General features: G+C 46.1%; 3 protein-coding genes and 1 non-coding gene across 5 annotated transcripts; 2 read left to right on the top strand and 2 right to left on the bottom strand.

Moving 5' to 3' along the window:
- Nucleotides 1-9,974: 9,974 nt before the first annotated feature.
- B4GALT4 (beta-1,4-galactosyltransferase 4) lies at nt 9,975-33,512 on the bottom strand. Its single transcript, XM_056109349.1, has 6 exons — nt 33,139-33,512; nt 29,671-29,903; nt 26,317-26,504; nt 20,172-20,294; nt 17,059-17,163; nt 9,975-10,895 (listed from the first exon to the last, which is right to left on the bottom strand). The coding sequence occupies exons 1-6, from the start codon at nt 33,386-33,388 to the stop codon at nt 10,763-10,765; spliced, it is 1,032 nt and encodes a 343-aa protein (XP_055965324.1). The 5' UTR covers nt 33,389-33,512; the 3' UTR covers nt 9,975-10,762.
- Nucleotides 33,513-77,066: 43,554 nt separating this feature from the next.
- On the top strand, nt 77,067-224,424 carry ARHGAP31 (Rho GTPase activating protein 31). The gene is made up of 12 exons (XM_056109198.1): nt 77,067-77,181; nt 159,151-159,253; nt 163,571-163,715; nt 182,795-182,877; nt 184,937-185,044; nt 185,828-185,970; nt 193,298-193,496; nt 196,256-196,383; nt 206,254-206,316; nt 208,091-208,666; nt 217,358-217,638; nt 220,784-224,424. Exons 1-12 carry the CDS (start codon nt 77,079-77,081, stop codon nt 223,193-223,195), a joined length of 4,344 nt encoding a protein of 1,447 aa, XP_055965173.1. The 5' UTR covers nt 77,067-77,078; the 3' UTR covers nt 223,196-224,424.
- On the top strand, nt 161,594-161,700 carry LOC130018693 (U6 spliceosomal RNA). Its single transcript, XR_008791592.1, has one exon. It is a non-coding gene; the product is annotated as a U6 spliceosomal RNA (small nuclear RNA).
- Nucleotides 224,425-229,551: 5,127 nt separating the features above from the next.
- TMEM39A (transmembrane protein 39A) lies at nt 229,552-259,674 on the bottom strand. Of its 2 annotated transcripts, XM_056109200.1 has the most exons (9): nt 259,581-259,674; nt 258,160-258,346; nt 248,975-249,197; nt 243,773-243,856; nt 241,349-241,503; nt 237,004-237,352; nt 236,028-236,215; nt 234,049-234,169; nt 229,552-230,039 (listed from the first exon to the last, which is right to left on the bottom strand). In XM_056109200.1, the coding sequence occupies exons 2-9, from the start codon at nt 258,270-258,272 to the stop codon at nt 229,806-229,808; spliced, it is 1,467 nt and encodes a 488-aa protein (XP_055965175.1). In that variant the 5' UTR covers nt 258,273-258,346; nt 259,581-259,674; the 3' UTR covers nt 229,552-229,805. The 2 variants fall into 2 exon arrangements, with proteins under 2 accessions (XP_055965175.1, XP_055965174.1); XM_056109199.1 differs by lacking the exon at nt 259,581-259,674 and having other exon boundaries at nt 258,160-258,473.
- Between the last annotated feature and the right edge of the window lie 8,381 nt (nt 259,675-268,055).

The following is a 268,055-nucleotide window of genomic DNA, read 5'->3' as shown; positions in this document are numbered from 1 at the left end:
CTTTGGGATCTTATCCCCATCTTATACCGCAAAACAGTTTCCTCTGAAACAGAGGACAAGAGAGAGAAGCTGAGATGAGGGGAAAAAAAGAAGCAATGCCTTTTGGATAGAGCACTTCTGCCTTATACCTGGTGGCTAAGCTGAGGCAGCAGCCTGGAGACAGGGCCCCTCCTTCCCTTGGCTCGCCAAGACAAGATTTGGGGTGCCAAGAGAGAGGGGAACTGCATTTGCTGGGAAGGTTCTGTCTGTGTGTTAGGAGAGTCAGGAGAAGGGGAGACTCACTTTAGCATTCTCTCCTCCTGCCCTCATCTGGGACAGATCTCCCACCTTCTGTTGTCTTTCTCTTCCAACTGCTCACCTGGTTAGTGGGCAGGCTCAAGCTCTCTGTGGCTGAGCAGATCCTGCCTCACACCCAATCCTGCCTTTCCCTTCAGGGCCTTTATTTACACTGTGCCTTTCTAGCTATAAAAGCTTGGCTTCAGCTTGGCTAGATTAAGAAAAATCAACTCACAATTATCTTATATTGAGAACTTGTTCACCTGAAGGGTTGAGTGACAACTGGCTCCCACGCTAATCTCTACAGATTTTCCCATCATTGAAATTCCTCTCATCTTGGTAGAGCTGGGGCAGGCAGGTAGGCAGTGACTGTCTCTATACACACACACACACACACACACACACACACACACTCCCAATGAGTTCTTGGGGCATAATAAAAATGAGATGGGATTTGAAGAAGTTACTCTGTCACCAGCACGAAAGCATTATTGCCCAGACCCACTTTGTGGACACAGGAGCTAAGACCTGATAAGACTTTTAAACGGTGCCAACCCAGACCCAGAGAACGCTGGGTTCTCTTCCCCCGCAAGAAGAGAATCAACAAGAACAAAGGACTGTGATAAGGGCATGGAGGAAGATCATCAGAGGTTTCCATCTTCTCCTTGACAACACCTAGCAACGTACTCTAACCTAGGTAGAAAGCCCCACACGGGGGAAGTTTGGGGAAAGTGTGTAGAAAGTAATGTAGACAAAGGAAAACTGTACATGTTGCCAGCCCATGCACATGATCCTTGCATGCACATGCCACCCGCATCTCCCCTCTTAAGGTGTGTACTCTCCTCCCCTCCCCTCCCCTCCGCTTCCCTCCCCTCCCCTCCGCTTTCCTCCCCTCCCCTCCCCTCCCCTCCCCTCCTCTCCTCTCCTCTCCTCTCCTCTCCTCTCCTCTCCTCTCCTCTCCTCTGTTCTCTTCTCTTCCCTCTCCTCTTCCCTCTCCTCCCCTCTCCCCTCCCCTCCCCTCTCCTCTCCTCTCCTCTGTTCTCTTCCCTCTCCCCTCCCCTCTCCCTTCCCCTCCCCTCTCCCTTCCCCTCCCCTCTCCTCTCCTCTCCTCTCCTCTGTTCTCTTCTCTTCCCTCTCCTCTTCCCTCCCCTCCCCTCTCCCCTCCTCTCCCCTCCCCTCTCCTCTCCTCTCCTTCCCTCTCCTCTCCTCTCCTCTCCTCTCCTTTCTTCTCCTCTCCTCTCCTCTCCGCTCCCCTCCCCTCACTTCTCCTCTCCTCTCTCCCCTCCCCTCTCCTCTCCCTCCCCCCTCCCTCCTTTCCTTCTTCATAATCTGTAAACAAAACTGTTTCACTTCATTATTCATCTAGTCCTGAAATTCTTTCCCATGAGGGTCAGAGGACAAACCCAGAAAAGCCAGGATAAGGTCTAGGACAGACCTTTCCTACAAAGGGCAATTCCTGCTCCAGGTCTGAGTTCATGGCTCCCTGGGAAATCAGGTGACAGGGCTCCTCTCCCACACCACACAGAACAAGTAGACTTCGGTACTCAGGTCCTGGCAGCCGCCTAATAGGGCTGACGAGATACCAGTTTTGTACTGTGCACAGACTCACCGAAGACATTTCCAGTCCTAAGTGTTCTGGTTCTATCCCTGTTCCATATGATACGCTAAGCACTTGTAGGAGTGATCCCTGAGTGCAGAGCCAAGAGTAAGCTCTGAGCATCACTGTGCCCCCACTGACCCCCCAAAAACTAGAACTAGTCACTGCCCTTACCTTCTCTACCACTAACTTCTACCTTAGTTGTAGAGAAAGGAGTCGGGGCAGTGGAAAATAAATCTAAAATGAAATTGCCTCACCCTGAAGTAACCCAAAGATACAAGGAAAAACACATCCCCTAGGATGCAAATACTGAACTCTTTGGTGATGGAAAAATTCAGGCACTACCCAGAGAAGGGTGAACCCTCCAATAAAGAGAAGCTAAAGGCCAGTATGAAACAGGCTTTCGCTGTGAGAATACCCAGATTAACTTTCCACGTACACAGAGAATTCCAAGCCTAGAGAAATCGAAAAAAATTATATATAATTTTCTCCCAAAAGCCGTTCTCTGCTTTTTCCCTAAGGAGAAGCCCGTTTGACAGCAGCCTTGTGGGTCTGGTAGGACACAAGTGTTCATGCTATATGGATTTTCTTAACAGACTTAACCAGTCCTGACTCACAGTAGGCATTTTCCTGGGTGGCCAAAGTGGTTGGCCTAGGTGGGTGGAGCAGAACGGTTTTGACTATTTTCTCAAGGCTGCCTTTTCACTTCCCACTTCACCCAGGTCACACACACCACAGTGTGAACAGACAGTTCTCCCAGAACCACATATGCCCCTGAACCTGAGCTTCCTGAATACACAAACCTAACTCTTAAAGAGGCTGAACACACCTTTCTGCTAAGACAGGCCCAGCCCTAAGGACTCCCCTCAGGAAGGAGCCATTAGGTTCCTTGCACGACTGCAGGCTCTTATTTGATCTCAGAGTAGCTTCTTCTCAGCCCTTGTCCCACTTCCATCGCCCTCTGCCTTCCTTGCCAAGTCCAAATTTTCTGTCTTCCCTCTGACTTCTGGGATGAGAAGCAGGGCTCCTGATGAGATTGGAGTCACTGTTCAGAGGGAGGCCCAAGCCCAGCTTTACCAAAGTCACACAGAAGAAGAATGGAGGCTGGGAGAGCTGGACTCGCTCCACCCAACAAAGACCTCTTGTAACGTGTCCCTCTCTCCAACAGTCACTTGGCCTTTTTCTCATGTGGACCAAGAACAATAACCACCCGACACCAAACATGTGTCAGGTTCACTCTGGGGAAGACCTCCTTTGGGCTACCTGAGGGGTCATCATACTTTCTTGGTTATTGGCTTTTTTCCAGGATTGACTCTTGGCAAAAGAACAAAGGTTGGAGAGGCCACCATTCCTCATTTTCAGTCCTGTAACCTTCCTACTTGTTTACATCAGCTGAAACAGGCAGGTATCGCTCCTATTCAAAGTCGCAGATCATGTACTTTGGCATTATAAAGAAACAAAGGAATAGAGAAAGTCATGTCCAGAGAAAATATCAAGTCTCCCCTCAACACCCAACCAATCTGACAGGTAATGAATGAGGTACTGAAAACTGTACTGGTTTCTCATTTCTGTTAACCGAATCATCTCGTTTCTCCTGAGGTAGCTAGCCTGCCCTCTTGCCTCTCTTCCCTGCTTCACTTCACGGAATCAAAAATGAAATCCAGAGGAGGACATTGATCAGATGCCAGCATGGTTTTTATGTAAGACATTTTCAATCATAAGTCTTGATCATTCTCCTCCACTGAAGAGGTTAAAATAAAATTATAAAAAAAGAAAAAAAAGTAAGGTGGAGTTCATGCCCAATTCAATCAGCTAACCAGTGGCTGAATAAATAGCAGTACTCCTACATAAAAAAAAAAATTACAGAAAAAGGAAGCATGGCTAAGAAAATGCACCACACCCAGACCCTTCTTCAACCAAAATTACCCCAGGGCCAGAAATATAGTACAGGGTTTAAGGCACGTGTCTCTCAGCGATCCCAGTTTGATCCTCAGCACTCTACAGCCTCCAAGCACAGCCTGGGATCACTCTCAAGCACAGGAACAGCCCCTGAGTAAATCTCAAGTGTGCCCCTCTCAAAAAAAGTCACCCCACGGGGGTATGGTGCCGCCAGCAGGTCACTCTGTACCTGTGAGGCGAGTGCATCAGCAGCCTGATGGCGCCTTCAGACTTCCAGATACCTCAAAATTGCTGCTGTGCCTTTGACCAGACCCCAAAAACTTGGGGCAAACTTTACCAAGAAAGTAAACGGCCAAAAGTTAGGTATGTGGGAGACACACCTACAAACCACCTCCGGCTCAGCTATATAATTGGAGGCATGGCCTCTCTGGTTCCTGATTGAACTGCTTAATGGCCATGATCCCAGAGACTCAGAAACAAATCTTGAAACCCAACGGCTTTTGGCAAAAATGTGTCCAGTCCCTGAAGTGGGTTGCAGGTGCTGGGCCACCCCAGGTTGGAATAGGTTTTGTGCCTTGGCCTGTTCCCCCTGGCGGCCCAGTGACCACCATCCTTCAGAGGCCACTGGACAGTCAGGTTTGGACCCCCCAGTGATGAGACATGCAGGGCCTCACGGGATGGGGGTGGAGCCGGTCCTGTCCTCCCCACCTCAACGAGACCCCAAGTCATCGCCCACAAACGGCCTCTCTGGCTCCTGATCAAGTTGCTTAACGGCCATGATCCCAGAGACTCAGAAACAAATCTTGAATCCCAGTGGCTTTTGGTAGAAATGCGTTTGGATCCCACAGTACGTTACTGTCGCCGGGTCAACCCAGTGGGGAAAGGGTGTTGTCACTCCACCTGCTCCCCCTTGGTGGCTCGGTGGCCATCATCCTCCAGAGGCCATTGGACAGTCAGGTTTGGACCTGCAGTGACGAAACTTGTTGGGCCTCACATGATGAGGGGGGAGCCGGGCCTGTCCTCCCCACCCCAATGAGACCCCAAGTCATCACCCACGAACGGCCTCTCTGGCTCCTTACCAAGCTGCTCAACGGCCTTGATCCCAGAGACTCAGAAACGAATCTCGAAACCCAACGGCTTTTGGCAGAAATGCAGCAGGACCCCGCAGTAGGTTACTGTCACCGGGCCACCCCAGGGGGGAAAAGGTGTTGTCCCTCCACCTGCTTCTCCCTGGCGGCTCAGTGGCCATCATCTTCCAGAGACCATTGGACAGTCAGGTTTGGGCCTGCAGCAACGAAACTTGCTGGGCCTCATGGGATGGGGGTGGAGCCGAGCCTGTCCTCCCCACCCCAACGAGACCCCAAGTCATTGCCCACGAATGGCCTTTCTGGCTCCTGATCAAGCTGCTCAACAGCCATGATCCCAGAGACTCAGGAGCAAATCTCGAAACCCAGTGGCTTTTGGCAGAAATCCCTCCAGATTTAAGTGTTAAAATTTCGGAATTTCACAATCACATGGCCCTACTGCAGCCACGCAACATCGTATGTTATTCATAACCAGCAATAGAAAACAAATTGTCTACTGTTGCTTTTTCAGCAGATCCTAGTGTTGGGGTAAAATCTCAAATAATAATGGTGGGTCTGGTGTCAAAATATTGAATGTGTTCAAAGCAGAGAGAGAGTAATATGGAAATCATCTGCCCACAGGTAGGGGGAGGGTGTGGGATGGGGGTACACTGGGGTTTTTGGTGGTGGAGAATGGGCACTGGTGAAGGTATGGGTGTTTCATTGTATGAACGAGACTTAGACCCGAAAACTTTGTAACTTCTCTATGGTGATTCAATAAATAAAATGATTTCATTTCATTTTCATTTCATCATCCTGTTAATCGTCGATTGCCTCGAGCAGGCCCCAGTAACGTCTCTTTCATCCTAGCCCTGAGATTATATTCACGGCTCTTTAGGAGAATGAGACCCATCATTGTTACTGGTATTTGGCATATTTGGTAGGCCACGGGGAGTTTGCCAGACTCTGCCCTGTGGGCAGGCTACATTCGATAGCCTGCAAGTTTGTCCAAAGTAGGAATGAGACAATAAGATGTCATAAAGAAAATAAATAAAATGATAAAAAATGAAAAAAAAAGTCACCCCAATACATACAGTTCTGAAGGAGACAAATAGCCAAGTTCCGGATTGAAGAGATAAGGCAATATTGGGCCTTAATTTCTAGTATCCTCTATTCTGAGTTCCTCTTGAAAAGGAATAAAAGAGCTACTCGAGCCGTTCAGAGGTTAAACTGGTACAAGTAGGCCATTGCCATGCAAGTCACTAATTAAATGTAAGTAAATGCATACAATACCAACCTCAGGTAAGGACAGAGATCACAATAAAATGGGGCAGGCTACGGTCATGGTCATGGTCCTCCCATTGTTCATCAATTTGCTCTAGCAGCCCCAGTAACATGTCCATCACGAGACTTGTGGTTACTATGTTTGGCATATTGAATATGTCACGGGCAGATTGCCAGGCTTTGCCGTGTGGGCGAGATACTCTTGGTAGCTTGCCGGGCTCTCTGAGAGGGGCGGAACAATCGAACCCGGCTCAGCCGGGCCTGCTGCATGCAAGACAAATGCCCTACCGCTGTGCTATCGCTCTAGCCCAAGGCAGGCTACAAGCACAAAAATAAGGTCATCATGCATCCACAAAATGACAAACCCACCCTTTCTTGGCTAGTGAGTAATGTGACTGTGTCAATTATTAATGTTTTCTCTGAGTCCATTCTTGTGGTTATAATGTACTGAGAGTGTGCCAAAGAGATAGCACAGTGGGTAGGGTGCTTTCCTTGCATGTGCTCAACCCACATTAAATCTCCATCACCACATATGGTCCTCTGAGCCCTACCAGGAGTGATCCTGAGCACAGAGACTGGAATAAGTCCTGAGCACTACCAGGTGTGGGCCAAAAAAACAAAATTACATGTACTGAAATTCACAATCAAAGAATTGTCCGTATTTTCTTAGAGTGTTCAGTGTAGAATACATGCTCCCAAATGACCCAGTCAAATCCAGAGACTGGGACAGGCTCTTTTCTGTGAGACCTCACAGCTCTCCATGGTACATCATTGTTTGCAGTAAGTCATCAGCATTTATGTTTTCAGATTTGTTTCTGCAAGTTTCTGGTTGAATAACATTGGGAGAATTTCAAATCACTCTGCCCTCCTTATTTACTCTCTTTGTATATGTGTTGGTTTTCTTTCTTTGTTACCATGAAATGGTTAAGAACTTAAGTTTGCAAGTCCAATTCCTGGCTCCAAACTCTAGCTCTGCATAACTCTGGTAAATCACTCAGCTCCCTGGAACTTCTTTCAGGAAACCAACTCTATCTTCACAAGCTGGTGGGAGGATTGAGTAAGATAAGTAAAGTGTGCATTAGCATGGCTAAGAGCCTGAAGAGATACCTAAGGAAATTATACCATAAATCTGAAGAATTCTTCTTGGACTGAGTATGTCAACTAATATCATGCTGTTTCAGTTTACTGCAATAAAATTACTGGCTAAATATAGTGTTTCAGATTTATTAGCCCCTAAACAATAACTATGAGTAATAGTTTTTCAGCAAATCTCGAACTTGATAATGAAGGAATGTACTAGGGGTATCAAGATAAGGCATTTTCATGGATACAGATCAAATTCCACATGTTATTTCTAGAATTCAAAATACAGATGGGATCTCTGCCCTAATACGAAATCTCATAATCTCAGTATTTGGTGAAGAGGTAAAAGGAGAGAACCCAAGATTTTGGAGTCAATATGTTCTATTTAATGTGGGTTTGAATCTTTTCTCTTACCAACTTGGGGGAGGAAATCTGTTTTCTCTTTGAAACACATACCTATTGGACTACTGTTAAGTTAAATAGAAAGACAAGGGCAACTGACTAGGACATCTATTGTTAGAGCCCACCCGTCACCAATCTCTCTTAGAAGGTCCAAAATGATGGCTGGCACACACCCAGACACAAAACCACTTCTGTACATAAGGTTCCATTTTTTCTGTTTTCAGCTTCAACAGTGTCACTGAACCAATGGGAGAGTTGCCTGTTCAGGCAGAGTCTCTACAATGGAGTCTCCCAGCCACTGTTTTGTGAAACCTTTGACACCTACCAGGTCTCTTCTCACTCAGAAAGTAAGACACACAGTCTAACAAAGGTAGCAAGATTTTGAATATCCTAGGCAGTAATTTTGAAATAGGGGGTGGGAGTGCCAAGAGGGTTGAGTGGTAGAAAGCAGGTAAGGTGTTGGCCTTGCACACAGCTGACCCAGGTTCAATCCCTTCACCATATATGGTTCCTCAGCAGCACGAGGAAGGGAAAACACATTTTGAAATGCGATTTGCCAAAGTGAACATACAAAGTATGCCTGAATGTGCTGTCTTATCAGCATGTTAACGACTTTTGACAGGAACATATGTATAGCACTTGGAGAAAGCAGAGGTTTTAAATCTGGCTGAAAACATCTTTCATTGCTTCCAAGTCTCTTTGCCAAGAGCAATGCGGGGCCCCCAGGAAGCCTGTCCATAGAGGCATGAGCAGAAGTGAGGGGGCGACGGGTGAAGAAAAATAGAAAAGAAATCTGGGAAAGGTTCGAAACGACCTGGAGCCAGAGCGAGTCCCTGGGGTGAGCCTCTGCTGCATGGGCAGATGGTCCAGGTTTGATCCCAGCACAACCTGGTCTCCGGAGCATCGCCAGGGTGATGTCCACCCAGAGGGGGCACAGCCTCTGTCCTGCTGGCTGTGGTACAGAACCAAAGCTAGCCAAAGATACCAGGCAAGACTGGAACATACATCTTAGGCTTCGTAGGATTCCATCCAACTGTAAGAGCTATGACAGAAATTTCAATTCAGGAAAACCATCTCAAAGGATGTTTGTGGTTTGTGGTTTATGGTTTGTGATAGTGCAGAGATGAGGACACGAGGCATGGAGTCATGACCCTGGGAGACAGAAGATGTGAGTTTGTGCCTGTCTCTGCCACCTACTAAGCTGTGGAATGTCTGTCCTCTCCCTCGACTGACCTAAGCCTCCAGCTCATCTACTCACTTAAGAGTCAACTGGATCAATAAAGCGGTGTGTCAAAAGTATCACAAACCACAGAGAGTTGTGAAAATTAACGACCAGAAGAGGAAAAAGAAGGCGCTAACAGCGCATGCTTCTAATGAAGCATTTGTGGTGTCCAAATAGACGGTTGCCTTAGGACCTCAGCTATCAAGTACGCTGACCTACGGTAGCCAGGAAATTGATTCCTTTGTGGCAGCTGGAAATGAAAAGAACACAGGGCAGGAAGATGGACAGTTTGATCCTTCTGAGGCCCAGCTCCCTGCCACACTGGGAGGAAGAGCAGGGGACGGCCACATGCCTCCTGTCTATGCCCACCCTGGGTATGACAGAATCAAAGTACCGGGCAGTGGCACCGTGGGTAAATGAGGGTCACAAGTAATTATCCACCACAAGAGGTTTTATAACGAGTCACTTAGATGACTTGTACATTATCTGGGCTGAAAGAATCTGCTGAAGAATAACATCAGGCAGGGCACCATGGTTTCCAGTATAAACAAATACAGATGCCCTGTTAATAGCCGAAACAAAGTACGCAGGGTGTAGCCACATGATGAAAGCAAGCTGCAGATCACTTCTACTGAAAGACAAACCGAGTCCTCAATTACAGATCCTTTCATCTTTTGCATATATCTTACCCTTGAGTATCACAACTGGGGACCCACAGACTCCAAGTTGGTCACCTTTGGCATCAGTTGTTGGCAGTTACAACAGCGAAGTCATGTGATTATCACTAAGAAAAGTGTAACTGAATGCTAGAGAGAGTCTACAGAAAAAAAGGGAAAGGCGGAAGGGGGAAGAACCATCATTATTTCTTTTAAAATGTGATTTTCACCTGTCCCTGAGTGAAAGGTAAGTCAGAAAACCTAAAGGAAACATATCAGGTCTATAAAACAACTTTTACTTTCAAATACATTTCCCAATCAGGAGGTGACTGCTGTCTTTCATGGGACCCCGTTTCTCTGGGCCCTTCAAGAAGGATGAGCTGGGTCATCCCTGGTCTCCCGTTTTGTTTTTGAGCCGTTTCAGAGAACGAATGTAATTACTTCATCTGTAGACCTCAAACAAAAGGGCAAGAAAAGATTAAGCACCAAAAGCTTTTTCATCTTTTACTAGAGGTACTTTTGCTATATTATTAATGTGTCATTTGTAAACTGCTAATTCATTTCCTACTTGTACAAAATTATTTTACAAAAATACTTAAAAAACAAGTTGAGAACGTGTTCTCTGCTGGGGGAGTCCTGGGAAGAGCTATCTGGGCGGGATCTGCTCCACAAAAGGCGGCGGTGGGGCCTGTCGCCCAGACCCTGACCTCCAGCTCCTCATTCCCAAGTTCACAGCATCTGGATTCTTCCTGCTCCCGCCTCTTCTGTGCTCTTCTTGCCTGAGACCTGTCTCTTCACAGGTAAAGGTTCATAGGCCAAATGAATAACAGAACCATAGCTTAGTACCTTTCTGCCTTGCTCCCTGCATTTCAGGTTGTCTGTGACATTCAGTAATTTTATTTCCTTTTACCTTCTAACCCAAGATGGATCACTTCCGATTTAATTTCCTTCCATCTGAGTTCTCAAGCAGCCTTCATGATATCCTCTGAATTGTCTTTTACCCTTAGTCTTTCAAGTATCACTATTATAGTCTTAACTCTCATGTTAAAAACAACTTTAAAAAAGCTGTCTTCTCTTGTTCTTCATCAACAGTAGCTCTACTTAAAAAAAAAAAAGAAAAGAAAGAAAGAACATGAAAATGAAAAACAGGGAAAAGAACAACTCAGCTTAAAAACTGGCTGCAACAAGTTCTTCATGTGGTCTACGAACGGAAGTCTCCGGACCAAAATTATTGCAGGCTACCATTCAGCTCTTCCAAGTTTCAGCACAATGTTCAGGGTCATGGGTCAGACCAGAAATCCACCGTGATGTTGATATATAAAGGGTTGTAAATCACTGAGAGGAATTTATATGAGCAACTGCTCAATCCATCTTTCCTCCAGACTCGTGACACCTGATGTAAGAGCTTCATCCTACAGACAAAAGGAATGAGTGTGAATGTTAATAAGGTAAGAATATAACAAGCATTTCCATTACCGACTCCTTTGCCACAAAACTTAGCAAAGGCACCACTGTAAATCGATGTACCTACTGAGTTTCCCGCTGCGAAGACAGCTGATCTTCCCCCATGGCAAATACATACCAAGAAAGCCCCCTTTTTTTTCTTTTTGGGTCACACCCGGCGATGCACAGGGGTTACTTCTGGCTCTGCACCCAGGAATTACTCCTGGCAGTGCTTGGGGGACCCTAAGGACTGCTGGGAATCGAATCCAGGCTGGCCGCATGCAAGGCAAATGCTCTACCCACTGTGCTATCGCTCCAGCCCCCAAGGCCACGTTTTTAAGAGGCTCTCCTCCCCTGGTCCACAGGACAGGACACACGCGTAACACTGAGACCATGTGATCTGTGTCACCCACTGTCACAGGTTCTTGAAGAAGCTTCAAGGGTCTAGGAATCCTCCAATCTATCTGTTGGTAAGGGTGGGGAGATGCAGTTTTATTACAAGTGAGGAGGGGCAAATGATTAGAGGGGACCTAATTTATGAGTCTGGGGAAGATTATAGAGAGGGTAAGTGAGACTTCAAATAGGACACACTGAGTATGGTGGGGAAAAGGACAGCAAGCAAAAAGGCCACTCTCCGCAACTGGGATAAGTTCAAGTGGTGACGTCATCACAGCGGCTGAGGCTGCAGGGCGGAGCGGGAAGGAGGAGGTGGGCCAAGTGGGCCTCAGAGCTTAGCAGTGGAAAGCAAGGCATTGTGGCTACAGCAACAGTGCAGGACAGGAGCTCAAAAGCACAGCGTTTCGCTAAAAATGATCAGAAAAACAGCAGTACTATTTCATTTCTATGAAATAAAAAAAATGACCAAAAAACCCAATCTATCATATGGGAATAAAATTTTATGTGAAAAACAAGAAAACCATGCCATAAAAAATGATTGTGGTAGTGGTACTACATGGAAAGTATCATGTTAAGCGAAATGAGTCAGAAAGAGCGGGATAGACACAGAAAGATTGCATTCATCTGGGGAACATAAAGCAACAAAAAGGGAGAGTAACACCCAGGAATGGCTGAGATTAGTACCAGGAATTTTGCTCCATGAATGGAAGGCCAGCCACACGTTCTAGGTGAAAAGAAGCTCAGATAGAGAAGAGAGCACCAAATGAAGGGTGTTGTGAGGACCCTCCCAGGGTGGGAGAAGCATGCTAAAAGTAGTCTATAGATCAAACATGATTGCCACTCAATGCCTCTCTTGCAAAACACAGTACCCAAAAGAAGAGAGAGAGAACAAGGGGGAATGCCCTGCCACAGCGGCAGGGTGGGACGGGGGGAATGGGGGGTGGGATGCTGGGACCCGTGGTGGTGGAGGATGGGTGCTAGTGGAGGGATGGGTAATTTGATCATTGTATAACTGAAACCCAAACACAAAAATTTGTAAGTCTATAACTGTACCTCATGGTGTCTCACTAATAAAAAAATGATTGTGGTAAGAAAAACTCAGGAATGTGTTCCCTGTTTGTTATGGAGTCGGGGAGAGAGTATATGGGCCTATGAAGGGTCACACAGGCAACGGGCCTAAAGCTGGGTGTGGACACCCGTTGCGTTCCTTAAATTACAAACTTCTAATATTTTCATATGCTTTATAAGTACTCCTGAATCCATTCAAAGACTATTATTTTAAAGAGAAAAATGTATATGAAAGACAAATACTAGAATGAGAGGTGGAAAATAGAAACAGCTGGGCTAGAGAGACAGTACGATGGACAGAGCACTTGCTGTGCAAGTGGCTGGCCCGAGTTTGATCCCTGCATCATATGTGGTCAGCCAGGGGTGATGCTGAGCACTGAGCCTGAACACTACTGGGTATGGCCCGATAATGAAAGGAAGAAGGAAGGCGGAAAGGTGGGTAGGTGGAAGGGATGGATGGAGAGAGGGAGGGAAGAACGGAGGGAAGGGAGGGAGGGAGGGAGGGAGGGAGGGAGGGAGGGAGGGAGGGAGGGAGCAAGCAAACAGTAACAGCAGGTTCTTAGAAGAATGATTAAAACCTTTTAAAATTCTGAGAGTGGGTCCTGGGAATATATCCCAGAGAGGCAAAAAAGCATAGTCAAAGTGACATCTGTAATTGCCTGTTTATTGCAGCACTCTTTACAACAGCCAGAATCTGGAAAAGACCTGAGTGCCCGAGAACAGATGACTGGTTAAAGAAACTTTGGTACATCTACACAATGGAGTACTATGTAGCTGTTAGAAAAGATGAAGTTATGAAATTTACATACAAGTGGTACTACATGGAAAGTATCATGTTAAGCGAAATGAGTCAGAAAGAGCGGGATAGACATAGAAAGATTGCATTCATCTGGGGAACATAAAGTAACAAAATAGGAGACTAACACCCAAGAATCCGAGATTAGTACCAGGAATTTTACTCCATGGCTTGGAGGCCAACCACACATGCTAGGGGAAAAGGCAGCTCAGATAGAGAAGGGAGCACCAAATAAAGGGTGTTGGGAGGATCCTCCCAGGATGGGAGAAGCATGCTGAAAGTAGACTATAGACCAAACATTGTCACTCAATGCCTCTTTTGCAAACCACAGCACCCAAAAGGAGAGAGGGAACAAAAGGGAATGCCCTGCCACAGAGGTAGGGTGGGATGGGGGGATGGGGGTGGGAGGGATACTGGGACCCGTGGTGGTGGGAAATGGGCACTGGTGGAGGGATGGGTATTTGATCATTGTATAATTGAAACCCAAGGACAAAAATGTGTAAGTCTACAACTGTACCTCATGGTGTCTCACTAATAAAAATTAAAAAAAAAATTCTGGGAGTGGGGATATGGCTCAGCACATGCTTTCCACAAGTGAGGTCCTTGATTCTATTTGTCTCAATACCCAATAACAACCAAAATAAAATTAAAATTGAGGCCAGAGTGATAGTACAGCAGGTAGAGCTGTACCATATGGGATGTTCCCCAGCATCCCAAATGGTCCCATGAGCGCATCAGGAGTGAGCCCTATAAAAGCCAGGAGTCAGCCCTAAGTGCCACCAGATGTTTCCAAAATTAAACAAACTATTTAAATTTCAAAAAAATGTTTTTGGGGGAACCGGGGAGAGAGCAAAGGGGGCTGAACCCAGGCACTGCCTCCTCAGGCCCTCACACTTAACTGGCCTACCCAGATGGCTAAGTATTGCCAAAAGTGGGTCTCTTGGTCCTCTGAGCACTGCTTAGGAGTACCCCCTCCCCAAAAAATCCCTTTAAAGTTGTTTTAGATTGTAGCATCCACTGAAAACAAACAAACACACAAACAAACAAACGAAAAACCTGCTGGAGTGGAAAGATAGCTCAGTGAGTAAGATGCCTGGTGCTTGACTAGCATGTGACTTCAATCACCAGATTCCCAGAAGCCTCCCAGGAGTGACACCAAGCAGAGCAGGAGTAGAGTCAGCCCTGAGCAGAGTCTAGGCAGTCCCCAAATAACAAAAAGCTAAGAAAACACTTTAATACTGTTTTAAAATTGGGGGGGGGGCGTGGGGGAGAATCAGAACAAAGAAATGTGGCCTCATAAAGACTCGACTGATCTGCCAAGATTCCTCACTGAAAAAGTTCATCAGCTCATTTCTGGGCAGACACACAAGCTGACTCGAGAACAGCTCATCACACAAAGCACAGGAAACGAATCCTTCAAAATTTCTGCAGTTTCATCAGAGGAGCCAGGCTGGAGACCAAGCTTGAATATCAAAGTGAATATTAACTCCATCCTCAAAGATGTTAGTGACAATCAACTCTTTATAACAAGAAGTGAGCCACCAGTATTGATTCCTTCCTTTCATTTAGCCCTTTCTATCAAAACCGTCCCTCAGAACACTCACACAGCTAAAGACAAGCACTTCATTCCTTACTATTATTGCATTGGAGGCACACCCAGTCGTGCTCAGGATTTACTCCTGGCTCTGTGCTCAGATGTCAATCCTGGCAGAGACAGAAACAGAGGCAGAGACAGAGACAGAGAGAGAGACAGAAGAAAAGTGCCTGCCATGGAGACAGGTTGAGGAAGGGGGAAGGAAACTGGGGACATTAGTGGTAGGACATGTACACTGGTGAAGGGACAGGTGTTGGAACATTATATGACTGAGACACAATCATGGACAATTTCATAACTGTGCATCTCACAGTGATCCAATTAAAATATTTTTTTAATTTAGGCAAAGATTTTTTCTCCTGCTCATCGATTTTCTCGAGCGGGCCCAGTAACGTCTCCATTGTGAGATTTATTGTTACTGTGTTTGGCATATTGAGTATGTCACGGGTAGCTTGCCAGGCTCTGCCGTGCGGGCGAGATACTCTCGGTAGCTTGCCGGGCTCTCCGAGAGGGGCGGGAGGAATCGAACTCGGGTCAGCCATGCTGGCTGCATGCAAGGCAGATGCCCTACCCGCTGTGCTATAGCTCCAGCCCCGGGCTGGATTCCTCCGCCCCTCTCGGAGAGCCCGGCAAGCTACCGAGAGTATTCGATATGCCAGACACAGTAACAACAAAGTCTCCAATGGAGACGTTACTGGGCCCGCTCGAGCAAATCGACGATCAACGGGAGGGCCTTTACTCTTTTACTCTTTTAGGCAAAGATCACCAATGATCATAAAAACCCTGGGGGGAGGGGAGATGCTAAGAAGGCCTCTCCTAATGAGGGGACAGGGCTGACAACCCTGAACCCACAGATCAACCAGGACTTCACAAACACGCCCAGACGTCACATCCTCTTGGCGGTTTGCAAGAGAACGCATATGGTATGACTGATAAAGTGTGCTTGTCCCCAAGTAGTACCAGATTCTGTTCAGGTCTCCAGACCTGACTCCTCATTTACAAGGAAATGCAAAGTAAAAGATACATCTTATCTGGATTCAATGTGCAAAATCCACCATGCAGGAAATGCCATTCAGCAAGTGATCACATATGCTCAACAATTATAAGGGAAAGTGAAGAACGAAGTGAAGACTAAAATAGATTTAAAGCTACCATCCAATGCTGTGCATGGACTTTGTCTAGGTCCTTATTAGAATAAACTTTTTTTTTTTTTTTTTTTTTTTTTTGCTTTTTGGGTCACACCCGGCGATGCTCAGGGGTTACTCCTGGCTCATGCACTCAGGAATTGCCCCTGGCGGTGCTCAGGGGACCATATGGGGTGCTGGGAATTGAACCTGTGTCGGTCATGTTGGCTGCATGCAAGGCAAACGCCCTACCCGCTGTGCTATTGCTCCAGCCCCAGAATAAACTTTTATCTTGAAGTGTTTTTGAGATAATCAGAGAAATCTGAACACTGGGTAATTGATATAAGGAAGTGCTCATTTAAAGCATGATAAAGATATTGCAATTCTCTCTCTCTCTCTCTCCCTCCCTCCCCCCTTATCTCTCTCCTTATCTCTCTCTTGGTTTTTGGTCCATGTCCAACGGTGATCAGGGCTTACTTCTGGTTCTGCCACAATCACCCTGATAGGGCTCAGGGAACTATACACAGTGCTGGAATCAAACCTCATTTAACTGCATGCAAGACAAGTGCTCTTACCTACTCTATCTCTTCAGTCCCAAGTTCTTCGTTTTTGTCTTTTAACTGATGCACTGTGATATTCACTTCTAAATAATCCAGTGGAGGTCAGAAAAGTAGACTAAGGTAGGGAAAGACATGAATCTATGGCTGCTAAAGGTGAAAATGGGGTGCACAGGTTTAATACACCATTCCCCCTACTTCTGTGTTCATTTAGAAATGACCTTAATGAAAATCTTTGAACAAAATTGACTGGCTCAAGGTCAAAGAGATAACAGGGGTTAAAGCACATAGTGGCATGCACCTCTCTGGCACCCTTTTGATCTCTGGCATCGCCTGGTACCCCAAGCATCCCAAGATGCTACCCTGGAGGACCCTCAGCACCGATGAGGTTGCCTGCATAGTCCCCAGCACCTCAGGGCCCAAGCCACACCACATCCTGAAGTCCTTGCAGTAAAGCGCCCACCTGCCCAGTTGACCAAAAATCACTGGCATGGGTCCAAAAAAATAAAAAGGAGACAAAGTGGATCGAGTGAAGCCAACCTACTCCTCATTCTGAGAAGAGACTAAGCAAGTACTGGCCGGCGAGTCCAGACTCACCGTCCTCTGTTCACCTCGTTGCCTCGGTCTCTGGTGTGGAAGATCATTGTGTATTTACCTATGTAAGGCAAGGGACGGATGATCTTCATTCTCTGAAGCTCAACCCTAAAAAAAGAACAGATTTTTATTTCTCTAAAAGCAAAGAATCTTGTACCAATTATCTATCACTGGACATTTAAAAAAGAATCATTTGCAAAAACTTTTATGCATGCTTATACAGTCGTTCGAGTCATTCATTACTTAGGTATTGAAAAATGTCATAATTCAACATTATTTCAAGAAAGAAACATGTTTAGAATTGATGGATAAAGTACTTTTAATATGAACTTCTGACCTATAGAGGAAATGGTCAATCTCTAGTTTGTCATTTTCAAAAAATGAACTAAGGAAGTACTTCTTTTAAGGCAAGGTATAGAGGGGCTGGAACGATAGCACAGCGGGTAGGGCATTTGCTTTGCAAGTGGCCAACCCGGGTTCAATTCCTGGCATCCCATATGGTTCCCCAGCACCAGCACCACCAAGAGTAATTCCTAAGTGCGGAGCCAGGAGTAACTCCTGAGCATCACTGGATGTGACCCAAAAAGCAAAATAAATAAAATTTAGATTTGGGGGAATTATCAAATCTCCTTGGGAACAAGGGGAACAAGAACAATAAGTAAAGCAGGGTACTGAGTCAGGGAGCAAGCTCTGAGGACTGATCACAGGCCTCGCATGTACATGCAATGCCTGAAGCTCACTCTCCACACTGCACCCCCACATGGAACCAACACCACTAAGAGTGGCCCTGGTGGTTGCAGAACTTCTGGGCAGAGCAGCACCACGTTTTTTGGCCTGAAGATCATCAAACCCAAACAGCCAGACAAGTATTGTCTGGAGTGGCCCCTAGATGTCCTGATCATTGCTGAGGAGTCCCCCTTCCACCCAGGCCAAAGCAGCATAAGAAAAAGGAGAAGCAAGTATCCTAGAATCCCAATTTAGTATCCAAAGAAAGAAAGAAATGCTCATTTAAGGTCCCCCACAAATGTAGGTTTAAGTCTAGACTTGAGGGGAGATGGGGGAGGGGATTGGGTGATGCTCAAGGGTTACTCCTGGCTCTGCACTCATGAATCACTGCTGGAGGTGCTCAGGAAACCATATGGAATGCCAGGGATCAAGCCCCATTCAGCCATGGAAAGGCAAACGCCCTACCCGCTGTACTCTGCCCCTTAAATCTAGATTTTTGTTACCACATGTCAGCACACAATCGTCACAGATATTAAGCAAACACAGTCATAAAAAAAAAAGGGGGTGTAACCATTACGGGCATTTATTTTTCAACTAAGCCCAGTATTATTAAACAGGGGGAAAAATCAAAAGGCGTGACATTTATGCCATGATTGTGGTATTTGTAGCTCTGAAAGGCTGGTGTTATCTCAGGCCCACTTCATCCGCTGCAAAATGGCAATGGTGCTTTCAAAACTGATCTGACGGCATTAAGTGCGACCACATGAAACTTGCTTTGTTAACTGTAATATAAGAGAGAAATGCAAAGAAAGGTGGAGTCTGTTTACAGGTGAGTAAATAGTAACCAAATCTCAGTTTACAATTTATATTCACATCGCTCAGTTGATCCATGGCATGAGTCAAGAATCACTCTGGAGACCAGCATGTTCTGATCAAGCAAAATCAAACCTTTCTCCTCAAAGGGAAAAGGCAGGGAGGAGGTGGCATTCTGCTAACTTATACCTACAACAAGAACGCAAGAGGGAACTAGAGGAAATATCGCAGCTGCTGCTGCTGTTGGGAATCTTGCACACAGCCTCCATCTGTCCCCCAGGCCTGGCCACCCAGGATGCTGATAAACTGGGCAGTGAATAGAAACTGGCCACCCTCATGCTACTCTTTGGAGCCGTGGGGTCAGGGAAGTCCATTCCTGCCTGAAACGCTCCAGACAGCTTCTGCCTAGATATGGGGACCAGCATGGAGCCCTGGCTACTAAACACTGCAAAATAAAAAAATTCCTGGCAGTCAAGCATGCATGACTTCAGAACCCCAGCTAAAAAATTTTCTCTCCAAGGATCCTCCCAGGAGGGGAGATGCATATTGAAAGTAGACTATGGACTGAACATGTTTGCCACTCAATGCCTCTTTTGCAGACCACAACACCCAAAAGGAGAGAGAGAACACAAGGGAATGCCCTGCCACAGAGGCAGGGTGGGATGGGGGGGATGGGGGTGGGAGGGATATTATCCATGGTGGTGGAAAATGGGCACTGGTGGAGGGATGGGTATTTGATCATTGTATAATCGAAACCCAAGCACAAAAAAAATTGTAAATCTACAACTGTACCTCATGGTGTTTCACTAATAAAAATTTAAAAAAATATTTCCTCTCCAAGAGGTAACAGCAGAAGGAAAAGGGGGTGAGAAAGGGGGTCGCCTTAGAGCCCCAAAGACCTTGTTACTACAAGCCAGAAGGTTCTAGCGCTGAATTCTTGAATAATCACTTCTTTCTAAGAGATCAAGATATTCCTAAACTGTCTGGCCACTGATTCTGAGTTCAGGAGAGGGACCGGAACAAGAGGGCAGACATCTTTCCTCTGAGCCCCCCAAAATAGAAAGGAGTCCCAGAAAGTCTTTGGGGACCAACAGCTTTAGTTGGTGTATGGGCGGTTGACCCAGGAGAGGACATCAGGCCTGCTCTGGCATGTGCCATTCCGCACTTGCTGCTGGCACCCCCTTCTCTGGACACTGAGAAAAGTGTCAACACCTTCTGAAGTCTGAGAAGAAGCAGATGGCACTACACAGGGTCACTCTTCTCAAATTGCCATGTGGGACTTTTCATTCACTGGTGAGCTCCATGTCACCAAAAGACACCCACTAACCAGTTCTTGAGTCATACACCTGGCTCCCAGACTCCCCCAGGCAAGCAACAGAAGACCCCAACCCATCATTTCTATACTGCCAGGGGCAAAGAGCCGTCTGTCATCCTGCCCTCCTTCCACCCTGCAACCTGCCCCGTACCACTGAGGCCTCACGACCAGCGATTTGGCCCCCAGAAGACACGCAGTGGCACAGCTTCCCACAGCCACTCTCAGCAGAGCCCCATGAAGGGGACCCGTCTCCGTTGTTCACCTGAGTCTGAGGTCATCGTCTTCGCCTCCCCATCCCCAGTAGTTGTTAGAGAATCCATTCACCTTGAAAAACTGTTCTCTGCTTAGGGCAGTAACACCCCCAAAATATCCATTGTAACGTAACCTAGAGCGGAAAAAAAAAAAGAGAAAAGTTAGGAACGTGAGGACTAAGCCTGCTTGGCGTCAGCAGACACTGAGAAACTCCGAGTCTGGAGTAAGTACTGTAGACACCTGGCTACTCTCCACCACACGCTCCAGGTACTCTGTCCTCTGTCCGGGCAAGAGACCATCCTTCCTTAAAGCAAGGAGTTCCCCAATGAACACTGCTTCTCTCAAGCTGGCTGAGATGGGCAGCCTGGCTTCAGACACGAATGAGTCGGAGCTCCACCTGCCACTTCGGTGACCAGCGGGCTGACAAGCGCACTGGGCTAAGGATTCTGAGGCTGCATCCAGGCTGAGGCAGGAATGCATGAATATACTGTATTTATTTCTTTTTAATTATTAGCACAGCAGGTAGGGCATTTGCCTTGCAGGTGGCTGACCTGGGCTTGATTCCTCCGTCCCTCTCGGAGAGCCCAGCAAGATACTGAGAGTATTCTGCCCTCACGGCAGAGTCTGGCAAGCTCCCTGTGGCATATTAAGTATGCCAAAAACAGTGACTACAAGTCTCAAAATGGAGACATGACTGGTGCTCGCTCAAGCAAATCCCAATGAACAATGGAAGAACAGTGCTACGGTGATGTGCGAGAGTGCTATTATAATGTAGGTCATGTGTTTTCTATAGCGTTAACTTTTATGGCCTTTTGGAGGAGGGTGGGCCACAGCTGGCTGTGCTCAGGGGTTACTCCTGGCAGAGCTTATGGGGTGCTTGGGAGCCACATGCAAGGTTTTACCCACTCTATAATGTCTCCAACCCCAAGTTTTAGGATCTTAATATATACCTCACTTATAGCACAGCGGTAGGGCGTTCGCCTTACACGCGGCCAACATGGCCGACCCGAGTTCGATTCCTCCGCCCCTCTCGGAGAGCCCGGCAAGCTACCGAGAGTATTCGATATGCCAGACACAGTAACAACAAAGTCTCCAATGGAGACGTTACTGGGCCCGCTCGAGCAAATCGACGATCAATGGGAGGGCCTTTACTTTACTTACTTTAATATAAACCTTAGTATATATTAAGTATATATTAGTAGTATATAGTATTCATATATACCTCGCTTCACCACCACCAAAGTGCTCAATACCCTCCACCAACATTCTTGTTTTCTTTGAAACCTTCCATTTTGAGGGGCTGGAGAGATAAGAAGGCAACACCCAGACTTACTCCAAGCTCTGTGCTCAAGGATCATTCCTGGAGGGGCTTGGGAGGTCACATGCGATGCTGGGAACTTAACTATCAGGTGCATGCAAAACAAGCACCTTAACCTCTGTGCTATCTCTCCAGGCCTCCCTTTTGAGGGGAAGGTAGTAATTTTTAATTTTTTTTAAATTACAGTTTAGTAACAGAGCTACAGTACTTGAAGTTTATCATACAAAATTACTGTGGACCACCGCAAAGCGCCCGTGACCCTCCACCACTGTCCCTGTGTCACTTCTGGTCAGATCTTCATTCATCCCACATCTCCCTTTAATTGTCGATAAATGTTGTAACCCTGGGCTGGAGAGAGAGAGAAGAGCAGGTAAGGTGCTTGTCTTAGAAGTAGTCAACCTAAATTCGATCTCTGGTGCCCCCGCATGTCTCCCAAGCTCTGCCAGGAGTGATCCCTAAGCACAGAGCCAAAAGAAAGCTGAGTACAGCTGAGTGTGACCAAAAAAACAGCAAGATTTTGCAATCCAAGGTCAAGGGCTTGTCATGGTTTGAAACTATTCCCCTGTATTGAGTCTATGTTCCAGAGAAAAGTGAGATCACCTGGTATTTGCTCTCCTCCCTCTGACCTATGTTGCCCAACATGACTGTCTTCCGGTTCCACCCACGTTGCAGCAAACTGCATGATTTCACCTTTTCTTGTAACTGATGGGCTGGAGTGATAGCACAGCAGGTAAGGCGTTTGCCTTGCATGCGGCCGACTTGGGTTCGATTCCTCTGCCCCTCTCGGAGAGCCCGGCAAGCTACGAGAGTATCTCCCCCACATGACAAAAGCCTGGCAAGCCACCTGTGATGTATCTGATATGCCAAAAAACAGTAACAACAAGTCTCACAATTTGTTGTGAGACATTACTGGTGCCCGCTCGAGCAAATCGATGAACAACGGGAGGACTTGTAATTGACAGTATTCCACTGTTTATATGTACTGCAACTTCTTCACCCATTCACCTGTCACATTAGGGTGGTTTTGATATTTTGACTGTTGTACTAAACATTGCAATGAACATAGGTGTGCATATATTTTTGTCTTCTGTTTTGTGTTTTGGGTGTAGATGCCAAGAAATGGAGGTATTAGTAGCTCTATTTTTAACTTTTATAGAAGTCTCTGGGCTAGAGTGATAGCACAGCAGGTAGGACGTTTGCCTTGCAAACAGCCAGCCCGGCCGAGCTGGGTTCGATTCCTCCACCCCTCTCGGAGAGCCCGGCAAGCTACCGAAAGTATCTCGCCCTCACGGCAAAGACTGGCAAGCTCCCTGTGACATATTCGATATGCCAAACACAGTAACAAGTGTCACAATGGAGATGTTACTGGGCCTGCTCAAGCAAATTGATGAACAAGGGGAGGACAGTGACAGTGATAGAAATCTCCATACTGTTTCCATAAAAGCTGATCCAAATAACATTCCTAACTGTGAACGAAGGTTTCTTTTTCACCACATCCCTGCTAACACTAGCTGTTTCCACTCTTTTTGATCTGTGCCATCCTCACTGGTGTGAGAGAATATCTCACTGTTGTTTATATTTGCATTTCCCTGATAATAAGTGATGATGAACTCTTTTTTATATATGTACTGGCCACCCCATGTCTTCTTTTAAGAAGTTTTTGCTCATTTTCTCTTGCCTTTTTTTGGGGGGCGGTGTCATACCACACAGTGCTCAGGGATTACTCCTGGCTCTGCATTCAAGGATCACTCCTAACAGGGCACAGGGGATCATAAGGGGTTCTAGGTATGGAACCAGGTCAGCTGTGTGCAAGGAAAGCACCCTAACTTCCTGTGCCACCGCCTGGCCCCACCTTTCCCATTTCTTGAGGGATTGTTGGGTTTTTTTATTGTTGTATTGTGTGCAAATATTTTCTCCTCAAATATATTGCTTTTTTAGCTCTAATCATTGTTTAGGGGATAGGGTAGTAGACAAGAGACAGCTTACCACACACACACTCTGTCTGCAAATTGCCTCTGTGTGCAAGCAAGTCTCCACCAGAGATTACTTCTCCTGAGCAACTCAACCATCTCAATAACCCTGAGGTTCCTGGCACGGACACCACGGAGAGAGTAGTGCCTTTATATAACCATAGGCTGCAAGGCAATACCACTCTAAGAGGACAGTGGTCAAGTCTGTTTGAATTCTTGGAGACTGAGATACCTTTGGAGCTTCTGCAATGGGTGATACATCGGCTGAGAGGACAACAGGGGGTGGGGACACAGAGATCCTGACACACAGCAGGAAGCACCGGTCCTAGAGCACCTTTCAGTCAGGGATTATGCATGATTAGTGGGCAAGATAGCAACCTTCAGAACTCTGAATATAACACTGTTATATTCAAAGTGCATGAGCCAGGACTAACCCCTGTGCATTGCCAGGTGTGACCCAAAAATAAAAAAAAGAAAGAAAGAAAGAAAGAAAGAAAGAAAGAAAGAAAGAAATGCAAACAAAGACAGGAAAATTATATAGATGATACTAAATACATGAACAGAAATATGTGGAAGGCTTCGAACTTCATTTCAACTCAAAGTATTCCAGGGCAAACTAAATATTTCATTTTTCTCAGATGAGAAAAGCCAATAGCAAAAATACACACACACACACACACACACACACACACACAAATACTGATACATGCCACTTAACAGGAAAGTGTTTTAGTTCAGTAGTATGTTTCTATGTTCTGAGAATGGATGCAGAAAAGAGGACCTTGCTGAATTTCCTTATGGAAATAAATTTACTTATATAACCCTCCCCCTATCTAAAATCTTAGAAATGGCTATTATTACTACTGAAACAAACAAAAGAAAATAAAGTTCTCAGAAGAAAGTTATTTATGACCAAGATTACAGTGACTTGTTACCATAGTTACAGAGTCTGGTAAAGGATTCTAACTACCTGAATATGAGCAGCTTCAAGACACTGAGAATCAGATGTCAGGCAGGGCCTGCCCATTACCAATGAGAAATAGCACTAATGACGTGGTAGTGATCCAAGACATAATCACACTCTGGTGCAAGATATAACCTCTAATGTAGAGGTGCTGCCCACTGACAGTTTATAGTCCACAACCCAGCTCCTTACACTGTAGTTACAATGCTCTGGTGTCTGATTAACTGAATGGGGGTCAGGCACTTGCCTTGCAAGCAGTACACCCAGGTTCCGTCTTCAGCACCGGGATGTTCCCCTGAGCCCCACCAGGAGGGATCCCTGAGCCCAGAGTCAGGAGGAAGCCCTGAGCACCACCAAGTGCACCTCACCCCTATCATGTCCCCCACCCAAAAAAAATTTTTTTTTCTCAAGGAAAAGGGTATAAATGGAAAATGTTTATACAGCCTTCATCTCCAAGACAATGTAGGGGGAAGTGGACACTCTGGCAGAGGATATGGTGTCGGAACATTGTGTGTATGAAACTATATCATGGAACATATTTACGTCAAAACAGTATGGGAACATCTCCAAAATATTTTTTGTTTTGTTTTGGGGCCAAATCTGGCAATGTTCACTCCCTATTCCTGGGAGTGCTTGGTGGACCATATGTGATGCTGGGGATTGAACCCGGGTCAGCCATATGCAAGGCAAGTGCCGCAGCTGCTGTACTATCACTCCAGCCCTGAAACTCCTCAAAAACTTAAAAATAGAACTACTGTATCGGTACTGTACTGTACTGATCCAAACTATTGTACTGATCCAACTACTGTACTGATCCCCAAAAAAAGTGGATCAAGAAGTGGTCCAAACATACAATGAAATTATTACTCAGCCATATAAACTAATGAAATCTTGCATTTTTCCACAACATGGATGGAACTAGAAAGGGTCATGTTAAGTGAAATAAAGCAGAAGGAGAAAGAAAAGACACTGCGATCTTGCTCGTATGTGATAATATGTAAAGATACAAAACAAGGGAATATACAGACGGCAAATGAAAACAAACCCTAAGACCCTGAGAAGAAAACTGAGGTTACAAGCTGGATTGGGGGCACTGGGGGGAAGGTGGGCACTAGTGACAGTGGCGAAAGGATCCTGCTATTTCAGTGGTGACGTGGAAACAATACACGTCTAAAACATACAACGGTGTTAATGTTAATAGGTAAAGGTAAAGGCCCTCCCGTTGATCGTCGATTTGCTCGAGCGGGCCCAGTAACGTCTCCATTGGAGACTTTGTTGTTACTGTGTCTGGCATAAACAGTAATAAACATGATAATAGCATTCATGTTTATTAATATCAGTATAGTTAACAACATTAATACGCAGTATTAATACTAACATTAATGTGAATAAACATTAATACTTTTGTAAACTATGTTACCTTAGTAATAATCATAAAAGACAAAATGAGTCCCAGGCACTTCTCACAGAGGCCAAGGGTGGGAGAAATATTTGTCCTGGTTGTCCTGACTCCTGTGCCGACTGCTGGGGCCATCTGCCTCTTGTTCTCTCCACACCCTACCCTCCTCCCTTAGAACACTGAGAACTCTAAAGAGATGTCAGCCTCACAACACTAGCCTGCAAGGTGACCTGAGACACCTGAGGTAGCTTGGTTGGTCTCTTAAAGTCGAAAGGCAGAGGCAGACAGAGTTACTGTGGGGAACCTTGCAAAAGTTCACTGAGTAGGGGCTGGAGGTATGGCTTGGAATCTCCTGCTTGGTCTCTCTCTTCCTGCTCCTGCTTTTTTCACCTTTGTCATCTGCTGTCAAGGCTGCTGGGAGACGCTAGGGACCCTCATGGGGCATGGAGCATGGAGCAGTGGGGACAAGCTCCTCGCCCTCACTGTCGGCACACCTGTTCTTACCTGTAGCCGGTGCTGTTCCTGCCGACCACCAGGTGCTTGGGCTGCTTCTCGCACTTGTAAAGATTCAAGTCATTCTCGGGCACCAGGTCAACATCGTGGAATATGAAGCAGTCCCAGTTTTCATCCTTGAGAGCTTCTAGATAACCCACATTCAAGAGTTTGGCTCGATTGAACATTTTACTTCCAGCCTGCGGAGGTGAAAACGACAGCTCAGAAAGCTCCTGACGCCAACAAGGCTTGGCAGAGTTCAGAAACAGCAGCTGGTCGAGTTCTCGTGCCACTACAGGACAATGTGGAGGACACAAGCTCTGACACAGAGATGACTTTTCTCACATGTTTCGTATCTGCTGATTTCCTGGTATTTTTTTTAAAATAGGCCTTTTAGTAAGAAGCTGTTACTCAATGGTTACACGGTTTAATTTTGCAAGAAGAAAAAGTTCTAGAGACTTGCTTCACAGTAATGTAAATATACCGGACTGGAGCGATAGCACAACGGGTAGGGCATTTGCCTTGCATGCGGCCAACCTGGGTTCGATTCCTCGTCCCTCTCGGAGAGCCTGGAAAGCTACTGAGAGTATCCCTCCTGCACAGGGGCCTGGCAAGCTCCCTGTGGCGTATTCAGTATGCCAAAAACAGTAAAAACAAGTCTCACAATGGAGATGTTACTGGTGCCCACTCAAGCAAATCGATGAATAACAGGAGGACAGTGCCACAGTGCTTACATACTGAACTCTACTAAACTGCACCTTTAAAATAATTAAGTTCTGTTTAAAATAATTCAGCTCTGAGCTAGCAAGACAGTATAAGGGGTAAGCTGCTCTGCCCTGCATACACACCAGTTCAGTCTCTGGCACGACATACGATTACCCAATCACCACCAGGAGTGATCCTTGAGCACTGAGCCAGGAGTAAGCTCTGAGCACAGCCAGGCATGAGCCCATAAGCCAAAACCAGAAACATCACGTACACACATACAATAAGGTAAGGTAAAGGTAAAGGCCCTCCCGTTGATCGTCGATTTGCTCAAGCGGGCCCAGTAACGTCTCCATTGGAGACTTTGTTGTTACTGTGTCTGGCATATCGAATACACACATATAATTATAAAATATCAATTTTATTTATAATAAAAATACTGATTAAAAAGTATCCCTCATTCCATATAAAACTACAAAATCTGGGTTCGGGGGATAGCTCAAATACTATGCATGCTCTGCATACTAGAGACCCACGTTTAGTCCACTGTACCACATGATTGTCCAAGTACCACCAGGAGGGGTAACCCCTGAGTGTGGTAAAACAAAACCGTATTACCATTCTTTATTAGGGAGATAGGCTGGGGCAATAGCACAGCGGTAGGGCATTTGCCTTGCACGCAGCTGGCCCAGCAGAGCCGGATTCTATTCCTCCACCCCTCTCAGAGAGCCTGGCAAGCTATCGAGAGTATCTCGCCCGCACAGCAAAGCCTGGCAAGCTACCCATGATGCATTCAATATGCCAAACACAGTACCAACAAGTCTCACAATGATGGAGATATTACTGGGCCCGCTCGAGCAAATCGATGAACAGTGGGAAGACAGTACTACAGTGGACAGTGCTATTAGGGAGAAGCGGACTCTCAAGCAGTGCTTAGAAGACTCCAGAGGGCTCGAGTGATAGTACAGTGGATAGGGCATTTGCCTTGCACACAGCCAACCCAGGTTCGATCCTCGGCATCCCATATGGTCCCCCAGCACCGCCAGGAGTAATTCCCGAGGGCAAAGCCAAGAGTAACCCCTGAGCATCACTAGGTGTGGACCCCCCCCCCAAAAAAAGAAGACTCCAGAGCCCTAAGATCATACCTGGTAGTGATCAGAATCATTTGGAGCCAGGGTTCAAACTCAAATCCCAGCACACATAAGCATACCCCCTTGACTGCTGAGCTGTCTGCCTGGTTCCTTGCAACATCTTTCTTACACACTGATAATTCCCATTAGCATCACTCATCACTGTTAACGCTGTCTTATCCAATCCAAGAAACACAGCTGCCATAAAGGATCAAGAAACCTATAAACACAGACTACTGCCAATATTTCTAAGCTACTTAACAGTTTTCTGGAATCGCTACAAGAGAATCCTGTTTTATAAGACTGGGTGGTGGAAACTAATCTTTACAATGACAATAAAGAAGCTTTGTCACTGGTTAAGAAACACTATAGACACACACACAATTTGACAATACAACTCAAGAGATGATTGTGGTACTACATTTTTCTTGGCAGTCTGAATCAAGTTCTTTAAGAATGAATTCCAGTTTGATATAACAGTTTCTCATAACGAAAACACAAGGAGTTGTCCAAAGTTATCATAGTACTTTCCGAAAAAGAGGAAGAAAAGGCAGACACTTTATGTTTGTAAAATACGATACTCTGGGGGCTGCTGCCCTGAGCGAGTGTGCAGAACGACTAACAGTATTAGAGTCCAGGACGAAAAGTGCTTGCTCTCTGTGCTGATCCCAGTTCATCCCTCACAGTGCATAAGGGTCCTTGAGCACCTCAGGACTCACTCCTGAGCTGAGAGACAAGAGTAGATCCTGAGCACCACCAAGTATGGCCCCAAATCCTGCAAAAATTATTATAGGCCCAAAGTAAAAAAAAAATTAAAAATAGGCATTGGGGGGCTGGAGGGATAGCACAGCGGGTAGGGCATTTACCTTGCACGCAGTCAACCTGGGTTCAGTTCCCAGCAGCCCATATGGTCCCCCGAGCACTGCCAGGAGTAATTCCTGAGTGCATGAGCCAGAAGTAAGCCCAGTGCATCGCCGGGTGTGACCCAAAAAGGGAAAAAAGAAGGCATAAATCCTTTAAAAGTGGGCAATTCTGACATCTCACTTGTCATATATAGCAAATACAGAGGGAAACCAAATACCTCCCAGAAGAAAAGCTTTGGGCAGTTGTTGGTCAACAAGGAAGGTCTCCCAATATAATAGACTTCCTACAAGCTTCACTGAAGAGCCCGTAAAAGCTCCCAGAACTGGGGGCTGGAGCGATAGCACAGTGGGTAGGGCATTTGTCTTGCATGCGGCTGACCCAGATTCGATTCCTAGCATTCCATATGGTCCCCGAGCACCAGCATTAACGCCAGGAGTAATTTCTGAGTGCATGAGCCAGGAGTAACCCCCGTGCATTGCCGGGTGTAACCGAAAAAAGAAAAATAAACCAAAGCTCCCAGAATTAGCCCCCTAGGATCACAGCTGGGGGGAAGCATCTTTTGCTCCCTCCAAGCAGAAACGAGGAAGGAGAGCTCTGCTGCTCTGACCCAAGAGAAAGCGGGCGCGAGTCCCTGAGAGCAGCTCCGGAGCAGAGCCCAGCCCCGTACCTGGTGGATGACGTAAATGCCATACTCCAGCTGCTGCCTCTGCAGGAAGGGATGGAGGTGCTCGAGCAGGTAAGTGAGGTGTTTCTCCCGGTTCCGGTGTGGGATGACGATGGCCACCCGCTGGGCGGCCTTACACTCTTCCGGGTGGTACCGGCCTCCATGCACCTGGGGGTTTTCTGCCTGCACGTCCTCCAAAGTGAGATTGGGTTTGAAAACGAGCTTGCTCTGGCCTCCTGCAACAGAAACCGGGAGCGAGAGTCGCGTCCTCAGCAAATGCTGAAGGGTCAGGTGGACCGAGAACACGTGAGCACTCTGGCTGTCAGCTGCTGCTGTCGTCACTGCGAAGCCTCACTTCAACTCCCACCACAGGTCCCCGAGACTCCAGTTAGTGCCTCCAAAAGCAAGTGGCAGACCTGCCTGAACGTACTCTGGCTGCACAAGCCAACTCTGGCTCTGCGGCTCACGTGTGAGTGTAGATGACTTCTAACCGGTTGACTCTGAGGGAGCGAGGCTCGGCTAGCTTGAGCAATCTGCTCCATCTCCTTTTCCTTCCCAGAGTTCAGGAAAAAAAAAAAGCAAGCGCAGTCTTTCAGAAATGAAGCATGTGCAGGGCTAGAGAGACTAGTGGGCAGGGTGCTTGCACTGCACACAGTTGATCGGAATCAACCCCCGGCACCCCATAGGGTCTCCCAAGACTACCAGGAAGCGATCCCTGAATACAGATGTGTGTGGCCCCTCCCCCCAAAAAAAGTTTTTAGCCCGGCAAGCTACCGAGAGTATCTCACCCGCACGGCAAAGCTACCCGTGATGTATTCAATATGCCAAACACAATAACAACGTGTCTCAAAAATGGAGATGCTACTGGGCCCGCTCAAGCAAAATCGATGAACAACGGGAGGGCAGTGTTTGTTTAATAAATATCAGTAACATGGATGAAGAGACAGGAAAGGGCTGCCTTACACGAAACCAATCCTGGTTCGATCACACGGCCCCATAATTACCCAAGCCAGGCGTAGCCTCCAAGCAGTGCCAGGATGTTGGTATATCCCAACACCGCCTCACACCTGAACAAGAACGTTTCAAGAAAAAAGGCTCTTTGACGAAACCCACAGGCCTCTGGGGGCTGTCCTAGTTCCCTGACGGTAAACCAGTGACACGCAGAAACCTGTAAGACTCCCTCCCCAACACCATCAGGTATGCACGGCACTGCCAGAATGTGTTCCTGCAGCTGGCGAACCAGTACAGCGAGTAACCAGGGCTCAGTTGCCTGCATCCCATATGGTTCCCGGACCCTGCCAAGAGGGATCCCTGTGCCTAGAGGCAGGAGTAAGCTCTGAGCAGAGCTGGAAATGGCCCCCAAACAAAATAAACAAAAAGACCATTTTTTTCTTTTCTGTGCATTTCAGAGAGAACCCACAATAAGCATTCTGCTCAGCGTGGCTGTATGCAGCCCAGTCAGATGAAGGCCAAGGGTCATCCCTGGTAACCCCCATGCAAAGCTGACCCACATCTCTTTAACAGAAATGAACAGGAATATAGAGTGGAAAGAGGTGGCAGAAATCTACCTGGGGACCTGAGCCTTTCTGAAACACCAAATAAACCACTCAGGGCTATAAAAGTGCCAGGTGCTTGAACCTCCATTCCAAGAAAGGCGGCCTGAGGCCCTTCCTTGGCTCCAGTCAGCAGGGCTCACTCCCTGTGTTCAGATGTAGCCAAGCTTCCACTGCTTAGACAAGCTCTGAGAATCCGTGGGACTGCCTGAAGGTATGAAAGGCTGGACTGCATCCAGCTGAGAGGAACTGGCCCTAAGGAGCCTTTCCTCAGTGGATGAGACAGAGTCATCAAGCCCAAATAATTAGCAGGGCCCTAATTAATAAGTAAAAAGTAAAGGCCCTCCCGTTGTTCGATTGGCTCGAGCAGGCCCAGTAACGTCTCCATTGGGAGACTTTGTTGTTACTGTGTCTGGCATATGGAATACGTCACGGAGCTTGCCAGGCTCTGCCGTGCGGGCGAGATACTCTCGGTAGCTTGCCGGGCTCTCCGAGAGGGGCGGAGGAATCGAACTCGGGTCGGCCATGTTGGCTGCGTGCAAGGCAAACGCCCTACCGCTGTGCTATCGCTCCAGCCCGAATTAATAATGCCGTGAAAATGGGGTGGGAGAGAGTTCTAGAAAGTTTACAGCTGTCGCAGGACAGAGATGCTTGGAAATGCCCACAGGACTACTGAGAAACTCCCTCTGTAGCCTGGATAAAAACAACCCTCCCTTAGTTCACATGTCTCTGCTCCCAGGCCCTTGACTGAACTTCCCGGGACAGTTCTGACATCAGTGGGTCCCCTCGCTCCCTTTCACTGGCACCGCTTTCGAGCGCCTCAGTAGCTCTTCCACCTCTCCTTCTGGCTCCCCTCAATCCCTTCTTCTTCCTCCTGAGGTGTCCAGTGCCCATCTTCATCACGACTACTTACACACCCTATTAATCCAGGTGCTTGTTCATGCGGCCCATCAATGTTTATAAATGCATTCACTGTTTAACACATATTGGGAGGAATGCGGACAAGGGGTTGATGGTCAGGTCTGCCTTTCTGTAATTCTTGTTCCTGTCTTGGCTTGCGAACAGGATGAGCAGAACCGTTTCCATCCACCATCAGGGAAAGAAGCACTGGTTTCTCCATGACTCCACGGAGAAGCGAAAGAACCATCTGAATGGAACACAAGTCTGTGACTGAATTTCGGAAAGGGTCTGTGGGGGCAGGAGGGAAGAGCTGTTTGCTTTGGAGAAAGGAAAATCTGGCCACATCTAAAAATACTTGGGGCTACCCCCAGATCTGTGCTTGGGGGTCACTCCCAGAGGCCCTGGGGGACCATGCAGTGCTGCAGATTAAACCAGGTGTGGCACTGTGCAGTGCCCCTCTACTAGCTCTCTGGCCCTTGATTTTAGAATGTTAAAGTCTAAGTACTGATTGAAAGAACCAAGGGGATTTTTGAGGAAGAAGATTCCATGGCGGGGGGGGGGGGGGGGGGGTAAGGAGGGGCAGTTGAACCACACCTGACCACACCTGGCTAGGCTCCAGACTTATTCCTGGGGGCTGGAGTAATAGTACAGTGGGTAGGGCATTTACCTTTCATGTGGCTGACCTGGGTTCGATTCCCAGCATCCCATATGGTCCCCTGAGCCAGGAGTAATTCCTGAGTACAGAGCCATGAGTAACCCCTGTGCATCACCAGGTATAACTCAAAAAGAAAAAAGAAAAAAGACTTACTCCTGGCTCTGCACTCAATGATCATTTTTGGTGAGCCTCAGGGGTCATACACAGCGCTGGTGACTGCCCCTGGGTTGGCTGCATGCAAGGCAAGCACCTTACGCATTATGCTCTCTCTCTCTCCAGCCCTACGACTCTTTAACTGCTGTGTTAGGTACTTTTTAAATCCAAAGTTTACGGAAGACTGGAGAAAAGCCAAAAAGCACTTACGAAGGTACGGAGATTGAGAAGGGCAGCTGCTGAGGTCCACTTTCCGCAGAGATGTTTCATTGGTCAGAGTTTCTTCCTTCCCCCAAACTAAGACCTTGTTGAAATTAGCCATGAAACCTGCTTTAGGAATCTCCTGGATAGCACCCACAAAGTAATTACTGGTGGCCCAACCAACCACTGAGAGACACAAGGTGAAGAGTAACAGTAACCGGTACTTGTAAGAGAGGGGGAAAGTCATCTTGAAGCCCATGTCTCTCCTTAGGTGAACCCAATCTTTCTCTCCACCACACCACAGGCCGGATGCTGCGAGTCAAACTTGCACCCTCTGACGACAGGCTTGATGACAACCGAAGCAGCAATACCTCAGTGCGTGCCCCTGGCCAGCGAGTTCTGAAAGACAATCACAAAGACATTTTGTTTCAAATGGGAACCCAATCCTGAAACCATTCTCCCACGCTCAGACTGAAAAGCTGGCCTCGGTGGATCCTGACTAACCGTGGATGGGAATTTTCCAATTAACAGTTTCAAGGCCAGAAACCCGGAGAATTTTAGAGGAAGAAAATGCCCATCATCTACACACAGCCCAGAGCTTCTCTGGGTCATCACCCAGGCTGTGCGTCTGGGGACCCAAGAAGAAAAGCTATGTTCAGACGTAGCATGGGACAAGGCGAGGAGAGGCAGCACACCTTTCTTGTTCTGAGCTGACCGCACCCTTAAATACAGTCCCCACTGGCTTCATGCTCAGTTTCCATCCTGCAGTGCTTGGAATTACTGGGAGCACCTTAGCAGTGCTGGGGGTTTCTAGGGGCCATGTCAGAAATGGGGGTGTGGGTGGCCTGTCAGGAGACATGTGGTGCCTAACCACTGTACTACCTCCGGTTCCTTTTCTGCCCCCCTTCTTGCTATTTTGATGACCGAAAGTAACACATACATGACTGGGGAGCGCACACATGCTCATTGGGGGGCAAGGGGGTTCTCACTCTCTTTCAAAGAGATCACGCACATTTTTGGCTGCAGTGCTCATGGAAGATGGGGACGCAACCTGGTTATTATCCACTTCAGTTGTGGTCCCGGGGATCCCAGCGAGCAAACGCATCACAATTACAGTTGGTGCATGTAGACTGGTGTTGGGGGTCAGACTCGGTTTTGTGCTTGCTTGCTCACAAGGGAGGCATTTTTGCCTCCACGCTATTAGTGGGCCCCACAGTGCACCTTCTGATCCACAGAGAAGGCAAAAGCTCGTTTCCTTTGCAAGGGCAAGGAAAACATGCTCTCGAGAACAATGGTGAGGTATCTGGGATTCACAATGGCATTGGACTAATTTACATACAAGACTAGTTTATATCTCAATACACAGGCATGTTCATTTTGTGACATTTAGCCAAGCTACACACTTTCTGCTTTGGGTACTTTTTATTTTTTTGCTTTTTGGGTCACACCTGGCAATGCACAGGGTTCCTCCTGGTTCATGCACTCAGTAATTACTCCTGGAAGTTCTCGGGGGACCATATGGGATGCTGGGAATTGAACCCAGGTCGGCCACATGCAAGGAAAATGCCCTACCTGCTGTGCTGTCGCTCCAGCCCCACTTTGGGTACTTCTTATAGTACAGTAAGTAAGTAAGTAAAGTCCCTCCCGTTGTTCATCAATTTGCTCGAGCGGGCCCAGTAACGTCTCCATTGGAGACTTTGTTGTTACTGTGTTTGGCATATCGAATACGTTACGTGGAGCTTGCCAGGCTCTGCCATGTGGGCGAGATACTCTCGGTAGCTTGCCGGGCTCTCCGAGAGGGGCGGAGGAATCGAACTCAGGTTGGCCATGTTGGCTGCGTGCAAGGCAAACGCCCTACCGCTATGCTATCGCTCCATAAAGTTTTAATTTAACTAATCAACAGAACCATGGCACAATGCATAAGACTGGAGGTTTGGACTGGTTAAAGAAACTTTGGTATATCGACACAATGGAATACTATGTGGCTGTTAGGTAAGATGAAGTCATGAAATTTCCTTATAAGTGGATGGTCACGAAGAGTATCACGCTAAGTGAAATGAGTCAGAAAGAGAGGGACAGACAAAGAATGTCTGCACACATTTGTGGAATATAAAATAACATATTATGAAACTGACACCCAAGGACAGTAGAGCAAAGGGCCAGGAGGATTGCTCCATGGTTGGAAGCCTGCCTCATGAGCTGGGGGAGAAGGCAGCTGGGATAGAGAAGGGATCACTAAGTCAATGATGGTTGGAGGGATCATTCCGGATGGGAGATGTGTGCTGAAAGTAGATAAAGGACCAAACGTGATAGCCTCTCAGCATCTATGTTGCAAACCATAATGCCCAAAAGTAGAGAGAGAGTATGGGGGGAATTGTCTGCCATAGAGGCAGGCGGAGGGTTGGGACTGGAGGCGGGAGAAACCGGGGACATTGATAGTGGGAAATGTGCGTTGGTGGAGGGATGGGTGTTCAATCACTTTATGACTGAATCTCAAACATGAAATTTTTGTAACTATCTCTCTCAGCGATTCAATAACAAGACTGGAGGTCTGTCAACAATTCTATTCCCGAGCATCTATCCCAAGAACATTCATCCACAAGAATATATACACACCAGGGCCAGAGAATATATACGCAGGAAATAGGGAGCCTGCTTTTCATACGGCTGACCCGGTTAGATCCCCAGCATCCCATATGTGCCCCCAAACACTGCCAGAAGTGATTTCTGAGAGCAGACCCAGAAGTAACCCCCAAGCATCACCAAGGACAGCCCAAAAACAAAAACAAGAATATATGCAGTCTATTTCCATCACAGCATCATTTACAATAGTTAAAAAATGAGGACTGGAGGGGTTGGAGCGATAGCACAGCGGGTAGGGTGTTTGCTTTGCACACAGCCAACCCAGGCTCAATTCCCAGCATTCCATTTGGTCCCCTGAGCACCGCCAGGAATAATTCCTGAGTGCAAGAGCCAGGAGTAACCCCTGTGCAATACCAGTGTGACCCAAAAAAGACAAAAAAAAAAAAGAAAAGAAAAGAAATGACTGGAGAGCTAGGGCAGGGTAAAGGCACTTGCCTTGCACGTAGCCGACCCAAGTTTAAAGCCCAGCATCTCACTGGTCCTGCATGCACTGCCAGGAATGACCCCAAGAACAAAACCAGGAGTAAACCCTGAGCACTGTCAGGTGTGGCTCCCGCACCCCCAAAAAGAACAAACTGGAAAGAACTGAAATATCCAACAACAGGCAAGTACATAAAGAAATGGTGGTATATACAAAACAAAATACTACTCAGCTATGAGAAAAAGAAGAAATCTTTCAATTCACTGCAACTTGGATGGAATTGGAGGGTGTCGGCTGAGTCAAAAGGAAAAAACAAATACTGAATGGACTCACTGATACACGGAGCATAAAGAAACAATGAAAGGGATTATATAATAGCCAATGAAATCAAACCACAAGGTAGCCAAACAGAATGGTGAACTGACCTGGAGGAGGTGGGGGGAAAAGGGAATATGGTGAGAGGTTACTGACACTCCAGGAATAGAAGTTCATATAACAACATGGAAACCAGGCACAGCCTCAAGCTGACAGAATGGAGACCAAAATCAGTTCTGTACCTAGTGATAACATGGAAACACGTATGAGAAAGAAATTCACTAACAAAGATAAAGTCATAAAAAAAAACCTGTGTATGATTACCCTAAAGGTAAAAGAAATAAGAAGATTCTAGAAAGAAATACACCTGATGCATCTTTTATTGAAACAATGAATCTAATCAAAGCAGATAGAGTGTCAACTAGAATTCATCTGCCTCGCAGGCATTGGGAGGGGTGGGGGGTGGGGTTTTATTGGGGTTCTTCGTGGTAAAAAATAAGTATTGGTAAAGGGAAAGGTGTTTGATATTTGCATGACTGAGACCTAAACCTGAAAGCTTTGTAACTTTTCCCACAGTGATTCAATAAATAAATAAATTATTTAAAAAAAAAAGAAATACACCTGAAAGCTAACAATAATTGTATTTCAAGAGCATGATTACCTAGAACTTTTTTTTTGAAATTTTATGACAAACTGTTCTTTTATGATGAAAATAGATTGTTGCTGTTGTTATTTGATGAGAGGTATAAATACAGGAAGGGTTTTTTTTTAATTTATTTCTGGGTCACACCTGGTGATGCGCAGGGGTCACTCCTGGCTCTGCACTCAGTAATCACTCCTAGCGGTGCTCAGGGAACCATATGGGATGCTGGGAATCGAACCCGGGTTGGCCGTGTGCAAGGCAAACGCCCTACCCTCTGTGCTATCACTCCAGCCCCAGGAGGGTTATTTTTTTTAAGAGGACTGGATAGACAGCACAGCACGTAGGGTGCTTGCCCTGCAAGCAACAGAACCAGATTCCATTCCCAACACCCATATGTTACCCCAAGCATTGCCAGAAGTGATTCCTAAGCACTGCAGGGTGGGTGCCCTCCCCCCCACAAAAAAGAAGTAAAGAGATAACCTTAGCAACCCTCAACACAGGCTTATAGTTACTAAAGGGTAGTATTCCCAAACCTTAGCTCTGTTAGTGGGAGAAAACCACAGAAAGCATATCCCCCTGGACTCAGTTACAGACGGGGGTTTGGTTCCAAGGTCCGCACCAGAAAAGACAGGTTTCAACTCAGGAATAAGTTTAACAGTGGCACTGTGTTTCGGTTTCCATGAAGGTACAGGGGAAATGATGCTGAAAGCCTAATAGCAGCTAATAAGGGCAACTGATCTGCATCCTTATCTGTGCCGTGCACTAGGGTTACGCCACCTGAGCTCACTTACGAAACTCTGATCTCACACTTGAGGCAGTAATTCTGACTCTTCTCATTTCACAGATGAGAAAAATTAAGGCTTAGCAAAATTAAGTAACAGGCCCGAGACCATACAGCTAGTTTTTGTTAGCTTTGTTTGGGGAGGGTGTTAGGCTACACCTGGCAACCCTCAGGTCTTACTCTTGGCTCTGCACTCAGAGGTCACTCCTTCCTGGTGGGGATCAGGGGGCCACATGTTCCGGGATCAACCCTGGGTCAGCCCCGTGGATGGTAGCACCTTCCCACTGTACCCCTTTCCAACCCAGAACACACAGTCGGCTCTAGAGCCTGCCTTTCTGTCATCAACTGCACATGGGGATGGCTCGCTCTGCTGGGTGCACTCTACACAGCCCTGAAATGCGGAGTTCCTCTTGGTGGCCTTCTCTGAGACTCTACGGACAAACGACTTCCCGAAGCTTTCAACTCTTCTCTCCAGGTAACCCTAAACAGATGACCGACCTCCTGTGGCCTTCATGCTAGGGTAGGCAATGGTTTTGATTAAAAACTCAATCCTGGAAACTGAAGCCTGGGAAACACTGTTGGAGCTGCTAAAAGCAGTTGTCCCCTGAGAGGGAGAATCGCACAGCCAAAGACACTGTGACCACAGTCCTGCAGTGTTAAGAGGCAGAAAGCATACACTTCCGGTGCCCTTGTTTCACATAGGAAGTGTGGTCTGAAGAGATTTAAAAACCACAGAGGCAGGGTGGGACGGGGGGATGGGGGGGTGGGAGGGATGCTGGGACCCGTGGTGGTGGAGGATGGGCACTGGTGGAGGGATGGGTACTTGATCATTGTATAACTGAAACCCAAGCACAAAAATGTGTAAGTCCACAACTGTACCTCATGGTGTTTCACTAATAAAAAAATTTTTTAAAAAATAAATAAATAAAAACCTACCCAAGCAGTAATAAAGTGGGACTAACCAGAGAATAATACTGCTCAATATTTTTTCGAATATAAAAGCCCATGGACTTTGTCCAAAAGTAAGAAACATACTATACAAGGTGTCATTTCTAATTATTACATAATCAGTAATAATTATAGCACAGCGGTAGGGCATTTGCCTTGCACGCAGCCAACATGGCCGACCCGAGTTCGATTCCTCCGCCCCTCTCGGAGAGCCCGGCAAGCTACCGAGAGTATTCGATATGCCAGACACAGTAACAACAAAGTCTCCAATGGAGACGTTACTGGGCCCGCTCGAGCAAATCGATGATCAATGGGAGGACCTTTACTTTACTTTTACTTTAGTAATAATTAGTGCTTTATTACTAATTCTGCTAGTTGAAACCATCTAAGATCTAGTAAAAAATAAATAAAACAAAATTTATATATATATACATAAACATATATATGGAGAGAGAGAGAATCACTTCCCCCTTTTTTCTTAGTGTACAGAGAGCATGTGAAGTAGCCTCAGCGTGACATTATCCTGGTTTCTTTTCTTTTTTTATTTTTGGAGATGAAGGGTGGAGTGGAGCACCAGCCAACGGTACTCAGAGCCTACTCCTGACTCAGCATTTGGAAGTCACTCCTGGCTGTGCTCAGAAGATCGTACAGCACCAGAGACCCAGCCTGGGACTCCAACATGCAGAGCGTGAGCTTAGCCCCTCCCTCTTTCCACCGCTCACCGTGGTTCCTATCCAAGGTGTGAAAGGTCTTTAATATTCCTCCCACTAACTTTCAACTGTCTCTCAAGGAGCCCCCTCCCGGACTGCGGTAAGAACTTTATGATGCGAAGCACCAAAACACACCTCATATATTCCCAGGAATGCAACAGCTATTGACCAACAGATTTTATGCTTGAACTTTATCAGAATGCTTCCCAAGCCAGTGGCCAGTGATATCTCTAAAGCTACATTAGGAAGTAGAAGGCTTTTACCTTCTATTTTTCTATGTAATGTGCTATTTTTCTTTCAGTGAACATATAATGCCTTTTCTTTCTTTTTTTTTTTTTTTTTTTTTTTTTGCTTTTTGGGTCACACCCGGCGATGCACGGGAGTTATACCTGGTTCATGCACTCAGGAATTACTCTTGGCGGTGCTCGGGGCCATATGGGATGCTGGGAATTGAACCTAGGTCAGCTGCATGCAAGGCAAACGCCCTACCTGCTGTGTTATTGCTCCAGCCCCTATAATGCCTTTTTAAGGCAGTCACACCCCACAGTGTTGGAAGGGGTGGTGGTAGGGTTATTCCTAGTTCAAACTATTCCTAGCTGTGGGGTGGGGAGGGAGTTGCTCCTGACAGTGCTCAGAGGACCATAAGGTACCAGGAATGGGGGTGAGCCACAGGCAAAGCCAGCACCCTGGCTCCTGTACATGCCCCTCCAGCCCTTGTTCTTATAAATTAAAAAAAAAAAAGTTCTTTTTAAGGCAGGTTACTCTAACTTGGTTTTTGGGTGAATATCACAGATTGGACATAGTTAAGCAATAATGGTATCGCTCCTACCCGCTGGAGCGATAGCACAGCGGGTAGGGCGTTCGCCTTACAAGCGGCCAACATGGCCGACCCGAGTTCAATTCCTCCACCCCTCTCGGAGAGCCCGGCAAGCTACCGAGAGTATTCGATATGCCAAACACAGTAACAACAAAGTAACAACAAAGTCTCCGATGGAGACGTTACTGGGCCCGCTCGAGCAAATCGACGATCAACGACGATCAACGGGAGGGCCTTTACCTTTACCTTTACCTAAGCAATAATGAGAGATCCTGAATTCTCTTGAATTCTCTTGAAAAGAAATGTCTTTGGGTTAAAACGACTGTATGGCAGGTATGGAACCTGCCTCACATGCAGCAGATCCCAGAAGACCCCATTCAATCCCTGGCACTAACCATGGCCCCCAGGTAGCATCAGGAGTGACCCCTCTTGCACAGAGCCAAAATTAAATCCTGATAACAGTCAAGTGTAGCCCCAAAAACTAAGAAGAAAGAAAAGAAGGAAATTTCTTTTTCAGTAAAATCAAAGCTATCTTAAAAGGATTGGGGACTCCTCACAACTGTTGAAAAAAAAAAACGTGAAAGAAGTTATTTTAGGGAAAGACTCACCACCCTTTTCCCTTCCACTAGCCTACAATTAGTTGAAAATAATGTGGTTGTTAGATAAATATGTGTGTGAGCACACGCACACGCGCGCACACACACACACACACACACACACACACACACACACATTGCCCTACTATTTTCAAGCATACTGCTAGGCACCAAAGGGCTCGTAAGGGAGTTGAAGTGTAATCCTCATTCATGACTTATTTCTATCCTTTCTGACATTTTAATCTTTGCAATTTATTTTCAAATATGCAAGTTTCAACCCCAAAAATGGAGGAAGAAATTAAGTAAGACTGGCAAAATATTGAGAAATACTAATGTTAGGTGATAAGTAACTTTGGTTTTTTTTTCCTCCATTTGTGTGTATTCTCGAAATTTTCCATTCAAAAATCAAAACAGACAAGGAGATGAGAAGGATAAACTCAAGGGCTCAAGCTCATGCCTAACACAGGTGCAAGACCCTGGGTTGGATCCCCACACCAGATGGCCCCCCAAACACTACCAGGGGAGGCCTACCAGGGCCACCTACTGGATCCAAAGAACATTAAACCATCTAGTCTGGTATCATCAGGACTGTCCCCCAGGGCCTCCTCAGCACATCTTGGACACCTTCCCTTCAAAACAAGACAAAAAGTCCAGCTAGGAAGGAAGACTAAAAGGAAATCTGTGAATGCTAAGAAACACTGGTAAGAATCTGTATATCACACTGGGGGGGGGGGGGGGGGGGAAGGACACAGTACCAGGTGTCAGTCCATAAATACTTACCAAACACCCAGGAGAAAGAGACAAGAGCACTCTTAATGCATCTGGTAATCCTGCAAAACACCAGAACACGGGGCATTAGCTGACATAGCGCAATCCCTAACATCTGGTGCCACTCCCTCCTCCCTCCTACAGCAGACCAGTAGTAACGCTGATATTTTGTTCTTCCCTTTACTTCTGCACAGCTCATGAATCATTGATCTACTGCAGGTAGAAGCAGCATCACTTACAAGCACTCCTGCCAAAACTGTGTAACTCTATGACCAGCATAAGAAAATGTTAAACAAATTCACTTTCTAATATAACAGTGATCTTCAAAATGGTCAGAGTTATAAAGGACATGGATCCCTGAGACTAGAGAAGATTAAGGGAGAAATGAAAAACGTAACTGCAGTGCGTAATCCTGCACACTATACTGGAATAGGAATAAAAGACATTAGCAGGAAAATGAATGAAATACACACCAAAAAAAAGACTGTGGCTTCGTAAACACCTGGATCGTTGAACCAGGGTCACTTAAGGGGATAATTATTAAAGGAACTTGAATACATTCTCTGCAGAGTTGTTATACCTTTTATCAAAATCTAAAATTAATTCCAGGCGCATATGCTCCCCGACCCCATGTGTTGCTTTTACGCACGAGGCAGAGCACGTGTATCGCCTGAACAAGTGTTGCCCGCATCTCCCCTCTTGAGATGTGCACTTTCGTGCTTTGATGTCTAACGCTGGGATGTATGTAGGGGCTCTCTTCACCCCTGGAGAAGCCTGGGTTCTCTCTTGAGCACGATATTCTCCATTCTCTCTCTCACTTTCTCTCCCTCCTTCCCTTCAAAACCTCCAAATAAAAACTGTGTCATTTCAAAGTTTTTTAAAAATTTTTAATTAAATTAAAAATTCTTTTTAAAATATCAGATTTAACTCAATCGATATATACCCAAATTGAGTCATACTCAGTATCACTCAAATCAAGGTATGCAATAATATTAACTTAATTCTCAAATAGAGTTACATTTTCTGTATTCCTAATGCCTCAAGTTGACCCGTGGCTTGTGCTCAGTTTGGTAAACGATTTGAGGAATTATTAAAGAATCAATGTAGGGGCTGGAGCAATAGCACAGCGGGTAGGGCATCTGCCTTGCATGCGGCCGACCCTGGTTCGATTCCCAGCATCCCATATGGTCCCCTGGGTACGGCCAGGGATAATTCCTGAGTGCAGAGCCAGGAGTAACCCCTGTGCATCGCCGGGTGTGACCCAAAAAAGCAAAAAAAAAAAATCAACGTAGGTAGAAATGTTGGACATAAAATTATTAGAAGCCAAGTAGAGGAAGAAATGAAGTGTTAACAAACTCTGATAAAGCTCAACAGTTGGTGTAGGGGTTATGCTGCTTGTCTTGCATACGGCTGACCCTGATTCAATTATGAGCACTGCCAGGAGTAACCCTGAGCACCACCAAGTGTACCCACAAAACAAAACCAAATAAACTACTCCAATGAAAGTAAAACAAAGTCTAGAGATAACTGCAATTAATAAAAGTGTGTAGATACTGGATTTGGGGACCAGAGCGATAATATAGTGGGCAGAGTACTTGCCTTGCATGCAGTCAACCCAGGTTCTATCCTCAGAGCACTGCCAGAAGTGATTCCTGTACACAGAGCCGGAAGTAAGCCTTGAACACTGCTGGGTGTGGAAAAAAAATAACACCGAATTTTACGTTGAAGGATAGACATCACATCTCTTTAATTTTAGATAAGGTGCATGATTATGTTTACTAATAGATAAAAAAAGACCAAGACCAAGAAATGTTTAGAAATATCATCTAGCACAAATATCCAGAGAAATACAGGACATGAAATCATCTCACTGTTATTGATATTGAAGGAAATTATATGGTAATTTTTTTTTGCTTTTTGGGTCACACCCAGTGATGCACAAGGGTTACTCCTGGCTCTGCACTCAGGAATTACTCCTGGCGGTGCTCAGGGGACCATATGGGATGCTGGGAATTGAACCCGGGTCAGCCATGTGCAAGGCAAATGCCCTACCTGCTGTGCTATCACTCAAGCCCCTCTATGTTAAACAATCTCTACTTTCAACTTTTTTATTTACTGCATGTGCACAAAAAGTCATAGGTGTAACAGACTTTTGCATCTGTCAATTTTCTGTTGGCTATGATAAACTGTGATATGGTGAATGTTTTTCTGTTTTTTATTGCATTCACTGAAATATTCTAGATTGTTTTTAAATTATTTTCTTGAATGTACTATTTGATATATAAAAACACACTAATTCAAGGTTACTGATACAGTAATATATGGACAACAGGGGAATAGACAGGGTGAAATGACAATGGCCCCAGAGGAAAAATATTTCTGAGAAATGGCCCAGGATATGCACCTAGCATATATAGGAGATAATTCTTTCACGTGTCCTGCTCTTCCCAGCCCTGTTATTTCCCAAGGCATAAGCCCAATGCAAAGTGTTCACCCACCCTCCTAGTAAAAATAACATAAAAAAGAGGAGGTTTTCCATCTTCCCTGGGATTCCTGCTTAAGGGTATCCTATGCCCCAGCTTCCCTACCCTTTTCTTCCATTCTCAAATACAGTTTCCACAGAATTTCACACATCAAGTCTCAAGACATGGAAAACTCATTGAGCTCAGAGCAAAAACTTACCATTGGGGTCATCCAGACTCTCAGCAGAGCTGTTAGTACCATATACAGACCAAGGCATTGTTAAAATACCACTGCCCTGGGGGCCAGAGCAATACATGGGTAGGGCTTTGGCCTTGCATGCAGCAGACCCGGGTACCCCTAATATCCCCCAATCTGCAGGAGCACATCCTGAGCTCAGAGCCAGGACTAACCCCTGAGGACCACCGCATGTGGACCAAGAACAAGCAAACAAACCGAATCGCTGTCTGTGGTCTCCAGATCATGGCAGTTATGACGTACAGAGATGGGTAATAGGACATACTTTAAAGGCAAGATATACCCAGACTAGTAGGATTTCCCCGCAAAGTTATACTGACTCAGTCCGTGGTAAGAAAAGCTTTCCTGCCAATCCAACAGGCAGTTCTGGAAGGAAACAGAGGGAGCCCAGGTGGACAATGAAAATGTCCATGAGGGGCCGGAGCGATATTACAGCGGGTAGGGCGTTTGCCTCACACATGGCTGATCAGGTTCAATCCCCGGCATCCCATATGGTCCCCCAAGCACCACCTTGAGTAATTCCTGGGTGCAGAGTCAGTAGTAACCCCTGAGCATCGCTGAGTGTGACCCAAAAAGGAAAAAAAAATGTCCATGAGGGGGTTGGAGCGATAGTACAGCAGGTAGGGCATTTGCCTTGCACCTGGCCGACCCGGGTTCAATTCCCAGCATCCCTTATGGTCCCCTGAGCACCGCCAAGAGTAATTCCTGAGTGCAGAGCCAGGAGTAACCCCTGTGCATTGCCGGGTGTGACCCAAAAAGCAAAAAAAAAATGTCCATGAAAATAAGTCCTATGAGACTGCCAAGGAGGGGTCCTTTCAGCTGATCACCAAATGATGGAGGATGACAGGGACCGGAAAGCACAAAAGCGTCATTACTAAATGGCTCTCAAAAAAAAAAAAGTGACAATCCACATCCAGGTTATGGTAGCACAGACCAGGCACACAGGGTTCTCACTCTCCACAGCAATTGCGAATAGACTGCAGGAGGCCATGCAGAGACCAGCAGAATGCCCAGAGCTTTGGACCGGAGTTTGCTGGCAATGAAAAATGCAAATAAGGACTCCTGAAACTTTATAAGAGGAATTCACCCCTACTGGGTAATCTACTGTTGTTCAAATGGTATTTTACTTTACAGATTTTAATCATGCTTTTTCTCTTCACCTACGTCCCATCTGGGCTGGAGCGATAGCACAGCGGGTAGGGCGTTCGCCTTACACGTGGCCAACATGGCCGACCCGAGTTCGATTCCTCCGCCCCTCTCGGAGAGCCCGGCAAGCTACCGAGAGTATTCGATATGCCAGACACAGTAACAACAAAGTCTCCAGTGGAGACGTTACTGGGCCCGCTCGAGCAAATCGACGATCAACGGGAGGGCCTTTACCTTTACCTTTACCTTTACGTCCCATAAAAAATGGCAAACTTTATCTTATTGTGAGTAAAATTAAACATTTACTTTTTTTCCTTCTTGAAACCCATGTCCGCTAATCAAAATATAAATTTTCTTTCTCAGAGCTAAGAGAGCTAAAAACGATAGTATGTCAAAGTCTTACATTTCCAACTATGGCCATAACTTAGTTGGAAATGTAAGACTGTGATTTACTGTCATTTTTAGCTCCTCATTTCCTGGATTGGCATACCCATAACACTCTTTTTTGACCTGCTCCAGAAGCAGCATATAGGGTGGTGGTTTGAAAACACATGATAGTCACAGTTGGTTGACAGGATCCCATCTGCCCCAGAGACAGTTCCTCTCTTTCCCAACCTGTCCTCCTGTCATTCTGAAAGAAACAGAAAATTGGTCAAATGGTCATGTATGTGGTGTAAATGTGGGTGAACTGTTAGCTCAAACTTCCAAGGATGTACACGTCATGACCCAATGGAAGCAACAGAATTAGCAAATGAGCAAGGCAAGAGACTCTTCATATCAATCTCTGTGACCCTACTTTAATATGTAAGTGTATGACTGTCATTAACAGTCCTCTTGAATTATTGCATAAGAAAATTATTTTTGTTTATGTGCTACCAAAACAAACATAACATCAGTGAAAAATTAATTACCAACAAGAAATGAAGGAGTGGAATATTTCAGGGGGTTGGTGGAATAACCTTAGTCCTGTGAAGCCATTAAAATCTAGATTCTTGTAGGGACTAAAAAGTTCATCCTTTTATTGATAATTTGCTGCAGCCTCCAAAGCCTATACCTGATCTGGAGATGGTACAACCACCCACAGCCTGATGGGACCACACCCAGAAACCAACATCATTTTCAATCACCAGAAAACTCATCCTGAAGACGCAGTGCATCCATGACACTAATAATCTGCCTTTGAAAAAATAAAAAGGAGGGACACGGTCTCTCAATGCAATTGCATTGGGGAATTTGTTTCAAATTGCAGATTCCTAGGTCCTCCCCCCAGAGTTTGGATTACAATAGCTGGATCTCTGGCTCAGAAAAATGAACTTTTAACAACATCTCCAGGTGATTTTTCTTCACATTAAAGTTTGATAATGAATGAAACAAGAGAACGGACCGGAGTGCAATAGCTCTTTTCAGAACAATATTTTTCTCTTCTGGAGAGAAAAATGCAGCAAGAAAATATTTGAAAATATAACTTTAGAAATGTATTTGCAGGGTCAGGGAGCTATATAGTGGAAAGGTTGCCTGCCTTGCACATAGCTAGCTCCAGTCTGATCCTTGGCACCACACATGGTTCCCTGAGCATAAAGCCAGAAGTTAGCCCCGAGAGCCACAAAATGTAGAACAAAAACAAACAAAACTGCATTTGGAAGAAACTCAAACTTTTAGAAATATATTCTTTTAGAAAGTGTACGTATCTGAAGGAAATAATCAGAGAGGTGCATCACTCTATTCAAAACAACACTGCTGAAAAAAACAAAAACAAGAAATTCAAAATGTGAACCAAGAATTAATTACAGTGCCTTCATGTGATGAAACAAATGTTCTCATTAAAATGATACCTACAGGACTGGACAGATAAGACAGCACAGCAGGTAAGATGCTTGCCTCTCTGTTCCTGACCTGGGTTTGATCCCCAGTCACCGAGAATGACTCCTGAGAGCAGAGCCACAGGTAAGATGTGAGCACAGCTGGGTGTGGCACAAAGACAACACCAAAAATTGATACATATGTACAGCACTGGAAAATGCTAGTCAGATAACTGAGAGAAACAAAACATAATACTAAAATATAGAGACTATGATCCCAACTGTGCTGTAAATGTGTCTTTTCTATATAAAGTAGCAGAATCACTAGTAGTTAACTCTTAATTATAGGATCAGGGAAATTTTTTCCTCCAAATCTTCTAATTTTTCTAAAATGGGATTTTTAAGATCAGAAACAATGTTGTGTTTTCTGATATGACTAAATTCTTTTTAAAATACGTTAAGACTAGATGACATAACAGACAGCACTATCCCTTTTAACTTTCAGTTAAGTAATCTGCAGCTATTCATTTATTGAAAATTTAAGGAAATATGTTCTAAATAAGTCTCAAGAGCATGACGTTATGGTACTCATTTTATGTTAAGTATATAAGTTGAATCATTATTATAATGTTATCTCATTTTTTCACAATAAATGCACCAACAAGCCCAAATCTCAAAGGAAACATTCAAAAACTGTCAGTAATTTTCAATACCAAGAAAATCACACAGTGTGATCATCATGTTCTAGGCTCCATCACTCAAAAATTATTTCAAATTCCTAAATTGGGGTCAGAGAATCCATATTTCAAAAGAAACTCAAAAAAGTTTGAGAGGGGCTGGAGCAATAGCACAGCGGGTAGGGCGTTTGCCTTGCACGCAGCCGACCTAGGTTCAATTCCCAGCATCCCATATGGTCCCCCGAGCACCACCAGGAGTAATTCCTGAGTGCATGAACTAGGAGTAACTCCTGTGCATCGCCGGGTGTGACCCAAAAAGAAAAAAAAAAGTTTGAGAAATCATCACTTATTGAAGGCATAAAAATTACAGAGAAAGAGGGACTGGAAAGTACATCAGGGTGAGTGCTTGCCTTACACAGGACTGATTCAGGTTTGATCCTGGCACCCCACAAGATCCCCTGAGCTCTGTCATCAGTGATCCCTGAGTGCAAAGCCAAGAGTAAATTCTGAGTATTGCTGGATGTAGCAAGGGGGGAAAAAGTAATATTAATACAAGGGAATAAAATCACCACCAACTTCTGATGTTCTCACTTTGAGTAAGAATCTTCAAGATCATCAAGGTTAGTTGGTCAAATATAAGATGATCAAATCATTTGCAAGCGTCTCTGGGAAAGCACACATTATTATTAGAATAAGTTAGCATAAAGTAGAGATAAAGGGGTTGAGAGATGGCTCCAGAGACCCAAGCCCGGTTCCATCCTTGGTACACATTGTCCTCCCCAACTCCTAGCAACACCAGGAGCTACCCCCAGACAGCAAAGGCCAAGAGGGAATATTCCCTGAACATCACTGGGTGTGTCACCAAAATGAAAAATAAAAAATGTAGATACTTTTTTTTCTTTTTGGGTCACACCCCGCGATGCTCAGGGGTTACTCCTGGCTCATGCACTCAGGAATTGCTCCTGGCGGTGCTCAGGGGACCATATGGGATGCTGGGAATCGAACCTGGTCAGCCATGTTGGCTGCGTGCAAGGCAACCGCCCTACCTGCTGTGCTATCGCTCCAGCCCCGATACTTCTTATATCAAGTAGCATACAAAATATAAAAACAGCTGATTTTATTATCACACCCCCAGATTATATGGTGAAGCAGTTCAGTACTTCTTTTTAACAGGTGATTGTAATTTGATCAAGTCTCGGATTTTCTCTCAAAAATGCACAGACAGGGAGCTGGAGCGATAGGACAGCGGGGAGGGATTTGCCTTGCACGCAGCTGACCCGGGTTTGATTCCCAGCATCCCATATGGTCCCCTGAGCACCTGCAGGAGTAATTCCTGAGTGCAGAGCCAGGAGTAACCCCTGTGCGTCGCCAGGTGTGACCCAAAAAGAAAAAAAAAATGCACAGACAGGTCCAGAAAGTTTTAGAGAGATCACCTTGGTTTAGATTAGAAGAAAGAATTACAGGGGCTCAAGCAATAGCACAGCAGGTAAGGCATTTACCTTGCACGCGGCCAACCCGGGTTCGATTCCCGGCATCCCATAGGGTCCCCTGAGCACCGCCAGGAGTAATTCCTGGGTGCATGAGCCAGGAGTAGCCCCTGCCTGTGCATTGCCAGGTGTGACCCAAAAACCAAAAAAAAAAAAAAAAATTACAAAAAGATCAATAGGGCCCATCAGTACATCATGTCCCCTCCCTCTCCAGTCACAGTCCAGCACTTCCTCCATCTCTCTAACAGCCTTCCAGCTCTCTTTTTGTTGTTGGGTTTCTTTCTTTTTTTAATTACAGTGAGATACATTGTTACAAAGTTGTTCTTAATTAGTTTTCAAGTATCCAACACCCATGCATTCACACGTCCTGTTTCCCTCCTCCCAGCTCCCACTCCCAGCCCGCCTGTCCAAGGCAAGCATCTCTTCTTCTCTCCTCTCCTCCCCTCCCCCACCTTTTGGGCATTAAGGTTTGCAATACCGGTACTGAGAGGTTATCACCTCTGTTCCTTGACTTCCTTTCCGCACTCAGCTCTAAACCAGAGTGATTATTTCCAACTACGTTTGTCATACTGGACCTCTCTTTCGAGGCCCAATTTCTCGCCCTGAACTTGACTCCTACGCCTTCCCTATAAAGATTCCCTTACTTTCTTGCAATCTCAATATATTCCTTTCCTTCCTTCCCTCCCTCCCTCCCTTCTTGTTTTTGTTTTGGGGTCACACCCAGCCTTGCTCAGAGGTTACTCCTGGCTCTGTACTCAGGAATTACCCCTGGCAGTGATCAGGGAACCCCATCGGATGCCGGGGATTGAACCTGAACCGAGTCGGCCGTGTATGTGTCCTCTTAACTAAAAAAAAAAAAAAAGAAAAGAAAAAAAAAAGAGTGGGGTGGAGATTAGGGGGTTTTAATTAAGAAAAAATTACAGGGAAAAATGTAAAAACTGCAGTCTTTGTTCAGATCCCTAACGACCATCACCTCCCTCCTCCCAAACGTCTGGAAAGGTCTGCCCATTCCCCCGGCCGCCTTCACGTCCCTCGTCCTGAATGTGCTGACCAGCCGCGCGCGCCCACTCGCCACGGATCGCTGCCCGGGGCGGCGGGGTCGGCCGCCCAGCCCGAGGCCCTTTGCAGTCCAGTTCCTCGGCCCAGCCTCCCCAGGCGAGCACTGCCGTCAGGGACAGGGGCCCAGCGCAGTCTGCAGGCAGAGAGCAACCGGCACTGGCTGGCAGGGCCCCGCCAGCTGTGTCTGGAGCTCTGGGACCCCCCGGGTGCCCGCACACCCCTGGGCCCGCAGGCCCCGGCTGGAATCAGCTGACCCAGCTCGGCAGCACCCGGCTCGGGGGCAGGAAGCGGCTCCCGCACATCTCTGCGCCGCGACTAGGATGCTGCTCGCTGCGGGCGGGCTAGGGGCGCGGGGGCGCGGGCCGCGCACCCCAGACCCCCCGCGCAGCCCCCCGGGGTCCCACTCCCCGCCCACGGCTCGCTCCCGACCCCCAGCGTTCGCCTCGGCTCCACCTCCTCGCCAGGCGAGCTGCCCCGCGCGGCCCCGGGCTCGGGTGCAGGCGGCCCCCAGGCCCCGCGCGCCCACCCACCCGCGCCCCTCGCGCCCCGCACAGCACCCGGCCGGGCCACTCACCCCAGCAGCCGACGACGGCGCGGCGCGGCCGGCCGAGGAGGCGCCCGGCGCAGGCTCCGCCCTCCCGGGGATGCGCTGCCCGCGGCGGCCCAGAGCTCCGCCCCCGGACCGGGACCGGCCGCGGGGACGTCGAGGAACTGCAAGGAGGGGTGCGCGCCGCCCCTTGGGGTGCATCAGGGCGCCCCAGGGCCTGAGCTCTCCCCCAGCCCCTACTCCAGAGCTTCGAGGACGCCGGGCACTTGCCCCGTTCCCCCCCGAGTAGAAAAGTGAGATTTTCGACCCACTAACTGTAGCATTTCCCCTACAGGTTTCAGCTTTCTCAGTTCCAAACAGCTCCGTTTTTGCAGGACTTCTCTGAGACTGTTCACTACATAAGCTATGAGAAGTCTAATTTTTTACTATTGCTGAAAGACAATAGCAAATCGTCTTCTTTTAAATTAAATCTTTATTTTATTGAATCACCGTGGATAGAGCGTTACAAAGCTGTTCATGATCTGTTTCAGTCACACAGTGTTCCACCAGTGTAATTCCCCAGCACTAGTGTCCCAAATTCCTCCCACCCGTCCCCAAAGCCCCCCGCACCTCAGCCTGCCTCTATGGCCGGTACCTCTCTTTTCCTCTTTCTCTCTTTCATTTTAGGCATCATGGTTTGCAATACAGAGGCTGAAAGGTTATCATGCATATATTTTCAACACTCAGTTCTTGTCCAGAGTGATCATTTCCAACTAGAATTGTCATAACGGACCCTCCTCTTTCTTAACTACCTTCCACCCATCACACCCTGTGGTAATTCCCAACCATTAACCAGTCTTCCTGGCCCATTTTCCCTGGCCTTGGATATTAGTGTCATACTATTTCTTCTTTTTTTTACATCCCACAAATGAATGCAATCATTCTGTATCTGTCCCTTCCCTTCTGACTCATTTCACTCTCTGCAACAAATTATAGTCTAGATGTGCATGGAAAAAAAATGTAAGTGCTGGGTAATGACTCAAGGGAATAACCCCAAGTCTATATGCAGGAAGCATTCCTGAGCACCAACCTGGGAGTAACCTCTGGGCACCCCTATTATGGGGAAGAAAGGAAATGGAAGGAAAAGGAAGGAAAGAAAAACTAGATTGCAGTATCTTTAAAAAGTTTTAGATTTGGGACCAGGACTGATAGGACGGTGGGGAGGGAGCTTGCCTTGCACGTGGCCCACCCAGGTTTGATCCCCGGCATCTCATATGGTCAGCTGAGCACCCCCAGGAGTAACTCCTGAGTGCAGAGTCAGGAGTAAGCCGTGAGAATCCCTGGGTGTGCTCCTCCCCCCCCCATAAAATATGTTTTTAATTGGTTTTTGGTGTTTGAGGGTTTTTGTTTGTTTGTTTGTTTTGCAGTATTCCGGCACTACTCTCAGGTCTGTGCTCAGGAGGACCATGCAGTGCTGGAGCTAGAACCCAAGTCTAAGGTCCGTTCTCAGCATATTCGGCTATCTCTGTGGCCTGCTGGACACAGCACTGACCTAGGCTAAGTCTTTTATTTGATCAGGTCCCAGGGGGCACCTAGAAAAGTGAAGTTGCTTGCATACTGTCGAGCTGACTATTTCTCATTCCTGCTTGGCCCTGGTCCTCCTGGCTCCTTTTTCGGACTTCATCTTGTGCTGCATGCCAAAGCAGACCGTTTCAAGGTCTGAGTCATGACACCAGTGGGGCACTGAGACTGATCAGAGTTACTAAAGTGGTGGTGGTGTTTTTCCCCTCACCTAGAATAGGTTTTTAAGGAAATGGCCAACTAGGGATAACTTGTGTCTGCATTCTCACGATCAAAGCAAAATGCACACCAAAACTCACAGGTTTATCTTGGTCCCTGAAAAACAGGGGGCCAAAGGGCTCCTAGAGAGGAATGAGAGGAACGCCGTCACCCAAAAGAAACCCTATCAGGAGCTGGCAGCCACCAGAGGAAAGAGATTTCTCAGGGGCACAATTTTGCCCTGGGGAACTTCATGGGATCTCTCCGGACTCCAAACCTACAGTCCTATAGTTACAACACTGGCATGAAAGGCAAGAAACTGATACAAACAGAGTTCAGGAACTTAGAAGACAGCTCCATGGCTTAAAGCAGTTTTCCAGCCAGCAAAAGGTGCAGAATTCAAACCTAGGTTCTGTCAGTACTCATCAAGCAGATCCCCGTAGCTCTCCAAAGAGAAAGGGTCCAGAATGGCTCATTAATTTAACCGTGCCAAGGACAGTGTGGGCTAGAAACTGAATTCCCAGGGCCACTGAGGTAAGAGATGATCCTGACATTCCATTATCTAAATCCCAAGCGAGGAAAAAAACAGTCACAGAGAAGCTAGAGAAATAATACAAGGGAATAATGTGCCTGCCTCACGTGTGGTGGACTGGGGTTCATATAGTCCTGGGAGCACTGTCAGGAGTGATTCCTGAGTACAGAACTGGGAATAAGGCCCGAGCACAGCCAGGTTGGCCCCCAACCACCCCCCCAAAATAATTGGGGAGTGGTTAGAAAGATGAGGATGGATGGAGGGAACAGAGAGTAGAGAAATAGAAGGGTCTTGTTTTTCTCCAGGTAAGGTGATCAAGGGCTGGAGCGATAGCACAGCAGGTAAGGTGTTTGCCTTGCATGCGGCCACCCCAGGTTCGATTCCTTTGCCCCTCTCAGAGAGCCCGGCAAGCTACCGAGAGTATCTCACCCTCACGGCAAAGCCTGGAAAGCTCCCTGTGACATATTCGATATGCCAAAAAGAGTAACTACTAATATTCATAGAAAAAAATTAACCTTGAGCATAATATTTAAATGTATATGAAGACAACTGAAAGAACAGAAAATAATATCATTAACAAAACACACAAAGGGTAAGGAAATGGAGAGAAAAATCTCATAAAAATCTCAATGTGTCTCATCATTCACAAATTTGGGAGAGATCGTAGAACAGTTAAGGCACTCGCTTTGCATGTGTCCAACTCTAACTTGGTCCCCAGCGACACATATGATCCCTGGAGCACAGCCAAGAGTGATCCCTGAGTAAAAAACCAGGAATAATCCCTGAGCACAGATGGATGTGGCCCAAAACCCAAAACCAGATAAACAGCAATAATAAATTAGGTGAGTAAAGTAGATAAATAAGACGAATGAAATAAAGTCTATAAATAAATGAACACTGAATAAAATAGATAAAACAAGTAATTGTGGGGGGGGGGGCAAGGAGAAAGTATAAAGGTTAGGGCTCATGCTTTGCGTGATCCCAGAAACCACAATGTGGCCCCCACCCCTCCACACCCAACACCACCTCCAGCATCACCAGGTGTAGCCCTGCTGATGCCTAGCATTGCCAGGGTGACTCAGGTGGTATCCTGGAGTCAGTACCATATCCTTGGGCCCTAGCATCAACTTAATGGGCCCGTTGATCCCCAGGTCCCCTAAGCATCTCTTGGAAGACCCTCCTCAAGCAGAAGTATAAGCATGGTGTTTATAATTATTGTGTGACCCTTCCAAAGACTCCGAACCAAGCTCTCCGAGGGTTGGGGATGTGGTTCAAGTGGTAGAGTATTTGCTTTGCATGTCTGAGGCCCTGGTTGATCTCCAGCACCATTTGGCTCCCTGAGCACTGCTGGGAGTGGCTACTATTAAAACATTTAATAATTTAAAAAAAAACCTCTTGAGGGTATGGTGCCGCCAGCAGGTCACTCTGTACCTATGAGGCGAGTGCATCAGCAGCCTGATGGCGCCTTCAGACTTCCAGATACCCCAAAATTGCTGCTGTGCCTTTGGCCAGACCCCAAATATTTGGGGCAAAGTTTACCAAGAAAGTAAACAGCCAAAAGTTAGGTATGTGGGAAACACACCCACAAACCACCTCTGGCTCAGCTATATAATTGGAGGCAAGGCCTCTCTGGTTCCTGATTAAACTGCTTAATGGCTATGATCCCAGAGACTCAGAAACAAACTCGAAGCCCAGCGGCTTTTGGCAGAAATGCGTCCGGTCCCTGCAGTAGGTTACCGGTGCTGGGCCAACCCAGGTGGGAATAGGTTTCATGCCTTGGCCTGTTGCCCCCAACGGCCCAGTGGCCGCCATCCTCCAGAGACCACTGAACAGTCAGGTTTGGGCCCCCAGTGATGAGACATGCAGGGCCTCATGGGATGGAGGTGGAGCCGGTCCTGTCTTCCCCACCTCAATGAGACCCCAAGTCATCGCCCACAAACGGCCTCTCTGGCTCCTGATCAAGGTGCTTAACGGCCATGATCCCAGAGACTCAGAAACAAATCTCGAAACCCAGTGGCTTTTGGCAGAAATCCCTCCAGATTTAAGTGTTAAAATTTCGGAATTTCAAAATCACATGGCCCTACTGTGGCCACGCGACATCATATGTTATTCATAACCAGCAATAGAACACAAATTATCTACTGTTGCCTTTTTAGCAGATCTGAGTGTTGGGGTAAAATCTCAAATAATAATGGTGGGTCTGGTGTCGAAATATTGAATGTGATCAAAGTAGAGAGAGAGTAATGTGGAAATCATCTGCCCCACAGGTAGGGGGAGGGTGTGGGATGGGGGTATACTGGGGTTTTTGGTGGTGGAGAATGGGCACTGGTGAAGGTATGGGTGTTTCATTGTATGACCGAGACTTAAACCCGAAAGCTTTGTAACTGCTCTCACAGTGATTCAATAAATAAAATTATAAAAAATGAAAAAAAAGTAAGATGGAGTTCATGCACAATTCAATCAGCTAATCAATGGCTGAATAAATAGCAGTACTACTACATAAAAAAAAAAAAAAACTCTTGGGTCTGCAAAGATAGTACAGAGGGTAAGGCCCTTGCCTTGCACACGGCCGACCCAAGCTCCATCCCTGCCACCCCATATGTTTCCCCAAGCCCCACCAGGAGTGATCCTGGAGTCCAGAGTCAGCAGTACACCTTGAGCATAGCCACAGGTGACCAAAAACTTTTTTAAGAAACAAACAAAAACTAAACCCTGTTGAAAGTAGTTTTCTTTGGGTGGTAAGCTATGCAGGGGAGAGCGGAGTTTGAGGAATGAAACATTCCCATGTAATACCTTTTGAATTTTTTAACCAAATGCACAGATTACTTTTATAATACCTATTCCTTACACAATTTTGTCATTTTAGTTTTAATTTTAGGTTTAAGGCACATGACAAAAATTAATAAGGTATCTATTTTTACAGTTTTATTTTCTTTTTTTTTTTTGCTTTATTCTTTTTTGTTTTGTTTTGTTTTGTTGCTTTTTGGGTCACACCCGGCATTATACAGGGGTTACTCCTGGCTCATGCACTCAGAAATTATTCCTGATAGTGCTCGGAGGACCATATGGGATGCTGGGAATTAAATTTGGGTCGGTGTCCTGCCAGACAAAGACCCTACCTGCCATGCTATCACTTCAGCCCCTATTTTTACAGTTTTATGGTCTGAATATGTATGTTTTCCAGATAAAGCTAAACTTCTTCACAGCCTGCCTCTCTGCACAGTGTTATAATCCAAAGAAATATGAAACCACATCCAAAAATAACAGAAAGGAAACTGAAATATTTACTGCAGTGTCATTAAAATAGCAAAGGGGAATTCCATTCATAATGCATAGCAAGATATATTAAAATCTTCTTTCCCTGACTCTCTCAATATCTCACAGGATTTGGGATGCCAAATCCGTCTCCTCCCTTTCTTCAGACTTACAGGAAATACGCAGAAACTGGCCCAGGATTCACGCGCCACCTCCCTCCCTTCCCTTCCAGTCTCTTCTAGGGCTCTTCCCACTTAAATATAAATTAAGCTTCCCTGATTCCTGTTTCATCCCTTACCATTGGTTTGATGATTTCTTGATTAGCTTCTCCCTAAGTCTGGGAAATCTAGTCTTTTTTAATGCTATTTCTAAAATAAAACAAAATTTAAGGGTTGGGGCGATAGTCCAGAGGGTAGGACTCTTGCCTTGCATGCAGCCAACCCAGGTTCAATTCCTGGCACCCCATAACCCCTGAGCACCACTGGGAGTAATTTCTGAGTGCACAGTCAGGAATTGAGCATTGCCAGTTGTGACCAGTTGTGGCTCCAAAAAAAAATTTTTTTTTTCTATAAAATCTACCCCACATATTTGAGTCATATTTAGTTTTAAAGCTGTTGGGATAAATCTCTACTTCAGGTTAGGAACCAGGTTTTGCTCCTCTTTGTATTCATGAGTTCCATTTTACTGTTGAGTTGTCATTTGGAATCACTTTTTGGGGAGGGGGTCACACCCAGCGATGCTCAGGGGTTACTCCTGGCTTTGCACTCAGGAATCACTCCTGGCGGTGCTCAGGGGACCATATGGGATGCTGGGAATCGAACTTGGGTCGGCCGCATGCAAGGTAAAAACCCTACTCGCTGTGCTATCGCTCCAGCCCTGGGATCACTTTTATGAAAAGAGTGGGAAGAAAAGAAAGGAAACAAATGTTCCCTGGTTTTCCGGGGAATCTACTATGGATTAGGCACTGCTTTATGGTGGTCATAGATATTTCTACCTTTTTTGGAGGGAAGACGCTTAGGACTTACTTCTGACTCTGTGCTCAGAGGTCGCTCTGGGGGCATGCTGACAGGGCTCAGTGTGGTGCCGGGTATTGTACCCAGGGAGCTGCATGCAAGCGCCTTACCCACTGTTCTCGCTCTCTGGCCCCAATCAGTGATTTTTAACTGGGACCAGAACAGAAGATATGGAGGAATACATCTGAAATGAATATATTTTTATGTTATTTTTTATTTGGGGGTACCCGGGGCCACTCCCAGCTGGGGATGCAACCTGGGGACTCTAGTATGTGAACATGTGCTTCAGCCCTTCAAGCCATCTACAGAATGAGAGAAGAGATTTAAAAAAACAAACAAAAAAAATCCTCCACGAGATGCTGTCCTTTCCAACTGTTTGTACAAGCACCCACATAACTAAGATACTCTCAGACCCCTGCCACATACCCAGAAAGACACTTTACAAGCCAAAAAAATAACCATGTTTTTCTTTAAATGTTGAGGCATGCGGAGAAAGATTACGAACAATTGGTGGAAACTGCATGTGCCTGTGTCTCTAACACGTCCACATTCAAAGACGCCCACTAGATGGCAAACCCACATCTCAAATGATTACTAGGATGCCCCTTCTGGAAGTTTGGGACATTTTAATAACTCAAGTCGAAATTCTCTAAAGTCAAGATGTTTTATAGTGTTTAAGGAGTATACAAGTTAAATCTGATGTGGATGGTCTTAACAAATAACTTCTAGGGCTATCATCCAAACATAACTCCATGGTTTCGAGGACCTATTATCACTTTTTTTCATACAAACAGAATGTTAAGCAGATAAATGAAACTGCTTTGCTGATTTCATAATTAGTCTTTAAACTAATAATGGGACCCAAGAAAGTGACAGGCAAAGGTTTGAGATTTCTGTTTATTGGCTGGTTTTAGGGTTACACCTGGCAGTACTCAGAGGCTACTCCTGGACACTGTGCTCGGGGGTCACTCCCCTTGGCACTCAGGGGATTCCTGCATGGATAGCACATGCTCGCCCTGTTGAGCTATCTCTTCAATTCAGAACGCCAAGATCTGACCCCAAGCGGCTTAACTCCAGAAGCCCTGCATTTAACCGGGGTGTATCTGCACCTCTCGAGGGTGAGAGGCAGGTGCTGCGGAGGAACGATGGTGTCCTTCACTTTCCTGGTTGCTTCCCTTCTGTTGCTTCCCCTGCCTCCCTGTATCACTGCCAGCCTTAGCTGACACTGTCCTACTCAAAGCCCTCCCGTGGCTCCCCTGGAGAGGACCTATAAGCCAGGTCTGCCAGTGACTTCCTCTACCCAATCACAGTGACTTGTTTTCAGTCTCGGAACAAGCCCTCTTCTCACAGACCTTCTTATCTAAAACCAGTCACCCTTTCTGAAGGCCAGGGTTTCCCCCTTTAGACCACCTTCTCTCTTAGGGCCAGGTGCTACAAGATCGATGCTCCCCTTCCATCCTGCAGTTCGTGATCCTGGAACTGCCAGCATGCCTGGCCTTCTTGCTACCGAATGAATGTCCCGTGAGGACGTGGAAGATGTCCTTGCAATGTGACGCTCTCAGAACCCAGCCCAGAATCTGGCCTAGGGGAGATTCGTGGTAAATTTGACCCACTGAAAACATAAATAAGTGCAGAGGTGCACTCAGAGAAGTAGTACAGTGGGTAAGGCCTTTTCTTACAGGCAGGAAACCTGGGATGAATCCCTGGCATTCCATATGGTCCCCCAAGCCCACCAGGAGTAATTCCTGAGTGCACAGCCAGGAGTAACCCCTGAGCATCACTGGGTGTGGCCACTCCCTTCCCCCCAAAATGCAGAGGACAATCAGTCAGACTTTCCAGACTCTCTCAGAATCCGTAGCCATGGGGCAGGGGTGTGGCTCAGTGGTAAAGCACATGCCTTGCACATGTGAGGCTCTGGGCTCATTTCTCACACAGCATGGCCTCCCCCCCCACCCACCCCCAGCACGACTGGGTGTCATTACCCACCACAATCACAACAAATTCCAGCCTTGGTGTCCTGGGATGGAGAAGGGAGAGAACTCGTTCACAGAAACCCTGGCAGGAGATTGGGAGCAGATGATGGAGACAGAGGGAGTTACCCAGGGAGTCTAAAGGCTACTACAGCATCCCACAGAGTTTCCGCTCTCTGGTACCCCAAGTAAAATCCTTCAGTACATTAAAGGAAGTGAGAAGAAGTTTCCCAAACCTCTTCTATCATCCCATGTTCCGAGGCCACCATCCTGTATAGGAGACCCCACAGCTATTTTAGTAACTGTTTCGCTTAACTGCCATTGGAGTTCATTGCTGAAATTAGCTTTCATTGTATAAAATTAATGACTGTTATTCCTGCTGGAGACACAGAGAAACTTCTGAAATTGCTTAATCTGGTACCAATTTGATCACCAGTAACAGTTTCTAAGGCAGGACTGAGAGGGAGCTGTGCTCCTTAACTCCTTGGTGGCTTTAGTTTGCTTGGGTTGCCATAACAAAGCACAACAAACTAGGTGACTTAAACAACAGATTTTTTTTTTTAATTTTCTCACGGTTCCGGAGGCTGGAAGTCCAAGGTCCCAGGAGAGTTGGTTCCTTCCAAAGGTCATGAGGGTGACTCTGTTCCATGAGGGTGACTCTGGTAGTTTCTGGAACCTCCTAGTTTATCTTAGAAGCATCACCCCAATCTCTACATTTCTTTCCACATGGGGGGTCCCTGTGTATATGTGTGTACCTTTTATAAGAACAAAGGACATACTGTACCCAGGATTAGCCTACTCCAGTCCTACCACATATTATTTACTTTTTTTTCATTTTTTTTTTTCATTTCATCATCCTGTTATTCGTCGATTGCCTCGAGCAGGCCCCAGTAACGTCTCTTTCATACTAGCCCTGAGATTATATCCAAGGCTACTTAGGAAAATGAGACCCATCATTGTTACTGGTATTTGGCATATTTGGTACCCCACGGGGAGTTTGCCAGACTCTGCCCTGTGGGCAGGCTACATTCGATAGCCTGCAAGTTTGTCCAAAGTAGGAATGAGATAATCAGATGTCATAAAAAAGATGTTCTGGTTCCGGGAGCTGGATTTTATAGTCTCTGAGTCTTGGCCGTTGATGGGATTACACGGCGCCAGGGGGCCAGGTGGTGGGTGTGACCCCCGCCTACTGGAATTTGGAGGATCTGGGTGGAGGATGCTCGACTCCAATCTGAGTAGGCTGGGAGATCTCGGCCCCGGAAACCGCGTGGATTCGTCCCTCTGCCAGTACCTTCATGTGTGCGGAGAGTGGTCTCAGCATGGTTGTTGGGGCTGGAGCGATAGCACAGCGGTAGGGCGTTTGCCTTGCACGCAGCCAACATTATTTACTTATTCATTTATTTATTTTGGTTTTTGGGTCACACCCGGCGATGCACAGGTGTTACTCCTGACTCTGTACTCAGGAATTACTCATGGCAGTGCTCAGGGGACCATATGGGATGCTGGGAATCGAACCTGGGTCGCCCATGTTGGCTGCATGCAAGACAAATGCCCTACCCACTGTGCTATCGTTCTAGCCTCACATGCTATTTATTTTTATCCCCATCATCCTATTTACAGAGAAAGTTCACATTCTCAGACACTGAAGCACTGAAGTTCAACCTCTAAATGGGAGTAGGGGCAATACACAATTTAACACATATTAGAACACAGCAACAGAACCGTGTCTCTCTAGTGACACATACATGTGGGTTCACAATGGGACTGAAAGTTTAAATCACAACTGTTGGGAAATTTGGAGGTTTAAAGAGGATCATCTAAAAGAGTAAGTCCAGGGGCTGCAGCGATAGCACAGCGGGTAGGGCATTTGCCTTGCATGCAGCCAACATGGTACTAAAAATCATACCTAAAACAATTTTATCCATATGCGGAATATGAAGAAATAAAGCAAAGCAACAGATTAGACCAAACCAAAATAAGCCTTCAGATTCTGCAAGTGCTGAACCTCCTGTACTATCTCTCCAGCCCTTGATGAGCTTCTTTTCGTATAACAAATTAAATACCTGTGTATTGAACACTGAAAAATGAAATGTTATGTGAAACAGATATAAAATTTTTTAAGTGTGGTTTTTATTAGAAACTAGTACCATTTCTTTTTTTTTCTGGCCACACACCCAGTGGTGTCACGGCTTACTCCTGACTCTGTGCTCAGGCTCAGGGGTTATTCTTGCCAGCAGTGCACAGGGGACTGTATGAGGTAGCAGGATGGAGCCCAAGTAAGTGACATGCAAGGCCAGGTACCTACTAACTGGACTATTTCTCCAGCCTCATAAACTAATACTATTCATCCACCATCCCTTCTCCCCACAACCTTGGAAATATATATCCAAAAAGTATAACAAAGGACAACAGGATATAGTTTTCAATTTACAAATGTTCATAACTTTAGAGGCACAATTATCTATTGGGGGTAATACATGTAATTTCTTAGCCCAAAAATAACTTCTGCATCCCGTGTTCTCAAAATAGAGATAACAGGAGGTCCCAGGATTCCTCACAAAAAACATAAGAAAGGTTTGAGCTTCCATCAGAACTATTTCCCAAATGGTACCCAAAAGGCAAGGAGTCTTCCAGACTAGAAAATTTTGTTTAACAAGTGGTTATATTTAACACGTATGCTTTCCTTTCTTAAAATGTTCAAGTTCTAAGCACTTGATGTTAAAATAAAGCATCTCAAATCAAGTTGGAACTAGCAGAGAAATAAATAAATGGAAAAAAAATAATATAGACCTTGAAGGTCTACTCTGCATGCAGAAGACCCAAGTTAATTCCTGACACATCATGGTGTCCAGTGCACTGCCAGGATAAATTCTGACCACAGAGCCGAATGTGGCTCAAACCCCTGCCAAAACTCTATAAATATGCTTATATAGAACAGTGGATCAGAGAAAGAAAATGGGGGAAAGGAATAACTCAGAAGCTGGGTAATAACAGAAGGATAACTCAGTCAGAAGATAATTAAAATCATTGAATACTTCCTGTCTCGATGAGGCAGGTTAGCAAGGTTAGTGACTAGCAAGGCTACGAAGATTTCATCTGGATCCTCTGACACCATCCTCAGACCACTTATGGTGCAACTCTTCTGAGCACAAGAGTCAGAGAAGTCTTGTGGATGAACTGGACGAAATGGGAGGAGGCTAAAGACGGCAGAGAACTTGCACAGAGCTGACCTTTTACTTTACTGTAAAAGGAGAGTTTCAAAATTACCACAAATGGCCCTCTCGTGACACACCTCAAGTAGTGACAGTTCTGAAAGACCGAACATGGTACAAAAACAGGGAAGTGGAGGATGATCAGGACCAAAAGATGCCTCAATGGGCTGAGCATTTGTTTTTTACGCATATTTGATCCCTAGCATTACATGGACTTCAGGACACCTCTGACTGGAAGGCGAGGAGCCTCAAGCACGACCAGGTGTGCCCCTCCCCACAAGAAGGGTGAGGTGGGAGATGGGCCCAATGTCAATCTGTCTGGGAAAGCAACTATTAACTATTCTTAGAATAACTTTCTTCTTCTTTTTTTTTTTTTTTTTGGTTTTTGGGTCACGCCCAGTGACGGGTTACTCCTGGCTCTGCACTCAGGAATTACTGCTGGTGTTGCCCGGGGTTGGAGCAATAGCACAGCGGTAGGGCGTTTGCCTTGCACGCAGCCAACATGGCCAACCTGAGTTCGATTCCTCTGCCCCTCTCGGAGAGCCCAGCAAGCTACCGAGAGTATCGCGCCCGCACGGCAGAGCCTGGCAAGCTACCCGTGACGTATTCGATATTCCAGACACAGTAACAACAAAGTCTCCAATGGAGACGTTAGTGGGCCCGCTCGAGCAAATCGATGATCAACCAGAGGACAGTGACAATAACAGTTGCCCGGGGTACCATATGGGATGCTGGGAATCAAACCTGGGTCAGCCGTGTACAAGGCAAATACTGTGCTATCCACTGTGCTATCGCTCCAGCCCCTGGATAAACTTTCTAACAAGTATCTATTCGTGATCTTAGAGAAGTACCTTAAAATACTCAGATCAAAAACGTGGGGTAATAATTGAGGGGGGGGGCGCATGGGGCTAGAGGTGTCACACCCACCTGTGCTCACGGCTTACTCCTGGCTCTGTGCTCACAGATCACTGCTGGGATCTTAGGCAGCTATCTTTGGGGAAAGGGGTCGCCTGACTACTAGGAACCTTAACCCCTGTACTAACTTTCTGGCCTGTTGGTTTGTTTGCAAGTCTTAACTTTGAGTTTGGGTGTGCCCGTACCTGTACTAAATCTTCAGTTCAATTATCCTTTGCTTCACTGTTTGTTTTCCCTAATTCTTCTCTCAATGAAGGCAAAGAAGCCTGGATCCTGAGAAGAGGAGGGGACCAACTGTTTCCTTTTCCTGTGAAGAGGATAACGTCACCCCAGTCAAAACCACAGCTCTCTGAAATCCGGGTGATTGCGGTGATTTCCCAAGCATATAAATCAAGCAGAGCTTGGGGCAGCCTGTCGGCTGTCTACTGGAGCCATTGGACGTGGGCCTGGCAAGAACTCACTGCCCAATTTACCAACCCAGACCATCCTGGGTACTCGCCCCACCTGACTCCCAGGTACAGGCAAAGCAATGGACATTTTGTTTCTGTTTGATCCTTTCAGCGAACCTGAAAGCTCCTTTTCACCTGGATCTGAGAGGAAAACAGGTTCATAAAAGTTGAGTAGTGTGTCCAATGCAGGCCTTTGGGGGCCAAACCGAGGTAGCTGCCCTGAGGCCCACAAGCTCCCCCTGAGAGAGGCAGGGGAAGGAACCCCGGGAGCAGAGGGGAAGCTGGAAGGGCCAGCGGGTAGATTAGGGCCAGCAAGGCCTAACAACAACTGCGTATTGGGAAAACAATTCTGTTCAAGTGGGCTATTTATAGGGATGTTTTTCCTCAGCACTCCCTCCCCCCATCTCCTCCCCTTTGTGTTAAAAGGCGCCTGGCAGAGTTGTAAAGGGTTACAGGCAATGCACAGGAAACTCTGGAACACAATGAACAGGGCGGGAGTGCTCTCCACCCACCTAAGAAAATCACTCACTTCAGTATTCAGAGACCCTGCGGGGCGGGAATTGGGAATGGAGTCCCGGACCTTCCACCAGGGTCTTTCTCAGAGCCTGGAAGAAGGCAACCTGCCCAAAGCGCCTGGAATGGGAGTCAGTGAGCAGCCACCACACCAAGCACCACCGCGAGGGGACTGAGCTCAGAGAGGGAAGTGATTGCCAGTCCCCCAAAGACAACACTGTTGTCGGGGACTCCAAAGGGACCATTCTGAGCTGTGTGGGTGAGGAGACCCTAGACCCAGCTACTAAGAGGGCAGCCCAGAAAACTACAGCTGGGCCCTCAGGACACAGCCAGCCAGCCTCCCCCCACCCTGCTCCACCCCAGCTGATAGTAGGAACATGGGGGTGGGGTGGGGGCATCTTTCTCTTTTCCTGGTGCTACAGAACAGAGGCCAGAGGCTGCAAGCCCAGTGGACTGGATTCCACAGTGGAGGCTAAGGCCAGCTCCTGGTGTACCCGCGCTCCCTCCCACTTGGTCTCGTGAAGTCTCTTCTTCACATGTGACTGCGGGAAGGAAGTTTCCTGCTGATTGGCAGCGTCCCAGTCCCGGCCCATGGTGCAGCAGGACAAGGGGGTCTTGTATTATGGGGCTTTGTTCACGAGTTCTGAAATAACTGAGGGCTCATTTAATGCTGGGTCAAAGGTCATCATGGTTTTTTAAACACTGGCACACAAAAGACCTCCGAACATCCAGGTTTTGGGGTTTTGATATTTACAAAGAAATCAGAGTTTAACTAAAATATTGCCAGAGAAATTTTTATTTTTGATATAATTAAAAACCCTGAATGTCCTTATCTGTGAAGTGTGTTATTTCCCCAGCACCATCAGGTTGGGCTGTTAACTCTTCATTCTTCTTTTATTTTCCACACAATACATTTTTAAAACTGTGAATCCTATTTTATCTGATTCAATAAAAAGAAGTTTTCTGAGAGCTGGGGAAATAGTTCAAAGGGGTCTAGGGTGCCAGCACCACATGGCCACCGGAGCACCATTGGGGGCGGCCTAAGTGGTCCCCAGCAACTGCACTGCTGCATTTGAGGAGACCCGACAAAAATATTGACATGAGAACTTGATGTCCCAATGGTGACCTGCAGCAATGTTCATTGATTTTCTTCTATGGAAATATTCTTGATCACTCCATTAGCCATTTGCTGCTAACAGCACTATAAAATAAATTATTGTGGGTCCGCTATGGGTGCAGGCTTGAGGGGTGGTTGGGGAAATGGAGGCAAGGGTGGAGGAAGGGTGACAGTGATAGTGGGATTGGGGTTGGAGTATTGAATGCTTGTAACAAGTCATCATGAGCAACTCTGTAAACCATGGTGTTTAAAGTGAAAAAGAAATGCTGTTTCTGTTAGAAAAGACGAAGTCACGAAATTTACATACAAGTGGTACTACATGGAAAGTATCATGCTAAGTGAAATGACTCAGAAAGAAAGGGATAGACATAGAAAGACTGCATTCATCTGGGGAACATAAAGTAACAAAATAGGAGACTAACACCCAAGAGTGGCCAAGATTAGTACAGGGAGGTTGGTTCCATGGCTTGGAGGCCAGCCACACATGCTAGGGGAAAAGGGAGCTCAGATAGAGAAGGGAGCACCAAATAAAAGGTGTTGGGAGGATCCTCCCAGGATGGGAGAAGCATGCTGAAAGTACACTATAGACCAAACATGATTGCCACTCAATGTTTCTTTTGCAAAACACAACACCCAAAAGGAGAGAGAGACCAAAAGGGAATGCCCTGCCACAGAGGCAGGTGGGATAGGGGGGATGGGGGGTGGGAGGGATACTGGGATCCGTGGTGGTGGGAAGTGGGCACTGGTGGAGGGATGGGTACTTGATCATTGTATAATTGAAACCCAAGCACAAAAATGTGTAAGTCTGCAACTGTACCTCATGATGTCTCACTATTAAAAATTTTTTTAATAAAAAACAAAGAAAACGCTGTTTATCAACGCAGGATGATCTCATTTATCTGTGGTATATGAAATACTGCATGAAGAAATGTAATGGATAAAGGGAGGATGTCTGGATAACCCTTGACCCCAGTGTTTAGAGAGGAGAAGAACAGAGAAAGAGAGAAATCGGGGAAGAATAAGAAAAAGAGAATGAATGAGAGAACTGGAGTCAGGGCTTCAGGTATAGTGGGTGATATGGCTGAGGCTATGACCACATATCCAAAACACAGACTCAACAACATGGAAAACATGAGCGCCAAGCTGCAGCTACCAGAACTGTGCAGTGTGCCTGTCAAGGTGACAGTGGGGGATGGGCAGAGGCTGGGGTGGGGAGGGAATATGGAAACACTGGAGGAGGAAAACCGACACTGGTGGTGGGATTGCTACTGGAATGTTATAAAACTTGACTATGAAACTCGACTACTGATAACTTTGTAGATCACAGTTCTTTAATACAATTTTTGAAACTACTTCTGAAAATGTTGTCTTTAAGTCACGCACTCACACACACACACACACACACACACACACATCTGTAGATGTCTGTAAATTATACACCTAGCCTCTACTCCTAACCTCTCAACTTCTACCAAGTTTTGCATATCCTACTGAAAACTCTGATGGTCCTTGAAGTACACGGTAGTTATGTCTTACCTTTCTCAAAAAGAAAAAAAAAGTCTTACTCTTCCCAGTCCTTCATATTACCAATGTAATATGTCTCTTTGGACCTGTGTCTCTCTTACGCAGAGCCTGCTAGGTAAAAGGTTCCTAATAGGAGAGAAGTCTAGAAGGTAAGGCTCTTGCCTTGCACATACCAAACTCCGGTTTGAGTCTCAGAACCCCACCAAGAGTGATCCCTGAGTGCAGATACAGGAGTGAGCCCTAAGTACTGCCAGGCATAGCCATGCCCTCAATCAGCCCCCTCTCCCCCCCCCCCCCAAAAAAGCCACACTGAATCCCAATTTAAGCATTGTCTTCTCAATAAATCAACAAAACCATTCTTTGAAACACAGGAAAAAAAGAGAAAAAAAACCCTTTAAATTCTAAGGTTCTAAATTAGCAAGCAGGGACACTGATCAGTCTCATGAAAAACAAACCCATTCTTACACTCAAAGGTTCCCTTGCCTTTCACCCCTGTTACCCTCCCTACTTCAAAATATTTAGTGAACGGTGTGGCAGTCGAATCTCATTCTTGGATTGGAAGTGAGGCTGCAAAGCAGTGTTTCCCAATGGTGGGGTTTTGTAGCTCTAGGAACTGAAACGGAACAGAGGGAGGGAGGGAGGGAGGGAGGGAGGGAGAAGAGAGAGAAAGAGAAGAGAGAGAAAGAGAAGAGAGAGAAAGAGGAGAGAGAAAGAGAAGAGAGAGAAAGAGAAGAGAGAGAAAGAGAAGAGAGAGAAAGAGAAGAGAGAAAGAGAAGAGAGAGAAAGAGAAGAGAGGGAGGGAGAGGGGGGAGAGATATAAGGAAAGAAGGAGCAGGGAGGCAAAGAGAGTGAGAGAAGAGGCAGAGAGAGAGAGAGCATCTAGTAAAGCAATAACTATGTTAGTCTGTCCTTCGACCTTAAAACCAAAACCAGGCCCATTGAAAGTCTTTCTCCACCTGTGTGTGCTCTTGGAAGCCCATTTAGAAGCAAGACTTGCTTTCATGATTGCAGCGGAGGTGGAGCAATACTCTAGGGTTCAGCGGGCATACTTTAGGATGGACCCTCAGCAGCTAAACGTCAATCCTGCATCTAGGATTGAGAGATCGATTCTGGTTTTCTTCCTTTTCTCCTATCAAATTGACCTCTCCAGGCAGTTTTTGGATTCGAAATTGGCAATGTGGACTTACCCCAATTATGCAAAAGATGCTTACTCGTGTGGACACTTAGAAGTCACAACCCAAACCTAGGAAATTTGAACACAAACTAAACCTAGGAAACCATGACCCAGGGAAATTCAGTACTGGAAAGAGACAGTAAACCAGTGAAGATACACTTGACGGGTTTCAGAACCTCAAGTAACTGGCAGCTGGGCTCAGGGTAGACAGATTGCTCTCTCAGAGAAGAGTCTTGCCCAATGTGTTAGCTAGTCAGCCATGACAAAATACACAGGCAATGTGACATAAACAGCAAATTACTTTTCTTATCATTTCTCAAGTCCAAAATAAAGCCATTCTAAGGTCTCTTTCCTTGCTTTTCACTTTATTTCTTATTTTATTTTATTTGGGTTTTATTTGGCTCACCTGGCAGTGACGACTGCACTGTTCTCGTCCGGGAACTGGATTTTATAGTCTCTGAGTCTTGGTCGTTGATGGGATTACACGGCGCCAGGGGGCCAGGTGGTGGGTGTGACCCCCGCCTACTGGGATTTGGAGGATCTGGATGGAAGATGCTCGACTCCAGTCCAAGTAGGCTTGGAGATCTCGGCCCCGGAACCCGCGTGGCTTTGTCCCTCTGCCAGTACCTTCATGTGTGCGGAGAGTGGTCTCAGCATGGTGGTGGCTGGTCCTGGAGGTCTTTGGCTGCCGGAGCCCTGGTCGGGGCGGGGAGGAAAGCTCAACCCGCTCCCCTGCAAGGGGCCTCGTCGAGGAACAGCCAGGCGCGGGGGCAGAAGACTGCACACATGAAGGTACTGGCAGAGGGACAAAGCCACGCGGGTTCCGGGGCCGAGATCTCCAAGCCTACTTGGACTGGAGTCGAGCATCTTCCACCCAGATCCTCCAAATCCCAGTAGGCGGGGGTCACACCCACTACCTGGCCCCCTGGCGCCGTGTAATCCCATCAACGGCCAAGACTCAGAGACTATAAAATCCAGCTCCCGGAACCGCGCGGCCGCATTCGCAGCCGTGCAACATCTTATCAGGACATTTTTTTATGACATCTTATTATCTCATTCCTACTTTGGACAAACTTGCAGGCTATCGAATGTAGCCTGCCCACAGGGCAGAGTCTGGCAAACTCCCCGTGGCGTACCAAATATGCCAAATACCAGTAACAATGATGGGTCTCATTCTCCTAAAGAGCCTTGAATATAATCTCAGGGCTAGGATGAAAGAGACGTTACTGGGGCCTGCTCGAGGCAATCGACGAATAACAGGATGATGAAATGATGAAATGAAATGAAATGGCAGTGATGAAGGCTTACTCCTGGCTCAGGGTTCAGGGATTATTCCTGGCGGGACTCAGGGGACCATTTGGAATGCTGGGGAATGAACTCAGGTCAGCTGCAGGCATGCTGTACAGCTCCAGATTCCCTTGCCTTTCTTACCGTCTCAATGTCTTCCCAGGCCTTTCCTATACAGATACTTATTGGGGTCTCTCTGTCCTAATCTCCTCCACTAACAGACACCAGTCACATTGGAGCAGAGCCTATCTGATATCCTCATTTTCAGAAAAGCACCTCTTCAAAGTCCTGATCGCCAATATAGTCAGACTCCGGTTCTGGGGGATGAGGGTTGCAGTATACAACTATGCAGGGACACAGATTAGTTTGCAACACCCACCAAACACTGATGCCATTAGTATCTTTAAACTGGGGTTGGAGGGTAGAAGGATGAGGAAGGGGGGAGAGAAAGCCAGTCGGAGGATGCGCTAACACTCTCATGCTCTAGATTATAGAATCCAGAACTTAGAAACTAGGTACAAGGAATCATATAGAAGTACTAAGTATGTGGAAATTCTTTTCTTAAAAATGCTGATCGCTAGTACTAGTTTAATAGACAAACTGGGTAAAACAGAAGACTACAAAGGAACTAGAAAGATAGTACAGAGGACAACATTCTTGCCTTGCGTGCAGTCAACTCTGGGTTCAATTCCTGGCACCCCATATGGTCCCTGAGCACTGCCAAGAGTGATCCTGAGCACAGAGCCAGAAGCCCCAAGCATTGTCCATTGTGGCACCAAAAACAAAATATTAAAGACTAAGGATACGTGAGGCCCTGGATTTGATCTCCCCTTTCCCATCTCCCTTACACACACACACACACACACACACACACACACACACACAATGAGCAGGTCATGGGTGACATTAGAATCTCCCAGTACTACACTCTATCTTCTGTTGATTCAATGTTTATTTCGCGTTCTATTTATCTATGGCAGAAAAGATTGCCCCATCCTTGGTGAGTCAGGAGGGAGATGGCACACTTCCATGGGCTTCAGTTTAAACAATTGCAGATAAAGTAGATGATAAGGACAGCAGAACTCTTCTGTGGTCGCTGGGCACGAAGTCCTCTTTTTGAAAATCTGCTCTGTGATAATGTGCAAAAAAACATAATTTATACTATCATTACACTAAGGTTAGTTAGTACTGCTGTCAACATTTCTGGGCTATCTCCACATAACCTGGCTTTTGAGGAACTTTAAGCCCAGTGGGAAAGCTCTGTGGAGCCCAAATCAGATTCTCTGCCACCAGCTCTGAAAAAGGCACATGTGTATCAAATAGCCTCTCCCTCTCAGAGCACCTCTCAGGGCAAACTCAGCCATGAGAGGGGACGGGGGACACCTGGGGGAAGAGACAGCTTTCCAGTTCCGGGGTTAGACTTGTGGCTTAGTAAATTATGAGATCTTCCCTCATCAGGGGTGGAGGATTGAAAGTGATCAGCTAGAGACAAGAACTATGATGCATACATGCATACCTCTCCAATAATGTTTGTTCAATCTTCCCAGAGATAGTGGAAACCTGGCCAGGTGCTCGATGTGACCTTGACTCTAAATTCTAAACAACTGGAATGAAGCAAGAGCCAAAATGCCCAGGCCTACTACTTTTATGAAGCAAGAGCCAAAATGCCCAGGCCTAAACGAAAAATTTGGAGCTAGAGAGATAGCTCGACAGTCTGAGCACACAGATGCAAAGCTTGGTCCCCTGAGGCAACCCTCAAAGTACCACTGGGTATGAATAATCCCAAATCCTTAAAAAAAAAGGGGGGGGGTGCAGAAAGCAAGTTTCATGAATGCATAGTCTCTTGGGGGAATTCCTTAGTAAAACATAGAAGAATCTGTTTTTTGCTTTGGGGCCATGTTTGACAGTGCTCAAGGCTTACTCCTGGTGGGCTCAGGGACCATATGTGATGCAGGGGATTGAATTTTGTCCACTGTGCTCTCCAACCTAAGAAGAATCTTTGAACTGTTGCAAGGTCATTGGTTTCACTGATTAATCTAGGAAGCCCAGTTTGTGACAACTTGTGTATCTGGTGGATTTGATGGTGATTTAAGAGTTACTGTGAAACTGCATACTTGTAAATTGCTATTTCCACATTTAACTAGAGGCTTGAATTGTGAGAAATATCACATTTAATTTTAAAAAATGAACGCAGAACTAGAGTTATAGTACAGAGGATAGGGCATTTGCATGCGGTCGACCCACGTTCGATCCTAGGCATCCCCTAAGCACCACCAGGTATAATCCCTGAATGTCACCAGGTGTAGCCCAAAAACCCAACAACAACAACAACAACAAAGGGGGAATATGCATTTAAATATTTGACCATTCAAATATTTGAATTTGGTTTGCTGATTAGTTAAGATCATTATATAAATTTCCTGATTTGGGTAATTTAATAACTCTGGTTATATAAGATATTAATATTGGGGAAAAACTGTGTAAAATATTCTTATTCTCCCAAAGAGGAATTTGAAAGAGCTATACTTGGAGTATCACGCTTCACTCAAGTGAGAGAAAGAATCCAGAGTTCCAACCTCCGTCAACGATCAAGAATCAGGGATGTTGTGTCGTTTGCCAAGGTGTCGAAAATCAGATGGGCTGGAACACGTAATGCAGTTTGGAGACAACCACTGGACTAGAGCCATTACCAACTGGATTCCACCGGATATCAAAAGAGCGCGTGGCTGCCCACCTACGAGACGGTCAGACTTCTTCGTCAAAACCCTGAAGGAATGGTTTGAGGCTCTTTGTGTTCCTGGAACGAGCAGAGGCCATTGGGCTACACTAGCGCATGACGGGAACGAATGGAGACATTACTGGTGCCCGCTCAAGCAAACCAATGAGTAATGGGATGTCACGTGATCAAGAGATCAAGTGTAAAATATATATAGGGATACTCCTTTTCACAAATTCTAAAAATAAGTCGCATTTAGTCCATATGAAAAGTTAAAAGAATGTTTTCCAACATTTGAAAGGGTAACTCATATGGCCTAACCATTTTATCTGTAATTTGGGGACCCAAGGATCTGGACCGAGGAAGAAAGTTCCCATACTTTCACAGTCTCTCCTTGGTTGCTAAAGTGATGAAATCCACTGCAGGTTGGATGAAATAACCAAGAGGAGAGTTCTGCTGACTTAATCTCCCAAACAAATGTTAATAGTGACAAGTGTAGTCTAAGACAGAGATGTTTCTGCATCAATAGAGACACAAAAGCTGAACACTAATGCCCCACTGTGCATTCTCCTAGTAGTTTAGCAAACGTTCAGAAACTACTGTCTTGGCAGCAGCCAAACAGAGAAAACTGAGGGATTTTGAGCAACGCACTCAAATAACAACAGCAAGGTTTTCAGGAAGATTCATTAGAGGAGGGATGAGACAGGAAGCAACTGGACTCTGCAACCCCTACTTGGAGTCATTTTAATAACTGAGGAGTGAGTGGCCCTTGAGGAAGGGAGCTGGACGGGAGTAGCTCAGCAGAGAGGCATTCCGAAGGATTAGAGAGCCTGGAGGGACTGCTTCTGAGGTGTGGGAGGAGGGAGAGAAGTGAGTCAGTGGTTACTTGAAGATGACTCGCCACGCTGAATGAGGAATGCTGGTGTCACCAAGAGGCAAACAGAAAATGGGAGGAAGGGGACTGTGTACACGGCGTGTGATCCTAGGACTCATGCGGTTTCAGAAGCCAGGTCTGGAAAAGCAGGGAGGCCAGGCCATGGAAACTGGAAGTCACTGGGGGTGCTCCCACAGCCTGGCCTCAGCAGCCCTCGCCGTGCAGGAAAACACGGGCGTTACTGCATCTTCCAGTTTGAGAGAGGAGACAGAAACTGTGACTGCTTAGTGCAAAACCTCTTAACTCTTCAATGTCGAAAGGTTTGAAAGCTTAAAAAAAAAATTCCAAGTGTGGTGTGTGGCACGCCAAGCACATCTGTGAGCCAGATTGGACAGACTATCAGTTCTGACGGCTGTTAGAGATAAGATCAAGGGTCAAAGTTCATAAGCCACCATCATGATACATAGGGGAGTAAGTGACCATGAAACGGTTCTGTAAGGAAAATTCTGCGCGAAAGCTTTTGCCGGCAATCTGTACCCTGTGCAGGATCTCATCCTTTAAAACCTAAACGTGGATTTCAATTTGTACAGGAAGTTTAATCTTCGAATAAGTTAAGTCAGGAGAATGTCAGTGCTTGCTGTATGCTGAGTACACAGAAGTCAAGAGTTTCCGATTTAACTGGGGAAGAAGAAACATACCCTCTCGATAACTTGGCTAAAATATGAGACTGCCTGAGGGATCACTGTCTCCAAAGAAGTCATTATCAAGCATTCAAAAATGGTGGACCTTAGGACTCACCGATTCCCACTTGGCAAAATGCTGTGTCTGTGTATGTCTGTGTGTGTGTGTCTGTGTGTGTGAGTGTGCAGGTGCGACAGTCTGAAACCATAAATCTGACTTCACGGACAGCGGACACTGAGCCTCTCTGTCCTCATGGGTACCTGGGTATGTGGCTGGCTCCGACAGCCGGGGCTGGAGTCCTTGTCTTTGTTTCCGCCACTCCCCTAAGTGTTTGTGTCCGAGAAGGCGAGCACAGAAATAGAAAGTGTTAAAGAGATGATGACAATGAAGATAAACGCTGCAAGGGGACCGCCAGACTTTTGTTCCAGTCCCACCTAGCGCCCTCCACCCGCGCACCGCCTCCAGCTCGGGCCAGGAGGTGGGGCAGGAAGGGATGCTGGGGCTGGGGGGCCTGGGGCCCGGGCACAGCTCTCCCTAGTGCCTCTTCGCCCCGCCAGGCCGTCCACCCACCCACCGACTTCCTCAGGCTTCCACAGACACACACGGAAAGACGCAAGCACACGTACCTACATATACACACAAACATGCAAGGTATACACACAAACACAACTAAACACACACATATAGGCACATACACACATATAGACAGTACATACATTTAAACATATACAGACACACAAGGTGTACACGCAAACACAATTGTACACACATGTACATACATATATAGGCACACATATCCATACACATAAACATATGAACGTACCTAAACACATACACGCAAGTATGCAAGGTATACACACAAACATAACTATGAACACGTACACACACATCTAGGCACATACACACATATATGCACACACATACACAGTAATACATTCACACATATACAAACACGGAAGGTATACACACAAATGCAGCTGTGCACACATAGACACATACACACACGAACACACATATATACACATATACACAGTACATACATATACACATATACAAACACACACGGCATACACACACAACTATACACACAGACACACATATACACAGTACCTACATATACATATATACAAACACACAAGGTATACTCACAAACACAGCTATGCACAGACACATACACACACGAACTCGCATATATACACATATACACAGTACACACATATACATATATGCAAACACACAAGGTATACTCACAAACACAACCACACACGTACACACATAGGCACATACACACGGAAACACATACATATACCCACATATTTACAGTATATACCTACACAGATAAAAACACACCAGTAGACACACAAACAGAACTACACACACGTACACACATACGGGCACAAACACACGGACACACATATACACAGTACACACATATACATATATACAAACACACAAGGTATACTCACAAACACAACCACACACACGTACACACATACGAACACGAACACGCATATATACACATATACACAGTACACACATAGACATACATGCAAACACACAAGGTATACTCACAAACACAACCACACACACGTACGCACATACGCACAAACACACGGAAACACACACGTATACCCACGTATTTACAGTATATACATCTACACAGATAAAAACACACCAGTAGACACACAGACAGAACTACACACATGGACGCACATATGGGCACAGACACATGGACACACATATGCACAGTACATACATATACATATATACAAACACACAAGGTATACTCACAAACACAACCACACACATGTACGCACATACGAACACGAACATGAACACGCATATATACACATATACACAGTAGACACATAGACATATATGCAAACATGCAAGGTATATTCACAAACACAACCACACACACGTACGCACATACGCACGTACACACGGAAACACATATATATACCCACATATTTACAGTATATACCTACACAGATAAAAACACACCAGTAGATACACAAACAGAACTACACACACGTACACACATACGGGCACAAACACATGGACACACATATACACAGTACACACACATACATATATACAAACACACAAGGTATACTCACAAACACAACCACACACACGTACACACATACGAACACGAACACGCATATATACACATATACACAGTACACACATAGACATACATGCAAACACACAAGGTATACTCACAAACACAACCACACACACGCACGCACATACGCACGTACACACGGAAACACACACGTATACCCACGTATTTACAGTCTATACGTCTACGCAGACAAAAACACACCAGTAGCCAGAGAGACAGCGCTCCACACACGGACGCACCTCTGCACAGCGCACATCTGGGCATCACCAGACACACCGAGAGACGCACGCCCAGACCCGGACCCACGCAGGCACACACACACGCACAGGCCCGCGGCGCCCAGCGGCCCGGCCCGGCCCTCCCCGCCGCGCCCCGCCCCCGCGCGCTTCCTTCCCGCGTTTCCTGCGCCGGCGGTCCCGGGCCGGCGGCAGGAAAGAGGCGGCGCGGGCGGGCGCCCGACAGGATGCGGCGCTGCCGGCCCCCCAGCGCCCCGGGCAGGCAGCCGCGCGGGCGCAGCGCTCCGCGAGCCACGGCCGCCCCCCGGCGCTGACCGCGCGCCCCGGCCGCCCCGCGCGCCCGCCCGCCCGCCCGCCGCGCGCCCTGCCCCGCGCGCCCTGCCCCGCGCGCCCCGGCCCCGCGCGCCGGGACCCCCGCCGTGGGCCGCCCGCGAGCCGAGCCGGGACGCGCCGCCCGCGCCGCGCCGCGCCACGCAGAGGGGAGGGCGAGGCGGAGGGGCCACCGCTCGGGGACTGACTCATGAAGAACAAGGGCGCCAAGCAGAAGCTGCCGAGACGCAAGGGGGCCGCCGGCGCCTTCGGCCGCGACCTGAGCGCGTACCTGGAGAGCTCCGGGCAGGACGGTGAGTGCGGGCCCGCCCGGCCCCGCAGCCCCGCGCCCCACCCCACCCCGCGCCCCACTCGGACGGGGCGGCGGGCCGGCTCCCTTCCTCCCCCGAGCGCATCGCACTTCCCGGGCAGGGGCCGACGTGGAGCCCAAGGTGCCCCCCGACGTGCGGGGTTGGTGTCACTCCCGGGGCGCGCGAGCGCGACTGGGAGCTCGCGGGTTCCAGCCCTCGGCGGGGTTCCTGGGCGGGAGGGACCCGGAATTTCGGGGATCGGCCGGACCGGAGGGAGCGGGGATCGTTGCACTTTCCCTCGGTCCAGAATTCTCATCGCCTAGGGCGGCCCTCCCGGCCTCCCCTGTTTCATCCGCTCACGTCTTGTCTTTTCTTTCTTTTTTTAAATGTATTATTAATGTGCTGGAAGGCAGCGGGTGCGGTGGATCCCGGCTGGGGGAGTGGTTGCACAAACATTTTCTACATTTCTGAACGGATGCCAGATCTATAGTACCTCCCTCCCGCCTCTTCCCAGCCCCCCAGACCTTAGGCTACCTCCTTGGGACTTAAAGATTACCATTTCCCCTGGCAGTTCCAAAGATTGTGGTTTTGAAAGGTCAGAGGGCTTCGATTTGGAGAGCGTTCAGGCTGTGTGGAAGGAAAGGGGTATGTCTCCGCTTCCAAAGTCAGATACTGCAGGGTGGGGGGGGGGAGCCAGTCCGGCAGGGTAGATGGGATTTAAGCATGGGGGGTAGGGGCTGGGGTGGAGAGGAAAGAAAAAAGCCTGGAAAATAATAATCCCGTTTGAGTCGAAAAGTTTTCGATTGAGGAAAGTTGGGGAGATTTAGCATTAAATGACGCCTTTTTTAAGGTTGACCGGCCCTGACAAAAAGGCCTTGTTTTTGAAACTTTAGCAAGAGAGAAAGTGGTCCACTATATGGTCTACTTATACTTAGAACAAAGGGAGAAACTGAAGGACTGTGGAGAATGTCTGACCTGCCCCCCCAAATAATCTTAAAAATTGATTAGCCCGTATCAAATGTACATCTCGAAAACAGCAGTGCTTTTATGTCAGTTCCTTTCTTAGGGACTCGGGTACCACCTAGTAATTTGCAGTGGTGTGATATTCCCACTACAATTTGGAGTTCAGAACTCCCTGTGTCACTAGGACAAGTGGTTTAGTATTTTTGAGCCAGGGGTTGTTTTAGAACTGCCTCTTGGACACGGAGGCATAACTCATTCAACCCACTGATTTAATTCGGCCCAACAATCTGGAGAAGGAGATTAAACCTAGAATTGCTTTGCTTGTGTTTTCCGGGAGGTGAGAGAAATCCAAGTATTCATCTTAATCATTCCATCCCTCCCCTCAGAAGTTAAGAATGAAATGTTTCCCCCACTTTTTTTTTTTTTCAGGTTAACTTCCAAGTTTACTAAAATGCTCTTGGGTGTCACTCTTAACTTCTTGTGTTTATTCTGGGACCTCCCCCAGAGCTCTGGGGCTGTCTGGAGTTGCTTTCCTGGCAGGCCTCTTGCAGCAGCAAGATTTTAGGATGAATTCGGATGAATCCTCACTCAGGATTCTGCCTCCAAGGCAGCCTCAGGCACTTCTTTCACCTACTTTGCATTGGGAGTTCCCTGTACGTTTTGAGACTTCTGTGTGGGATTTGGGGACCACACCCAGTGGTGCACAAGCGTTCCTCCTGGCCCAGTGCTTGGGGCTTGCTTCTGGTGTTCTGGGGCCTCAAAGTGCTGGGACTGGAACCCAAGCCTCCTGTATGCAAAGTATTTGTTCAGCCTCTTGAGTTATCTCTCGGATCTGCATTCATTTTGATTGAGGTAACGCTGATTTGCAATATTATGTGTTTCGCTATAATCCCGGCAGCGCTGGGATTTCCTCGAAACTCTGAGCTCAGGGATCACACCTAACTGAGCCAGGGGACCATATGGGATGCCCAGAGAGAGAGAGACAAGGATGGCCACAGCTAGGAAAGTGCCTCAGCCACTCTACTCTCTCCAGGCACCTGGCTCATTGTGATTTGACGGCGCCTTATTCCTTATCATGAGCACCCCCCAAAGTATAGTTTCTGTTCGTGTTCATACAGTTGACCATTTTACTCCTTCCTTCCATGTGTGCCGCATTGGGAAGGGGTCTTTAGGAAGGGGCTCCTGTTCAGAGGAGAAGCCCAGAGAAGTAAGTAAACCTGCTTAGCGTCACACAGTTCATGACGAAGCCTGAACAGGGTCCTGGCTTGTTTGGTGCCCTCCACTCTCAGTCTCCTTTATTGTTTTTCTTCCACTAAATTAAAAGCACACCGTTTCTGTGCAGAACCGACAAACACTCAAGACTGACATACTTAAGTCACTTCAGCTTTGAAGCTCAAAAAAGGGATCAACTTTAATTGTTTAATAATGATTATAGGAATAGTCGTGGTGTATGTAGGATATAACAAGAACATGCCTTGTGGGAATTAGCACCCATAATAAGCAGTTTCTGTAAAGCTGGGCTGGAGCAGTAGCACAACGGGTAGGGCGTTTGCCTTCATGTGGCCCACCTGGGTTCGATTCCTTCCTCCCTCTCAGAGAGCCCGGCAAGCTACTGAGAGTATCCCACACGGCAGAGCCTGGCAAGCTACCCCTGATGTATTCAGTACGTCAAAAACAGTAACACATCTCACAATGAAAAAGTTACCTGTGCCTGCTCGAGCAAATCAGTGAACAGCAGGAGGACGGTGCTACATAGTAACAGTCATGGTGTACATAGGATATACCAAGATCATGCCTTGTGGGAATTAGCATCCATAATAAGCAGCTTCTGTAGAGCTGACTGGGATGCCTTTTTATCCTCGTATCTCAGAATTTGTAGTTATCTCTTATTTTGTAGCATCGAAAAAGTAAGCAAACAACCCCTCTATCTTCTTTATGGACTTTCTGGAAGACATTGTTTAGCGGACAAGGATAGGACTCCATTTCTGAGTATGGCAGAACTGATCTGGGGTGGCCCCTGGGCCCCACCTTGGGAATCCATCCTGGAATCCTGAGGGTGTCAAGTTAGGCTGGTCATGAGGAGCAAAAGGGCTGGGAAAGACCTCGCCAGATGTATCAGGTACAGGACCAGGCTTAGGGTCCCAGGCTCAGGCACAGAGAGAAGGACGGATTCGGGTCTGGAAGACCAAGGTAGGAAGGACAGCAGAGATTTTAGGGAAGCCTAGTGTGTCCCCTGGCCTGGACAAGGCCAGAAGGTGCCGAGCCAGAGAAGGGGAGTACACTAGTGATTACGGGCTGCGCCCAGGCCACCTTAGACTGAACCCAGAAGACCAGTGTCATCCATCCACTTCAGTAAACTGTGGAGGGCCAGCTCTGTCAGGGCAGGGCGTGTGGGGTGACAAGTAGCCATTCTTCTTAGAATGGACATGACCAGGACCAGTTGTCATCCTTAGTCTTTAGGAAGTTGACTAAACCCCTTCCCTCAGAAAACACCACACGTGCACAAACTGGGTCCCTAGGTTTCTGTAAGATCCACCTAGACGCTGCATACGTAGGCCTGACGTGAAGGGCCAGGCTGTGTCTCTCGCTTTCCTGCCCACTTCTCTCTCGCCTGGTGAAGAACGCCCCAAAGTGGCATGAAGTCACTCCTGAGCAACTTGGCTGGCCCTTCTTTCACTTCTCTTCCACTGTAGCCCCACTGCCACCATCCCCAGCTGTCCCCTGGGACCCAGATAATATATATATATATTTTTACTGTCTGGAATAGAGAGAGAAGATCATCCCTTTCCACTGCTGATGCCAAAAATAGCATCGTTTTCTCTTTCTGCATTTTGACCACTGAATACATAGTAATGTAATGAAAACCACATCACCTTGTCATCTGCAGATGGGACTCCGGCTGAAGCTCTGCCAGGCCAGGGTGCATGGCCCTGAGTGCTGCCTACATCTCCCCACTGAGCTCAGAGCTCTGGCTTTTCTTCCTGGGCATTGGAGAGGCTGGATCAGAAGCCTGGACTTCGTCTTCTTCTTCTTCTTTCTTTTTTAAGGTCACACCCAGCAATGCAGAGGGGTTAACTCCTGGCTCTGCACTCAGGAATTACTCCTGGCAGTGCTCAGGTCGGGCAATATGGGATGCGGGGGATCAAACCGGAGTCAGCTGCCTGCAAAGCAAATGCCCCACCTGCACTATTGCTCCAGCCCAAGCTTGGACGTCTAGCAGCCCCAGGGAGCGAGTCGAAGCACCTCAAAGGAGCCAAGACTTCTTCTTCCTGACCCTTACTCATTTGAGTCACTCCCTCACTAGGTGAATGAACTTGCTCCTGCCCACTGTTTCCCATGATGGTGACACATTGAAATGACCTGGGGATGGGGGTGGGGGTACTTAAGAAAAAATGTTGATGCCCAAGCCCCCTGTCAGACCAATCACACCAGGTGTGGGCATGATCTGTTATTAGTCGTGGCGGTGCTAAACATTCATGCCAACGGGTCACGTTCTCTTAGGTGTAGTACATTGGAGATCGCATGTTTTGTTGTGTTACTGGAAATCCCAGAGGTCAGCGCCGTTAAGGTTGCACAAGCCACCTGTAAGCCAGTGCCAGGGACCCGACTTGTGGCGTCGTGGTTGTAAGGCAGGTGCTTTGCCCCTGAACTGTCTTAGCCAGGCATTGGTATATTTTCAAGGCTTTCATATAATCCTGAGCCTGGAGTCCAAGGTGATCAAGTGATTAAGTGATCTTTTTGGGTTACGCTTGGTGATGCATGGGATTACTCCTGGCTCTGCATTCAGGAATTACTCCTGGTGGTGCTCAAGGGACCGTACGGGATGCTGGGAATTGAACCCGGGTTGACCACGTGCAAGGTAAATGCCCTACCCACTGTGCTAGCACTCCAGACCCATAAGATTATAATTTTTAAATGTGAGGAGAATAAGCGAGCCCTGACATTTCAAAGACTAAGGATAAGGCGATGGAACTTTTAGATGCAGCTGTTCAGAACTTGTGAGGTTAAATCGTTCTTTTACTTTATTTAAGAAATGTGTATAAGGCATTGCGCTAGGTGCTGTGGAAGAGAGAGAAACATGATCCCCAGACTTGAAAAATTACGTGTAAAGGATGTAAACAATTTTCCAGAAACCAGGGATACCACTAGGCTTTGAAGTTAGCTGTCACCGAAGAGGAACCTGCAGGAGAAAATACGGAGGCTTTTATCGACAATTAAATAGAGGAGATATGCAAGCGGAAACAGAAGCAGAAGTCTTAGCAAGGAAGGCAAATATTTTTCTGTTCAAGATAAGAATTTGTACTGAATGGGGGCCCAGTGCTGGCACTCTGTAGCCTCTGGTTTCCTTCCCAGCGTCTTTCCCGCACACCACTAGTGTGCAGCCGACCTTCCCCATCCTTTGGGTCACAGCTGCTTCTGGAAACCTCCTCTGATCCTCCCAAGTCAGGTGGCTTAGCTAGGGCTTCCATTGGGAGTTCGAGAAGTTTATTGTCCTTGGGGCTGGAGTACAGAGGGTAGCGTTTGCCTTGCACGCGGCCAACCCGGGTTCGATTCCCAGCATCCCATATGGTCCCCTGAGTACCGCCAGGAGTAATTCCTGAGTGCAAAGTCAGGAGGAATCCCTGTGCATTGCTGGTGTGATCCAAAAAAACAAACAAACAAACAAAAAAAGAAGCTTATTGTCTATTGTCCGGAATAGAATTTTGTTGTCAGAAGCTGGAGCAAGTTACTTCAATTCTCTGGCCTGAGTTTTCTCGTTTGTGGGATGGGGATGAGAGGACAGATGAGATGATTAATGGGTTCACGTGAGCAGAGGGCGCAGCCGAGGCCATGTCCATGGTCAGCTCTGAGTAGAGCTATTCCTGTTGGATTACCCTGGACTTGCTCTCACGCACGGGCAGGTCTTCTGATATGCAGTGAAGCAGAGCCCAGTGACACAGAGGACATGGTCGGACTCAGTCACGGGGCCCGGGTGGGCAGGAAAGTGGTCTGCTTGCCCCAAGCCTTGGAAGGGTTTCCTGATGCCCTAGGCAGAATGGAGCGTGTCAGGCGGGAGCAGAAGAAGAGTTTAACCTGGAGCCAGGGGACAAGGTAACTTGCTGTGCACAGCCCGGCGCTGACCACCCCAGGGAACAGAGGCCTGGAGACCGCAGCTCCCACCGAGCTGCAGTCACCCTCACGCCCCATTGTGGCCTCTGCCAGCTGCCCCCGAACAAGCAGAGCCTCTTCCTCTGCCCTCCCCACACACAGACGCCTGACAGCCGTGAGCCCGCTCCCCTGTTGCCAAGTGAGCCATCTGCAGGGCCAGGAGGTGCTGGAAGGCTGGCCGGAAGCTAGAGGCAGAAGGAGCACAGAATTCAGAGCAACTTTTCCCGAAGATGATCTGCGGGCTGGAGCAGCCTGTGCCTTCCCAGCTGGGCCTTTGCCGTATTCTTTTAGTTTCCCCATCTTCTTCCGTTAGCATCTGTGGGCTAGGCTGGAAACCTTCTCTGTGGAGGGACAGGAAGGTGGGAGAGCACCTTTGGACTTCCAGAAGTTGTTAGAATGGACCTGGCTGGGGGCTGTTTCTGGGAAGCCCCGAGTTTTCAGGAAGGCCTGGCCTTGTGCATGGGTTTGCGGCTGTGGGGAGAAAATGGGGTGAGGCAGAGAGCGCCAAGAGAGGGCTGAGGAGTAGGAAGCACCTTTCTTAAGAGATCATCCCGTTAACCCAGTGGGTCCAGGGCAGCAGTGGGCAGCAGCGGCCGAGCTCCCTAATGTTCATTCCAGAAACCCTGATCAAACTGCCTGGCCAGCTCCCTCGGCCTCCCCCATCTCAGGCCTCCACTTGCCTCTGTGTGGTTCTTTCACGCCAGTCTGGAGGCCCAAGAAGGGTGAACTGCTTGCTTTCTCTTAGAGATGTGGGCACGTGTGCCCATGCGCGTGCACGCGCGCGCGCGCGCACACACACACACACACACACACACACCATAGTTTGCAGTACATTTAAGTCTGCATGATATTGCCGCTTCTTTTCTGAGACTTCAATTTTCATGTTGCCCGTGAGTGTTTGTCTCACCCACTGGGAGCCGTTTCTCTCTCACTGCACTGACCTGTTCTTGATGTTACTTGCAAGGGATTCTCTCCCGTCCTGAGTGAGGTGGGGCCCCAGCCTGATGGGACATCAGGAGTTTGGAAGCACCCCTTGTCTCTCTCATTTTCCCCAGGGTGCAGTTTTAGAAAGCCTTGAGCACGTACGGAAGAAGCACACTCACTACTGCTGCTCGATATTTTTTTTAATTTATTTTTTATTAGTGAGGCATCTCGATATTTGCTAAGAGTAACTTGTGTGTCTTTCGGAGGAAGCCCTGGGGAACGGTCAGGGGCCTGTGCAGCGCCAGGGATTCAACCTGCTCTGGCCCTTGGAGCCTGCTCCCTGACCCAAGAGCCATTTCTGATCATGAAGGAAGAGAACAACGGTAGACTGCTGGGAGTGTGTGGGAAGGAAGAAGAGACTTAGAAGCAAAGAAGGGCCCCAGGAATCCAGGCTGAGTTCCAGGTCAGATCTGCTTGTTTTTGTATTAGTGGTAGTTATGGTTGCTGTGGGCTGGAGACTGGAGCGATAGCACAGCAGTAGGGCGTTTGCCTTGCAAGCGGCCAACATGGCCGACCCGGGTTCGATTCCTCCGCCCCTCTTGGAGAGCCCGGCAAGCTACTGAGAGTATCTCGCTTGCACGGCAGAGCCTGGCAAGCTCCCCGTGATGTATTTGATATGCCAATATGTCAAACACAGTCGCAGTTGTCACAATGGAGATGTTACTGGGCCGCTCAAGCAAATCGATGAACAATGGGAGGACAGTGACAGTGACAGTGACACGGTTGTCAGCTCCGAGGCTTCCTGTGTGTGAGGCACTTTATATACACTGAGTAGTAGTATTTCAACTTCTGTACGAGTAAGGCTCCTACTGTGGCGGTGGTTGGTCTACAGCATTATTGGGTTTCAGCTGTACATGGCTTAGCTCGACAGTTGTGACTGTCACCCCACACTCATCACCAAATGTCAGGTCCCCATCGACTCCTAACTCGTTGACTCCTCTGTTCTACCCTACCGTACCTCCAGTAATCATCGTTCTGTAATTCTGCCCAGTGATTTGTTGTGTGTTTTGTTTGTTGTTTTTTTCTTCACTTGCCCCATCCCCCTCCTCTCCTCTCTTCTGTTTTCCTCTTTCCCTCTCTCTCCTCTCCTCTTCTCCCTTCCCTTCCCCTCCTCTTCCCACTCCACCTCTTCTCTCCCCTCCCCCCTCCCCTCTCATCTCCTCTCTCTTTTTTTTTCTTTTTGGGTCACACCTTGTGGTGCTCAGGGGTTACTCCTGGCTCTGCACTCAGGAACTGCTCCTGGTGGTGCTCGAGGAACCATATGAGTGCTGGGGACCAGGTCGGCTGCCTGCAAGGCATCTGCCCTACCCGCTGTGCGATAGCCCCAGCCCCTCCTCTCCTCTCTTTCTTCGCGTCTCCTATCACACACTCAGCAGTACTAGGGGTTTACTTCTGGCTTGGTGGAGTGGGTTGCAGGACCGTGTGGTGCTTTGGGAGGAACTTGGGTCTCTTTCATGCAAAGCGTCTTTGTTAGTCCTTTGAGCATCTCCTGGCCCTACTTTATTTATTTTTTTCACAGTATACTCAGGAGTTACACGGCAGAGTCTGGCAAACTCCCCGTGGCGTACCCAATATGCCAAATACCAGTAACAATGATGGGTCTCATTCTCCTAAAGAGCCTTGAATATAATCTCAGGGCTAGGATGAAGGAGACGTTACTGGGGCCTGCTCGAGGCAATCGACGAATAACAGGATGGTCGTGATTCGTGATACTCATGAGTAAAATGACATACTTTTTTTTTTTCTTTTTGGGTCATGCACAGAGGTTACTCCTGGCTCTGCACTCAGGAATTACTCTTAGCGGTGCCCGGGGACCATATGGATTGCTGGGAATCAAACCCGGGTCGGCTGCGTGCAAGGCAAACTCCCTGCCCGCTGTGCTGTCGCTCCAGCCCCATAAAATGACACTTTCTTTTTCTCACTACTTTCATGTAGCAAAATGCCCTCAAGATTTATACAAGTTGTGGTAGAAAGGATGATTTCATCTTTTTTTCAAAGCTGAGTAGTGTTCCACTGTGTATGTACACTGTCTGTTTCTCACCTCTGTCTACTCACTCATCTGTCATCTTCATGTACTTGGGTTCTTTAATTCAGCTATTGTTAATAGTGCTACTGTGAACATAGATGTACATGCTTCTCTTCAGGTTAGTGTTTTTGTGTTTTCTGTGTTTTATATAAGAGTTAAGTTGCTGAGTCATATAATACTCTATTTTTAACCTTTTCAGACATCTCCATTCTGTTTTCCATCCAGGATGAGCCATTTAGCTTCCTACACACAGTGGATGTGGGTTACTTTTTCTCCACATCCTCACCAACACTATCTCCTCTTAACATTTTGATAATAACCATTCAAAGAAGTGATGTAAAAATGAAATTTCGGTGTCGGAGAGAGTTCGGTGGAGAAGGTGCTTATCTTCGTTAGCGCCCCTGTATGTGATCCCAAAACCAAAAGGAAAAATAAAGATGGAATTTCAGGGTCTGAAGCAATAGTACAGCAAGTAGCATGTTTGCCTAGCATGCAGCTGACCTGGGTTCAATCCCGGTCTCCTGAGCACTGCCAGGAATTATTCCTGAGTACAGAGCCAGGAGTAGCTCCTGAGCATTGCTGGGTGTGACCCAGAAAGAAAGAGAATTCCTTGTGGCTTTGATGTGCATTTCCCTAATGATCAAGGATGTAGGGCATCCTTGGTTTGGTTTTGTTGTTGGGTTTTGGATTGTACCCGGCTCTCATACCCAGGGCTTCTACCTGGCTCTCTGCTCAGGGATCACTTCTGGTGATGCTCAGGGGACCATATAGGGTGCCAGGGATTGACCCTGGGTCAGACTTTTGTAAGGCAAATGCCTTACCCGTGTACTATCTCTCTGACCCCTCGAAATGTCTTTGTTGGTGAAATTCCTACTTACATCCTCATATCATTTTATATTTGGGGTGTGTGCTTTGTCGTTGTTGCTGCATATGAGTTGTTGTCCAGATATTTTGGGTATTAACCCTTTGTCTGATAAATGCTCTTCAAATATCGTCTCCCATAGGCTGCCTTGTTATTTTGAGGATGATTTTTAGATCTGAGCAGTTTGATTTCCATTTGACAGAGGAGCAACTGAGATCCAAAGGTCGACTAGTTTATGAAGATTATATAGATAGAGGAGGCAGAATTTAAGTCTAGATCTCACCCCTAAAGCTGTGATCTTAGGCACAAACACACCCTCCCAGATAGTGTATATCATCATTTAGCATTAATGCATTGGTTTTGTGTAAAAAAAAAAAAAAGTAAGGGGAAAGGTGGGAGGAATGAAAAAAAGAGAGAGAGAGAGACTTGTAAAAACCAGCCTTTTCTCCCTTTATCTCGGGTCTTCCCCCAACCTGATCATTCCCCAGAGCACTAACAAACCGACTCACATTCCCCTCACGCTTTCCCCTCTGAGAGGCACTTTTCATGGGTTCAGGTTCGCCCAAGCCCCCCCATTTCCTTCCAGAGCATTCCCTGCCAACTTGAGCCGCAGTCCTCTTCCCTTTTTGGACCACTCACGGCCAGGGAGTCAGAAGTCCCATTTCATCTCCCTCTGTCGGTTACTCCAGTCCCTGCTTCCCTGACTTCTTGTAGCTCACTTCAGGTGAGCCCAGCCTGAGGCAGGGGACATTCAAGGGCCTCTCCCTTGGAGTTGGTAGCTCACTGCCCCTGTGGTGGGCAAGTGTGTGTGTCCCGATCGTAGCCTTGGATGGTTTGGCCCCATTTGCTTTTTGTGGAGGTGCGGGAGTATCAGGAGTCCTAGCTTCTTGAAGCCCCACGGGGCTGGATCACGCTGAACCAGACTTTGCACAGAACACCCAGAAACCCTGACTTTCCCAGCGCCTCACCAGTCACTCCTTGGTATGAACCACATTCTTGGCGGGGCCCCAGAACCAACTGACTTTCTGGGATCGAGTCTCAGGCACTCTTTGTTCTAGTCGAGTTTGGCTGATGCATACCAGGCCCTGGTACCACACCCACATTCTGATGCCTGCCCAGAATGCCTTTGGGGACCCCCTCCCCACAACCTTCTCCTCAGGGAAAGGGTGAATATTACCCACCCACCCCCACCCCCAGCATGTAACAGCTTTTACTGTTACAGACACCAGAAAAGAGTTTGAATATAAACTAGGATTCTGGCAAACTCTAAATAAATCTATAGCCTTCATGAAAGGCAGTTGAGTTAATTTGTATAATTATGCATAGTTCTTTCACTGGCTCTTTTTATGTTTTTATTCTGAAACCATCTTGTTTGGGGCTTGCAATTCAGTGCAAGCAGTATTTAATGAAACTCCAATGTGCTAGACACTGGTGGGTTTATAAAGCTGCTCCAAATTTGCTCTCAGAGTAAGTAAGTAGAAAACAATTTTTCTTCAAAAAAAAAATAAATAAAAGGAAAAAAAGCACAAAAAGCACAAAGCATGAATGCATGAGGACTGAAGACGTGCAGGTAGAAATTCTGACTTATGAGGCAGTGAGGGAGAGAGAACCATTAGATGGAATGAATGATTTGAAAGAAGGAACATTTAGTAAGGCCCACATCATCTGACTCTGAGGAAGGAGGGCAATATGGGCAGCCTTGGGGAGTTCGCTGTGGGCAGACAGAAGCCCTGTGACTTTGCCTGACTTTTGCAGTTGGTCACACCTTGCACCCTGGAGCAAGGAACACTGAAACTATGGCAAAGATGGTTGGGGCTGATGTACAGTGGCCAGGCTCAGGATGCGAGGGTGGTAGGAAGAGTGGAGAGAGTCCCTGACTGGTGTGAAAGTCTTTTTTTTTTTTTTTTTTTGACTGACCAGAGATCAGCCTGCTTTCAAAAGAAGGCAGAGGAGCAGATTCTCACAGGGGCGGCAGTTAGTTAGTCTGTGTCTGTGCCATGCCCAAGGGCAGGAGAATGGGGGATTCTATCTCAGTGTAAAAACTAAAATAATAATGATGTTGGGGCTGGGGAAATGACTGAAAACACTGGAGTGCTCTGCATGTCGGGGGCCCAGACTCAGTGCCCAACACTACATGGTTGGTTTCTTGAGTATTTTAGCTGGGTATAATTCCTGAGCACCGTGAGGTATGCCCCCCCCCCCATGCCCCTCTAATAATATTATTAGTTAACCTGGTTGTGTTTGATTAAATATCACTGAATGGCAAAAATGTGCTATCTCCACTGTAATCCACCAGGTAGAGAAAATTCGGTTTTGTTCCCCGCTTTTTTGTATGAAGATCAGATTCAGAGAGGTTAAGTCATATGTGTAAGGTCACACAGCCAGGAAGAAGAAAAAGGGGACTCAAAGCACGTTTGTCTGACATTAAATTTGCCTTCCATGGCTTTGTCTTTGAATCCGAATAGCCACACCTCTGCTGACAGTGAGTCAGGGCCTGATAAGCAGATCTACACGCGTCAGGCCTTGCCAAGGTGGTAAGTTCACTAGGATTTAGTTGGACTTTAATAAACTTTTGGCAACGGAGTTCCAAATCACCGTTCCAAATCTCGGTTCCTAATCCCCAGGTTCTAAGCGGAGAGCATACCCTGCTCCCATAAGTAGCCCCCTCCACCACTTCTTTCTCATCTGTTTCCTGCATATTGAGTATTACTGGGAAACAATGATGTCAGCTCTTCCCTATAAATCTACACCTCCCTCCTTGCCCCTCCTCTACAATGCATATTTTCGTTTCTCTTTCTGGCTTTTGTCTTGCTGTTCTGCTCTCTTAAAACTCACACTTTGGGCGTCAGTTGTTGGCCTTCTCTTTAATACGTTTTAGCTACGTAAGCTTCATTGGGACCTTCAGAATAAGTACACATGCTTTTTTGGGTCCATATTTGGGAAATCCTTTGTTCTGCTAATAGCTGGAGACCTGCTGTGAATGGAGAAACCATTCTGTTTTCTGGAAAAGCTGAGCCAGGAGCTTTGCTCAGAGTCAGACTTGGAGCTGAAGACAGGAGCCTGCTGCAGGGGCCCCAGGGGTGCACCGCCAACTGGACCCTGGTGCCCAGAGCTCAGCGCTAAAAGCCAGGGAAGTAATCTGTCTTTCCTACCCCAAACCTGGCTTTTAGGGGGGGCTTGGTTTCCTCAGTTCTCCTTTCCTTATGGCCCTCAAAGACAGTGTGGTTTTGAAAAGGAAGCAGGGATGGTTCTCCTGGCAGGAAGGGGTGAGGGGAGGAGGAGGGAGTGGTGGAAGGGCGGTATCACTTTTGAATTTGGAGTCCAAAAGTTTTGAACTGGTCTCATTTCCCGGACCCCTGGGCCTCTCTCTTTAAGCCTCTGGCAGTGATTTCCAGTTTTCCGGGCCTTATAAGGACAACGGAAACGGTAGTTTTTACGTTAAAGATTTCATTTAATTTCAGGATGAAAAACACAACATTTTATTATTTTTTTCTTTGCTTTTTGGGTCACACCCGGCGATGCTCAGGGGCTACTCCTGGCTCTGCACTCAGGAATCACTCCTGGAAGTGCTTGGGGGACCATATGGGATGCTGGGAATCCAATGCCGGTCAGCTGCGTGCAAGGCAAATGCCCTACCTGCTGTGCTATTGCTCCAGCCCTTAAATAAATTGTATGCTATTAAAAGTACTTCTCTCTCTCTCTCTCTCTCTCTCTCTCTCTCTCTCTCTCTCTCTCTCTGCGAGGGGGGCTCCCAAGCAGTGATCAGGAAGGAGGTTTTGGGCGGAGGGGGCAGTGGTGAATCTCCGTCCACCAGGCCCATCATTCCCATCGTTCAGCATGAGGCCTAAAGCTTACTCCTGGCTCTGTGCTCAGGGATCATTCCTGGCAGGCTTAGGAGATCATACTGGGTGCTTGGGACCAAACCCAGGTTTGCCACATGCAGGGCAAATGTCATGCTTCCTGTACTATTTCTCCGGCCCTGAAAAATATTTCTTAAATTCCATTTGTAACTCATGGAGACAAAAAAGACTATATAAAAAAGTATTCCATTGGCCATTGCACAGGCCACTTGGTATCTGGGTGAGTGCCAAAGGTGGCACCCAGGCCTGTGAACTGTAATTCACCGTTTCCTACAGTATTCTGAGGTCAGTCCTGCAGAGACTGCTTTGATAGGCTGAGGTGGGGCCCCCAAATCCACATTTTTTAGATGTGCTTTGCCGGATTCTAGTATCTTTGGCCTCCTGATGTCACTTTGAGAAACACTGACTTAGTCCATAGCAAAAAGAAGTTAAATGAAACCATATGCATTTTATTTTCATCTTTATACTTTTTATATTGCACATACTTGCAACAGAGAGCATGTATTTTTACGATTTAAATTGGAAAAAGCCTTTTAAAATTATGATGGGAATGCAGTATCTTGATGCACTGTATTTTTCATGAAGTCCCTTTTTGTTTTCATCCTCACTTTGGGGTGGAAAAACCTTCATCAAATCTGGCCATTGACTTTTCTGCCTTAATAGATGCAGTGTTCTGAGATCAGTTAACTTCTTTTCCGAGACTCGGGCTAACAAGGGAGCTGGTGTGTGGCTTGCTGGGAATGGAGGGGAAGCTGACAGCCTGCCTGCATTCAAATCCCTTCTCTAGCTGTGCTCCAAGGACAAATTCCCAAACCTTTTCCTACCTCACTTTCGTCTTCAATAAAATAGGAATTCTGATAACCATTCCTTTTGCACTGACTCACTATGACGATTAAAAGGGGTAGAGTACTCGGAAAGAACCTCCTTAAGTGTGAACTCCCTGATTTTCTCAGTGACTGGAAAACCCTCTCCTGTTTCAGCCTCATTACTCAGCATGTGGTTCCTGAGTAATGCTACAGATGTGGAAGTTGAGAGAGCTGAGAACTAATATTCTAAGGCCCCCACATTTCCCTAGGGCTTCTTCTTTTTAAAAACATTCTCAAATATACAGACAATTGTTTATTTTCTTCGGTTGAATGCATTAAAATGCTAGTTTTCAGATGCTTGTTTGTTGATGAATATTTCTGGGTGGGACTGTGGAAGACTTTCCACATTTTACATATCTCTAGTAATTATAAAAAAAATGAACTAAAGGCAAAACTGAATTTTTTTTAAAGGAGGATTATCATACAGGTTAATAATCATCAGGATAGCCACCCACCCTTCTGGTTTTCATCTGTATTCCAGAAGAGTTACAAATATGGAAAATGAGTCTGTTTCCATCACTCATGGAACAGAGTAAGCTGAGGTTTTAACTGGCCCTTAAAGAAATAGGAATGTTTGACATACGCCTATTTCTATCCTGAACGATCAGAATTTGACAATTAACAGGATAAGGTAGATATGGCTCAAACTTCTCTCTGTGAACAGAATCCTAAACTGTGTGAGCAGAACCTTAGGCTGTGTCAACATGTTCTCAGGTTGCAGAGAGTAAGACTGGGAATAGACACTGCACTCATCACGGGCTGAATGAACATTTATCTGTTTTCATTGGTCAGTGTCCCTTTGAAGATGTGTACTTGTACACGGAAGTATATGAAGAAATAGAGTCATGATAGTGAAGTCAATCTTAATTAGCCTCTAAATTCCTCATCCTAGTCCCTTAAATTATCTTCCTGTTTTAGTTGAAAGAAAGCAAACTTCTTAAACCCTGAGACCATTCTCAGTTCATCTGTGTATTGTGTGCCTGCAACGCTGGTTCCTCTCTGGGATTTTGGGGACAATCCCTTTCTCTGTGGTCTCTTCCTTCCCTGACTCATGGTTCCTCATCACGTTGCATGTGCTTCCTGCCTCCACCTCCATCTGGCCTTCTCCCCTCCCCTCCTGCCTTTGTCTTCTAGAGGTCTGTAATTATATCAGATTTTTCAAAATCATCCCATCTCATCTCCAGGCCCTTACTGTGATCACAACTGCAAAATCTCTTTTGCCATTTTAGACAACATTCAGAGGTTCCAGAAATAATATAAATAACCCCTTCGGGCACCATTACTCCGTCTACCACAGTCTGTTTTCCCCACAGCACTGGGTGGGCTCCATAGATAATTACCAACTCGAATGAAGGTAACTGAGTGGTGTTGTGGAGGGGACTTGGAAAGGACGTTACATTTCTCTCTGCATTGGGCACTCCGGCAGATGAGAGCCACCCAGGGCTTAGCAGGTTTTTCTTGGTGGGGCTCCAAGTGCCATGCAAGAGAAGAGGCAGAAAGATGGCGGGTGCTTACATCAACCACAGTGGGAGCCGCTGACCTGAATTCTGACTTTTAGGAGCTGGGTCTGGAAAGATGAGTGGAATCTGAATGGTCAGAAAGGAAGATACTCCGACCGGACAAGGGTGAACATTAGGTACCTATTTACCTGGACCGGTTCTATAGGAACAGGTAGTTGAAGTCATCTTTCTTAGTCTTCCAGGGAAGATGGATTGCAGACAAATGTGCCGTTTAAATTCTATATTGATAAAGGAGTAGGACTTTAGAGCCAAATTTGAAGCTGCTGGTTCCTTTTTTGCTGATTGTGTTGTGCTACTGAGGAAAAACATTGAACCCTGGTTTCAGAATAAACTTCCTCCATGTGGAGGGAAAAGGAGGTGCCCAGAGCAGCTGTGGCCTGGCATTTCAGAGCTCATTCCATCTTAGCAAATTCTGTTCTCTTTTTCTTGTCCATGTTTAATATTTCAAACCCGAGTTTTATTTGAAGTGACATGGAATTTACCAACTTCCTCCTCCTCCTCATGCTTCCATTCTATCTTCTCTTTGGCTTTCTCTTCATCTTTGTCATTTTTCCCGTTTGAGAAATGGCAGAACAGATATATCATAGCCACATTCTTTTTTTTTTTTGCTTTTTGGGCCACACCTGGTGATGCATAGGGGTTACTCCTGACTCTGCACTCAGGAGTTACTCCTGGTAGTGCTCAGGGGACCATATGGGATGCTGGGAATCGAACCCCGGTTGGCCGTGCAAGGCAAATGCCCTACCTGCTGTGCTGTCTCCCCAGCCCCGACAGCCATCGTTCTTGTTGCGTGGCTCCCAGGTGCAATTTTGAGCTTGGCCCTATGAGTGGCCATTCGCCCTTCCAGACTGGCCCACTGCAGAACAGCCTTCTCTTGCTCCCTCGCGGCTCCCCCAGGGGCCCCATCCCAGGAGACCCCGGAGTTCTAGGTGATAGGCCTCCTTGCCTAGTGCCCATGGCACCCACGCCAGGTTCCTGAACTCCAAAAGCTAAAAATACTTTGGGTTCTGTATCTCCTGCTGGCAGAGACTGAAACTGATCCTGTCCCATGAGACCAAGGGCAGAAGCCCCAAAAGAAGCCGTACCCACATGATGGTCAGCCGCTGCCTGAGGGGCTCCTCCCGTGACTTGCGTTCATTTTTAGAGGCTGACTCCTTTCGGAACCCTCTCACCGGAAGAGCTGCTGCTCTGGCAAAGCTTTGCACCTCTGTGTCCTGAGTGGAAGAGCAGGAGTTCTGCAAAACATGCAGGGTAGATTTAAAGGAGGAATAAATACCTGTCACAGGTGTGCAAGTCCTTTTATTTTTCTTATCCATATATATTGCACACCTGACTTTTGCCTTTGGGGGGGGAATATATATATATATATATATATATGTATATATATATATATATATATATATTGCATGGCAGAGCCTGGCAAGCTCCCCGTGGCATATTCAATATGCCAAAAACAGTAACAATAACGGGTCTCATTCCTCTGACTCTGAAAGAGCCTCCAGTATGGCAGCGTTGGGAAAGACGAGTAAGGAGAGGCTGCTAAAATCTCAGGAGTGGAACTAATGGAGATGTTACTGGTACCCACTCGAGCAAATCGATGAACAACAAAGGGCGTTTGCCTTGCATGCAGCCAACATGGCCGACCCGAGTTCGATTCCTCCGCCCCTCTCGGAGAGCCCAGCAAGCTACCAAGAGTATCTTGCCCGCACGGCAGAGCCTGGCAAGCTACCCGTGACTTACTTGATATGCCAAACACAGTCACAACAAGTCTCACGATGGAGACGTTACTGGGCCCACTCGAACAAATCGATGAACAATGGGAGGACCGTGATTACAATTACATTTTCCACCACCAATATCCCCAGTATCCCTCCTGCTATTCCCACCTCACAACACCCCTTGCCTTTCTGGCAGATAATTTCCTTCTGATTCTCTCTCTACTTTGGGGCATTAAGGTTTGCAATACAGATACTGAGAGGCCATCATGTTTGGTCCTTAGTCTACTTTCAGCACACATCGCCCATCCCGAATGATCCCTCCAGCCTCCAACCTTCATTGACTTAGTGAACCGTCATTAATATTAATTTGTCTTTTTTTTTGGGGGGGGTACACCCACCTGAGTAAGTGCTCAGGGCTTACTGTTGGCTCCGCATTCAGGGCTCACTCTTGTCAAAAATCTGGGGGTTCATGTGGGGTGCTGAGATTGGAACGCAATTGGTCAGCAAGTGTCCTGACTATACTATCTCTCCAGCCCCATTTTAAACTTTCTTAGAAATTAATCTTAGAATTTTCTATAGATATTTTGTATATGTAAGCAGTTATATGTAGGGGCTGGAGCGATAGCACAGCGGTAGGGCATTCGCCTTGCACGCGGCCAACATGGCCGACCCGAGTTCGATTCCTCCGCCCCTCTCGGAGAGCCCAGCAAGCTACCGAGAGTATCTCGCCCGCACGGCAGAGCCTGGCAAGCTCCCCGTGACGTATTTGATGTGCCAAACACAGTAACAACAAAGTCTCCAGGGGAGACGTTACTGGGCCCGCTCGAGCAAATCGACGATCAACGGGAGGGCCTTTACCTTTTCAACAATTTTTTTCATTTATTTATTTATTTATTTATTGTTTTTTGAGTGTGCTTGGTGATGCTCAGGCGTTACTCCTGGCTGTGCACTCAGGGTTATTCCTGGCGGTGCTTGGGTGAACATATGGGGTTCTGGGGCTCAAACCTGGGTCTGCCAAATGTGAGGAAGATGCCCTGCCTACTATTTTATCTCTCCAGCCCTATTTAGCCACTTTTTCTTTTTGGGTCACACCAGCAATACTTAGGGGTTACTCCTGGCTCTGCACTCAGGAATCACTCCTGGCGGTGCTTGGGAGATTATATGGGATGCTGGGGATCGAACTCAGGCTGCATGCAAGGCAAACGCCCGACCCACTGCACTATCTCTCTGGCACCTGTTTAGCCACTTTTATAAAGAAAACTTTACAAGCTTCTTACAGGGTTTCCCTCATTGCCTGCCTACACGTCGATGATTTAACATTTATGGATGATCCTGATTGAGTCATGCATTATTTTCATTGGCCTTTTCTTTTATCTGTGACTACTTATGGGCTGGAGCGATAGCATTTGCCTTGCACGCAGCCAACATGGCCGACCCGAGTTCGATTCCTCTGCCCCTCTCGGAGAGCCCGGCAAGCTACCGAGAGTATCTCGCCCGCATGGCAGAGCCTGGCAAGCTACCCGTGATGTATTCGATATGCCAAACACAGTAACAATTGTCACAATAAAGACGTTACTGGGCCCGCTCGAGCAAATCGATGAACAACTGGAGGACAGTGGCAGTGACAGTGACTTAATGAATATTAACATTGCTTCTCCTTGCTTATGGTGAAGGTAAAATTTACTAGACCACATAGTCCTAATTACACTTTGACCTTGTTTTCCAGTATTCCTAAGGAATATTGACTGATCGGTCTATACTGACAGCTGGAATAAATGTTAATATTGAGACTGGCTTGTGTCATAGCAATAGCACAGCAGGGAGGGCATTTGCCTTGCACGCGGCCGACCTGGTTCGATTCCTCTGTCCCTCTCGAAGAGCCCAGCAAGCTACCAAGATTATCCCACCTGGCGAGCTACCTGTGGCGTATTTGATCTGCCAAAACAGTAACAAGAAGTCTCACAGTGGAGACGTTACTGGTGCCCGCTCGAGCAAATCGATGAACAACAGGAGGACAGTGCTGCGGTGCTATCGAGACTGGAAGCAGGCAAGAGTAAGAAGTGGTCTGACCATGCGTGGGCATATCTGTAGCATCTTGATCACAGTCGTTTGAGTCAACCTGGCACAGATCTCAGAGGCCCAGGAAGAGCGGCAAAAGCAGATGAAAGGGAGTTGGTTGCCTAAATTATCCTAAAATTGAGCCTGAGTGCATCTTACAATAGATTTTAAATCAGTTGGAAGTTTTTATAGTGGAGCTGGACAGGTAGTGCAGTGGATAAGATGCTCGCGTTGCCTGTGGTTGACTGGGCTCATTCCCTAGTCCCACGACCTGGTCCTCCCAGCACTGCCAGGAGTGATTCCTGAGCATAGAGCCCTGAACACAACTGGGTGTGGCCCCAAACAAAAATAAACAACAAAAAAGTTCTTCCAGTGAACAGAAGGAGAATATTTTGCTAAGAACTTGTCAATAATGTCATTCACTGAGCCCTTGAATGGCCTCCCTGTTCCCTCAGGATAGACCAGCTCCTTAGAGACTAAGGAGTGTCACGAGCCCTTCTCGCTCAGACTTCTGTTTTTCCGGCATCCTTGTGGGTAGGCTCCTCATCTAACATTTTCTCTTGCATATTGTGTTTTCCTTAATTCGTCGGAAGTGCTGGACTGCTCTGGCTTTTACCCTTTTGCACATCGCCATCCTGTTCAGACCATCCCCTCTTTCTTTTTTCACTCCACTTCTGCCTTGCCAACTGCAACTCATCTTCCCATCTTGGCCTAGAGTGTCTCGTCCTCAGACTGCCCGACGTGATTCTTCCAAAGAGTTCAGTGTCCCTTGGGTGTGCCCCATTCTACCCTGTACCGCGAAGACTTCGCTTTTCTCACTCTGAAGGCACCATGCTCACTCTTTCCCTGTCTAGACTGCGTATAACAACCCGGTTCAACTCTGAAAGCAGAAATCGGGTTTTCTGCCTCATTTTATCTTGAGCAAAATACTCGTAGAAATGTGTTGAAGAGTCCAGGGATGGGCAGGGAGTCTCGTGTACGGGTCTGAGTGATGGTGGAATGGGGATAGAGGGGCTTGGTCTGCATGACTGTTTTGCACATGTATGTGTTTCTGTCACATGTCTTTAAGTATCCTGTGTGGAGATTGTTGAGCCGGGGAGGAATTTACTCGGTAGAACTTAGGCTTATGCCCTCATTCTGTAAAAACCGTGATCGGATCCTAGCAAATTATCAGACTGTTGGATTGTTTTCTCAACTGAAGTACGTAATGGAGATTTAGAGGAGAAAATGTGTGTGTGCCACAATTATTTTAAAACAGAATGGATGCTGTAGTAATTCAACACTCTCAACACTTGTGCTTGGGTAGGGCTGAGAAGTTTCGAACGCTATTTATTGTCATGCTGTGAATTCGGTTGTTTTTTGGGGGGGTTGTTTGTTTGTTTGTTTGTTTTCTTATTTTAACTTTTAAGCCATACCCAGTGGCACTCAAGGCTTTCTTCTCGCTCTGTGCTCAGAGTTCACTCCTGGTGGGACTCAGAGGACTATATACAGTGCCAGGGATTGAACCCGTTGGCACCCGCCTTGTTTTTTTTTTTTCCCTTTATTGTATTTTTTTTTAAAGTTGTAGATTTACAATTTTTTGTGCTTTGGTTTCAATTATACAATGATCAGATACCCATCCCTCCACCAGTGCCCATTTTCCACCACCATGGATAATATCCCTCCCACCCCCATCCCACCATCCCCCCTGTCTCTGTGGCAGGGCAATCCCCTGTGTTCTCTCTCTCCTTTTGGGTGTTGTGGTCTGCAAAAGAGGCATTGAGTGGCAAACATGTTCAGTCCATAGTCTACTTTCGACATGCATCTCCCCTCCTGGGAGGATCCTCCAAACACCCTTTATTTGGTGCTCCCTTCTCTATCTGAACTGCCCTTTCCCCTAGAATACCCGGCTGGCCTCTAAGCTATGGAGTAATCCTCCTGGTGTTGATCTCAGCTATTCTTGGGTATTAATCTCATATTTTGTTGCTTTATATCCCCCAGATGAATGCAATCTTTCTATGTCTATCCCTCTCTTTCTGACTCATTTCGCTTAGCATGATACTTTCCATATTGTACCACTTGTATGTAAATTTCATGGCACCCGCCTTGTTTAAACAGCGCCTTGACCTGGCAGGCTGCTGTGAATTTGACGCCTTCTTTAGATGTCACCCTCTGCTGGGTTAGAGGTTAGAGGGAGTTGGGGGCCCTATTTCCTAGGCTAACCTCCATCCGCCCTTGCACCTCTCCACCTGCTAGCCTCAGAGTCTCTGCAGAGTCCCTGAGTCTGTTGTGCAGAGGTGGGGCTTCCCACTCTGAACCCCATCTCGATGCCAGGATCATCCTGTGCCAAGGCAAACAGAGATTCAGGGGACTGGAAGCTGAAGCGTCATTTTCAAGCTGAATCTTAGAAAATCGTTTAGCCAAACCTTTTGTTTAGCAAACAAAAGACCTGGGACTGGGACTGTGGAGAGTAAAGTGATTTGCCTGAGAAGATGCAGCTGGCCTGGTAGCCTTCTCTGCCTGCTGGTTTGTATTGGCCAGTAGTAACAGGTCGGTCGGTGTGTTTCTTAGAACCTTCTAGCATCAAAGGTCTCTGAGATAGGAGAAGTTTAGATGATGGTGAAATGAAGAGGAGAGAAGAATTTATAAGACAGTCTCATAGCTTGAGGAAAATATCATTTATTTTATAGCTGGCTCAAAGGATGACATGTATTTACTGGCATAGCAAATGTACAACGATGTTTAAATTAAACGTTTACAAAACAGTGTATACAACATAATTCCCTTTTGGCAACAGTAGAGCTAAGAAAAAAGTCTGGAAGAATATTCTCAAAACATTAGCAGTGACCTTTTTTTCGTCCGTTTTCCCTGCATACTTTGCCATTTGCTGCGTCGTCTGACTTTTTAATGATGAGCATATAAAGTGTTTATCCTTTTGAAGCAAAGATTTTTTTTTATTTTGTAAAAACAAAAGATATTCCCTAAGTTATCCCAATTTTATTTAATGTGAGTTGGGGGAGGGGCCAATTTTTGTCAGCTGCAACTTGCTACCCGATGTGGAACCCCCATCCTTATAAAGTTCAGCCTCAACTGTGAATTTTTCTGACGTAGTTTCTTAACCAGGTGGGGCCACAACCCCACCTGGGGTCACATTGCTGAGTGTGGAGGTCACAAAAAGACTGTCTTAAAAATGAACCTCATTTATGATTTATTATCAGGATTTTTTTTTAGTTTTTGTTTTGTTTTGTTTTGTTTGGGGATACACTAAGCTGTATTTAGGGCTAACTCCTGACTCAGTGCTCAGGGACTACTTCTTGCTGGATTCAGGGGACAATTTGCAATGCTGGGGATTAAACCCTAATTGGCTGCATGCAAGGTAAATGTTTTACCCACTGGGATATCTCTCCTGCCCCATGTATCTGTAAGTAATCATGTGGAGATTGTTGAGACCGGGGAAGAATTTATTCAGTAGAACGTAGCCTTATGTCCTCATTCTGTAAAGAACATTTATTGGGTCCTGGGCAAATTATCAGATCCCTTGAATCTGTTCTCTCAACTGAAATACATAATTGAGATTTAGAAGAGAAAATATATGCCACAGTGATTTTAAAACAGAGAACATTTCTGGAAAACAATATGGACAGTCCTTCAAAAACTAGAAATTGAGCTTCCATATGACCCTGCAATACCACTTCTGGGAATATGTCCCGAGGATGCAAAAAAGCACAGTAGAAATGACATCTGTACCTATATGTTCATTGCAGCACTGTTCACAATAGACAAAGTCTGGAAACAACCCAAGTGCCCTAGAACAGATGAATGGTTAAAGAAACTTTGGTACATCTACACAATGGAATACTATGCAGCTGTCAGGAGAGATGAAGTCATGAACTTTGCTTATAAATGGAAAGACATGGAGATTATCATACTAAGTGAAATGAGTCAGAAAGAGAGGGACAGACAGAAGGACTGCACTCATTTGTGGAGTATAAAACAACATAACATGAGGCTGACACCTAAGGACAGTAGATACACAGGACAGATAGATTGCTCCATAGCTGGAAGCCTGCCTCTTGAGCAAAGGGGAGAAGGCAGGTGAAATAGAGAAGGGATCACTAAGAAAAAGATGGCTAGAGGAATCGGTCAGGATGGGAGACGTGTGCAGAAAGTAGATAAGGGACCAAATATTATAACCTCCCAGGGTCATATTGCAAACCATAATGCCCAAAAGTAGAGAGAGATTATGCGGAATCATATCTGCCATGGAGGAAGGGGGAGGGTGGGAAGGGGGGGTTATACCGGGGATATTAGTGGTGGGGAATGTGCACTGGTGGAGGGATGGGTGTTTGATCATTGTGTGATTGTAACCCAAACATGAAAGCTTATAACTATCTCATGGTGATTCAATAAAATTAATAAAAAAAATAAAATCAATCAATACCCTAGCTTGTTTCATGAGAGAACTCCTAGTCACTTTCAGTATAGTATTGCCATTTAAAAAAATAATGTTTTGTCTCAATAAACTCAAAATTTTTAATAATCAAAAAAAAAACCAGAGAACAGATGCCGTAATAGTTCGACACTCCTGACACTTGCGCACGGATGGGGTCAAGAGGTTTCATAGGCTTTTTATTATCATGCTATAAATTTGGTTGGTTTTTTCATCTTTTTTAACTTTTAGGCCATACCCAGAGGCACTTAAGGCTTTCTTCTAGCTCTTTGCTCAGGGTTCAGGAAATGTTAGATCTGTTTATTTTACATTCCTGTATATCCAGGATCGCATAAAAATGTCTTGGGGTGAGTAGAGTCGTAAGTGGTAAAAGTTGAAGAAGTCCTGTTATAGGGTATAAAAAGTACATTTGCCATGCCTCCCCCTTTTCAGGGGGGAAAAAGAACTGAGATTTGTATTTGTGAATACCTCTCCAAACCAGCCTTCTTAACCTTTTCACACCTGTGGACTAGGACCTGGCCTTGCATACTTGCCCATGGACCAGCACTTACAACCAAGGCAGTAGACCAGTGGTTTTTGTTTGTTTGTCTGGGGGCGGGGCGGGGGCAGGCTTGAGCCTTCGCTATCGGTGCTCAAGGCTTACCCCTGGTCTGCTCTCAGGGATCACTCTAGGCAGGAATTGGGGGACTTTATGGACTGCCAGGGATAGAACCCTGCTATAAGCATGCTATAAATTTGGTTGGTTTTTCCCTCTGTTTTAACTTTCAGGCCATACCCAGCGGCACTTAAGCCAACCCAAGTTGGCTGCTTGCAAGGCAAGTACCTTACCTACTCTACATCTCTCTGGTACCCAACCAGTGTTTTAACTTTCTTCACCTTTGGACTAGCACCGGTCTGTGGACCAGGATTTGAAGGCCGCTACTCTAAACCAAACTTTAGTTTAGGACTGGAGAAACTTAATTCAACTCACAACAAACCAACAGCCCACAGACAGTTTCACTGGACCCAAATCTCCTGTTTTCACACCCCTCCTCCTGCTTTGGGTAGATTCCCAGCTTTGTTCATCGGGTTTCAGGAAACCATCCCTGCCCCATCCCTGCCCAGCTGCCTCTTCCCTTTGGATCAGAGCTGGAGAGGACTTGATTTCGGGGGTCTTCCTGAGATAGTTACTTGGGATCCCTACAGTAAAATGAAGAATTGGATGTTGAAGGTTATTTAAGTATGACTTCCCTTCAACCCATGCTTCAACTTTTTCCCATAGGTAGGGAAAGGGGTATTAAACCCTAGTTGGCTTATTTTTTTTGGTGGGGTGTGGGGGGTGGGGAGACGTACCCAGCAATGCTCAGGGTGGTGACAGGGATTAAACCAGGGGTTCCTGTATGCGGGCGTGTGCTCCAGCCCTTTGAGCTCTCCTGGCCTTGAGTCAGTGGTTTCCAACTGCCAGTCTGCAGATCATCGCTGGTCCTAGGTACAAAAAAAGTTGAAACCACTATTCTGAGTACTCTCTCTATTGTGTGTGCAGATATATGTTTATTATTATTAGGGGTTTGGGACACAGGTGGGGCTGGGCACAAGACATTTCACAAAGATTCTTCAGAATACACATCCAAAGTCAGCTCTTGGGGGAAACAAAATAAAATGGGTCATCACTGTTATGTAAGGTGCAGTTTTGTGTTTTTAAATAATACCATTTCCACTTTCAGCAGAAATCATAAAGGCAGAGATGTAGGATTAACACTAATACTCCTCTAGATTTCTGTGAAGAGCTCTGAGTCTTTTTACCATGGTGGGTATGTTACTTATGTGAATGTTTAGCAACACAGAATAACTTCTGATACTATGAATGCATGCCAATGGATGTAGGAGGAAGAGGAAGAAAGAAAAAAAAGAGGGAAGGAGGGATAGGAAGGAAGAATGCAATTGGATGCTGGTGCAGAAAACAACTTGAGGACTTTGAAGCTCTGCCTCTGCTAATGATGTTTCATGTGGCCTGGAGAAAGAGACCTTGGTTTCTTTATCTGTAATATGAGCATAGAAATATTTGCCGGCTGGAGCGAGATCTCAGGAGATAAAATACTTGCCTTGCACACAGCTGCCTGGGGTTTGGTCCCCAGCACCACATACTGAGTACCACCAGGAGTGATCTCTGAGCATAGAACAAGGCGTAAGCCCTGAGCACAACCAGGTATGGCCCCAAAAATAAAAAATATGAGTGTGTGTGTGTGTGTGTACGTCTTTGGGGCTAGAGCTATAACACAGTGGGTAAGGCGTTTGCCTTGCATGTGGCCAACCCTGGTTCGATCCCCAGCATCCCATATGGTTCCCTGAGCACCGCCAGGAGTAATTCTTGAGTGCAGAACCAGGAGTATCTCCTGTGCATCACCAGGTATGACCCAAGAAGCAAAAAAAAAAAAAAAAAAAAAAAAAAAAAAGTTTGTTGGCATGACTCTCCTCTGAAAGTGTCTGCACCCACATCTTGAGTGTGTGTGATTCTTTAATAAATCTCTCTGGGGCCAGGAAGATGTCTTAAAGGGTTGGGCATATGCTTTGCAGCTGGAGGCCAAGGTCAGTCTCCACCACTGAATGGTCGTCAGACCTCACGGGGTGAGACCCACAAAGAAGTACAGAAATAAAATAAATCTCTGTCATTATCTAAATATACATACGTATGTGCACATGTATAGACATACATACTTACATATATATATTTGCTTTATAGACCTCACCCAAGTGTTCTGAGGATCAGTTGGAACAGTGAAGACAAAGAGACTAAAAATTTCATTGTTATTCCTCTAACTGAAGACTGCCATTTTTTTTCACTGTTCTTTGAACAGATGGTCTGAGGGATTAGGATCTTTCCCCTTTCAATTTAATTTTGGAGCTTTGAAACTAAACCCAGCTGTTTCCACAACAGTTTTCAAATGCTAGGTCCCAGTGGTTTTTCACTGTGTACAATTCAGGATTTATATAAATTATGTCCATTGGACCTGAACAGCTCTTGACATTAGAATTAGAATAATAAAGGTAGCCCCAATGACATAGGGGTTGCTCTTTAATTAAAAAAAAAAAAAGACTGACCATTCAAAGTTTGCCTTATAGTTATTCCGCTAGGTAAATGTAGACCAGCTTCCTCTGTACCTCTCTCCCGCACACCTTCTGTGCTGGGTCTCGAACCCAGGACCTCACACATGCAAGCCACATCCCCATCCCAATGTGATTTTTCTTGAACTACATGTAATTGAATAAACTGAGATCAACCATTAATGAACTAGTGAAATTGATTCACAGAGCGTGAAAAAATACTTCCTTTTTCTTGACTGAGATAGTGGATTTCCAAATGATACTTTCATTTAAACTTTCTAAGACAATCTCTTAAACTTGCATGCTCTTAATGAAATATTAAAAAATCAATCTCACTTATGATTTTGTTGTTAAACATTATTAGCTGTCTAAAACATTTTTTTAAAAACAAGCACAATGTGGATTGTAGTAGTAATTTAATGAGCACGAATGCACACATGTGCACATGCACACACACACTATATATATAATATATATATATTATACATATAGTTTGGTCCACACCTGGCTTCCTTAGGGCTTGCTCCTGGCTCTGCGCTCAGGGAATCACTCCTGGCAAACTGAGGGGATTACAGATACTGGGGATTGAACCCAAGTCCGCTGCATGCACAGTGAGCAAATATTTTTGTGAAAAACATTTGAGAAGTGGTAAGAGCAAGCTAAACTACATTCCAGTATTACGTGGACATCCATCTCTTGATCTGATGACCTGACCTCCCCCCCTTTTTAATACAGGACAGATTGCCCCCTTCAAAAAATTCCTTTCCAAAATAAGCAGTGCTACAGATCTAGTCTATCTTGGGACTCATTGTTAAAAATTCTTCCCTTTGCTGCCTTCTTTGGGGCAATACTAAACAAACATTAACAACTGTGGAACAGATGTTCTAATTGGAGAAGATTCCAGAGCTGGGCTCAAACATGTATTCCTGATCAGAATAAGACACTGACACAGAGATGAATCTTCTGGTATGGGTGTATGAGATGAAAGTACCTTTTGGATTTCATCACATTTTTGTAATAAAATGATCTCCAGAAATTATTGTTGTTAATTTTGTATTTCTTTTAAAAACTTTATTATTATTAATGGCGGGAGGGAGGTGAGGATGCTGAGGATTGAACCCAGAGCCTCCCACATGCAAGGCATGTACTCATCACTGAACTATAGTCCAATCCCTGTTGTAGTTTTTAAGGACAAGATCAGAAAGTTTCTTAATTTTGTGAGCCCAAGTATCAGATGTGCTCAGATTTGATAGACAAGCAGAAATGGTTCTTTTTGATCTGTTTCAGTTTTGTTTTGGGGTTACACTAGGCTGTCCTCCGGGTTTACTCCGGGCTCTGTGCTCAGGGATTATTCCTGGCCATGCTCAGGGAACTTATGGGGTGCTGGGGATTGAACAGGGGTCGGCTGTGTGTGAGGCAAATGCCCTACCCCTATATTATCTTTCTAGCTCCAAAAATGTTTTCTTTTTTTTAATGCTACAGTGTGCACCGATTTCTTAGTATCTTCCATTAAAATCAAAGAAGGCAGCAGAGGAACCATTAAAAATTATAATAACAGAAACAGTAGCCGAGGAATTAGTGACCTAATTACCCCTCTGCCCACCAAAAGAATATAACATAACATTTTGCTGCATTCCATTAGTTGTAGGATATTGAACAAGACAGTTCCCAACCTCCATCTAGGACCCATACAAAGCCAAATGTGCTCTCTTCTTTTCATTTACCCACCAAGTATTTCAAGAAATCCTAACATCTCAGACATATAAATATTGCCCCCCCCCTTAATTGTCATATAACCTTTTAAATTTTTAAAAATATTTCAATTAGGGTCTGGAGAGGTAGCACAGCGGGTAGGGCATTTGCCTTGCATGAGGCCGACCCGAGTTCGATTCCCAGCCTCCCCTCTGGTCTCCTGGCCGTGCGCAGGAGACCATAGGGGGTGCTGGGGATCGAGCCCTAGTTGACTGTGTGCAAGGCACATGCCCTCCCTGCTGTACTATCATTCCATGTTTGTTTTCTCAAAGCAACTAAAAACATATCAGCTGGGGTAAGGATGATACTGCTCATAATTAGTTGTGGGTTTTTGGGTTTGGTTTTGTTTGGGGGCCACACCCTGCAGTGCTCACTGTAAGACTCCTGGCTCTCTGTTCAGGGATAACTCCTGGAGGAATGATACGGGGTGCCAGGGATTGAGTCTGGGTCAGCTGGCTGCAAGGTCTTACCTACAGGACTATCTCTCAGGCTCTAGTTTAATTAATACTGCATTATTGGTGGGGACTCTGCACCAGGCTGTGGGGTGGGTGAGAGCCCTCCCCACCCCAAGGGATCCAGCCTCGGCAGCTGACCTCCACTGCCCAACCACTGCCACGCTCCAGACCACTTTCTGGACCGCGCGGCCACTTTATAAGACACTTCCTACCCATTTATGCTTCTTGGAGAGCCTGGCAAGCTACCGAGAGTATCCTGCCCACATGGGCAGAGCCTGGCAAGCTCCCTGTGGTTTTTTCGATATTCCAAATACAGTAATGACAACAGGTCTCATTCCCCTGACCCTGAAAGAGCCCCCAATCGTTGGGAAAAGACGAGTAAGAAGAGGCTGCTAAAATCTCAGGGCTGGGAGGAATAGAGACGTTACTGGCACCCGCTTGAGTAATTCGAGGACCAATGGGATGACAGTGATACAGTGATACATTATTGGAGCTGGGGAGGCAGTGTGGGGTTTAAGGTGATGACCCCTGTTTGATCCCTGCAGTCCATGGTTCCCTGAACATCATCAAGGATGCAGCTGGGTGGTGGGCCATATCCCCACCCCTCCCCCCCCAGCACTGACACAGCACTACATCCTCAGGTTAGGAGAAAAATACTTGGGACTCAGGGAAGGGAGGGGGGAAAGCCCACGTGGGTTAATTTTACCACCGAAGATCTTTTACACATATTTAAATGTGTATTTTGCCTCTATATTTATATGTAGTTGCATTTCACTTTCTTGCTTAACATTATTAACTTTGTCCAATTTAATCAACTATACATATAACATCACTTGAAGGGCCTATCTTATTTTGTTTTATGACTGTATTCGCTTACTTCTCCCCCACTTTATCATTGAACCTCTAGCTTGGTAATAGTGCGTTGTTGTTGTTGTTGTCATTGTTGTTGTTGTTTTTACTTTTTGGGTCACTCCTGGCTCTTCACTCAGGAATTACTCCTGGCGTTGTTCAGGGAACCGTATGGGATGCTGGGAATCGAACCTGGGTCAGCCACCTGCAAGGCAAGCGCCCTGCCTGCTGTGCTATCACTCCAGTCCCTGTTGTTGTTTTTTAAGTATAAGGCCACATTGAGCATTTAGAGGTGTGTCCCCTTGGATTATAATATTTCTTTTTTTTTTTTAACTTTTCATTTATTGAATCACCATGAGAAGAATAGTCACAAAGCCTTTTTAATTTAAGTCTCGGTCGGTCATACAATGATCAAACAGCCATCGCTTCACCAGTGCATTTTCCACCACCAAGAACCCCAGTACATACCCCGCCTCACATCCCTCCCCCGGCGTGGCAGATTTCCACTTTCTCTCTGTGTTGATCACATTCAATATTACGACAAAAGATCCACCATTATTATTTGGAATTTTCCTCAACAACCAGACCTGCCAAAAAGACATCAGTAGATAATTTATTTTCTATTGATGATTATGAAGAACATATGATGTCGCTATTGTGGCCACGTGATTTGGAATTTCTGATATTTTAGTAATAAGTCTAGAGGGATTACTACCAAAAGCTGCTGGGTTCTGAGATTGGTTTGTGTGCCTCTGGGATCATGGACATTCAGGAGCTGGAGGAGGCGTTCATGGGTGGCAACTCAGGGGCCTTGTCAGGGCGAGAAGCAGGGCGGGTTCCACCCCCCATCCCATGAGGCCCCCGGTGCTCCTTGTCACTGGATTATAATATTTCTTTGGGTTCGATTCTCGGAAGCAAAATTTCCTGGATGAAAAGATTCATGACTAGTCAGGACTCTTTAGTTGGGAGAGAAGGAACTCAGTTTAAGGGGAGAAGGAGGGTGTTGGTGCGTGGGTATGACTTATGTAAAGGCACTGGGGGAGGGGCTGGAGCAGGCTGAAGACAAGGCTCGCTGCCTCTTCCTTGTCTCCAGAACGGAGTAAGGGCCATTTATCTTCCAGAGATAAATGAAAATAGAATGCAGACCAGGACCCAAGCCCGCATGAAACCCGGCACCATGTCCATCTGTTTTCAGAGCCCAGAGCTTGTTTATGAACTTGACTCCCTGGGGGGAGAAACAACCCTCCCCCTCCCACCCCATTCCTCCTCCTGGCACCTTTTCTCCTTCCGACCGGCTCAGCTTCCAGCTGGGGTTGACTTGGGTGTCCCCCTCCCCGCCCTTCCCCTCCAGGGTCACGGAGACCCCCGCCCCCATCCGGCCAGGGTGGGGCCAGGCCAGGGACTGGTCATCAGGTACCAAGTAGGAACCCGCAGGGAGGGTGGGGTTGAGTGAAGGGGGAGCAGAATGGGGCTTGGGCCAAGCCCGACCCCCCCGCGGCTGGGGGTCTGCAGCCCTTCCCCCAGCCCACTCCCTCCCTGCCAGCGGCCCGGGCTTCCCCAGGAGAGGTGCCGCAGAGGGGCACGCGCGCGGGGTGGGACACGGAGATCCCCAAGGGTGCGTTCTGGCCCTCTCTCGCCCCCCACCCCCCCGGACTGTCCCCAAGGCCAAGTTCCCTGCTCTGCCCCTTCCTCTCCCGCTCTCCTGCGGCGAGTTTCTGATCCCCTTGGGGCTGGGGGAACCCCCAGAGCCCCGCGGTGTGCGGGAAAGCCCCGCCCCGGGCAGCAACCCGCAGCCTTCCCGGGAGTAGGGCAAGTCCCAGGGTGCACGGGGAGGGGGGTAACATCTCAGAGAAAGGGGTCCTCCTCGCCCCGGGGGCAGGTGAAGACAGAGGGAAGCCCCTAAGCATCAACGGGGCCGGGGGAGAGGCTGATTGATTTGTAGGGCTTATAGAACCGCATCCAGGAAGAAGGGGGACCCCTTCGCAGCCTCGGGAAACACAGTAGCCAGCGGGTTGGACTGGCCCGCTGGACTTGGGGCTTTCCAGCGAAGTGGAGCCGGTCCTGAACCGAAAATGACTGGAATACCTTTCTTTGGGGAGTGGGGAGGGGCCCGCCCCGCAGTTCCAGCCCCTCCCGGGCTGTGCTTGGGCGGGGGATGCTTTGGTCGCTCCCCCTCGGTGCGGTTCCCAGTGAAGGTCTAGGCCGGGTTTGGGCTGTTGGTGTCCAGCCCTTCCCAAAGGGAGCGCGTGGGGTCCGCGGGGGGACCGCACACCCCTGGGCGACCGAGCAGAGGTGGCACAGACCCCTGGGCTCTGTGGCTGCTGCTTCTGGTGCCCCCGAGAAAGCCCCATCGGGTGCATCAGGTGCTAGGTGCACGGTGCAAGGCGCGGGGCTGTTCCCGGCAGACCTAATCCTGCCCATCTTTCCTCTCTCTGTCCAAGCCTCTCTTCAGAATAGATTTTCTGCTCCCCCTCTCGTCTCCAGGCCGCTGAACTTCTCATTTCAGACCCGGCTAGCTCTCAAAAACAACTCACAAAAACAGAGCTATAGAAAGTGAGAGGGTCATGCCATGGATTTAGCTGCATACAATGTAGCAGTTTCTAGGTTACTTTTGTCTTCGATGATGGGACTACAACAGTCCTTTATTTCATGATGCGCCTGTGATTTTATTTAGAGCTATCAGGAAATAGTGATTATTACCATTGTTAGAGAAGCTTAAGTTCTCTGTGAGTCTCCTCCTCTGCCATATCTTTTCCTTTTTTTTTTGCGGGGGAGGCAGGGAATGTGCTTCCAAGTAAGTCAGCAGTGTTCAGGGCTCACTCCCTCACTCCCTCACCCCTGACCCCATGCTCAGGAATCACTCTTGGCAGGGTTCCGGGGACCATATGGTGTGCTGGGGGTCAACTCAGTCCTTCTCAAATCTTTTAGAAGGGATTTATAGAAATCCAAAGTTTGGGGGCCCATTGCTCTAGTCAACATCTGGTTCACGCCACAGAGGTGCCAGGGCCTTCTGCCATGGCACTTGTGTCCGCAAAAACCTATCAGAATGAGAACCTCAAGGAACTGCTATGAGATATAGGGAGAAAATCTGTTGAGGTAGAGGGACCTTTCTGCACTTTCTCAACACCTGCAGTGTTCTCGATTAAGACAGCATAGTTGCAACTACTATTTTTTTTAACGGTTGCGGTGGGGGAGGGGGGATTGCGTCTTGTAAGCTGTGGTCCAGGTATTTATGGAATTGCAAGGCTTGAGCAACACTGAATCCTTACGCCCTTACGCTGAATCAACCATTCAGTTGTTGGACAATTACCAGTGGGCTCCCACATCTCCTGAGCACTGCTTCGAAGTGTCTTGGAATCAAGAAATGGGGGGGGGGGTGTGGAGTGATAGCACAGCGAGTAGGGCGTTTACCTTGCACGCAGCTGACCCAGGTTCGATTCCCAGCACCCTGTATGATCCCCCAAGCACCGCCAGGAGTAATTCCTGAGTGCATGAGCCAGGAGTAACCCCTGTGCATCACCAGGTGTGACCCAAAGAGCAAAAAAAAAAAAAAAAAAGTAAAGAAAAGAAATGGAGAGAGGGAGGGGGAGAAATGGGCTGGGGCATTAGTACAGCAGGTAGTGCAGAAGTGATCTCTAAGCACCGAACCAGGAGTAAGCCCTGAGCTCAACTGGGTGTGGCCTCCCCCACAGAAAAAGAAAGGAAGAAAAAACTCCCGGGGGTTTTCTACCCATGAGGAGGAAAGGGAGCAGCTCACACTTCACTGAGTGGATCTGCCTCCAGCAAATCTTGTTCAGCTGTAGGTTCTGCTGCAGCAGCTGAGGGGGGAAACTTGCTGTGGTTTAGCCTCAGAGAGTGTAGGGTGGTGGGGAGAAGTTTTATGGAGAACAGGTTTGAGCTGGTCGCTGGAGAACTTGTCGGACCCACTACAGAGCTGGTATGGGAGGAGCGTTCTGGGCTGTGTGGTGGGCTGCAGAGGCCTGGGGTGGGACCTTGCAAGGGTCTCTGGGGACCATGGTGGGTCCTGTGTCACTATAGAGGGGAAGCATTTCAGTGATCTGAGCGACCTGCCTTCTGCTCTCGTGCAGATAGCACCAACATCCTGCATTGGTGCTGTACCTTATCACACAGACGTGTGCACTCGAGTGCTCAGAGTGTGACCAGGAGTCTGCATTCGCAGTTGCTTTTCCTCCTGCCCGGAATATTCTTCTGATAGGTACTTGTCCTGTGCCCTCACTTCCTTTGAGACTTGACGCTCAACTGTCAACTTATCAGTGGGATTCTCACTACTTAATGTAAAGAGACTTGACCATCCCGTTTAAATAGGAACATCCTCTTTCTTCCATGCAGTTCCCTCTCTTCTTCCTACTCAATTCCTTTCTTTTTTACATTTCACCATCTAATTTATGTTTTATCTAGTGTATATCTACTTAATTTTTTTTTTTTTGCTAACTGCTGTCTGCTCCATTAAAATGCAGTTCTGCAGTAGTAGAGAATTTGTTTGTATTATTCCCTGAGGTTTCTTCCATTTCTGGAAGAATATTAGGACACTACTCATATTTATTTAACGAAGAAATGGGTGAACTGACTTGGGTGCATAGACAGTGCCGTTATGAACACCAAGGGTAGGAGAAAGCAAAGGAGTCCACCTTGCTACTGTTCCATTTTATTTTGTTACTTCTTTGTTTGGGTCTCTGCTTGCTGTTGCTCACAGTGTGCTTCTGGCCCTGAGCTCAAGGATCACTTCTGGTGATGCTCAAAGGGACCATAGACCATAGGCACTGCCAGGGATTGAACCAGGGTTGAATGTGTGCCCGGCAGTCTCTTAACCCCTGTGCTGCATCTCCAGCCCTGTTGAAATTTAGAAGAGCAAATGGAAGTTGTATTTGGTTATTAGGTAAGAAAAAAAACAGGAGTAAATGTTTATAAAAATAAATTTTTCTCCCCCATGGACAGGAGAGTTGCTTTAACTGTCCTGTATTGGAAATCTGGGGTCAATGTTTAGCTGACAAAAAAAAAAACAAAAAAGAAGTACCGGGTGCTGGAGAGACTTCTCAAAGAGAAGAAGCACATGCCTGAAGCACATGCACATCCCCAGTGGATATGACACTGTTGTCCTACTGCTACTTACCTGAGTAGTGTCACACCTGACCTTAGCATAGGCCAGGCATCTGAGCATTAATGGGAAATAGCCATTTAGAAATGGCCACCCAACCCATCAGAAAAGATCTTCATCGTTGTTGTTCATCGATTTCCTCAAGCGGGCACCAGTAATGTCTCCATTTGTCCTAGCCCTGAGATTTTAGCATGTTCCACATTGGAGGCTCTTACAGGGTCAGGGGAATGAGACCCATCATTGTTACTGGGTTTTGGCATCTTGAATACACCATGGGGAGCTTGCCAGACTCTGCCGGGTGGGCAGGACACTCTCGGTAGCCTGCTGGGTTCTCTGAGAGTGAATACTAGACAATAAGAGGTTGCACGGCCGCAAATGTGGCCACGCGCTTCCGGGAGCTTGGTTTTATAGTCTCTGGGTCTTGGCCATTGATGGGATTACACCGGGGAGGGGGGGGGGAGGCAGTTGGCAGTTGGTGGGTGTAATGCCTAGCTACTGGAAGATGGGGGATAGGGGTGGAGGAGGCCCGTCCTGATCTGTGCAGGCTTGGAGATTGCAGCCCCGGGTTCATCAGAAAAGATGAACTGCCAGAAATGTTTTTCTGCAGGTAAAGCACTTATATTCAGTCCCCAGCACCACATATGATCCCCTGAGTGAGGGGTGATCCCTGACAGGAGTGATCCCTGAGCATATCCAGGTGTGGCCCAAAAATAAAAGATAAAACAAAGCCTCTAAAATACTTTTTTCTTCAAGAAAACCTCATAAAACCACCAATGGGGGCCAGGGAGATAGTACAGCAGGCAAGGCGTTTGCCTTGTACACAAGAAATAGAACTGGGTTCTATTCCCAGTATTGCATATTGTCCTGTGAGTCCCCATGCCCCCCAAACGTGATTCCTAAGTGTAGAGCCAGGAGTGAGCCCTGAGCATTGCCGGGTGTTACCCAACACCCTCCCCACCCAGAAAAAGTTTAAAATAAAAGGAAATGATGAGGCCAGAGAGATAGTACCGGGATTTGGTGCTACTTTGCACAAAGCCTACCCCAGTTCAACTTCCTGACACAACATATTGTCCCCTGAGCCCTTCCAGAGTGATCCCTGAGCACAGAGCCAGGAATAAGCCCTAGCACAGGTGGGTGTGACCCAACCCCTCTATCTCAAAATTTTTTAAAAAAATTTTTTTTAAATTAACTTTTAAAAATAAAAATGATGAACCTTCTCAATATTGAAAATACAATGATTCAGGTGAAGGGAATGGGAGATTAGATATAAATAAGATGGAAGGGATAGAGACATATAGAATCTGATAGAACATTTACGAAAGTAAATTTACAGATGAACCTGGAATTTAGGACCAGGAAGGGACTTTACAGATTGGGGCATCCTGGTATTGACTCGGTTCTTTTACAATGGACTCCAGGCCCTGTCTGTGCTTGGATATCTCCCAGGGATGGTGAACCTCCCCAGACAGACTGTGATATGTGAGACCGGTCCCTCATCGTGGGAAGCCGTACCCCATGGAGCAGTTAGCGAGAGTTCTAAGCGTATGCCAACACCCTAGTGAACTGCATTCTTCCATTGAACAGATTTTCAGACTTTGAAGATCCCTATTATCCCCCTTCTCTCTCACCCACCCAGCTCCTGCATGCCACCAGAAACTCCAGCTCCTCAGTTGGTCTGCATAGGACATTGTGTAGAGGTCACTTGCCTTTTAGGTCAGATGTTTGTGAATATGGCCCTGTTTGTGCTTAAACTGTGTCCCCACAAGAATGGAACACTGTGTTCCAGATGTCGACTAAGGCGGAAAGAGTGGTGCTCTCCTCTTTCTGGTCACTGTACTTGTTATATAGCTAGAAATACAACGACATTTTGCTAACCATAACACATGTCGAACATAATGTGCTTTCTGATAGATATAATCAATAAAACCACGAGTTGTGTTCTTAGAAATGAAAAAAGTGAAATGCAATTATATGGCTATTAAAAATAGAAAATACTTTAGAATTTTATACAATGTTTGTTTACTATTCTCTTATCATTATTATTATAAATACCTAAATCTAAGGGTCAGAGAGACAGTACAGAGATTAAGATGAGTGCAGCTGGGCTGGAGTGATAGCACAGTGGGTAGGGCATTTGCCTTGCATGCACCTGACCTGGTTTTGATCCTTGGCATTCAGTATAGACCACAAGCACTGTCAAGAGTGATTCCTCAGCAGAGCCAGGAGTAATCTCCGAGCATTGATGGGTATGGTTCAGAAACAAACAAACAAACAAAAACAAACTTAAAAAAGATGCAGTCCCTGATGTAATTCCTGGAACCACATGCTCCACTGACGCCTCTCTGAGTACAGCTCAATAAGCAATTCTGGGTCGTGGTTCTGGAGACCCTCAAGCACTGCTGAGGTGGCTCAGGCAACTCCTGGCACCGCAGGACCAGGGCAGCTTGGCATCCTCACGCCCTCATGTTGAACCACCACCTGGATGGCCTGGAGTCACAGGGAGAGGTGCCCAGGGCTCCTGAGCTCACCTTGGGAGGTCGACCCCCAAAATATCTGTAGATACAGATACAAGCTCTCAGGTCAGACATCCCTGGGTTGGAAGACTGCTTCTGCCCTTTCTAGTTGTGCAGCTTAATCTTTAAACCTGTGTTTATTTCTGACGTATTAGAGGAAACAATAATTCCCACTTACAGGATTGTTGGGAGACAGGAAATGAAGTCATGTAAGATGTCTGGCGTGTTTCAAAGGCCAGCTCCTGAAATATAATAGTCATTATTATTCACTGGCCAATGAAATCACTCATGATGGCACTTGGTGACTCCAGCACACAGGCTTCTCCATGTGCCCTGGAAGGAACTTTGGCAGGACAGTCTGTCGGAGAACAGCCGTATGAGCAGTATGCTGGGTCCCCAAGGGTGAGAGAGAAACTCGGGGTCTCTGCCACCTCGCTGCCTTCTAAGTCACATTAGCAGAAGGTCACCAAGCTCCTTTCTCTACAATGTCCAGGGCCATGTAGCAGTACAGGATGGGGTTGAGTGGTGGTACAGTTGCAGGACCAGAATCCCTGCACACACGCATGGACAGGCTTACGGGCCTCTTGGGTGCTTGGGGACCACGGAAACAAGGTGCTGAAGGGAAGTCAGACCACAGAGACTTCATTGTGCTGAGTGGGCCTGGTCTGGCTTCTTCCTGTGTGGCTCTGCAGCAGGCACTTGTGCTGTGGCTTTCCAGTTCTCTCCCCTCCTGGCGCACCAGGCCCGGACCCCCGCTCTCCTTTCCTCCTCCTCGGGAGTCTGCTCCGACAAAGGCCCCTCACAGAGCCCGCCCACCCCCAGCCAGCCCTCTCCGGGGTTACGTGAGGAACTTGGAAAGCGGCCTTGGCCGGCCAACAGAAGATGCCCTGCATGCCCGCTGCCAGAGCGTGTGCTCATTCCACGGCGCCCATGAAAGGACGGACTGTTCTGTGACCGAACCATGAGTGCATTGAGAGGTGCGCGCCCACCGTATCCCAACCGCTGCGGGAGCCAGGCGTCATTGTGTGGGTCCCCACTGGTGCGGAGACCCCAGTAAATGAAGAGCCTGTCCGGGGAAATAAACTGAGACTCTCATGAGACCCCAACGAGGAAGAGAACGGGGCTGTGTCCCCGCGGTGCGCATTCCCACTAGCCTCTGAGGCTGTGCTGGCCAGTTGCTTACAAAGCCAACTGGTGCGGTAGATATTTCCACTCAGCTGACCAATTGTTTGGACTGATCTAATCACCCTGTCAGTATTGTGGTCAGAGCCTTCAGGAAATGGGCTGAGCGGGCTCACTTGGGGGCATGTAAGAGCCAGAGTTTCTCGGTTCCCACCTCGGGCTGCACACTGGGGGCACCCAGGGGCTGAGTCAACTCTGAGCCAACAGTGTGGTGTTGACCTCTCAGCCTGCTGGCTTCAGGGGCACAGCCGGGTGTCTTGCATTTTGTCCGAGTGGTATGACTGCTCAGTGACCTGGCATCATTGCAGTGGCCAGAAAATGGGCAGGGTGTGACTTTCTTGGCTGGCATACAAAACCAGACTCCAGCTCCCCAGTGGCTCGAGAGTGGTGTAGTGGCTGCTGGTGTGACCATTTTCTATCCACCATCACAGCAGATTCTAGTTCTAGAATCAAGAATTCTGAGTTCTAGGATTATGGTTTGTTTGGTTTTTTTTTTTTTTGCTTTTCGGGTCACACCTGGCAATGCTCAGGGGTTACTCCTGGCTTTGCACTCAGGAATCACTCCTGGCGGTGCTCGGGGGACCATATGGGATGCTGGGAATCGAACCCGGGCCGGCTGCGTGCAAGGCAAACGCCCTACCCGCTGTGCTATCGCTCCAGCCCCCGGATTATGTTCTTTTGGTTCCCCTCCCGCCTTTCTCTTCTTTTTGTTTTGGGGCCACACCCGATGATACTCAGGTCTTATTCCTGGCTCTGTCCTCAGGGATCACTCCTTGCAGGGCTTGAGAGAACCCTGTGAAGTGCTGAGTTGAAACCCAGGTCAACTATGTGCAAGGCAAGGACACGGTCTGCTGTACTATCTGTCCAGTCCCAGCCCCCATCCATTTTTTGTTTTTTTGCTTATGACACTTTTGTTTGTTTGGCTTTGGAACCACATCCAGCAGTGCTCAGGACTTCCTCCTGGCTCTGTGCTCAGGGATCATTCCTGGTGGTGCCCAGGAGATCAGTTCGTGGTGTCCAGGATTTGAACCCAAGCTGGCCACATGCAAGGCAAGTGCCTTAAGCCATGTACTATCCTTCTGGCGCCTTGATCTGACTTTCTGGTAAGTTTGAAAGCCCCTCCCCTCCCCTGGGGATCCCCATTTCCTCTCTTCTGTCTGAAGAGGAAGATGGAGACTAGCCGGATGTTTCTGGCCCCTAGAGTCTCTACAGTCCTTGTAGAAAGGTTCCCTGCCTTCTTTATCTCATTATCCCTTTCACCCCGTGGCCCTGAGGAGAAGCCATGGGCTTTGAAATGCTTTTAAATCGTGGCCCTGTGTACTTGTCATGCACAGAAACAGATCTGGGCTATATTTATAAAGTGTGTGCATTTGAAAGCATCAGCAATAATCTCTACTGTCAAACTCTCGCCTCACCAGGGCGCTTCCAAGCCGCACAGCTTATCAATGGCTCCTTCAGACCCGCCACCCTGCACATTCCTCAGGAGGTGGCAGGGCCGGTGGTGGGAGTGAGGTTGTTTATAATTTTTCAGACTGAAATGTCACTGGGTACGCCTGTGGAACTGCTGACATGTTTTGAATGTCCTCCTCTGATGGGCTCTACTTGGTCAAATGAGTTCAAGGGGGTGTTTGGCTAGGACCCACAAACCTCCTTTAGCCCCAGGGCCCCCCAGCTGAATAACAGAATATTATTTGAGCAGTGAATCGCATTTCTGTAGCACTTCATGCTGGAGACAGAAGAGGAGTGTAATTTACACGGTTGTATTTGCAGGGAAGAAAGAGGCGCAAAATCAACCTTTCAATCAGGTCCTTCTATGTTGTGTATCAGATTTCTTCACCAGTGTTCTGAACTTCAGAACAATTCGGAGAAAACGCATAAAAATAGGAGGGGTGAAGGAAAGTGATGCTATTTTTAGACTTTAAGTAAAAAACCACTTTAACTTTTGGACATAGCAACAATGGGTTGGACTTTGGATGTGGGATTGAGTGTCTGTGAATTCAGTAAATAGTACTCCTTCCAGGTGAGGAGGGAATCATCAAGTGCATTTGGAGCCTACTTACAAGAGTAATATTCACTAATGTCCCTCACTTTTCACTTGACTGCAAGCATAATTGCCTTGACCAGTCTTTTCAAGATTTAGATTTACGAACTATGTTTTCATGGGATCAGAGAGCTAGTACAGCGGGTAGAATGCTTGTCTTGCATGCAGCTGACCCAGGTTTAATCCACGGCACCCATATAGCCCCCTGAGCACTGCCAGGAGTGATCCCTAAACAGAGCCAGGAGTAAGTCTGCAATAAGAATGTAGCCAGTGTCGCCCCAAAATACGTATTTTTATAAGGATCCCAAATTTATGTAGAGAAAGTTTATGAAAACCAGAACTCAGTTGAAAGTTGATCGACTAATAAGGGACCTCCCAGGCAGCTAATCTCAGTTCAGCTTAGGTCAGAAAATTTAGTTTCCTGGGGGCTGCCTTCAGTGACCTCCCTTAAGTGAAGAGCTCCTTGATTTAAAGTATTTCCTGCTCTTGAACCAAACATCAGTCGTTTTTCTTTTGTTTTTCTTTTGGTGGGTGGGGGCTCCCAAGCAGCATCTAGAAAGATCCTGGCAAAACTCAGGCTTTACTACACAGTTGAATATTCAGACTCAGTAGTGTTGATGTCCATCAAGATTATGACATCAGTGGTCAGGGGCCACCAGAGTGACACACAGTGGTGCTTGGGAATCAGCCATGCAACCCCTCACAGTGCCGGGCAGGTTGCATGCAGTACAGGATGCAGCTTGGGATCTTGCCAGGCATACGACCACCGACCTCTAAACTATCTCACTGGCCCTTCGGTCATTTCTCTCTGGGTCGTGGTTTGCCTTCTAAAGACACAAAAAGTATGCATCCTCCTCCTTGTCCACAAAGCCCTTCAAGGATTTGGAAATAATTCTCACTTTGCCCTGAGACTTCCCTTTTCAAGATTAAGCACCGCCCCCCCTTGCTCTGCACACACACACACACACACACACACACACACACACACACACACACACACGCCTCCCCATCAGCTGCTTCAATCACTTTCTAAATGACTTAATCTAGTTTTCATGCCCTCTGTTCCTCCTCTGAATTCCCTGTATTTTAAGATGAGTTTCCAAGACCTGCACTCAGACACACACGCACACACATGCTTGGGCGCACGTCCATTCATGAAGGCGGGAGGCTGTGGGCAGCTGACGGACAGCTCGGTCCCACTGTTTTTTCCCATTGACTCGTAGCAGACCTTTGCCATGGTTTTTATCTCCAACTTCCTGGTCAAGTAAGGCCGAAGTTAAGGTCTTTCTGTAGTGACCATGAGAATATCTGTAGACTGATGCCTCCTCACGGCATCTCCATTTCCCATGTGGAGGCACTGAGGCTCTGTGAGGATAAATTATTTGCCAGGAGTCGTGGAGAAGCAGTAAGGGCCCGTTTGGAAAGGAGCCTGGGCTCATCGCATTCCCGAGCTCGTGTTTTTCCTCTAACACTCTGCTGCCTTGGTCAAAGGTGCTGTTCGTCCCATCTGTTGGAAACACTGGATCAAAATAGCCCACCCAACTCAGCATTCTGACTTGAACTGGGAAATCTGTAAGAAAGAAAAGAAAATTATGAAAGAGAACTCTGAATTTCTGTTAACAGTAATACTCCACCATGGGCCTGTGTAGCTACGTGTTAGCCCAACCTCTGGAAGGTGACGTATATGCTTTCTAGCTATTTTATGTTTCCACAGGGAGACAAGTTTAGCACTTTCCACTAGTACTTATTCCTATTATATATAGGAATAAGTCAAGGAATTTGTCTTTAGTATTTAAAGGGATCCCAAGTCTTCCCTACTAAGTCAGTACGTTTACCCCAGCCATTTATTTGTAAAGTCCTAGAGTTATAACATTGCCTTCATTTTACAGAGGGGCCATACCTGGCAGTGTCAGAGCTTTCTCCTAGGTCTGTACCTCAATCATTCCTGGTGAGACTTGGGACCAAATATTGAACCAGTATGCGAGGCAAGTGCTTTACTTGCTGTGCTGTCTCTCCATCCTCTTGGTCCTAATATTAAATATATGTTTTAGGCCTGTTCCGGTTAGCCTAAAAGTGGCTCCAAAACCTTTGTACAAAATTTTGTTATTTCTTTATAGTGCTTGGGGCCGGGGGTGGGGGGTTATGACTCAGAAGTAGAGTACAGGGGGCTACAGTGCCACCAGCAGGTCAACCTGTACCTGAGAGGCGAGTGCATCAGCAGCCTGATGGTGCCTTTAGGCTTCCTGATGCCCCCAAATTGTCACTGTGCCTTTGGCTGGACCTCAACAACTCGGGGCCAAGTTTACCAAGAAATTAAATGGCCAGAAATTAGGTATGTGGGAATTATGTCACAAACCACCTCCGGCTCAGCTATACAAGCTCATTTATTAGCCTTATTTCAGAGACCCATAAATAAATCTCGAAAGAGATCAAAAGCCACAATTAATCCTGGACCTGTGCATGGTTATCAGACTGGGGTAAATCAGAGGGGGACGGATCAGCCTGGAGCCCGCCCAGGCAGAGCCCCTCGCAGCCACTTGCTTCCACAATCCAAAATTGCCACTCTACCCCAGCCTGACTCCACTGTCTCAAGATATAGTCTGCTGAAAATGTGGGTGTGTGGGCTTTGTGACTGTAATCTCCAGGCTTTCTTGGGGTTGGGGTGGGCTACCTCCTCCCACTTCCCAATACTCCTGGAAGCACTGTCAGTCACCCCCCGAACCAACTCCAGCACCACCATGTAAACTCTACTACCAGCCTTGTGTCAGAGACCTATAAATAATCAAAAAAGAGATGAAAAACCACAGTTAGTCTCAGACCTGTGCATGGCTGAACCAGCGTAAATCGGAGGGGGCAGGGGGTGGGGTTGGCCTGGTGCCCGCCCAAGCAGAGCCCCTGGCAGCCGCTTGCTCCCACAATCCAAAACCGCCACCAGACCCCCCGGCCTGACTTCACTGTCTTAGGACAGATCTCACTAAGACATCATCTGCTGAAAATTTTGGTATGTGGATTTTGTGACTGAAATCTCCAGGCTTTCTCAGTGTTGGGATGGGCTGTCTACCCCCGCCTTCCTGTGCTTCTGGAAGCCTTGGCAGTCACATTCACACCCCAAAGTTGTCACCCAGCTGAACAACTACTCTAGCCTTACTGTCCCGATAAAAATACCGAATGTCCTGAACAAACAGCATGACCTCTTAGAACCTGTATTGCAAACCATAATGCACAAAAGGAAAAGGCTAGAGAGAGAGCAAGAAGGAAAGTGCCTCCCATAGAGGGAGGCCGGGGGTGGGGGTGGTGTGTTGGAGCATGGTGGGAGGGAAATGGAACATTGGTGGTGGGAAGGGTACACTGGTGGAGGGGTGGGTGCTGGATCATTGACTGAAACCCAATTATGAACAGCTCTGTAATGATCTATTTCATGCATATTGAATTAAAAAGCACTGTAGCATTGTCCTCCCGTTGGTCTTCGATTTGCTCGAGCGGGCCCAGTAACATCTCCATTCAAAGTGAAGAAATTGAATTAAAAAATTAAAAAAAAATAATGTGGGGGGCTGGAGAGATAGCACAGCGGGTAGGGCATTTGCCTTGCACGTGGCCAACCCGGGTTCAATCCCTGGCATCATATGTGGTTCCCTGAGCACAGGACATTTGAGTGTGGTCAAAGGGCGAGGGAAAAAAACTAAAAGAAAAAGATTCTGAGCCTGAAAGAAGCGGAGCCCAGAGAGAACCTATCCGGTATTAGCCCTCTTTTCACCAGCCGCCTGTTGGTCGATAGAGCGTCAAGTCTGATGTGTTTTCCTGACAGTTGCTTGGTGGGCAGTTAAGCACGGGGGCAAAATGGAAATGAGTTGCCAGGTCTGTGTATGTGTGTATAAACGTGGCAAGCTGAGGAGGGCAGCTGGAGGACACGTCACCTCGAGGTTGAGGTGGCACTGGTGTCACTGTTTGGCGCGTGAGCAACCTCGCTGTGTGGGCAGCCCGGATGGGCCAGAGACTTGGCCTGCATCCCTTTAAAGATGAGGAAGGATGGAGCCAGATGCTATGGGCACTGGTGCCGGGTGCCCCGCCCTCACAGCGAGTTCCAGTGCCCTTCCGGCTCCTTGCTGGCCTCCCTTTTTGGTGTCCCTGACACCTCGTCTCCTGGCTCACCCTAGCCTCCTGTTTGGCTGGCTCTCTTGGCCTCTCCTCCAGCCCCCTCCCTGCCCCTGTGGCCAGCTCCTTGGCTGGACTCCTGGCTGAACAGACACTTGCGTGACTGTTAGTTCCCTTGGCTGGACTCCCTAGTCCCTGCAAGCGCTCTTCCTGGCTTCAGAGCCGTAGCGGAACCCAGACTCTGCTTCTGGAAACATCCACACAGTAGCTCTCAGTTCCCTGGTGAGATACTCTTGACAAAGGCCAGATTTTCCTGTGATTACGAAGCTCTGGCCTTGGGACTCTATGATCCTCTAAGGTCATGATTCCTGGGTCCTGCCACTGGTCCTCTTGCAAGTAGAATGACCATATAGTGTATCACTCCCTTGGCAGCACTAAGCGCTCAGGAGGCTGCTGTTAATCATTTCACCTGTGATATAGGTATAAAAAAGGGCCATTCCAGGCCGCTGGGGAGATTTTCAAGGTTGGAGGCAGCCTCACTTAAAACAGCATCATGTGGTATTTCTGGTTTATGCTTTCATGGCCCAGGGTACTCCCTCCCTCCTTTCCTTCCTTCCTTCCTTCCTTCCTTCCTTCCTTCCTATTGAATCACTGTGAGATAGACCATTACAAGCCTGTTCAGTTTTAGGTTTCAGTCATCCCGTGTTCCAAAACCCATGCCTCCATCAGTGTACATTTCCCAGCACCAGTGTCCCCCCAATTTCCCTCCCATCACCCCTGTCCCCAGCCTGCTGCTATGGCAGGCAGTTCTCTCATTGGCTGGCTGTCTGTCTCTCTGGTTGTCTGTCTGTCTGTCTGTCTCTCTGCCTGTCTGTCTGTCTCTCTCTCTCTCCTTTTGGGCATTGTGTTTTGCAATACAGATGCTGAAAGATTGTCGTGTGTGTCCCTTTACCTACTTTAAGCACTCAGCTCTTGAGTTCTTGTCCAGCATGATCATTCCCAACTATTGCTGTCTCTCTGGTCCCTTCTCTATCTTACTTACCCTCCACCCGACACACACTTGTGTTAGATTCCAACCACTGACCAGTCCTTCTAGCCCTTCTTTTCACCAGGGCACTTTCTATGCTGTCTTTGCCTTGCCTAAACTTTGACGGCAATTTATGACCCTATCAGTGATTTCTGATCACCACAGTGCCTTTGTGATTTTTTGTTTTTTTGGTTTTTTTTTGCAGCATAGTCATACAGAACTAGGAATAAGGATTAATTGTACAAAGTCTATACGGGCAGCCAGGGTTGTGCTCAGCTCTGTGGGTGCACAGCAGGGGACATAAGTGTGTGTAGTGAGAGGGATAGAGAAAACAGCATCACCAAGAACTGGAGAGATAGTACAGGAGGTAAGATATTTGTCTTGCGTGTAGCTGACTTCGTTTGGTCCCTGGCACCACATATAGTCTCCTTAAGCAATACCAGGAGTGTTCCCTGAGCACAGAGCCAGGCGTAGTCCCAGAGCACCACCATGTCATCCCACCAAAAACCCAAAAAACAGCAATCCAACAGCATCACATACTAAATGTGGACCCCACATGTGGACATTAGGTATGGTGTTGGCTTCATTTTACAGAGCAGGGAGTGACAGGTTAGGAATTTAAATACTTTGTTGAAGTCACAAAATCTTTGGTTTTTTGGTGTTTTTAAATTTGTTTGTTTCTTTTTCTGCTTTTGAATCCTCCCTTAGGATCCTAACCATTGTCATAATGAATCAGGATAAGTGAAGCCTTTGGTAGGAAGAAGGTAGAGTTAGCGCCCAGCTTACAAAAGAGTTATGGTCTTTTTTTTTTTTTTGCGGGGAGGGCACATCCGGCAATACACAAGGGTTACTCCTGGCTCTGCACTCAGGAATTACTCTTGGGCGATGCTCAGGGGACCATATGGGATGCTGGGAATTGAACCCAAGACGGCCGCGTGCAAGGCAAACGTCCTACCCACTGTGCTGTCACTCCAGCCCTCTAGTTATGGTCTTAAGGTATATTCTACATTGATCGATTGAAATTTGAAGTGCATTTTTCCCCGGAGGGGTTTCCTTTCTCAGAGGGAGTCTGAAAAATCTAATCAAAAAAGTTAATGCTTTCTTTTTGCCTTGTTCTTTGTAATGCTCAACTGGAATAAAGGCAAGGTAAAGTCCCTCCCGTTGATCGTCGATTTGCTCGAGCGGGCCCAGTAACGTCTCCATTGGAGACTTTGTTGTTACTGTGTCTGGCATATCCAATACTCTCGGTAGCTTGCCGGGCTCTCCGAGAGGGGCGGAGGAATCGAACTCGGGTCGGCCATGTTGGCCGCTTGTAAGGCGAACGCCCTACCCGCTGTGCTATCGCTCCAGCCCTCAACTGGAATAGGAGGCAGAAACTGTAGGTTTCAAGTTCTTTCACTTATTAACTATGATTTGGCAAAAATTACCCTCTGTGAAATTCATTTTCATCATTAACAATAAGAAAAATTATAGCTTTATTGTTTTTTGGGGGAGTGGGTGCACCTTGCAGTGATCAGTACTCAGCGCTGTCTCAGAAGTCACTTCAGGTTATCAGGGGGACCATCTGAAGCGCCAGGGATCAAACCCAGGTCAGCCACGTTCAAGCCAAATACTCTGTCGTACCATCTCTCCATCCTCGAGCCACACATGACAGTGCTTGTGGGGCTCCTGCTCAGTGCTCAGTCACTCCTGTTCTAGGTATCATCGGTGTCAGGGATCAAACCTGGGCCTCCTGCATGCAGAGTTGGAGCTCAGCCCAGAGCTAACTGCAGCCCTGCCAAGTGTCCAGCTTTTTGGAGTTACAAAAATTACAGGAATAACATACATGAAAGTGATTTGAAAGTAGTGCTTGTCACACCATTGGAATGGACCACCGTCACGTGACATTGCCAGGAAGAGAGCCAAGTTTCCAAGCCCCTTAACCCTGACCCTTAGAAGGGAGCTCAAATTCCTCTAGGCCAGAAGGGTGCATGGGCAGGTGTGTGAGCCACCATGCTGGCTCGGGAACCTCGGTGGGAACTGTGGCACTGAGATGGAGGAAGAGGAACACAGCAGAAGGTGCGTGTCGGGGGAGAAGACAGTGGCTTTCCCAGGAATGTAAGAAGAAGTGACGTGACAGGCATCCTACAGTGTGGACCTGAGGAGCAGGAGTGTCGGTCCAGGGTTGAAAGTAAGACACTTAGCAGGGAAGCATACTGCTCTGGGGGCAGGCAAGAGTGGGCGACATTCGTATCTGTGAACTGGCTGTGTTTATCAGAACCGGGTGCACACTGTCCATCAGTCTAGATCCTCGGATTAACTGAGTTTAAACTGATTTCTGGGCTCGAGATAGCTCAAGTGACAGAATACCCGGCCTGCTTTGCAAGTTAAAAAAAAAAGGGAAGAAAGGAAAGAAGAGGAAAAAAGAAAAGAAACTCAAAACAGTGCTTTCTGAATAAAAAGCCCATGGAAGACTTCACTCTTAAAAGTTTTTATTTCTTAAAAAAAATGTTGTTTTAAAGAAATTTTTGTTTTTGTTAACACACCCGACAACGCTCAGGACTTGTTCCTAACTGAGTGCTCAGCGATCACTCCTGGTGGGGTTCAGGGTGCCACATGTGGTACTGGGGAGTGAATTTGGGTTGCCTTGCACTTAGCCCCTGAACTCTCTGACCCTAAACTTTTTGAAATAACCATAGTTTACAATTGTATTAACGTTGTAATCTTATAGCTGCAAAGTACCACTTTAATCCATCCACCAGTATTTTAAGATCCCTCCACTTACTTCCTATCGTCTCTTCTATGCCCTGTACTTCCTCAGTTCCAAGTTCTATTGATCACGCTAAGGATTTATTTCCACTGGGGATCAGCTAATGAAAGGGTTTTGTTGTTGTTGTTGTTGTTGTTGTTTTTGCTTTGTTTTGTGGTTACACCCAGCAGTGCTTAGGGGCTATTCCTGGTTCTTTGATCAGTAGTGACTCTGAGGGATGCTTGGGAGACATACCTTCAAGCCACTCTCAGAAAGATGCAAGTCCGGTGCCGGGATTCTTGTATTATACCTCTCGCCCTTCTTTCATTTTTGTTGTCTCACAGCTCCTCCTAGAATAGTAGTATCACTTCAGAGTTTTACCATATAAAAACAGTTTAAACACCAGCTGTCCAAGATTTGACCCTCCCCCCCCCCCTCAATCTCCCAGCATCTCATAAAGTCGCCCAGGCACTACCAGGAGTAATCTCCGTGTGCAGAGCCAAGAGTAAGCCCTGAACACAACCTGGTGGATCCACAGCCCCTCAAACATTTTCTTTCTTTTGATCCTCCTCCCCCTTTGGTGTTGTTGATGCTGTGATGACCGAGTTTGCACACATTTTCGATTGTGGTACTCAGGCATCAGCCGTGCTCCCCAGAGTTGGCACTCCTTTCCATCCTGGGGGATGCTGGGGGTGATTACCCATATTCTCACCAAATCTTGCGCTTCCTGGCTATGGTGCACCCACATATTTTTAGTTGTGAAGTTTGCCAGAGGCTACAGCCCTTTGTGGTACTTCCACATGCCTGGCAGATATGCAGCGAGTGACCACATGGGGCACAGGGCCCAGAGACGGCAAAGCTGCCAGGATAGAGCTCAGAGAATGTGAACACTTGGGGTTTGGGGTGGTGAGGTAAGTCACTGTGCTGTTCCTCCAAGAAGAGCTGCTTTTCTCAACACCGTTGGTAATTCTAACAGTCCCAGTCATCACACATCCCTCCCCTTTGACTAAGGGGATTTAGAATTAATTGATTTAAAATTAATGAATTATTTAGAATTTAGACTACGCAAATCCTTTGGTTAGTCTAAATTCTAAATAATTGCTGCATTTATTTAAAAATGTTTTGAGATATGTTATACTATGCAATTCGCCCACTTATAGTATACAAAACAATGATTTTTGGCATGTCCACAGTTACGCAACTCTTACAACTATTAATTGTAGAATCCTTTCATTTCTCTAAGAAAACCTTTGTGCTCATCAGCCGTCATTCCTCGTCCCTCACTCCACTACTCACTCCTGCAGTCCTAGGCAACCGCTCACATCCTGTTTTTCTGTATTTGCCTATTCTGGGTACTTTCTGTGAAGGAAGTGTTCCATGATATGACATTTTGCATCTGACTTCTTGCTCTTAGAGAAAATGCTTCTGATGTTCATCTGTGTTGTAGCAAGTTTCAGTCCTTCTTTTTAGTTTCTAGGTAATGTTTCGTTGTATGGCCATGCCACCTTTTTCTTCATCAATAATGGGCCTTTGAGTGGTTTCTGCTTCTCAGGAAGAAAGTGTGGTGGGCCTTGATACAGTTCTCGTGCAGTTGTGTGTTCTTGTTCCTCTTAAACCGGGGAGTGGAATTGCTGGATCACATGCTTACATGTTGGGGACTGAGGTTTGAATTTATTATATATACTCACATACTTAGTATTTTATCACGTCTTTATTAGCTCTCGTTTTATGTACATTGATTTCTACATGATTGTTCCCTAGGTGATCACTTACTTTATAGATACGCCCCATACAAGTGAACTCAACTTGAAACGTTTGCTTTATCAACTTCATACTGATTTGAATGCTTTGATATTATTTCTGGAGGAATCTGTTTCTCCAACCCCTATAGTACGACATATCCTAGTTAAAATAATAAATATGGAAAAATGATGTTTTATTGGTTACAAACAGAACTAAAATTATTATATGATCATTTAAAATTTTTATTTCTGAGTCAAATTTAAAATGGTAAAATAAGGCTGGAGCAGTAATATAGCAGGTAGGCCTCTTGCCTTGCATGCAGCCTACTTCGGTTTTATCCCTGAGCACAGAGTCAGGAGTAAACTTAGAGCATCCCTGACTGTGGCTCAAAAACAAACAAATAGTGAAACAAAGTATAAACTATGGGGTATAAGGGCTAGAGAGTTAGTCCGGCCATAGGGTGCTTATCATGCATACTCGCTACCTGGGTTCCATCCCCGACATCCTGTACATTCTCCCGAGCACCACCAGGAGTAATTCCTGATGCAGAGCCAGTAGTAGCCCCTGAGCATCACTGGGTGTGGCCCCAAAACCAAAAAAAAATATAGAAAAAAGAAAAGAAACTACAGGATTTAATATTTTTGTTTCGTAAATGCATCTTGTAGCTTACATTGCAATATTTTGCTGCACTGGAATAGATGTTTAAAATTTTCTGTTTATTTGGAAAGGTGGTTTGGGCCACACCTGGCAGTGCTTGGGGCTGCTCCTGACTGCTCTTGGGTCACTCCTAGTGGTGCTGAGGGGTCTTGCCGTGCTGGACCTCAAGCCAGGCCTCCCCATGCAAAGTCCATGCGCAGTCGTTTGAGCTGTCTCCCTGACCATTGATTTTGAATACTTTAATATTTAGTTTTTCTTTTTAAGCAAATTGACTTCAAGCTAAATAAAAACTGATCATAGTACTATTATTATATTATGTGCTATTTTTGAAAGCATGCTATTTAATAAAGGAAGACAGCACTTATAAGCACCTACTTTTGGAGCAGATAAGCTAACAGTACTTGCAGACAAGGTGACCAGGTTATTTAGTGCCTGGGTTTTGCACGCAGTGAGTTTAAATTGGTAGGATAAAATGGAAACAGATCGGTTTAGATTAGGGAAAGGTTCATAATTATGAATTACCTAGTTTGATCAAGAATAAGAGCCTGAGAGATAGCACCAGAGTTAAGGAACTTGCTTGCCTTGCATGTGACCAGTCTAGGTAAAATCTCAGGGCACAGCATATGGTCCCCCGAGCATCACTAGACGTGAACCCTGAACTGGAGCCAGGAGTAAGCTGAGAGAGGGAGAGAGAGAGGAGAAAATAAAGAAGAGGAGAGAAGACGAGAGGTGTGTGGGGGAGGAGGAAAAAGAAAAGGTAGGGGAATTTGAAAACCAGTGTTATCTGTTTGGGTCTGAGTGCAAACTGCTTTAAGACTCACAGATAAGAACTTTGTGGAAATGCCAAGGTGGTAGTACAGCAGGAGGTAGGGTTTTTCCCCTTGCACGTGGCCACCCGTGGCATCCTATATGCTCCCCTGAGCTTGCCAGGAGTATACGTCCTACGTGTAGAACCAGGAGTAACCCTAGGGCATTGCCGGGTGTGACCCCAAAACTTAAAAATGAATGAATAAATAAATGAAAAGTTTGTGGAAAGGTCTTGATTTTTTTTTTAAATTTTGGCTTCAACCAGGCCACAGGCAAATTATAAGGTTAGTCGTGTAATTTATGAGTTAATGATATTCTACATTGGGTGGCGGTTCCAGTAGTGAAAAAAGAGCAGATCAAAAATGGTACAACAAATTCAACACTAGAGAAATGTGGGTTTCCTTCAAAATTGACCTACAGGACTTGATACAGCAAGACTTTTTTGTAGGTAAGCAAATTTATTATAAACCTTATTTGGAACTGACACAGTATTGTAAAAGAGAAATTAATAAGAACAATCACTCTTCTGATAATTAAGGCTTGTTACATAGTTACAGAATAATAGCAGTATGGAATGGAAGAGGGATAGACATACAGACTCGTGGAATGTAGTAGAAAACCCACTCATAGTCTGATAGAGGTGTAAAAACAGTATTAGAAGATAGACTTCTTTGGTACATTGCCACAATGGAGTACTATGCAGCTGTTAGTAAAGATGAAGGTATGAAATTTGCTTATAAGTGGATGGTCATGGAGAGTATCGTGCTAGGCGAAATGAGTCAGAAAGAGAGAAACAGACATAGAATGACTGCACTCATTTGTGGAATATAAAATAACATAATATGAGACTGACACCCAAGGACAGTAAAGCCAAGGGCCAGGAAGATTGCTCCATAGTTGGAATCATGAGCTGGGGGAGAAGGCAGCTGGAATATAGAAGGGACCACTAAGTCATTGATGGTTGGAGGAATCGTTCGGGATGGGGTGTGTGTGCTGAAAGTAGAAAAAGAACCAAATGTGATAGCCTCTCAGTATCTGTATTGCAAACCACAATGCCCAAAAGTAAAGAGAAAACATGGGGGAAATTGAATACCATAGAGGTAGGGGAAGGGTGGGGGAGGGAAAAAGGGTTTACTGGGACATTTGTGGCGAAGAATGTGCACTGGTGGAGGGATGGGTGTTAGGTCATTGTATGGCTGAAATTTAAACATGAAATTTCTGTAACTATCTCACGGTGATTCAGTAACAATAATTTAAAAAGAATTCAGACTTTTAAAGAAATAGTGCTAGAGTAAACTGGATATTCAAAAATAGATGAATCTCAACCTAACCCTCATTTGAGTTTGATTCAAAATGGATTATGGACTTGTTTGTCAAATGCAAAACTATATAACAAAAATCTCTGGGATTATGGATTAAGCAAAAGGTTCTTTGACTTGACATCAAAACATGATGCATGATGCTGAAAGTGGGCTATAGACCAAACACGATTGCCGCTCAATGCCTCTTTTGCAAACCACAGCACACAAAAGGAGAGAGAAAACAAAAGGGAATGCCCTGCCACAAGGGTCGGGTGGGATGGGGGGGATGGAGGGGTAGGTGGGATACTGGGATCAGTGATGGTGGAGAATGGGCACTGGTGGAGGGATGGGTATTCAATCATTGTATAACTGAAACCCAGGCACAAAAATTTGTATGTCTATAACTGTACCTCATGGTGTTTCACTAATAAAAATTAAAAAAAAAAACATGATTCATGAAAGGAAAGTGATCAATTGAATCTTACTAAACCTTTTAAACTTTTGCTCTACAAAAGGCTAAAAGATAAAAAGACAAATCACAAAATATGAAAACCATATTCTGACAAAAGGCTAATATATAGAACATGGAACAAACTTCCAAACCTCAGCAGTAGAAATGGAGCAAGCATTTCCTCTAAGAGGACAAATAGAAAAATATGTAAAAAGATGTCACCATCATTAATCTCCAGGGAAATGCAGGCTGAAACACAAAACACATCACGAGTCGTTGCTGGTTTTGCTGAGCCACACGTTCCTGGCACAAACTGAGCTGGTGTGTAGAAATGACCAGTTCAGTCAGTAAAAGCACTTCTCTGGTCCCAGTGTCCATCTCTCAAGATGATTTGTTTTTGTCTTATTTACCACATCAATGTGGAGATCGAGTAAGTCCTCCAGAGGTGTTTTTTCCAGATACTACATAGAATTACAGTAGGGTGTAGTTAGCCAATTAGATACGCGAGAGGCTCTACTGTCTCTAAGTTGGTGCCTTTGGCCCTCAGTGGTCAGATGACAACAGCTCTTTGGGTGAAGGGAGCCTGGCCATGTCCCAGCTGTGTGATGTGATGGGCCTCTATCAGCTTCCTCTTTGGGAAACGACAGTGATAATTCTTATCTTAGGGGGAGTCTTGTGAGGGTCAAATCAAATCTCAGGAATGTGAGGTTCCCAGGCTTGTTTTCAACAGGAGTGTAGCTGTAGGTTCTGCCCACAACTCAGGGCTGCCTTCTCTAGGAAGAGTTCAAGTGCCTCTTCCTGGAACAGTTTGATTTTGCTATCCAAGACCATCCCAAATTGGGTGTTCTGCCTTGCTCACCTCTTAACTATATGAATGCTTGTCTAACCACACATTTTGAGTGAAAAACCCATCGTCGACATTATGAAACAACTAAAAATCTGTGTGCAAGACTTTCCTGCAACCTTTCAGGGGTCCCTCAGATGTCCTCTCGCTTTTTGACACAAGACAGTAGTTCCAGACTCTACTGGAATGTTGATCAAAACCATACCATACCGCACATCACAGCCTGTACCCAACCTGGTCCCCACTGCCCTTGTCGAAACAAGGGGATAGGTTTACATTTTATATTCGTTGTCACATTTCTCAAGAGAAAGTCCCTATGTCTTTCACATCCTGGTCTCCTGTGGCTCTTGTGTGTATCAGAACGTGTGTTGTGACCAAATGAATGTGCTTTGGAAAGCAGTTCTACCCCAGGCCAGCAACTTAAAGATTTTTCTATTTATAAATCCCTGCATCTTCATCCAGTTCTAACAGTGCTCTGCTCAAAGCAGACTGAGGTCATTCATGTGTAAGTGGAAATAGACTGAGAAAAAAATTAGTACCAAATGTACATCGACATCAAAAGAAAAAATAAATTTCTCAATGGAATACCCATAGCTATGCAGGAACTGTTGGTTACTGATGGTTCACATAAAACTGAAGGTCAGAGCACGTTTCAGTTAAGTTCTTTAAAAAGCTGGGGCCAGCGAGAGGCTATGATTTGAAAATCCCACAAGGACAGTTTCCCAAAAAACCAGCTGAGTCCTGAATTACACTGGGAATCTATTTCCCAAAACACTGTAATAATGCAGAATATAACTAGGGGCCTCATATTCTTTGAAGTTCAGGATCTACAGCCAAAACAATTTCATTTGAAATCAGTTACACTGAATATTACAGTGAAATTAGTGGCCATGAAATATTGGTCACAAATCAGGCTGGGAAGATAGTGCAGCAGATAGGATACTTTATATGGTCCCCCGAACCCCACCAGGAGTGAAGTGATCCCTGAGCACAAAGCCAGGAGTCAGCCCTGCCTGAGCATTGCTGGGTGTGACCAAGAAAAGAAGTATTTGATCACATATTATACTTTGATGATTTTCATAATCAGAAATAATAACCATTGTCAGGTGATTCTACAGAGAGAACTGTGGCTCCTTTAGGTCCAATATATGCTCCATTTGTGTGCTCCATTCTGCCTGTATTCAGAAAATAGTGGTTGAGCTGCCTAGTAGACGGGTGAGTAAATTCTGCAAAAGGAGCAGGTGTTGATTTGTTTATGGTAGAATCCTGGCTTAGCAGAGAGCTCAAAGGCTTGCAACATATGCTTGTATGCAGGCGCCCCAAATTCAGTCCCCGTCACTGCATGGTCCCCCAAGCACTACCAGGAGTGGCCTCCGAGCACTGGGCGAGGAAGAACTCCCAAGCACTTCTGGGCATGGACAACAGAAAAAGAATGGGGTTCTCAGAGGAACTCAACTTAAAATTCCATCATTTGTGATTTCCTCGGGCTGGAGTGTGTGCTCTGCATATGGGCCCGTTGCCAGCACCACGTGCTTTCCTTAGCATTGCCTGGAGTGAGTTCTATTATTTTTATTTTTAAGGTAAAGGTAAAGGTAAAGGCCCTCTCGTTGTTCGTCTATTTGCTCGAGCGGGCCCAGTAACGTCTCCATTGGAGACTTTGTTGTTACTGTGTTTGGCATATCAAATATGTCACAGGTAGCTTGCCAGGCTTTGCCGTGCGGGCAGGATACTCTCAGTAGTTTTCCGGGCTCTCCGAGAGGGGCAGAGGAATTGAACCCGGGTCGACCCAGTGGGCCACGTGCAAGGCCCTACCTGCTGTGCTGTTGCTCCAGCCCATAGGGACTGGTAAACCTGATCAAATGTTCCTCTTTGCTTCCGCTGCTCAGATCCCAATCCTCAGTCCCACACAAGTCACGTGTAGAGAACAAGAGGCACTCACTCACCTTTGTGCTTTGGCGATTCTCTGACTTTTTCTTGCTTTTTGGACTACTTCCTCTCACTTTTCCTGGAGCCTGCTTGACTCCATTTTCACTAAATATTGTGTTATAATAAAAGTAAATAGAGGAGTTGTTAAAAGCAATAAAATAATACTTGGGTAAAGGTCAGAGAGTTAGTACTGGATTTAAAGAACTTGTGTCACATCCAGCAGACTCAGGTCTAAATCCGAGGAACCACAAAAGGTCCCCAGACACTGTCCAGGGTCATTCCTGAGTAGAGCCAGGAATAGGCTATGAGCACTGCTGGGTGTGGCCCATGCTCCCTGCCCCCTAAATAAACAGGGGAAAGGTTCCTAAATTCAAGACTTTATAAGAAAAAAAACAACAATAAGCCCTGGGGCCAGGGGTCAGGGCACCTGTCCTGCAAGCAGCTGACTATAGTTTGATCCCCAGCAGTGTCTGGTCCCCTGGAGTGACCTCTGAGCACTGAGCACAGAACTGGGAGCAGCTCCCAAGCACCACCAGGTGTGATACAAATTGCCCCCACCACACACACACACACACACACACACACACACACACACACACACCCTGAGGCAGAGGATGGCTGAGGAGGTGACAGTGACTGCCAGTGCGATCTAAGTTCTGTTCAGGCTGCTTCCCACAAACAGGAGCCTAGTCCCAGTGTTTAGGGTCCCTCCCCCACACAAACTCACACCGCAGGGGTGAGCGAGTTCCAGAACACTGCAGCCTGATACACGTGCACAGCTCAAATGATGCGTGGTACCCTTGGTGAGCACCGCAACTCAAGGTGTGCGAGCTCCACAGTCAGGAACATGAGTCCTGGGGAACATGTCCGAGTGCCCCGGGGACCTCGCAAGCAGTACAGTCACCACAGAACATTCAGCCCACAGTGCGTACAGGTGCAGGCACTGCAACCTAGGTACAGGAGTACCAGCACTGAGGCTGAGTTTGCAAGTCCAGAGAACACCATAACCACGTACCTGTGTGAGTGTGTGTGTGTGTGTGTATGTGCGCGCATGCACACATGTGACCCCCTTGGGTCATTGCAATAGCAACACCAGAGCAGGAAGGGGAACCAAAAGAAAACTAAACCAGTTATCAGTTTCTAAAAGGCAAATGCAGATTCTTGTCAACATCCTTTCACATAAAAGTGCCATCTTAAAACTTAAAGGGATACAGGTCCTCAGGTCCCAGAGCCTTGTAATCAAAAATTCAGGGGGGCAGGTGAATGAGCAGACCTATTTCAGCACTCAGAAAAGCAGCATTTCTCTATGGCTTTCAACCACTTGCTCCCTTATGCCAGGCACACAGGAAAGGTATGACCCCACACCATTATTTCAGATTTTCCTGACCATCACCTAAGCCTGCCCCATAGCAGAGACCTAAATAAAAGTGACTTATAAATGAAGAGCCAGGAATAGCCCCTAAGCATCTCTGAGTGTGGAAAGAAAGGAAGGGAGGGAGGGAGGAAGGAAGGAAGGAAGGAAGGAAGGAAGGAAGGAAGGAAGGATGGAAGGAAGGGAGAGAAAGAATGAAAGAAACTTACTCAGACCCAGATTTCTTATAAAATGAGGATAGTTAATGTTTGTCTTGCAAAGTTGTATGAACTGTTGAAGAAATGTGTATGACCTATGTAGCACAATGCCTGGTCCATCGGACATGTTCTTAGGAAAAGGCTGAAGCCTAGAGAGGCGATACTTTAAATATTTCTACTCTTTAAGCCCAGAGATTCTTTGCTGCTTGCTGTCTCTTTTGCTGAAAGAGAAATATACCCTCATCCGTGCACATACTCAACAGTTACCAAAATGTACTTGGTAGCCAAGGTGAAGGGTTCCAGCAGGCAGAACCAGGGGAGGTGGGCTTGAAGAAAACCCTGGGAAGAGAACCCAGGGAGGTTTCCAGCCTGGCTACCACCAGTGCCTGGCTGCATGGACAGACACCACTGGCCACGCAGACGTCCCTGGGGTGCCCACCTCTGCTGCTGCCCACTTTCCTCAACCTCTCCTTGTGTTGGAGGGGTCTTAGCTGTGAAAGGGTCTGTGCAGAGGCATAGGGTCAGTTGACCGGGAAAACAGGAGTCAGAGAGGATTTGGGGCTGGAGCTTTGGGTATTTGTGGTAGAAAGGAAAGAGCACGTGGTGAGGTTCCGGAAATGAAACCACAAATCAGACTGTCATGTTTAGCAATTTAAAATGCTTGGCATTCAAGAGAGAACAAAAGGGAATGCCCTGCCACAGAGGCAGGGTGGGATGGGGGGGATGGGGGGTGGGAGGGATACTGGGACCCGTGGTGGTGGAAAATGGGCACTGGTGGAGGGATGGGTATTTGATCATTGTATAATTGAAATCCAGGCACAAAAATTTGTAAGTCTGCAAGTGTACCTCATGGTGTTTCACTAATAAAAATTAAAAAAACATCAGATGATGGAAGAAAACACTGGTATATTTGCAAATAAAAGCAAAAAATAAATAAAATGCATGGCATTCAGGGGTGGACCAATAGCACAGCAGGTGGGGCATTTGCCTTGCAAGCGGCCAACAAAAGTTCAATTCCCAGCATCCCACATGGTCCCCTGAGCACCGCCAGGACTAATTCCTGAGTTCAGAGCCAGGAGTAACCCCTATGCATCGCCGGGTGTGACCCCCCCTTGAAAAAAAAATGCAAGGTATTCCACAAAACTTGACTTTCAGGTAAATGATAGAAATGTATTATAGTTTTAATATATGTTGCATGTCATGTGAGGAAGCGATTTACTTATGCCAAAAAGTAGTCGTTTAATTTTAACTGGGTTCACTGTCCTTTCTCTGTCAACTCTTGGAAATCATCTGGAGCCATTTTTTTTTCTAAAAAAAATATTTTGTTGTTTACTTAAAGAACTGGGAATTAAAAAAGTTACTGATATTTGGGTTTTAGGCATATAAATATTTCAACACCAATCCCTTCACCAGTGGACTGGAAACAATTTCTCCAGTCGATAGCACAGCAGTAGGGCGTTTGCCTTGTACGCAGCCAAACTGGTCGAGCCAGGTTCGATTCCTCCGCCCCTCGCCCCTCTCGGAGAGCCCGGCAAGCTACCGAGAGTATCTCGCCCGCACGGCAGAGCCTGGCAAGCTCCCCGTGACGTATTCGATATGCCAGACACAGTAACAACAAAGTCTCCAATGGAGACGTTACTGGGCCCGCTCGAGCAAATCGATGATCAATGGGAGGGCCTTTTATCTTTGTGAGACCAGATAGGAAGCCACACCTCTGGGCAGTTCTGCAAGGCCATGCAGTGGGGATGAAGTCCGCTGTGGTGCAGGGGAGAGTGCGGGGTGCGAGGGGTGCATAGACCAGTCAAATATCTTGTCACGCACACTCACTCACTCTACAGGACCACGTCCAGGGGCCAGTCACGGCACTCAAAGCAGCAATGACACTCATGAATGCTTACAGGACATTTACGGGGGCATTATTCCGAGCACTTAACAGATTTATTTAAATGTGGGGACCGGAAAGATAGTATGGCAGGGAAGGTGCTTACCTTGCAGTGTCCAATCTGGGTGGCAGAGCCAGGAGTAATCCCTGGGCACTGCCAGGTAAAGTCCAAAAAACAAACAACAACAACAACAAAAACTACTGTACTGAGTTCTATTTTCTTTTTTAGCTCCAGTTTATAAGGAGACTAAGTTTTAATCCCATATGACTTTGCCCAAATTGGGAAAGACTATTTATATTTATTTTATCATACCTGACAGTGCCCAGGTGCTATCTTGACATGATGCAGTGGTCCTTCCCAGAGTGCTGTTGAACTGTACAGTGTCAGGGTTGGAACCCAGGAACCTCAAATGCTAAAGTTTGTGCTTAACGCTTTATTTTCCAGTCCCTAGGAAACTTTCTCGTTATTATTTATTTTTGGGTTTGGGGTCTCATCCAGTGGTGCTCAGGGCTTACTTTCGGCTTTGTACTCAGGGATCATTCCTCGCGGTAGTCAAGGGACCTATATAAGGTGCGAGGGATTGGACCCAGGTCAGCGGCATACAAGGTGCCCTCCCCACTGTTCTCTCTCTCCAGCCCCTAAGAAACATTGTGGGCTCTCTCCACCCTTGGAGAAGCCCGTTCTCTCTGAGTGTGTTCCTCTGTCTCTCTTACTCTCCATTCCCCCACTTACCTCCTTATCCCTTTCTCTTTCTCTCCAAAAAACCTCCAAATAAAATATTACTTCACTGAAAAAAAAAAAAGGAAACATTTTGAAGTGAGAAGAATTACTTAGACTGACAAGCTGGAGCTACCTGGCTCACCAGGATTGAACACCAATTTATTATTGATTTATTTTGGTTTGGAGATGACACCTAGCTTTGTCATAAGTCAGGGCTTGTTCCTGACTCTGTGCTCAAGGATCCTTCCTGGCCGTGCTTGGGAACCATATTGGGTACAAGGGATTGAACCCAGGTCAGCAGTGTACAAGGCAAGCCCCTTCGTTATGCTCTCAGCCTCCCCAACTCTGAGAGGTAGGCATCAATTTAAAGGGGACATACGGGGTTGGAGCGATAGCACAGTGGGTAGGGCGTTTGCCTTGCATGCAGCCAACCTTGGTTCCATTCCCAGCATCCCATATGGTCCCCTGAGCACTGCCAGGAGTAATTCCTGAGTGTAAAACCAGGAGTAACCCCTGTGCATCGCCAGTGTGACACAAAAAGCCAAAAAAAAAAAATTAAAGGGGACATGCCCAGCAGATTCTCCGATGGTAGGAGCAGGGGGAGAATTTGAAGCTGGATGTCCTGGTTCTCAAACTTAGCCCCTTAACCATCACACTCCTCAGGGAAAGGATTTGTTTTGATGAATTCCCTCAGCTAGATGGTGAGCTCTCTCATGACGGAGCCTCTTGTTTTGCTTCCCAGTGTATCCTTGGGGTCCAGCCCATGCAGCACCCAAGCACGCAGTGGGCACCAGTGTGACCTGATGAGCCAATGACTTCAGAAAGCTGCTATGGATAGGAGCCTGAGGGTAGGAGATGAGCACTGCCTGAGTAACGCACAGGAAGGAGATCTGGGCCCACAGATCTCTTCCGTGATTTGTTGTTTTTCCCAGGTGAAGAGAAGATTTTTCTAGGTGCTTATTTGGGAGGAAGATAAACAAGAGCCACAAAGTGATCTAAGCAGGGGTTTCCAAACTGAAAGTCTCTCTCTCTCTCTCTCTCTCTCTCTCTCTCTCTCTCTCTCTCTGTCTTTCTCTCTCTCTCTCTCTCTCTCTCTCTCTCTCTCTCTCTCTCTCTCTCTCTCTCTCTCACACACACACACACACACACACACCACACGAAATTCCCACCCAAGACAAGTCATGGAAGCCTTTGCCGGCTCTTTCCCAGTTCTGATCGGGAGACCCGCTCTGATTGGGAACCATATTGGGTACAAGGGATTGAACCCAGGTCAGCAGTGTACAAGGCAAGCCCCTTCCCTGTACTGGAGACCCGCGACCTGCCCTCTCCAGTCCTTTTCTTGCCCTCTGGCCTGGGAACCTGCCCTGGGAGCTGGGCACTAACAGCCCCACACTGAGTCCTGAGACAGCAGGGCAGTCCTGTCCAGTCAGTCAGAGCTGCTTCTCCATCTGCCCTGCCAGCCCAGGCCTGTTTCCCTCTGGGTTCCCGAGAACCCCTCGCCTGAGGCCAGGCCCGCCCCCTCAGAGCTCCGGCCTCATCTCGCTTCAGCTCAGGGGGCCCACGCCCTCTTTGCACAGGAATTATGAGGTCTTTAAAACAACCAACCAAGCCCTCCTCCTCGCTGAGGATCAGCTATTCACTTTTGAAGAAGAGAAAGCAAGTTTGTTGAAGGGGAAAGACAGCCTCTGGCAGCGGACTCCCTTTCCTCAGAAAGATGTCATTCAACAAGGACAGCTGTAAAAGGACGAGAAAGGGCTCTTCTTGGCATTTTCATTCCACCCACAATTTTACTTAATGTAACTGAATCAACTGTACTGTAAACCGAGGGTCTGAACGGGGCATAATCGGACACAATTCTTTCATCCCAGAAGTGTTTAACATGTGAGGAAACAATAATTACATTTAATTTGATTTGGCTGCTACAGTGGTACCTAGACTTGAAAACCCTAAGAGACTTCATTTTTTTTTTTTTTTGCTTTTTTTGCTTTTTGGGTCACACCCAGCAAGGCACAGGCGTTACTCCTGGCTCTGCACGCAAGGATTACTCCTGGCGGTGCTTGGGGGACCATATGGGATGCTGGGAATCGAAGGCAAACGCCCTACCTGCTGTGCTATCACTCCAGCCAAAACCCTAAGAAACTTCTTACACCCAAGTAAATCTAGGGTAAAGAAATCTGGCAGGTCCTTAAACCCTAACCAGCAAAATTAGAAAGAAATCCTCACTTCTCAGTTATTCTGGCCTCCCTTTCTCCTTCCTTCCTTCCTTCCTTCCTTCCTTCCTTCCTTCCTTCCTTCCTTCCTTCCTTCCTCTGTCTCTCTTTCCCTCTCTCTTTCTTTCTTTATTGACCCCTGTGAGATAGATCCTTACATAGCTTTTCATGATCGGGTTTCAGTCACACAGTGTTCCAATATCCATCCTTCGAACTTTTCTTAGTCGGTATTTAAATCTTCACCCTTACTCCAGTGGTCTAAATCACATTTTTTAACCCTTTTTCTGACTGTGACTGTCTTCTGACCTTGTTTCATTCCTGTGGTTTCCCCCCTGGCCCTGTCCTAATTTTCATTTCTTATCTCCTTGGAATATCCTCGCAGCCCATGGAGGACCGTTTAGCCCTTGGCTAAGAAATACTGTTATTGGGTGTTTTTTTTTATAAAGTTGTACACAATAATTCATTACATTTAATATTCGAACACCAACCCCACCCCATTGCACCTTCCCTCCACCATATTTTGAATGTTACCACCCCAAATCCCAAGCCATGCCCCCAAAGCAGAACCTGAATAGTTTATTTTGTATTGCTTATTATGAATAATCCACTAAAAATGGTCCAGGAAAGTATCCTTAGAGGAAAGTGTGTGAATATTGTTGTATTTCACCCTGGAACCATTAAGCCCTTCTATAAGAGATTACTAACATGTTTGTTAAAGGTTGAACCTTGTGTGCTTGTGTGTGTGTGTGTGTGTGTGTGTGTGTATTTGCCTTGAGATTGGTTGCCTGCTACTTCAAACCTCTTCAAATGTGGTGGGTGTGTTTCTTGTTTCTTTTTATAAAGTACCAGCAGCCTCATTTACAGTTATTCATAGTTGAGTTTTTGCAACATATAATATTGCAGTGCAATAGGGCAGCAACAGTCCAGTGAGAAACACTGGTCTGGATCACTAGGTTATGTTCCTAAATTTCCTGGAGTCAAGTTCCCAATCTGTTTAGTCAGCTGATAATTGAAGTGCCTCTAAACTCCGACTTTCTGAATTGCCAGACTTCTGGTCCATCAACCGAGGGAGCATAAGAATGAAGTATGGAATAGATGCTTGGGGCTGGGAGTGGGCGGGCTGGGAAAGAAAAAATTAAATACAGAGTTGTGTATGTGTGGAGGGTAGCACTAGACAGGCCAGGGAGATATCTCAGGGGTTAAGGTGTTTGCCTTGCACAAAGAATTGCCAATGGAACAACTGAACTGCCAGGGGTGATCCCTGAGCACAGAGCCAGGAATAAACCCTGAGTATAGTCAGGTGTGGCCCCCAAACTAGAAAGAGAGGAGTGCTGGAGACAAAAGATCTTTTTCAGCCCCTCCCAAGGCTTCTGTGGCCTTAGCAGATGACATCACCTTGCCACATCCTGCACTGGATCCAGCTGATGACCGCACACTTGGCCCAGACGCTCATTTCACTCATTTATCCACGGGCTGGTTAGGAGACTGTGAATGGAGGATGTGTACAGTGTCCCCCCAAATTAGGAAGGCAACTGAACTCCTCCGGTAGCATCCAGAATGATTCAAAAAAGCAGGTATTTAAAAAGGAGAGAAAACAAAAGGAAATGCCCTGCCACAGAGGCAGGGTGGGGTGGAGGGGAAGGGGCAGGGGTGGTGTGAGGGATGCTGGGACCATTGGTGGTGGAAAATGGGCACTGGTGGAGGGATGGACACTTGACCTTTTTATGACTGAAATGCAAGCATGAAAGTTTGTCAGTCTGTAACTGTACCCCACGGTGATTCACTAATTGAAAAACCAAACAAGCAGGTATTTAAAAGCATGAGAACCCAAACCATCCAGTTGTGTTGACTGCATTTTCTTTTCGTTGTGCTGTGACTCCCTAACAAGTGTCTGGCCTTTGTCTCAGGGGTGGCTTCCCAGGAGAAGAGGCCTGGAGACTTGCCTCCCAGTGCCTGAGTTGTGTCCAGGAAGGTCACTCTGCCTCAGGTTTCTCGTTCTATCATTGGGCCCGACATCTCTTGCAGAACATTTCAAGTGTGCCATTGTTCCCTAGAGGATCCTTGCACGGCCTTCCTGTCGTGAGCTCTCGGGGCTCATCACTCTCCAGGCTGTGCTGCTTCCAGGGTGCTGCTTCTGGAACAGGAAGGTCACTGGGCTTGCAGAGTGTGCAGAGGTATCTCTGACCCCTTGGGAAAGGGTTCGAATTTAAGCCTTAACATTTCAAAGCTGCTTGGGTTCGGGAGATGGATCAAAGGGACATAGTGAGTTGTGTGCATGCAAGAGGCCTGAGTTCATGGTCTTTCAAACACATAGCTAGGAAATGGCCCCGAGCAGCACTGAGTATGCCCCTTCTCGCCCACAAAATATCTGGGTAACAAATGCTGCCCATCCCTGAGCTTCCCTGGAATGGGATCAGATCACTGACGGGTTCCATTGCAGGTAGCAAATGGAAATTTCCAGTTCTGGGCAGGGGGGTTTGTACAAGGATTAAGGTGCTTGCGTTGCTTGTAGGTAGTTGACACGGTTTGATCTCCAACACCACATACGGTGTCCTGAGCACCACCTGGAGTGACCCTGAGCACAGAGCCAGAAGAAGCCCCTGGATAGGGTCAGGTGTGGCCCCAACCTCTCCTTGCCACAAGTTTTCGCCTAATTTTACATTGCCTGCAGAAGTAGTCTCGATGGAAGAGCACATATTTTTGCTGAGATCAGCCTGTGATTTATAAAGAAATCTGGAAAAGTTAGAGTGACAGTTTTAGGATATCTTGACTTAGATCATAAAATATTGCCCAGAATGTTGAATTGAGATAGGACAGCCGATCTTTTTCTATGTCTTGCTGCTGGTGGGGGTTTATTCTGTTTGAGTTTACAGGAAAGGGGAAGGGGAACCACGTACATTTCAGCTGGTGAGAAGAATGCAGAGACGTGAGGGGTGGGTGGTCTGCAAGGAATTCCGGGGTAGTACCGAGGGACGGGATCACAGGGTAAACAGTATGCTTGCTACACAGCGAACTTTGGTTTTCAGTGGGGGCAAACCTTAAGATCTGTGTGGGGGACGGAGCAATAGTACAGTGGGTAGGGCGTTTGCCTTGCACGTTGCCGACCAGGGTATCCCATATGGTCCCCAAGCACCGCCAGGAGTAATTCCTGAGTGCAAAGCCAGGAGTAACCCTTGTGCATCGATGGGAGTGACCCAAGAAGCAAAAAAATTTAAAAAAATTAAAATAAAAAAAAAATCGGTGTGCTTCAAAGCTCATTCTGACAACCAAAAGTGACACAGGCCAACAATGCTCCAAGCCCTAAGAATCTAATAGTTGCTTGCCTCGTCCCTTCATGTTCAGCTGCTTCATGATCCTCTCCCAGATTGTTTTAATACATTTTTTAAAAAAGGATATCCCTCACTTGCCTCACCAGTACTCCCAAGAATTTCCAGGGGCCTCTTCCCACACCTGTACTTTCCTGAAGTTCCTTGAGATCTTCACACCAGTATCTGAGAACCTGTCAGGGACTGATTTCTAGGCAGGCCCTGCTGCATCTTGCCAGCCGTCCAAAATGATCATCTCGTGAAGTCCTGGATCCCTTGCTAGATTCTGTCTGTGTAAACGTCCTAATATATGGGCACCAGGGGCCAGAGTGATAGTACAGCGGGTAGGGCATTTGCCTTGCACGCGGGTTCGATTTCCAGCATCCCAAATGGTCCCCCGAGCACCGCCAGGAGTAATTCCTGAGTGCAAAGCCAGGAGTAACCCCTGAGCATCACTGGGTGTGACCCCAAAAGAAAAAAAAACAAAAACAATAAAATATGGGCACCAAAGAGGTTCCAAGAGCTAGTAGAGGGGGTGGGGTTGCTTATCTACATTTATTTTTTTTTCTATTCCTAGTACTTGTGTAATGAAAATTTAAAAAGAGCAAACAAACATATAATAAGCACCTAGTATTTGCAAGAGCTGAATGAGCTCATGGAAGAAATGAAATACCCCAAAAGGGTTACATGCTGCAGGGAAATGCGTTGTTTTCAGCAGGAAAGAGAGGCCTTGCAACAACAGGAAGCGTGAGAGGCTGCTTAGTACCCGGGCTTCCAAGCAAAGCGGTTCTGGAAACAATGGCTGCCGGTGGCTCAGGAATATTGGGCAGGAAATGAAAGACTGCTGGGGGGAAAGGGGTGCAGTGAGGAGCTGATAAGAGCTACCTGGCTGTTCTTCGAACAGACCAAATAACCTCGCCTGCCAAAGATGAAGTTGTTATTTCTAAGTGCTCCTCGTCTTTCAGCAACAAAATTGATTTTAGAAAAACACAAAAATGAAAAGAACCCATGGTGCCATAAGTCTGGAAACCATTAGGAAGCTGAGCCTCCTGGGAAGCCAGAAGGTACAAAGGCAAGAGAATGACTTTCTCACTCTCAGGGCATGTCCCGTTGGTCAGAGGACCTTCAGATGAACTCGGCACCACTTAAGGCCAAGCCCCTGGAGGACTCCAGCCTCCATACTCATAAAATTTGCGGTACGGTTAACAGGATTGCAGTAGTTCAAAGGAGAGGGTAGAAACCTCTGAGACTGAAGTTTGTGTTTATTCAACACCAATTTCTGTTAGTGGGGTGGAGAGTTGGTGAATCGATTACTGTTCAAATGGAAAACAAAAACAAAATTAACAAAAACAATGCTCATCTTTTCTCTGGAAGACCTAGAGAGAAACCAGAACCAGGAGCAGTGAGGATTTAACCTGCTGCAGGTTGAAGGCAAGTGGGTTATCTTACTTCTAGTGACCGTCTTCCCCAGTTATGTTCAAGAAGTAGACAGGCTATGGGTTGTTAAACCTGGAAGAAACATGGGCAACTATCTACATAGACGAAAATCTGAGAATGAGAATGTGGCTATTTTTTTCCCTCAAGGACATTGATTCATGTTGCCTCGATAAGTATCTTGTACCTCGGACCTATAATTTACCTGTATAAATTTAGAGAGAGCGGTATTTCTCCTTATAGTAAGTCTATTGCCTGGAGCTCAGAACTAGAATGCAAGTTTCTTAAGATCTTTAGCCCTTTGTTCTCTTTGCCAAGTCACTCAGACATGAAAGTTCCTCTGCTTTCTGCTGTTTGGGTTTGTTTGTTTGTTTGATCATCACGGTCACGGTCCTCCCGTTGCTCATCGATTTTCTCGAGCGGGCCCAGTAACATCTCCATCGTGAGACTTCTTGTTACTGTGTTTGGCATATCGAGTACGTCACGGGGAGCTTGCCAGGCTCTGCCGTGCGGGCGAGATACTCTCGGTAGCTTGCCGGGCTCTCCGAGAGGGGCGGAGGAATTGAACTCGGGTGGGCCATGTTGGCTGCGTGCAAGGCAAACGCCCTACCGCTGTGCTATCGCTCCATGCCTGTATTGTGAGTTTCCCTAGACTGGATGCTATAAAATGTTGTAGAAGATGCATGCCTCCTAGATTTAAACATATTGATAATTGCCTCCAAGTGTTTAACCTCAACTAAGTCATCCAGACACTCTAAATCTTCATATCCCACCTGTAAAATCAGACTCGGGATGCTGGCCCCGTAGAGCTGTGAGGATTAAAGCACAAGATTTCTGGTAGCAGTCGGTTAGTGCATCCCAAGGCCACGTGCTCGGCGGTGAAAACAATAAGTGGCCTGGAACACCCAGATAAGGAAAAAACTTACATTGCCCTCATTCTTAAGATGACTGGTATCAGTGAGCACACAATTCAAGAAGTAGGCTTGCTTTCCCTGCTAATCTCGCTGACCTGCTCAACTCACTTCCCTTTTCTAGGATTCTTTTAGAAAGCCCAGGTGGCCATCCCTTTATCCACCACCAAGGAGAAGTCTACTGGGGCGGGGTGGGGGGGGGGGGAGAGAGAGAGAGAGAGAGAGAGAGAGAGAGAGAGAGAGAGAGAGAGAGAGAGAGAGAGAGAGAGAGAGAATGTGATGGGGCATCTCGAAGAGCAGAAAAGAGAGAACAGTTATTAGTCAGGAAATGCAAGTTCTGGATCACTGACTTTAGCTGACAGTGGCCATTCTGCAGTTAAATTGAGGAGTTAAGTGATTCGTTGGCAATGCACAGTAAAATGGATGTTCACAAATAAGGCCTCTGAGGCTTCTGAGGGGAGCTGAAAGATCTTCCTGTCATCTGTCCATCGCCCTCTGACAGTGAGTGATGCTGGCCAGTAATCCCCTGAGAACAAATCCAGACATTAGGAAAAATAAGCCCCCAGAAGGCTTTATAAATTATACAAAGCCTACTAACTCGATTTTCTTCCTTTCCTGCACTCAAGGTGAACAGGGTGTCCCTGAGCACGGGGCCGCAGGGGTGTGGCTTCTCTGCTTGACCCTGCCTCGCAGCCTTGGGCTCCTCCTGTACCAGACACAAACGCCAGAAGCAGTTGCTGCACTCACTCCCTCGGCCTTTGATCTCAGACAAGCCACTTTCTCTTGAAAATTTTTTTAAAATTTAGTCACCGCAAATTACAGTGGCTTTCGTGGTTGGTTTTCGAGGATACAGTGCCCCAACACCAGCGCCTTCAGCAGTGTCCACTCCCCTCGCCAATATCCACCGTTTCCCTCCCACATACCAGTCTGCCCTTCAGCTCCCTCAGAAAATGTGAGCGCTCCTTCCCACCAATCATAAAGGGACACCTTATTTATTTTCTTTTGGGGGGAATACGTTGGTGGCAAGAGTTTTCCTTCATACGATCCCCCTCTCCCGCCCTCCTATCTCAGAGGTTGTTTCCTGGAAGCACAGAATTCCAGGCTTAGCCCTGGTGAGGCTGACGTCTTCAGCTGTCTATGTTGGGCTTGATTCTACACACAGCGGGGAGCCATGGAATGCTGTGAAGGAGGGGAGCTGTATCATCAAGGTAGTATTCTAAAAAGGTTTATCTGGAGATCAAGATAGAGCGTAATCTTTCTCAGCTCATTAAAAACTCCCCCACCTAACCTGAACACTTCTATTCCACCAGACTGGTCTTGTCAACATTCCTGGAATTCGCCACATTACTTCTTGTTTTCCCACCTTATTTATAGTCATGCATCACTTCAAAACAGAGATACAGTCCGAGCAATGAGTTGTTGGGTGCTTCTTGTGTGAATAGCCTAGAGGGGAATGAACACATGGAGACTCTACCTCAGCTGTCTGAGTAGCCCTTTGGGACTTGATGTACCTACAACCCACTGGCGACTGAAAAATGCTATTATGTGACACATGAATGTATATCACTCCCTACTGTGGTCCCATCGGAATCCAGGTGGCATTGACTGAGCGTGTTTTATAAGCCAGGCACCTAGACAAGCACTCTTTTGTAGCCTGGCATTCCATCACCTCACGAGCATCACCGTATCACCTCATTGCATCTCAGCTTCTGTGAACCAGTGTCAGCGCTCTCGTGGCGCCGTCTTGATTCATCCCTTACGCACTTGGCTCCAACCTTGTGAGCTCCCGAGGGCGAGTGTCTGGTGTCAGCTTTCATGGGATCCCTCTCACACAGTCACCTCTCTAACACTCAACTTCCTGTTCTTGTTCAACACTTAAACGCCCTGCCTGACGCCCTCCCTTCCCCACATCCACCCGTGTGTCTCTTGTGGAAAAGCTCCTATCACATTTTTGGTGCCTTTCTAGGGCCCTTCACATATTTTGCTTGATGTTTTCATACTGGCCAAGTTACTCAGTAACCTTGAGCTTCTGTTTCCTTCCTTAGCAAAGATCAGTACCTTCCTGAGTAGGTTTTGTGGTGGGTATAGTTGGTCACGAATAGTGCTGACATTGTGGTACAGAGTGGGTGGGAGTCGCGTCATGGTCCCTGCCCTCCTTGGCTTAAGGACAGAGAGCTAACACATCTTTCTGCCCCTGGTGATAAAGAGGCCCCTCAACATACGTGCTTCTGCAAGTTGTCAGAAAGTTTGCATGAGGAGCAGCGATCCAGAAGCTGGAGAGAGTCAGAGAAGGAACCAGAGGAATGGACGCTTGGACAAGCCCGAGCTGTCTTGACTTCGCCTCTGAGGGGCCGAGAATGAGGCAGAGTGGTAGTCGAGTAGCAGAGCCAGATCCTGGCCAGCAGATTAGGCAAATATTTCTATTAACAAGAGGTCAACAAGACTCAACAGGGTTATTGGAAAGGACTTCAACAAACATTGTAGAATGGCCTCACTGGCCAGCAACTCCTTTGGATCGTTAAATAAAACTTGTTTTAAATTTCCAATTTCTTTCCTTTCGAAATATTTTAGGAGGGGTGGGGCAGAGAGATAGCACAGTTGGAAAGACACTTGCCTTGCCCAGAGACAGCCTCAGTTTGACCCCCCAAACTTCATTTGCTCCCGTGAGCCCCACCAAGAGTGATTACTGAGTACTAAGTGTGGTACCAATTCCCTCCACCAATAAATTTTGCTGTAGCTTCATTACAGAAAATTCAGGGAAAAAAATTTAAGTGAAGAGAAGTCTAAAAATCACTTTTTTCTACCACCAAAAGGTAACCATTACGTTTCAGGTGTGTCTAGTTAATAAGAAAGGTGATATAGGGGCCAGAGTGATAGTACAGTGGGTAAGATGTTTGCAGGTAAGACGTTTGCCAAACTGGGTTCAATCCCTGGCATCCCAAGCAAGCACCTGAGCACTGCCAGGACGAATTCCTGACTGCAGAACCAGGAGTAACCCCTGAGTATCGCTGGGTAGAACCAAAAAGCAAAAAGAAATGTGATGGAGAATGGAATCAGCTTCTCTGTACTCCTTTTGTTGTTTGATATTGCTGTTATAACCGGGGAGTGCCTGACTGTGGTGCTCACAGGGGTTGCATACCAGGCTTCGGTGCTCACAGATGTGGGTGTGGTTCTGTCTCCATCCAGTCCTCTCAGTTGTGGTGCTTGCACACATTCCAGCTAATGGTCACACACTTCAATTGTACTCACACACATTCTGGCTGTAGTGTTGGCTGGAGCCGCTCAGTGCTCGAATACGTGCTCACCAGGGATTGCGTTTCCTGGCTGTGGTGCTAGAACAACTTCGGTGCAGTTCTCTCTGGAAGTTACACCTCACTTTATGCTCACATCTACCCAGCTGCAGTGTGGCCAGGAAGCACTTGCGGGGCTGGGGGCGGCAGACAGCAGGGTGGCCAGGATACACTTGGAGCAGGAGTAGTAAGGGGAGTTGAACTCAGGACATTCCCTGTGCAAGGCAGATATTCTAAGCCACTGAAGCCTAAATCGTTGTGTACTCTTTTTGAAAAAATCTGTATTTTTTTTTTTTCACTTGTAGAGTGGGGAGGGATTTTGTAGGGTGGGGAGGAATTTGAGGCCACACCTAGCTGCTCTCAGAGTCCTACTATTTCTGGCTCTTTGTTCAGAAGTGACCCTTGGCACTCAGGGAGCTCTGCAGAGCTGGGGATGGAACCAGGGTCATCTGCATGCTAAAGTCTGAATTGTCTCTCCAGGCCCTCTTTAAAACATAAAAAAATTGCATCAGCATATTGCTTATGTAACACGTAAGTTCAAAAAAATAAAAAATACTTTAAATATATTCGATATGCCAAACACAGTAACAAGTCTCATGATGGAGACGTTACTGGCCCCACTCGAGCAAATCGATGAACAATGGGATGTCAAGTGATCAAGTGATATTAACTAAAATATATATGTATATATTAATTTCTTATGCGCAACCCTTAAATATCATAAAATGCCATAAGACATTAATGGTAGAATTTCAGACCCCTGGGGGAAAAAACAGCAACAACAAAAAATGGGGCTGGAGCGATAGTACAGCGGGTAGGGCTTGCACGTGGCCAACCCGGGTTTAATTCCCAGCATCCCGTATTGTCCCCTGAGCCCTGCCAGGAGTAATTCCTGAGTGCAGAGCCAGGAGTAACCCCTGTGCGTCACTGGGTGTGACCTAAAAAGGTAAAAAAAAAAAAAAAAAAAAACGAATTTCAAACCCATGGAAGTCAATCAGCTGTCTTCAAAGGGAGCCTCCACATGTGGCCAGCTCATGACACATGCCTTTCGGTGGGGAGAATTTGAGTCAGGTCGGTGTAACTTAGGGCTTTTTCTGTTCCTCCTAGCATGCACGCAAAAAGTGTCGACTTTGAAGTCAGACAAACCTTGGTTGGATTCCAGTGCCAGCTCTCACTAACTATGATGTTGGACAACTTCCTTAACCTCCATGAGAATCAGCAATCACAGGTTGAGGAATCAGATGACCTATTTCATGAGCTGAATACAGTTGCAGAGGAGAGAATAATCTGGGAACATTTCCCAAGGTGGCCATCCCAGAGATACTTGGCCTGGACAGCTTAGTGCCGAACCTGAAAGCCATATGTGGTTCTGGCCATTCGAACTGGGGTCGGCAGCGTGCAAGAAAAGTGCATTAACCTCTAGACTATTGCTTCAGCCCTGAATTGAAATTTTTGTGAGAATTTTTTAACAAAGGTACAAATATATTTGTGATTCAAGATTCAAAGAGTATAAAAGGATAAACAGTGAGAGATCGTCTTATTCTTAAGTTCAGCCCAGTCCCTCCCAGTTTCTTTTTTTTTTTTTTTGTAACTAACATGATCGTTGATACGTACTTCTATGGACATTAATGCATGTGTGTTGTAGTTCATTGTATGAACATTCCATTATTTATATGTGCAGTGTTTGTGGAGTGTGGGGGCACCTGGGTAGACTCAAGGCTTACTCCTGGTTCTTCCCTCAGGGATCACTCCTGGTAGGGCCATGGGGATGGTATGGGGTGCCAGGGATTGAACCTGGGCCACTGTTTGCAAGGCCAGCATCCACGCATTATGTCTCCAGCCCCTAAAGGCAGATCTTACTGGATGACTATATTGTGCTATTGCAAAAATTGCTGCAATGAATTACCTTAGCATATGAAAATGCTCCAGATTTGGGTTAACAAGATAAAAACGTTGTGAAATTTAATCATTGCTTAATTCTTCAATTATCTAAAAACCACTAGTTGCATATTTTTAAAGGGTGAAATACATATATACATGCCAGACACAGTAACAACAAAGTCTCCAATGGAGACGTTACTGGGCCCGCTCGAGCAAATCGACGATCAACGGGAGGGCCTTTACCTTTACCTTATACATATACATACATACATACATATATATATATATATATATTATGGGTTGAAAGTTTTCAGGATGGGATGTCACATGTGGTAGAACACATTCCTGGCAGATGTGAGGCCCCAGGCTTGATTCCTGGTAGCACAAAATAAATAAATAACAATTATTTTTCAATTATTACAAATAGGTTATTTTTTATTTTTTGATTTTGAGGCCACGCCCAGTGGTCTTGACTCTGTGCTGATGGGTCCCCCTGGTGGTCTCAGGGGATTATGTGGGGTGCCAGGGATCAAACACAGGATACAAAGGAACAGAATAGAGGAATAACAAATGTCCAAAGGCAATGAAACGAAGAGCATGAAAACTGGTCTTCAGTAGATAGTAGGAGTGGGGACCATATGACAGTTGTGGTGGGAAGTGTTCAGTCTGGAGGAGGCTGGTGACGGAAGGTGGTACAGTGGTGTGCGTGACGCCGCCGTATCAGCAACAGTGTTGTAAGCCGCAGTGCAGAGCTGAGGACAAAAAAATAATAAGAATTGCCTGCCACAGAGGCAGGCTGGGGAGTGGGAGGAAAATTGGGAATATTGGTGGGGACCTTGGTGTTGGGACATCGATTATGTGCCTGAAACTTTATCATGAATAACTGTAGAAATCACAGTGCCTCAATTTTAAAAAGGGGGACAAAGAAAAAGGAATAAAGTTCAGGGCCTAACAGAGGGGAGATGGGGTGGGGAACCTCAGTGCCAGCCCTATATTCCTTGGGAAAAGGCTAGGAAAACTGACACCAAGAATCAGGCAAAAGTCATTGAAATCTTTACCTCGCCTTTTGGAAAAATGGCAAAGGGCCATTGACTAGCACCGCTGAGCAACTTTGTCCTCACTATGTTGGATGCACAACGCAGATTCACAAAGGACTTCCTCCTTTTCGGCAAGATTCACTCATCTTCCTTACTCTCACTTTTGTATGTAACAGGTGGTTCCGGGCGTGACTCTGGGCAGGGGAGGGGGAGGGTTTTAAGTTGCCAGTGGCTCAGGAAAGTGGAGAGCAAGGGAGGTTGTCTCAAGAAAAGAGTGTTTCTGCTTGACCCACCTGGCCCACCAGTGTTTGAGATAATCCTGGCTTAGAGGCTAAATGGTGATGCAAGATAGGTTTGTTTGTTTGTTTTGCTTTTTGGGTCACACTCAGCTATGCACAAGGGTTACTCCTTGTTCATGCACTGAGGAATCACTCCTGATGGTGCTCTGGGGACCATATGGGATGCTGGGAATCAGATCCGGGTCAGCCTCATGCAAGGCAAATGCCCTACCCGCTGTGCTATTGCTCCAGCCCAGAAGACAGTTTTTACTGAAACTTATTTAGAAAGTTGTGAGGGGAGAGAACGAGAAGTACATGATCGAGAGAGAATACGGGCTTCTCCAGAGTGGAAGTAAGCAAGCCAAGATTCACAGAGATGAGCATGATTTGTGTTCAAGGGACAACACAATGGCTTGCAGGAAGAGTTTTTATATAATTCTTTCAAGTGTTTTTTTTTCTTTTTGCATATTTAAAAGTTAATCTGGGTGTTGTCACAGGAAGCCTTGTACTGTTGAGTGTCTTTTCACCATATCATAGATTCTTCTCTAACTTCTCTATTTCTGAGAGGTCTTCTCTGGTGAGGCTTTGGATTTCTGTATCTGGATGGTGCCTCAGTTTCTCCTCTTCAAAGAGCTCAGGATTTGTATTTCAAAGGGATGTGGTCTTCATGACCTTGGACTTCTTTGGGACCAGGGAATCTTTAAAATTTTATTATTTCCCAAAAGTAAATTTCCAGCACTTTCCCCATCCTGTCCTCCCCCACGCCTATCTGACTACAGCAAAACTCGGGACTCCTTTGCACGCAGAGCATACACTTCAGTCGTTTGTGTTATCTCTTGGATCCAAAATTGAATGGACGTGTTTAATTATTTTATTTATTTTATTGGAGATGGAAATCAAACTCAGCACCTCATACATCCAAGAGAAGTGCTCGACCTCTGACCCATGTCCCCAACCTTCCCACTCTTTCCCTTATCCCCTGCATTCATGAGTTATTATTTTTCTCTAATTGTGGCACTTATTTTTTTTTTTTTGTTATCACAGTCGTCATCAAGACTGTGTACGTAACACATCAAAAGTTACCTCTGGGGGCTGGAGCAATAGCACAGCGGGTAGGGTGTTTTCCTTGCACGCGGCTGACCCGGGTTTGATTCCCAGCATCCCTATGGTCCCCTGAGCACCGCCAGGAGTAATTCCTGAGGGAAGAGACAGGAGTAACCCCTGTGCATTGCCAGGTGTAAACCCCCCCCAAAATTTCCTCTGTCTCTAAGAAATTGCTGCCTCCTGCTTCTTTCCTGTTTCCTGTTTCACTATAAACTAATTCACACTTTCTGGAGTTTTATTTAACTGGAATTTTACTGTATGTACTCAAATTGTCCTCCATCACAATTCATGATATCATTCCTTTTTGTTGCTGAATACTATTCCAAGATGTTCGACTCCAATTCGAGTAGGCGTGGAGGTCTCGGCCCCGGAACCCGCGTGGCTGTGTCCCTCTGCCAGTACCTTCATGGGTGCGGAGAGTGGTCTCAGCATGGTGGTGGCTGGTCCTGGAGGTCTCCGGCTGCCATAGCCCTGGCCGGGGCGGGGAGGAAAGCTCAACCCGCTCCCCTCCAAGGGACTCCGGGAAGGAACACCGAGGCGCGGGGGCAGAGACTGCACTGTTCTCGTCCGGGATCTGGATTTTATAGTCTCTGAGTCTAACCCAGATCCTCCAAATTCCAGTAGGCAGGGGTCACACCCACCACCTGGCCCCCTGGCGCCGTGTAATCCCATCAGCGGCCAAGACTCAGAGACTATAAAATCCAGATCCCGGAACCGCGCGGCCGCATTTGCGGCCGCGCGACATCTTATCAGAACTTTTCTTTATGACATCTTATTATCTCATTCCTACTTTGGACAAACTTGCAGGCTATAGAATATAGCCTGCCCACAGGGCAGAGTCTGGCAAACTCCCCGTGGCCTACCAAATATGCCAAATACCAGTAACAATGATGGGTCTCATTCTCCTAAAGAGCCGTGAATATAATCTCAGGGCTAGGATGAAAGAGACGTTACTGGGGCCTGCTCGAGGCAATCGACGATTAACAGGATGATGAAAAAAATGAAATGAAACTATTCCAAATGTGCATACATAGCGCCAGGCTTTACTTGGAATGAGAATGCAGGTGTGGAGAGAGAATGAATGGAACCTAGCCAGTACAAGGACATCTATAAAGGGGAGAAAAAAATGTGAATGATTTGCGCGGTGAAGTAATGTCACCTTTGTGACCATACAACTGACAGAATCAAAATGTGCTTATTCTAGTCTCTGTCTTCAGCTCTGGTCAGGTTCTTGCCTGGGCAGCTCAACAGGTACAACTTGTGGAGGGACTTAGAAAAATGACTTGAATCTGGCTTTTCCTATACTAAACCCACAGAGACGTCAGAAATTGAAGGAAAAAAGTCTTTTTCACTCATTATAAATATAAAATGTCTAATGTCTTAGTTATGCCAAGTTTGATCAAATGAGGGAGGATTCTACTTTATTTTGAATTTTTTGCCTTGATTTTGGGCTACACCTAGGCTTACTTGTGGCTCTGCGCTTAGAAATCATTCCTGGTGTGACACGAGGTACCAGCATGGGCTTTGTATAAGCAAGCTCCCTACGTGCTGTATTATCTCTCCAGGTTGAGACAAGATTTTACAATGCTTTGTAAATGTTGATGCATTTATCAGAGTCATCAATTCCCCAGCACACTCCCATAAGAAACCACCTCAAGTTTTATTCTGTGATTTGATTAAAATGGAAAGCTTACATCACTGGTCCAGGAGAAACAAAACAAAACAAACTAAAAGGACTTATAGAACCCATCAATGAAACAACTCAAAGGAGTTTTAATATTATGTCATTATCAGGAACTATGTATACCTCTGTAGGAGCAGACAAAGTTCTTTGGGTCTGTGATAAATCCCACAGCTCTGTGGCACTGACCCCCAGCATCACCCCTTCCCAGGCCCACTCTGACAATGAGCGCTTTCTTTCAAGACTAACTACTCAGCTGTTTTGTATTAAGCATCTGCTCTGCCCAGATCCCTGGGTGTCCCAAATTTGGTTGAACCCCAGCCACAATAGTCTAAAGAATTCTGCATTTGGAAACTAAAATGTTTCTGGCCTCTATAACACTATATACCAGTCCCACCTTTAGACCCTTGCTGCCCTACGTAGAGACTGGCAGTATCTCCATATTCTCAGAGTTTGTTAGACATGAAAATATATCCACAATTCATCCCATTGCACTCCCAGTTAGGTCTGTATTTTAACAAGAGCCATGCATTTGTTACACATTAAGAAAGAGAAGCTCCGTGCTTAGACCGGCAATCTTAAAATTTGCTTCCGATTAAAATCATCCAGAGATGGCACAGGGGCTGCCAGACCTGATCAAAGAGGCCACTGCTGTGGGTCCAGAGATAGATTCTGCAGAGACCAAGCGACTTCTTCCCCATTTCCTGCATTGGATGGAGAATCCCTGCACCGTCGGCTCAGCCTGAGGACGAGAATCCAGAAACACGCGCCCTTGAGCTGAGTCTCTAGTCTCTTCCCTTGGGTTGTTTAAACTTTGCCTCCTGTATAATCAGCAGTGGACTAGAGGTTCTAGGGCCTCTGTACCGAAGCCAGAGTAAATTTATGGCTGGGCTTCATCCGGGAATGTGTTTTCCCACCTTTAAAACAAACAGCCTGAAGTGCTGCACCTGAAAGTAGACATTCTGCTAGGGCCCCGCCTGAGCATGGGTGGGGACGGGGTGACCAGCAGCGCCGCTAGTGTGGGGTTCCTTATAAAGCTCCTGAGCCTGGATTCAAGAAAATCACTTGCAGGAACAAATATTTATTCACAAGACGGATGCCATTCTGAATAACAGAAATCAGCATTTGGGGGGTCGAGGGCATCCAGCTCTACCCAAGGCCCCCCTAGATGGGGGGGTAGCAAGCTCCTTTTCACTCATGCATTGCACCAAAACACAAATTTACATCATCGGCAAACTGCAAGTAGAAAGAATGGCTGCCATTGTGGAGTGCTTCTTACATGCCAAGGTTTGTGCTAAGTGTTTATTATAAGTTTTATTCTAGTCCTAGCTGTGGGATTACTATCACAGTTAATCTCATTTTATAGCTGTGGAAAATGAGCCACAGAGTAAATACTTGTTTTTTGCCCAAGCTTACAAAGGCCATTCAGTATCCAAATCTATATTCTCAGCCATAGGCCACATATGGCAGATTCCAGAGCACCTGCTGAGGGAAAAATGTTGTTATGAAAATCATAATACACAGTTTTTATAAAACAAGTTTTGATCACTAAAAGTCTGTTTGCTTGCTTATTTCTTTATTGGCAGGAATTCAAGAGGTCGTGTTGGTCCCTCTTGCATGGCCTTTTTCTTTTTTTTTGTTCTACAGCAAACTTAGTGGTGCTCGGGACCTACTTCTCACACTGGGCTTAGGGATCACTCCTGGCAGAGCTTGGGGGCCCATATGGGGTGCCAGGAATTGAACCCAGGTTAGCTTGTGTGCAAGGCAAGTGCCCTATCCACTGGACTATTACTCTAGCCTTAGTGTGGGCTTTCTTTTTTCTTTCTTTTTTTTTCTTTTTTGGGTCATACCCGGTGATGCACAGGAGTTACTCCTGGTTCATGCACTCAGGAATCTCCTGGCGGTGCTCGGGGGACCATATAGGATGCTGAGAATCGAACCTGGGTCGGCTTCGTGCAAGGCAAACGCCCTACCCGCGGTGCTATTGCTCCAGCCTCCCTAGTGTGGGCTTTCTAATCAATGGCTGGTTTGGCCTGTTTGGTGGTGGTGGTGGTAGAGGGCCTTAAGGAAAATAGGGGACCCTATGACCAGAGGGCTGGACCTTTTGTCCCTACACCCCCAGACTCTTCTGGAAAGAGGGGCAGTGGAGGTTCATCACCCAATGACCAGTGGTTCAGTTGTTCATATTTGAATAAGGAGACCCCCCTAAGGTCCCAAAGAATGGGATTCCAATCCCTTCTGGGTTGCTGAACTTGTGGTAGTGCTGGTCCAGTCCCTGTCTCCATACCCTTCCCTTGGGCAGCTCCGGCTAAGTGGTAGCTTCAAAATAAAGGGGGACTCTGCTAACTAAGCAATTGGGGGACTGGGGGAGGTGCTCGCATTGCAGGTGCCAGCCCAGGTTTCATCCCCGACACCTCATCTAGTTGCCTGCGCACCACGAGGAGTGATCCCTGGTCTCAGAGCCAGGAGTAAGCCCTGAGCACCGCTGGGTGTGGCCCCCAAACCAATAATAATAACAAATAGCAAATAAAGTCCTGCCTGCGGTGTCACTGGAGTGACTCTGGTGGCCCCAGGGCTGGTTGCACCACGGCCTCACACCTTGCATTAAAGTGACTGGCCCAGTAAGTGAGTGAGCCCTGGCTCCCTTACCACGGCCTGCGAGGCCTCCCCCTCCCAGAAGAATACTAATGTTTTGGTCCTTTAGATCACCTTTGACATCCTGGCAAGTTTTCTTCTGTCTCTTTTCCCTTGCAATTTGATTTCACACAGTTGAATTCACAATGTATATTTGATTTTAGCGTCTTCTTTTTCTTTTGCCTACCGACATCACAAAGATTTTTCTCTGTGCAGTTACTTTTCATAGGCAACACGGGTTAGGTGGTGTACATATAGATTGGTGACGTTCATTAAGTTAGGTACGTAGATTAGCCCGTGCCTCTGTTTCTTCATGTATGTAGATTGGCCCGTGCCTCCGTTTCTTCATGTGTAGTCAGTGGTTCTCCCATTCCATTTAGTGTGCCATGTTCACCTCAGAGCACTTTTTCTGTTTGTTTTTTTCTTCTTCTTTTTGGGTCACACCCGGCAATGCTCAGGGATTACTCCTGGTCTGCACTCAGGAATTACTCCTGGCAGTGCCCAGGGGACCAGATGGGATGCTGGGAATTGGCCACGTGCAAGGCAGACGCCCTCCCCGCAGTGCTCTCTCTCCAGCCCTTCACCTCAGAGCGTTTTGAGGACTGCTGGGCTCCACCTCCAGCGTGTCTCATTCTGGGTCTGGAAGGCAGCCCGGCTCCGTGTTCCCAGCGGCTCCCGAGGTGCTGCTGCTGCCAGTCGGACCGCACTTGCGGAAGGGAAACGATGCGACCGGCTTGTGGGATTTCCAAGGTCACCGCTGGTTTAAAAAATCTCCGTTTATGCATAGTTTTCAAATTCTTAAACACAAACCCAACTCAAAACACATGAATTTTCTAAGCTTCAATAAGACCCTGTGATTCTTTCTGAAAAATACAGAGGAATATCCTACCAACCACAAGTAATTGTTTCCACTCGTAGCTCATACACATTCCATGCTTGCTTCACTTTGAAGTTACCTGCCATTTTAAAATGATATCTTTAAAGGACAGTCTGACTTCTATTAATACCTTATTGTTTTTTCTTGTCCTTTGCATAGTTCCATATGTACTGAAGAGCTGTGCAGAATTTATTGAGACTCATGGCATTGTGGATGGAATTTATCGGCTTTCAGGAGTCACCTCGAACATACAACGACTCAGGTGAGTACAATCAACACCCTTCAGGGTAGGTAAAATAAAGAAGTGCCAGTAAGACAATGATAGTTGGAAATGATCACGGTGGATAAGAACTGAGTGTTGAAAGTAGGTAAAAGAGTATACACGATAATCTTTCAGTATCTGTATTGCAAAACCACAGTGCCCAAAAGGGGAAGGAGGAAGAGAAGGGGGAGGAGGGGCAGAGAGAGTCAGAGAAAGACAGACAGACAGACGGAGACAGACAGAGACAGAGAGATGGGGGGGGGAGAGAGAGCGAGAGAGAGAGAGAGAGAGAGAGAGAGAGAGAAGAGCCTGCCATTGACATTGAGGCAGGCTGGGGGATGGGGTTATGGGTGGAAAATTGGGGACACTGGTGCTTGGAAATGTACACTGGTGGAGGGATGGGGTTGGAACACTGTATGACTGAAACCTAAGAACAGCTTTGTAAGGCTCTGTCTTACAGTGATTAAAATATATATATATATATTTTAAAAAAATCACACTCCAGGGGCCTGAGTGGTAGCCCAGCAAGCAAGATACTTCCCTTATGAGCATATGGTCCCCAGAGCACCACCAGGAGTGATTTCTGAGCACAGAGCCAGGAGTAAACCCTGACTGAGCACAGCTGTAGGGGACCCGAGTTTTAACTCGCCCTCAAAATATAATCACCTGTCAGAGAATTCTCCAAGGTCCTCCATCTGTCCATCACTCTTATCCACAGTTGTGGAGACTATTAAAAACCTGAAGGGCAGCTGAACTGGAGATCAAGAATTGATATTTTCAGTTGTCTGCTTAAAGAACCAAAAAAATTCTTGAGTGCAGGGGGTGTATATCAACAGTAGTATGGAGCCTTGTATGTCTCATGTCATTTTTCCAATAAAAACTCCTGAGAAGTTTGAATCAGTTTCTTTGTCCTGCACCAGACTCATCCCTGCTTGGGTGGATTTGACTTGATTAAAATGATTTAAATGAACAAGTTAGGAAAATATGACTTACTATTATTCCATCAAATTTAATTGAGAACAGTAACCATACATACAGACATGTGTATTGTGTTTTATATTTATATAAAATAAAATAAGTATCTGTAAAACAAATACTCTATGTACCAGTGTACATATAAAGGATATATAAAAGTACATATGAAATCAGTGGCTGAATAAATAGCAGTATGCCTACATTTAAAAAAAGTACATATGAAGCTTGCTTTTCCATCCCGTGTTCTTGCTGGAGTGATAGCACAGCGGGTAGGGCGTTTGCCTGGCACGCAGCCGACATGGCCGACCCGAGTACGATTCCTCCGCCCCTCTCAGAGAGCCCGGCAAGCTACCGAGAGTATCTTGCCTGCATGGCAGAGCCTGGCAAGCTCCCTGTGACGTATTCGATATGCCAAATACAGTAACAACAAGGCTCACGATGTAGACGTTACTGGGCCCGCTCGAGCAAATCGATGAACAACGGGAGGACCGTGACTGTGACCGTTCTTGCTTGAATGTACTTCTCATTTTCTTGTCTCTGTGTGTGTTTGCCTGCCAATTTCCACTCAGGAACAGCCTGCGTTCTCTCTTGAACACTCACTTCGCCCATTTTCTCCCTTCACATCTTTCTAAACAAATTTCAATAAAAACTTTCCTCCTTCAAAAAATAAAAGAATATACAGAAGTATATTTCAGAGCTAAGCAGTCGTGATACATTTTTCCCTACAATGACAGCAATAAAATTTCTGCATTTTTCTCATTCTTTAACACCAAAAGAACATTTTGTTATTTTTATATATTATTTGTTCCTTAAACAAATAGAACTTTAAAACTGTGAAAGCATTCTTGTTAGTTTGTTCTTGTTTTGGGGTCACACAGCAGTGCTCAGGGGTTACTCCTGGCCGTGCACAGGGCACCAGTGCAAGGCACGTGCCCTACCTGCTCTACTATTTCTCTAGCCCCTAAAAATATTCTTATTAAATGACTCATATTTAAATTTCAAAGATAATAAGATAAGTCATTGTTATTTTTCCTCTTAACTGATTTTCTGCCTCTTCCCCTAAAATTTGACTTATAGTGAGAATATACCAAATTACAAAACAGACTTTTCTCTTGTAAAGAATGACTACTCAAAATAATTGGTTTATTACAGCCATGGATTTAAAATGGCCTGTGTGTTTACTGAGCTTTACTGACTTGTGACATGTCTCAGAAGTTCCATATCAAATACTTTGTAATGGTTAACACTTAACTCTGAAATATAAAACACAGACAGGTGTTGGAGTGTGTGTGAGGTCCAGAGTTCAATCCCTATACCTGAGCATCACCAAGAATTTATAAACTAAATATAAAAGTACACTATAATGTGCTCACTTCAGCAGCACATATCCTAAAAATGGAACAATACAGACAAGATTAGCATGACCTCTACTCAAGGATGACATCCAAATTTGTGAAGTAGGAAAAATAAAAGAGAGAAACACTAACCACACTATTGTTAGTGTTATTCATGCAAGGACACTAGGGCAGTGGCTATTCCTTTTTCATTTAAGGATTGACCTTGACCTTGATAAGGGAAATTTTTGTCTAAAGAAATGAGTATGGTCTACTAGATTGTTCTTGTCCTGCCCTCTTAAAAAAAAAAAAAAAGAGTATGTCCTTGGACTGGGGATGTGGCTTAGTGGTAGAGTACTTGCCTTGCATGTGAGAGGTTTTGGGTTTGATTCTCAGCATTGCCTGATTCTCTCAAGCACTGCAGGGAGTAACAACCTCCCCCCCACCACACACACACCAAAAAAAAAGAGAGAGAGAAATAATTTGAGCGCTATTGAGTATGACCCAAAAATAAACAAACAAAATGCCGAAGCACGTGGTTTGGGATTTATGAGGCCATTGAATAGCGTGCTTCTCAAGGCTGCACTGGGATTCTTTCCAGTTCCGACAGCGTACGGGACTCCCCTGGCCTTTATAAAGGGGAAGAACTGGACTATAAGAAGGACAGATTTCAGTTTTGATTGTTTTTTTGTGAGGGATTGGAAGTTAGGTTTGGGCTGCACCCAACAGTGCTCAAGATTTACTCCTACCTCTGTGCTTGGGGATCACTCCTGTGGTGTTTAAGGCACCATATGTGATGCTGAGGGATTTGAACTAGGGTCTATGCATGCAAGGTAAGCTCCTGCATCTCTCTACTATTTCTCTGGCCCTAGAGTTTGAAGTGTGGTTTTGAGGGTGTCGTTGACGTTGTGTCTACTTGGCTGAGACGAAGTGAATACTCTAGAGAATACTCTAACTTCTCTTTTTATATTAAAGCTAAGATTACACCCAAAAAAGAGAGAGAGAATAAAAGGGAATGCCCTGCCACGGGGGTGGGGTGGGGGGATGTGGAAGGGATTCCGGGAGCATTGGAGGTGGGTAATGGGCACTAGTGGGGGATGGGTACTCAATCATTGTATAACTGAAACCCAAGCACAAAAATCTGTAAGTCTACAACTGTACCTCATGCTGTTTCACTAATAAAAAATAAATTAATTTAGAAAAAGAATCACAATAATGAGTCTAGGTATTAGCACAAAAAAAAGCTAAGATTATTTTTGAAAACATTTTTTAAAATACATATTTAAAATACACTTAAGTTACATCTTCTAAATACAAATTACTTAAGGTAGCGTATTTATGTGAACCTTATTAATAATTATTTTAAATGAGAAAAAAGATCTGTAATCTATGATATTCTCAGAGACCCCAATAGAGATGAAGAAAATATTTATAAGCTCATCTCTCCTGTGGGAATCACTATCAGATGGCCTATAAACTTCTGTTCCTTTGCAGATGAGTAAATTTCATCTCCAAGATACAGTTGGTTAAAGTTCTCAAACCTTGAGCTTGGCCCTCAAGATAAAACAAGACTGTCAATATGAATCTGTTGTGATGAGTGATAATGGTCTGTCTTTCCCTGGGTTTGTTCTCTCCTCCAAGGAAGAGATGTTCATTTAGAATAATATTTTGGAAACAATGAAATCGCAACAGATTGTTTTTGCATATTGTTTTAATATTTCCCCCGCTGTTCAGAACTGAGACTTTGGCCCTCGTGCCCTGAGAAATCCTCCTGTAAACCAGCGTTCTGTCTTTACAGCAAGAGAGACTCCGGCAGGGAAGGTCCAGACCTGGAGTCGGCGTCTTCCCAGCGCGTCCTTGTGCCCAGGGTAGAAGGTCTTTTTGAATAAAGGTCAAAAATAGAGCCAGATCAGCAGTTTAGGGTCTTTTCACCCCTAAGCAGCCAAGTAGCTGCTGACATGGAACACATGTTCCTGGGATTGTTATGTCTCTGTCTGTGTTGTTTCAGGCAAGAGTTTGGCTCAGATCAATGTCCAGATCTGACAAGAGAAGTGTACCTCCAGGACATCCACTGTGTGGGTTCTCTCTGCAAGCTCTACTTTAGGGAGCTGCCCAACCCCCTCCTGACCTATGAGCTCTATGAGAAGTTCACGGTGAGTGTTTGGATTTCCATTATGGTTACTGGGTGGTTCGCATAGACGGGCCAAGGGGAGTTTCAGCACTGAAAAAGCAGCGTTACTCGTTCCCCAGATGGTTGACATTATCTGAGCACGGGGATGGAAGTCTGAAGAGATGTTGAAGAAAGCAGGGTAATGGGACTGTCTGCTAATTTTTTTCCTTCTGAAAATTTCAAAACTGTGTTTATTTGCTTTAAAAGCTGGGTTAAATTGCTTCTGTATTATTTAACCAAATATGCCTCATGGTTAGAGAGGAAACTGAATCAGAGCAGCAAAGTCACTGGCCCAAGGTCACACGGGACAGGAACCTGAAACTCCATTGTTACTTGGTTTATTTTTGTCAGGCTATTCTTTCTGTGCCTTTGGGGGGCGGAGAAGACAGGTGGTGGGGAGGTTAGAAAAGAGAAAGAAGAAAGTAGAAGTTACGAGAGGGCGGAAAGTTAGAAAGAAAAAAGAATCTGGAAAAAACTACCACCGGGGAGTAGAGTGTAGGTGAGTGAGTTGGGTCGGTAGAAGATGAACAGGCAAGAGCAGAACAAGATCACCAGGTAGGATCGACACAAGAAGAGTGGGAAGGAGAGCAAATGTTTGGAGATACCAGTGAGAGTGGGGCTCGGACATTTGGGTACAGAGAAGAAGGAACAGAGGAGACAGAGAGGGGCGTGAAACCAAGTTGAGGAGTCAGTTGGCAAAGGAGGGGCGAGGGAGTTGAAGGCACACAAAAAGAGTGAAATAATGGAACTTTGTCTGGATAAGGAAGAACATTAAGGCAAAAGCAAAGCAGGTGATTACTAGCAAAGAAAGACTATCAATAGATTCTTCATCTTTGTGAGATCAAGAAAGTGTTGGAGTAGGGTGGTTAGCGGATATTGGAAATTATGATCATGAGGTGAAGGGCCCACTAGGCACTCGCATTCCACGCCCGGCTCCATGCCAGCGAGCCGGGTTTCTTACCCATTTAAAGTTTGAGAATAGGTTGAGATCGTTTTGGCCCCAAGACCTCTAATCATTCGCTTTACTGGATAAAACTGCGTCCGACTGCCAGCGACGGCCGGGTATGGGCCCGACGCTCCAGCGCCATCCATTTTCAGGGCTGTCCTCGCCGGGGCCCCTTGGAGGGGAGCGGGTTGAGTTTTCCTCCCCGCCCTGACCAGGGCTCCGGCAGCCGAAGACCTCCAGAACCAGCCACCATCATGCTGAGACCACTCTCCGCACACATGAAGGTACCGGCAGAGGAACAAAGGCACGCAGGTCCCGGGGCTGAGATCTCCAAGCCTACTCTGATTGGGGCTGAGCATCCTCCACCCAGATCCTCCAAATTCCAGTAGGCCGGGGTCACACCCACCAACTGGCCCCCTGGCACCGTGCAATCCCATCAACGGCTAAGACTCAGAGACTATAAAAACCAGCTTCCGGTACCGTGCGGCTGCGACATCCTATTATGACATCTTATCATCTCATTCCTACTTTGGACAAACTGGCAGGCTACCGAATGTAACCTGCCCACACGGCAGAGTCTGGCAAACTCCCCGTGGCGTACCCAATATGCCAAATACCAGTAACAGTGAAGGGTCTCATTCTCCTCACTCTGAAAGAACCTTGAATATGGCACTTCTTTAAAAAATCTCAGGGCTAGGATGAAGGAGACGTTACTGGGGCCTGCTCGAGGCAATTTGACGAATAACAGGATGGTTGTGTGATTGTGTGTGTGATGTATACATTATGAGCTTTAATGAGGAGCCAGGGATGAGGCTCAGTAAGAGAGTACATGCCTTGCATTTGTGAAGTCCTAACCCTTCCTGGAACTGATACATCACAGAAGTTCACTGTCACTGTCACTGTCCTCCTGTTGTTCATCAATTTGCTTGAGGGGTGGAGGAATAGAACCCAGCTTGGCCAGGCTGACTGCATGCAAGGCAAATGCCCTACCACTGTGCTATCTCTCCAGCCCATCACAGAAGGTAGAAAACATTTTTTTTTTAATGAAAGAATGTTCAGTCACATAAGAAAACACTCGAATGATACTTGAGGGGGGGAAGTAGACATACATTTGTATAGTAGTATGTTAAATATTAAAAAGAAATATCAAAAGATTAACATTTATTTTGGGACCAGAGAGAGAGCATGACCGACTAGTGTGTGCTTTGTATGCAAGAGGCCCAGGTTCAGTCTCTGGCACCACATGGTTCTCTGAGCACTGCCAGAAACAACCAAGCAATATGCAGGAACATCGTTCCTGAGCATTGTTGGATGTGGCCCTAAAACCAAAAATCTATTTGAAGTTAGATGTGTTCCAGTGATGAGATTGTACATACACCCAATGGTGCTCAGTGACCTGCAGTGCTCAGGATGGAACCTGGACCTCTCTATGTGAAGTACGTGCCCCAGTCCTTTGAGTTCTCTTCCCTGCCCTCCCCCTCTTTCCTTCCTTCCTTCCTTCCTTCCTTCCTTCCTTCCTTCCTCCCTCCCTCCCTCCCTCCCTCCCTCCTTCCTTCCTTCCTTCCTTCCTTCCTTTCTTTCTTCCTTTATTGTACTTGAGCTTTCAAAATCTTTTCCACTGAAAGTACAATTTTTAATTTAAAAAATGAAGACAAAAACACAACAAAAATTTGGGCATAGATTTTGACCTCTAGTTTACCAGCTGATATGGAAACATCAATGGTTAGCACCCTCTCATCTCTTTGCAGTCTTGGGAAGTGACTCCGAGGCACCTTCTGAATGTCTAGAATTGGAGAAGCCTTTCCTGGGGGCCTGGAGAGAAGGTTGCAGGCCTCATGTGGGTGTGCTGGTTACTATAACCAACTCTTTTTTTTTTTGTAAATAAAGATGAAACTGCTTATTGTGAATAGCAAGCTAAAAGAACAACATAAGCCTTTTGGTGACCTTTGACCTTTGGTGACCCATTCTTTGAAATCTATCTATTAGGCAGCCATCCTCTTCTGACCTTTATTTTAAAAAACTCTTTAATGGATCATTGTGAGATATACCCTTAAAAAGCTGTTTATGGGAGCTGGAGCAATAGCACCGCGGGTAGGGCGTTTGCCTTGCACGCGGCCAACCCGGGTTCGATTCCCAGCATCCCATATGGTCCCCTGAGCACCACCAGGGGTAATTCCTGAGTGCAGAGCCAGGAGTAACCCCTGTGCATCTCCAGGTGTGACCCAAAAAAGCAAAAAAAAAAAAAAAGCTGTTTATGAATAGATTTCAGTCATACAGTATTCCAACACCCATCCCTCCACCAATCACCAACTCTTAAGTATTTCCTCATTTTAAAAGCCATCACAGAAAATGAAGGGAAATAGAAAAGAAAAAAAATTTTAAGCCACACCTGGCAGTGCTTAGGGGTTATTCCTGGCTCTGTACTCAGGAGTGATCCCTGGAAGTGCTCAAGGGACCATATTTGGTGCTGGGTATTCAAACTTGGGTCAGTGTCTTAACTTCTGTGCTATCTGTCCAGCCCCTAGGAAGGAAATTCTTATAGACCAAGGACAACTCCAGGCAACAGTTGGGTATTTCCTTCAGTCCTTTATTCTTTGCATAATGTTTTTTCTTGTGTTTAGTTGTTTTTTTAATCAGGATAAAATTTTATTGCAAATAATTAGAGCACTACACAAAAGTATAATGGTGCAAATATAAGTCACCTAAAATGCCACACTCACGGCATATCTGCTAAAGTTATGACATGCCATCGTGATCTCTCTTTCTACACCACCACTGCTTTTGCTTCTCAGTGCTCAGTGATGCTGTTCTGGGCCATCTTCAGTGCTTGAGCATCTTTCCCCGTTAATAAAGTCAGAGACACTTTTCCAAAGTGTTCTCTCATCTATACATGATCTCTGAAACCAGTTTCCTCCTGATAGACTTTTCCTTTCTCAACACTGCTTTTATTTATTTCATTATCTTTTTTCTGTAACTTATTTTAAATTTAAACCTCACAAGATGGGATCAGAGACAGAGCACAGCACTTGGCTTGTTTGCTGTGGACCCCAGCTTGATCTCTTGCACTGCTTAGAGGTCTGCAAGAACAGGCAGTAGTAATTCCTGATAACAAAGTTAGTAGTAAGCCCAGAGCATTGCTGGTGTAATCCAAACCATTCTCACTCCCCAAAAACCTCACAAGAATCTGCAAAAGCATGAAAAAAAAAGGGCTGGAAAGCTAATTTAGCAGTTTGGACATTCATCTTGATTTCGCTGACCCAGGTTTGATTCTCCAGCACCCCATGTAATCCCATGAGCACAGAACCAGGAGTAATCCCTAAGTGTCTCTGGGTGTGGTCCAATCCCCCTGCAGACTGATTTCACCAGATTTCTCCATCTATTGATTCTTAAATGTTTAATGATTTTCCCCAATTTCTTTGCAAATTCACCTATTTTTTCGTGATGCTTTGTCCTTTCATTATGTTTTATATTCCTTCCTCTACTTACTGTATCAGATATGTTTATAGCTCTGATGTTGTTTTGTTTTGTTTTGTTGTTTTTGGGATCATACCCAGTGATGCTCAGGGGTTACTCCTGGCTCTGCACTCAAAAATTACTCCTGGAAGTCTCAGAGGGCCATGTGGGATGCTGGGACAGAACCCGTGTCAGCAGCGAGCCTGCCGTACTATCTCTCAGCCCTACTGCACTGTTTTAGATATGAGTTTTAAATTTCTTTCTTAGGATTAACCTCAAGAATGGTGTGTTTTATGATTCTCATTTCTGGTGGTTTCCCTTTTCATCTAGTAATATAGCCCATGGATTTTTTTTCTTTTCACAAAAAAATGATAACTTAAAGGACATTAACTATCTAAATGAAGAGTCAGGAATATCAAGGCAGAACATTAAGCAAGGGAAAGACCCAAAAGGAGAACTCTCAACACTTTATTTTTAATAACATAATACGATTTTTGTACATCTATCTTTACTCTTTGTCTCTTCATGTCCTTAGAAAAAGGATCATAGAAGTTGATTTACTGAGCAAAACGTTGAAATTTTGAAATTTTGTTATGTGATGCCAAATTGTACTGCAGACAGACAAGAATGCTTCCCCCCTTGTAGTCTCCCTAACATGAGATATTTTCTGATTGCCAGTCGGAATCCACCAAAAACATCTTGTTTTGTTTTGTTTGGGGGCCACACCCAGCAATGCTCAAGACTTACTCCTGTCTCTGCAACCAGGGGTCACTCCTGGCAGGGCTCAGGAGAGATACTGAGTGATGCTTTATGTGATGCTGAGTTGGCTGTGTGCAAGGCAACACCTTAACTAATGTATTAGCTCTCTGACCCCCCCAAAACGTACTTGACTGTTTTGATTTTTCTCTAAGACTTTATTTTTTTATATATATAATCGTATACATTATCAGAACAATAGTAGCATCTTTGGTTATATAGATAGTAACAAAAAAATGGCTGTAATTTATCAGAAATATACTTATTTTCACATGTTCTAATATTCTATGATAGTTGGAGTAGGCAGGAATATTTTACTAAAACCAGTTTTTATAGTTTCTTCATAGCTCTTGTTTACAAGCTTAGAAAAAACCTCACATTAATTTTTTTCATTTCTTTTTGTTTCCCAACTTTGCTTAATCACTCTGCTCTTCCACAGTAATGAAAAATATGAAAGCAATATTACTGTCAACCTGTCATAAAATTTCAAGAAAATATAAATATTGTATTCATAATTTGTTAGCACGTAGGTGCGATTTTAAAAATTCTTTGGTTTAACAACTGGTTTTCCATAAAGTAGGATCTAGTGAATTAACTATATTGAAGAATTTAATTACTGAAGAGATTTATTTGATCCTAATGAGCTCTGATACTTAAAGCTTTTCAGGAACATAGAAAAGAATGTTTGTATTGAATGTTTGTATTGGAGGCAAGAGAGCTAATACAACAGGTAAGGCTCTTTTCTTGCATGCACCAGACCTGGGTTGAATTCCAAGCACCCCAATGGTCCTCCTAAAGCCCCCCAGTAATAAGCCCTGAGTTAGGTGAAAAGAACAAAGAGGAGGGAGAAGGTGAAGGAGGAGGGGAGAAAGAGAAGGTTTGCATTGTCAAACGTTATTTTTTGAGATTCCTATACAGTGTTCCTGAGTTTCAGGTGCTCCAAGGTCCGTGCAGTGTCAGGGATTGAACCTGGAGCTTCCCACATGCAAAGCATTGTTCCAACTGAGTAAGTCATCTCTCTGACTCCTTATCAACCACTCCTAAAGGAATTTATTTAAACCCCCATCTATAGAGGTAAAGTAGAATAATACCTCAATGAGATAATAGAATTAGAATTTTAAATACTGTTAATTAGTAGCTACAATTTATTGTGTGCTTATGATATAATAAATTCATCACATATTATTTTATTTAACCTCACAAAAAAAAAGTAGATTTTACTGTCTTTTATAGATAAGTTAAGAGACTCAGAGAGACTCTTCTTTCCTGGGGTCATAAACTCGTAAACGAGGATTTAAAATTCTGTCTCAGAACAACCATACTATTTTAAAAATAGCGTTAACAGCATTTAAATAGATCCAGATATTAAATAACTTAATATGATACAGGGAAAGCATCCCAAACGAATGAAGGAACAATTCCATAAACAATATTAGGGAAAATTGGCTCAGGGTAGGGGATGAGAGGGAGCGTCAAGTTACAGCCTCTCTGTTTATGGATTTCAGGGTGGAGAAGGGCTTTCCAACCAAAAGAGCAAACGGGGAAAATCACCAAAGACAACTTTAACAAACTAAACTATAAATGATTTAAAAAAATACGCTGCAAAAATTAAGGAGTACATGAATAACTAATAAAAACACTTACAATAGAGATGGCAGGAGACGGGCTGGAGCAGTAGTACAGTGTGTGTGGCACTTACATGACATGTAGCCAACCCAGTTTGATCCCTCGCACCCATTTGGTCCCCCACAGCTGCCAGGTGTGACCCCTGAGTACAGAGTCAGGAGTAAGCCCTAACACTGGATGTGGCTCAAAAAAGACAGGAAAATGATAATTGCCCAAACACTATCTATAATGAAAATAAATAAACGTATCGCCTCACCAAATAAATGAACCACGCCTCTCCAGTGCAACTCATAGGAGGAGTAACATACCTATTTTAAAATTACAGATGTATTAGAAACACATGTTTTCTTATTTAAGAGATTTTCTTAAAATATTTCATTTCGTGCTGGTGAAACTGACTCCTTCATAGTTTTCATGCATAACGGAAATGTAAGTTGACTGGACTTCCCAGCAAGTCATTTGAAATTAATCTCAAGAGTCTCAAAACACCTTTTTAAAAAAAAAATACAGAAACTTTGTTTCTAGGATTCCATATTAAGATAATGGTCATATTTATATACAAGTATTTCATTACAATGTTACTTAGAATATTAAAGTCTTATAACTGTCTTGTGTGTCTGGCAATAAAATTGGATTAAGGATCAAAGAGACAGTATAAAGGTTAAGGTGCTTACCTTGCGGATAGACAGCCCGAGTTTAATCCCTGGTACCACGTGGTCCCCTGAGCACCACCAGGAGAGACCCCTGAGCAAAGAACCGGAAACAACTCCTGAGTACTGACAGGTATTCCACACTGGAGTACCCCGAACTCCAATAAATAAGTGATAGATCAGATAAATCCATTGTTTTCAATCCTGTGTGGCATGGCACATCATGGTTTTTGTTTTTGTTTTTGTTTTTGTTTTTTTTTCCTTTTTGGGTCACACCCGGTGATGCACAGGGATTACTCTTTGTTCTGCACTCAGGAATTACTCCTGGTGGTGCTCAGGGGACCATATGGGATGCTGGGAATCGAACCCGGGTCGGCCGCATGCAAGGCAAACGCCCTACCCGCTGTGCTATCACTCCAGCTCCGACATCATGTTTTTGAAGAATGTTTCCTAACCACAACCAAGTAAATAATATAAACTTAAAGTAGTAGAAAGAAATAAAAAGAAAAAAATAAAACGAGAAAATGGATGCAACTAAATATGAAGAGACACAAATGTTCAGAAATGGTGCCAAGATGTTCGTTGCTCCTCTCACACTTTACATGGAGTAGATCAGTGGTGATTATGTCAGCATTACAAGATAGCAGGTGATTTTTATTTCAGTATTTCATATTTTAATTTTGAGCACATGTATTTATGTCATGTGGCTGCGATTGCAAGTTACCACATGCTTGATGGCTTAAACAACAAAAATTTGCTCTCTCTTAGTTTATGAAGTTCAGAAGGCTTACTCTTACTCATTCCAGAGGCTCTACAGGGCAATAACTCATCACCTCTTCCAGCTTCTGGTGGCTGCTAGCATTCTGTGGCTTGAGGCTGTATCACACCCACCTCAGCCACTTCGCTTCCACTCTTCAACCTGTGTCAGATCTCTCTCTGCCTCTCTCCTGTAAAGATGCCTGAGATGGCATTTACAGGCCCCTGGAAGGGCTAGAGCGATAGCACAATGGTAGGGCGTTTGTCTTGCACGCAGCCAACATGGCTGACCCGAGTTCAATTCCTCCGCCCCTCTCAGAGAGCCCGGCAAGCTACCGAGAGTATCTTGCCCGCATGGCAGAGCCTGGCAAGCCACCCATGATGTATTCGATATGCCAAACACAGTAACAACAAAATCTCCAATGGAGACGTTACTGGGCCCGCTCGAGCAAATCGATGATCAACGGGAGGGCCTTTATTTTATTTATTATTTGGAATAATCCAGAATAATCTCATCCAAAGATTCATAAATTTCATTACAGCCGTGTTCTTTTCCCAATGCGCCACATTTACACGTTCCATGGATTAGGACTTATACCGTTAGGAGCAGTTATTCAACCTATAACATTACATTCTCTTTTTATATGAGAGGCAATATTTGTTTTAGATGAAATTCCAGGTTGGTTGGATTGAGTCAGCTAATAATACTCCAAATAGCAAAAATTACTGCTTTGATCTTTTTAGAGAAGTCAGTATTAAACTTTTTTGTTTTGTTTTGTTTTGTTTTGAGACCACAAGTGGGAGTGCTCAGGGCTTACTCTTAGCTCTGTGCTCAGGCATCACTCCTGGTGGGGCTCAGGGGAACACCTGGGGGTTGGGGGTAGGTCACATGAAGGCAGATTCCCTGTCTTCCCTACTATCTCTCTCGGCCAAATTCTATGTCCAACTTTGATTGAACTCTTTTCCTAGTGTATCACCCTTTCTTAACGTACCAGGCTCACGTATCACTTTCTTCATTAAATGGTAAGCTTCCTGAGAACAAGAACCGTGCTATTTTATTCATTATTTTGTTTCTTTTTCCTGCTCCCTAGCTACTGGAAAATGTGACTAATGCTTGCTAAACATTCCCTGGCAGACTTGTTGACCCACACACATCATTTAAAATGTTCCTTGGGGTGGATAACTAGTATGTGGCAACAGGCAAAGCCAGGCCAGCTGTGACCTTGTGAGGGTTGCCATGGGAGCTGGTGGCCAACTGCTCTGGTTTGCAAGGAACACCCCCAGTTTTAACCCTGGAAATCCCAGACCCCAAGAAGCCCTTCAGTCTCAGGCAAATGCAGCTGATCAGTCACCTTGCCAGGAATAGCGAAGACCCTGTGTTGAGGTGAGCTGCCTTACCAGCACTGGCAGTCCTTTCTCTGCAGTGCCAAATCACTCCCGATGGCACTTTCCCAGAAGTCTGCATGTTTGGCATTTCCCAAAACAGAACATGGACTTAATCCCTTACTCATGTCTTTCTGTTTTCACTTTCTTATTTCATTCAACAAATTATCTGTTGGGCATCTACTATGTATTCTTGGTAGGCACCATTCTAGGTATTGGAGTTTTAATGGTGAAAAGATTTAAAAATAAAAACAATCACCTTACACCCCCTAAAAAAAATTTTAAAAAAACAGAATCTGGATCTCATGAAATTTATGGTTTAAGGAAGGAGATGATAATAAATCAAAATAGTACAGCAGGTAGTGGATTGCAATGCAACTCCTCAGCATCACATATGATCTCCCAAGCCCCACCAGGAGTGATCACTGAGCACAGCTGGGGAGTGGTCCAATAACAAAACCAAAAAATCATCGCGTATTCGTGGTTCTTAGTATTACAGTTCTATAATGAGAACCATGAATAAGTCCTTTTTTTTTTTTAATAAATGAATGCAGAATACCGGAGAGACAATGACAGAGACTGCTGTTTTCAGTAAGATACTCAGCGTCCTTCCATGAGATGATATTGGAACAGAGGAAAGGATGAAGTAAGGGAAGGAAATGCGTAAATATCTACAAAAGGGGCCAAGAAGAAACAGCAGGTGCCAAGGCACTAGTGTGGCAAGGTGGGCTGGCTCTAGGGAATGTGTAGAGGCCAGCAGGGTCCCCATGGGCCGCAAAACCAGAGAAACGACGAGCCGCCTGGACGAGGTCACAGTTGACATACTGGCACTTGTTTACTGGGATAACAAAGATACTAGGACAGTTGCTGCGGGAGACCGTGGTTCTGCAGTCGGAAGGTAGATGAACTTTCTGTGTAGGCTTTTGAATAGCTTATATTTTTAAAACCATGTGCATAGTTTAATCATTCATCAGACGGCTTACAGTCATAAAAGCAGCTTTACACAATGTTTTAAAACAACCAGTGGAAAACAAAAGGCCAGGACCGAGCTGCTGTTAGGGTAGAATGGGAGGGCGTTGTGCCTGGGGGTGGAGATGCAGGGACTGCGGTGGTGCAGGGGAAATAGACATGGAAAGAGGCATCCCTGGAGGAGCCACTGTCCTCAAGGATTGGAAGGCATGAGAGTACCAGCCGTCACAGATTTCTCTAGATGAAGATCGCCGTGACTCTGCTAATGCCACACGGAACTCTCGGACAGGTTCTGCTACCTCCCCACCCCGTAACCCCATCATGGGCTCTGCAATCCCAATGGGGGGATAGAAAGAAAAGCAATGTTAAATCTGGCCAGAGCCAGACCCCTCCAGAAGAAAAAGAAGCATCAAAAGAGCCTCCGAGGAGGATGGGGGTAGAGGCGGTGAGTCATGAAATAAACTCAGCCCCAGACGGACCTACAGGCACACGGGGATGCCCCTGCCTGGTTTCTCAGAGAATGAAGATGACTAACAGCTTCCTAAAATATTGAGGAGGCTTTCCATGCGGGCTGCTCTGTTGACCTACACCTTTATTCCCCAGACACATTTTTGTAATGGGTGGAGTGGAGCGCGGGGCGTCTGCAGAGTTCTTTCCAGTTTTGCAGAGAGAAAGCAAGCCCTTCCTTTCCTTCTCCCCTTTGCAAAACAGAATGTGGGAGAGGAGGAGCTGCCTTCCCTAACAAACAACCTCCCCACAATTGTTCCCTGGTGCTTTTTTCCTTTTAGAAGGCTTTCCTTGAAGTGGTCTCAATCCACTTTCTTTTTATTTTAATTAAGTAATTAATATGGGGGCTTTGGTCCACACCTGGTGGTGCTCAAGGCTTGCCCCTGGCTCTGCACTCAGGGATCACTCCTAGTGGTTCTCAGGGGACCATATGGGGTACTGGAATTAGAATCCTGGTCGATTGCATGCAAAACAAGTGCCTTACCTGCTTCAAGATCTCTCTGGTCCCAACAAACCCACTTTCTAAATGACAGTTCCAGGGAAGAAAGTGAGGTGGCCTTCTCTGTCCAATGCCCTGTTTTTGCGCCTGTCCTCTGCATCCTTCAGGTGAGGGTTGCAGCTAAACCCTTGCTCTTGGTTTGGAAACCGGCTGGCGATGGGACTCCTGAACTGGGACCCTCCTGGTCCTGAGTTCCTAGGGACTCTAACGCCCACCTCTGCGAAGAAAATGAGAGTTCAAGTTTTCCAGTGCAGATTCTAGCATATTGATTGTCCTTTCAGAAATTGTGGGCTTTTGTTATTTTTTAATGTTATGAAACAAGCAAGGGTGATTAGAGGCCGCCCTAAAAGCCTCCATCCCTCTTGGAGAGCCTGGCAAGCTATTGAGAGTATCCTGCCACCACGGCAGACCCTGGCAAGCTATCCATGGCGTATTTGATATGCCAAAAACAGTAAATATAATGAGTCTCATTCCCCTGACCCTGAAAGAGCCCCCAATACGGCAGCGTTAGGATGAGAAAGGAGCTATAGCTATATAGCTATAGGCCCTCCCGTTGATCGTCGATTTGCTCGAGCGGGCCCAGTAACGTCTCCATTGGAGACTTTGTTGTTACTGTGTCTGGCATATCGAATACTCTCAGTAGCTTGCCGGGCTCTCCGAGAGGGGCGGAGGAATCGAACTCGGGTCGGCCATGTTGGCCGCTTGTAAGGCGAACGCCCTACCAAAACGAAGGACAAAAATGACTGTACTTTCAATGCACGTACGCTGGCATCGGATGCATCCATCGAGGACCTTATGGTGCAAGCATGGAAGATCAAGTACAACATCATTGATCTGACTGAGATGAGCAGGCATCAACCACATCACGCCATTTTTGGCACTAGAGAAGAACTGTTCCTTGGAACATGCGACAAAAGAGGCGTTGGTGATGTCGGTATCCTTGTCAACATGAATTTGACCATGAACATTGATTCAGCCTAACATCCCAAATTGGAAGATTGCACTTGAATAGATGTGGCTCATTGCCAGCAATTTCTATCTTCGTTATCTATGCACCAACATCCAATTATAATGAAGAAGAATTTGAGTTTTACATGGAGCTGGAGAAGTTCTATAAAGAAGACCACACCTCCTTAAAGATCATTGTCAGTGATTTTAATGCCAAGATAGGACCTAAAAGATCAGCCAAAGAACTCCACATCAGGACCCATAGCCTAGAATGGAATGTACAGGGTGAGAGACTGTCTGAGTTCATCATGTCCACCAAGACCATCCATGGTAATTCCAGTTCCAGAAGGCCGAATCTAAATGTTGGACATGGGAGTCTCCCAGTGGACGATTCCACAATGAAATTGACCACATCATATTCAATTGACAGTTTTGCCTGACCAATGTCGCTGTTGTCCCAAAATTCCAAACGGAATTGGACCACCATCTCATTCGTGCAAAATTCTACTTCACAGAGCGGGGAGAAAGGGCCGCAAATTTTAAGAGAACTCTCAGAACGACCACCAACTGGGAGCTCTTTGGCACTATTACGGCAACATGGGAAGATACCAGTGACAACATTGATGAGGAATACAATCGACTGGTTCAGCACCTCCATGATGGTGTGAGGAACACCGAGAGAGAGAGAGCCACAAAAAGACTCCTGTCTTCAAAAACTCTTGAGTTCATTTGCCAACGTGGCTTGGTGCAAACTTCAGGCAACTGCAACCGAAGGTCTGAGCTCACAAAGCAGTGCAGAGAAGCGTTAAAGGAAGACCTCAAATAGAGAAGAGCAGCAGTGCTGGCCAATGTGGCAGAAGCCGGGAAAAGCATTTGGAATGCCCACCTGTCCTTCGCCAACTACAAGGCCAAGGTGACTGCCCTCCAACGTCCTGATGGATCTATCACATCTTCCAGAAGGGCAATGGAGAAGATTATCCATGACTTCTACTCGGATCACTTTGATAGCCACATCCACCTGCCACATACCAAATTCAGCAGGATGGATTTGTCATTCCCAATGTTCTCCCTTCCAAAATCCGACACACCATTTTGTCGGTGAATAAGCAAACAGCACCCGGTCCAGACAAGGTCAGACCTGAACACCTGAAGAACCTGCCATCAGTACTCATCAATACACTGGCTCAGCTCTTCATATGCTACCTGTCTGAATGCAAGGTTCAGTCCCAATGGAAAACCAGCAGGACTGTACTACTATACAAGAAGGGAGACATCCACGACATTGGCAACTATCACCCGATCTGCCTGTTGTATGTCATCTACAAGCTGTTCACTCAAGTCATCCTGAATAGGACTGGCAGAACACTAGATGAAGGACAACCATGCGAGCAAGCCAGGTTCTGCAAAGGATTCAGCACGCAATCGACCATATCCACACAGTAGCCAAGCTCATTGAGGTTTCGAGAGAGTTAAAGATGCCGCTCTGTCTAACATTCGTTGATTTAAAGAAGGCCTTTGATTCTGTTGAGACTGAAGCAGTCATCGAAGCCCTAGCCAAACAAGGCACTCAAACTCAATATATCAGGATCCTCTGTGAGCTGTATTATGGATTCACTACCAGGATCTCACCATTCTACAAGGAAGTGATCATCCATGTCAAGACAGGGGTTTGCACATGGGGATGCTGGACCGGCACTTCTGCCCCGGCTCCCAGTCAGCCCCTGATCATGGAAGTCACGCCCACAACCCGCCCCCAGTGCCATCTTTCAGCACAGCAGCGAAAAAAACTGGCTGGTGGGCTCCACAACTCCCAGAGAATTCTCCGAGCCCCATACTGAGCCAGTATCACTGGCAGGTCCCAGATAGGGGAGGTGAAGTCTCTCCACCTTCTCCAGGTGGAATCCTGGTGACCATGAGCTTCTACAAGCATGGCTTCAGTGTGCGGGCACCAGGACTATTCTTCCAAACCATGTGGCCGCATATGCAGCTGCACGACATTTCCTGATATACAAAGTGATCAGTGGAAATAAATGATCTAGCATCTGTCCCTGGAAAGCAGGCTTGAATGGTGATGAGAAAATATGAACAAAATATAATGGCCAACCGAAATGTATCTGGACTGTGCATTTAACTACGGTGCTATGCCGCTCTGGTAGGGAAAGGGTGTTTGTCCCTCCACTTGTCCCCCCTGCAGTGGTGGCATGGTGGCCTCCATCTTTCAGAGCCTAATGGACAGCCAGGTATGAGACTGCATTGATGAGACACGTGGGGGCTTCGTGGCATGGGGGGTGGAATCAGTCCTGCTCACAGCCCTGACAAGGTCCCGGGTTGCCACCTACAAATGCCTCCTCTGGCTCCTGAATGACCATGATCCCAGAGGCACACAAACCAATCTCAGAACCCAGGGGCTTTGGGCAGTAATCCCTCTAGGCTTATTACTAAAATATCAGAAATCCAAAATTGTGTGGCCACTCTTGCTGTCACACGACATCATATGTTCTTTATAATGAGCAGTAGAAAACAAATTATCTAATGATGTCTTTTTGGCAGGTCTGAATGTTGGGGAAAAATTCCAAATAATTATTTTGGGTCTTTTGTCATAATATTGAATGTGATCTACGTTGAGAGAGAGAGTAAAGTGGAAATCTGCCACACAGGCGGGGGAGAGGGAGGTGGCAAGGAAGGGGGTATACTGGGGTTCTTGGTGGTGGAAAATGTGCACTGGTGAAGGGACGGGTGTTTGATCATTGTATGATCGACCGAGACTTAAGCTGAAAGGCTTTGTAACTGTTCTCACGGTGAATCAATAAATAAAACTTTAGAGAGAGAGAGAGAGAAAGAGAGAGAGAGAGAGAGAGTGGGGTTAGGCAGGATGATACCATTTCACTGAAACACTTAAGTGCCACCCTCGAGAACATCATGCGACGACTGGAATGGGAAGGAATGGGAGTGAAGATAGACGGTTGGCAACACACCACCGCCACTTTGCTGATGACATCGTTCTAATAACACCAAACATTAGCCAAGCAGCACAAATGCTGGCCGACTTCAGCCGTGAGTGTGGAAAGGTCATACTACAGCTGAATCTCACGAAGACAGTGTCTATGACAAACAGTCTCGTTCCTGACATTCCATTCCCTCTCAACGGAACAAACATCTCCAAATGCAACAGTTATATGTACCTAGGTCAAGAAGTCAACATGACGAGCGACCTGGAGAGCAGCTTGGAACACCTTCAAGAGCGTCAAAGAAATAGCTAAGAGGATGAAGAACCTTCAGCTCCGGGCACATCTCTTCGATTCCACTGTTCTTCCTGCATTAACATATGCTTCAGAGATCTGGGCCCTACGCAAATAGGATGAGAACGCTATTCGGGTTTCCCAAAGAGGAATCGAAAGAGCTATGCTTGAAGTATCACGCTTCACTCAAATGAGAGAAAGAATCCGGAGTTCTGACCTCTGTCAACGATATAATCTCGGATGCTGTCTCGTTTGCCAAGGTGTCAAAAATCAGATGGGCTGCACACGTAATGAGATTTGGAGACAACCACTGGAATAGAGCCGTTACCAACTGGATTCCACGGGACGTCAAAAGATCGCCTTTTCGTCAAGGCCCTGAATGATCAGTTTGAGGCTCTTTGTGTTCCTGGAGCGAGCAGATGCCATTGGGCTACACTACCACGCGACAGGGACGAATGGAGACATTACTGCTGCCCGTTCGAGCAAATCAATGAGTAACAGGATGTCAAGTGATCAAGTGATGAAACAATCAAAAAAGCAGGGAAGGAAACCCTGGCATGAAATGGAGTTTCCTCGTTCAGTAAATCCAGAGGGAGCCCTTGTCAGATCCCAAGCACTGTGTTAAGACATTGGTGGTTACTGGCACAGTCTTGACCTTGCAGAGGAAACATCAGCCGGGGAGGCAGACGATAGGCAGCAAACCCAGCAGATAAGCATTTTATATACTGCAGGTATTGGTGGTGAGCGCTGTGAAACCCAGAAGGGCCAAGTCAGCACCTTACACACACACACACACACACACACACACACACACACACACACACACACACAGAGATGCAGCCTGGAGACAGTAGGTGCACACAAAGTGAAGTTACTTTCACTTTCAGATGCCTAACAATTCTCAGTCTGAGAGTTTGAACAGCTAAAGACTAAGTAAAGGTAACAGGATGAGATCACACTGTGGGCCTGGAGTGATAGCACAGTGGGTAGGGCGTTTGCTTTGCACACGGCCGACCCGGGTTCAATTCCCAGTATCCCATATAGTCCCTCAAGCACCCACCTCCAGTAGTAATTCCTGAGAACACTGCCAGGAGTAACCCCTGTGCCTTGCTGTGTGTGACCCAAAAAGCAAAAAAAGAAAATCACACTGTGATTTATAATTGAATTGCGGTAGTCAGTATTTACTTAACCATGTTGTACTGTAGCGCTGTCCTCCCATTGTTCATCGATTTGCTCGAGCGGGCCCAGTAACATCTCCATTGTGAGACTTGTTACTGTGTTTGACATGTCGACTATGTCACGGGTAGCTTGCCAGGCTTTGCCGTGCGGGTGAGATACTCTCAGTAGCTCAGTTCTTCCAGAGGGGCGGAGGAATCAAACCAGGGTCAGCCAGGTCGGGTCGCGTGCAAGGCAAACGCCCTACCCTCTGGGCTACCGCTCCAGCCTATTTACTAAACCAAGGAATGTAATTTATCATGAACTTCATCTTGGAAGTGCGTCCTAGCAGTGCTCAGGAGGCCTGCAGGACATTCCCAGTGATGCTCAGCCAGCCAAAATGGTAGTTCAGTGTGAGGGCTGAGGGTGCTGTGCTGCTGGGGGCCTGCGGTGTGGGAAACCACTAGGTCTCCAAGGCCACCTCTGGTCATGCTCCTGGTACTGGGGGTCAGGCCCAGGCTTGAGCACTGACCACTGTGACGTCTTATTGGTTCCTGGTGTTACTTTTTATTTCATGCAAATGTAAAGCAAACTCACAGCACCGGAAGGAAATAGAAGATGGTGTAAGTTACATCTGCCTGTGGATTCAGATCATAATGATGGGTATGGAGAGAGAGGACAGCGGGTAAAGTGCTTGACTTGCCAGCTCAGACCAGAATTCAATCTCCTACGTCTCATAGAGTCCCCCAAACACTGCCAGGACTGATCCCTGAGAACAGCCAGGAGTAAGCCCTAAGCACCACTGGGGTGTGGCCCCAAAACCACACAAAAAGAACATCATAAAGATGAAAGTGAATTTAAGAGTCCCTTTAAAAATCTTAATCTGGGTGGGACCACATGAGTACATGAAGATGAAAGAACTCACGCAACCGTAGCTTAAGAAGTGTATGTTTTTCAGAATGATCTCTCTTCTGTGGTATATTAAAAAAAAAAAAAGGCAAAGAAATAACAAATACCCAAAGGCAACAGAGCCTGAGAACAGGTCTACAAACTGAACCTACCAGGGTGGGGCCCGGAGGTGGGGATTGGTTGAGGTGAGGGCACACTGTTGGTGGGTGCGGTGCTGGAAGAACATAGAATGCATCAGATCCATCTGAACAGTATTATAAATCACGGTGCTTGAAAAAGGATGGGTCAGTTATAACATATTAAAATGGCACCTCATTAAACAAGGTGTGATTGCCACTGACCTTTAGTCTAGGTGCCTCGCATGCTGGTGTTTCTAGGTGCTCCGGAATATTGCTAAGAGGTGGCCCAGAGCCCGGGCACTGACGGGACAGAACCTCAGGATGATGAGAGGAATACGCCATGGATGCCTGCATGGTCAGAGACCCCAGGAAGTGGAAGACGAGCGTGGGTCAGCCGTGATGACTCTGCCTGGTTGTTGTCCATCCCTCTTCATGAGGATCCAGAGCTGAGGAAGGAACTGTAGACCTGCACAGGAAATAACCAGAGACAAGCTCTGGCAAGGCTGCCAGCCCACTGACCAGGCCTGCTCAGCCAAGAAGGCTCATCTAGCTGCTCTCTGGCCCCTGGGACAGGCAGCCGCAGGGCAGCAGGGTCATGGGAGAGTGTCCTGTTAGGTGGACAGTGGCCGTCTGCACTGTTTGGATGAGGACACAGGCAACCCCCAACACTCGTCTCTCCATCCCTATCCCTTGGTCTCAGAGTGAGTCCCAGTGACACGTCCATGTAAGGCAGGCTTCTGCACCAGAACGTGTGGGAGCTGACCCATCCACAAGGCCCGATTTTGAACCGTATTTTATGCTCACACCCCGAACCCTCGGGAGTTTGGGGAGCTTGTTTCTGCTAGAAAGTGACACCCCAGGACAGGAGAGACAGTGGGCTAGGTGCTTCCTACCAGGCAGCTGGCCTGGGTTTGATCCCTCGCACCACATATGGACCCATGAGCTCTTCCGGGAGTGACTGAACACGACCAGGTGTGCCCCCTCCCCCACACACACACCGCAAACTAAACAGCAACCCAGAAAGTCTTGCCACGCAACAGGCTCTTGAAACTCAGTTCAGAGGCTGAGGAGCAGAGCCAACTCCAGCTTGCAGACGCGGTGCTTGGCACCCTCCCGCCTCTCACCCAGTTGCTGCTTCTTTCCACAGGAGGCCGTGTCACACTGCCCAGAGGAAGGCCAACTGGCCAGAATCCAGAATGTTATCCAGAAGCTTCCCCCGTCCCATTATAGGTAAGAACCTTTGGTTTGTTGCAGTGTCTCCAGATGATGTCATGCCAAAGGCGAGCTGGCCTTGCAGAAAGGAGCGAATGGACCCCAGTGATAGTACAGCGTGTAGAATGCTTTACCTTGCAGAAAGCTCACCTGGGTCCAATGCCCAGGGCCCCTGTGGTCTCTTGAGTCTTTCCAGGAATGTTCTTAAGCACAGAGCCAAGAGTTAGCCATGAGCACTGCAGGGTTTGGCTCAAAAACAAACCAAAAAAAAAGGAGGGAGTTTCATAGAGACCTTCCCGGACCCCCCTGAGGCAGGCAAAGAGGCCCCTTTTCTCAGAACAAGTTGAGGCCTGACCTGTGACATGGGTGGGGAGGGGCCGCCCAGTCCAGGCTGCTCCCAGGTGCCCTGGTCACTGTGCTCATCACAGAGATCAGCCTGTCTGTGATACCCTGTCCCGCATCCGCCTTCCAGCACAGCCAGTCGTGTGACTGGGGCTCCATGACGGGACGTGCCTGGAGCGTGTGAGCATTTGGCTGACTCAGTGACTCGTCAGAAGCACCCTGACATCACGCCATCCTTTTACTTAATTTTCCCAACTTTGTTTTATCTCATTTTATTGCCTTTCCCAGAATTCCAGATGCCTGCCCATTATTCACAATGGGAAGAATTTGGCGTGCTATCAGAATGAACTTTCTGTTGACAGTCCATGTTATGCATCTGTGGAATGAACCCCCTTAGAGAAGGGATCACTAAGTCAGTGATGGTTGGAGGGATCTCTCGGGATGGGAGATGAGTGCTGAAAACAGATAAAGAACCAAAACTGATGGCCTCTCAGTGTCTGTATTGCAAACCATAGTGTCCAAAAGTAGAGAGAGGGTAAGAAGGAAATTGTCTGTCACAGAGACAGGGTGGGGGTTGGGTGGAGGTGGCAGGAGGGATACCGAGGACATTGGTGGTGGCAAGTGTACATTGGTGGAGGGATGGGTGTTCGATCATTTTATGACCGAAACTCAAACATGAAAGCTTTGTCACGGTATCTCACAGCGATTCAATTAAAAAGAAAAAAAAGAAAAAAAAAAAGAAATGAGCTTCCTAATAAGTGGCAGGGGTCATGGGGAGGAGGAGGATTTGGGGATTTGGGGCGGGGGCAGAGGAAGTGAAAACAAAGTAGAGGGTCAGGTTTGGGCCACACCCAGCAGTGCTCAGGGCTTGCTCCTGACTCTGTACTCAGGAATCACTCGAATGGGCTCAGGGGACCATATGGGATGCTGGGAGTTGAACTCAGGTCAGCCACGTGCAAGTCAAATGCTCTAACTGCTGTTCCATCACTCTGACCTCTGAAAAGATTCTTTTTTCAAGGAGCTGGCTTCAAGGGCTTTTGTTTTCTTCCCAGCCATGCTGAAGGCTATAGGGCCACCCAAGTAGTGTTTGGGAAGCCTTAAGATGCCAGGGATCTGATTCAAGGCCTAGCGTATGCCGAGCATGCACTGTCCCCTTCGTACTCCACCACTTTGATATTGTTTTCTAGAGGATGGGGGTTGGAACCACACCTGGCAGTGCTCACAGGCTATTTCCTCCTGGTGCTCAGAGGACCACATGAGGTGCTGAGAATGAACCAGGGTCAACTGTATGCAAGGCCAGCACCCTACCCCCTGTTCTAGCCCTTGACATACCTCCCCTCCTCACCCTTTGAGCGTCTTCCCAGCTGGTTTCAAGATACTATGAGGATATAGTTCTGCCAATGCGAAAGGAGGAACAGGTTGCAACGAAAACCCAAGGCTCTGGGTGTGGCGGTCACCCGCTTCTGACTCTAGCTCATCCTCCAGAGGCCTTAGCTGACTTCCAACAAGATTGTTCCCCTTCCCCACCCAGAGCCAGAATGCCTAAGGCCAAGAAAATTACTTCCATCAATCTTGGTATCTTCCTGACATTCCTCCAGAATTTATGAGATTGAAATATTTAGAGTCTTTTGAATCCAAATTTAGCAATTATCTCCAGATGTCCAGCTCCACAGGGGAACTGCAGTGTTTTACTCTGTTCAGATGCATATAAATATATGTCTATGAACTGTTCCAGGACCTTGGAATACCTGATTCGACACCTGGCCCACATCGCCTCCTTCAGCAGCAAGACCAACATGCACGCACGGAACCTGGCACTGGTGTGGGCCCCAAACCTCCTCAGGTAACCACCATCCCAGCGCGATGCCAAAGAACACTGGAGCCTGTGGACCATGGTAGAGTGTAGCAGTAGAACTTGCAGTGACTCTGGGTAGCCTGTACTCTGCCTGCTAACCTGGGGACCTCATTCCAAAGGTGTCAGAGATGTGATTAAAGATACGGGCTCTGTGAGTGATTATCTCCTGAAAAAAAGCCTTTCTTGTGTCTATGACTCATTGGCTTTGATGGGCTTGGTTTATAACCTGAATTAATGACTTCATAAATGCTTCCCTGCCCCATAGAATAATTGGATAAGGATAGGAGGGATATCCCCAAAGGATGGAGGTAAAGGTAAGGTAAAGGCCCTCCCGTTGATCGTCGATTTGCTCGAGCGGGCCCAGTAACGTCTCCATTGGAGACTTTGTTGTTACTGTGTTTGGCATATCGAATACTCTCGGTAGCTTGCCGGGCTCTCCGAGAGGGGCGGAGGAATCGAACTCGGGTCGGCCATGTTGGCCGCTTGTAAGGCGAACGCCCTACCTGAAAACTCAATTCCTGCATAGCCACTGATGTGTGTTTATAATCTTGCCGTCTGAGATACCTGGAAACTGTTTAAAATGTGTCCTGTCTGTTGGATTCCTGACCTTTGGAGAGTCCCTTAATTGGTCTTATAAAGTGAGAATAGTCCACTCATGACTCAATTTAGGCAGTTGGGAACTAGACTTATTTATAGCGCCCAGTGTTCTCACTGAATTCCCCACCACCCCTCGCTGAATGTGGATTTTTTCTTTCTTTTTCCACGATTCAGATCCAAAGAGATTGAAGCCACTGGTTGCAGTGGAGATGCGGCCTTCCTCGCTGTCCGGGTCCAGCAGGTGGTGATTGAGTTCATTTTGAACCACGTGGAGCAGATCTTCAATGGTGGTGCCCCCGCATCTCTGGGGAATGATGGTAAGGACTCCTCCTGCCATATCCTGATCAGCCAATTCTTCGTTTTCAGTCATGGGGTACAAGAATAAGTTGAGGTGGCCTGGCTCTAGCTCTGTGGGTGAGATGATTCTTGTGTGCTGACGTACAGGGATCATGCATATATACATTTGCAGTGCCCCTAAAAGGGATGTGTGTGTGTGTGTGTGTGTGTGTGTGTGTGTGTGTGTGTGTGTGTGTGAGACAGGGCGGGGAGAGTGGGTAGTATTGCACATGATTCAACATGTGTGGGGTCCATTGCTTATGTGACCAACTTACGAATGCCTGTGGCAAACTGGAATCACGTTTTCTAGGTTTTGGTGAGGGGTTCTTGTTGTTTATCTCAATAAATTTAATTACTCGAGTTTACATTTTCCTGAAACTTCAAAAGATGCTTATACCTTCACTCTAGAGGGTGTCCTTTGGGGAGGGGCATTCTCTGTTGTGCTGGGCTGAAAGCACTGCATTGTGGGGCCCAAACACTGAATTATCTTGTCCATTGGCTGAGTATTGCTAAGGGTGGATCCTCAGCCCCGTGAGCACGGCCTCAGTGGCCAGGAAAAAATGAGAAAAGATCATCCCTGAAGCCTTTATGATGACATAATGAACCCAAAGGATGGATTGTTTCCTGCTGCTCAAAGTCATGTGTGCCCAATGTAAAAGCCATAAATCTGTTTCATCAAAGAAGCTGGTAATGGCCTCTAGTGTGAGAGTGGGCCTCCAGTATCAGGTCCCATCAGCGTCACTGGGAAAGTCTGATTAACACACTTTGCTGGACAGCATCCCCAGAATTTCTCAGGGAGCCTGTGTGTCGTGCTGCTGGTAACTGATGTTTCTGCCAAGTTTCCTGCACACAACTGCTGCTCGGCACCACGCTGGAGACCCATTGGCGGCTGAGAATTACATCTGCAGAATACATGTTATCTGATCAAAGCATCGTTTTCTAATTTGGCTAATCGAATTGGAGGAATGGGGGAGAAATGACCAAGTATTTCATCACAATAATCAATTTCATTTTTTGCTCCCCTACCCTTTTCTCTCTCAGATTTTTTTTTTCTTTTTGGGTCACACTCCGTGATGCACAGGAGTTACTCCTGGCGGTGCTCGGGGGACATATGGGATGCTGGGAATAGAACCTGGGTCGGCCGGCCGCTTTCAAGGCAAACGCCCTACCCGCTTTGCTATTGCTCCAGCCCCTCTCTCAGATTTTTGTTTATGACCTTTCTTTAAAAAGCATTTTTATTGAAAGTCAGATAATATCTCAAAGGCCTGGAGTACTTGCTTTGCTCATGACGTGACCTGGGTTCCATCTCTGGCACCTCATGGACCACCAACTCTGTGAGCAGTCCCAAAGTTACTAGCTCCTGACAACACCTAGGTTGGCCTAAAAAACAGTGACAAAATTTCCAGAACATAAAGTTCATCATTTTAAAGGTAAAGGTAAAGGCCCTCCCGTTGATCGTCGATTTGCTCGAGCGGGCCCAGTAATGTCTCCATTGGAGACTTTGTTGTTACTGTGTCTGGCATATCGAATACTCTCGGTAGCTTGCCGGGCTCTCCGAGAGGGGCGGAGGAGTCGAACTCGGGTCGGCCATGTTGGCCGCTTGTAAGGCGAACGCCCTACCGCTGTGCTATCGCTCCGGTCATCATTTTAAAAATTTTAAAATACACAATTTGTTTATTTTTCTTTTAAATTTTCTTTTGGGGGCCACACCTGGCGATGCGTGGGGCTTACTCCTAACTCTGCACTCAGGGGCCACTCCCGATGGTGCTTGGGGGACCATATGGGATGGTCAAACGATGTTGGCCACGTGCAAGGCAGATGCCCTAACTGTTATACTATCTTTCCAGCTCTACTGTCCTATAGTCGTTCTCAACACCTAAAGGACACAATTTGGCAGTATTTCACATACTCATAAACTTTATAACCATCACCACTACCCATACCTATTGAACTGTCTCTCCAACCCCTATTTTTGTTTTGGGGAGGGGCTCATCCGCCTGTGCTCAGGACTTACTCCTGGCTCTGCACTCAAGTGCTACTCCTCAGAGTGCTCAGGAAACCATATGTGGTGCTGAGGATTGAACCCAAGGCTGGCCACATGCAAGGCAAGTGCCTTACCTGATACTATCTCTTCAGCCCTCTTCTGTTTTTTAACTCTCCCACTTAAATAGGTTTTGAATTGTAAGCCACAGTACATCCTCTCGTGACAGTAAGTGAGAAGTCACATGAATCCATGCATTCATCCTTTGGAGTCGGGCAGTAATTTTGGAGAGACTAATCCTTCGCCAGTAACTCCTGCAGGCACCCACACGCATTGCCTTTTGGACTTGCCAAAGCAACCACCACTGTTACCAACCTTACTTTTCACAGGAGAAATTAGAGGGCCTGAAAACTCACCACCCAAAGTCACGTGGCAGAACTGAATAGTGAGTTTAAACCTTTACTTAACTCTGGCTGGAAAAAAGTACAAGTAAACAATTAAGGAGAATTAGAGAAAAGACAGCAAATCCCACCCAAGGCAGTGCGTGTTGCTCCTCATTCTCCTGGGACCATGGCCTTAATCACCTGTTATTCCGCATTTTGAAATCCAAGTTTCTCCCGAGCTTTTAACTCATTGTTTTCATTCTTACTTTTTGGGGGGTGGGGAGAGAGGAGGGGTTCACCCCAGGACGTGGGCCCTGGAGGCCATTCCTAAAGCTACCAGGCTCAGCTCTGCTGGTCTGACAGTTTGGTTCTTGGCCCAGTAAGACACAGCTGTTCCGGCCTGGAGGTGCGAGGGTGCTGGGACCACCTCCCCTGCCCTTAAATACTTCCTAGTCAGTGCATTTCATTTAACTGTTTTTGTTGTGAATTCACTTTGACTGTGATAAAGTGCTACGCTTCATGTATATACCAAAAAAAATAAGCTATACTTTCTAGAACTGTAGATTTGAAAGAGGGTTCTATTTCAAACTGGAGAGCTTTTGCAAGGCATAGGGTTCAATGCCTTAATTGACAAAAACAAATAAGTAAAAGCTACATGAAGGCCAGAACGCTCTGGATATGGCCAAGACTGAGAGCACAAATAGGTACTCAGTGCCAGGTACCATCAGAGTCGCTCTGGGACACATCAAAAAAGGCAAAGGCCCTGCTCTGAAATCAAGACAGGCAAGAAGGAAGTTTACAGGTAAATAGTATCACTTCAAAGACAATAAATACTCCGAGGAAACTCCTGCAGGGTTACATGATGGTCAGTGACTTGAGGCTGTTTGGGGGAACAGGGTGACCCTTGTTTCTGAGGAAATATCTTTGAACAGAAAATTATCTTTGTCATTCCTTTTGAGTGACAAAAGGAAGTAGTCCTTTGATGTGTGTATGTGGAGGGAGGCATTTTCCAATGAGAAGAGCGAGAGTACAGTGCACGGTGGGAAGGAGCTCAGTGTGACAAAGAGTAGGTGTGTGGCCAGGTGCCCCAGTAGACATCAGAGATGAAAAGTCTGGAATCCAGTGCTGGAAGACATGAGAAGAATCTCATCCTCACCCCCACCGCCCTCTGTTTTTATTGTAGACTTTAGTTTCTGCGGTTTTGCATGTTTCCTATTAAGTATAATACAGACAGAGATATATATGTATAGTTTATAGCTGTGTGCGTATGTATTATGGGAGTCTACACTCAAAGCTTTGGGTGAGGTGGGGGCGGGGGGGGGAAGAACTGCTTGGGAGGCCCAAAAAACTGTCCCAGCAATGATTTAGTGCAAGGGCCCAAGGAAGCGGTCCTACTCAGGCCCTAAGTGTCCAGGATCAACCTGATCACCCCCAAAGTGCTCAGAATGCCCCAGAGATCTGCCTGGAAAAGCTCAGGGTGCTGACAGGAATTGAACTTGGATTGAACACCTGCACAAGAGAACGTACCTACCATACTGTCGGTCCTCATAGCTTTTTGCTATATATTCTTGTGAACTGACGGGTCCATCGACAAAGAGGAAGGGGAAGCAGATAGAAGCTCTGGTGGATTGTGCTGGGGGGAGGGTTTTGAGCAGGAATGAAGAAGCAGCAGAAAACCTTCAAGACAAGGAAAACAGCAGGTGGGAAACCACCGTGGCCTTTACCAGAGAAGGGGGGCAAAGTGGCCAAATTCAGTACGTTCTTGGAAGGGAGAATAGTAAGATTTGCTTAGGGGCTATTTTTAGTGTATGAGGTAGGTGGGTGTGGGGCGACAATCAGAGAAAGAAACGTGGATAATAACTACGCCACGTTTTGGCTTCCAGAGCTGGGTAATCTTAGCCCTGGTTCTACTTACTGATGTGGAGAAGAGGGGAGGAAGGCTGTTGGAGTTGAGAAGCAGAAGTCACTGTTCCGAAGAGTAAACTTGGAGACGCCTGTTGTGTGTCTAAGCAGAACTTGTGTAGGAGCCCGGAACCTGGAGCTCGGGGAAGCAGAAGGTGCCAGGCAATGTCCCCTGGCCCTGTTTGTTTGTTCTTCCCTTTGCACAAGTTGTTGCAGAGTGATTTGATCTTTAATATCTAAATGAACGAAATTGTCAGTGACCTAGAACCTTGTTCTAGTCATGGCTGCCTCTGAGCTTCTCTCCTTCCTGTGGCCCTGGTCCTACCCGCTCACCCCATAGACCCCTATTTACACAGTTTTCTCCTCTGGCTCCCTTGGAATGTTCTGGGGGCCCACCAGGAAGCATATAACCCCTGATTGAGAAGCACTGATCTAGAATCTTGAACAAATACTAAAAGCACATTACATTTACTTCCATTGGGCTTTAGCGATAGCATAGGAGGTAGGGTCCTAGCTTTGCACGCGGCTGGTCCAAGTTTGCTCCGGAACACATACGGTCCCCTGAGCCCCGCCAGGAATAATCCCTGGGCACAGAGCCAGCAGTAAGCCCTGAGCACCACCAGGTGGTTTGCCTTTTTAATTCAGTCAGAAGCTTTCCTGAGGGTGTCCGAGAGATAATCCAGGAGGTGTGGCTCTTGCATTGACTGCAGTGGCCACAATGTTGGGCCACTGAATTCTCAGCACTATGTAGGGTCTCTTAAGCTCCACCAAAGGTCATTCCTGAGCACAGAGCCAGGAATAGCCCCTGAGCACCACTGGGTGGGACTCCAAAACCCGAAGCAAACAAACAGAAACTGAGAAGTCCTCAGGATAGAGAGTTACTTCATCCTGACAGCTGTGCCATCCTCCTAGAAATACTCGTCACACATGCTCCCTTTTCTGCGGGTACCTTCTTCATTACTTTTATTCCCTCCCCATCCTCTGGAGAGGGTTATGCTCTGCAGATACAAATAGTCCTAGCAGTGTACCTTCTGAGAATTACGTGGGTCCTGTACAAAAATATGATGGCTTGGTTTCTACTTGATGCAAATTCTCCTTGGGTCCCTTCTCATCTTTGGAAGCTACAGAAAACTGTCAAGGCCTCCAAGACTAAACAGAGGCATGCATACATCTCTATTGTTTCCTTAGCCGGGGCTTTTCATTCTTTTTGTTTTTGGTTCTGGGCCACCCCCAGCTGTGCTTAGGCTTATTCTTGGCTCTATGCTCTTGGTGGGGCTTGGAGAACAAATGGGGCTTGAACCCCTTCTGGTCACATGCAAGGCAAACACCGGATCAGTTGTACTGTCTCTCCAGTCCCAGGGTTTTTTATTCTTTTTTCCCCCTGCTTTATTTAAACACCATGGTTTACACAGTTGTTCATGAGGATTTGTTCCGGGCATGCAGTATTCCAACCCAAATCCCACCACCACCGTCGCTTTCCCTTCACCATCGCCTCCATTTCCCAACTACCCCTCAAGCCTGCCCCTGTAGCAGGCCCACAATAGTTTATTTTATATTGCTTGTTGCCAATAAATAATAGAATGACCCAAAAATACTTCAATAAAAGAAAATTTGAAAATTATTGTATCTCATTATGGGGACATTTAGTCCTTGTCTGAGGGTTTACTAAACTGTTATTGCTAGTTAAGCCTACTGTGTTACTGTTTTTGTTAGTCAAGGTTAGGTGCTTCTGTGTTGCATTCTCATTCAATCGGATGTGCTCCTGCTGTGATGTTAGTATTATAGAGTTTGGAGATGTCACTCCAGAAAGTCCAGAATATTTAAGTAGGCAGTCCTGCTGGAGGCATGCCAGCAGCTTTGGGGCGTGACGGCTGAGGCTTCTGGAAGTTAGGTTGGTGGGGAGAGGGCGTCCATCCTGACTTCGAGAAGGCCTGAGATTTTCAGCCAAAACATTTTCAGCAGATTAGTTTCTCTGTGGAGCTCAGTCCTGAAGCAGTGGCGTCTGGCCGGAGGTGTGGTGGCAGCTTTAGGTTGTGGGAGGGAGCTTTCAGAGGTTCAGGGACTCTGATAGGGTGGGAGCTGCCCCTTCCACCACCACCCTCCCCCCATGGCCCTGGAAGTCTTAGTGGGAATGTTCGAGAAATTTTTGCAGCCTTGGGCTTTTCATCCATAACTCTAATTCAGCTTGATCACCAGGGCTTAGCTCTGCACAGTGCTCCTGAGGCTGTTGGTAGCATCCCTGCTCTCTCCCAGTAGATGCCATTGCCCCCTCATACACACTGGGACCACACACACGTCTCCAAAGATTGCTTGATGTCCCTGGCTGGTCGGGTGGAGGGGGGGTTGGGGGTTTGCAAGATGGTTTCATATTGTCTTGGAAAGAAGAGATAATCCTGGCTCTCTTGAGTCTGTCATCATTGCTCCCATTTCTTTACCCCCCCCACCCCCCGCCCAAAATAAGAAAGGATTAGCTTGTGTGCACTAGAAGATAACTGAGTGGTGAGTAAAAGGCCATTTATCTCTTAGGGCTAAGTACAGGCTGTAAAATGTCTTGACGGCAGAGACATAAGCCTGGATAATCTGGAGAAAGTACAGGCTCCAACTTTAAATTGCCTTGGGACATTTTCTCCAGCAGTCGAGGGGAAAGAGTCTCCTGCCCAGTCCCGGCTGGTGAGCCTCTGACTGAACCTACACTCCTGCCTGGCCGAGGTACTGGGCAGTTTCCAGGGTAAAGAGCGACCGCTATTATTTTACTGCACAGAAAGTGCTCAGTTAATGAATGAATGAATGAATGAATGAATGAATACTATCTCCCTGGAAAGTATAGGATGTGCTTGTCACCTCCTGAAACCCCCCATGTGTCTCTGGCTAGTCCGAGGGAAGAGGAGTGATGCTGAGGGGTTGTGTCTGTTTCCCAGATCCTACCCGACCCTAGAGAAGCCCCTGTCGGGAGGTTGGGGACCAAGGGCCTGTAGGAGGGGGTCCAGCTGGGCCTGGCGCACAGCCTCTTCCCGTGACTGAGTCCTTCTCTTTCCTTTGTAGAAAACCGGCCCATCATGAAGAGCCTGACCCTACCAGCCCTCTCCCTGCCCATGAAGCTGGTGAGCCTGGAGGAGGCGCAGGCCCGGAGCCTGGCGACCAACCACCCGGCCCGGAAGGAGAGGAGGGAGAACAGTCTGCCCGAGATTGTCCCTCCCACCGGAACCCTCTTCCACACCGTCCTGGAGTTGCCAGAGAGCAAGTAAGGCGTCTGCTTCCAAGGCTCGGGGTGCAAGGATGGAGGAGGGGTAGCCTCAGGACCGTGATGGCAGCAGACGTCGAAGTGTGGTCTAGGCAGGGGTGGAAGGGAATATTCCAGAAGTGATGGGAATGTCGCCACAATGGCTTCTGTCCAGCAGTAAGCCCACTGCCTCCAAATGATCAAGAATTACCCCTGCCCCACCCCCTGTCTCCCACTGGAGATCCCTGATTCCATGATGGGACCCCAGTCACGATTTAGACTCAGTCAAAACAGCCTTGGCGCTGTCCTGCTTCCTTCTCACAGTGCTCACACTCAAACCTAGAGCTCACTTGGGCAAGAGGCAGCACTGAGTCGGGTCCCTGGCCCAAGCTTCAAAAAGAAGCTCACTGAAAAAAGAAAAATACAACAAATAAAACGATCCCTTGGCCTCCCCAGCCTCCACCTTCGTTTATGTCCCCAGGGCACCGGCTGAAGCTTGACAGGCCCGGCAGAGCAGCCGGCCTTGGGGAGGGGACACGCCACCCAAGCCCTCCTCCCCCACACAATGCCAGCACTATCTCCATTCATGGGCTGCTGTCTTTCCTCGTTTCTCCCACCTGTGTCCTCTGCGACCCTTTCTCCATGCAGCCCCTTTGTCTCTCCTCCTCACGCCCCTCTGGGAACAAAGGGGCAGTAGTCGAAGTGGGAACTCTAAATTCTAGACGGTTTACAGGTGGAGGGGACGAAAGGCATGATAAATATATAAGTGTAAACATATATGAACATATATACACATTACATATTACATATAATTATATGTAATTATATATCATATGTAATACAATCACTGTCCTCCCGTTGTTCATCAATTTGCTTGAGCAGGCCCAGTAACATTGTGAGACTTGTTGTTACTGTGTTTGGCATATCGAATATGCCACAGGTAGCTTGCTGGGCTCTCCGAGAGGGGCGGAGGAATCGAACTCGGGTCGGCCATGTTGGCTGCGTGCAAGGCAAATGCCCTACCGCTGTGCTATCGCTCCAGCCCATGTAATGTAATATATACACAATCACATATGATATAGTATGTATATTTTATGTGTATGTGATATATGTATGTACATATATATGCATATATATGCTTCATAATATGATAGCATCAGACTGACGGTGCCACTGCACCACACCTGCTACCAGAGTACCACAAGGACTGTGGTACTCCCTCCCCTAGCTGGGTCCCTCCTCACCCTCCTTGGCAACATTGGCAAGCCTAGCTCTGCAGTGCAGATCCTGGGGGTTGTTTTGTTGGCCCTTTTCTATTACTGCACTGAAAGGCGTCTTTGCATTAGCACACCCTCTGCTCCGCTCCGTTCGGCAGGGAAAGGGCTGAGGAACAGACTCCTCAGCCTTCTTGTCCCTGCCAGTCCCTCTCTGGGGAGGGCAGTAGAGTGAGGCCACATTCCACACTGGTGAGGACATCTGTCAGCGGACACCAAGGGACACCAGTATAGCTGGAATTCACCTGGCGAAGGGGCTTTCAGTTTCCTGGAGGGTGCAGACGTGTTCACTGAAGTCAGCCCCTGTGATCCTTTCCCAAAACCCCAGGGAGTCCCACTTCCCCCGGGGATCAAGGGAAAGGAACTCGGGTGGTTTTTCTGTTTTTGTTGTGTTCTTGTTTGTTTCTGGCTTTTTTTGGGTTTTGTGATTGGCTACTCCCAGCTCAGTGTTAGTGAGACTACCCCATCTCTAGGTAGAAGCCCTGCCCCGTGTGGTGGGCTGCGTCCAGGTAGTCTAGACCATGCAGTGCCAGGGGTCAAACCCAGAGATCCAGCAGTGCAAAGCGTGTTCTCCAGCCCACTGAGCTATCTTCCCAACCTGAGGAAGAAGAGTATTTTGAACTCTTCAAGTGCAATTCCTCAGCGCCCTCCACCATATCCAAGGAGCACCATACATTATGCCACCCTGTAAAGTATATGTCAAGTGTTGGAAAAGTTCAGGTCAGATCCCCAGGAAGCCACAGAGCATGGAGGATATCTCTGTGGTTGGTTGTAAAAACAGGCTAGAGGCTGTTCTCTGAAAATCCTGCAGACATAAGACCCTTTGCCGGATCCCCAAGTTGCAGGACTTTGTGCTAGAGCTTGAAGGCTGGTGGCCTGGGGCAGAGCCACATGAGGGTAAAGCCTGGATGGTGACCCCTAGTGGTGCCTGGTTTCTCCAGACCCTGTCAAACTTGTCATCCGGGCCTGAGCAGCCTGGCTGCCAAGACACTAGTCTCCCCAACGTTTCCCGCCACTCACCACTGATCATATGCTTCCAGCTCACACAGCCAGAACTGTTTCCAAATTGCTTTCTCATTCCTTTTCAGTTCAAGAAAATCCCCATTAGCCTTTTTCCTCCCTGAAGTGTTTGATTGAAGTGCACTCAGCCTAACAGAACCGAAGTTTTCAATACTTGTTCCTGTAATATTGTATGTTTTTGAAAACCCAGAACCACAGAATTCCTATCACTGTGTGGCCGCCTCCCACCCATCCCTGCTGGGGTAGCTCTCTCTGTCTCCTCCTTGGGGAATGGTCCTTTGCTCTGATGCATGGAAACTCGGCTTGCTCACCTAGGGCAGCCCTGGGCTGGGGAGAGTTAGAGTCCACTTGGATTTTCAGGAGAGTGTCCTGAAGTATCAGAACTGATCATATGGAGAACATGGTTGGAGGATTCCTTCACAGCTGTAAAGCCCATTGGAAAGAAGACATAGACTAAATCCTCCTGGCCTTTTTTTTTTCCCCTAGAAGAAAGCTCTCCAGCAAATCAAAGAAATGGAAATCAATATTTAACCTGGGACGTTCCGGAGGCTCAGACTCCAAATCAAAGCTGAGCAGAAATGGGAGTGTGTTTGTCAGAGGACAGAGGCTTGCAGGTAACGTTCAACAGCAGTTAGGTCTTTTGAGATGCAGATATATTCCTCCCCTAGCTCTACTTCTCTTTTATTTTGGGGCAGTGGACGATTTGTGGTGCACACTGATTTTATTTAAGGCTTATTTCAGGCTCTGTGCTCAGGGATCACTCTTGTAGGTGCTAGGGAGATCATGTGCAAATTTGAGTGGAGTTGCCAACATGTAAGGCAAATGCCTTAACCTCCTACTATCTCTTGCTCACCTCCTCCCCCAATGCTTTTCTTTTGCTCAGAGATTTTTTTAAAAGGATAGAAGGCTGTCCTCAAAGCCATGGAGTAATCCTCCTGGTACTTATCTCGGCTATTCTTGGGTGTTAGTCTCCTATTTTGTTACTTTATGTTCCCCAGATGAATGCAATCTTTCTATGTCTGTCCCTTTCTTTCTGACTTATTTCGCTTGATACTTTTCATGATACTTTTCATGTAGTACCACTTGTATATGGATTTCATGACTTTATCTTTTCTAACAGCTGCATAGTACTCCATTGTGCAGATGTACCAAAGTTTCTTTAACCAGTCATCTGTTCTCGGACACTCAGGTTTTTTCCAGATTCTAGCGATTATAAAGAGTGCTGCAATGAACAAACAGGTGCAGATGTCACTTCGACTATACTTTTTTGCCTCTCTGGGATATATTCCCAGGAGTGGTATTACTCCATGGCTTTGAGGACAGCCACACACGCTAGGGGAAAAGGCAGCTCAGATAGAGAAGGAAGCACCAAATAAAGGGTGTTGGGAGGTTCCTCTCAGGATGGGAAATGCGTGATGAGAGTAGACTATAGACCGAACAAGATTGCCACTCAATGTCTCTTTTGCAAACCACAGCACTCAAACGGAGAGAGATAACAAAAGGGAATGCCCTGCCACAGAGGTAGGGTGGGATGGGGGGTGGGGGGTGGGAGGGATACTGGGACTGGTGGTGGTGGAGAATGGGCATTCGATCATTGTATAACTGAAACCCAAGCACAAATGTTTGTAAGTCTACAACTGTACCTCATGGTGTTTCACTAATAAAAATTTAAGGAAAAAAAATTTTTAAAAAAAGGATAGAAGGCAGGGGAAAGGGCAGAAAAAAATGGAAAGGGACTCCTAAGCAGGACTCCTTGAGCTCTACATTTTGTCTCATGAAAAGGGAAACTTTCACATTAACTGGATAGTCTTTTTTTTTGTAATTTCAGATTTACCAAAAAAAATATTGCAACAATAGTACACAGAGAAGCTTATACCTTCACACAGCTAACAATTGTTAACAATTATATTTAATTGTTACATCTTACAAAACCATAGGAAATTGTTATAGCTATAATGCAAGGAAATTATTCACTGATCTTGTCCATAATTGACCACTGGTGTCCTCTGGTTTGGTCTCCATTCCAGAAACTCACATCATTGTAGTTGTCATCCCTCCCTAACCTTTCGGCTAGGATAGTTCCTTAGTCTTCCTCATGCTGATGCTCTAGAAGAGTACAGGCCATTGATCTTGTAGGATACACCCGTTTGGGTTTGTTTATCTACATTTTCTCAAGACCACACTCTCATGAGGTGATGAAGATTGTACCTGGTACAGTTTTTCAAGTGAGGCATTAAAATATCAGTATAATATTGCTAGTGATGTTAACTAAGATCACTTGGTTAAAATGCCATCTACAAATTGAGAGCCCTGCAGAATCACTAGGCTTTCCGGCAGTGAGTATCTTGCAAGATATTTGGAGGATATGCATCTATCCTGTTTCTCATCAGACTTTGCTCCACTACCTTAGCACCTGTCAGTGGTCAGTGCAACCGTTGTTACTGTGCAGTTTACCAAAGGTTCATTTTCTGCTTCCATCATTCTTCCTGCTCCTAGTTACTTATCACCACTGTAAGGAAGATCTGTTTCTTCTTCCTCAGGACCAGGTGCATACATTGGAAACAGGCCTGCTATCCTGTGGGAATTACATGAGTAATAACTAAGAATTGATGAAGGAAGGGGTTAAAGAAACTACTATAGCACTGTCTCCCGTTGTTCATCGATTTGCGTGAGCAGGCCCAGTAATGTCTCCATTGTGAGACTTGTTACTGTGTTTGGCATATTGACTACGTCATGGGTAGCTTGCCAGGCTCTGCCGTGCAGGCGAGATACTCTCGGTAGCTTGCTGGGCTCTCCGAGAGGGGCGGAGGAATCGAACTCGGGTCGCCCGGGTCGGCTGTGTGCAAGGCAAATGCCCTACCCACTGTGCTAACACTCCAACCCAAGGAAACTACTATACAGTGGGGAATATAACCAGTTAAGCTAAGTATTGTGTAATAAAGGGAAAAATCAAAGAAATTTGCCACAATGACCCTAGTGTTAAAGATTAGTATGATTTTTTTACATGGGACAACAATTGTTTTTAAAAATATGTCGATAAAGATAAACGTGCAAATCTAGTGAGCAAATCTTGATTATATCCTACTCTGGGAAAAGGGGGCATAGAAAGGAGAACCTGAGGAAAGATGAATTGGATGCTGATACTAAGGAATTGTGTATTTTCATAGTGGCCTAAAGATGCTTAAATGTGCCTAAATCCTTAAATTCTTAAATATGCTAAAGTCAAGATGTTTAAGGATGAGGGCTGTAGCAAAAGTAAAGCAGGTAAGATGCTTCCTTGCACGAAGCCAGCCTAGGTTTGATCCCAGGTATCTCAAATGGTCCCCTGAGCACCTCCAGGAGTGATTCCTGCGTTTGAGCCATGAGTATGAGTATGAGCCATGAGCCAGGGGATGGCCCAGCAGTTCTGTACACGGAGAAGCATCTGTATATGGAGGAGCAGCATAATATTAAAACTAACTTTCTGGTGACTTCGTGAAATATAGATAAGTGGATAGGATAGATAGCTGCCGCCAAATCACGACAGCATGTCAACCTTGGTGGTGGTTTTAGAAGTCTTCAACTTTTCTGAATGTTTGAAAGTTTTAATAATAAATATTTGCAGAGGGCAATTAGTACTGATAGGGAAAAGAAGAGATTTTGTTTGTTTGGGGTCCACACCAGTAATACTCAGGACTCGGCTCAGTGATCACTCCTACTGGTGCTCAGGGGAATAATACGCGGTGCCAGGGATTGAACTGAGGTCAGCTGCATACGAAGCATGCACCTAAACCCCTGTGCAAGCTCTCTGGCCAGGAAAGAGATGATATTTTCAAGGCTTTTCCTCAGAAAATGATAACTATGTAAAGGATCATAAAACATAGACATTAGAAATCTTCATATTTGTCTGTTGAAATACTAAGAGATGTCAAAGAATATACTCTAATGATGACCCAGGCTACTATAAATAATAGCAAATCCAACTGGACTGACTTACACAACAAAGGAACTTGCTGACCCCTATAACACGTCCAGGTGTAGGAGAAGCCTTGGGGCAGTTTCATACTCTGGCTCTGGCTCCAGGTTGTCCTCAGTTGTGCTAATTTTTTGAATGAGTTTTATTCTCAGACTAGCTTCCTTTGCTCTGACAAAAGGGCCTCAGACTTTATAAACCAGTTCTAGACTTTAACTTTGACTATACTCTGTCCAGAAGAAGAAAGAGTGTCATTACTGATAGGAGCAAGAACTCTTCTTTCTAGAAGACCCCAGCAAATTCCACTGTTGTCTCCATAGCCTTGACCAAATCACATGGATAAATTATATGGCCAAGGGAGTGTCCTGTAGTGATTAGGGTTTTTTTTTTTTTTTGAAATTCTGAATTTATGGCTGATGTGAGCAATAGGATGACTGTCAGGTACATGCAAGAAGTACAACAGGGTCTCTGAGAAGGGGAAGGGACGAGATTCTGAGTAAGCATCTGAAATATTCACAATGTGAGGAAACACGTCTTCACACACTAGAGGAATAGCCCAGGAGAAGAGACCAGATCACACAGGTTTGATAGGTCAGACGTAAATCAGAAATGCCAGATCCTCAGAGGAGGACGTGAGGATAAGGCATACCTGGCAAGAAAGTCCTGATCTTAAAAAGAAGAAAGAAAGAAACTCCTGGCCTAATACCTAAGATATTTGCTCAACAGATCAAAGAGAGACTATCAGATAAAGAATCAGTGATACCATGGAAAATTGCACTGGTAATGAAAGGCAAGACTGTAATAAACAAACAAAAGAGAATAAGTGAAAGAGATGACTGGCCTTGGTTTTGACAGATTTCCACCCCCGGAGGGTTTTCTAAGTGAGGATCAAACAGTGCCTGTGAGCACACAGACTGTACAGCTTGTCCCTGGCCATGTCACAGCACAGACCCCTTGTGCACACACCCACACGGTGCTTGGCACCCACCCTGCTTTGCATCAAGTCTGTGCGGATGACGGCATACTGGAAACTTTTTAAAAAAACTCCCCAGGTGGGGCTGGAGCAATAGCACAGTGGGTAGGGCATTTGCTTTGCACGCGGCAGACCTGGGTTCGATTCCCAGCATCCCATATGGTCCCCTGAGCACCGCCAGGAGAAATTCCTGAGTGCAGAGCCAGGAATAACCCCTGTGCATTGTCACACAAAAAAACAAAAAACAAAAAAAGTGCCCAGCCCAAGATGTCCAGCCCAAGAGAAAAAAAAACCGCTACTTAGGAGCAAAACCAGTCCGAGAGTGAGCCCAGATGGAATGAATTTTGCTGGGATGCTGGGGTGACATGAGACAACCATCAGTATCAATACAAGTAGCTCTCTATGACCTTGACTTTTGGTTAAGAGACCACTTTCACCACAGAGGGCTATTGGAACACCAGACACTAAAGGTGGGGTGATGCATGGTAGAGAGTGGGGTGATATGATCTTAACTCTAGTGGAATCAGTAAGGTTAACTGTGGACCAATGTAGCATCACATGTGGCCAGGGGATAGCTCTTTGCTGAAATATGTATGTGAACAAAAAGGGGATTCAGTAAGTTAATGTACTGAACAATTGTTTCAAAACCTGTTTGGGAGCCAGAGAGATAATATAACGGGTAGGGCATTTGCCTTGCACAAGTCTGACCGAGGTCCCATCCCCAGCACCCCAGAAGGTCTCCCAAGCATTGCCAGGTGTGATTCCTGAGCACTGAGCAAAGAAAAAGCCCTGAGCATTGCTGGGTATGGCCCCCAAACAAACAAACAAACAACTTCTTTTAGAAAAAAAAATTCTAGAGATAACTGGCAGGGCCACATGCTGACAGGGCCACATGTGTTGGTTGCTTCACATGCAAAAGGCCAGGTTCTGTTGTCAGCTCTGCACAGCCAGGAGCTATCCCAATCACAGAGCTGGAGTAGTCCTGAGCACTGCCAGGCGTGGCCCCCAAACAAATAAGAAATTCTGTAATTAAGTGCATTTAAAAAATTGATTCACCACAAGTAGCTTTGAGAAATTTTGGGGGAAGGGTGAGAGGGGAGCAGAGGAAGGGGTATTGAACTGGATTTTTTTTTCTTTTTGGGTCACACCCGGCGATGCTCAGGGGTTGCTCTTGGCTCTGCACTCAGGAATTACTCCTGGCAGTGTTTGGGGGACCATATAGGATGCTGAAGATCAAACCTGGGTCAGGCGTGTGGAAAGCAAACGCCCTACCTGCTGTACTATCATTCCGGCCCCTTGAACTGTATTTTGAAAATAAATAAGAAACAAAGGATAGAAAGGACCAGGTCGTGACTAAGTAAAAGTGCAAAGGCTCAGACTCACAGACACCCGTGCACTGAAATTTGCACGGCATCTAATAGGAGAGTCCAGGAAACTCTCCCAAATGGACTCCTTTGGGGGCGGGGGAGAATCCAAAGCCATTCAGTAGTCTAAGAGAGGATTGAGGGGATGACTCAGAGACTGAAGTGCATGCTGGAGGCCTGGGTTCGAGCCCAGGCGTTTCTTGTTCCCCTAGCTTCCTAGTTCCCAGTTCCCCCACTTCGGACGGCCCCTGTGCACCGCTGGTTGTGACTCCAAGACCTAAGCAAAGGGCTCAAAGGCCTCCAAAGGTGAGAGCAGGATCCCAACAGAAAATTGTCTTCACCATAGGCCTGGGTCAGAAAAACCTTGCTCCCTTGCTTATTTTACAGAAAAGGAACTGGGAGACCCTGGGGGACTGTTCCCAAAGGCCTAGCTCTGAGGTGCTGTTGTGGTCACAGTGGCCTCGAGGAGCTGCATCAGGGATGGTCCAACACCCAGCAGCAAAGGCGAGCACCAAGGCCCAGCAGTAGGTGTGTTACCATCCCCCTGTTAACACGAACAGCCTCACTCGCTGTCGCCACACCAAAGATTTCAAAGTGCGGTTCCCGGAGAAGAACGGCCATGGCTTATCTCAGGGTGCACAAGTGAAGAGGTGCCGGGCCAGGCAGCGTAAGGATAGTATATCAGTTGTAAATGCGTCGAAGTGGCAGGTCTTCAAAGGCGAGGAATTCCGCTTGCTAAGAGGAGGACTTTGACTGTGAGTGTGGAAAGGTAGGACTACAGCTGAATCTTACGAAGACAATGTTTATGAGAAACAGCCTCGTTCCTGACGCCCCATTCGCTCTCAATGGAACGACCATCTCCGAATGCAACAGCTATGTGTACCTAGGTCGAGAGGTCAACATGACAAATGACCTGGCACCCGAGCTGCGCAGGAGGAAGAGAGCAGCTTGGAACGCCTTCAAGAACGTCGAAGAAATAGCTAAGAGGACGAAGAACCTCCGGCTCCGGGCACATCTCTTTGATTCCACTGTTCTTCCTGCATTAACATATGCCTCAGAGACCTGGGCCCTGCGCAAACAAGATGAGAACGCTATTCAGGTCTCCCAAAGAAGAATAGAAAGAGCTCTGCTTGGAATATCACGTTTCACTCAAATGAGAGAAAGAATCCGGAGTTCTGACATCTGTCGACGATCAAGAATCAGGGACGCTGTCTCATTTGCCAAGGTGTCAAAAATCAGATTGGCTGGTCACGTAATGATATTTAAAGACGACCGCTGGACTAGAGCTGTTACTGACTGGATTCCACGGGATGTCAAAAGACAGCGTGGCCGCCCACCTACCAGATGGTCAGACTTCTTCGTGAAGATCATGAACGATCGGTTTGAGGCCCTTCATGTTCCTGGAGCGAACAGATGCCATTGGGCTACACTAGCACGCGACAGGGACAAATGGAGGTGTTACTGGCGCCCGCTCAGCAAATCGACGACTAACAGGAAGTTAAGTGATTAAGTGAAGAGGAGGAAGTGGTGGAAGGCCTCGTATGCCCAGTATGGCACGGGGATGGCAGTTCCAGCAGAGTCATGCAGGCCCTGATTGGTTGGGGGAAACCTCACAGCCTCTTAGAAGTTGGGTTTATCACTCCATTTCTCAGAAGGGTAAGAAAAATCTGAGATACAGAACAAAGGTTAAGGCATTTGCCTTGAATCCTGCCAGCTCTGGTTTGATTTCCAGCAGCACAAGTGGCTTTCCAGGGGCCACTCCTAAGTAGAGTCAGGAATAACCCCTTAGCATCAGTGTGTGTGGCCCAACCTTCCACCCCCCCATCCCCCTGCCAGGGGGAACTTTATTTATTTGAGTCTTGGGACCATACGGAGCGGTTCTCAAGAATGATAGTACAGAGGGTAGGGCATTTGCCTTGCGTGTGGCTGACCCGGGTTCGATTCCCAGCATCCCATATGGTCCCCTGAGCACCGCCAGGAGTAATTCCTGAGTGCAAAGCCAGGAGTAACCCCTGTCTGTGCATTGCCAGGTGTGACCCCCCCCCCCAAAAAAAAAAAAAAGATTTACTTCCAGCTCTGCTCTGCACACAGGGATTATTCCTGGAAGTACTTGGAGCACTATCTCGTGTCTGGGGGGCCAGGGCTCCCAGGCCAGCCATGTGCAAGGCAAGTGTCTTTCATGCTGTACTATCTCTCTGGTACCAAGAAAGACCTTTAAAAGAGACATAACAAAAAAGAGTAGAGCCCAATCCGGGTCGGGGCCTGCAGAGCGCTTCCTGAAGTACTGTCTCCCGGGCACCCCCTCTTTACGGTACTTGCCCCAATAACTACCAGCAATACTTACTTTCTGTTGAGAATCTATAGAATAAACAGTTCTCGGTTAGTAAAACCCTTTTCCTCTGCATTGAGCACATTGAGGTATAGTCTTTATACCATCTCTATCACGCCTTCTTTGAAACCAGGACAGCTAAAGTTTAAAAAGTTTGAAGTCACACTGTGATCACAGGGTGGTGGGTTGGGGTTCAGATCCAGGCCTGTCCCATTCCAGAGTCATCTCTTCTGTTAGCGGGGCCAGGAGAATACACCCAGCGGTGTTCAGGGAGCTACTCCCAACTTAGTGCTCTGGCATCGCTGCCATTGTACTCAATGCAGTGCTAGAGACTCCAGAATCTTCTTGAGGACTGTGAGTCTTGGACTCCCACTCAATGCCCACATTGCCTTGTTTCCCCTACTAGCAAACTTGATCTGAAAGCGAAGGTTCCAGACCTCCAGTTCTGTGTCTCTGGAGAAACAGGCACTTACATGAGATTGAAACTCTTCTGTCTGACCAGGTGTGTTGGGGATGGGGCTGGTGCTCAAATTCAAGGAGACAGCACAGGAGAGTCCTAATGATGGGCTCCCAAGCACAGGTTGGAGAATGCCTATGTTAGTTTCGGAGTCCTACCTGTGCTGCTCAGGACTACTCCCTGCTCAGTGCTCGAGGGTCCATGACATACAAAGATGCACTCCAGCCCTTTGAGCTCTCCCCTCAGAACCCAGGGAAGGATTTTTTATTCTTTTTGGGTCACACCCGGCGATGCACAGGGGTTACTCCTGGCTCTGCACTCAGGGATTATTCCTGACAGGGCTCAGGGGACCATATGGGATGCTGGGAATAGAACTTGGGTTGGCCGGGTGCGAGGCAAACTCCCTACCCGCTGTGCTATCACTCCAGCACCCCCCCCCACCCCGGGAAGAATTTTAAGAGGTGAAAGGATGAGAAGAATATCACAGAGGCTTGTGGCAGTGGGGAGGACAGGGAGGTGGATGCCGGGCATGCTGTCATGTGTCATGAACACACCACATCCGCACTCCGGTTGGAGAAGGTGCCTCGTGCTGTTCCTCGATGAAATGGCTTTGACTTACTTGAATTACACTCTTCCCCACAAAGCGCTGAAATGGCTTCCGAAGAGGGAAAGCGTTCATCAGACCCAAGGCCACAGGGTGCGCCAAGAAATCGTGGCTTTGGCCTGACCTCCCTGGGATGGGATTGGTGGGTGAGAGTGCTGAGCAGGATAACAGCCTGCAGTCCTCGGAGCAGAAATGCAGCAGGGAGAGAAATGATTGCAGGCGGGGAGAGGGGGCTGGGGCTCTCACCAGTTTTACCCAGTTCCTGCCGCTGAGAGATGTAGCTGCAGCAGAGAATCCTGTTTGCTGACCTGCCAAGTAGGAGGGGTTTCCTAGAGCTCCAAGAATTCATCATTAAATCCAGTATGAACAATAAAATCAGTCTCAGGATGACTCATTTGCTGTTGGTAATTTGATGGAAGAACTTACCTTTTTCTGAAAAATATTAAAACCTCAGTTTACAAAAGCACCACACACACACACGCGCGCGCGCACGCACGCACACACAGAGTTCTGAAAATAATTTTTCACTCAGGACCAAACCCAGGGCCTCATGCATGCAAGGCATGAACTATACCACTGAGCCCAATCCTTGACCACAGAGAATACCCTGTTTTCATAAGGTCAGTCCCATCAAGAAAATGAAACATGAAGGGTGGAGTAGGGGAATATTTTCCAAAGTGGAAATTTTTAAAAAGAGAAAAACACTTTGCTAAAAACCTTTTCTTATCTACTTAAAGCTTGACCTGTTGCTCTGAGTGCTTCCGGAATATGTTTTCACCGGTAACCTTTTTCCTTTTGTCTTTAGTGGAAAAGGCCACCATCCGACCTGCTAAGAGTATGGACTCGCTGTGCTCCGTTCCCGTGGAAGGTGAGAGTTTATGATTCTGTTTGCAACGGGGACTCACCATGGAGACTGGAGCTTGAACCCCAGATTTTCCTTCCTAAGTTGCTGCTCATCATCACACACTGTCCCCCCACCCCTTTTCAGTCTTCCCTGCCCCTTCCTGAGTGCAAGGGGCCCACTGACCCTTTCTTCAACCTCCCCTACTCTGCTCCAGAGCGAGACTTAAAGAATGCCCTCTTTGCCCGTCTGGCTCCAGCCAGAAGTACTTTCCCTATGAGTTTATTTTCTTTCTTTCTTTTTTTTTTTTTTTTTTTTTTTTTGCTTTTTGGGTCACACCCGGCGATGCACAGGGGTTACTCCTGGCTCTGCACTCAGGAATTACGCCTGGCGGTGCTCAGGGGACCATATGGGATGCTGGGAATCGAACTCGGGTCGGCCGTGTGCAAGGCAAACGCCCTACCCGCTGTGCTATCACTCCAGCCCCTCCCTGTGAGTTTAAACCAGGCAGGTCAGCAGCTATAAACCCAGGCCTGCGGACATCAAGAAGAGCCCAGTACTCTTTCTACCTGAGGGTGTTGACGCTCAGATACTCGTGTTTCGAACTTGGGTGCCTCCATCAGTCTTTTTCCAAGGTGCTTATTGAGTCATGACTTTGAGTGGAAACTAGGTCTCCTGTGTGGCCCAACTGAATGCACAGGGTGTGAGGGGGACGCTAACTGCCAACATGGCATCTCATCGGCTTACTCTTCCAGCGCCAGCTCTGTCCTCAGGGCCAGTGGCCTGCACCTATCTCTCCAGTTTTTGTGAGGCATACAGCATGCACTGTCACTTTTTTTTTCTTTTTGGGTCACACCTGGTGATGCACAGGGATTACTCCTGGCTTTGCACTCAGGAATTATATCCCTGGCAGTGCTCAGGGAGCCCGGGTCAGCCGCGGGCAAGGCAAACGCCTTACCCACTGTGCTATCGCTCCAGCTCCTGAGTTTGAAAATTTTTAAATAAAACAAGATTGTGTTATTTTTGTATGCCACCCCCCCCACCCACCTCTCCTTTTTCTTGTCTTCTTTTTTGTGAAGCAACATTCCTCTCCCTCTCCCATGCCTGTGGTAGGTGCCCCTCAACCTTGCCCTTCCCTTAGAGCTGTCCTGCCTGCCACATGTGACTGGGTCCTTGAGACCCAGCGGAAAGTGGAGCCACCATAGGGGAAAAGGCAGCTCAGATAGACAAGGAAGCACCAAGTAAAGGGTGTTGGGAGGATCCTCCCAGGATGGGAGAAACATGCTGAAAGTAGACTATAGACTGAACACGATTGCCACTCAATGCCTCTTTTGCAAACCACAGCACCCAAAAGGAGAGAGGGAACAAAAGGGAATGCCCTGCCACAGAGGCAGGGTGGAATGGGGGTTGGGGTGTGGGGTGTGGGAAGTATACTGGGATCCGTGGTGGTGGAAAATGGGCACTGGTGGAGGGATGGGTACTCAAACATTGTATAATTGAAACCCAAGCACGATAATTTGTAAGTCTGCAACTGTACCTCATAGTGTTTCACTAATAAAAATTTTAAAAAAAGAAAATAAGAAAAAAAGAGAAAAAAAGAAAGTGGAGCCACCAGGCCACATTGCGTTTGGGTCACCTGAGAAGGTGCTTCCTTATTATCGATCCAGAGTCGCACAGTCCTGTGACCTTCCGAGGATGGCCGTGGCCTGTTTGAGTACTGGTCCTCTCTGCCTCTTAAATGCCCTGTGTCCGCAGTGTGTGTACAGGCGGCTGAGCACGTGTTTGTTTGCTTGCTCACTAGGGAAAGAAACCAAAGGAAATTTCAACCGAACAGTCGCCACTGGTGGATTTTTCATTCCGGCCACAAAAATGCACTCCACTAGCACCGGAAGCTCCTGTGACCTCAGCAAGCAGGAGGGCGACTGGGGTCAGGAGGGGATGCCTGCAGGGGCAGAGGGGGGCTTTGACATGAGCAGCGACCGCAGCCAACTCCAGGGCGTGCAGGTCCGCCCTCCGCCCGAGCAGCTGAAGGTTTTCCGACCCATCGAGGATCCCGAGATCGAGCAGACAGCCCCGAAGATGCTCGGAATGTTCTATACGTCCAGCGACAGCCCCAGCAAGTCTGTGTTCAGCGGCAGCCTGTTCCAGGTGGAGCCCTCGCCCCGGCACCAGCGCAAGGCCCTAAACATCTCCGAGCCCTTCGCCGTGTCCGTGCCACTCCGCGTGTCCGCTGTCATCAGCACCAACAGCACCCCCTGCAGAACACCCCCAAAGGAGCTGCAGTCTCTGTCCAGCCTGGAGGAATTTTCTTTCCAGGGTTCAGAGAGTGGAGGTTGGCCTGAAGAGGAGAAGCCACTGGGATCTGAGAATGCGGCAGGTAATTTAGGGAAGAGAGGTTTTCTCCACTGCCTGTCACTGTCACTGTCACTGTCCTCCCGTTGTTCATCGATTTGCTCGAGCGGGCCCAGTAACGTCTCCATTGGAGACTTTTGTTGTTACTGTGTTTGGCATAACGAATACGTCACGGGTGGCTTGCCAGGCTCTGCCGTGCGGGCGAGATACTCTCGGCAGCTTGCTGGGCTCTCCGAGAGGGGCAGAGGAATCGAACTCAGGTCAGCCACGTTGGCTGCGTGCAAGGCAAACGCCCTACCGCTGTGCTATCACTCCAGCAAAGGATAAAAACCAAACTTGGGGCTGGAGCGATAGCACAGTGGGTAGGGTGTTTGCCTTGCACGTGGCTGATCCAGGTTCAATTCCCAGCATTCCATATGGTCCCCTGAGTACCGCCAGGAGTAACTTCTGAGTGCAGAGCCAGGAGTAACCCCTGTACATTGCCGGGTGTGACCCAAAAAGAAAGAAAAAAAATTGCTGAAAACCACTGCAGAACAGTGGAGGGAAGTGGTGAAGATTTTGGGACTTTGGGGTCTGAGAGAGAGGACAGTGGTAAGGCACTTGCAGTGCATGCAGCTGGCCTCAGATAATTCCCCGAGTACTGCCTGAGGTAACTTCTGAGAACGGAGCCAGGAATAACCTCCAAGTACTGCTGGATGCACCCCTAAAATTCCAAAACAAAGAAACGGGGGGGAAAATGGGCTCTGGAGCGAGGCTGCCTGGATACGAGTCCAGGCTCGGCCATTTCACTATTCAGATAGTCCTTGGCAAGTTAATGTAACAGCTCCTGTATGTCTCAGCTTCTTAATCTGTAAAATGGGAGTGATGTGATTAACCATACTTTTCTTTGTACATCTTTTTTTGTGGATATTAAATTAGTTCACCGTGAAAAACTCTTAGAACTATCTAAGATGTAATAAGTATTCAGACCTTGTTATCTGTTATTATTTTATTCACTCACATTGTGAGAAGGCAGAGGCTGTCATCTGTTTCCAGACTAGAAGAATTTTTATCTCAATAGAATGGAATGCAGAGCGAAGAGTGAAACTGGGCAAGTCAGCTTTTCTAGACTCGACCTCTCTTCATTCATCCGTCCTTCATTTTTACTTTCTATATGAACACAACATGGCTAGCAGTCCTAGCAATGAACGATAAAATTCTCTCCCAGTATCCTTATGCCGAACTTAAGAGAGGCCCTCTGATTGGACTTTCTTAGGTAGTGTTCAGCCCATCACTGCATCTAGGTTAGGAGGATTCTAAGATTGACCAGCCTTGATTCTCTGGGCTATCTCTGGAGTCAGAATGGGTTCAGTTATCAACAGCCAATCATGAACCACTTAAAAATGAATGAAAGGGGAAGGGACCAGAGCCATTATACAGTGAGTACGACGCTTGTCTTGCACACCAGGCGTAACCCTCACCACTGCGGGGTGTGACCAAAAATCAAATCAAAACCTGAAGTAGAGAAAACTCAAAAAAGAGTGTCTTACAGAAAAGCCAACAAATGCCCATTATATTTTAAGAGTATTTCTATTATTAGTATTAACTGATGTGGGGAGAAGCACTTTTTATAGTGTCAAGCATAGTCCTGTTTTGCATGTCTATCCCGCTTCTCCCAACAACCCATGAGCAACAGATAATTATAATTGTCCCCATTTGACACAAAAACAATTGAAGTGCCCTGTGACTCATGAAAAGTGGAAAAAATATGATTTTAGTTCAGATTTTTATTTGTTTGGGGGCCACTCCCGGAGGAGTTCAGGGGTTACTCCTGGCTCTGTGATCAGAAATCAATCCAGGTGGGTCTCCAGGGACCCTAACGGGTTCCAGAGATCTAACCGGGGTCAGCTGAGGGCAAGAAAAACACACTATGTGCTGCACTATTGCTTTGGCCCGTAATCCATATTTTTAAAATATTTGTGCTTTTAAGCTCCCATCCCACCGTGCTCTGTGAGGTGTTTACAGTGGGCTTGGGTTTATAATGAGTTTGCAGGACATTTGGAGAGTTTGAATCCCAGCTGAACTGTTTCAGATCCTTGCTTCCCCAGTTTGTCAGTGTGGCAGTTGGTTGCTGTCTCTGAGTCCGGTTTTCATCTGCAAAGCAGGGGTGGTTCCTCTTTCATGGGCTTGGGTGAGGCCTAAAAGGATGCATGTTTATAAAATCAAGGAGTTTATTTCCATACTATACAGCCTTCCAGGAGTAGGTGGGTTGTACCAGGAGATCCTTTGGAGTTCAGGTTCCTTAACCATCTCTGGGTTGTTGTCTTTCTTTGCCTGCCAAATTGGGTTCCACGGCCCCACACCCACATTCCCGCCTGTTGTCAGGGGCCTGGGGAAACAGTCAAGGAGTTTCCACTTAAGGATGAACCCAGAAGTTGCACCCTCCCTTCACTTCTGCTTCCACCCCCACCCAACAAAATTTCTACAGCCGTAACTATCTTCAAGAGAAATTGAATGTTGTCATTAGCTATGCACCTTCCTAAAACCTGGGAGAGAGTAAAGGTTCTATTTCTAACTAAGAAGCAAATGAATATTAGGAGATAGTTAGCTGCCTTTTGTTTCAGGCCACCCATTCTGCCCGTGGCGTCATTAAATTTGCGAGCTTGATCACGTCCGTTCGATTTGAGCTCAAGCACCTTTCATAGTTCAGCAGTGGCCAGTCATTATGCCAACAGAATTCACTGACCTCCAACCAAAGCAATGAAAAGTACACATCATATGTTATATTTTGTGTAATCACTGTATCACTGTCATCTCGTTGCTCATCGATTTGCTTGAGCAGGCACCAGTAACATCTCCACTCGTCACTGTCGGGTGCTAGTGTAGCCCGTTGGCATATTGGGAACTCTTTCAGGGTCAGGGGAATGAGGACCGTCGTTGTTACTGTTTTTGGCATATCGAGTACGCCACGGGTAGCTTGCCAGGCTCTGCCGTTGGGAGGGATACCCTCAGTAACTTGCCAGGTTCTCCGAGAGGGTTGGAAGCCTTTGGAGCGGCCTCTAATCACCTTTACAGGTGTTCCCAGTCAGGAATATATATGTACATATATATACTTTTTTTTCTCTATGATTTGTTGCCTGCTGTCTGAACCCCATCAGATATGGTGTGGTAATTATGGAAAATGAGTAGGGAGTGTCTTACGATATGTCCAGGAATACGTTCACTCATGTGTGAGATTCGGCCCAACCATGTGGAAAGCGGCCTGTAGCGTAGTGGTGGTTGGGCTGTGGAGGTCAGCTGCCGGGGCTGGATCCCTTGTATAATAAAAATTTTTTGTAATAAAAGTAAGAAAAAAATATATATATATATACACAATATAAATTGGGCTGGAGCGATAGCACAGCAGTAGGGCGTTCGCCTTACAAGCGGCCAACATGGCCGACCCGAGTTCAATTCCTCCACCCCTCTCGGAGAGCCCGGCAAGCTACCGAGAGTATTCGATATGCCAGACACAGTAACAACAAAGTCTCCAATGGAGAAGTTACTGGGCCCACTCGAGCAAATCGATGATCAACGGGAGGGCCTTTACCTTTACCTTACAATATAAACTATGCTTATGGGCTGGAGAGATAGTACAGAGGTTAAGGTGCTTGCCTTACGTTCTGCCAGCCCTGTTTTGATCCCTGCCACTCTGTGTGGTCCCCCAAGCACCACCAGGGGTCACTCCTGAGTACAGAGCCAGGAATAATTCCTCAGCACACAAACTAAATAAGTCTCTGTTTATCTTACAAAAATAGACTAAGACAGACTAAGTTATTAATTACTAATAATAACAATGGTCTTTATTAAGACCACGGGGGATGTGGGGTAAAGGCTAAGCAACAGAGATACAAACAAAACTTTTTATATCTTTTGAACGTTCGTACTCCATAAATATTTTATGTATGTAAAAAATAATTGAAATTTTAAAAATAAGGCTGTTAAGAAGTGGGAAAAGAAAAATCAGATCGATTTCCTTTCTGAACTGTTACGAGTTGAGCCATCACTGAGCTTCACTGAGTTTCAAGGTGATACACCTTGAATTAAGACACTGACATAACCAGTGGCAATGAATAGAACTGATTTTTAGGTGATAAAACTTGAACACATGGGGCTGGCGCCATAGCACAGCAGGTAGGGCGTTTGCCTGGCACACGGCCGACCTGAGTTCGATCCCAGCATCCCATATGGTCCCCTGAGCACTGCCAGGAGTAACTTCTGAGTGCAGAGCCAGGAATAACCCCTGTGCATTGCTGGGTGTGACCCAGAAAGAAAAAAAAAAAACTTGAACACAAAACTTTGCGTTGTATGTCAAGCACTGGTACAAGGTGCTGTAACTCCATTGTCTCTGTAATTTCATCTTCAAAGTTGTAATTTTCATCAACTTTGCACTAAGCACTGTTTATATAAATCTTTATTCTTTATCGTAAAAAAAAAAGTCTTACATGATGCAAGAGAACCATGTTCAAAGTCAAAATTGAGGGTGATCTGCATCTTCCCTACCTGAGTAGATAAGCTTAAGATCAAAGTCTAATCATTTTATATATATCTAAATTGATGTGCTGATCATCCTTGGAAGAATCACACACAAAGTTATTGATGACTATCATAGTACGTTTTTGTCACTTAGTGTAAATAATAAATTTTCAGAACTCAACGCAAAAAGCTTTACTTCTTTGGGTCTGAATTTACTTATCTGTGAAGTGAAAGATTTGATTAGAATATGGGGTGTTTTTTAAAGTTTTTTTTCAACCTCAGCACTACTGAAATTATAGCCTGAGTAGTTCTTTGTTGTGGGGATGTCCTGTGCTTTGAAGGATATTTATTTATTTGCTTTTTGGGTCATAGGGGTTACTCCTGGCTGTGCACTCAGGAATCACTCGTGGCAGTGCTCAGGGGACCATTTGGGATGCTGGGGATCGAACCTGGGTCGGCCGTGTGCAAGGCAAACACCCTACCCACTGTGCTATCGCTCCAGCCCCTTTGTAGGACATTTAGAGGCATCACTCGCTCTTCCCAGTAGATGCCAGAAACCAGCATACACACACACACACACACACACACACACACGCGCGCGCGCGCGTGTGCCTCCTTATGACAACCAAAAATGTCTCCAGACATTGCCAGATGTTTAGACATTGTCTAATGTCCCCTACCAAAAGAGAAAGTTCCCCCACTGAGAATTGTTGAAGTAGGTGATTTTCAAAGCCTGGGCATTGCTAGGAGAAAAGGTCAAGAATGAGAAAGCAGTGAGCCAGAATTCCTCCATCCTTTGGAGACAGGACCAGTCCGAGTCTTTTTTGTGTCCAATTTCTCCGACTAGAATTCCCAAAGCAGTGTTGAACAATAGGAGTGACAGTGGGTGTCCTTGTCTTGTTTCCAGTCTTACGGCAGAGATACACTTTCAGATTTTTATCATCAACTATGATATTAGCTATGCGTTGGTCGATATAACCTTTCTTATGCTGTAGTATATTCCTTCTGTTTTTAATTCATTGAGTATCTTTTTATTTTATCACAGATGTATGTTGAATGTCTGGTGTCATTTGACTGTCAGATATTTTTTCAACATCTCTGATTGCTAATATATTATCATAAGTCTTTCTTTTTGTTAATTTGGTATATGATATTAGTTGGGTTCCATATGTTGACTCACCCTTGCATCCCTGGGTGAGTTCCACTGGGTCCTGTTAGAGGATTCTCTTAATGTGTTGTGGATTTTGCTGAACGTTTCTGCACGTATTTTGATCAGAGATACGGGTTTTCTTATTTTTGTGCTGCCGTTTTCTGGTTTTAACAGATAGTGGCCTTAACAGATAGATATATTTGGGACTATTTACCCCTCTTCAACTTTTGGGAAGAGTTTCAGCAGAATAGCCATTAATTATTCTTTAAAAGTTTTGTCCTTGCACTGATGAAACCATCTGATCTCGGGTCTTTGTTCTTAGCAACCTTTGATTGCTGTTTTGATTTCTGTGCTTGTGTTTAGTCTGTTCAAGTTCTCTGACTCTTCCTGGTTCAGGTTTTAAAGGCTACATGATTTTTTTTTTTAGTATACATGATTTTAGTATTACAATTTTTTGAAAAAAAACAAAATGTAACATTCTAAAAAAAACCCAAATTTACTATCATCCTAATTCCTGCAAATTTGCTGTGCTATTTCTAATATACATGACAAGGTAAAGGTAAAGGTAAAGGCCCTCCCGTTGATCGTCGATTTGCTTGAGCGGGCCCAGTAACGTCTCCATTGGAGACTTTGTTGTTACTGTGTTTGGCATATCGAATACTCTTGGTAGCTTGCCGGGCTCTCCGAGAGGGGCGGAGGAATCGAACTCGGGTCGGCCATGTTGGCCACTTGTAAGGCGAACGCCCTACTGCTGTGCTATCGCTCCAGCCCCATGACATGACAAGAAATTAAAGAAACCATTAAATATTTAGAAACATTCAGAAGCTTTACACGGCTTTATCCGATTTAAAATCTGTATAGTAGCCTTTCAAAGAGCTACACCCTGAATTTTTTAAAAAAGTATTTTCTCTACAAAAACTTTATCAGCTATACAAAAATCTCTTCAGTTTTTAGATTGACGATAATACTGAGCTGCCCTTGAATTCACATTCTTAGCAAATGAGTTGCCTAAGCACACACACATACTCCATGCCATTACAGAACAGCCATGTGTTCTTCATCTTCCTCCTCATCCTCTTCCTCATTTCCTGGTTCATCCTTTTTTTGGGGGGGGCCTGTTGTGCTGGGGCCCATCTTTTCTACTTGACTTTTGCCCTTGGCATAGTATACAGCAATATCCTTTTCACATTTTTTCCCTTAGCTTTGCCACTCTTTGTTCATAGGGTTGTTTATCCTTGGCTGATTGTTCAGACCACATCTCCCCCGGTCCTCTGGCAGTATCTCCAATGGACAGGCCAAGGTGTTTGCTCCTTATCTTGGGGCGATCTTCAGAACAGAACAGGAAAAAGACAGATAGGGGCCTTTTGGACACATTGGGATCTTCTTGTCTTTCTCATCCACTTTGATGAGCATGTGATTCTTCACCTCCAATTCATAGCCGGCCTTGTTACTTTTGACCATATCTTCAAATTTCGACTTCTCCTTTATAGTCTAACATCTCTCCAAGCATTTCTTGGATAATTCGGCAAGGTTGACCATCAAGTCAAAGTACTGCTGCTTGTGCTCTTCCCAGCCCATCTGCACAAGGAAGGTGTACGAGGACATTTGGCCCTTCACCTCGATGGGGTCTCCTTTGCCATGATGATGTCTCCCTGGCTTAGAGAAAGCTGGTAGGTGGGGATAGGTGCTGCCCTGGTGGGCCAAGGTTGCTTGATTCTAAAAATTTGCCTATTGATGCCTTTGCTTATTCTAGCATCAATTTGTTATTTTCTAATTTTATCTTATTGGGCTGGAGCGATAGCACAGCCGGTAGGGCGTCTGCCTTACATGCGGCCAACATGGCCGACCCGAGTTCGATTCCTCCGCCCCTCTCGGAGAGCCCGGCAAGCTACCGAGAGTATTCGATATGCCAAACACAGTAACAACAAAGTCTCCAATGGAGACGTTACTGGGCCCGCTCGAGCAAATCGACGATCAACGGGAGGGCCTTTACCTTTACCTTTACCTAATTTTGTTTTGTTTGAGGTCACACTTGGTGGTGCTCAAGGATCACTCCTGGGTGATCATATAGGGTGCTAGGGATTGAACCAAAGACAAACACATGCCAAGGGAGGCACCCTACCCAGCCCCTAAGTTTGTCCATTTCTTTAAGGTTGTCCAGTTTATGGAGCATGAGTGATAGTACAGCAGGGAGGGCATTTGTCTTTCACTCGGCCAACCAGGGTTCAGTCCCTGGCATCCCACATGGTCCCCTGAGCATCACTGGATGTGACCTAAACACACACACACACACACACACACACACACACACACACAGTTGCCCAGTTTGCTGACATCTAAAAAATATATAGATGATTTTAACAGTCTCTTATGATCTTGTTTGTATTTCTGCAGAATCAGTTATAACTTTGTTTGCCTTATTCGTTTTGGAATTTTACCAGGGTTTTCTCTGTTTGTCTTGGTGAGACTCGTGAAATGTTTATCAGCTTTGTTGATTGTTTGAAGAATTAGTTCTTGGGTTCACTGATCCTCTTTATCATCATTTTGGCTTCTATTTATTTCCAACCTAATTTTTATCATTTCCTTCCTTCTGTTGGCTTTTGATTCTGCTTTTTCCTCCTGTTCTAGTTCCTTCAGGTGGAAGATTAGATTATCTAAGAATTTTCATTGGTTTGTTTTGTTCTGTGGGGAGGGAGGGAGTGGGGTGGGGAGCACCTAGCAGTGCTCGGGGGCTACTCCTGGCTCTTATTTTCGGTGCTCCTCCAAAAATGTTGCTAGGGAACCTTTGTTGTCCTGGGGATCAAACCTAGACTTCTGCATGCAGAGCGTGTGTAACTCCCATTGTATAACTCTCCAGGCAATTTGAGACTTTTCTGGTTTCCTGATGTTGGCCTGGATTGCGATGAACTCCCTTCTTTATGCTGTTTTGCTGTGTGTCAGAGAATCTAATAGCTCTTTTCATTTTCTCATCGCACTCCATGTCAATTTTTATTTTTCCTTGAACTTCTTTGTGGAGGGAAGGGCTCTTGTATCGAAGTGTCCTTCAGCTGGTAACTCTCATCCTCACTGCAGCTCCTGTGCCAAAGAAGGCAGCTCCCGAGGAAGCCAAGCCAGTATCAGAGGCTGCAAAGACAGTGGAGGGCAGCAAAAGTCTTTCCCTGGAGCTGAGCCCCCAACAAGAGGAGAAGAAAACTTCAGAAATCTGCCAGGACTCTCACCATCCAAGTGAATCAGAGAAGAAGCTGGATCTGGAGAAGGCGGAGGAGGGAGGAGAGGCAGCCCAGGAGGAGTCGGGCGTGCTGCAGGAGGGCCCTGGGAATGCGAATGCTGGAGCGAGATTTCTCCAGGAGACGGTATGGTGGATTCACTGCCCGGCCCAGCCAGCTCATCATTTTTCTTAAGGGCTCTTTGTACAGCTTAAACTGGCTTTTGTTTTTTGTCTATTTCCTTTGCAGTATGCGTGTGCGTGTGCGTATGCATGTGTGCGAGTGTGCATGCATGTGTGTGTGTGTGTGTGTGTGTGTGTGCGCGCACACGCGCGTGTGTGTATATTGGGGTGGGACAAAAAAATTCAAAAAATAAAATAAGGAAATGATAAAATTAGTACTGCAGAGAAAACCAGGAATAAGTAAAGGCATCAGTGCACTGATTTAAAAGTCTGTGGGTAGGGGCCAGAGATACTACAATGGGTAAGGCACTTCCCTTGCATGCTCCTGACCCACGTTAAATTCCAACAGCCCATATGGTTTTCTGTGCCCCACCAGGAGTGATTCCTGAGCTTACAGCCAGGAGTAAGTCCAGAGCATCACTTGGGTGTAGCCCCAGAATGAGAGAGAGAGAGAGAGAGAGAGAGAGAGTGTAGCTGAATCATAGAGTTCATGTTTCGTAAGTATGAGCCCTTGGTTCAGTCCCATGCATAGGAAATAAGGGTAGAAAAAAAACATATAGAAGCGGAAGGATGAAAGAAGAATTGGGACGAAAAAAAGGATAGAATAGAAGGAAGGAGGCCGTGTTCAAACCCTAGAGCTACTGCCTGGCACGAGTAGGACTGATCTCTGATACAGCAGTGCTCACTGGGTCTGAGCAGCAGTCCCAGGCTTACCTAACACAAAACTGTCAGAACCATACCGCTGTGCTGAGAATCATTAGGATTTACACCTGGGGTCCCCATGAACAATGCTGGGTGGGGGGACGCAGGGGGAATCTAAGAAGGAAGAGAGAGGAAGGGAAAGGGAGGTGAGAAGGGAAGCCCCTGTAATAGCACTACACGTGAAAGACAGTAATTGAAGCTGACAGCATCGGTAAGTAAACAAATACTTTTTAGGTTAATATAAAGTAGGTATGTAGTCTTAGGGTAACATATAAGGACCCAGATATTCAGAGGAAGGGGGCTCCAAGGTCAGGGAATACTTCTTTGAAGAAAACATGGAGAATGAAACCTTAGAGAAAAGGGATGGTCATGGAAGGGGTCAAAAATAGGAAGGGAGAAATTTTCAGGCAGAAGGATAAATGTGCCAAGAATCTAAGGTGAGAAACAATCTCAGGACATTCAGGAAATTGGAAGTCGGTTGGAAAATGGGAACATGAACTAGAGAATGTGACTTAGCCCTGTCAGGCAGGGTTCTTTGGAAGGATGTGGGAATGAACCTACATGCAATAGAAAGTTCTGGTTTAGTTTACCTGAAGGAAAGAACAGCCAAGTAGCACAGCAGAAATGTATGCAAAAAATGCAATCAGATCTGAGTAGAATAAGATCCAAAAGGACTATTCCAGACAGAAAGGTGGAACAGGGTTAAGACACTTGCCTGCACGTAGCTGATCCCCATTCAGTCCCCCAACACCACATATGGTCCCCTGAACACTACCAGAAGTGACTCCTAAATAAATATATATATATATATGTACATGTATATATTCCTGACTTTTGATAAAGTCATTCGACTCTTAGGTTATCTGAAGAAAATACCCAAATGTAACCCAAAGGGAAACAGTGAATTCATTTCAATTCAGTAGATCCCCTTTTTTGAGAAACTACTCACAGTTGACCAAGCACCGTTTGACCTTGAGGAATCAGAGATAAATGGGCACAAACCCGGACCTCAAGGAGTTCACAATCCTTTAGGAAACCTAAGACAAGTATCAAACTAGCTAACATAAAAATCATATGCTATCGGGCCAAACACATCATACAGCAGAAAGGGTAATCACATTGCAAGCAGCCAACCCAGGTTCAATTCCTAGCACTCCATGTAGTCTCCTAAGTCCCAGCAGAGCACAAAACATGGAATAAGTCCTAAGCACTGCTGGATTTGGCCCAAACAAACAGAAACAACAAAAAATGATACATCACCAGAAAAAAAGCTGATGAAAAGTGATAATAGATTGGCAGCATGTTAGATTTCTCAAAAAGCCCTACGCACTCACAAAATGAAGATAAATACCCCAAAATGCTTCTCCTGGAAATGAAATTAGACCTGGTGACTGTAAATTAAAGAAATTAAAATTTGTTTCTTTGACCCTGACTAGCCTCTGTTTATCATTCTCCTGTCTTCAGCTTTGGACTTAATGTTAAAGAAAAAAAAAAGAGAATAGAGAAAACAAAAGATGTTAGATTTGAGGGAAGAGGACAGCAAAAAAAGACTGAGAAGGGAGTGCCCTATCCAGTGAACTGTGGTTTTCTGTGGGTAGAAGTTTAAGTCTTTGCTGGATTTTGTATGATTCTGTCTTCTGATATGTACCATATTTTTTCAGTGTTGCACATGTATTTCTTTGAAAATATGAGGGAAAGCTATATTTATAGGAAAAGCAAATGTAAGAGCAAACATTATTTTTATTTCACTGGAAAAAAAATTAGTCTTGTGAGCCATCTGGTAGACCCAAGGTTTCATGACACCAGGGGTTATTATACAGAGCTACAGTGTTCAAGGTTTAAGTGTTTATGCACTGTCTCTGGACAAACAGATTTCAAGCCTCACCTGCTGCTGTGTAACTTGACTAGATTGATTAATCGGATCACATTTTGGTCTCATCTCTAAAACTAATTATAGTAGTAATATTTCTTAGGGTGGTTGGAAAAAAAATAAACAGAAATACAATTAAAAGTATGTCAGTGCACATGGTAAGCACTGAATGCACATTCACAGTTATTATTATTATTATTATTATTATTGGTTTTTGGGTCACACCTGGCGACACACAGGGGTTACTCCTGGCTCTACACTCAGGAATCAGCCCTGGCAGTGCTCAGGGGACCATATGGGATGCTGGGAATCGAACCTGGGTTGGCCGCCACGTGCAAGGCAAATGCCCTACCCGCTGTGCTATTGCTCCAGCCCCCACAGTTATTATTAATGCCGGATTCTTGACTTGCTGAGGGCTCTCAGCCTAGTGTTGCTCCAGCACCTCCACTCTCCTTGGGAAACGGGGGATAGCAGCCGGGAGGCCTTGGTCCTAAAATAATCCGGTTTTTTTTTTTGTTTTTTTACATATATTCTTCAGGATGAAGAGGATCTAGCTAACGTCCTGATTTGGCCCGAGATTCATCAGGAGCTGAAAATCATTGAATCTGAGGAGGAGCTCGCCTCCCTGCCTCAGCCCACTCGGCCGACCCACGCACCCCTGCCAGTTCTTGGGGCCTGTTCGAGCCCGGTGGCTTCGGTGGCTTCGCCCAGACCCGAGAGCTCGGCCTCTGGCTCCACCCCAGCTCCAGTCTCCGTCCCTCTGGAGGATGGGTCCAGTCAGAACGCACAGGAAGCTTCTGCAGCAGCCAATAGAGAAGAGCTTGAGATGCCGGGCAGCCCTCCTGAGTCTGAAGCCAAGCCAGGCCCGCGCCCAGATCCCACCAGCCTTCCTCCTCTAGAGCTGGTGGCCTTTGAGTTGGCTTCTCCACAGGTCGGGGCAGAGGAGCGAGACCCGGGGAACCTGTCTCCTCTGCTGCCGCCTGCTGCGCCCCCTCCAACGCCCCTGGAGGAGCTGCCTCGTGTCGACCCACCCAAGGATGGCCCACAGAGAGAAAACGCTTCCTCGATTTTGAGACCAGATCCACATAAAGTCCAGGCCAGCTCCACCGGCAGTCCTGAGCTCCCTGACCTTTGTCCAGCAGAAAGTGAAAAGCAGAGTTCGAAGGATGGTGTTCCTGAGGGAAAAGGCTCCAGCTCTTCAAACGAAATGAGGGAGGCCGAAATCTCTTCCCAGGGAGAGGGGGATGTCGCCCCCTCAGGCCAAGAGCCCTCAGACTGTGATGAAGACGATGTTGTGACCGACGTGGCCCAGCACGGCCTGGAGATGGTGGAGCCGTGGGAGGAGCCCCAGTGGGTGACAAGTCCCCTTCACTCCCCCACGTTGAAGGAGGTGAAGGAAATCCAGCTGCAGGGCCCTCTGGCTCACCGATTGGAGAAGAGGCTTGCCCACAGGCCCAGCCTTCGCCAGAGCCATTCTCTAGACAGCAAAACCATGGTGGTGAGCCACTGGACTCTTGAAGGTTCGGCCTTCAGCAGCTGTGCTAATCTTGACGCAGAGAGGATTTCTGACCCTCTGCAGCTCTTGGCGGCCAGGAAAGAAAGTACTGGATGGGATGAGATGATCTTGAGGTCGTTCAGTGAGTTCTCTGTTCTGAAAGGAATGCAGGCCCTCCCTAGCCAGAAAGGACCAGGTGATCTGCAGCCCACAGCAGCAGGAACCAGTCCTGTCGGCCTAGCAGAGGGAAAGGAGCTGGGGGTCCATCTGGGGCACAACAGCCCTCAGACTGGGCAAGGTAGTGGTCCTGGGCCAGATAGCAGCCAGGAGAGCTCACTGAGTGTTAAGAACAGCACAGCCCCCAGAGAACACCCGCTCAAGTTACAGCCGAAGAGCACCGAGTGTGGACCTCCCAAAGGGAAAAACAGGCCTTCTTCCCTCAACTTAGACTCTGCCGTCCCCATCACTGACCTCTTCCGGTTTGAAAATGTGGCCTCATTTGTTTCACCTGGAATGCAACGCTCTGAGCTAGGGGGCCCAAAGGGCGCGTGGATGACCTCCTCTAACTGTCAAGGAGACCCCTGGAAGGTTTACTCCCAGGACCCTCAAGATCTGGACATTGTTGCTCATGCCCTGACAGGCCGCCGTAACTCTGCTCCCGTGAGTGTGTCAGCCGTGAGAACCTCCTTTATGGTCAAAATGTGCCAGGCCAAGGCAGTGCCAGTCATTCCACCTAAGATTCAGTACACACAGATCCCTCAGCCCTTACCCTCGCAGAGTGCAGGAGAGAACGGGGCTCCGCCTCCCGAGAGGAGCCAAGAGGAAGGCAGCTCAGCTGGGGGCCCTTCTCAGAAACCTCCTCAAGATGATGCTCGGTCCTCCCTGGAAAGCCCGAAGGAAGACAAACCAAAGCAAGAGAAGGGAACCAACGAGCCATTGCCAGTGGACGCCCCAGCCTCCCGCATGTGTGAAGGACCGAGCCTTTCCCCAGAGCCAGGCTCGGCTCACCTGCTGTCCACCCAGGACACCGTTGTGCAGTGCAGAAAGCGCACCTCAGAGACAGAGTCACTTGGGGACAACCTTCTTTCTTCAAAAATGGAACGACCCTCAGGGGCTTCTAAGCCTTTCCACAGGTCAAGGCCAGGGAGACCTCAGAGCCTCATCTTATTCAGTCCTCCTTTCCCCATTATGGACCACCCACCCACCTCCTCCACAATGACAGATTCCAAGGTTCTGCTGTCCCCAATCAGAAGTCCAACCCAGGCAATTTCTCCTGGCCTTCTCTGCGGGGACCTGGCAGAAAACACATGGGTCACGGCGGAAGGAGTCACACTTAGGAATAAAATGACCATCCCTAAGAATGGCCAGAGACTGGAGACCTCAACCAGCTGTTTTTACCAGCCCCAGCGGAGATCAGTGATTCTGGATGGAAGAAGTGGACGGCAGATTGAATGACACCAGTTCACCTGCTGTATTTGAAAAAATGCCAGGATTCATCTGGAAGCTCTCAAGGGCTAAGTGAATACAATTCCAGCCATAGGTTACCCAACTTTAGATTTGTTTTGGCCTTCTAGCCTGTCTTCAACCTTTAGCCCTTTATTAATTAGCCCGTTTGCCGCAAGAAGGCCCAGGGAAGGACCAAGTGATGAGATTCAGATGATGAACAGGGAGGAGGTCAGCCGGGGAGGAGGATGGCATACGTGAGATACGGGGCTTGTTTGTGAGTTGCATTAACTCCCCCTTAATCTTGACCATAATCTTTAACTTCTGGGAGTGGCTGGTATTTTTTAAAAGAAAGAGAAATGCCCTTTTTCTGTTGCTCTTGAGCCTCCCCTTTCACCACGTGCTTCTTAATGCTCTTCAAAGCATGGATTCTTTTAGGCCCGTTTTTTGACTAGCTTTATAAGCGCACTATCCAGAGTAGAAAAAGATTTGGAAATGCAAACTAACACACATTTAGCCAGCTAAGTGGGTGCCTTTAACCCATGCTCATTTCCTGAATCCCCCCAGACCCATTCCGGATAGAGCCACATACCAGCAGAGAAAATCAGGATCTTTATTCAGGAGCCAACTTGAAGGTGCCCACAGCTCCAGATGTCTGGTTCTGGCTTTTATCACTTTGAGACTCCAACCTCCACCTCTCCTGATCTACGGCTTCCACCTCCAGTAGCTGAGCAGCAGGGTGGTGGCTGAGCAGGAGATGGATGCCGGGAGACGTGTTGCGTGAGGAGTGACATGATCTGTTCTGAGTCCATGAACAGGATGTCATTGCAGAGAAAATGACATTCCCCACGCATGGGCTGTACTCCATATTTTATGTGTTGAAGTTGTTGGGGCATTAGCAGCAAACACCCTCACTCAGCTTCATTCTCTTTCCCAAGTATGCTGGCACCAGTGGCACAAGACCGGGTAAGGGAGAAGGCCCATCAGGGGAGGAGGGGAGGAGTCTTAGTCAGGGCGATCAGGGAGGGTAGAGTGGCCCTTCTTGAAATGTGTTTCACTTCAGCCAGTGATTGCCTTCCGGTCTCTCTCCTAACACTGCTGAAGAGCAGATTTGAGAGACCCGTCTTGATTCCAGAATCTCCCTCACCCACCATCCACTCCCAGCACTCAAACTTGCCCTGCTCCTATCTCTGTGTTAACAGAAGCAATAAACAATCTGATTGTGTTTTAGTTATTTAGAATTTTGGGTGTTCTCTCCCTTTTTTCTCTTTCCCCCCAGCTCAAGAGGGGAAAGAATTCATATGACCTACTGGCAGTTTTGGTGCTCCCCAAATTAGCCTTCCTGGGAACTCTTTTCAAATCAAAACCCTCAGGGTATCACTTTTCGATCTTGCAATAAAGAAAATTAGAACCTATATTTAGCCTTTTTCTTGGGTTCAAGTGAACTGAACTCTGTCTAGAAGCTCCATCGTTGTAAGTATTTCTCTATAGGGGAGCTGTGCTTCTGGGCAGCCCGCATCTAACCAAGGCTGGTGCAGGGCCAGGTGAGGCTAAAGCTGATGCCCTACAACAGATGCCTGGTCCTCCATCCTTTTTCCCCGGATAGTTTTGAAATCAAATCCCTGACCTTTTTCAGTTTATGGCAGAGATCACTGCAGGCCAGCTGATGGGTTCTGCCTGTACAGAGGGTCCTGAGTGAGCAGGAAGTGGGTGGGTGAGGAGGAACAGGGAGACTGTTACTAGGCCTTTGATCAGTAATTCTGCATTCACATCAGATAACCAGAACTTTGGATCAACCACCAATAAGATGTCAGTCCTATGATAAGTGCTAGGGATATAGGTATTTTCCCCACTAGGCAAGCAAGGTAAAGAAATTAGTGGTGACAGATGAGAAAAGCCATGTTCAGAGGATTTGAGATGCACATTCCTGCCTTATCAGAAAATGTGGGCAGACAGGCTTCATGTCAGTCTCCATACACTGTGGTGTCTGTGTTTGAGAGACCATGCTTCAGTTGGAATATGAGAGGGAAGAACTGCACTTTGCTTCATAATTCTGAGCCAAGTAATGAAAGACTGAAACTACTTTATGGTATTTTAAAAGTTTTGCTGATGAGTCTTGGGGAATGTATTTTCATTTGGGCAGTAGTTCTTAGAAGCTACCAATAACACATCAACAGGTGAATTCAGTTCTGAGTTGAGGCGCCTATACTGATTTGTTAACTGGCAGCCACCTTTTTTTAGGAGTCCGACATCTTTCATTTGTTGCAGTGTCTGTAGGAGCATGGGAATGTGCCTGTCATAAGACACAATGACAATTGTTTGGACATACTCCCTACCAGGAGCTTTCCTAGTCAATCCAGGCCTTGAAGCTGATTCACCTCAGTCTATGTCCCACTGCTGCAGTGTGGGCCTCGCATAGGCCCTGTTAACTCTCGGTTGTCACAAACACCTCAAACTTCCTGTGGGCTGTGGTTAGCCTGATGCTGATGAAATTCCATCAAAGAAAACATTTCCATCTAGACCCCCAGGTACTGTGAGTTTACCTCTTGGGTCACCCACTTGAAACTGAAAAATTAAGGCTGAGAATTGGCTACATGGGAATCAGATCATGTTTCCGTAGTGGGGGGTGGGAGAGAGCATTTGTGCTGTTCTTAGGAGGATCTACCCAACCCTCAAAGGACTCCTTCAGAGCAACTCCATGGATCACTTCTCAAAATGGGAATAGCTAATGTTAAATATTAAATTTGAATTCAAATGTCTTTCTATATTGATGGTTGCTTAAGAAGACCATCTAGGACAAAATGACCCTCCAGACAACTTATTTCACCAACATGCAGTAGGTGAAGGGAATTTTATTTTTACCCTCCGCTTCACATAGAAAATGAAGAGATCTGACCAAGAACCCTATTGATATGCTTGTTCTAAGCATTCAAATTCCAAAGTCAAAATTTTAGGTCTGGGAAAATAAAAAATGGGAATATCATCATCCCTACCAAATAAATGTGTACCAGCATCCTACTACTAGTCCTCTACATAGCTCACTCCTCTCTTCCTCCTAAGAGACTGATGAGAAAGGGGAGAGGCGGGAGAATGTCGTGAACAGGCTATAAGCCAGGAGCCAGATTTAGAACCACTAAGTTAGCAGATAAAGTTAAGAGAAGTGGAGCACATACCGACTTTGAAGTACATCATTATTACTGTTCAGAAAAAGCTGCTGCTTCTAATCAACTTAAATACAATTATAACTCCAGTAGAAAGTACCAGTGAGAAGCTCCTCGAGAATTCTGCTTTCATCATTAAAAATGGGCAACTAAGAGTATATGCTCGAGCGAGCCCGGCAAGCTACCGAGAGTATTCGGTTGCCAGACACAGTAACAACAAAGTCTCCAATGGAGACGTTACTGGGCCCGCTCGAGCTCGAGCAAGAGTATATAGTTCTGAGGATTTGTGTGGTTTCGATTGGAGTAGTTGTGAAGTTGTTGAATTTCTGTAAAGGGGCCAGGCAGTATGAGTATTCCCACTGAGACAGAGGTTGAGACTTCCATCGTTACATGGATCAACTCCAGCAATGTCACAGGTCACAGGTTCCTGCCCCATAATCCACATTTTTTTTTTCACTCTCAAGTCTGGTGTTTCAGCACATGAGAATTTGAATAAAATTGGGTGGACAGTCATTGTTCTACACAGGTCTTGTGTTTCTGCTGTGAGGGTCATGGGGAATATAAAACTTGTTTTTCTAGTACTGAAATAAGGTTCACAGTAGGTCCAATTTCCAGCAGAAATGATTAATGAAGGCCACACCCATATCCTATCTGATAACACCATTCATCTAGGGGCTAAATGTTGCAAAGAGTACAACACTGACAGGAAGATCGGCTGAAAATGTGGAATGATAAAGTGTGTGTCTCTTGTCATTATCTTTTTCAAGGATAGAAGAGAGTGAGCACCTTTTCAGACATGAAGAGTCAGGGAGATGTTTAAGGTGATAGCTGAGATCATTCTTAGTCCAGTTAGTAGAAAATTGGAGATCAATGATCGGTATACGGCAGGTCATTTAGTAGCCTGATGATTCAAAAACATCGCAGGGATCACTTCTCTGAGGAGAAATGATATAGCTTCTTTCCTCTTTCATTAGAAACCCATGAAGTACATAGCCATGTGTTTTACTGGATAGATCATGCTTCGTAATAATGCTACCAGACTTCCTGACTTAAAATTCTGCAAGAAAAAGCACTTTTTCCAAGAAGTCTGTTAGAGAGCTACGTGGTTTCAGCTGTTTGTTGAGCTCAACAAATGTTTCCAAAGATGATAATCAAAATGTTTTTCTATTGACTAAAATATATATATATTAAACCTTTCATGGAGACATTAAGTGTAATTAAAATAGATTGTTATGCTTATAAATGTATTCTAATAAATGATATAAAATACAATGCTTATGGTGGCACAGTGAACTGACTGGAGGAGGGCATGAAGGGCATCCAAGTCAACAACAGAACCCAAACTCTTTCTCTAATTTCACGTCCAGGTTCGGTCTCATAGCAAAAGGCCTGATGACTTGCCTGATGGTCTCCTTGACCATAGGGGTTACTTCTGATCAGAGCTAGGAATTGCCCCTGAGCACCGCTGGGTGTGGACCAATTCACCCTCCCTCAAAAAAAGGAAAAATTTTACATTTTACTTACTGTATTTTCACAGTTCACCCTCTTACTGCTGCAGTCACACCCGAGATAAATGGATGGGAAACGAGAAAAGAAATGAAAACTGAGAATTACTCTTCAAAGTTCTGCTGCTTTGGGTCTATAATGTGCACAAGTGTGAACTTAGTTTTCCTATCAACTGAATCAGAGGGAACTTGTCTTTCAAATGATGTTAATGATGCTGGGATTGGGGGGGGGGGACCAAAACTCTCCTTTCCTGCCATCTACTATAAAGAGAGGAGAGGGAGGGGATAAACGAGAATATCCAACCCAGTGTCCTTTGAGTCTTAATGCAAGGGGAGTCAAGTACGACCATTTGGACAATATTTTATTTAGAACCTGACACCACCACCAGTCAGACCTGCCCGCCACTCCTACGGCCTCAGGGTCCTGGATGCCCACATTCCCATCTCTCAAGCACCCCTGCTCCCAGTGCAGGGTTCCACTCATCTTTCTTTCCTGCAGTTCCACAAGCACCCTCTCCTTAGAAAATCCTACAGCCTGTCTCTTCACTGCATGCCGATTTTTCTCTCTTAAAGCAGCACACTGGTTTAAGCGTGTCTGCCAGACCACCATTTTCTCTTGACTGCCTTGTCATCAAAATGCTTGCTAGCCCAAAGAAGCCTGTCTTCAAGATCCTACAAGAACTGCAACAGCTCCTCACCCCTTGCACTGTCTTTTCTAAGAGATCGTTTCTGATATCTCACTTCCACTTTAACCCCAAACGACCACTATCGGTGAGTTGCTGCTAGACTATTGCCAAGATTGTTTCCCTAAGGGAGTAGGAAGAGAGGAAAACTAAGGAAGACTACTTAACTAAGGGCTTGCCCATTCTTTCAGCCTGTGTTTTTGGCCTGCAAATCTGGCTCACACAGCTTAGGCACTAATCTCCCACATCTCCTTCTTCCACTCACTACCTCTCCCCATCATGAGTGCATATGCTCTAAAGACTATCTTGAATCTTTTCTAATTACTACCGAACGAGGGGCTGGAGCGATAGCACAGCAGGTACGGCATTTACCTGGCATGTGGCTGACCAGGTTTAATCCCCAGCATCCCATATGGTCCCCTGAACAGCACTAGCAGTAATTCCTCAGTGCAGAGCCAGGTGTAGCCCATGAGCATCGCCGAGTGTGACCCAAAAAGCAACCCCCAGGCCCCCCGCCAAAAAAAAAAAAAAACCAGCTAATAAACGATAAGAAAACATAAGGAGGCAAAAGAAACAATTAACATGGGGCCAGAGATCGTACTGTGGGCGAGGTGCCTTCTTTGCATGGGGCCCAACCTGGTTTGGATCCCCAGTATTGCATAAGGTCCTCCAAACTTTGCTAGGAGAGGTCTCTGAGCACTGCTGTATGTAAACCACCACCCCCACCAAAAAAGAAGAACAGAAAAAAATAACTTTCAGGATAGTGGCTTAAGATGTCCTAAGGCAGGAAAGAAGAATGAGTTCCTATCAGAAATGCAACTTCTTTAACCGCATCTTACCCCTATGTATTCCAATACCATAAGTTAACAGACGGAAATGGGTCCTATTGAGCACCCTGCCTGGAGCATGAAACCAAGTGAGGGCCGACAACGGGACAAACTGGAAGCAAAGAAGACACCCAAGTCATGTGTGAAGTGATCTAGGAAACGTGTTCACAAATGAATGACTTACTCCAGAGCCATATGCAAATCAATGTCTTTACTGGAGAGGCACACCTCTCATATGTATATTATTAAAATATACTAACACACGAACGAACGAGCACGTCGCCTTGTTTACGGATACATTTAATATCCCTTACCCTTCCCGCCTTTCAAAACATAATAGTATACAAAATATAAAATATCTTAAATATTTATAAAAATCGCAAGGGAAAAAATAGAACGTATGAAAATATTTTTATCTGAGTTCTCCCTCATTGTTGAGTGGAGGCTTAGTTAGCCTTGAGTTCGTAGCTGTTGAGTGGGTAGGAGTATGCCCTGCCTAATACTATTCTGTCCCGGAGGAGCTTAAATAGAACATAGTAGTTGCAGAAGAGGATGAGCGCCATGGAGAGCGTGTGGTTCCACTTCTCTGACCGCAGCAAGGAGTAGAGCTGGTAGAAGACAACGCTGCCCTCAATGAGGATGAGCAGATTCAACAGTCTTAGCGGACGATGAAACAGGAACTGTAGGGGTTAAAGAGCAAAATGTCAATCTGTAGAAAAGTAGAGTCGCTATCAGTGGATCTATACACGGCAACGAACAGATCTGTTTAGTGAATAGCAGACTTCTCAAGAAATCCAAACCTTTTCCTTTTGCCCAGGGAATGTTCCTGAGTCATTGAAGGTGTCCGTCCTCCCAACCCCCCCCCCCCCCCCCCGCTGGATTTTTCCGAAATGACAGTTTACATAACTTTATATGTAACCAAAAGTATATTTACCTAGACAAAGGACCAGGTTGGAAAAAAACTGGTATGGGGGCTGGAGCGATAGCACAGCGGGTAGGGTGTTTGCCTTGCACGCGGCCGACCCGGGTTTACTTCCCAGCATCCCATATGGTCCCCCGAGGACCGCCAGGAGGAATTCCTGAGTGCAGAGCCAGGAGGAACCCCTGTGCATCGCTGGGTGTGACCCAAAAAGGAAAAAAAAAAAAAACTGGTATGGTTTTTGGACCACACCTTGCTGGTGCTCAACGGCTAGTACAAGCACCTTGCTGGGGCACGCAAGGGACTGCTTCTGCCAGTGCTCGAGAACCATGTGGTGCCGGGGAGCAAGCCCAGCCTCCTGCATCTGCGCATGAGCACTGGCCCCTGGTCTATCCCCCCTGCCCCGGGAAGTATCCCAGACTATGAATATCATGCAGAAAGGAGTGGAAAGTATTATGGAGATATTCAGACAACCACGTAGATCATAACCATCTGTAAATGGAAAGATGATCATCTGTACGACTGTTTTGTTCTGTACATCACGTTTTCATGGTGCAGCAGACATAACCCAGGGCATTACACATGCAAAGCAGCGCTCTACCACTGAGTGCATCTTCGGTCCCTGTAGGCTGATTTTAAAACATTAACACCTACAGCGGACATTTAGGATAAAGTATTGAAAGTCGGAATATCAATACAAAATCTCTAATTTCTCTTTAAACTGTTTATACACCACAGTCACTAACTCACATCTGTACTGGTGATCTTGAACCACTGCAGACTAATGTAGTACACAGGTGTGAAAAGGTTGAACACCACTGCTCTACACTATGTCTGATTATTTCCCCCTGGAGATTGAGAGGTAGGGTGTACAGAGCTGGGACAATGAAAAAAGAAGGAAAAATTAAGATCTGGCTGAAAAAAGATGTCCACTTTTCTCTTCAACCAAAATCCTGACTTTGCTGAGTTCTTAAGATGAATTCCACGTAAATTAAAAAATAGTTATTATGAGCAGAAAGAGTTCATGGATGACAATATTTCATAATCTTCAGGCTTAATCAGGCTAGACAAATTCAGATACAGAAAGATTTGTGGCACCAGCAATTTATCAGTTTTAGAAGGCAGGGCTCAAATATAAGAATAAAAGCAATGTTTATGGTATCTCGGGTTCTTAGGGGAAATGGTTGTTAGGGGCTAAAGACAGTACAGTGGGTGGACATTTGCCTTGCACAGGGCAGCACCAGATTCAATTCCTGACATCCCATATGGTCCTCCAAGCATTTGCCAAGAGTAATCCCTGAATGCAGAGCCAAGAGTAAACCCTGAGCACTATCAGGTGTACCCATTTCCCCCAAAATAAAAGAAAAAGGGTTGAAGCAGGATATTATGACATGATCTCCAATAAAAAATACCATGTATAAAACTAGCTCAGGTTTCTACAAAGATTTTTAGAGGTCAATTTAATTGTGTAATAATTATAATTAAATGCACTAATAAGCTACAAACTTAGAGTATAACATGAAGAGAGGTTTTAAAATTGAACATTTGGGTACATTTTTAAACAACTGTTCTCAAACGTCAGTGTGCCGACAATTCATTCCCAAATGAATCTTAGCTAATACTGCTAAATTTCTTGGATCCACATAGTAATTATTATTCAGAAGTCTGGGACAGAGGCCCTGAGAAACCCTTTTTGTTTCGGGGCCACACTCAGTGGTGCTCGGGGATAACTCCTGGCAGTGGCTGGGGGGCCATATTTTAGGGTCCTAGGGATCAAAGTCAGCAGCATGCCAGACAAACACCCTACCTGCTGTGCCATTGCTCTTGCCCCTGAAAAATTATTTTCAAAGAATAAAACAGGTGATTTATGTCAAAGTTGCCCAAGGGGAAGCAGCTGAGAAGCATTAATTAACCCATTTAGTCATGCAAAATCAGTAAACTTGCCCAATCCGTTTTCTAATGGTATCCCCAAATCTTCAGCTACAGGTTTAACTTGTGCAAGGAAGTATTTAATAAACAGAAAATGCCAGTAAAACATCTGGTTATTATAAATTTTTAGGGAACAGTTAGGGCTAACTGGTGTCATTTAGGGTCTATGGAATTCAGCTGGTTGAGTTTAACATTCTGTGTAGTAACCAACTGTATTGCATCTCTGTGAATTCCTCCACCTTAAAACAACCCACAGGAGTTCAGAAGATGCTTAGAGTTTCCTCCTTCAATGGCCTTTCCCCACACAACTCCCAACCCTCATCCTATCAGCCTTCCCTCCACCGGGTCTTCCAGAGTGAGCGATGCTGCCCTTCTCCTGAAGGGGCACAGCAACAACCCAGGGAGGCGACAGCAGCCTTGGGCACAACTGGAGGCACGTTATTCACTTCATGAGGGTAGACTTCCAGGGGGAGCACTGGATGATTTTTCTCTTTTCCCCAAAGGGGGGTGGAAGGTCAAATAAATTTGGGAATTTCTGCCTTACACCATAGTATTTACAATAATATCCTGCCCTGGGGCAAGTTTCCAGATTTCATGGAAAAGCTCCTTAGTGGCACACACTTGCAGAACATGCAGTCTCTCATGAGGAACAGGGAGATGGAAGAATGGATGGAAGAAAAGGAAAAGGGGGTTAGGTCCCTCCAAAGAAAAAAAAAGACTAATACCAAGAGCTAGTACAGGGTTTAAGGCATTTGCTTTGCATGCACCAACTCTAGTTCAGTCCCAGCTACTGCAGATGGTCCCCCAAGCAGCACCTGGAATGATCCCTGAGCACAGAGCTGGAGTAAACTGCAAGCCCTGCCAGGTATGGTCCCCAAACCAAAAAGATCTCCTGGGGTGAGGAATGTGGCTCAGATGGCATGGCATGCTTAAGAACCATGATACCACATGATTCCCCGCAACCTCTGCATTCAGTTGTAGCCCTGGTGGCCCCGAAGTATTTCTGCGGTGGCCACTAAAGGTCTGTACACAGACTCCTCAGACTGTCCAGACACGTCAGGGATCGACAGGAATTTCCTCCAGCTCCCCTAAAGCACTGCTTAGGAGTCCCAGCACCCCTCACAAGATTCACAGTTCATAGTTAGAATACAATCTCCATACAAAGAGTACCCGTTATTGGTTTTGTCCTTTAAAACTTGGGGGAAGCGGGGGGTTGATGGTGTTTGGGTCAAATCCAGTGGTGTTCAGGGGATCATACATGGTACCAGGGATTAGAACCAGGGTTGGTGGGATGCAAGGCAAGTACCTTATCCTGCACTCTCACTTTTAAACTTTTAAGTCCTTTCTCCTTTTAGTCCAGAGAGGGCAAGTGTAAGGTCACAGATCATGGCATCAACCTAACTTTGAAAGAGGAAATTAAGGAGGTAACACATATGCAAATAGCCCCCAAATTAAAAACATCCTATTACTGCTATATTAAATATAATTCAAGGACAGAAACATACTATAAGGATACCAAACTATTAGAATCTTAAGCCAAATATTACGTGTAGAGAACTTAGGAAGAAAAACGCCAGTCTCAGCTGACTACTTGTTTCAAATACCAGTGTCAACAAATTGAAATGTAACTAAAGAAACTAGGTATTGAAAGCAAGGATAATAGCACATGGCCTTCAATCTACTGTTCAGAAAGTATTTCCAGAGGATAAGGGCCATCACAACAGAGAGAACTAAATGACTTGATTTCCTCGTATGTGCTAATCGCACAAAGCACTTCTACAGAGTGGCCCTCTCTCACTGACTCCTAAGGTTTTGTTTGCAAAGAAATAAGAGATACTTGCATAAAAGCGGGCATGGGATACGTCGGAAGGCACTGCCACGTTGTAAGGCCCCATGGCTCTGTATAAGCATCGGCTGTGTCGCACCAGCACCCCTTGAGGCCATATTGTATTTTCTGACCAACTAAGGAAGAAAAAAATGCAGTGTTAGTATATTGGTCATTACAGTTAAGAGTGTGTCTGGCAAGGCCAGCTACATTTCTACTGAAAGGATTACGTATTCAAGGCTTCATCTGCCTGAATTCTCAAAAGTACAGTATTTCCAAGGTCAGACTAGGAGTTAGAGAGGAGCTGTTACCGTAAACTTCATTGCTATGTAGGAGATGGAGGTTGCAAAGTGATAGTTAACCCTGTATCTCAGGACTTCGGAGAGTGTATAGAAATCAATGTGTAAGTAAGGATTCAATGAGCCAGAAAATCAAGAAAGTGAAAGCAGGCTGTCATCTCAGTCACAAGTGAACAAAGTCTACTGGTAGAAATATTAGAAAGAATAAACGAGAGAAGTGGATGGCAGTAAGAGTAAGAGAAACACGCCAAACAAAGTATGATATTTACTGCAGAATTACATGCCTCATTGATCATTTACTTTATCTCATATATGCAAGAAGCTACACAGATGGACACAGACACACACAGGCACTGACACACGGACCTTCTTTTTATTGCTTTCTTGTTTACTTTTTACAGAGGTTTCTCTAAGAAAAAGAAGTTATGGAAGAAGCTTCATTCTTTCCAGCACCAATGTAATGGAGTTGGGATGGGGGTGGGAGTCCTCAGGTTAACCTTTTTGAAAAATCTAAGTTAATTCATCTCTTCCTGATTTTGGAAAGGTTAGTTTCCTAGGATTAAGAACTGGGACAGCATTTTAGATATGTTAAAAAAAAAAAAAAAATCTAGCACCCTGAAGTTTTCCCAGCTCAGAAAATGTTCCGGAGGCCTTACTCACACTTACCAGCCGTAAAGTGATGATACACCTCATGGCCATGTGCCATCAGGAGCCTGAAGATGCACAGTACTAGCACTGTGGATTGTATTTTCAATTTTTATTGAAATTTGTCCTTTGCCCACTGTCGGGTTTCTTTCAGCCTGGCCCAATCTCTTTCAGTTCCTGGGCTTGAAGGCCTGCGCTAATCTGTATCAGACATCAAGGCAGATAATTGAAGGGAGGACTCTGAGGGGGAGAGGGGAAGCGGAGGTCACCTCAGTCTGTCCCACTTAAAGAATTTCTCGGTGATGAAGTTTGTGAAATGTTCAAATTATAAAAGGAAGGAAGATGAAGATGATCCAGATCTAACAGACAGGTATGATCGCGGGCTCAGAAGTGAGAGAACAAAAGGGCCCTAAAGTTAGCCATTTCAGATCACAGGGATCATGCAGAGGTATGACCAGCAAGGAGATACGATGAGGATACTTAGAACTCAATTAGGAAGTTTTCATTTAAAGGTGGGGGATGCAAGGAAACATTAACGAATTTAGAAATAACAACAACGACAACAACAAAAACAATAAAAAAGGCAGGCAAAGAAAATTATGAGAACAGATTTCCATTCATAAGGAAGGAAACAAGAGAGAAGCACACTTCAGCTGCCTAAGTGTGACGTGATTAGCTAGCAACTATTTAGCTGTAATAATGAGGATGAGAAGACAAATCTTTGAAATCTTCCAAAGAGAATTAAAAATATACTATGACTCTTTGAATTTCGGCAAAGGGTTAAGACTAAATAAAAACTCCAAGATTAAGCCTTAGGAAATAAACTTAACTGGGCAGATGAAAGGTAGAAGGCATTTAGAGGAATGGGGAGGAATGGGTGGAGGAAATGAGTTAGTGTCCCCTGTGTTCCGTTTAGGGTGATGACAAGAATCCATGTAGACAAAAACTGGAAATTAAGTGTCAAAGCCAAGAACAAGAATGACACACAAAGCAAACATGATCAGCAGCAGGTAGAAAGATGTTGCATGGTTTTACCATCTAGCCTACTCACATGTGCTGTGGAGCATTGCTATAGGACCCATGTTCGAGCTTCTGCCACTTGCCCAAGTGAGCAGCTGATTTATGTAGCAAGTCACAGTATTTGGATGGCAGCAGTTGTGTGGTGAGCATGACAAAAGCATTGATCCACACCATAATGAGGTGCTCGCACGACCAGCGCATGTCATAGTACTGGGTACTCTGGAAGAGATCAGAAGACAAAGGAATGATCCACGCGTCAATGGGCAAGAAGGCAGGGATGAGTGTGCACATTCGCCCTGCAGACAAATGTTACAGTAAGTCACACATGCACTGGCTGTCCTGCTGCCTGTGCAGAAAGTTCAAGAGCAGAGTCTCCAAAATCCTTCAGCCTGACTTTCTGGCTGCATGAGTCAGGGCTGGGAGGGAGAGGCAATCATACTCTTAAGTACTTCCTTCCTAGAAGTGAATATTCTCTGCGAAGGACACTGCAACTGCAGATATGCTTCTCAATGGGTGAAGAAGGGCACTAACATGTCCTGAAGATCTCAGTGGGTCCAAGTGACATCCAGAACCAGTTTTCTTTTCCAGTGAAGCCAACTGAAGTTTAGATAAAGTTTAGATTTAGGAAAACTCCTGATAACCACTGATCAACAACATCAGGCTGAAATTTATTGATGTCTTAGCCCTTCGTAAGTTACTATGTACTGATTCTACTATAAATTTAAGTTTCATTCTCCCCGGAAACTGAAGAGAAAAACAAAAACTAAAGTTTTTTTTGTTTTTTTTTTTTTAAAAAAAGGGAGGGGAGGACCAGCACGGGCATCACATATATGGAAATACCTATCCGCCAGCCAGGAGCGGTATTAGCGCACTCCATGTGCAGCCGAACTCCACCATCCAGGCTGCCGAAGGGGAGACAGAGAAAAGGGGGATTAAATAAGAAATGCCCAGCTTATGTAATTCACACACAAATCCAGGGAGCACCTGAAAGCAAAAAGACGACTTACCTTCACAAAACACAGGGGGAGGAAGGCAACATAATAGGCACTGAAGAGGGAGTTGAAGAGAACTTCCTTGATTCGGTGGTTGAAATCTGCTTTCAGACATTCTATTTCATTGCGAATGAGGTCTGGAGAGAGGGGGCAGCTGTGGGTGGGGATGGGCGTGGCGTTATTAAACTGTTCCTTCAGCGACTCCAGCAGTAAGGAGAGGAAGTCTTTGGACTTGGCCAAGCCACCCACATTTGAGGCACTTTCCTCTACTGCCTGGTGCTGAACCACGTAGTTATAGTCCGTGAGGAGAAGGTGAGCTCTACTGTCTTGGTGGAAACAGCAGAGAGGAACATAAACACCAAACCTGCAGGAAGAAGATTGAATTTCATAACTACATTAATAAAGATAACTGTCAAGATTCATCAGATCAATAACTGTCAAGATTCATAGTAAAAATGGGACAGAGCTGACTGTAAATCCATTGTTTTGAAGCTCTTTATCAAATTTCTTCCTCTAAATGTATTTGTGTGTGTGTGTGTGTGTATATGTCTTGTTTGTATATGTGTGTACACATATATTTACTGTAAAATAATAAAAACCATCAGAAAAACACAATGATAAAGTAGTAATCACCTAGAACTATTTATTTTGTAATTGATACAATTAGGGATATATGCTTTATAATGTATGTGTTTTGTCTCCTTCAGTATAAACTATTTTCATTCCTGCTGCTTTAATGGTTGGTGAATGTTTATAAATGTGCATTATATGCTGAATTACATTTTCTCCTGCCATGAAATATTTTTCTGTAACAATCTTTAAAAGATACTTATTTGTTTCTAATACAAGTACCACCACTTACTAATTTCTCCCTTGCTGAAACTCAGACTGAGTCCTAGTCTCCATGATCACAAATTAACTCTGTAATAAGCACTTTCCCACACAGATTTTTATGTACAACTGTTGAATTCTGAATTGTTTGTCCTTCACTTCAAACTTTTCCTTCATGAGTAGTTTTCAAGCTGTTGAGTCATGCACCCCACTCCCACTACTCCCACAAATGCTAATTCTCTATGTCTGGTTCTTCTTTGCTACAGATCTTACTACTGCATATCATTTCCCATATTGATCAATTTAGTGCTTGGTCTATCTCTCCCTCTTGAAGCAGATTTTAATCTAATTCATAGCCATATTATTAGAGCCTAGAATACTGACTGCTAGGGGATGCATTTTTTTTCCAATAAAAGGAAAAAGGATAAACTTGTTATTAAGAAAATGGCTAGGGGCTGGAGTGAGATAGCACAGTGGGTAGGGAGTTTGCCTTGCACACGGCCGGCCCGGGTTCAACTCCCAGCATCCCATATAGTCCCCCGAGCACCGCCAGGAGCAATTCCTGAGTGCATGAGCCAGGAATAACCCCTGTGCATCGCTGGGTATGACATCCCCCCCCCCCCAAAAAATAAAAAAGAAAGAAAGAAAGAAAGAAAATGACTAGCAGCAGTAGCAGTTCTGGGATGCAGAATGTGCCCTGAAGTGGCCAGGTGCTTGGAAACAGGTACAGCAGTATCAGGCAGACCTCACACATGCAAAACAGCGGAGGCAAGGCTATAGGTTCAAAATAACTTAAACTGTATGTGCAGGGATGTAAGAAGCTGGGATGCATGGAAAACTGCAATGAGGGCCCCACTTCTATCTTATGGTTGCATCTTCTGCCATGTAACTGTACAGCCCTCACTCTATGGGTGAGATGATGGGTCCTATCCCCATACCAGGCTCAACAATGTGACCCTTTTTGGCCAATGCAATGTGAGCAGACAAAATACAATCATAAAGCATTTTGAGGCCTAATTTCTTGCAATTCTGACAATTTCACTAAACCACGTACGGGTGACAGTGCTAGAGACTGAAAGAATGTGGAGCAGAGCTGAGGGGTCCAAACTGTCTAACAACAATTAGGCATGCGACTGAACCCAGCCAAGATCAGGAGCACCTCCTAACTTCTGACCCCAAACAAGTACAAGAAATACAAGTTGGTGCTACTGTGGTTTTGTGGTTGTTACAGCATTATTTGGCAAAGGTAAGTTATACAGGGTAGAATGAGTAAAAAATGGAAAACGGGTGTCAGTGGAGGACTTTGTAAAGGAAGTGATTAAGACTTTGGAGGGTTCTGAGGCCCTGCAGGAGTGTTCAATGCAAATAAAGTATTAACATACCCTCCAAAAAAACTTTAGAGGGGACCAAAGCGATAGTACAGCATGTAGGACACTTGCCTTGTACGTGGCCGTCCCAGGTTCAATCCCTGGCATCACATATGGTCCCCAAGTGCCGCCAAAAGTGATCCTTGAGCACAGACCCAGGAGTAAGCCCTTAGCACTGCCAGGTGCAGCCCCGAACCACCACCCCCTTCAAACAAACAAACAAAAAAATAAGAGAGAAAAAAAATTTAAAGAGGGTCAGGGACATAGATAGGTCAGTGGTAGAGCACTTGGCTTGCATGTCTGTGGTCCTGGATTCAAGCACTGGCACAGAAGGAAAAAATAACAAAAGTGGTGTGTGTTGGGGGGAAGAAATCTTTAAGAGGGTTAGTTAACAAAATTAAACCTCCATTTGTGTGTTTTGAAATTTTAAAAAATTAAACTTCCATTTTAATAATTATTCTAGATGCAAAGGAAAATAAATGGAGGTGAGTAAGAACAGATTACTAGAAGACGAAATTATTACATAACAGACTAAGGAGAGAAGACAGATTCAAGATAAATGTAAGAGCTACAACTTCTAAATCTTTGAATTAGTTTACCCTAAAGCACAGCTATTTGACAGGAGGGGGGGGTCCCTTTCCATTTCTAACCTATAAAAAACAATAACACAGATCTATGATAGATGTCACTAACAGGGATACATTCGCCTTCAGAGGAATTTGGCATGCAAATGACCAAAAAAAAGTTTGTTTATACTCTACTTATTGCCACTCTATCTCTTTCTGGTGGCTTGTATATTTCTTTTTTCTTTTCTGCCAATTTATTTGAATAGGTTTTTTGGTTAATCTTCTGGGTTTTTTTTCCCCTTTAGATGTTTCTGTGTTTTGTGTGTTTGTGTGTGTGGTCACAGGCGTTAAGGAACTTGCCTTGTACATGGCTGACTCTGGTTTGAGCCCAGAGCTGCATGGAGTTCCACAAGTCCCCCAGGAGTGCTCCCCGGGAACAGAGCCAGAAGCCCTGAGCACTGCCGGGTATGGCCCAAAACATACACAAACATTTTTCTGTTCCTACTCTTTCCACATCTCAATACCCTTTTCTCGTAAAGTCACATTACTTAAGTATAGATTTTATCCTACATCCAGTTTTATTCTTTCCTCTGCAAGACTGAGCTTATTATACTCTCTTCTGTAGATTTTATTTTGTTCATTGTGCTCTTCATATGCAGCATCTGTTTGGAATTTTTTACATTTTCAATCTCTGGTAAGAACTGCTACTTCCCTCTTTTCTGATGTCATGAACTTGCTTTTCTGTGTTTGAGATTCTCTAACTTCAACAAGCATCATTACCAGAGCCCACCTAAAGTCTTGTGTTAGCTTCAATTCAGTACCTTTAAGTCTGTTCTCTGGTCACTAAGGGTTTTTTGTTTCTCTTTAAGGATTTTCATCTTGATGTATTTCTAAGGCAAGCTCCTTGCTAAGTTTTGTGTTCACACCTGGGTTACCTTTTGTTTCCCCATAGATGGTACTGTGGTGTCAGCAAGAGAATTTTCTTGGTGACAATCCTGTGGGAGAGAGCCCTGCAATCTTGATCCCAGCCCAGGAAAGCCGTGCCATGGAAGGGCAAGCAGGCAGAGGCGAGAGCTCCACGCGACCTGCTGTCCCGCCTCTGTGGCAAGACGAGATCCCTACACACACACAGGCCTCGATGCTTGGTTTTTACCTCTGCGTTGCAGTCTAATCTCTGAACTACACAGATTCCCAGAAGGGAGAACAGGGTTTAGTAGCCCACAGTGACACCAATCTAACTTCAACTCAGTAGTCGGGCCCAGCCTTTGGTCCTTTCTGGCAGCACTCATTTCAACCCCACCGAGGTGCTCACCTAGGTGAGAAACTGTGTCTCCAGTCTCTGCTTCCATTCCCAGAAGCTCACTGACCAAAAGCAATGACTGATGCCAAATGTCCTGCCCTCTACTTCCATGAGCTACTGCACTGAAACCTTCACAGAGCAAAGGTTAAGTCTCCCAAAGAGGTCAAGGTGGTTTCTGGTCATGCATGGGAGGGGAAGGCTGCCTACCATAGCCCAGTTATAACTACAGCCGTGACGGCTGACCCAAATAATTTCTTTAACGTTTATTAATGAAATGGTGAAAGTGATGTACTCACGGGTAGCCAAGGAAAAGAAGATTGAGGACTGAATGGCTTCGAAAGAGGTTGACAAGGGTCCAGCAAAGCACCCATCCACACAAAGTGAGTAGCACCAAGCGAGCTGATATCAGGACCATGTAGTGAATCATAGATGCTGCGCCCACCTTAGTGGCCTAAAATATTGAGAGCACCGAAAGTGACATTTGGTAAATGACCTTATTCAAACACAGTATAATTCCAGGAAGAACTTACTGGGGGCAAGAGAGAGAGCACGCTCAATGGGATGGACACCACAGTAAAATTACACAAGGCCTGGGTTCCATTTATGACATGACAGGGTCCCTCGAGCACTGAAATCAAGAGTGCCTGAGCTCTCTTAGGTCTAGTCCCAATTCCCCACCCCCCAAAAACAGATCTTAGTAGTCAAGTTTAATGGAAAAAAAACTGAAAAAGTTTTTCATGTGCTTTACCATTCGTGTGCTTTACCCCTCAGTCATACCTCCAGCCAATATTTTCATCCTTTTACTACCTGCATGCTATCCCATTATACAGATATACCATATTATTTAAACATTCCCTTTTTAATAAACATTAGGATATAAATTCCGTTTATTCTTATTTGCTTTGGGGCCACATCTAGCTATGTCCAGGGATCACTCCTGGTTGTACTCAGGGAATTATATTCAGTGTCAGGGATCAAATCACTTCTGGCTATATGCAAAGCAAGCACACTATCCCAAGTACTATCTCACCAACCCACAAATTAATTCTAGGAGAGGTCCTAAAACCCGAGGATATGATCCAAAAATACTTTAAAAAAAAACAAGAAGAGGGGCTGGAGCAATAGCACAGCGGGTAAGGCGTTTGCCTCGCACGCAGCCAACATGGCCGACACAGGTTCAATTCCCAGCATCCCATATGGTCCCCCGAGCACCGCCAGGAGCAATTCCTGAGTGCAGAGCCAGGAGTAACCCCTGAGCATCGCCGGGTGTGACCCAAAAAGCAAAAAAAAAACAAGAAGAGTGCTAGAGAAGACTGTACTCCAGGCAAGCAACCGACACGGGTTTGACCCTTGGCCCCCCATAAGGTTCTCCAAATACTGCCATATTCTTTCTCTTAAGTATCCTAGAGTGATCTTGAGTGCACAGCCAGGAGTAAGCCCTTAGCACTGCCTGGTGTGGCCAAAAAAAAAAAAAAAAAAAAAGGGAAAGGGAAAGGAAGGAGAAAACATAGTTTTTCAGTAACTCTAAATGTCCCTCATGACTTGTGAAGAGAAATTATAGACAACCTTCACCACTGTGACAATCAGTATTTATTTTATTTTTATCAGTATTTTTCAGTTAATTTAAAATTGCTTTCTGGGGCTGGAGCAATAGCACAGCGGGTAGGGTGTTTGCTTTGCATGCTGTCAACCCAGGTTCGATTCCCAGCATCCCATATGGTTGGTCCCCTGAGCACCGCCAGGGGTAATTCCTGAGTGCAGAGCCAGGAGTAACCCCTGTGCAACAACAGGTGTCACCCAAAAAGCCAATAAATTAATTAAATTTAATTGCTTTCAGATTATGATTTTACTATCTACAATTATTTAGGCTCACAGAAAAAAGCTTCAGATACAAAGATTTTCCATGTTGTTTTAGAAGAAAAACATTAGCTCAGCTACCTGTGATTCTAACAGTTGCTTATGTAAATTTCCAAACTAACTTAAAAATTCTAGGATTAGTCATCAACTCTGTAGTGTATAATTTTAAGTGACTGTCACTGTCACTTGGCAAAGTGTTTTAGATGCAAACATCTATTTACATTTAATCTTCATATGTCAACTGTTAATTAAAATTCATCCTATGTTTACTACTATTAAAAAGATTGTACTGAAGAACTCACAAGCTAAATATAAGCTTCTACCAGACAAAAATCATTTTAAAAATAGATCTCAAGCTATTTCACACAAATCTTAAATATACTATAGGAAAAAAAGGGGGGCTGGAGTGATAGCACAGCGGGTAGGGTGTTTGCCTTGCACGCGGCCAACCTGGGTTCGATTTCCAGCATCCCATATGGTCCCCTGAGCACTGCCAGGAGTGATTTCTGAGTGCAGAGCCAGGAGTAACCCCTGTGCAATGCAGGTGTGACCCAAAAAGAAAAAAAAAAAAAAGGGGCGTGGAGCGATAGCACAGTGGGTAGGGCATTTGCCTTGCACACGGCAGACTCGAGTTCGATTCCCAGCATCGCATATGGTCCCCTGAGCACTGCCAGGAGTAACTCCTAAGTGCATGAGCCAGGAGTGACCCTTGTGCATCATTGGGTGTGACCCAAAAAGCAAAAAAAAAAAAAAAATTTCCGCTGCACACTTCATGTGCAAGTGCAGGTATTTATGCTTGTTTTCAAACTAAATTTGGAATTTGGACATTTCCCTAGTTGCAAATACAGTGAATGAGCTCTTACCTCTGAGATGAGGGCCCAGACAAGTCTCCTCGCAAGCATCACTGTGATGAACGCTGCCAGGTAGTAATCAATGAGATGAAAATTCTGTAAGGGAAACAAAGAATCACATTAGAAGACAGACTGGTCTCTGGAACCTTTAGCAAAGAGGTTTGTCTCCTCCAAGTTTTTCTGACTTGACTTGTACTCCCAGACCATAAGAATTCTTGAAGAAATTACCTACTGTCTACTATCTCCTTTCATGACAAACTGCTTTAGCTCTTCAAACACTGTTTCCAACTATCTGGTATGTTCCTTTCCTTTTCTGAGTTTGTTTTGCTTTGGTCTGGGGGCCACACCTGGCTGCGCACAGGGTTTACTCCTGTCTCTTTACTTGAGGAACACTTCCCAGTGACAAGTGACAACCTTGCACACCAAGGGTGGCCGTGTGCAAGGCACATACCTAAACCCCGTACTCTCTCTTGCCCCTCTATTTGAACTTTTAAATTATTATGCTGGTGCTATGTGGATAATAAGTTCTGGTAGCGCAAGATCAAGAGAGGGGCAATTTCAGTCAGATGAGGAATGGTGATAATCAGGGCTGGTAGTGAAGACGACAAACGGTCTGACTTGGGATACACGTGAAAGGCTGAGAAGCCAGAATGTCAAGAGAGCGGCTGACCACTTCCCAGATCTTTTCCTATTCTTTCTCTTAAAGTATCCTGGATTCTAACAGCATTTAATACTAGGAACAAGGAGCTTTGCGACAACTCCTTGCTCACTCCATTCTTCAAAAATAAAACAAACCAATCAACTAGTCTTCTAGCTAACGTCTCGGTCTTATTTATGCATCAAGAGTTTATGTAAGGCATTTGTTCTACCAAAATATTTAAGTGCCAGGCCACAGAGAACGAACAGGCATTTAGGGTGTGGCCTAAACACAGTCACCCAGGCTTGAATCTTCAGCACCACACGTAGTCCCCTACACACAGCGAGGAGTCACTGCCAAGCACAGAACCAGGCACAACGTCTGAGCACCACCAGATGAGGGCCCTCCACCCCAGATTTAACAGCCCAATATATTTTATTACTAAGCAAAATTTGGCACATTTTAAATCGCAAAACTGGTCATATGCTATTAACTCTGTGAGATTATTTGATTAACAGAGTTCTCCACTCCCAATTATTCATCTAGCTTTTGTTTTTTTTTTAAATTTATTCATTTATTTATTTGCTTTCTGGGTCACACCTGGCAATGCTCAGGGGTCACTCCTGGCTCTGCACTCAGGAATCACTCCTGGCAGTGCTCAGGGAACCATATGGAATGCTGGGAATCGAACCAGGGTTGGCCACATACAAGGCAAACACCCCACCTGCTTGCTATTGTCCAGCCCCTAGCTTTTATGTTTCGTAAGGTTAAGTTTCAATCAGCAAATTGCTTGACAGAATGTTTTATATATTCAGATGTCCATTTTATTTTTTTTTTTGCTAGTGAAGATCTTAACATAGAAAACACTTTTTAAAAGCTTTTATACAAATCTAACAAATTTCTAAGTCAGATGCACATAAGAGGACAAACCTTAAGAGCCAGACCACCTTGTTGGGATTTAAGTTTCTTCTAGAGCATCCCAGTCAGGTACCTACTATACTCAACACCTTCGGCAGTCAGAATTATCCAGAACTCTGGCAATCTACTCACCTTTAAACAGCTCACTAACTCAAGCCCCTTTCACTCATGGTTGAAATCTTAGTTACTATGCCATACACTGCTGTGAAGTTTACACTGGCCAGGGTCGTGCACAGCAGACAAGGAAGCTGCCCATGCTACAGCCCTAAACCGTTTACTAAGGGGGCTAGAGAGACCGTACAGCAGGTAGGGTGCTCACCTCCCACAACCAACTTCGTTCAATCTCTGGCACCACATATGGTCCCTGAGTCCTCACCAGGAGTCACCCTGAGCTCAGAGTCCTCAGGAACAAGCCTTGGATGGGGCCCCAAGCAAAACCCCCAAACGCAAAAATCTTCTAAAAGGGCTAGAAAGCTAGAAGTTAAATTTCTGGGATTCTTTTGCAGCTACAGCGCTAACACAGCTTTTGGGGTGTTCTGTTTGTTTTTGGTTGGTTTTGGTTTTTGTTTTCGGTAATAACAGGAATGAACCCTGGGCTTACAGAGGCTTTACCACTGAGCCACACTTCCGGTCCACAACTAAAGCTCTAACTAAATATGGCTTCAATTCTGCTAGTAACAAGCATTGGTAAAAGCTCAAGAACCTTGAATTCAGAACTGAGTGACATAGGCGATGAAAGGCAAAGGAAACTACACTTGGTAGTATGAATCACAGCAAAGGACGCCTAATTCGGGAGTCCACAGCGGGAGCAGCCACGTGCTGCTGATCACAGGCACGCTGGAGCCTTTCACTCAGGCAATATGTGTGTGGGACTTTTTTTCTTTTGGTTTTTTGGCCAAACCCAGCTGTGCATAGGGTTGCCTCCTAGAGGGCTTGGTCGACCATAGGGATTGGCCAGGACCAAATCCAGGTCTGTCTCATATAAGGCCTTCTCTGCCACACTATCTCTCACCATCAAAGAGAAATGGTTTACTGGGAGTAAAGATGTATGATCAGCCTGAAAATTCACTAAGTGGGTTTGATAATTCAGAATGAACTATTTGACAAGTAAAAACTTCTATTTGACAAGTAAAAACTACTCAACAAGTACTTGCAGATTGAACAGAGAATAAAGAAAGCAAAGTGTAGCTGACTGGTATACATGTGAGTGCTCACCGTATCACTGTAATTTTTAGCTAGCTTCACAAGTTTTCCTCATTTATAAAATAGGAATAATGGGTAATTACCTGGTTTTAGAAAAATTACCTAAAATACTTGCAAAAAACAGCAAATATTTAAAAATATTTTATGCTAAAATAGTGACATTACTTACAAAACTACATAGGGTCTTAAAGATCATTAAATTCAACTTCAACATTTTATAATATAATGTCAAAAAGGGAAGCACTGAATATACTTTCTACATTCAATAGACTTATAATACAGGCAGGATTTTTATTTATTTTTCCCATCCCGCAAGCCCCAGGATTTTATAAAAATCTTAGAGAAAAATACAATTCTGCACTAAATCATTACAAAATTTGGGGGTGGAGGGGCCCCAAGCAGCACTCAGAGGTCTAAGGGCCACTCTCGGCTAGTGGCTTAAGGATCTAGTGCTGTCCAGGCCCTGGGATGCCAGAGACCACCCGGGCTACAGCAGGCGATGCGACAAGGTCAACTAGTGCTGGGCAACAATCCTGCGTCACAGATCCTATCCCCTATCCTGTCCACTACAACTCATTAGAAATCTTAAAGAAACTATCCTGAAAGAAATTCTCCTCATATGATATTCAGAAATATTAGTCAATACGGAAAGGATAGTTAAACCCAGGAACAACCAAGTCATACTACTTTTAACAGAAATGCTTTTCATCCTCTCCTACTTGAAGACTTTGGAAATATTCCACAGGTCAGGGAGGTTTTCAAATTATTTTGAGTCCCAGACACATCTCTATATAAAGTACCCACACAAAGCTTTCTTTTCTAGAGCATAATCTCCACATCTGCCACTGCCAGTCCGAATGCCATCAGGTCACCAAGTTTATCTTTTACTTTAAATATCCGTCCTACAGAGAATCTTTTCTCCATTAAGATAATCACAGTCTTGGGGCCAGAGCAGCCGGACAGTGGGGAAGAGCCTGCCTTGAACATGGCGAATTAGGCTCGATCCCTATGGTCGCCTGAGCCCCACCAGGAGTGAGCCCTGAGCATAGACCTGGAGTAGGATTTGAGTACTGCCGGGTGACGATAACAGTCCCCTTAAATAAATGGAAAGAACACAGAAGAAATCTATATTTGTATGTACTTAGTGACCACTAGTTCCTGTGTACCTTAATTTACTATTTTTGTAATAGAATTTTATTTTGGAACCCAATCATTTTATTCACTGTAACACCAGTCAGCTAAAGCAGTGCTGCTCAAAAAGAAAAACAAAACAAACAAACAAACAAGACAGGTTTTCTCAACCTTTTCCCAACCATAGCCCCTTCCCATCTGTTTCCTACCTGTGACCCTTCTGTCCTATCAGTTGGGCCCCTAGTCTTGACCCCATTTACATGCAACTCACCCAGAAAGAGGACCATGTGGCGCGCTGTTGGGAAACACTATAGGACTGTACTTTCCGGTATCCTGTGCAGTCAGGATTGGGCATGTATGAGATGGTGTTAGCCAGACTACAATAAATTCTCCTTGTGGCTGGGCAGATAGGTCAAAGGGCAGGAGCTTACACTTTGCAGGTGGGAGTCAAGTTTGATCTCTAGGACAACATAATGCCCTGAACATCAAACTGTGTATCCCCCAAACCAAAACACAAACAGAACACCAGCAAGAAACTCTCCGTTACCCTTAGGCTCTTTTCCCTTTCTGGCTGACAGGATGGACCAGTCACCCTGGAGGCCACAAGTTGGAAAAGACAGTCTCCACCATCTGGGTTCCCTCCTTAGCCACAAAAGCTCCACACTCCCATCAACCAGAACAACGGCCTCAGACTGTAATGCACCTGAGGCATTATACAATATTCAATTATTAGCATTAAAAGCTACCATTATCCTAACAGAAATTTTAAAATGTTAGAGTTGCTGAGACTTTGTTTTGTTTTGGGACCACACCTGGCGGTGCTCAGAACTCACTCCTGGCCATGCTCAGAATCATTCCTGGTGGGGCTCAGGGTTTGAACCCAGGTAAGCCGTATGCAAGACAAGCACCCTGCACATTCGACCATCTCTCTGGCATTAGAGTTGCTGAAACTTAACCATACTGGCACTCCAATTTCCAAAACATATTCTGTGGAGACCACACCCAGCGGTGCTCAGGGCCTACTCCTGTTACTTCTGGCTTTGTGTTCAAGGTCTACTCCTGGCAACGATCAGGGTCTATGCAAGATCTCAGTGTATGCAAGCCAAATTCCTTAGCCCCCAGATTATCTCTCCAACTAAGTATTTACATTTTAACTATCTTATCCTGGTAATATTACTTCAAAAAGTGGCTGAACAAAGAAACATTTTACATGAAGATAAATGACTGATTTCTACATTGAGGGTTCCCAATTCATTTCTTGGCTAAGTAACACGAATTCAGAAATCTTATGGAGACTTACCAGTGGGGAAAAAAAAAAGACTTACTAGTGAAGTACAAGACGCAGGATGGTTGTAAGGGTACCACCACACTGTTTTGTAGATGTTGATGTACTGAATGAACAAGGCCACCAGCAAGTAGATGAAAAAGAGAAACTCAAAGAGCAGGCTCCCATCCACAGGCAGATCAGGAATTTGGCAATGACGAACAGGACCTGGGGTGATTAGGGCTGTGATAGGTGGGACCGGAAGGCCAATAGCACTACCATTCCTGGAAGAAAGAACATCAGTTAAATTCAGAACGGACACCCTTCAGAGGCACAAAGTTGAAGGTATCCAGCTTTCTCTCTCCATCTCCCTCTGCAATCTGCCTTGGCGTTGTCCCTGATCTTCTCTCTACATGCTGCCACACTATTTTCTACACGCTAGAGACCTAAAGTTTCTCCACACAGAGCTCACGGCTGAGTTTTGCCCCCTTTTTTTTCCTTCTTACATTTTGGGCCACATCTGGTGATGCTCAGGGTCAGGGGTTACTCTTGGCTCTATACTCAGAATCACTCCTGCTAGTAATCAACAGACCATATGGAATGCTGGACATCAAACCTGGGTGAGCCGCATGCAAGGCGAGAGCCTTACCTGTTGTGCTATTTCTTGGTCCCTCACTGCTGAGATTTTAACCCGTTATCAATCAATCTATTGAGCAAAACATATCTTTATCTGAAACGCCTGATCCTAGTTTGCCTACCACAGGGTTCAGGGCTCAGACCACTTCTGGCTGTGCTCTGGGGAGCCATATAGCACAGGAGATAAAAATTAGGCCTCCCACAATGCCAAGGCTGTGCTCTGGCCTGCTTCACAAAATATACATGTCCAATCATATTTCCTGGGTCTGGAGCAATAACACAGCGGGTAGGGCGCTTGCCTTGCATGCGGCCAACCCGGGTTCAATTCCCAGCATCCCATATGGTCCCCTGAGCACCGCCAGGGGTAATTCCTGAGTGCAGAGCCAAGAGTAAACCCTGTACACTGCCGGGTGTGACTCCCCCCCAAAAATATATTTCCTATGATCGCTATTCTGATCCAATAAAAACAGATTCATCTCTCCTTTATTCCTACTTATAGGATGTCTTTATGATTGCAAGTTTCATACTGTTGTTTATTTTGTTTTGGGGGTCACACCCAGCAATGCTCAGGGGTTACTCGCAGCTCTGTACTCAGAATTACTGCTTGTAGTTCTGGGGTTACCATATGGCATGCCAAGTACCGAACCTAAGTCAGCAGCATGCAAGGCAAGGGCCCTATCCAGCTGTACCATCTCTCCATACCCTGTTAGTGTGTGTGTGTGTGTGTGTGTGTGTGTGTGTGTGTGTGTGGAGGGAGGGGGAGAGAGGGAGAGAGGGAGAGAGGGAGAGAGAGAGAGAGAGAGAGAGAGAGAGTTGTTCCTTGACGTTTTTTATATAAGGTTATAATCTTAAGGAATTTTTCATTGTTTACTCAAATATAAACCTTTAGGTTGAGAAAACAGAAAACAAATATGGTCATACAGGACAGAGCGAACAATAAATGCGCAGATACTGAGACTGGGACAGAGGGCTCCAAAGCAGTGCTCATTAGGACTCATTAGGGCCACTCCTGATGACACTCAGTCCAGTGTGGCTTATGCCCAGCAGAAGTCCCTAGAGTCATGCTGGTGGTACTCAAGTGGAATATGTGGTGCTCTGGACTGAACTCGGGGTCACTGCAAGTCAGGTGTGTGCTCCAGTCCTGCAAATGATGTTGCTGGCTCAAAAATATTAAGACTAGGGACTGGAGCAATAGCACAGCAGGTAGGGCGTTTGCCTTGCACGTGGCCAACCCAGGTTCAATTCCCAGCATCCCATATGGTCCCATATTGTCCCCTGAGCACTGCCAGGAAAAATTCCTGAGTTCAGAGCCAGGTGTAACCTCTGTGCATTGCCGGGTGTGACCCAAAAAAAGAGAAAAAAAAATTAAGACTTTAATTCCTATCTTCATGTTTTCTTCTGAGCTCTTCACATGTTAAAAGTGAGCTATCTAAAATAGTAATATTGGGGTACAGAACAGTAATTCCCACTATTTATATACTTGGGAATACTTACAGAGATCTAAATAAAGCTCTATCATGGTTTACAGAACTGAGAGGCTGGACTGCATGCCAGACAAAATTTTAGGTAACTATTGTTACCACTCTACCCTAAAATTTCCAAATACAGAACCCTAGCATAGGATGACATTTAAAGTGGTTTAAGTGAATCATGAACATATGGGCTTAAACTCTAAACAGTTAGGAATGTCATAGCAGAAGAGAGAAAAGGGATGTAGGAAGGATTTGGAAGGAAAAAACCCATTTCTTTCCCTTGTTTCTAAGTATATTACAATAGAATGAGCCTCATGAGGAGCAGGTTGTTATCTACAACCTCACAATCACAAACCACTCACTAACACTGATCTGCTCTGGGAGATGGGTCATAGCACCACAAAACTTCAGGAGGAATTATTCACAGAGAAAACACATGAAAGGTGACCTTTCGAGTTGTACAAAACAGTGGAATGGTGGGAAATAATGCTAAAACAATCTATTCCCTCACTTCAGCTAATCGTAAGTTATAGAAATAGATTCTAGTCAGAACTTCCAAGACTAGGAACCTCTACAATGGAATAAGCCAAGTATTCTTACTTCCTTATTCATCAGTTAAAAGTACATTGAGAAAGCACACTAAATCATGTTTCAATGGTCAAAAAAAATTCTCAAAGAATCTTTCCCAAGTAAAGTAAAATTAACGTTTTTGCATTTATAAAGTCAATAAAATGCTAAGCTTCAAGAAAGATATTCAAAACAAAGTATAAAAGGTCTCCACGTATGGTATTCTATATGGACCTGATCAAGCCAGAAGAACTAAGATCAAGTAAAATTCTCCAGAACACCAGTAGCAAAGAGAGGTATTTCTATGAGATAAAAAGTTTTAAAGAGGGGCTGGAGCGATAGCACAGCACATAGGGCGATTGCCTTGCAAGTGGCTGACCCAGGTTTGATTGCCAGCATCCCTTATGTTCCCCTGAGCACTGCCAGGAGTAATTCCTGAGTGCAGAGGCAGAAGTAACTCTGAGCATTGCTGGGTGTGACACAAAAAAAGGGAAAAAAAAAGTTTTAGAGAGATATGATCGAAGTTCTGAAAACCAAAAGACATATAGCTAAAATAAACAGATTCTGTCCATACATATTAGGAAATTACAGATATATTATTGGGGAGGGGAGAGACAGTGTCCTCATATTATATTCCTTGTCATACAAAGATTTTTTTAAAAAGTGACAACAAAGTTAACATATTTTGTGGAATAATTCTAGTCCCAGACTTTCCACTAAGTGTGGTCTTTGAGAAAGTGTCAGCAGTGAGTATTTCCATTGTGTGAAGGTCCTGTAGACCAAGCCCACATTTGATGATCTGCTAGAAGGACTCATGGGACTGGACAAATCATTGTTCACAGCAAAAATTTATTGGAGAAAAGGGATACAAATCCAAAACTGGCAGAGGGAAAAGGTATATGGCACAAAGTCTGGTGGAAAACTGTTCCAAATTTCTAAGTGTCTTTTTATGCCTTCAGTCCATCTTTAACTCCTTCAGCTCCTAGTCATGGTGACCTTGTGAAGTGCTGCTGATCGGGAATGCTCATTATTCACTCAATACCAGTATTTTCACAGGGGCCGACTGCGCAGATACCCACTGTCTAGACTCCAAAATTCCAGTCTTCCAAAGGGAAAGTAGATATTTGGCATAGTTATCTGTAGGAAAGCCTGCTTATAGGGACGGCATTTTCTGGAAAGCTGACTACTCACGGTTCCTTCCACTATTACAAAAATTCCCATAAGCAGGAGCCAAAGTGATAGTACAGAGCTTGCTTTGAACTTGGACCTGGTTTGATCCTCAGCATCCCATATGTCCCCCAAGCACTGCCAGGAGTAACTCCTGAGTTCAGAACCAAGTGTGACCCCAAAACAAACAAACAAAAAAAGAAACTTTCGTAAGTATAGAGCTGGAAATAAAGTACAATGGTAAGGCCCTTGCCTTACACACAGATGAGCCCAAAATCAGGAGTGATCCTTGAGTGCGGAGTCAGGAACCCTGAACACTGCCAGGTGCGGCCCAATACCAAAAAAAAAAAAAAAAAAAAAAAAAAACCATAAATTTAAGAGTGGTTCACAGTGTCAAAACTATGCAAAAAAAAAAAGTTTTGTTTCTTTTTTTTAACTGAAAACTGCCCTGTTCTGTGCTCATGTATAGTTTGTGTGAAGGGAAGAGTTAACATCGCACATCCAAAACCACTTGAACAGAGTCACCAGCAGCAGAACTTAGCTAGGTGAATGGATACAGCAAGAAAGATTTAAATAAAGAATTAGCAGGGACAGAAAAAGGAGTTATTACTTGAACATGCTCAAGCAATATTGTTAACAGTACAAATAAGAACCAAAGAAAGGGGGGGAAATCAGTTATTCATCAAATAAGATTCTCTCTTCAATTAAGATTCCTAGAAAGCTCACAAATTCATAGCATATCCTCTTTCTTTAGAAGACAATCATTTAAACATATTTTCCTGGTGGCCGGAGAGCTAGTACAATGGGTAAGGCACTTGCCTTAAACAGAGATGAGCTGTTCTGAGACCCTCTACAAGTGGTCCCTTGAGCCCCACCAGGAGTGACCCCAGAATTCAGAGCCAGGAATAAGCCCAGAGTGCTGCTGGGTATGGCCAAAAAAGACCAAAAAAAATATTTTTTTCTTCCCCAAGAGCAAATTTCTGCTCCCTACCAGACAGGGAACTATGAATTTCAATCTAGAATATGCCACTCGATTAGCTCCTTGGCCTTCTCAAAGCTTAACTTCAACAAACAGGCCCCAAACATACACCAAATGTCTCTTCTCCAGCTGACCTGACAAGCAAAATCACTGTATTGTTGAAAACTGATTACAATTCTGCAATTATCTTTTCTCTAACACTCAGACACTCCAGAAGTGAGTTACTTATATCTGGATACTTTCTTGGTTCAAATTCTTCCTAAAATCTAGGTTATCTACCACTGATTTTATCCCCTACCCCCATTTTCAGGGATGCCCAAGGGTGTACTCCCAGCCTGGTGCTCAGGGGACCTGTGATGTCAGGAACTGAACTGTGCTCACCTCTACACAAAACATGAGCTCCCGCCCTCTGAGCTGTCTCTTCAGATGCTTATCAGACGCTTATCTATATTCCGAATAATGTTTCTGTGGGTCTAACATAAAAACATCTTTGCATCACTGAGAGAAGGAAACCTGCTTTTTGCACTATCAATAACCAACAATAAGACCTTCTTCCAAAATAAACCTTCTAAATGAAAATGTCACAAAATAACCAAGAATTAGGGGGAAAAAACTAAAAAGAAGCTTCCTCAAAGAAACTCAAGTGGCCTAAGGCACATGAAAAAATGTTCTGCATCACTAATCATCAGGGAGATGCAAATCAAAACAACGATGAGATATTATCTCAGACCACAAAGACTGGCAAACATCAAAAATAACAAGAACAACCAGTGCTGGTGTGAATGCAGGGACAAATGGGTTTCTCCTTCATTGCTGGTAGGAACGCTGACTGGTCCTGCCTTTCTGGAAAACAATTTGGACATTCCTCAAAAAACTAGCAATTGAGCTCCCATGTGACCCAGCAATACTTCTGAGAATATACCCTAGAGGCCCAAAAACACACAGCAAAAACACCACCGGCACTCCAATGTTCATTTCAGCACTATTCACAATAGGAAGAATCTGAAAACAATCTGAGTGCCCAAGAACAGATAACTAGATAAAGAAATTATGGTACATCTACATAATGAAATACTGTGCAGCTGTTAGGAAAAATGAAGTAATGAAATTTGCTTATAAAAGAATGGACATGTCTTAAAAAAAAAAAAAGAATGGACATGGGGGGAATGGGGTGGGGGGATATTATCCATGGTGGTGGAAAATGGGCACTGGTGGAGGGATGGGTATCTGATCATTGTATAATCGAAACCCAAGCACAAAAAATTGTAAATCTACAACTGTAAAAAAATAAATAAATAAAAATAAAGGCAAAAAAAAAAAAAAGAATGGACATGGAGGGGCTAGAGCAATATCCCAGCGGGTATTGCCTTGCACGCAGCCAACCCGCGTTCAATTCCCAGCATCCCATATAGTCCCTTGAGCACTTCCAGGAGTAATTCCTGAGTGCATAAGCCAGGAGTAACCATGTGCATCGCCGGGTGTGACCCAAAAAGAAAAAAAAAAAAAAAAAAAAAAAGGACATGGAGAGTATCATGTTGAGTGAAGTGAATCAGAAAGAGAGGGACAGACATAGAATGACGGCATTCATTTTGGGAATATAAAAAAAATAGTATGAGACTAATATCCAAGGCCAGGGAAAATAGGAGCCAGGAGAACTGGTCAATGGTTAGAAGCTTGCCACAAGTGTGCAGGGGCAGAGGGCTGTCAGGATATAGAGAAGGGACCATATGACAGTAATAGTTGGAAATGATCACAAGAACTGAATGTTGAAAGTAGGCAAAGATACAAACACTATGGCCTTTTGGGATCTGTATTACAAACCGTAACGCCCAAAAGGGGAGGGAGGAAAAGTGCCTGCTGTAGAGGCAGGCTGGGGGGAGCGGATGGGAGAGAAACTGGGGACACTGGTGGTGGAAATCGTACGCTTGTGTTGGAACGATGTATGACGAAACCCAATCATGAACAGCTCTGTAACTGTATCTCACTGTGATTGAAGTACAAATTTAAATCTTTAAAAAAGATTTTAGTGACTTTTTTTCAAACACAAACAACTGATCTTCCACTTAATTTGAACTGAATACCCAACACATCAAAATCCATTCTTTTCCCTACTGCCCCAATTAATCGCTAAAGAAATACATGTTAAAGGAGGAAAAAAGGGAGTGAGGAAGTAGATCAACACAACCATGATTAGAACCTCAACTGCCAGAACAGGAGCACTAGAAAGATGCAGACAAGACTACAGGGTCTCAGCTCAACCCACCAATGAAAGGTATCTTCCAGATGTCCTTAGTTCTGCCAGCATTCTATCTGCAGGCTTCAAGTGTTTAAGCAGATCATCCAGAAATGTGTTTCAGTTATTTGTAAAGAGCGTAAGACTTCATCTGAAGACTGGGAAACTGCAAAGCCTCCAGCCTCTTTCTCCCACCAAGGCCTACAGAGGTCCCTTAGACTCTGCACAGGGAAGCCAGGGCAGCAGTGACAGTACAGTCAGTAAAGTACTGGTCTTAGACAGAAGTAACCCATGGTCGATCCCTGGCATCCCACATGGTCCCCTGAGCCCTGCCAGGAGTGATCCCTGAGCACAGAGCCAGGAGTACGTCCTGAGCACTGCCAGGGCATCACTGTATCACTGTCATCTTGTTGTTCGTCAGTTTCCTGAGCGGGCACCAATAACATCTCCATGCCAGGGCATACCACCAACAAAAAAAGAGAAACCAGTGAGGACGTAATTATCTAGGGGAATCTTCAAAGCCAAATCAGAAGAAACTGAATAAAGAATTGCAGCACTGTCCTCCCGTTGTTCATCGATTTGCTCGAGCAGGCACCAGCTAACGTCTCCAACATGAGAGTGTTGTTACTGTTTTTGGCATATCAAATACGCCACAGGGAGTTTGCCAGGCTCTGCCATGTGGGTGGGATACTCTCAGTAGCTTGCCGGGCTCTACGAGAGGGACGGAAGAATCGAACCATGTCGGCCGCGTTCAAGGCAAATGCCCTACCAGTTGTGCTATCGCTCCAATCATAATCTGAAGAATTACCTGAGTTAATACAGGGTTAGGATTTTTGGAGCCAGCTAGAATCCTAGATATGCACAGCTACAATTTTCTACCGAAAAGCTGAAAGTACTCAGTCACTAATAGCACGTACTTGTAAACGTAAGGCATGTACTTCAAACTGGAGGTAAGCCTTCATCTTAGTGTTTATGTATCTTTTTTCAAAATGTTTTCTTATTCTCATTCAATTGACTCTTAAAAACATAAAATAGGAGAGGTAGAATAGAGGATAAGGTGCTTGCCTTGCATGCAGCCAAGCCTGTTTAGATCAAATCCCTAGCACCACTGTCTCCTGAGCACAGAGCACCCCTGGATGTGGCCAAACCCCCTCCCCAAATAGAAAAGTAATTCGCATTCATTTAAAAATTTTGGACAATTCAAAGTAAAATTTCAAGCAGTTCTGTAATATATTTTATTTTCAACATCCTGTTATGAGGTAGACAGCACCACCATCTTTAAGAGTGAGCAGCCAAGGGTAGGACACACGCTGGCAAGCAGGAGACCCAAGTTCCATCTCCAGCATCACCTGGTCTCCCAAACACTGCCAGGAGTTATCTCTAAGCACAGAGCCAAAAGTAATGCCCAAGCGCTGCTTGGTGTTGCCCCAAAATTAGTAAGATAGAATAATAAAGCCCAAAGAACAATAGAGTAAAAAAGTAACTACAAATATGCTAGATACATACATAAACATTAAACGTGGACTGAAAAATATTGGTTTGGATTAAAGACTGGAAATTCTGGGAGTACCATTTAAATAAGATTAGAAGTAGAACTTGGATCACATAGGCAGAAAGAACAGAGAGGTCATGAAGAGAAGTGCACAAAAGACATCAGGAGTATTAGAAAAGATAGGAGCAGTACTGAGTTCTAAGTATAAAAAACTGAATCAAGGCTGAAAATGAGGACCGGAGATAAATTTTCATTGGAAAGATAGAATTTTTTCCCTACACTAAGATAAACAACCCAGTTTGTTCAGGCAACAGCTGATGGCCTACTGATTTCAGTATTTTGTAAAAAGTAATTTTCAAGACCACTGTTCAACTATGACTTATAAACTGCCACCCCACCCCACCCAAAAAGAACGCTAGAAAGCTCAACTTGCCTTGTTACTTTTATTCACCGCTCTCTTCTTTTAATGACCAGAATTTAGATCATAAGAACTAAACTGCTTTCACTTTTGTGGATCTCAGCACAACTCTAACCTCCTAGGTATTCCCAAATGTCAAGCTTTCAGTTTTCAACATGAGGATTTCTACTTCAACATCAAGAAATACTCCTGATAAGCAAATGTCTGTAAAGCGTAACAATTTCTGTCTTTAACTGACCACAGGATTATAACAAATGATGTACAGTCGTGTATCTTCTTTACCTGTTTCTCAGGCCTGCTCTATTGCCACAGCCCCCACCAACCAAAGTCTGTAAAGAAGGTAAAGCTGAACGGCTTAGCTGCTGCCGACTAGGGCCCCTCCTTCCACCGGGCATGTCCGAGGACCAGTCCGCTTCCAGTGCCACCTGTAGTTGCAACCCAGGTTAATGGGTGTCAACCTGTTTCAACTCTGAACAACAACAAAAAGAAAACGTAAACAATCAGCTTTCTATTTTTAAAAAAAGTCAAAGTAATAACACAACCAAAACAAGTGAGTAAGCCTTCTAAAGCCAGATTTTTCACACAAATGCTCCAGAGCTTATCACTTACTTTTATTTAATGATACGACTACTCCTCGAGGGCTGTAAGCTATAAGCTCCTTCAGTATTAGGAAAGTCACGATTCGTCTTTTGTCAGTTGATTTGTATCACATGAAAAATATTTACGATTACTTGGACATGTACAAGAAATATCTAACACGTACATTTCCAATTCAAATGTAACGATTCACATTAAGTCACTAGGAATACGGGAGAATCAGTACTGTCCAAAATGTAGGCTTTTTTTTTTAAAAAACTCAAAGGATGGGTATCCTAAGATCAGACGTGTCACATATTATCTGAATTTACTGAAGCAGTAAAGAAATCTCTAGAGTCTGAATCCTCACCCTAGAGGATGTTACATGTTACAGGATGTTACATGTTATCGGGATGTTACATGTTACCAGGACAAAGACGGATGCAAGTACTCGGCCGTAAGCTCCTTAAAAAGCAAAACGGTTCAAGTGGTCACTACCATACGGTAAGGGGGAAGTATTTAAAAAAAAAAAAGTGACTATTGTAAGAGGCTCGAGTGGATGCCCGTTCTAGGGGGAAAAAAAAAAAAAACTCGAGGGAAATCACGGAAATCCCTGGATGCAAACGAAGAAATCACTGAGCCGGCAAGACGCAAAAGTCAACCGATCGAGACGCGCGCGGGCTGGACAGAAACGGGGATGGACCCTCGGTGGCTGCAGGGTGCCGCCGGCAGGTGGGAACCGAGGTCGGCTTCCCACACATCGCCGCTCCAAAAAACCGAAGAACGGTCTAAGAATACCCTGGTTTTTCGAAACGCTTCTGCAGACGGCTCCGGCGGCGCCCAGTCCCGGCAGAGCCTCGGCGAGCAAGCGCCACGGGGGACGAAAGCGCCCGAGCCGCCCCGGCCGGTCCCTGCCCGGTGGACGAGCCAAGGTCGAGCGCAGCGCGGCGGGAAACAGACCCGGGCCCGAGGCGGCGAGCGAGAGGCCGAGGGCCACGCCTGCCCCTCCGCTCGCTCAACTGCTCTCCCGGGGCCGGCGGGCGGCCGGGGCGCCGGGTGGGGGTGGGGAGGGCCGCGGGGGCCGGGCCGGACCCGGGGGCCGCGCACCCAAGCCCGCCGATACTCACTCATGGAGCAGGCCCGGCCGCCGCGGCGCGACCCCGGGGCGCAGGGGGCGGCTTCCCCGGCGCGACCCCGGGCCCGAGAACGCCCTCGTCGCCTCTTCTCCACAGCCTCGGTCCCCCGGCCGGCCCCGCCCAGGACGGGCGAGCGACGGAACCGGGCCCTGGGGCTGCCAGCCCCGCGCCGCGGCAGAGCGAGCAAGCCCGAGCTCGGGGGGAGCGCCCGTCAGCACCGCTCCCCGGCCTCCATTACCGCGGAGTCCCGCAGACGTGGCAGCGCGCGGCGATGACGTCGGCGCGCGTCACTCGGCGGCGCCGGGAGGCGGAGCCCGGAAGTGCCCCCGCCCGGGTGGTGCCGCGGCCCGCCCCCTCCGGCCGCACCTGCGCAGGGCGACGCCCCGGCCGGCCGGGCTTCCGGCGGCCGGCGTGAGTCTCCCGGAGCGCGCCCGGGCCGTGGCCAGCGCGGGCCTTCGGAGCCGGGTCATCTGGCGCCGGCTGGTTCTTCTCCGCTCCCGGGTGCCGGTCCCCGCGGCACGGGTGGGGGAGGGGAGGCGATGTCTTTGAAGGGTGCTGTGGCCGCCCGGGTCTTCGTCCTCCCCGCCCGCGGCGGCGGGACGTTATTACGTGAGGAGGCTGGACGGCCCCCGGCGGTCCGAGTGGGGCCGCCCCGGAGAGCGGCCAGCCGAGTGGAAGGAAGAGTTTGCGACCACGTACGCAACGTTGAAAGGAGGCCCCGGGTCCGTGGCGACCGGCCGTGCAAAACGGCGGGACGGTTGTTTTGTCAGTAGCGAGAGAAGCGTCACAGTCGGCCAAGAATGCACAGGCGCCCGGTCTGTGGGAGGGTCGCTCCGAAGGAAGGAAAAGGCGCGGGCCAGAAGGCCAGGGAGCAGGCGACGCCAGAAGAAACCCAGAAATCACCCGGGACTGAAGAGTAGAAGCGAGAGGATGCCGTCGGTGTCGATTTTTGGATCTCACGTGTGAAATCATCTCTGACTGAAAAAAATGTTTTAAGCTCCCGGCTGGAGCAATAGCACAGCAGGAAGGGCCTTTGCCTTGCACACGGCAGACCTGGGGTCGATCCCCAGCATCCCATGTGGTCCCCTGAGCACCGCCAGGAGGAATTCCTGAGTGCATGAGCCTGGTGTGACCCCTGTGCATCCCCGGGTGTGAACCAAAAAGAAAAAGAAAAAAATGCTAAGCTCGCTAAGGAAAAGTTACGTGGAGCCACATAGCACAGCGCGGGGATTAAAACACGGGGATGAAGATGCTCTCCTTGCACACGCATGACTGCGATTCGGTTTCCCACACTGCATGTGGCCCGCTTGGCACCTCTGAGTGACCACTGAGCCTAGTTGGGTCCAAGCACCGAGTGATCGCTGAGAGGAGTTGGGTGTGCTCACCCCCCACAAAGGACAGAAAAGTTATTTGTATTGAGTATATTGTTGATTAACGTTTATAAGAGGATTTTTTTTTTGGTACCAGACACTAGACTTAATAGCTACATATTCCATTTATTTAGTTCGGGGCCATACCCGGCAGTGCTCAGGGGTCACTCCTGGTGAGCTCAGGGGACATATGGGATTCTGAGGATCGAACCTGGGTTGACAGAATGCAGCAAACACCCTGCTAGCTATACTTCTCTCAGGCCTCCATTTACCTTTAATGCTTTGATACCGTCATTATTTGTACGCGGGAAATTGAACTGAGGAGAAGTTGACTTGTTGGAACTAATTCAGCATACTGCATGGTAGAGAGAATCGTTGCTATCAAAACCACCTCAGTTGGCCCTGTTTCCAGATATTTCTAAATATTGTCCTGATGTACTGTAGAACTCACTTATAAATTCAATTGATATTGAATATTTACTTTTAGGCATGAGGAAGTTTGTGCATTTATGTTCATATTTACTCTGTTAGCAGTCTCTAACTTGCTACATTGAAATTCTTTTGCCACATTTATGTTGCCACATCATTTCTTTAGCAATCATTTAATTCCTTCTACTTAAGGGGTAAAGCAGTTATGTCCCTACCCTCCAGTAGCTTATATTCTTAGAAAGGAGCTATAAAATAATTATGGGTCATTGGTGTTACAAAGGAGAACCAAAAATAGTGCTAAGGCAAGAAATAAAGGTTCTCTTTCTGGGGCTAGCTCAGGGACAGATAAATGTCTGCATTTTAGTACAAATTAGAATTTTTTGGAAAGAACCAGAATTTCAAAAAATAGAAAGAAAACAAAATGTATACAGAGGTCCTAAGGTGAATTACAGCTTGAAATATTTGAAGCTCAATGCAAAGCTATATAGCTATATGATAGCAAAGGAGAATGCGGATGAAGTGAATTAAAGATATCAATGAGGTCTTTTTGTTAATTTGGGCCAGGTCACAGCTGGCAGTGCTCAGGGGACGTTCTAGTTCAGTATTTGATGCTATTCCTGGGGGTTCTTAGGGGACCTTACTATGCCAGAGGTCAGTCTGGGCCCCCTGCAACCAAACCACGTTCTTCAGCTGCTTGACCCATCCCTCTGGCCTCACAAGCTGTTTTTTTGGGAGGTGGGGCCGGAGAACACAGTGCCAAGGGTTTATTCCTACTTCGTGCTCAGAAGTAATCAGTGGTGGTGGTTGGAGATGGACCGTTTGCCATACCTGGTGGACCAATCTGGGCTCAGCTGCAAATACCTTACTTCCTGTACTATCTCTCTGACCCTTGAACATGGTCTAAGAGACCATGTTAAATTAGTGACTGAAACAGCGTTTAGAAATTTTTCATAAGCTCCAGGAAGATTCTAACACCTAGTCATGTATAGGAACTAAGACCCTGTTCATTCATGAAATGAAACAATGAATATTTGGAGGCACATACAAACTTCTTTTTCCTGTGTGTGGCCCTATTTACATCCCTCTCTCACTGCTTTTTTCCACACAAATATTGTAAAATTGCAGAAAAAATTGTTATATTTATAACAAAATCATTATGTAAAAACGTGTTGCAACCTTTCCCCAACTAGCTTCATTTCTTTCCTGTGCTTCCTACCCCCTCACCTACCTCCTAACACATCATGGTGCGACTTACACAATTTTTCACAAGTGCTTCTGGAATATTCTGACTTCCCTATGGTCTCAGTTGTGAAATGTTGATATATGAGGTGACTTCCATTTTCTTCTAAACACAGAAAACTGAAATTACAACAAATATAACTTTATTTTTGCATGCTTCAGATGGAAACTATGGTCTCACACAAATAAGACATATACTTTACCACTGAAACACATTCCCAGCCCCACAAATAAAAGCCTTTATTAAAGTGCAAAAAATTATTCTCCACTACATACATTTTTTCACTACCTACATTTTAAACTAAACTTAAAAGTGAAAGTTGCTGTACCCTTCAATCATACACGTACCATTGTGTTATTTATGTGCTTTGGGTAAGCCATTTGTTCTGAAACAGCACATCCTGAAAGTAGAAGAAAATACATCTGAAGTTTCCATGCAGATTCCTGAAAAATTCAGTATGAGTCAGTGTTGAGAATCCACTTTCTCCTCTTTGTCTTCTCTGCTAAAGTGAGTGATGAAGCCCATCCCTAAAACATCAGCCTTATTCTATCCTTCACCATTCCTCAGCACACAGTATAAACCCTCCTCTGCCAGCAACCTGGCTTCTACCTTTACCTTCTGTATCCTGGCTCCTGGCTTTTAGTGTTTTTGGAACAACAGTCCCAACACAACTCTTACTTCCTTTCTTTCCCTCTTCTACTCCTTTCTCCAGGTTTGTTTATTTGGGGGCCACACTCTAGAGTGTTCAGGATTTACTCCTGGATGAGGGATTAGACCAGATGGGATGTCGGGAATTGGACTGCTGTCGGTTGTGTACAAGGCAAGCACCATACCTTCTGTACTAACTCTTTGGCCCTCCTTCCTCCAGTTTGTTTACAGATCCTTACCTCCACTTAAGCCCATAGTATATATGGCTTTAAATTATAAATAAGGAAGCATATTTGTCTTCTTGCTAGTTTTGCTTTTGTTTTGTCACTAAAGCGGTGCTCAGCCTCTCACCTCCACCCCCAGCTCATCCAACTGGGCAGAGCTGATCAACCCTAGGGCCTAAAGGTAACTGCAAGGACCCTAAGGTGTGGGGGCCTCCAGGGTCACCCCTTTGGTGCTCAGTCAGGGGACTCTGTGGTGCTGGATATTTTTTTTAAGTCACGGTCACGGTCCTCCCGTTCGTCGATTTGCTCGAGCGGGCCCAGTAACGTCTCCATCGTGAGACTCGTTGTTACTGTGTTTGGCATATTGAATATGTCACAGGTAGCTTGCCAGGCTTTAAGTCAGCCTACTTAAAAAGCTGAGCTATCCCCCTGGTCACTAGTTTTGGTTTGGTTTGGTTTGGTTTGGTTTGGTTTGGTTTGGTTTGGTTTGGGGGCCACACCCAGTGGTGTTCAGGGCTAGCTCCTGACTCATGCACAGGAATCATTCCTGGCTGGGCTCAAAGAATCATATGCGGTGCAGGTGTGGCTGGTGGGGAGCTAATTCCCACCCAAAGGACTAGGGTTCCCTTTGTGGATCATACGGAGTGGAGAGGTGAGAGCTGGCAGCTTGGAGAAGGGGGATCTACCACTTCCCTCTTTACCCATCAGGGTCACCTGGGGGGAAAAGCCAGGGGAAATCTAGTGAATCGGGGAAATTTGAGGCAGAACTGGGAAAATTGGAGGCAGGACCTTTGCATGATCTATTTTAGAAGCAGGTCAAAGATGAATAGGTTGTAAATCACAAAGTTCTGACAAGAACAGGGCAAGGAAACTAGTTTGATCAAGTTGCTTGAACAAGAATAGGGTCACAGAAACAATTAGCAAATGCTTATACAGAACTTAAAGCAAATTGTGCTAATCACTGATTGTACCAGTTATTGTATATGTTAGCAACCATGTTAGCAACTATTGTGTATGTTGAATGAAAAAATGTCTCCCTTAGAAGCTTGTAGCTTGTAATTGGCCCTTAAAAGATATTTGTGAACCGCTTTTGAGGCTCAGCCCCTTTTGGTGACAGCCAGGTTGAGTCTGTATGTGTGGATAAAACTACTGTGTGTGTAAATAGAACTTCCTCTTATTTCTCCAGTGCCAAACTGTTTCTTGCTCAAAATTCTGTAAAACTGGGACTGAAGAGTCTGTATTAAGCACCTGTACAGTGAGGCCTTACATGTTGCTGGCCCCTTAGGGGGTTGTCAAATGCACCTGGCTTCTATTTGTTCTGTCTGGCCAGGGGAATTTCCCCTGCCACCCAATTTCTCAGGCATCCCTGAAAAGCCCAGGCTGGAGTGAGACACTAATCTTTGCAGGAAAGGAAAGTCAGGTTCTAAATCTTACCCATGTCTCAGATCTCTACCTAACACCATGTACAAAAGTAAGATCAAAATGGATTAAAGACCCAACATCAGAACGGAATCCATAAGGTACATTGAAGACAAGGTTGGCAAAACCCTCCACGACATTGAAGCTAATGGTATCTTCAAAGATGACATGCCACTGGCCAAGCAAGTGAAAACAGATAGGCAAATGGGACTATCTTAAACTAAGAAGCTTCTGCACCTCAAAAGAAACAATGACCCAAATACAAAGATAGTCTACAGAATGGAAAAGGATATTCACCCAATACCCACCCGACAAGGGGTTGATATCAAGGATATACAAAATACTGGTTGAACTCCACAAGAAGAAAACATTCAACCCTATCAAAAAATGGGGCGACGAAATGAACAGGAACTTTCTCAAAGAAGAAACCCGAATGGCAAAAAGGCACATGAGAAAATGCTCTACATCACTATTCATCAGGGAGATGCAGATCAAAACAACAATGAGATATCATATCATACCACAGAGACTGGCCCACATCCAAAAGACCAAAAGCAACCGGTGTTGGCGCAGATGTGTCAAGAAAGGGACCCTCCTTCGCTGCTGGTGGGAATGCCGACTGGTTCAGCCCTTCTGGAAAACAGTATGGACGATTCTCAGAAAATTAGAAATTGAGCTCCCACTTGACCCAGCAATACCACTCCTGGGAATATATCCCGGAGAGGCAAAAAAGTATAGTCGAAATGACATCTGCACTTCTTATGTTCATTGCTGCACTGTTCACAATAGCCAAAATCTGGGGGGAAAAAACGAATGCCTGAGAACAGATGACTGCTTACAGAAACTTTGGTACATCTACACAATGGAGTACTATGTTGCTGTTAGAAAAGATGTAGTCATGAAATTTACATACAAGTGGTACTACATGGAAAGTATCATGCTAAGTGAAATGATCCAGAAAGAGAGGGACAGACATATAAAGATTGCATTCATCTGGGGAATATAAAGTAACAAAATAGGAGACTAACACCCAAGAATAGCTGAGATAAGTACCAGGAGGTTCACTCTATGGCTTGGAGGTCAGCCGCACACACTAGGGGAAAAGGCAGCTCAGATAGAGAAAGCAGCACCAAGTAAAGGGTGTTGGGAGGATCTTACCAGGATGGGAGATGCATGCTGAAAGTAGACTATAGACCGAACATGATTGCCACTCAGTGCCTCTTTTGCAAACCTTAGCACCCAAAAGGATAGAACAAAAGGGAATGCCCTGCCACAGAGGCAGGTTGGGATGGGGGTGGGTGGGTGGGAGGGAATACCGGGATCATTGGTGGTGGAGAATGGGCACTGGTGGAGGGATGGGTACTCGATCATTGTATAACCCCATGAAACCCAAGCACAACAACTTGTAAGTTTACAACTGTACCTCATGGTGTTTCACTAATAAAAATTTAAATAAATAAATAAATAAATCTTACCCATGTTTACCAAGCTTGCTGACTTTCCTCACAGAAAAGAATTTCAGGAAACAAACAGAAAAGTAAAATAAGATTATCTGGGAAACAAAGGGCAGAGAAAGGGAGATACATGCTCAAGAGGGAACAGAGTAGAAAAGGTAAGTGCACAACTCAAGCAGGCTGGCGGACCATTTCCCAAGAAGGGGACAGTGTGCCCTAAGGTCAAGGCACATCTCAGGCAGATAAGCTCAAAGAGGCCATAGGGTGAGCGAAAGGAAAGACACTCCCCAGGGAGATATGCTGGCAAAATAGCCCTTTGCTTCTACCAAGTTGATTTAAATAGTTTTCCCAAATTCCAACCCCTCCATCCCCTCCTCCCCCCATGCTGGGGTGATTGCAAGGGGATGAGCTTGGAGTTGGTGACGATCTCCTTCTGATATTCTTAGCAAAGACTTTTTCCAGTGGTGGAGCATCCCCTCTCTTGGCATATGGCCTTACTCCAGGCCTGGAGTTCATCATTTTAAAGACTTTTTTCCGTCGAAGATGCATCCTGTTCTCAATTACCTTTATGCCAGGCAATGCAGGTAGGATGTTTGCCTTGCACACAGCCGACACTGCCTACCCGAGTTCAATCCCTCCACCTCTCTCGGAGAGCCCAGCAAGCTACCCAGAGTATCTCACCAGCACGGCAAAACCTGGCAAGCTACCCGTGACTTATTCCATATGTCAAACACAGTAACAAGTCTCAATGGAGACGTTACTGGGCCCGCTCTATAGCAAACTGATGAACAAACGGGAAGACAGTGACAGTGACAGATACATCACCAGCCCAATTCTCTACCTGCAACACACCTATGTGTAGCTGTATACTTAATATTACCCAGAAAATCAAACAACGGGCACCATGTGATACTATTTGTAATTTCTTGGAAGATCTGACAGTGCTGAACACATTGAGGTGCTCAACAAATCTGTTATTTAATAAGAAGCAATTTTGATGTCATGGAAGATCTAGCTTAGCAGTGCAATTCTCCGTAAAGCTATGGTTGAAGCTTCCTACCCGGCTGAAGTGTTTCAAGGGGCTGGTGCGCGTGCATGCGTGCACATGTGCGTGCAGGATCTGGCTCCGCACATGGTTTGGTGAGCATTAGGAGGGGGTCACACCCACCACCGAACCCTGAGACTAGCCCCACGGAGGGTGTGTTCCCCTCCCTCCAGAGAAACAGGTCCTCCTGAGCTTCCGTTTTCTGGCGGCAGAGAATGTTTTCAGTGTATTATAGAATGTAACGGATCAACATCTTTAGACATACTTTGCCAGGGGGATGTCATTTATGGATTTTTTTGTTTTTCACTCCTAGTACTTGAGAAAGAGTAGGATGTGAGCTGCAGTGAACATCATTGTATAACTGAAACCCAAGCACGAAAATTTGTTTTTTTTTAATTTTTTAAAAATTTTTATTAGTGAAACACCATGAGGTACAGTTATAGACTTATAAATTTCTGTGCTTGGGTTTCAGTTATACAATGATCAAGTACCCATCCCTCCACCAGCGCCCATCCTCCACCACCAACGCGGGTCCCAGCATCCCTCCTATCCCCCCATCCCCCAATCCCATCTCGCCTCTGTGGCAGGGCATTCCCCCTTGTTCTCTCTCTCTTCTTTTGGGTCCTGTGTTTTGCAA

Source organism: Sorex fumeus, unplaced genomic scaffold (genome assembly GCF_029834395.1).
Source record: "Sorex fumeus unplaced genomic scaffold, SorFum_2.1 ptg000265l, whole genome shotgun sequence".
NCBI lineage: Eukaryota > Metazoa > Chordata > Mammalia > Eulipotyphla > Soricidae > Sorex > Sorex fumeus.
This window is presented reverse-complemented; position numbering and strand designations above follow the sequence as displayed.

What these genes read in the sequence shown, in the direction of transcription:
- ARHGAP31 (XM_056109198.1), top strand. Translation starts at nt 77,079, where the DNA reads ATGAAGAACAAGGGCGCCAAGCAGAAGCTGCCGAGACGCAAGGGGGCC. An exon ending in CGCATCTCTGGGGAATGATG is followed by an intron (nt 185,971 to 193,297) that starts GTAAGGACTCCT and finishes TTTCCTTTGTAG; the next exon opens with AAAACCGGCCCATCATGAAG. An exon ending in GTGCTCCGTTCCCGTGGAAG is followed by an intron (nt 206,317 to 208,090) that starts GTGAGAGTTTAT and finishes CTTGCTCACTAG; the next exon opens with GGAAAGAAACCAAAGGAAAT.
- TMEM39A (XM_056109200.1), bottom strand. Translation starts at nt 258,272, where the DNA reads ATGCCCGGTGGAAGGAGGGGCCCTAGTCGGCAGCAGCTAAGCCGTTCA. An exon ending in TCCCCCTGTGTTTTGTGAAG is followed by an intron (nt 236,216 to 237,003) that starts GTAAGTCGTCTT and finishes GATCTCTTCCAG; the next exon opens with AGTACCCAGTACTATGACAT. An exon ending in AGCAATGCTCCACAGCACAT is followed by an intron (nt 234,170 to 236,027) that starts GTGAGTAGGCTA and finishes TTTCTTCCTTAG; the next exon opens with TTGGTCAGAAAATACAATAT.
- B4GALT4 (XM_056109349.1), bottom strand. Translation starts at nt 33,388, where the DNA reads ATGGGCTTCAAGATGACTTTCCCCCTCTCTTACAAGTACCGGTTACTG. An exon ending in GACGATGACCTCAGACTCAG is followed by an intron (nt 17,164 to 20,171) that starts GTGAACAACGGA and finishes TTCTTTTTTTAG; the next exon opens with GGTTGAGCTTCAGAGAATGA. An exon ending in AACGAGGTGAACAGAGGACG is followed by an intron (nt 10,896 to 17,058) that starts GTGAGTCTGGAC and finishes TTTTGTCTGTAG; the next exon opens with GATGAAGCTCTTACATCAGG.